Here is a 288,358-nt window from a genome sequence, read left to right as displayed (position 1 = left end):
CGGCCAATTTGTTTTATGCTACCTATGTTTGGTAAAAAAAAAAAAAAAAAAAAAAAAATCGCAAAAAGCATATTTTGATTGGTTTGCGCAAAAGTTATCGCGTTTACTAACAAAGGGAAAGATTTTTGTCATTTTTTGGTGGTTTTTTTTTTAACAAGTAATGGCGGCGATCTGCGATTTTTTTTTTGCGGGACTGCGACATTGCGGGGGACAGATGGAACCCTTGACTGACACTTTTGGGGTTACCAGTGACATTACTGCAGTAATCAGTGCTATACATATGCACTGTTACTGTAAAAATGACACTGGCAGGGAAGGGGTTAACTGTATTGGAGAGGGAGGGGTTAAGTGTGTCCTAGGGGCGTGTTTCTAACTGTGATGGGACATGTCTACTATTGTAAAAACAGAGATCAACGGTTCTACATAGTAGAACCGTCTGATCTCCATTTTTACACAGGGGAGAATGACAGGCGGCTTTTTTACATAAGCCGCCCGCATTTTTCCCACTCTACCGACGATCGGTGAGTTACCGGCGGACATCGGGTCCGCCGGTCACACGCACTGACTGCTTGGTGAACGAGCCACAGCGGGCGCGCGCTCGCCCGCTATTGGCTCACAAGCCGGTGACAGGCTAGTGACGTATATATACGTCACTTTGCCTGGCCGGGGCTGACCGCCACAGTATATTTACTTGCGGCGCTCGGCAAGTGGTTAAATCATGGGTGTCCAACCTTTTGGCTTATCTGGGCCACATTGAGCGTAGAGAAATTTTCTCGGGCCTCGAATATAATATATAGTATAGTTAAGGTATATAAGTAATAAAATGCTGACGTGCCCTTCCCACGCCGCCGCGCCCCCCCCCCCCCACACTAATTTAACACTAACTAGAGGATGATCAAATGAAATGGAATCAGTATACAGAGGTTTACTTCTTCTGAGAGATAATAAAGGAACACTCTACCCACCATGACCACTTCAGTGATTTAAAGTGGTCATGGTGGTAGGAGTCAGAAACACTTCACATGCTCCCCACCCCTTTGAGGCAGCCTCTGCCTACTGTTAATTGGAGGCTGCTGTGGCCGTGCCCCCGACCCAACTTCCTTCCTCCCCAGCAAAAAAAAAAATTGTCAGGGGGCAGTGGGCCGCATTGCCTCCGGTTCTGTGCTGCATGCGGCTGCAGGTTGGACATGCATGGTTTAGATCAAAGCATATTCATGTGTTAGAATGGCCCAGTCAAAGTCCAAAATCCTAAGAATCCTAAAAGGCCTAAATCCAATTGAGAATCTGTGGCAAGACTTAAAAATTGCTGTACAGACACTCCCCATCCAATCTGACAGAGCTTGAGCTGTTTTGCAAAGAAGAATGGGCAAAAATGTAACTAATTCAGTTCTTTGTACCTAATATGTCAAAAGTGTGGACTGTTAACCACTTGCCGACTGGCCGGCACAGCTATATGGCGGCAGGTCGGCAGGTTCCCACAAATAGCTCTACCTGTACGGTGGTTCGCAGGAGCACTCCTGTAGGCCGCTGGGCACCCACGATCGCTCCCCATGAAGAGAGAACGTCAACCGTTAAACACAGCAGACCGTGGTTCTCCCTGGTATCAACGCAGAGCCCCTGTGTTCCTGCTATTTAGGAACACAGGTCTCTGTGTTGATATTACAAGCCCACCCCCCCCCACAGTTAGAAAACACCCCCTAGGCTCACACTTAACCCTTTGATTGCCCCTGGATAAACCCCTTCCCTGCGAGTGTCTTTATTATAGTACAGTGCATATTTTTAGCACTGATTACTGTAGTAATGTCACTGGTCCTCCCAAAAGTGTAAAAAATGTCAGTTAAGGGTCCGATCTGTCCGCCGCAATGTCGCAGTCCCGCAGTCCCGCTAAAAATCAGAGATCGCTGCCATTACTAGTAAAGAAAAAAAAAATGACATAAATCTTTCCCCTAGTTTGTAGACGCGATAACTTTTGCGCAAACCAATCAAAATACGCTCATTGGGATTGTGTTTACCAAAAATATGTAGCAGAATACAAAGTGACCTAAAACAATGAAAAAATTTGATTTTTTAATTTTTTTTTTTTTTTGGGAATGTTATATAGTTTTTTTTTTTTTCAGAATTGTCGCTCTTTTTTTTTTTTGTTTATAGCGCAAAAAATAAAAACCGCACAGGTGATCAAATAGAAAAAGAAAGCTCTATTTATGGGAAAAAAAGGACATCAATTTTATTTAGGTACAGTGTCGCATGACCACACAATTGCCTGTTAAAGTAATGCAGTGCTGAATAGCAAAAAATGGCCTGGTCATTAGGGGGAAAATCTTCCAGTCCAGAAGTGGTTAATCACATACTGATGGCAGCTGCAGTCATCAGTCTGTGCTCTACTTGGTTAGTCTTCTCCTGGCTTGAAAGTCAAAGTTATGCGGCGGTTGTATAGAGCAGAGCGGGTGGAGCGGCACTGAGTGTGCAGTGCAGACCCTGCCAGCCTTGGACCCTGTGGTTCCTGGACTCTCCCGCTCTTACTGGGAGCCCGGGAACACACCACTGGCTTCAGAATGGAGAGTGGTGTGAGAGAGTGAGGTATATTCCATAGTTGCCAACATTTGAAAAAAAATTTCCAGGGACACTTTGCAGCGCAGCTATCAATTACTTACCACACCCACTTCCCTGAAGCTCCACCCACTCCGTATAATTAATCTCCGCCTACTTATCAGATTATAGGGTCTACTTCATAAAGAGAGGATTACAGGAAATTGAAAAGGGAATTGAAAACTTAAGGCCAAAGTAGCAGAGTTGGAATAATTCTCCCATTCAGCTGCACTTCTTCTGCCTAAAGTTTAAAATTCTCATCACAATTCCCTGCAATTCTAAAGTGTGAAATGTGCTCAGGTGTGACCATACAAGAAATGTAATATGGAAATTTAAAGTGCAAGGTGTAAATAAGTACGATTATACTATCTGGTATAATTAGGTTTTATTGTACTTATTTACACCTTGCACTTTATTTATATTTCCATATTACATTTTTTGTATGGTCACACCTGAGCACATTTCACACTTTATTCACCTGTCTTTGAATGCAGCCCTCTGTAGGGTGATAATTTTCATTTACATAAAACAATGTGGCATCCTTTCCTTCCTAACACATTACCCAGTCCATACCAGTATAGATCCTAAAACATTACCCAGTCCATACCAGTATAGATTTTATCACATTACCCAGTCCATACCAGTATAGATCCTAACACATTACCCAGTCCATACCAGTATAGATCCTAACACATTACCCAGTCTATACCAGTATAGATCCTAACACATTACCCAGTCCATACCAGTATAGATCCTAACACATTACCCAGTCCATATCATCCTAACACATTACCGAGTCCATACCAGTATAGATCCTAACACATTACCCAGTTCACACCAGTATAGATCCTAACACATTACCCAGTCCATATCATCCTAACACATTACCGAGTCCATACCAGTATAGATCCTAACACATTACAGAGTCCATACGAGTGTAGTCCATACCAGTATAGATCCTAACACATTACAGAGTCCATACCAGTATAGTCCATACCAGTATAGATCCTAACACATTACAGAGTCCATACCAGTATAGATCCTAACACATTACCCAGTCCATACCAGTATAGATATCCAGCATGAGATTTTTCCCATTGAGGATTGAGGTCTGTTTTCATTTTTTTGAGCAATATATATATAAATAAATATTATAAAAAAATACATAAAAAAAAAAAATGTAGAAAAATTGCTGTTGCCCCACACACTTGGGCAATCACAAATGCATGCCCAGGGTGCACAAGTGTATGTAAACCATGTGATGTATGGCCGTGAACATCAGAGTGAAAGCAGTAATTCTAGCACAAGAGCTCCAGTAAACTCTAAAATGATGAGCTGTGAAGGCTTTCAATGCGTCACCTATGAAGATTTTTGGGTGCCGTTGTTTTTTGTGATATCATGGGTATATGCAATTTAGGACGTGCCATGTTTGCTATCTATATAATCAATGCAACCTCATCTTTTATATTTTACCAAAAATGAGTTTGTTTGCAGTAAAATTGATTTTATTATATTATTTATATTATTTCTGTAGCACCCTCCTAGGTAGGTGCTAGTGAGAGAGAATAGTTTTGAGCTCTGTCTGCTTACCAGAGGGGCTACAGGTAAATCTATATTACTCTCTGCCTACCAGAAGCAGGATCTGTTAGTGAGGGCTGCTTGTTGTGCTCAGTATGCGATTCATTCAGTCTACAGAGTGTTTCACACTGGTCCAATAGGGAGGCATGTTGGACAGTGGGAGGAAATCGGACGAATGGGTGCATAGGCTTTTGAAACAGTCCTGGTGAGGGTAGGTTGCCTCAGTGCATTCTTGGATACTGTATAAAAGCCAAGAGCACATGTGCTGCGGGGTCTTTGGCAGGATAGCAGAGTCCCGGAGCGAGGGGGGCGGCTGCCTCCTCCTCTGAAGAGGTGCCATGCGGTCGCAGGAGGTCATACTGAGGGCCTGAGTAATAGATGAGAGGAGCTGAATCCAGAGGTCCAGGAGAGCTGACTGAGAGGGGGGACACTGGAGACCCTGGGACCACAGTATCGTACAGGGGATTGTGTCAAGGGGCCTGACCTGAGGGGGGCCATCCCTAAGTGTAGGATAGTCAGTGGACGGGTGTCAGCAGTGGAGGAGAAAGAGGATGCTGGTGAGAGCGTCCTGAAGATAATTGTCAGTTCACCCAAGTCGTCTTAAGGAAAGAGACTCAATCCAAATTCACCCATAGTGGCAGGGTGAATCAACAGCCTGGCTGTATCGAAAGATGAGTCCTCAACATTGTCTATAGTTCAAATTGGAGTATCCCACTAATTCCTTCTCCTATCCCCCTATTTAAACTAAAACAAAAACAACAACCAAATACCCCATCGACTGATTATTGGAGCAAGCCAAGGAAGGAGAAAGTAAGAACTTGAAACTGTCATTTTGTATGCTGGAAACTCAGGGGGACCCGTGGAGTAAAACTTGACAGTCCTTATGGGGGGCAGTGCTACATTTCCTTAAAATGTGTGTTTAATAACAGTTGTGAAAATATCATGCGACATAAAAATTTGCAACTATCGTCTTTCAGGGCCTCTGCTTTCAGAAAATATCTAATGTTTTGGGAGTTTAAGTAATTTATTTGCCAAAAATGAAGATTTTTACATGTCAGCAAAAATGGAAAAAATTCCTCTAAAACCAAACTGGTTAAATGTGGTGGCTGCATTAGGTATCTTTTTTTAAGCTTTTTTTTTTTCCTCTTTATTTTCACCTGGTGATCTGGCATGTAACACGCTTCCTATCTTAGATGGTAACTCCACTGTGGATGGAAGAGATGGAGACATCCTTGGACAACAGCATTGTCAGTCCAGGGAGAGGGAAATGTTAAGTCTGGTACCAGTGCCATTTTAAGAGCCCGCGGGCAATGCAGTGCCTACACAATCACCCACGAGAAAAAAAATTGAAGTTATCGATAAGGGGATATTTATTGGTACAGCAGTGCAAGGCTAATGACAGCTTCCAAGTTTGGCGGCTGGGTCCGGTGAACACACACAGGAGGAGACAGACTCGACTGTCCTGTGTGTGCCTGTTCCCGTGGAGGCAGACAGGCATTCCTGCAGTTGTGGGCTCCCCCTCCACAGCCCTAGTGGCTTGACAGCAGCGCAAGGCCGACAGGCACTATCCACCTGCTAAGTTTAGCACGATGCAAACCGGAATCGGGACTAATGCTCGGCTAGGGCTGGGAAGGTGGACCCCCCCGGGCAAGTGGGGCCCCTGGGCAACTGCCTAGGGTGCCCATTCGGTAAGATGGCCCTGTCTGGTACACATTACTACCACTACAACTACTAGCTAGTAATTTGAACAAAAAAAAACCTGTCAGCTCCGGTTGGAACCACTGTACCAAAGTTATCTAAAGAAATGATCGACCGATATCGTTTTTTCGTTGCCGATACCGATATTTTGGCCATTGCCATGTTTTTTTTTTTTCTTGACAGGTACTCTTGTGGAGGGAATTGGGGCTCTAAAAGACCCCAAACCCCTCCTCTGCACTTAAAAGCATTCAAAACGCCCAGTTTGGCTGTTTTGAATGCTGTCATTTTTTTTAATCTGCTGCCAGTCATGACATCACTTCATTGCTTATATCTTTAATTTGTACATATGTGAGTGGCATATTCAATAACATTTGTAAATGGAATTATGCTATGTGACATCATTTTACCCTTACATGAGTAATATTTGGAATATCGGCAAGTTCCGAGGCCGATACATATATATCGGCACAAGTCAATATCGGCCCTCAATATATCTGCCTTGCCGATAATCGGTCGATCCCTAATCTAAAGTTCTCCAAAGTTAGCTGAGACGCTGATTGAGAGTCAGTCGGCTGCTGGTTTTGTCAGACCAAGGCCGGATTTTGTCAGACCAAGTGCCTTACACATAGGCCGAATGTCGGGTGTTTTTTATTGAACATTCGGCCTGTGTGTACGGGGCTGTAGATGCAAATTTAGTTGGACTTGGCTAACAAACAAAGCTACTCCAGCTAATACTTTTTAAACAGTTACAGCTACAGTTTTTTGTTTTCATTTTGGGATAAAGATTTTACATTAATGAATAAATACAGAATTGTAAGCACCCCTGTCAGTAGTAAATGGTTTGTCTCAACCCTTTAACTGCAACATTTGCTGAACAGCTTGGTCTGTTGAAGGAAATTGAAAAAAACAGACTTACAGACTGGATCACCAGGTGAAAATAAAGGGCATATAAAGCCTCCTCTAGGATTTGATAAGCTGCAATATCTAAAATGTATTTCTTTTGGATTTAATATTGCTGAATTTATCTTTGAATGGCATTTGGGTGTTCAAAAGCATTCCTTACTCCAAATAAAGAGAAAGTGTGAGAAACACTGATTACCTGAAAGGATTTTAAAACTGAATGGGGGTGCTTGGAAAAAATGTTAAAATACCCAGAAAAATACATTCTGACCATGGGACACACATGCAATAATACACTTTTATAAGGTGCACCTAGAGGAGATGGGACCCTAGCGCCAATAAAAAATCATGAAAATTTACTGTGCTTTCTGTGTAAGAAATTCACAATGTCTTTCAGTGACATCTAGTGGCTATTCTGATAATTGCACTTTTTTTTTATCATTCTATAGTGCGGTAGGCAAGCCCGGAGGGGTGAAGACCTACCTGAACTTAATTTTTTTTTGGGAGAGAAGACCCCATTAAAAAGTAAGGAAGTCGTGAAGGAAACTTATAATAGAAAAAAAATACAAATGTCAATGTGAAAATATAAACGTATCCAACCTTTTTCGCCTAAGGGAGGAACCTGGTATTTACTTTTGTTCACTCTTTTTTATTCATTCACTCTTACTCTTGTACAATACAATCCAGTGCAGACAAACACACTGTGTTTGTGACCTGTATTTGGGGTGTCTTTAACTTATCATTGACACCTACTGCAGACTGCAACTGTAGTGCGTTTTGAACACGGTGCTGGAAAACATATGGATCGTGGGTTTCCCAAACCTCGTTCTAGTATGAACCTAGCTTTACTTACCCAGGTGCTACAATAAAACTCCACTTCGGCATAAAATGGATAGAGTAGGAAAGTGTTAGAACTAGTTTAGCTTAGCGCTAGAGATGTTCCCTCACTTCCTGTCCTGCTGACAATGATTTATTTGGCAGGATGAGGTGGGAACTCACCAACAGCAACACAGACAAAAAGAAAAACATATTCCTAATGCCAACATGGCAGCATACATATGATATAGCTCCGCCCCTATATCCACTCACAGGACCTGTTTAAATCTTTAAAAGTCTGACTGAGAGCAACCTCCCCCATTCTCCTTTTTGTCCTTAAGATCTACACGTGCAGGACCATGATGTTGCAATAAGTCCTTACCTGTGGACTGTGTTGGTGGCCATCTGGGTTCAGTCTCTCCCAGGGGCAATCCCACATCTTAGGTTGCTAAATGCACCAGCAAGGTGGGGAGGCCATTTCTGGTGGTGTTTTGGGGCTGAGGAGTTCTCTAACTAGAGATGCCAGAACCTCATGTGGTGCAATTGTGTTGGTGTTTTGTTGTTTGAGTCCATGATGCATGTGTTTCTCTGCACACCTGAGTTGGTATTTGGTTGCTGAAGTCTATGATACACGTGTTTCTCTGCACAACTGAGCTGGTGTTTGGTTTCTGGAGTCCATGATGCATGTGTTTCTCTGCACACTTGAGCTTGTGTTTGGTTACTGGAGTCCATGATGCATGTGTTTCTCTGCATACCTGAGCTGGTGTTTGTTTTCTGGAGTCAATGATACATGTGTTTCTCTGCACACCTGAGTTGGTAATTGGTTGCTGGAATCCATGATGCATGTGTTTCTCTGCACACCTGAGCTGGTGTTTGTTTGCTGGAGTCCATGATACATGTGTTTCTCTGCACACCTGAGCTTGTGATGGTTGCTGGAGTCCATGATGCATGTGTTTCTCTGCACACCTGAGCTGGTGTTTGGTTACTGGAGTCCATGATGCATGTGTTTCTCTGCACACCTGAGCTGGTGTTTGGTTGCTGGAGTCCATGATGCATGTGTTTCTCTGCACACCTGAGCTTGTGTTTGGTTGCTGGAGTCCATGGTGCATGTGTTTCTCTGCACACCTGAGCTGGTGTTTGGTTACTGGAGTCCATGATACATGTGTTTCTCTGCACACCTGAGCTGGTGTTTGGTTACTGGAGTCCATGATGTATGTGTTTCTCTGCACACCTGAGCTGGTGTTTGGTTGCTGGAGTCCATGATACATGTGTTTCTCTGCACACCTGAGCTGGTGTTTGGTTGCTGGAGTCCATGATGCATGTATTTCTCTGCACAACTGTGCTGGATCCTGGTGCTGGTGTTAGTGTTGCATTTTCTTTTCTTCTACAGGTATGTACTATTCCTTTTTGTTTTCCTCCCTTGCCTCTAACTTCATTAGGCTTCTTCATTTTTCGTTTGTGGGAGTGATTTGGATTTTTTTCATTTGCCTGTAGTTTTTTCCTTTCATCTGTGGCATTTCCTGTGCCCGGTGTGCATGCACGATCCGGTCCATGTTTTGAGGCTGTTTCCGGTCTCAGGGCTGGCTATGGTGTCCATGCATGCACTGCGCAGAGGGCTTCATGTGGCAGCCATCTTTGCTTTGGCATGTCCAGGCTCACGAATGCTTGAGGTGTTTTTTTGCACTGGAAGCATCTTCTGTTTTCCTCTCTAAGGACAAAGGGTACTGTAGGTCAGTGGTCCTCAACTCCAGTCCTCAGGGCCCACTAACAGGCCAGATTTTAAGTATTACCTTGGGGAGATGCAGGCTAAAGTACTGCAATCGCTGAGCAGCAAATAATTTCACCTGGGATGTATTTCAGTTATCTTGCAAACCTGGCCTGTTAGTGGGCCCTGAAGACCAGGGTTGAGGACCACTGCTGTAGGTCAGCAAGTCATGGCCATTCAAGGGCAAGTAGTTAGTGAGTCTCTAACAGTGGCAGCCAGTGCATAGGGGGCGCCAGAGCGCCGCCCCCCCTAAAAAAAAAAAGAAAAAAAAAATAGAAAAAAAAAATGACAAAAAGAACAAATAAAGTTTTGAAAAAAAAATTGTGTTCGCAGGTCTATGCACTCGGCCTGGTGGTTATGGGGGGGGGGGGAGGGTTACAACCCAGAAGAGGCGCCGATTGGCTGCCTTCTGGGGGCGTAACCTGGGCGCAGGAAAAAGCGCTGAGCCACCCCCACCTTCGTGATATCCTGGCTGTGATTGGTCCAGTCTCCAGCCTGGACCAATCATCATCCAGGACATCGCTGACTCGCAATGGGGGCGGTGCCGGTGCGTGCGTCAGTCACGCACCGTCACCGCCCGATCTCCTTCCCGCCGCCCGGACCGGAAGACAGAAGACTGAAGAGGAGGACGTCCACGGCGCTGCTCGTCTCGGTTCCCGGAATCCCGCCATCCCGCCAGAAGGTAAGTGATTGAAGCCGACCTGTGCCCTCACCTGTGCCATGCCTATGCCATCACCTGTGCCATCACCTGTGCCATGCCTATGCCATCACCTGTGCCATCACCTGTGCCATCACCTGTGCCATGCCTATGCCATCACCTGTGCCATCACCTGTGCCATGCCTATGCCATCACCTGTGCCATGCCTATGCCATCACCTGTGCCATCACCTGTGCCATGCCTATGCCATCACCTGTGCCATGCCTGTACCATCACCTGTGCCATGCCTGTACCATCACCTGTGCCATGCCTGTACCATGACCTCAAAGTCATGCAATTTTTTTACCTCGTTTTTTTGCCGCGAAGCAATACCTATTACATTTTTCTTTTTGCGCCCCCCCCCCAAAAAAATTTTGCGCACCAGCCGCCACTGGTCTCTAACTGAGTTTTTCAGCCACTTATGCCAGGACTCTGGGTGCAACATCTAGGACACAACCTTGCAGATTAATTCAGGGCATCACAATTAGCCCTTCTAACCAAGGAGGCCCTCAGCCCATTACAGCCAACTTTGTTCCTGGCTGTGGGGGCATCTTTATCCAAGCCATTCATCTGGCTACACCAGAGGTAGAAGAGGGTCGGTCACCCTCCTTAAGAGGCTAAGCAAGTTTTGAGTGTCTCTTGGGTCATCATTGATTAGGGGGGTTAAGCAGGCCCAGAATGGGATGACTCAGATGACTGCCTTCGAAGTCAGAACATACTTCACGTTTTTAAGACATGGCCTTCCATACTCTCCAGTGAATGGAAAGGTGAAGATGTTGATTCAGGAGAAGTGGCAGTAGTGATATGAAATTTTACATAAGTAAGCAGCGGTAAAATATATCCTACCTCAGAGGGAAATGACAATTCTCTGGTCAAAAGAATGGCACTACAAAATGCTAATCCACTTAACATGCGTTGCAGTAACACACACTTTACAGCACTGCACCCTACTGCAAAGGTATGGACGCTACTATTATGCATTTTGTCAGGAGTGTTATTTTTCCAAGGAAAGATTCATTTTCCGTTGGCTGTATCCATGATCGATGAATTCATGGATATCTGAGAGATTCATGTTGAGAGGCAGGGGGCGCTTGTAAGCCAGTTATCGCAGTACTTCATGGCAAGCGCAATACAGTTGGGACCCAGAGTTGAGGTCTATATCATCCATGAAACGCTGAAAGAGCAGATTATTAGCGCTCTTGGTGAGATTAGGTGCTCGGTGTATTTTGTGGATAAAATAGCATTTGTTGTTATCAATGTTCCCCTAAGGCAGTGCTGCATTCAGTGACAATGAAGGGGGCTTTAAAGCCCAGTCCTTGGTCAGCAAACCTGTCCTCAGTAGGGTGGTCTTATGTACCTGTAAGATGTCAAGTTTTTCCCTCTGACCTGAAGTTTTGACAGTTCCAAGAGACTCACTGCTGCTCAACTCTGGATGTCCTTAGTTTACTGTGCAAATGGATGGTGCTCACAGTCGGCTCTTAATTGCCGTATAACAGTGTTTAGGTTTCATAGAGCAGAACGCATCTTTGGAATGTCTAACATTCTTTATTGGTCATGATTAAAACTCACATGTACATCCCAACGCTAAGTACTATTCCAGGAGCAATTGGTGGTTAGTCTGGCCTTCCTCTTCAAAGGAGGTTGAGGCTTCGGTGAGTTCTCTCTGTTAGTTTGGCCCACTCTACATTCCAGGACTCGAGATCCTTTTGCCAGAATGGAAAACTTGAAGAGCGAATAGTAGGATGTGCAAGGGCACCTTTCTGAAAGACACACAGCCATAATCCCTTCATCCCCTACAGGAGCTGGTTGATGGGAGACCCCTCCCCCCAGGCTAGTGTGGTAGGGGCCAGGATGGCCGATTGTGCGAACAGATGGTAAAGCCCATTTTTTGGGACCCATGGGTGCCGTCTAAGGTAAAACTCTGTTACTTTTGGTGCTTCAGACATCACCCTCCAGAACATTTCTTCATCCTGACCAGAATAGCACATTTCGATCAGGAGGTGGATGTCCTCTCTGATAACATCAATATTATACAACTGCAATTGGGAATGATTCGAAGAAACTTACAGGATCTGATTCTCCTCTGTTTCTTGTGAAAAAAAGACCGGTGTTGCATTAAAAAAAAAAACTGAGTCTTGATGGGAGATGGAATTTTTTCAATTTGTGTGTCTTCCTTTTAGGGCTCTCCACCTCACTAATGACCTCTATAGAAGTTCTAATCTCTGTGTAACCCCTCTGAGGAAATGGGGGTGCTTCATAACCATCATTGCTTGGATGGTATTCTACTGTTGGCTCAGAGTCCAGATGACCTACTTGTTCAAAAGGGGATTCTTTTGGCCAGCCTGAGAAGTTTTGGCTGGATAGGAGGTGTCAAGACAGTTGGAGCAGACCTGGCTAGTTATCAATACAAAGGCCCAGTTCGACACTCAAGTGAGTACTTTTCTCCTCCTCCTTTGAATGGGCCAAGCAGTTGTCAGCTTCCCAATGCAGGGGTCTTCTGGAAAAGATAATGTCCTGCATCCGTATGCTACCCTGGGCACACTGGATTCTCTGGATGTTCCAAAGAATTTTCTTCAGTGATGGGTATGTCAGGGAACCCTCACTTGATCCCGTTCAGTAGGTTCATTATCTGGGACCATTGTCACCACCGATGCCAGTACTTGGTTCCCATTAATGGGTCTTTAATCAGAAGATCTTGCCCATATCCCTCAAGTATGGGGCCACCCTCAGCTGAGTATGTTTACATCACCATCCATTCACAAGATGCCTCTCTTCTTACAATCCGTTGGTGGAGGAAGTTGAGGCCCTCACTCACCCAAGGAATAGTCACCTAGCAGATGCTTTTCCTCTGCTGCCTTTGGTCATGAAGTTCCAGGGGAGACTGTTGTCTGAGGGTCTCACTGTGAAAGCAAGTATGCCGATTGGCCTGCAGGCCTTGGGTTTACCCTAAACATCGAACCTAGTCAAGACTAAACACTTCAGCTACCATTGTTTCCACAACACCTGTCCCGTGATGGACTGGAAAATGAGAGGGAAAGATTAGAGGACTTGGGTCATCTTCTGGAAGTGGTTCAATTATTGCAAGGTTCCAGAAAGGACGTCAAAAAATGCTATTTACTCCAAAGTCTGGAACAGGTTCACACCCTTCGTAGCCTGAGCACAATTTTGATCCTTGCAACCTGGAAGTTGCCAAGTTACTATCATTTCTTCACATGGATCTAGATTTGGGGCCTAGATCCTTAAGGGCTCAAATTTCAGGCATTTCAGCTTTCACCAGGGAAAATGGGCATGTGAGCTGCCAGGGGAATTCTTCACGAGGTCGGTCCTGAGATTTTGCTCGTCCCCAGTAGGTTTTTATTCTTGTACTGGATTTCTATGCCAGGACTCAGAAAGCAATCCTTGGTGGGACATCACTTGAGAGGCAGTGTCCCTTCAGGCGATAACTTCAAGGGGCAGAGAATTGGATCTGCAAGCACTTGGAGCTACAGAGTCCTACATCTTATTTCTTCTTTGTTCCCAAGGTGGCTTCTGTTTTCATCTCACAAACAAAGTGGCGGTTCCATCCTTTCCAGCAGAGACAGTACCTAACCTACACTGGAGGTGCCAAGTGTCTTAAATGCCTACCTTCAAGCAGCTTCCTAGTTAAAATTCTCAGAAAGGCTGTTTGTGTTTCCATCAGGCAAATTCGGAGGAGAAACCTACAGCAAAACCTTGTCATCTTGAAGAGTCAAGGTCATCCAGAAAATTTACAGTGCGGCCAGGCAAAAGCCTCCGGAAGTGATAGAGGACTGGAAACAATTAGTGTGTCCCTCTAGCCCTCCTGATCAGGAATCCTCAGCATATGTAATGTATAAAAGCGAAACATATATATAGCACTCTCCGCTTGTTTAGAAAGATTTTAATACAGGTAAAATTCACTTACACAAACTGGCACTGTAACCCAGTGCTCAGTGTCTCCAACGTATGTACAAAGGTGTAGACAGGGTGACCGTGGGTGACGTCATGTGCTCCCCTCCTCCTCCGTACGCGTTACGTCCTGTGGGCGTGACTTCTTTAGTGGATACAGAGGCACAGGAGACACCCGCTAGTTATAGGCAATGACTCATAAGCGATAGTGACGAGCAGTTTCTGCCTGTCGCTGATCAGTCATTGGCTATAACTAGCGGGTGTCTCCTGTGTCTTTATATACAAGCAGAGAGCACTATATATATACGCACCATTCTTCTGCCCCAGAGGGTAAAAGTGTCGTTAGACCCTACTGTTAAGTCAGGGGTCTACATATGAGGTGAGCGGCTTGATTGTCTGGTGGAGGATTTCTTGAACCTGATCACCAACGAGTGTCATTTAGGAGCACCTTTCGTCACTGCTTGGGACTCTTTATGTAGTGTTCCCTTTTGTAGTATCTGGGAACTATTTGTTCGCCCTGCACTGTTATTTAGTATTTATAAAGGTAATAAGACTATTTGGCAATTTGGAAAAATGGCAATTTAGTTATGTTGTACTTAAAGGGATTGTAAAAGCAGAAGGTTTTTTTTTTATCTTAATGCATTCTATACATTAGGATGAAAAAAACCTTCTATGTGCAGCAGCACCCCTCAGTCCCCCCTAATACTTACCTGAGCCCCATCTTTATCCAGCAATTGTTTCAGGATTTTCTCAGCTGCCCGGGACTCCCCCCCTCATTGGCTGAGACAGGGTGCTTAACCCCTGTTGTGTGAGCAGAAATGCTCTGCTTCTAATTGGAAATTAAAATACTAAAGGTGTAATTTTTTTAAATAATTATTTGTCATATTAATAACCACTTAAGCCCCGGAAGATTTTACCCCCATTCCGACCAGGGGATATTTTGCGATTCGGCACTGCGTGACTTTAACGGACAATTGCGCGGTCGTGCGACGCTGTACCTAAACGAATTTGGCGTCCTTTTTTTCCCACAAACAGAGCTTTCTTTTGGTGGTATTTGATCACCTGTGCAATTTTTTGATCACGCGCTATAAACAAAAAAAGAGCGTCAATTTTGCAAAAATAGCAATATTTTTCACATTTTTTTTATATGAAATTCCCCCCAAAAAAAATGTAAAAATCAAAATTTTTTAACATTTTCGGCCAATTTGTTTTATGCTACCTATGTTTGGTAAAAAAAATCGCAAAAAGCGTATTTTGATTGGTTTGCGCAAAAGTTATCGCGTTTACTAACAAAGGGAAAGATTTTTGTAATTTTTGTTGTTTTTTTTTTTAACGCGTAATGGCGGCGATCTGCGATTTTTTTTTTTTTTTTTTTTTTTTTTTTTTTGCGGTACTGCGACATTGGGGCGGACAGATCGGACCCTTGACTGACATTTTTGACACTTTTGGGGTTACATATATATATGCACTGTTACTGTAAAAATACACTGGTAGTGAAGGGGTTAACTTTATTTGGGAGGGAGGGGCTGTGTGTGTCCCTAGGGGAGTGCTTTCTACTGTGATTGGCTGTGGCTTGAGCTGTAAGGACACTCATCAACGGATCTACATAGTAGATCCATGTGATCAGTGTCTTTACAGCGAGGAGAATGACAGGTCGCTTGTTTACATAAGCTGCCTGACATTCTCCCTCTCCCCCGCCGAACGCCGAGTGGCCAGCGGACATCGGGTCCGCTGGTCACACGCGCGGGGGGGGGGGTCCGTGACCACGCGGGAGCGCGCCTCCGGCGGCGCGCGCTCGCTCCCTAGACCCTCACAAGCAAGCAACGTAGCCCTACGTTAGTTTGCCTGTGAGGGGCTGACCGCCGACGTAGATAGTCGTGCGGCGATCGCCAAGTGGTTAAAGGAGTTGTAAAGTCAGAAGTTTTTTATTTTATCTTAATGCATTCTATACATTAAGATAAAAAGCCTTCAATGAGCAGCAGCCCTCCTAATAGTTACCTGAGCCCCCTCTCTATCCAACGATGTCCACGAGTGCCTCAGCCATCCAGGACTCCCCTCCTCATTGGCTGAGACAGAAGCATGACCCGATTTGCTCCTGCTGCTGTCAATCAAAGTCAGTCAGCCAATGAGGAGAGAGAGGGGGTGGGGCCGGGTCAAGGCTCTGTGTTTTAATGGACACAGGGTGCTGCAGCTCGGCTCGGGTGCCCCTATAGCAAGCTGCTTGCTGTGGGGACACTTAACAGAAGGGAGGGGCCAGGAGCGCCGAAGAGGGACCTAAAAAGCAGAGGATCGGGGCCACTCTGTGCAAAATCAACTGCATAGAGCAGGTAAGTATAACATATTTATTTTTCTTTTTTAAAAAAACAAGACTTTACAATCACTTTAAAGCGGTATTAAACCCAAAAGCAAACATTTATTATATTACAGCTTACCAATACTTTCACTTAAATGTGATTAGAAATGATAAGAGAAGTAGACAATTACATAGCACAAAGATTCAATGTGAAAAACATGAACAAATTCAAAAGGAGTTTCCCTCCGCAGATATTGAACATTAAATGATGATGTAGAAATGAAAGACAATCAATCCAAGAAACATTGAATCGTTAGATGATCAATTATCAGAGCCCTGCCTGAAATTGTGATGCGCTTTATTTCCAAAAAGGGCCCTTCAACTGGGGGCCCTGGAACTAGAAAAAAAATTAGTCATCCATGGGACCAAAAAGAGGTACAGCTCTTGTGGGCAAAAAGGCAGTTCTAATGTAGAAAGGGTTGGAAGAAAGAGATGGAAAGGTCAGAGTAAAAAGGAAGAGAAAAGAAGAGGAGAAAAAAAAGGGGGGAGGGGTAGGATGCCATTTCTGTCCTGGAGGTTCACTATTGGGAAAATTAAAGTGTTACTAAACCCATAACAGTCTGTATATGCAGTAAAGCATGCTTGTTATACTCAATGTGCAACCTAAGGGGTTAATCCTCTGCATTGTGTAAAAAGGCTGTTTGATCCTGTATACGACAGATCCTCCTCTTCTTCCACTGTCCCCATAACATGTCCGGATAAGACAGAGTTACTGGAGTCAGGCTGCACGTGCTCAGTTTGGTGTGTATTGCTAGAGATTTTTTTTTTCTTGGAAAGTGCATGCGATCAGCACAGGGCCAATCAGCACTGTGCAAACAGAGGGTCAGGGTCCTGCATTCTGATAGGACAGCCAGCGCAGTATGAAAACTCCTCCTTCAAAGCTTTACCAGGAACTTATAGAAGTCACAAGACTGCAATATACTGCTGATTACAAAAGGGTATTTAGCAGTTTTTATTTACTAAAACTATTGCATTTCCATGTTCTGTGTACTGTGGGAGACCAGATATAGTGACTGCAGGCTCCTGGGTTTAGTAACACTTTACCACATCGTGTTAGGTACAGTTCCAGGAAGTGCGTAGGCGGCTGCGTTGATGGAAAGTAATCTAGCCAGGGCTGCCAGGTACGAAAGAATTTATCATGTGTGTCGGTTAGTATTGATGTCAGTTTCTCATTCACTAGGGTACTGTGCACCTGACTTTTCACTTTGTTGAAATTGAGAGTTGGCGTAGCTTACCAATTCTTAGAAGTGATGGCTGCATTTGTTTTCTTTTTTTATTGCCTTCATTCTCACCTGGTGATCTGACCAGTAAGTCTGTTGTTTTTCAGCAGAAGAAGCTGTCCTGCAGATGTAGCAGTTAGAGAGTTGAGACAAACCTTTTACTACTGGCAGTTGTGCTTACAATGATCAGATTTTATTTATTTATGTAAAATCATTTAACCCAAAAGGAAAAAAAAAATGGTTACTGTAACTGCTTATAAAGTGTTAGTTGGAGTTCAGCTTCAATCTGTTTAGTGTATCTTAATCTGCTAGTGTATCTAACGCTCCCCTCCCCGCAGATTAGCAATGCTGCTATCCAAAGGTGCCCCCTGTGATCCTTCATCTAGAGTGGGGGCACTCCCTATACAGGAAGTGTTACTAGCCACAAACTAAAAAACAGAGGGAGAAAAGCCTAAAAGAGAAAACTAATGCAGCCACCACATCTAATGATTGATAAGCTGCAATACTTTACATTTTTGGCTTTGAATTTATTACAACTTTAAATAACCTGAGAGGGGGATGGGAGGTCCAATTTAAGTGATATATGGGGGTGGATGTCAGACACAATCTGTATGTAAAGCTGAGTACACAACATTAAAATGTGTAAGAACATAAATAATTTAAGTTTAACTACTTGCTGACCAGACGCCGTAGTAATACAGCAGCAGGTCCCTGTGAATCCCGCCCACTCGCCAGCAGGGAAGCCAATCCACAGGGCCGGCGGATGGGATCGCTCCCCGTGGAGAGAGAACGGCGGTCTGCTGTTGTACACACAGCAGACCGCTGTTCTCTAAGCTATCAACACAGAGCTACTGTGATCCTCCTATTTAGGAACACAGGTCTCTGTTGATTTCACAAGCCCATCCCCCCACAGTTAGAAAACACCCCCTTGGCTCGCATTTAACCCTTTGATCACCCACTAGGTTAACCCCTTCCCTGCCAGAGTCATTATTACAGGAACAGTGCATATTTTTAGCACTGATTACTGTAGTAATGTCACTGGTCCCCCCAAAAGTGTCAAAAAGGTCAGTTAGGGGTCCAATCTGTCTGCCGCAATGTCGCAGTCCTGCTAAAAATTGCTGATTGCCGCCATTACTAGTAAAAATAAATAAATAAATAAAAATGACATAAATCTTTCCCCTAGTTTGTTAATGCGATAACTTTTGCGCAAACCAATCAAAATACTCTTATTGGGATTTTTTTTAATCAAAAATATGTAGCAGAATACAAATTGGCCTAAAATAATGAATTTATTCATTTTTTATTGGGATATAGCAGAAAGTGAAAAATATATATATATATTTTTTTTTTCAGAATTGTCGCTCCTTTTTTTGTTTATAGCGCAAAATCTTAATTTGGGTACAGCGTCGCACGACCGCGCGATTGTCAGTTAGGCTGCATTCACACTTGAGCGTAGCGTTTTACAGCGTTTTTACCGCAATTTTACTGCGATTTTTACCGCGATTTTCAGGCGTTTTTTTCAGGCGTTTTTCATTGACATCTATCAAAAACGCTGGTAATCAGCCCAAAAAGAAGCTCATGTACTTTTTTCAGCTACAGGCGTTTTGCAAAACGCTCAGATGTGAACAGGGGCCATTTAAATGAATGGGGTTTTACTTGTTGGGTGTTTTGGAACGTTTTTTTTTAGCGTTTTTGGAGCTGAAAAACACTCAAAAACGCCCAGGTGTGAATGGAGCCTTAAAGTAACGCAGTCCTGAATCGCAAAATAGGGCCTGGTCATTAAGGGGGCAAATCCTTGCGGTCCAGAACTCGTTAAATGTGTTACTGTAATGACTCAGAATAACTTCCCCCATAACATTTACACAAAGAGCTCAGCATGGATGGCTAGAGCAATATTTTCTTCCACATACAGAAGCTGGATTTGCTTACCAAGGAGGTAATAGCTAGAAACCTTCCATAAACAAATTGATGGATTAAAAGGCTTAGTATTAGCTTTAATCATCACTTCATGGACTGAATTCAGAGCAAGAATGAATGTGATTTGTACATTTTCTTTATGTAATCCATATTTAATAAGAACTATCAAGACGCTAGAAACCCGACGTACCAAATAATACTTGATTGCCTATTAGCTGATCATTTTGGAGGTAACAGTATGACTGATCCCCGGCCGGGAATATTAGCATACTAGTACAGGATTTTACTTCTTGCTTGTTTTTAACCACTTTACCACCGGAGGATTTTGCTGTCTTACGTCCAGGCCACTTTTTGCGATTCGGCACTGTGCGACTTTGACAATTGCGTGGTCATTCAACGACGTACCCAAACGAAATTTACGTCCTTTTTTTCCCACAAACAGAGCTTTCTTTTGGTGGTATTTGATCATCTCTGCGATTTTTTATTTTTTGCAATATTAATAAAAAAACGACAATTTTGAAAAAATAACAATATTTTTCTACTTTGACAGTTAAAAAATATCCTTTATAATCAATTTTTTTTTTTTTCAAATTTTATTTTTCTTTTATTTATTCCAATTCATAAACATATACATGTCATTCCTTACATTTTTAACTTCCAAAAACATCGTGACTGACATATTATATCATAGCCATTCTCAAAAAAAAACCTTTTCTACCCAGTCCCTTCCCTCCTTCCCTTCTTCTTCCCCCCAAAAAAAAAAAAAAAGGAGAAAAAAAAAAAGGAAAAAGGAAAAAGGAAAAATATAAGTTTCTCTTCCCAATTGGCCTTTCATGGAGATCTCAAGACTATCAGTATTCCGCTCGCCATTTTTTATCTATTTCTAATCAGCCAGTTCTTATTCTATCATTAATGATTGACATTCCTCTGATTTAACATACTCTTTCCATTGTTTCCATTTCTTCTCATATTTATCTGATTGTTGGCAGGCAGACATTACCAGATTCTCTAATTTACTTATTTCCTCAACCTTCTTTATCCACATAGGGATACATATTTTAGCTGCGTTTATAAAATGTGGCATAATAGATTGTTTATATCCCTGAATGGGTGTGCTGGGTGTATGGAACAGAAAGAGGGCCGGTTCTTTTGAGATTTGACAGTTCATAATTTCCTGTATCGTCTTCCAGATCTGTTCCCAGAATATTTCTACTCCGGGACATGACCAAAATATATGGAACATTGTCCCTCTTCCCGTCCCACACCTCCAGCACCGATCTGTGTTTGTCCTAGAGATCTTGTTCATTTTTACTGGGGTATAATACCATCTGACTAGTATTTTGTAATTTAATTCTTGTATTCTGACACATCTTGAGGTTGAAAATACTGATTTGATTATTTGCTTTTCTCGTTCTACCGAGAAAGTAATGTCCATTTCTTTTTCCCATTCCCTCAAAAACGGTAGTTTACATCGTTCTGTTGATGTCATTAATAAAGCGTACAGTTTAGATATAGCATGGTCTAACATTCCCTGCTGATTACACATTTTTTCGTAAGCTGTTAAATCTTTGTCTCCTTGAGTGGGGAGTTGTAAAGATCTCAAAAAATGGCGTAATTGAAAGGCCCTCCATAAATCTAGGCCGAAAGGGCCCAAGGGGTCCATTAACTCACTTACTGTTACCCATCTTAACTCCAAAATAAAGTCAGATATCTGAAAAATTCCCTTTTCCAGCAGGGTTTTAAACTTCCCATCTTGGTATCCTGTAACAAAATGGGGGTTCCCCAGTACTGGATACAGCAGGGAACTTTCCCGTATCAGCTTCTCCTGTTCAAATATTTTTGCACATACTTTAACCGTGTTTCCTATAATCGGGTGTTTCTTGATCGAGGCTGGTATTATTTTATAACACCATGGAGCTCTTTTAAGCGGGATTTCACATTGTGATTGTTCTAAGTTTGGCCATATCTTTTGTTCTCCATGTCTGCACCAGTCTATCACTCTACCCAATTGTATAGCTTGGTAGTATCTCTTCATATTTGGAACAGCTAAACCACCCTCTACTCTAGATTTAGTTAGATATTTTTTCCCTATTCTCGGGCGTTTAGATTTCCATATAAAATTCATTATCAGGGTTTCAATTTGCCTAAAGTACTGGGGTGGAATATATATAGGGAGTGCCTGGAAAATATACAGAAACTTTGGCAATATACTCATTTTAACTATATTACACCTTCCGATCCAGGAATGCATTCCTCCTTTCCATTTCTGTAGCAATAAATCTACTGTTTTAATTAAAGGTATAAAGTTCTGTGTGAATAATTGGGAGATTCTGGGTGTGATCAGTGTTCCCAAATATTTTAGAGCCGTCTTTGTCCAATTCAATTTAAAGTTTGAACTTAATTGTTGTTGAAGTATCTCTGGAATCTCTACGCCCATTGTTTCGGATTTAGAGAGGTTTATCCTCATATTAGATTGGGTTCCGTATATTTCTAATTCATGTAACAGATTGGGGAGTGATATGACTGGGTTCGTAATCGAGAACATTACATCGTCTGCGTATGCTGATAATTTATGTTGTTCTTTGCCCACTTTAATGCCTGAAATGTCCGGGTTCGCTCAAATTCTACACAGGAAGGGTTCTAAGGATAATACGAATAGAAGAGGGGATAAGGGACACCCCTGCCTCGTTCCGTTTGTAATGGGGAGTTCCGTTGATAATATTCCATTTACCCTTACTTTTGCCGTAGGCATTGAGTAGCTCTGGGTTATCCATTTGAGCATTTTCTCTCCTATCCCTATGTGTCGGAGCACAACAAACATATACTCCCATTTAACCCTGTCGAACGCTTTTTCCGCGTCGGTATTAAGTAGGATACTCTGTGTTTTATTTTGATGTATTATATGTAGTAGATTCAACAGTTTAGTCGTGTTGTCCTTCGCTTCTCGAGTTGGCACAAATCCAACCTGGTCCAGATGGATCAACCTCTTCAAATATTTCTGTAATCTTGTGGCTAAGATCTTCGTGAAGATCTTAAAGTCTATGTTCAATAGCGAAATCGGTCTGTAGCTTTTGCATGAGGTGGGATCTTTCCCCTCCTTAGGGATTACCGATATATGTGCATGTATTGTTTCTTTGGGGATTCTATTCCCTGTTCCCCATGCATTAAACATTTCAATCATGAATTCTTTCAAATATGGTATTAACTTTTTATAATATTGAATAGTGAATCCATCTGGACCAGGTGCTCTCCCAGTTTTAGTATTTTTTATAGTCTCCATTAATTCTCCCAATGTGATTGGTGATTCAAGTATGTTAATTTCTTCCTCTAATAGCTGTGGCATTCGTGACGTGCGAACATATTCCTCCATTCGGCCTTGTGGGGTTGTGGGGCTTTGAAGATTATACAATGCTTCATAATATTTTCTAAATTCTTCTACTATCTCTTTAGGATAAGTAATTTTTTTCCCTGCATCAGTTACTATATTTGGTATGTATGTTGTTAGGGTTTGCTCTCTGAGAGATTTAGCCAATAACTTCCCACATTTATCCCCTGTTTCATAGAAAACCTTTTTAGATTTTTGAATTGCCGCTTTGGCTCTAAATAAGAGAAGTTCATTGATGTTATTCCTTATCTTTATAAGTTCTGCTATCCCTTCACCTGAAGGTGCATGTTTATGTTTTGCTTCTGTTTTATGTAAGGATTGAAGTAGAAGGTCTAATTGTTTCGTTCGTTGTTTTTTGATCCTTGATCCGTGTTTAATAAGAATACCTCGTATGACTGCTTTATGGGCTTCCCATATAATACCTGGGTCTGTGTCTTCGATGGTATTAGTTTGAAAGAAAAAATTTATTTCTGATTCTACTTCTGTCATGGTCTCTTGGTCTTGTAATAAGTTTTCGTTTAGTCTCCAGGTCGTTTCTCTCTTTTGCTGCTTATTAGATAGTTCATATGTAATTATAATTGGGGCGTGATCTGACCAGGTTATTGAACCTATCCTTGTATCTTTTATAAAGTGTAATTGACTATGTGGAATTAAAAAGTAATCTATGCGTGAATATTGTTGGTGTAAATTAGAGTAGAATGAGTAGTCCCTTTCTCCTGGGTGCATCAAACGCCATACGTCTATTAATTGCTCCCTGTATAGTATTTTTGCGAACTGTTTTTGAACTCTTGGAGGAATTGAAGATGTACCTCGTGACGTGTCCTCAGATGGGATCAAAGGGATATTCAAGTCTCCCCCTATTATTAGTTGTCCCTCTCTAAAGTTGTTGAGTTTGTCCATACTTCCCCTCAGGAAAATGTCTTGTTGTAAATTTGGGACATATAAGTTAGCCAATGTAACCTCCGTTTCCTGTATGTTCCCTTTTATAAACAGAAACCGCCCATTTGGGTCATTCAGAATCTGTATACATTTCCATGGTAAGTTTCTCGAGACGAGGATGGACACGCCCCTCGACCTTGATTCTGAGTTCGTGGAATGGTATACTGTAGGAAAGTAGACATTACCCAATTTAGGACACTTATCCTCACGGAAATGTGTCTCCTGTATCATGGCAATGTCAACCCTTAATCTTTTCAAGTCATCTAACAAGATTCTCCTTTTCTCTGGAGTGTTAAGACCTTTTGCATTTACTGATACTATTCGTACGGTCTCCATTACCAAGACCAAAAGATAAGAAGGAGGGAGAGAAAAGAAAAAAAAAAAAAAAAAAAAAGGGGGGATAAAGAAAAAGGGAGCTTCCCACCCTTGACCTCTTTATTATAAAGAGATCCCTAATAAGCTTTACGCTAAGTTGCTCATCCAATTGTTATTGGTTCTTGAGCAAATTCCTATGTGGGGCACTGGCTGGAATAGGTCAGAGAGTATAGGCACTCCCCTCCCTCTCCCTGCCCCGGCACGTCCTATTTCCTTAGTCTATCAGGCATACAATTGTAATACTTTCACATATTTATCCCGTCCCTAGTCTCCGCCCCCCCCACCGCCCCCCAAGGGAGCGGAGGGAGGAGGGGGGAGAGAAGAGGGGACAGAGGGGCTAGATCTTCTTCCAAAAAAAAAAAAAAAAAGGGGGAAAAAACCTGAATGGAAAAAGAGGTTTTGCCGAACCTATCCCCCGTATCTGCCCTTTCTCAGCAATATCTCCTAGCATTATTGCTCCAGAACATCTCTATTTTACTTATAAACATATTATCTAGAGGGTGGCATTGGTACATAGTATTCCCTCTCTGCTTCGTCTCAAGAAAAAAAAAAAAAAAAAAAGGAAAAAATATTTCCCCTTTCTTCCTCTTTCCCTACCCCCTCCCTCTCTCCAGCACTCCGCTTACTGGCATCATTCACATGTGATAGTTAATGCCGGTAGTTTTGTTAGTGTATTCCCCTAAAAAAAAAAAAAAAAAAAAAAAAGGAAGGGAGAGGGGGAGCCACGGAAACATATATGGTCTTCATCCAGAAGAAGAGAGAAAAAGAAAAAAAAGGGGCCATGCTGTTCTTTGCCCCCTGAACCTATATTCTTGGCAAAAAAAAAAAAAGGGGGGAGGGGAGTCCCTTCGTCTTCACCTTAACCTCACCCTCTTTAAGGACCAAAAATTATGGTCTTAGTGTGTGCAATCATAAAAAAAACAAAGTGATATCGACACTATTCCTAGGGTCGTGATTTTAAACTGTGAAATTACTTCCCTTTCACTACCTCACTACCTCATTTCTCCTCCCACTTTCTTCATGTGTATATTATCTAATCATTGTGTAAAAAGAAAAAAAATAAATATATAAAAAAAAAAAAAAAAAAAAAAACCAACCGAACAACAAAAAAAAAAGGGGGAAAAAGCCCCACATATAATCAGAAAAAAGATGGTGTCACCAAAAAAAAAAGAAAAAAAAACCACTTCATTCGTGTTTGTGTCTGTGAGAAAAAATAAATAAATAAATAAAATAAAAAGGTTTTTCCAGGAGGGATCAGTAAGGGAGATTGAGGGACCCCCATCGCCAACTCCATTCTATACCCACTACGGAGGTATATACCTCCTTCTAAAAAAAAAAAAAAAAAAAAAAAAAAGGGGGAAAAAAAAAAAAAAGAAATAGGGGGGGGGGGACACAGAATATTCTTCCATAAACGTTTCCCATTTCATACATGTATACATATTTACCAAATTTCCCCTTCCTCCCTCCCCCTCAACTGTCCTATAGATATAGAGCCTTCAAAAAAAAAAAGGAAAAGAGGGAAAAACGATTCATACCCCTTCCCCCTTAAAAAAGAAGCGCCCTCCAAAGTCTTATCCCTCCCTCTCTCCCCCCCAGACTCTTATACATCGGTGCTTTTCACATTTAGGACTCTTTATCTTCTTCCATTGGGTTTATCCCGCGGTCTCCCATAGGACTGTCCCATTGTCCTAGGGGAAATTGTTAGCCAGTTCTCCACCTGTACTGTTTCCACTCTCAGAAACTCAAATAGATCAGGCAGGTCTGCTGGGGTTCGGAGCATAAATGATTCTTTTTCTTTGAAAAAAGTTACTGCTAGTGGGTATCCCCATCTGTATTTGAATCCTTGCTGCTTCGCTCTTTCTAACACCGGACGCAGTAATGCTCTTCTGTAAAGTGTAGTTCTAGACAGGTCTGGGAGAATTTTGATTTTAGCGCCCTCACATTCAATTGAGCCTAAATCCCAGGCTTTACGGAGAATCTCCTCTTTTTGCGCATAATAATGTACTTTACATATGATGTCCCGTGGTCTGCTGGGGTCCACAAATCTGGGCCCTGCCACTCTATGGACTCTGTCTATATCTATGTGCGCCATTGTCTGTGCTTGTGAGACCGGGGCTAATACTTTGAGAAAAATATCCCTCACCTTCTCCTGTAGGTCCTCACCCTCTGTCTCTGGTAGCCCCCTCAGCTTCAGGTTTCCCCTGCGACTTCTGTCTTCTAGGTCTTCAATATGTAACTGCATATTGATCAGTGTATCTGAAAGTGTCTCTGTGGTTTTCCTGACCTCTGTCACTTGGTCTTTCACTGTTGTAGCTTCCATTGCTTTTGCACTGACCTTACTGGAGAGCTGGGTCATATCAGCACGAAGTTCCTGCATATCCCGTCGGTGTGTCTCTTCGATCCGCATGATCAGTGCTTCTATCTCCGATTTCGTAGGTAATGCTTTCAGTAGCTCCTTAATTTCTGGGCTTTCTAATCTCTGATGGTTTCCAGTCGATTCCCTGCTCTCTTCAGCAATTACCGCTGGCGCCTGTATGTCTTTGTCCGTCATTTTTCCGGTATTATCTGCAGCCTGTACAACCTGTACAACCTGTGTACTCTGAAGACTCTGTTTGGTCTGAGTTCCGCCACGTGCAGCCGCCATCTTAGGGTCGGAGGTCCCAGCTGTCTGCTGTGGAAAGTATTGCTGGATGTCTCCCGATCTCCTCTGCACCTGGCGGCGTTCTACCGCAGAGCGTTCACTGGCTGAGCGGGTCACCGGGCGCGTCCTTGCCCAGTTGCTTGTTTGCATGCCGGTTTAATTCTTGTACCATGCCGGTCTAGGAGAGGGACATGCGGGAGCTCTTCAGACACACGTCCTCACATCTCCGCCTCTCCGAGCCACGCCCCCCGTGTCTTATAATCAATTTTTGTCATATATTTAGGCCAAAATGTATTTAGCTACATGTCTTTGACAAAAAAATTCTCAATGAGCGAATTTTTAACCGCTTTAAGACCGGAAGATTTTACTCCATTCCTGACCAGGCCATATTTTGCGATTCGGCACTGCGTTAATTTACCGGACAATTGCGCAGTCATGCGACGCTGTACCCAAATTAAATTGACGTCCTTTTTTCCCCACAAATAGAGCTTTCTTTTGGTGGCATTTGATCACCTGTGCGGTTTATTTTTTTGTGCTATGAACAAAAAAAGAGCGACAATTCTAAAAAAAATATATTTTTTTTTTTACTTTCTGCTTTAAAACACACTCAATAAAAAAAAATTAAAAAATCTAATTTCTTCATCAAATTAGGCCAATATGTATTCTGCTACATCAGGGGTCTCCAAACTTTCTAAACAAAGGGCTAGTTTACTGTCCTTCAGACTTTGGCCACTAAAATGTCCCAGCATCAGTGGGAGTAAACAATCCCCCATGATTGGTGTCATTGGTAGGAATTGCGTCCCATCGTTGGTGTTATTGGGAGGAATTGTGCCCCAATATTGGTGTCATTGGGAGGAATTGGGCCCCTATTGTAGGTGTAATTGGGAGGAATTGTGCCCCATCATTGGTGTCATTGGGCCCCTATTGTTGGTGAAATTGGGAGGAATTGTGCCCTATCATTGGTGTCAGTGCGAGGAATTGTGCCCCATCATTGGTGTCATAGTGGCAATATTTTGTGTGGCCACCATTACGTATTTTCCAGCACTGCCTTAACCCTCTGGGCATGGAGTTCACCAGAGCTTCACAGGTTGCCACTGGAGTCCTCTTCCACACCTCCATGATGACATCACAGAGCTGGTGGATGTTAGAGACCTTGCACTCCTCCACCTTCCGTATGAGGATGCCCCACAGATGCTCAATGAGGTTTAGGTCTGGAGACATGTTTCGCCAGTCCATCACTTTTACCCTCAGCTTCTTTAGCAAGGCAGTGGTCATCTTGGAGGTGTTTAGGGTCCTTATGTTGGAATACTGCCCTGCGGCCCAGTCCCAGAAGGGAGGGGGATCATGCTCTGCTTCAGCATGTCACAGTACATGTTGGCATTCATGGTTCCCTCAATGAACTGTAGCTCCCCAGTGCCGGCAGCACTCATGCAGCCCCAAACCATGACACTCCCACCACCATTCTTGTAGGCAAGACACATTTGTCTTTGTACTCCTCACCTGGTTGTCGCCACACACGCTTTACACCATTTAAGCCAAATAAGTTTATCTTGGTCTTATCAGTTCCAGTAATCCATGTCCTTAGTCTACTTGTCTTCAGCAAACTGTTTGCGGGCTTTCTTTTGCATCATCTTTAGAAGAGGCTTCCGTCTGGGACAACAGCCATGCAGACCAATTTGATGCAGTGTGTGGCGTATGGTCTGATCACTGACAGGCAGACCCCCCCCACCCCTTCAACCTCTGCAGCAATTCGGGCAGCACTCATACAGTATGTCTATTTCCCAAAGACAACCTCTGGATAGGACGCTGAGCATGTGCACTTAACTTCTTTAGTCGACCAAGGCAAGGCCTGTTCTGAGTGGAACCTGTCCTAGTAAACCACTGTATGGTCTTGGCCACTGTGCTGCAGCTCAGTTTCAGGGTCTTTCCAAACTTCTTATAGCCTAGGCCATCTTTATGTAGAGCAAAAATAATTTTTTTCAGATCCACAGAGAGTTCTTTGCCATGAGGTGCCATGTTGATCTTCCAGTGACCAGTATGAGAGAGTGAGAGCGATAACACCAAATTTAACACACCTGCTCCCCATTCACACCATAGACCAGTGATGGCGAACCTTGGCACCCCAGATGTTTTGGAACTACATTTCCCATGATGCTCAGCTACACTGCAGAATGCATGAGCATCATGGGAAATATAGTTCCGAAACATCTGGAGTGCCAAGGTTCGCCATCACTGCCATAGACCTTGTAACACTAATGAGTCACATGACACCAGGGAGAGAAAATGGCTAATTGGGCCCAATTTGGACATTTTAACTTGGGGATGTACTCACTTTTGTTGCCAGTGGTTTAGCCATTAATGGCTGTGTTGAGCTATTTTGAGGGGACAGCAACGTTACACTGTTATACAAGCTGTACACTCACTACTTTACATTGTAGCAAAGTGTCATTTCTTCAGTGTTGTCACATAAAAAGATATAATAACATTTTTCCAAAAATGTGAGAGGTGTACTCACCCTGGCAGAAATTGTAAAATTATGGCATTGATGATAAAAAATATAACTGATCATTCCAAAAAACTGTCTTTTAACCACTTTCCGCCCACGCTATAGCAGAAAGATGATTACAGCACAGGCTTCCAGTGCCAGAAGGGCGTCCATAGACGTTCTTCTGTGATCGCGCTGTTCACATGCCCCCTGCAGCACGTGGGCGGTGCACCCTGTGATTGTTGAGTCCCTTGGACTCGGCTGATCACAGATCAGGGTAAAAGGCCAATCACAGCGGCCCTTTACCACGTGATCAGCTGTCAGCCAATGATAGCTGGTCACGGAAGTAAACACAAGCCGGTTATCAGCTTTTTCCTCCCCATGTTGACAGCGTGAGGAGAAAAGAAGCAAGCCGATAACCGGGTTCTGTTACAGGGACATTGGTCCCACACAGTGCCCACCAGTGCTGCTAATCAGTAGACACCAGTGCTGGGAATCAGTGCCCGCCAATGCTGCCAATCAATGCCCACCAGTACCACCTATCAGTGCCCATCAGTGCTGCCAATCAGTGCCGCATCATCAGTGTCACCTATCAGTGCTGCCTATCAGTGTCACCTCTCAGTGCCTATCAGTGCCAATCAGTGCCACCTATCAGTGAAGCCTCATCAGTGTCTCCTCAGCAGTGCCCATCAGTGCTGCCTCATCATTGCCATCTATCAGTGCCACCTCATTAGTGTGTATCAGTGCCCATCAGTGCAGACTCCTCAGCGCACATTAGTGAAGGAGAAAAATTATCTGTTTGCAAAATTTTATAACCAACTATGACTTTTTTTTTTTTCAAAACTTTCGGTCTTTTTTTTGTTTCTTTAGCAAAAAATAAAAAACCCAGTGGTGAAAAAAAACAATAAAAATGTTGTTTGGGTACAGTGTTGCTTGACCGCGCAATTGTAATTCAAAGTGTGAGTGCGCTAAAAGCTGAAAATTGGCCTGTTTAGGAAGAGGGTATAAGTGCCCAGTAATAATAATAACAGAAATTCACCCAAATGGCCCTGGTCAAAAGTATCCATCCCCTGCAATGTTTGGTCTTGGTACAGACACACAGGGTGACACACAAACAGGTTGAAATGGCAAATAAAGGTTAATTTCCCACATCTGTGGCTTTTTAAATTGCAATTAGCGTCCTTGTAAAAATAGTCAATGAGTTTTTTAGCCCTCACGTGGATGCACTAAGCAAGCTATATACTGAGCCATGGGGAGCAGAAAAGAACTGTCAAGACCTGCGTAACGAGGTACAGGAATTTTATAAAGATGGAAAACGATATAAAAAGATATTCAAATCCTTGAATATGCCAGTCAGTACTGGTCAATCACTTATTAAGAATTTGAAAATTCAGGGATCTCCTAATACCAAGCCAAGGTCAGGTAGACCAAGAAAGATTGCAGCCACAACTGCCAGAAGAATTGTTCGGGATACAAAGAAAAACCTACTAGTAACCTCGGCAGAAATACAGGCTGCTCTGGAAAAAAAACAGTGTGGTTGTATCAAGGATCACAACACGACGATACTTGAACAAAAATGAGCTGCATGGTCAAGTTGCCAGAAAGATGCCTTTACTGCGACAATGCTTCAAGAAAGCCAGTTTCAAAATGTCCAACAACACCTTGACACTTCTCACAGCTTCTGGCACACTGTAATCTGCAGTGACAAGACCAAAAGCGATATGTTTGGAAGGGGGTCAACAAGGCCTATAGTGACAAGAATACCATCCCCACTGTGAAGCATGGTGGTGGGCCACTGATGTTTTTGAGGTGCATGAGCTCTAAAGGCATGGGGAATCTTGTGAAAATTGATGGCAAGATGAATGCAAAAAATCTTGGGTTGTAGAAGAGAAAAGAAATGGCAAGCGCCTCTGAGAGTAGACTGTTAGATAATTTATTAAAAATGCAATATTTAAACTCACATCAGAAAATCTAGAGGCAGCTCGAAGGTGAGGAGGTAAACGCCCACGCTGCTTTGGGATGTCTTGAGGGATACCTCCTCACCTTCAAGCTGCCTCTAGATTTTCTGAGTTTTTAAATATTGCATTTTTAATAAATTATCTAACAGTCTACTCTCAGAGGCGCCTGCCTTTTCTTTTCTCTTCTACATGTACTGGGAAGCTGCTTCTACTTCCCCCCCTGTTTGGAGGCTGGCCCTGGATAGTGGACTTGCTCAACGGTCTGTTTTTTTTTTTTTCATTCCTGGGAACCAAGTTATATGAACTCTCTTTTTCCATGAACTAATTTATTTTTGCCGTCTTCATGGACTCTGATGTGCCAGCGCCAAATCATTCCTGTTCTAAAATTTTAACTTGTCCCCAGAAAAGTAATAGATGGGAAAGCTTCCAATGGGGACACTAGGTCCCCAAGGAATTCTCTCAATTTGCAGGGATTTCCTCTCACTTCCTGTTTGGCTATGGGACAGGAAGTGAAGGAAAATCTCTGCAATGGGACACAGATGGCGAAAAAAATATCTGGCAGGGGTTGTAACCCTCCCTTGCTCCATCCAAAATGGAAAAAAAAAGTTTTGCCTGTAGTTCTAATTTAATGCTTATATAAGTTTTTTAGTGATTGGGTTTACTTCTACCTTAATGTGACAAAGTAATTATTTAAAAAATGACACCTTCAGTATTTTAACCACTTTAGCCCCAGCCGCCGCAGATGTACTGCGGCAGGCTGGCGCTCCCAGGCAAAAGCCCGTACATGTACGGCGCTTGCCTGGGAGGAGCTAGGGGGCGATTGCGCGCCGCCGGAGGCGTGCTCCCGCCCCCGCTCGTTGGGGAAGCTAGTGCGTGTGGCAGGAGGCTCCGATGGCCGCCGGCCACTCGCGATCTCCCGCCGCTGACAGAGAAGGAAGGACGGCGTAAACACAGCCGTCCGTACTTCTCCCTGAAGTTATCACAGATGTCATGTGATCCTGCTATATAGGATCGCATGTCTCTGTGATGACTTCACAAGCCACGCCCCCCCCCACAGTTAGAATCACGCCCCTAGGATCACATTTAACCCCTTGATCACCAGTTCTTTTAACCCCTCCCCTGCCAGTGTCATTATTACAGTAACAGTGCATATTTTTAGCACTGATTACTGTAGTAATGTCACTGGTACCCCCAAAAGTGTCAAAAATGTCAGTTAGGGGACCGATCTGTCCACGCAATGTCGCAGTCACGCAAAAAAATCGCAGATCGTCGCCATTTCTAGTAAAAAAAAAAACTATAAAAATGACATAAATCTTTCCCGCAGTTAGTAAATGCAATAACTTTTACGCAAACCAATCAAAATATGCTTATTGCGGGTTTTTTTTACCAGAAAAACAAATTGGCCTAAAATGTTAAAAAATTTTGATTTTTAATTTTTTTTTTTTGAGAATGTGATATAGCAGAATGTGAAAAATATTGTCTTTTTTTCGAAATTGTCGCTCTTTTTTTGTTTATAGCGCAAAAAATAAAAATCGCACAGGAGATCAAATACCACCAAAAGAAAGCTCTGTTTGTGCGAAAAAAAGAACGTCAACTTCGTTTGGGTACAGCTTCGCACGACCGCGCAATTGTATGTTAAAGTCACGCAGTGCAGAATCGCAACATAGGGCCTGGTCATTGAGCAGCCAAATCCTCCGTTCTGAAAGTGGTTAATTTCCGATTATAAGCAGAGCCATTCTGCTCACATGACAGAGACTAAGCACCCTCTGTTCTCCCATCATCACATGTGTCTCGCAGGGCTCTGACATCATCAGAGGTATACCACGTCCACTGTTGCTTTTGATCACTGGATCATATTGATGGTGTCAAAAGTCTGTCTGGTGATAGATTTCACCTCCATTTAAAAGGACTTACAGCCAGCTGCCAGACAACAATGCTCAGGTGAAAGGGCAGCTGCAGAATGCACAATATAAGACCTGGTTCCACCCAGGGGGCTGTAAAAATAGGTGGTTGACCTGTAATTTAATTGGCTGCCCACCTAGGCAACAATGAGGTACTGCTCCCACTGTTCCCGGGTAAGACATCGTCCCGGAAGACTCTCCATTCCATATGGTGTATGGTGACAGACTAAGTTGAAATGTAAGCTATATTGGTGCAAAGCAATATTCATGGATATGACATTGATCTTAAACGTGGCTGTTAATAAGTGTGTTTCTTATAGATGCATGGACTGCACCTTCTCCTGAAGAAGTGATTTTTCACGAAACGCGTAGAGCATATTTGGATACGGTCCTTCTGGCCTCATTATATGTCTGGATACTGGCTATATCCATTTATGAAGGTGATGGACTCCGCGCTAAGGAATGTATTGTATGGATGTGTAAGTAGGCTGCAGCCTCCCTATAATATAGCCAAAGACTATATCAAAATGTAAAGGTAAAGACAAGGGAATGGCGCTGTCTACTGGAAATGTAAAATAGTGTGGGTTATGATATATTGACAAGAAAAATGTGTACAATGGGTATTAACATAAAAATTTAAAAATACACAATAAATAGCACAATGAATAAAAAATACAATGGGCTAAAATAATGAAATGTGGTGAAATATAAGTGCAATGGATTCCAATAAAGTGCTAAAATTAATAAGTGGTGGGTGGCAAAAATCAATTGATAAAAGTGACCAAGTGCATAAAAAAAAAAAAAATATATATATATATATATATATATATATATATATATATATATATATATATGTATATAAATATCAAAAATTAATAAAGAACAGTAAAGGTGCAGAGTACTCAATAAAGTGACAGTGTGTACAAAATAATTGAACCAATGGATACAATAAAGTGACCTGTGCGTATAAGTAATTATATTAAATGGAGTGACTGGGTGTCGGCAGACAAATATAGATCATATAGCCGGTAAGTACAAAATAAAGTGACTAAGTGGCAAAATAGTAATCAGATAAAGTGGCTAAGTGGCTTAATTAGTCCATAAATGGGTAAAGGTTACAAAACTCTTTGTATAAAAATACTGGAGGTGTCCCCGTGGTGGGTAATGAAGTGAGATGGTCGGTGACCCCTAGGGTAGGTTGCCAACTCACTGGAAATACCCACCCCACACAGGGGTAAAGAGCGGGTATATTAATAAAGGTAATGATCCCTCAGATGGATCCTGGTCCCCTCTGGTGGTCCTGGGATGAAGATGTATCAGGAATGCCCTGTAGGGCTCCGGAGTAAGCAAAGATTCCTATAGGAAAGCCTGGGTCCCAAGGGGTCCGCTCTCACATGGGGTATATTCTCCAGTATCAGCCAATCGTAGCGGGACAAGGTATGGGCAGGTAGATCATGTAGGGCAAGAAAAGGCTAAGGCTGCATTCACATGTCAGCTTATAATCGCGGGCAGAACCGCCGCGGTTCCGCCCGCGATTCGGAGATTTATTGCAAATCGCGGGACGCCTAGCGTTGCCCGTTGATTTGCAATAGCCCCCCAAACGCCGAGCGATGTTGCCGCGATTTACACCCGCCGAATCGCGGCAACATCGCGCAAACAAAATCGCGGGACGCAATACGCTCCAAAGAAGCTCTTGTACTTTTTTGGAGCGTATTGCGTCCCGCGATTTTGTTTGCGCGATGTTGCCGCGATTCGGCGGGTGTAAATCGCGGCAACATCGCTCGGCGTTTGGGGGGCTATTGCAAATCAACGGGCAACGCTAGGCGTCCCGCGATTTGCAATAAATCTCCGAATCGTGGGCGGAACCGTGGCGGTTCTGCCCGCGATTATAAGCTGACATGTGAATGCAGCCTAATAGTGTAATAGTGTATATATAAAAAAGCCTTTATTCATAACAAAGTGTACAGATGGGTACTCACATTCTGTAAATGTTCAACAAACATTATTCAGATCCTTGGAATGCAATGTGCTCCACGCGAGTACCGGAACCGGAAGTGATGCGTTTCGTCATCAAACGTCATCAGCACGCCAGTCATGAATATTGCACATATTATTATTACTATCATCATTATTATTATAATCTCTATCTAATATTTTTATTACTTCTATTTTCTCATGTTTTATGACATTGCTGTATCATTTGGGCATATGGATCTACTTTATGATTCGTGTATACCATATTTTTGATGAAATACTTCTTTCTATTTATATCTTTCTATCATGTTTTCTTGACATTACTAAATACTTGCCTTTTTTTACCTATATATGTCCCTTGGTGTACCATTATATGAGTATATATATATATATATGTATATGAATAGACACATGAGTAGTACATATTAGCTTATTTACTGGACGCACACCTCATGCAAAGTCTCACAAACCCAGCCCTTCCTTTTCTAAGCAACAATGCTGGTCTAACAGGGTGGTACAAATGTTGTGGTAACATTATACACCATTACGACTGCCAAATGTGACCCATTTGAGTGAAAAAAAAACAGCGCTGTAACCACGTTAAATGCATGTGGTTGTAGTGCAGTGGTGTGGGCTTTTTGGGGGTTAAAACAGGCAATGAGGAGGCGCCATATCGCCTCTAAGCTGCCTGTCAACAGCTCTCTGAAATACGATTCCAAGCAGCTCACTTTTCAGAGGGTTGACAAGGGCTGCCACAAGTGTGAATAAGCCCTAAGAGCTGGTTCATACATATGTGATGACAGACATCACTGCTCTGCAAATCACATGCGATGCAAATTCAGCCATACAACCATGCATCGCATTCGGCCAAACTCGCAAAGGACCCTTTTTGGGTCTGCACCAGAATCGGATCGCATGGGTGTTCACACCTAAGCGATCCGATTTATGTCTGAATTGACAGTTCGCACTGCCATATGCGAACTGATCTGGGGGTGTCGTTAACTATGTATTGACACCCCCAGCGATTCAAATATGGCAGTGTGAACTGCCTGCGAGTTTAGAGCGATGCGGGAACCCGCAGTGGATTCGCAGGATTCCAGCATCGCATATATTTGAACCGGGACTAAGTGCTACATCACTCACCACTGATTTGTCTCAAACTGTTGAAAGAATAAGGTTGCCTGAGTCTATGTTTGCTTTACATTGTTATAATAGCGCATCCCTCATAAAACTGTCAAATATTAAAGGCGCTGTCAGGTTTGCAGGAACAATAAACTGGAGGCTTTGCTTTTTGACAGTTTTATGAACTTTAAAACGTAGCTTTGCAGATAAAAGGACGATTAAAGTGTGATTGAGGAGACTTATAACTTTGCTGACAGAGACCAACTTCCTAAAGAGAAATCACCCCTGAGAATAAGGAACGAGGCCCCGCTCTGCATCCTAACTTACTAAAAACAACGTAAAATCATAATCATTAGAAGATATTGAGGTCAATTCACTAAGGCCCCTTTCACACACAGAGCCCGTTCAGATCCGCCTGTCAGTTTTTTTGGCAGATCTGAACGGACGCCCCATGCATCCCTATGGGGCATCGGATGTCAGCGGAGACATGTCATATATACATATACACATATATACAGATACACATATATATATATATATATAATAAATGTTATGTGTTTGTGTTTTGTGCAACATTTGAATTTCCCTCCCAGTTCCGCTCCCATGCACCATTGCTGCTGCAGGGAACGGAACCAGGAAGTCATCAGACCGACCGACGAGCGGCGGGGATCTCAGCTGGCGATCACAGCAATGGGAGATCATCGCTGGATCTCCAGGAGAAGGTAAGGAACACCGCTGCACGCTCTGCACATCTACCCCGAGCGTGAATCAGGGATAAATCCACCCGAGTCACGCTCGGGGATACCGCTAAGGGAGTTAATGCTTCCACTGACATCAATCCTGGGGGTTATTAATGCTTCCACTGACATCAATCCTGGGGGTTATTAATGCTTCCACTGACATCAATCCTGGGGGTTATTAATGCTTCCACTGACATCAATGCTGGGGGTTATTAATGCTTCCACTGACATCAATCCTGGGGGTTATTAATGCTTCCACTGACATCAATGCTGGGGGTTATTAATGCTTCCACTGACATCAATCCTGGGGGTTATTAATGAGTTCACTGATACATAGGCAAGGCAAATGGGGTAGAGTCTGGGACGGAGCCAATGGGGGGGGGGGGGGGTGCGCCGTATTAGGTTTTGCCTAGGGTGTCAAAAATCCTTGCACCAGCCCTGCTGGCGGACATCAAGTGCCCAGCACCCACAAATCAGCTTCTGTTGTGAATGACTGCAGAAGCGGCATGCCAACGGTGTGTGTGCGTCCCCTACAGGCAGAAGAGCGGGATCATGTGTATATATATATATATATATATATACGTGATCCAGCACACAGCTGTCACCATGTAGCAGTACAACTACTATAGGGTGGTTAGCAAGTGATTAAAGTAAATTCACACAAAAAAAACACACACACATTCGGTATTTATCACCTGCTGTTTGCTGGCGGGATTTTAGAAATGTACAAAATAACAATTAGAGGAACTCTGCAGTGGCCAGGAAGTGAAATGTATACAATGTATCAGTGTGAAAATGTTCTCCTCTGAGCTTGGGAATGAAAATAAGTTATAACATTTCATCAGAGGAAGATCGTTTTGTGAATGAAAGCACCCTAGAATATTTTCGTAGTTTTATAATATTGCTGTGTGCCTTCCGGTGCAGTGTTAGCTTGAAAAAAAAAAAATTGTGAAAAAACGCCAAAAATAATGCAAAATTTAAGTGCTAAATATCGCAAAACATAAATATTTAATGCATTCATAATCACGCATTTGTTTTAGGGAATGACTACTTTTTAGATAAATACTGCATGAGTTATTGTAATTCAAAAATTCATGCACTATTTATCTCTTAGTGAATTGACTCATTGTCCTCTATTAACCAATTCTGGACCAGGCATTTTTCTGACACTTGTTGTTTACAAGTTAAAATCATTTTTTTTTTTTTTTGCTAGAAAATTACTTAGGACAACCAAACATTATTTTTTTTCTTTTTTAGCAGAGACCCTAGAGAATAAAATGGAGAACGTTGCAATATTTTTTTATCACACCTTATTTGCGCAAACGCAATTTTATTTGGAAAAAAAATCACTTTTTTTAATTAAAAAAAAAACAGTAAATTTAGTCTATCTTTTTTCTATAATGTGAAAGATAAAGTTACCCTGAGTCATGCATGCCCCTCAGACTTATACCCACTCCCAGAATCCTTTGCAGCAGAATCTGCCTTTTGGGGTAGTTACAAGCCTAAATGTGTCCCTGATTGGGTTTCCTTCACTGCCCTATGAGAAGCCTCTCACAGAGCCAATGGGGAGACTCCCCTCTCAGCAGACACACCTGGAAGCCATGACACTCTGACCAAAAAAGAAATCATGGCCCTGCTGTTAGGCAGACAAGGCCCACTGTGCATTTACCTTGCACCTACCTGTAGGGTGCTACACTTATTACCTGTGAGACCAAAGAATGCCCCTAATCCTAAAGTGGAAGAAATACCTCTCCTAAGAATCTTATTGTCAAATCAGAAGGCACTAAGAAGGTGCAGGTGTTGTTTTGTATGCAAAAATACTAAAGACCATGTAACTATGTAATTATGGGGGTTATTTACTAAAACTGGAGTGTGAAAAAACTGGTGCAGCTGTGCATAGAAACCAATCAGCTTCCAGTTTTATTTTATTTTTCAAAGCTTAAAATGTTCCTAAACCCAGGACCCTGCATTCACTATATCTGGTCTCCCACAGTACACAGAACATGGAAATGCAATTATTTTAGTAAATATAAACTGATAAATCAGCAGTTAGAGCAGTCTTGTGACTTGAATCAGTGTCTGGTTAAAGGAGCGTTAAAGGCAGAACATCTTTTATCGTATTGCATTCTATGCATTAGGAAAAAAAAGCCTTCTGTGTGTAGCAGCCGCCCCAGCACCCCCTAATACTTACCTGAGCCCCATCTCTATCCAGCAATGTCCTCAAGTCCCTCGGCTGTCCGGGACTCTTCCTTCTGATTGGCTAAGTTGCAGCAGCGGCGCTATTGGCTGTCAAAGTCAGTCAGCCAATCAGGAGAGAGAGGAGCAGGGCCGAACGTCAGCCCTATGTCTGAATGTACACACAGAGCTGCAGCTCGGCTCAGGTGCCCCCAAGGCAAAGTTGCTTGCTGTGGGAGCACTGGACTGAAGGGAGGGGTCAGGAGCAGCAAAGAGGGACCCCAGAAGAGGAGGATCCAGACTTTTCTGTACAAAACCATCTGCACAGAGGAGGTAAATATAACATGTTGTCATTTTTTTTTTTTTTTTTAAAGCAAGACTTTACAATCACTTTAAAGCTTGTAGGAGGAGTTTTCATACTGCACTGGCTGTCCTATCAGGATGCAGGACCCTCTGTCTGATCAAATGCACCCTCAAAAAAAAAAAATAATCTAGCAATACATATCAAACTGAGCATGTGCAGAGTGCCTCCAAGGCTCTGCTGTATCAGAAGATGGTTTGGAGACAGTAAAGAAAGGGGTAAATGAGAGAAGAACGGAGTATTAACCCCTGAAATTCCACAGTGAGTATATTAACCACTTACCGCCCGCCCGCCGTCATATGACGGCGGGACGGTGCGGCTATTATCCTGGGCGGACGTCATATGACGTGACCCAGTAAATGCACGGCAGGCGCGCGATCGCGGGCGCGCCGCCGTGCACTGCCGGTGTCGGCGTGTCCCCGGGACACAGCCGGTCACCGGCAGGGGGGAAACAGCCAATAGGCATGGCTGTTTCCCACGTGATCGGCTGTGTTCCAATGACACAGCCGATCACAATGGAGGCGCCCGGGAGATGACCGCGCATGCGCGATCGGGAGCGCGCAGCGCGGTCATGTCGGTGGCACTGTGTTCCATAGGAACACAGCTGTCACCGGCGGTAGTAAGCAGTCACTGACAGTGACTGTTTACTATGTGATCGGCTGTGAATCTATTCACAGCCGATCACAAAATGTAAACAAAGAGCAGTAACTCAGTGTTACTAGCTCTTCTCCCCTCATACAGTTTCCAGTATGAGGGGAGAAGAGCTAGAAACATTGAGTTACTGCTCTGTATCCCTGTAAAAAGTAAAAAGCACACAAATAAAGGTCCCCCACACACAGTCCTCAGCCCCCCCCAATGTCCCCTGTCACCCAACAGTCACCTCATCAGTGCCCAGAAATTGACACCCATAAGGCTACGTTCACATGTGAGCGTAGCGATCGCAGGCAGAATAACCGCGATTCTGCCCGCGATCCGGAAATCATTGCAAATTGCGGGACGCCTGTGCGTTGCCCGTGATTTGCAATAGCACCCCAAACGCTGTGCGATGTTGCCGCCATTTCCGCCTGCCGAATCGCGGTAACATCGCGCAAACATCGCGTGACGCCCAAAAAAGGTACAAGAGTTTCTTTGGGGCGTCATGCGTTGTTTGCGTGATGTTACCTCGATTCGGCAGGCGGAAATCGCTGCAACATCGCACAGCGTTTGGGGTGCTATTGCAAATCACGGGCAACGCACAGGCGTCCCGCCATTTGCAATGATTTCTGGATCACGGGCAGAATCACAGTGATTCTGCCCGCGATCTCTACGCTCACATGTGAACATAGCCTAAAGTTCACCGGTCACCAGAGACTGCCATCAGTACCGCCGTGCACCATCGCCCGTCACCTGTCACCCATCAGTGACCATCGCCCGTCACCTGTCACCCCATCAATCACCGTCACCTGTCACCCCATCAAACATCGTCACCTGTCACCCCATCAGTCACCATCATCTGTCACCCTATCAATCATCGTCACTTGACACCCCATCAGTGATCGTCACTTGTCACCCCATCAATCATCGTCACATGTCACCCCGTCAGTGATTGTCATCTGTCACCCCATCAATCATCGTCACTTGTCACCTCATCAATCATCGTCGCCTGTCACCTCATCAATCATCATCACCTGTCACCCCATCAGTCATCGTCACCTGTCACCCCATCAGTCATCGTCACCTGTCACCCCATCAGTCATCGTCACCTGTCACCCCATCAGTCATTGTCACCTGTCACCCCATCAGTCATCGTCACCTGTCACCCTATCAGTCATCGTCACCTGTTTGTCATATACATGCAATCACTTACTGACCGCCTAACGACTATATGCGTCGGCCATTAAAAGCTAAATACTGGAGTTATGGCAGCAGATAGCCCCCATAACCCCGGTATTTTTTGAAACGGCGGGCGGTCGGCTTTCAGATAAGGGTGGTCCCAGTGGCGGATTCGCCGCGTAATTACCCTTGCGGTGCAGGGGAAGAGGTGCCCCCCCCCCTCCTGCCGCGTCCCAGACGTTTTCCCAGCTTACCGGACCCGCCGGCAGCGGGGAAAACTATCCGGTCCCGGATCCTCAGAGACAGGAAGTCGAGTGAGGGCAAGATGGCCCTCACTCAACTCTATGGTCTTGGAGGACCGGAGCTACGTCAAAAGACGTTGCCTAGCAACCGGTTTAAAGGGCCGCTTTTTTTTTTGCTTTTTTTTTTTTCCTCTTTCAACAATTTTATTTTTTTTTTTTCTTTTTTAGTGTAGTTGTGAGGTGTGAGGTCTTTTTGACCCCAGATCTCACAATAAAGAGGACCTGTCATGCCTATTTCTATTACAAGGGATGTTTACATTCCTTGTAATAGGAATAAAAATGATCAAAACATTTTTTTTTTTAAACTGTGTAAAAATAAAAAAATAATAAATAAAATAAATAGGAAAAAAAAAAAATTAAAGCGCCCTGCCTCCGTTAGCTCGCGCGCAGAAGCAAACGCATACGCAAGTCCCGCCCACATATGTAAACGGTGTTCAAACCATACATGTGAGGTATCGCCGCGATCGTTAGAGCGAGAGCAATAATTTGAGCCATAGACCTCCTCTGTAACTCTAAGCTAGTAACCTGCAGAAATTTTTAAAATGTTGCCTATGGGGATTTTTAAGTACCAATGTTTGGCGCCATTCTGTGAGCATGCACAATTTTGAAGCATGACATGTTGGGTATCTAATTACTCGGCGTAACATTATCTTTCATATTATGGAAAAAAATTGTGCTAAATTTACTGTTTTCTTATGTTTTAGTTCAAAAAAGTGAATTTTTTTTCAAAAAAATCGCATTTGGAAGACTGCTGCGCAAATATGGTGTGATAAAAAATATTGCAACGATCTCCATTTTATTCTCTAGGGTCTCTGCTAAAAAAAATATATAATGTTTGGGGGTTCCAAGTAGTTTTCTAGCAAAAAAAAATGATTTTAGCTTGTAAACACCAAGTGTCAAAAATAGGCCCAGTCTTAAAGTGGATAAATGGACAACTTTGTGTAAAGCGCTACTTGGATGTTAGGCCTATGTATGTGGCCAGGCTGTGAAAAAGTGTTACACATGTGGTATCGCCATACTCAGGAGGAATAGCAGAATGTATTTTGGGGTGCAATTTTTGCTATGTACATGCTATGTGTTAGAAATATTGCATAAATGGACAGCTTTGTGTAAAAAAAATGTGTTTTCATTTTCTTTCCACATTTTCCAAAAACTTGTGGAAAAAAATGACATATTCAAAAGACTCATTATGCCTCAAAAATTATACGTTGGGCTGTTTGCTTTCCAAAATGGGGTAATTTTATGGGGGTTTCCATTGTCCTGGTGCTCCAGGGCCTTCAAAAGTGCGATAGGTTGTCAGGAAATTATATGTGTAATTTGTGCTCCTAGAATGCCGGACGGGGCTACTTGGATGTTAGGCCTCTGTATGTGGCCAGGCTGTGAAAAAGTCTCACACATGTGGTATCTCCATACTCAGGAGGAGTAGTAGAATGTGTTTTGGGGTGTAGTTGCAAGTATACATATGCTGTGTGAGAGAAATAACCTGTTAATACGGCAATTTGTAAAAAAAAAAAAAAAAAAATCTTCATTTTGCAAAGCATTGTGGGAAAAAATTACAACTTCAAAAAACTCACCATGCCCCTTATTAAATACCTTGGAATGTCTACTTTCCAAAAAGGGGTCATTTGGGGGGTATTTGTACTTTCCTGACTTTTTAGTGTCTCAAGAAATGAGATAGGCCTTCAGTACATCAGGTGTGATCAAGTGTGATCAATTTTCAATGATTCGCACCATAGCTTGTGGACTCTATAACTTTCACAAAGACCAAATAATATACACTTACTTGGGTTATTCTTACCAAAGATAAGTAGCAGTATAAATTTTGGCCAAAATTTGTGAAGAAAAATTACTAATTTGCAAAATTTTATGACAGAAACAAAGAAAAATGCATTTTTTCACAATATTTTCAGTCTTTTTTTATTTATAGCACAAAAAATAAAAAACCCAGTATTGATCAAATACCATCAAAAGAAAGCTCTATTTGTGTGAAAAAAAGGACACAATTTTTGTATGGGTACAGTGTTGCATGAGTAATTCTCAGTCAAAGTGTGAGAGCGCTGAAAGCTGAAAATCGGTCTGGGCAGGAAGGGGGTGAAAGTGCACTGTAGGCAAGTGGTTAAGCATGCTTTACTGCATATACTGACTGATTTTACTGTTGTGGGTTTAGTGATACTTTAGCAGTGGCGGCTGGTGCTCCATGGGCCGGGGGGGGGGAGGCGTCAGATGGACCGCACCATAAACACCCCCCCGACCACACCAGGCCGCGCACCCCGGACCACACTAGGACGCACACCCCAGACCACAGCATGACAGTACAGGACCCCCCAGCATGACAGTACAGGACCCCCCCCCCCCAGCATGACAGTACAGGACCCCCGGCTCACTCACCCATCTGCAGCAGCAGGCGACAGTGATGGCGGTGGCTTCTTCTCCGTCTTCTGCATATCCTCCCTCCTCCTCCTCCATGCCCAATGACATGGCTTCTCCTTTTGGCCAATCAGGAAACGGGTCTCAGAACCCGCTTCCTGATTGGCCAGGAGGAGGATCCTTGTGACAATAGTGGATTTTCATTCGCTATTGTCACACAACTGGGTGGGCTTGGGGTGCAGTGCTCTGCGCTCCGAGCCAACCCTTTTTTTAGCCTATTAGAGCCTCTGGCTCTAATCACATGGCTAAAAAAAAAAAAAAAGCCCCATTGAAGTCCATGCGTCCAGCGCCCCGCATGTAGATTAGGGGGCCGGACGCATGGATAGGGGAGGCGGCGCCCCTGCACCCCCAATGCACTAGAAGCACTTTAGTTAAACAAGCCGAAGTTAGGAGCTGATTGGCTGCCATGCACAGCTGCATCAGATTTCAAGTGCACCAGTTTTGGTAAATCTCCCCCATGTGACCAGCACAATATAACATTCAAAACTGCACAACTCTTATTTCTGTAATTCCTCCAATGTAATTTATCTTTTGGAATGTGCCTGGGGATTAGAGTATATCGGGAGAACCAAACAGGCTGTGGTGATTAGGGCAGAGGAATACATCCACAACATAATGAATCATAAAACCAATCATTGTTTGCCAAAACATTTTAAGAAATGTCACAATAAGGATATCACTAACTTGAACTTTGGGGCAATTCAGTAATTCAGAATGGATAAACAAACTGGGAACGCTGTACCAAAAGGGGTTAAATATGGATCTTAATTAATTTGTTACTTAGGAGGTCTGTTTTCGAGTAATTCCTGAATTAGGTCAGTAAGGATTCATTTTTTGGCACCTTTCACACTTGTGCGACTTGTCCTGCGATTTGGGACTGCAAAGTGGCATGACAAGTTGTACTCCATAATTTCCAATGAATACCGTTCATATCTGTACGACTTCAAGTTGCAACAACTTCAAAGTAGTCCCTGCACTACTTTGGGATGCTTTTAATGCGTTTTGAGGTCAAAAAGACATAGGCATTGCTTCAAGTCCACTCAAAATCCTGTAAAAAAATCACTGTAAAATCGCGGCAACTAAATTGTGGTAAAATCGCGCAACTTTTAGGTCGCACAAGTGTGAAAGAGGCCTTTATGGCTGTATTGTTAGTTATGCAATCTAATCACAATGTGGTTGATATACTAAAACTGGAGAATGCAAAATCTGGTGCAGCGGTGCATGGTAGCCAATAAGCTTCTAACTTCAGCTTGTTCAATTAAACTTTGACGAAAAAAAAAAAAAAAAACCTTGAAGTTGATTGGTTTCTATGCGGAGCTGCACCAGATTTTGCACTATCCAGTTTAAGGAAATGAATCCCAATGGGTTAATGGCAAGGGTGAAAAAATTACCTGAGAGATTATGGCTTGTTTCACACGGCCGCTCAGTTTATTTCGTCCGCTCCGGCATTTTTTTTTTTTTTTTTTTACGGACACGGATGACACCTGTGCCATCCAGTCCGTATGTCCGCATATCATCCCATCTGTTTGCGGATGATATACGGACATAATGTATGTCTATGGGGTTGCAGATGTCAGCGGATGACACCGCTGACATCCGATTTTGCGTCCTTTCCGTTTTTTTAAACGGAAGAAAAATAGGGTTCCGTTCCAAAAAACAGAACAGAAAGGGCACAAATCGGATGTCAGCGGATGGTATTCCGCTGCCATCTGCAATCCCATTGACTTACATTATGTCCGTATATCACCCGCAAACGGATGGGGTGATATACGAACATACGGAACGCCCGTGTGAAAGGGGCCTAAGGCCCCTTTCACACGGCTTTGTTCCGTCGACAGAGCCGTGCTGCTCAGCGGGGGGAACGATCCGCCAATCACCGCTGAGCACGCGGATGATAGCTCTGTCTCCGCTCTGTGTGCGGAGATGGAGGTGTCAGATCTCCGCTCTCCTCTATAGGGGAATCGGATGAGAAGGGACCGCCTGTCCGTTCTCATTCGATCCGATCCAACAGACAGATGGAAAATAGGGTTTCCATCTGTCCGGATTTGACGGACGGAATTGGATCGGATGTCAGCGGACATGTCTCTGCTGACATCCGATGCCACATAGAGATGCATGGGGCATCCGTTCAGATCCGCCTGAAAAACAGACAGGGGGATCTGCATGGTCTGCATGTGTGAAAGGGGCCAAAAGGAAGTGAGACTTCTCAGTCATCCACTTCTGATAAAGATGGTGAATGGTTGTAATGAATTAAGTGTGATAGAGTGCTGAATGTACTGTGTGGAGAGCAAGTAACCCTTAACAACCACAAAAAGAGCTCCCCCCCTTTTGCAGTGTACCCAGGGGCATTGGACTCAATGGAGGAGATTTACTACAACTGGTGCATACAGAATCTGGTGCAACTGTGCATAGTAACCAATCAGCTTCTATCTTCAGCTTCTTCAATTAAGCTTTGATAATGAAGGTTTATCAGTTCAGCTAAACTCGCATGATTTCAAATTCGCATTTCAGTTGGGGGCGATTTGAATGACATCTGTGCGGGTTCATGCACAGATATCTATTAAAATCTCCCCAAAGTCATCAAAAGTAGTACAGAATCTACTTTTGGAAATTGGTGCAGCACCGCAAGGTCTGCGTTGCACCGATTGGGACAGTGCCGTTGCCGGCAATAGGCTGACATGTCAAGTCACGCCTATGTGAACGGGGGCTAAAACCTGGAAGCTGATTGGTTACTATGCACAACTGCACCAGATTCTTTGTGCACCAGTTTTAATAAATCCTCCCAATATGTGCAATAACTCATTTTTGTTTGTGAGTAGTTTTTAACTTTTTTATGAAGTTCTGTGTCACTATTTGAGAAGTGGTACTATACTGATCCACTGTTGGTGGCTATTAGAAAGATATAAGCTGTACCTGATGTACCTGATGTATGCTTTTACCAGCTGGACCACTTGAACACAGAATGAGTGGCATCCTCACCTGTAAGCCTTCTAGTAGGAATGGGCTGTGTGTCTTCTCTTCAGCCACTAGATGGTGCTGAGAGCACAGCAAGTTGATGGTGAGGTTAGCAGAAGGGTCCAAAATCTGCACAATTATAACAGTGTCAGAGCACCCTGTGTGCATGTGTCACATGGACTAGACTGGAAGAGTAATGCTCTCATTGGACGGTTCATAGGAGCCCTTCCATAAGTACTACAAGCAGGGATGAGCTTTGAGCTGAGGTTCTGACCAAACCCAGAAGGGAGCTGTCACTCCAGCCCGGTGCTGTCCAATCAGCTGCATCCAGGGATTGCTCCTGACTTCATAGACCTTTTTATAGCCTAATAAAACTGGCCTGTGGCCATTTAACCACTTAACCTCCTGAAGATTTACCCCCCTTCATAACTAGGCCATTTTTTGCGATATGGCACTGCGTTACCTTAACTGGCAATTGTGCTGTCGTGCGACACAGTACCCAAATCCATACAATGTATGTCTTTTTATCCCCATGAAAAAAGCTTTTTTTAGTGGCATTGGATCGCCTCTGTGGTTTTTATATTTTGCGCTATAAACAAAAAAAGACTGAAAATTTTGAAAAAACAACATTTTTTTTACTTTCTGCTATAAAACAGCCCTTCCATAAGTACTACAAGCAGGGATGAGCCTTGAGCTGAGGTTCTGACCAAACCCAGAAAAAAGCTGTCACTTCAGCCCAGTGCTGTCCAATTAGCTGCATCCTGGGAATTTTCCACACCCAGTGTGTGTGTGTGTGTGTGTGTATATATATATATGTGTACAGTGTCCATCTAATATTAAGTAGGTCCTCGTTTTTTTTATTATTATTATACAAGATTTATGTATTTTTTTTTGCCGCTAAAACAGCCCTGACCTGTTGAGACATGGACTCCACTAGTCCTCTGAAGATTTGCTGTGGTATCTGACACCAAGCTGTCAGTAGCAGATTCTTTAGGTACTATAAGTTGAGACAGAGGCGTAACTAGAACCTTCAGGGCCCCGATGCAAGAAACCATGAAGGGCCCCCCAGACCCCTGGCCGGGGCCCTTCCCTTCAAGCCCGGGGCTCTTCCCACTAATCCTGGGGCTCTTTAATCTCATTGCATGGCCTTTTATTATGGTCCCGCATCAGGATCCTTTCACAAGTTCTGCAGTGGGCCCCTTCCTGCAATCTTGGGGCCTCCCCACAGTGGTGAAATGCCAGGGCCCGGTCGCAAGTGTGACCTTTGAGATCCTAGAAGTTCACCCACTGGTTTGCTACCGGGCCCCCTGGAGCATGGGGCCCGGTAGCGATTGCAACCCCTGCAACCCCTGTAGTTATGCCCCTGAGTTGAGAGTTGGGACCTCCATGGATCGGACTTGTTTATCCAGGAACATCCCACAGATGGTCGATTTGATCAAGATCTGCAGAATTTTGAGGCCAAGTCAACACCTCAAACGTGTTGTATTCAGCAATATCTGAATCTATGCCACTGCCATAAAAAAAAAAAAAAAAAAACAATACCATGTCCCTGAAGAGGTGTACTTGGTCTGCAACAATGTTAACCACTTTACCACCGGAGGATTTTCCTGCTAAAAGACCAGGGGTTATTTTGCGATTTTTTACTGCGTGACTTTAACGGACAATCGCGCGGTCGTGCGACGCTGTACCTAAACGAATTTCACGTCCTTTTTTTCCCACAAACAGAGCTTTCTTTTGGTGGTATTTGATCACCTGTGCGATTTTTTGATCACGCGCTATAAACAAAAAAAGAGCGTAATTTTTGCAAAAACAACAATATTTTTCACTTTTTTTTATATGAAATTCCCCCCAAAAAAAATGTAAAAATCAAAATTTTTTAAAATTTTCGGCCAATTTGTTTTACGCTACCTATGTTTGGTAAAAAAAATCGCAAAAAGCGTATTTTGATTGGTTTGCGCAAAAGTTATCGCGTTTACTAACAAAGGGAAAGATTTTTGTCATTTTTGGTGTTTTTTTTTTTAACGAGTAATGGCGGCGATCTGCGATTTTTTTTGCGGTACTGCGACATTGCGGCGGACAGATCGGACCCTTGACTGACATTTTTGACACTTTTGGGGGTACCAGTGACATTACTGCAGTAATCAGTGCTATATATATGCACTGTTACTGCAAAAATGACACTGGCAGGGAAGGGGTTAACAGTATTGGACAGGGAGGGGTTAAGTGTGTCCTAGGGGCGTGATTCTAACTGTGTAGGGACAGGTCTACTAGTGTAAAAACGAAGATCAACAGTTCTACATAGTAGAACTGTTTGATCTTCACTTTTACACAGGGAGAACTGACAGGTGGCTTGTTTACACAAGCCGCTCTGTCTTTCTCCCGCTGTAGCGGCGATCGTAGTGTGACCGGCGGACATCGGGTCCGCCAGTCACACTCCCGCACTCCTCCGTGAACGAGCCGAGGCGGGCGCGCGCCTCGGCGGGCGCGCGCCCGCCCGCTATTGGCTCTGGAAGGAGTGACAGGCGAGCGACGTAGACCTACGTCACTCTGCCTGGCCGGGGCCGACTGCCGCAGTAAATATACTGTGCGCAGTCGGCAAGCGGTTAAGGTAGGTGGTACGTGTTAAAGTAACATCCACATGAATGACAGGACCTGATTCAACTGATTGACTCCTTTTGCTGCTTCTTCCTCTCACCCCCAAGCCCTGCTGTACACAGACTGTAGGAGGCTGGTTCCAGGCCACATTCAGGTACTTACAATGCTTGTTTCTAAAAAATATATATATTTAATGATGTTTTGTATGATTACAGAATTGCATTCATTTCTACCTTTTATATATGCCTATGAGCAATATATCCCACCAGCATTGCACAATATTTACTTCAAAGTAATAAGTGTGACTGATTGTGTAAGCTGTGTGATGTCCTAGAGCTGTCACCCTAAAATGCTGCATTTCTCAGGGGAGGGTGGCACACTGAGAAACGTTGTTGGGCATTCTAGTGATGAGCGTGACATCAACTCCACTAAGCCACCTTTCTTAACGGCTGCATGCCACATACTGCATGAAGGTACCTGAAAAATAGATGCCATATGGAATGAGGAAGCAGCCCACTGTTGGTGACTAATAGAAAGATGAGCTGTACCTGATGTATGCTTTTACCAGCTGGATCACTTGAACACAGAATGAGTGGCAGCCTCACCTGTAAGCCTTCTAATAAGAATGGGCTGTGTGTCTTCTCTTCAGCCACTAGATGGTGCTGTGAGCACAGCAAGTAGATGGTCAGATCCACAGAAGGGTCCAAAATCTGCACAATCATACCAGTGTCAGAGCACCCTGTGTGTATGTCATTGGGGCTGATTTACTAAAACTGGCAAGTGCAAAATCTGGTGCAGCTGTTCATAGTAGCCAATCAGCTTCTAACTTCACCTTGTTCAATTAAGCTTTGGCAAAAAAGAAAATCTGGAAGCTGATTGGATTATCTGCAAAGCTGCACCAGATTTTGCACTCTCCAGTTTTAGTAAATCAACCTCAATGTGTCACAGGGACCAGACTGGAAGAGTAATGCTCTCATTGGATGGTTCATAGGAGCCCTTCCATAAGTACTACAAGCAGGGATGAGCTGAGGTTCTGACCAAAGCCAGAAGGGAGCTGTCACTCCAGCCCGGTGCTGTCCAATCAGCTGCATCCTGGGATTGCTCCTGACTTCATAGACCTTTATATAGCCTAATAAAACTTACCTGTGGCCATTTACCACTTAACCTCCTGAAGATTTACCCCCCTTCATGACCAGGCCATTTTTTGCAAAACGGCACTGCGTTACTTTAACTGACAATTGTGCGGTCGTGCAACGCTGTACCCAAATAAAATGTATGTCATTTTTTTTCTCCACAAATAGAGCTTTTTTTTTTAGTGGCATTGGATTATTTTTATTTATTTTTTTTTATTTTTTGCGCTATAAACAAAAAAATAACGACTATTTTGAAAAACATTTTTTTTTTACTTTTTGCTATAAAACATATCTATTAAAAAAATGTAAAAATCAAATTTACTAAATAATTTAGGCCAATATGTATTCTACTACAAATTTTTGGTAAACAAAATCCCAATAAGCGTATATTGAGTGGTTTGTGCAAAAGTTATAGTGTCTAAAAACTATGGGTGGCGGCGATTTTGTCTCTGACAAATTGGACACTAAAGCCCCGTACACACGTACCAAATGTCGGCCGAACGATCGGCCGTCTTTTGTCCAGGGCTGTCCTGTCGGCTGAAAAGTGCTAAAGACTGCACACGAATTTTGTCGGCCAACAACAGCCGACTGCAGAAGTGATGTCATGTGATGGTTAACTTTCCGTGTTTTTTCTTTTCTGAGCATGCCCAGTCTTGCTAATCTGCTGTTTGTCGGCCGAATTCTGTACTGACTGAGGAACAATCGGCCGTTCTGGCGTTGGCCAACAAAAATTTTAATGCCTGCACAACAGATTCTGTTCGGCCGAAAAGTCGCTGTCAGTTGTCGGAAGCATCATACTAACAAGCCGACAATCGGCCGATCGTGGGAGGTGTTTTTATTAGGGGAAGGCATGGGTCTATGTCTCTGTTTTGCAGAAACACAGGATCAATGCCTTCCCTATTGACAGAACGGCGATCCGCCTTGTTTACATAGGCAGATGGTAGTTCTGGCTCTCTGCCTAATGATTGGCGGGTGCCGGTGGTTATCGAGTCCACGGTACCTGCAGATCAGCTAGTGGCAGTGGCATGCATGCACGCCCCAGAGCTAGAAGTGCCGGATCACGTACTAGGTACATGATTCTGGGCAGGAGAGCCACCCTGGTGCCGTATATGTACATTATACGGTCGGCAAGCGGTTAAAGTAGAACTATAGGCAAAACTTTTTTTTTTTTCCATTTTGGATAGAGTAAGAGAGAATTATAACCCCTGTAAGGTTTTTTCTTTTTTTTGTCATCTGTGTCCGATTGGGGAGATTTCCCTTCACTTCCTGTCCCATAGCCAAACAGGAAGTGAGAGGAAATCCCTGCAAAGTAAGGCAATCACTTGGGCCCCCCAGGTCACCAGAACTAGTGTTCTAATTGGAAGATGTCCCCTCTATTACTTTTCTAGGGACAAAGTTTGGGATTTTCTTTTACGATTACTTTTAATTATAATGGTAATCAGGAGAAATAGAGAGGATGGATCTCGGAACGGGGGCACAGATAGCAATAAAAAAACGGACAAGCAATCTAATCCTTCTTTACTCTATCCAAAACTAAAAAAGAAGTTTTGCCTTTAGTTATACTTTAGGGTCAACAATGTCATAAGCATTCTGCCCTTTGTGTACATGTGGCTGCAGAGAATGCCCTGGTTGCAGCTGATTGGACAGCACCAAGTGGAAGTGTATATTATATATACACAAAATGATCAGCCATAACATTAGGACCACTGACAGGTAAAGTGAATAACTTAATAATTATTTTATTAAAATGAGGTCTGAAAGTTGGTGGGATATATTAGGCAGCAAGTGAACACGTTGTCCCTGAAATCGATGTGTTGAAAGCCGAAAAAATAGGCAAACGCAAGAATTTGAGTGACTTTAACAGGGGTCAAATTGTAATGGCTAGAGGACTGGGTCAGAGAAATTCCAAAACTGCCGCTCTTGTGGGATGTTCCAGGACTGCAGTAGTCAGGACTGACCAAAAGCGGTCCAAGGAAAGAAAACCAGCGCCAGGGTCATGGCTCAATGCTCTTTCTTCTAAAAGCAATCGAAGTGGCTGATTAGGTGCTATATTGCTTTTACAGGCGGCAGGAAGGGGCCACCTTTTCCAGGCTCTCCCATGCGGTTGGGCCGTTGGGGAGCCCAAAATCGAATCTGGTGGTGCCACCGGGTTATCATAGAGCTGGCCAAGGACTGGAAGGTCCCAGGTCATCTCTATGGTCTAGGACAGTGGTCTCCAAAAAGCTGCCAAGGGGCTGTATGTGGCCCTTTGCTTGCCTTTTACTGTCCCTTGGGGCACCATTCCCTCTACTGACACCATCAATGGGGCACCTTTTCTCCCAATAAAACAAGCGATGGAGCACTGATGCTGGGGCATTTTCTACAACCACTGGCCACAGTCTGGCCCTCCTAAAGCCTGAAGGACAGTAAACTGGCCCTTTGCTTAGAAAGTTTGGAGACCTCCTAGTCTAGGAGATGGGAAGTGACATCATGACGTCACGTCTGGTTTGGGCAGATGTAAACACTGCCACTTTTTTTTTTTCTATTTTGGGAAAGCATGAGATCAATGTCTTTTTTTGATCTGATTCCTTCCAGGATAGAGAGATCTGGGGTCTTATAGACCCCAGATGTCTCCATATAGAGGACCTGTCATACCTTATTTCCATCACAAGGGATGTTTATATTTCTTGTGAAAAAACTAAAAGTGTTAAAAAAGGGGGCAGTGTAAAAATATAAAAAATTTACAATTTAAATTTTAAAGTGCCCCTGTCCCTCCGTGCTCGCAAGGAGCAAACGCATATGTGTAGGTCGCACAGACATATGTAAACGGTATTCGCACCACACATGAGGCATTGCCATGAACATTAGAGCGAGAGCCATAATTCTAGCGCTAGACCTCTTCTGTAACTCTAGCAGCCCATTCACACTGATCCGACTTGGTCGCCTGACAAGTCGCGGTCCGTCGCGTCCCATAGTGTAGTACAGGAACGGTTCTAATTGGAGCGACACAAGTCACTCCGACTTAGAAAAAGGGTACTGTACTACTTCGGGGCGACCTGGAGCGACTTGCATAGACATTAATTTTATGAAGTCCGTGCAAGTCGCGCCGAAGTCGGATCCGACATAGTGTGAACGGAGCTTTAATTGGTAACCTGGAAAAAGCATTGCCTTTGGAGATTTTTAAGTACCATAGTTTGTTGCCGTTCCACGGTCGTGTACAGTTTTAAAGTGTGACATGTTAGGTATCTTTTTACTCGGCATAACATCTTCATTTATAGTTTTATAGCTATGATATTGTGCTTTTTTGCTTTAAAAATTAATTGTGTGTTTTTTCCCCCAAAAAAATTGCATTTTGAAAAACCACTGCGTAAACAAAAAATTCTAATGACCATCATTTTATTCCTTAGGGCCTCTGCTAAAATTATATATATACTATACATATATATATATATATAGTGAGGGATTAGCTCGGTGGTAGGCATGGATGACCCCTTTGGGGGTGCGTTTTCACAGAGAGATAGCCGAGCAGTGGTTGCAAACAACACTGATTTATTCATGCAATTTACTTCACACAATTGCAAGCCCCAAAACAGCCAAAATAAAATAAAACAAAATAAATCCTTGCCACTGTGGGCGGCTACCTTCTCACACACTGGAACCTATCTAATGAAGTCTGTCCCCAACCTACTGTTGGGCAGACTTGGCTGGTCATACAGCAGACTCTCAATAGTCCATGTTTTATCTCTCCACCACAGCAAACAGTTCATTTAACATGTCCCTTTTCCTCTTCATATGGAACATGTCCCTTTGTCTCTTCACACTCTTCACATTGAACACAGTTAATTTGCTTGTCTCTCCACATAGCAAGCAGTGCATTTATTTCTTTCCACATAGAAATAGTTTCTCTTCTCACCTTGAGACGATCCAAGACCTCACTTCGAGTAGTCTTCACACTTGTTTACCCTCCTTAGCGCACATCACTTCAGGGGGTCTTCTCCCATGCTCACCAGCTTGTCGGGAGGCACTCATCTGTCTGTCCTCCTCTCCCAGCCCACACGGCAACAGGAGGCAGCAGTCCTTCTCCCATGCCCACACGGCGTTGGGAGGCACACGTATGTCTGTCCTCCTCTCCCAGCCCACACGGCGACAGGAGGCAGCCATCCATTAGACTTCCTTTGGACAAATTATAGAGGCCTTCATTTCCTCATTCTGAACAGCTGAAGGCCTTTCAACTTCCTGCTGGCTAGCTCTGTAGCCAACACCCTATAGTAATTAGTGAACTTTCTAAATCAGGTTAAAATGTATCTCCTGCCTGTGACTACATTCCCAGATTTACCTGACTTCCTGTCACAATATATATATATATATATATATATATGTGTATATATATGTATATATATATATATATATATATATATATATATATACACAGTATCTCACAAAAGTGAGTACACCCCTCACATATTTATAAATATTTTATTATATATTTTCATGTGACCACACTGAAGAAATGACACTTTGCTACGATGTAAAGTAGTGAGTGTACAACTTGTATAACAGTGTAAATTTGCTGACCCCTCAAAATAACTCAACATACAGCCAGTAATGTCTAAACCGCTGTCAATAAAAGTGAGTACACCCCTAAGTGAAAATGTCCAAATTGGGCCCAATTAGCCATTTTCCCTCCCAGTGTCATGTGATGCATTAGTGTTACAAGGTCTCAGGTGTGAATGGGGAGCAGGTGTGTTAAATTTGGTGTTATCGCTCTCACTCTCTCATACTGGTCACTGGAAGTTCAACATGGCACCTCATGGCAAAGAACTCTCTGAGGATCTAAAAAAAAGAATTGTTTCTCAACATAAAGATGGCCTAGGCTTTAAGAATATTGTCAAGACCCTGAAACTGAGCTGCAGAACGGTGGCCAAGACCATACAGCGGTTTAACAGGACAGGTTCCACTCAGAACAGGCCTCGCCATGGACGACCAAAGAAGTTGAGTGCACATGCTCAGCATCATATCCAGAGGTTATCTTTGGGAAATAGACTTATGAGTGCTGCCAGCATTGTTGCAGAGGTTGAAGGGGTGGGGGGTCAGCATGTCAGTGCTCAGACCACACGCCGCACACTGCATCAAATTGGTCTACATGGCTGTTGTCCCAGAAGGAAGCCTCTTCTAAAGATGATGCACAAGAAAGCCCACAGTTTGCTGAAGACAAGCAGACTAAGGACATGGATTACTGGAACCATGTCCTGTGGTCTGATGAGACCAAGATAAACTTATTTGGTTCAGATGGTGTCAATTGTGTGTGGCAGCAACCAGGTGTGTCTTGCCTACAGTCAAGCATGGTGGTGGGAGTGTCATGGTCTGGGACTGCATGAGTGCTGCTGTCACAGGGGGAGCTACAGTTCATTGAGGGAACCATGAATGCCAACATGTACTGTGACATACTTAAGCAGAGCATGATCCCCTTCTTTCGAGACTTGGCTGCAGGGCAGTATTCCAACATGATAACAACCCGAAACACACCTCCAAGAGGACCACTGCCTTGCTAAAGAAGCTAAGGGATAAAGGTGATTGACTGGCCAAGCATGTCTCTAGAGCTAAACCCTACTGAGCATCTGTGGGGCATCCTCAAATGGAAGGTGGAGGAGCGCAAAGTCTCCAACATCCACCAGCTCCGTGATGTCATCATGGAGGAGTGGAAGAGGACTCCAGTGGCAACCTGTGAAGCTCTGGTGAACTCCATGCCCAAGAGGGTTAAGGCAGTGCTAGAAAATAATGGTGGCCACACAAAATATTGACACTTTGGGCCAAATTTGGACATTTTCACTTAGGGGTGTACTCACTTTTGTTGCCAGCAGTTTAGACATTAATGGCTGTGTGTTGTTATTTTGAGGGGACAGCAATTTTACACCATTATACAAGCTGTACACTCACTACTTTACATTGTAGCAAAGTGTCATTTCTTCAGTGTTCTCACATAAAAAAAATAAAATATTTACAAAAATGTGAGGGGTGTACTCACTTTTGTGAGATACTGTATATCAACTGTTCAAAAAAAATTAAAGAAACACTTTTGATTCAGAGTATAGCATCAAGTCCATTAAACTCCTGGGATATTGGTCTGGTCAGTTAAGTAGCAGTGGGGGTTATTAATCAGTTTCAGCTGCTTTGGTGTTAATGAAATTACAGGGAGTGCAGAATTATTAGGCAAATGAGTATTTTGACCACATCACCCTCTTTATGCATGTTGTCTTACTCCAAGCTGTATAGGCTCGAAAACATACTACCAATTAAGCATATTAGGTGATGTGCATCTCTGTAATGAGAAGGGGTGTGGTCTAATGACATCAACACCCTATATCAGGTGTGCATAATTATTAGGCAACTTCCTTTCCTTGGGCAAAATGGGTCAAAAGAAGGACTTGACAGGCTCAGAAAAGTCAAAAATAGTGAGATATCTTGCAGAGGGATGCAGCACTCTTAAAATTGCAAAGCTTCTGAAGCGTGATCATCGAACAATCAAGCATTTCATTCAAAATAGTCAACAGGGTCGCAAGAAGCGTGTGGAAAAACCAAGGCGCAAAATAACAGCCCATGAACTGAGAAAAGTCAAGCGTGCAGCTGCCAAGATGCCACTTGCCACCAGTTTGGCCATATTTCAGAGCTGCAACATCACTGGAGTGCCCAAAAGCACAAGGTGTGCAATACTCAGAGACATGGCCAAGGTAAGAAAGGCTGAAAGACGACCACCACTGAACAAGACACACAAGCTGAAACGTCAAGACTGGGCCAAGAAATATCTCAAGACTGATTTTTCAAAGGTTTTATGGACTGATGAAATGAGAGTGAGTCTTGATGGGCCAGATGGATGGGCCCGTGGCTGGATTGGTAAAGGGCAGAGAGCTCCAGTCCAACTCAGACGCCAGCAAGGTGGAGGTGGAGTACTGGTTTGGGCTGGTATCATCAAAGATGAGCTTGTGGGGCCTTTTCGGGTTGAGGATGGAGTCAAGCTCAACTCCCAGTCCTACTGCCAGTTTCTGGAAGACACCTTCTTCAAGCAGTGGTACAGGAAGAAGTCTGCATCCTTCAAGAAAAACATGATTTTCATGCAGGACAATGCTCCATCACACGCGTCCAAGTACTCCACAGCGTGGCTGGCAAGAAAGGGTATAAAAGAAGAAAAGCTAATGACATGGCCTCCTTGTTCACCTGATCTGAACCCCATTGAGAACCTGTGGTCCATCATCAAATGTGAGATTTACAAGGAGGGAAAACAGTACACCTCTCTGAACAGTGTCTGGGAGGCTGCGGTTGCTGCTGCACGCAATGTTGATGGTGAACAGATCAAAACACTGACAGAATCCATGGATGGCAGGCTTTTGAGTGTCCTTGCAAAGAAAGGTGGCTATAATGGTCACTGATTTGTTTTTGTTTTGGTTTTGAATGTCAGAAATGTATATTTGTGAATGTTGAGATGTTATATTGGTTTCACTGGTAAAAATAAATAATTGAAATGGGTATACTGTATATTTGATTTTTGTTAAGTTGCCTAATAATTATGCACAGTAATAGTCACCTGCACACACAGATATCCCCCTTAAATAGCTAAAACTAAAAACAAACTAAAAACTACTTCCAAAAATATTGTTTTTTGGGTTCATTGAGAACATGGTTGTTGTTCAATAATAAAATTAATCCTCAAAAATACTCATTTGCCTAATAATTCTGCACTCCCTGTAACAACAGGTGCACTAGTTGGACAACAATGAGACAACCTCCACAACAGGAATATTTTTGTAGATGAAGGCCACTGACATGTTTTTCCTACTCATCTTTTCTGACTGTTTTTCAGTAGTTTTGCATTTGGCTAGGGTCAGTGTCACTACTGGTAGCATGAGGCAATACCTGGACCCTATAGAGGTTGCACAGGCAGTGCAACTCCTCCAGGATGGCACAGCAATCCGTGTCATTGGCAGGTTTGCTTTGTCTCCCAGCACAGTCTCAAGAGCATGGAGGAGATTTCAGGAGACATACTGTTACGCTAGAAGAGCAGAAAAGGGCCATAGAAGGTCCTTAACCCATCAGCAGGACCGGTATCTGCTCCTTTGTGCAAAGAGGAACAGGATGAGCTCTGCCAGAGCCCTACAAAATGATCCCCAGCAGGCCACTGGTGTGAATGTCTGACCAAACAATCAGAAACAGATTTCATGAGAGTGGCCTGAGGACCCGACATCCTCTAGTGGGCCCTGTGCTCACTGCCTGGCTTCGTGGAGCTCAATGGGCATTTGCAATTAAACACCAGGATTGGCAGAGCCGCCACTGGCACCCTGTGCTTTTCACTGATGAGAGCAGGTTCACCCTGAGTGAAAGACGTGAAAGGGTCTGGAGAACGTTATGCTGCCTGTAACCTCGTTCAGCATGACCGGTTTGGTGGCATTTCCATGGAGGGACGCACAGACCTCTACAGGCTAGACAAAGGCACCCTGACTGCCATTAGGAATCGGGATGAAATCCTTGACCCATTGTCAGACCCTACGCTGGTTCAGTGGGTCCTGGGTTCCTTCTGGTGCATGACAATGTCCAGCCTCAGGTGGCCACAGTATACAGCCAGTTCCTGGAGGATGAAGGATCTGATACGATTGAATGGCTCCCACACTCGCCTGACCTAAATCCAATAGAACCCCTCTGGGGCATCCAATGCTGCCAGGTTCACCTCAGTCTGTTCAGGAGCTCAGTGATGCCCTGGTCCAGATCTGGAAGAAAATACCCCAGGACACCGCCCGTCGTCTCGGCATGCATACAAGCACGTGGGGTACCATTTTGAGTTTCTGCAATGAAATTTCAGCAAAATGGACTAGCCTGCTGCATCATTTTTTCACTTTGACTTTTGGGGTGTCTTTGAATTCAGCCCTCTGTAGGTTGATCATTTTAATTTCCATCAAACGATGTGGCATCCTTTCATTTCTAACACATTACCCAGTCCATATCAGTATAGATATCCAGCATGAGATTTTTCCTCATTGAGATCTGATGTGTTTTCAAAGTGTTCCTTTAATTTTTTTTAAACAGTGTATGTATATATATATATATATATATATATATATATATATATATTTGGGGGTTCTAAGTCATTTTCTAGCCAAAAAAATGCTGATTTTTACTTAAAAACAAGTGTCAAAAGGCCTGGTCTTCAAGTAGGTATTCACAATGTTAAGGCTGATCTGTATATAGAGAGAAGAATGTGGAATAACAATCAGTAAATAGCTCCTGTGGCCTCTAAAGGCCCGTACACACGATACGAAAATCGGAAGTAAAATTTTACCGACGAACGATCTGCCGATTTTCGGATTGTTAGTATATTGCTTTCGACAGCCGATTACGGATTTTCGGACGGCAAAAACTGGATGTGCAGGCTATAAAATTTTTATCGTACAGCAACACAACGTCCGATTTTCATTTAATTAGTACAGTTTTCGTCTGAAAAAAATCGTAAGAGCAAGACTAGGCATGCTCAGAGACGAAAGAACGCATACAAAGCAATCCAACACATGACATCACTTCTGTAGTTGAATTTTGTCGTACGGGAATTTCTGTATGAAAGTAACCTCTTCACTTTCCATATGAGACTAGCATGCAACTAAAAACGGAGGAAAAATCATTCGATAATCTGATCGTGTGTACGAGGCTTTAGTGATCTGCACTTGAGGTTCTATATATGAAGAAATTTCCCCAGTGCTCCCCATGCAGAAAAGGTTATGTAGCAGGCAGGGGAAGAGATGGAGGAGCTGGGCCAGCATAGACACCAGTCTGACACTCCCAGAAGGGGGCGGGACTATGACTTCTAAGGAAAAGGGGCTGTAACAGCACTCCTGGAAATTTTGTAGGGGGGTCCACAGACACACTGCCATTAAGAGAACCATAGTGTGGAAGGAGAGCGGTGGCAGTGATCACAGGGCGGTCTCAGTGTGTCACCTGCTGGTGTACTATGAAGATCCGTAACACGTGAAATTTGTTATCCCTGCAGCAACTGCACTTGCACCGGAATCAGAAAAATAGCTGAGCACTGAGCTGTAGCCGATGAAGTCCCTTAACTCCTTACATGCCAGACAACACTAGCAAGTCATCATACACGGGGTGGGTTACACGATTTCCATAACTCCTTACATGGCACATCACAACAAAGGCACAGGTCATCATTATTAACAGTGCCGCTCCCCAGGGATACACGATTTCACAGCGACTGTAGCATGTAAATGTTGCCCCCAGATATAGATCCCCCACCCCTCAACTACCGAACCCTTCCCCCACTGACGGGCCCTCTACCCCTGTAACTCCTGATGCACACCCCACCACTGATAGACCCTTACCCATCCAACTACCGATCCATGCCCCCCACCCTTCAACTACCGAACCCTTCCCCCACTGACGAGCCCTCTACCCAACTCCTGACGCACACCCCACAACTGATAGACCTTTACCCATTCAACTACCGATCCATGCCCCCCACCCCTCCACTACCGAACCCTTCCCCCACTGACGGGCCCTCTACCCCTCTAACTCCTGATGCACACCCCACCACTGATAGACCCTTACCCATCCAACTACCGATCCATGCCCCCCACCCTTCAACTACCGAACCCTTCCCCCACTGACGAGCCCTCTACCCAACTCCTGACGCACACCCCACCACTGATAGACCTTTACCCATTGAACTACCGATCCATGCCCCCCACCCCTCAACTACCGAACCCTTCCCCCACTGACGGGCCCTCTACCCCTCCAACTCCTGACCAGCATCCCATCACTGATAGACCCTTACCCATCCAACTACCGATCCATGCCCCCCACCCCTCAACTACCGAACCCTTCCCCCACTGACGAGCCCTCTACCCAACTCCTGACGCACACCCCACCACTGATAGACCTTTACCCATTCAACTACCGATCCATGCCCCCCCACCCCTCAACTACCGAACCCTTCCCCCACTGACGGGCCCTCTACCCCTCCAACTCCTGACCAGCATCCCATCACTGATAGACCCTTACCCATCCAACTACCGATCCATGCCCCCCACCCCTCAACTACCGAACCCTTCCCCCACTGACGGGCCCTCTACCCCTCCAACTTCTGACGCACACCCCACCACTGATAGATAGACCCTTACCCATTCAACTACCGATCCATGTCCCCCCACCCCTCAACTACCGAACCCTTCCCCCACTGCCGGGCCCTCTACCCCTCCAACTCCTGACCCGCACCCCATCACTGATAGACCCTTACCCATCCAACTACCGATCCATGCCCCCAACCCCTAAACTACCAAACCCTCCCCCCCCCCACTGACGGGTTCCCTACCAATCCAACTCCTGACCCGCACCCCACCACTGATAGACCCTCACCCATTCAACTACCGATCCATGTCCCCCACCCCTCAACTCCTGACCCCCAACCCACCACTGATAGACCCCCCACCCCTCTAACTACTGATCCATGCCCCCTACCCCTCAACTACCGACCCCTCCTCCCCAATGATGGATCCCCACCAACTCCTGACCTGCACCCCAACACTGAGAGACCCCCACCCCTCTAACTACTGATCCATGCCCCACCCCTCAACTACCGAACCCTTCCCCCCCACTAATGGGCCCCTTACTCCTCCAACTCCTGACCCACACCTCACCACTGATAGACTCTCACCTATTCAACACCAATCCATGCCCCCCCACCCCTCAACTACCAACTCCTGACCCCCAATCCACCATTGATAGACCCCCACCCCTCTAACTACTGATCCATTCCCCCCACCCCTAAACTACCGAACCCTTCCCCTCAAACTTCTGACCCCCACCCCTCCAACTACCGATCCATGCCTCCTACCCCTCAACTACAAACCCCTCCTCCCACTGATGGATCCCCTCCAAATCCTGACCCGCACCCCAACACTGAGAGACCCCACCCCTCCAACTACCGATCCATGCCCCCCACCACTCCAACTACTGATCCATTACGCCCACTGAGGGGCACCTAACCCCTCCAACTCCTGACCCCACCCCTCCAACTACCGATCCATGCCCCCCACTGAAGGATACCCAACCCCTCAACTACTGCCCCCCCCCTGGTACCCACTTACAGACGCCCTAATGATAAATCCCCACCCCTCTACTACCGACCCCTCCCCCCACTGGCGGACCCTTACCCCTCCAACTCCTAACCCGCACTCCCCCACTGATAGACCCTCACCCATCCAACTACTGATCCATGCCCCCCCACCACTCAACTACAACCCCTTCCCCCACTGATGGATCCCCTCCAACTTCTGACCCGCACCCCACCAACTACTGATCCATGCTACCCCCTGAGTGACACTTAACCCCCCGGATACAGATCCCCCACCTCCTAACTACCACTTTGCCCCCTACGGATGCACCCCCACCTCCCCAAACTACCCCTACTTTCTGACCAGAACCCCATCAACTACGAACCCCCCCACCCCTGACAGATCCCCACCCCCGACTAGGGTTGACACCTCATCCCTTTAAACCAGGACACATATTAATTACACAGGTTCTGGGGATAATATAAGTCACTAAGTGGAGTTAAATTACCACCCTAATCAGCCTCAGAACCTGTGTTATTAACCACTTGCCGACCGCCGCACGACTATCTACGTGGGCGGTCAGCCCCTCACAGGCAAAGTGACGTAGGTCTACGTCGCTCGCCTGTGAGGGTTTAGGGAGCGAGCGCGCGCCGCCGGAGGCGCGCTCCCGCGTGGTCACGGACCCCCCCGCGCGCGTGACCGGCGGACCCGATCGCCGCCGGCCACTCTGCGATCGGCGGGGGAGAGGGAGATAGTCAGGCAGCTTGTGTAAACAAGCTGCCTGTCATTCTCCTCTCTGTATGAGAGCTGATCACATGGATCTACTATGTAGATCCATTGATCACTCTGCATACAGTTGAAGCCACAGCCAATCACAGTTAGAATCACGCCCCTAGGGACACACACAGCCCCTCCCTCTCAAATAAAGTTAACCCCTTCACTACCAGTGCATTTTTACAGTAACAGTGCATATGTATAGCACTGATTACTGTAGAAATGTCACTGGTAACCCCAAAAGTGTCAAAAATGTCAGTCAAGGGTCCGATCTGTCCGCCGCAATGTCGCAGTACCGCAAAAAAAATCGCAGATCGCCGCCATTACGCGTTAAAAAAAAAAACAACAAAAATGACAAAAATCTTTCCCTTTGTTAGTAAACGCAATAACTTTTGCGCAAACCAATCAAAATACGCTTTTTGCGATTTTTTTTACCAAACATAGGTAGCATAAAACAAATTGGCCGAAAATATTAAAAAATTTTGATTTTTACATTTTTTTTTGGGGGAATTTCATATAAAAAAAAGGGAAAAATATTGCTATTTTTGCAAAATTTACGCTCTTTTTTTGTTTATAGCGCGTGATCAAAAAATCGCACAGGTGATCAAATACCACCAAAAGAAAGCTCTGTTTGTGGGAAAAAAAGGACGCCAAATTCGTTTCGGTACAGCGTCGCACGACCGCGCAATTGTCCGTTAAAGTCACGCAGTGCCGAATCGCAAAATGCCCTCTGGTCGTTTAGCAGCCAAATCCTCCGGGGCTTAAGTGGTTAATGTGTGTCCTGGTTTAAAGGGATGAGGTGTCAACCCTAGATGTGTACCGGGCATCTCTTCGGCTGCAGCTCAGCGGCATGTAAAGAGTTAACCCGCTCGGCTGTCCCGGTGTACCATAGAGATCTGCAGCTCCGCTTGATTTCCTGAATCTGGCGCATGCGCAGTTGCTACAGGAGAGACGCTTTCATGGTGTTCTATCAGAGCGCCCTACCCCGTCAGATTGTCCTACCTCCATACACAGCTTCATGCTACACTGGCACATGCGCAGTTGCTATACGGGGGGGGCTGTGTAGTTAGATGGCGGAGGGGGAGACATTCCGGGGGCGGACTCTAGGAGGGCGGGACCAGTACCGCTCCGGCCCCGCCCAACTTCCGTGTCAGGGATGAGAGTGGAGGGGGTGTGGTTATCGTCAGTGTCGGCGCTCCGGCTGCGGCGGGAAGATGTCTGCCCTCTCGGCCTGGTTCTGGAATGAGCGCTTCTGGCTGCCACAGAATGTCACCTGGGCGGACCTGGCGGACACTGAGAGCGGGGAGCAGTACCCCCGGGCCGGGCACCTCCTCTACGCCCTACCCACGGCGCTCGGCATCTTCGCCCTCAGGCTGCTGTTCGAGAGGTGAGGGGACACAGGGGGGGACATGGTGTAAAAGTGGGGTGACACCACCACCGGAAGTCATGATAGTGGGGTGACACCAAGGGGTCGTTTTGGTAGTGGGGTGATACCAACGGGTGTGGTGATGGGGGGATGAAACCCTCCGGTGGGATGACACTGGGGGAGGGTGGTGTGGTAATAGGATGACACTGGAAGACATGGTGTGGTGACAACAGTGGGGTGTGGTGGTGGGGTTACATCGTGGGGATGTGATGGGTGGGGGTGACACTGGCAGGGATGTGATGGGTGGGGGTAACATTGTGGGGGTGATACCGGTGACAGTGGTTGGGGTGTGGTGGCAGGGGTGACACTGGTGGGTGGGGTGACGCCAGTGGGGATGGGATGACATTGTGGTGGCGGGGGTGACACCGGTGGGTGTGGTGGTGACGGGGGTGACAGCGGTGGGGGGTGTGGTGACATTGTGGGGGTGTGGTGGTGGGGTGACACCGGAGTGTGGTAGGTGGGGTGACATTGTGGTGGTGGGGGTGACACTGGTGGGTGTGGTGGTGGGGGTGACACTGGTGGGTGTGGTGGTGGGGGTGACACTGGTGGGTGTGGTGGTGGCGGGGGGTGACACTGGTGGTGGTGGGGGTGACACTGGTGGTGGTGGGGGTGACACTGGTGGTGGTGGGGGTGACACTGGTGGGTGTGGTGGTGGCGGGGGTGACACTGGTGGTGGCGGGGGTGACACTGGTGGCGGGGGTGACACTGGTGGTGGGGGTGACACTGGAAGTCATGTGGTGACCCCATCCTCTGTGACTCCAATCACCTCCTCTATCTGTATGTCCTCCATACTGATCATCTCCTCCTGTATTGTATACCAGTCTACTCAGATCACTCTCCTCCCTCACACTATATACACCATGGGGGGGGGGTGCCAACTGCCCGGGCTTCCTCTCCATGTTGGCACCCCCCCCCCCCCCCCAGTGCCACTGCCTCCCCTCCGCTCCCCCGGCTGCTGTTTCAGAATAGAGAGCGGAGGAAAGGGCTGATGTAGTCAATATGTAAATTGCTGGCCCCTTCCTTTTCTGAATGAACAACACTCCCTCACTGTGTCCATTCATAGCTGAAGCAGAGTAAACTGTGTTTATGATGCTTCAGTTTGTGAATGAATAGGAAGCCGCTCAGCACAGAGCCCTTCCCATTCATTCACTGCCCAGTGTAGCTGAGGCTGCAGAGAAAGCTTTGGGGTGCCCAACCCTAATACAATGGGCTGTACTCACCCTATGATATACACCGATCACCCTGTACACTCATATTCTATGCTGATCACCCTGTGTACACCCATCGCCCCTACATTCACTAATAGCCTTATATATACTGTTTTATAATATATATATATATATATATATATATATATATATATATTAAAATTCAATCATCATTTACACTGATTGATTGTCCTTTACTCGGTAAACCCCCTGTATACACTCATCACAATAATCACACTGCTTATAATATACACTGATTATAATTCACACTGATCTCCCCTAGACTCACTGATCGCCCTATATACACTGATTATAATTCACACTGATCTCCCCTAGACTCACCGATCGCCCTATATACACTGATTATAATTCACACTGATCTCCCCTAGACTCACTGATCGCCCTATATATACACTGATTATAATTCACACTGATCTCCCCTAGACTCACCGATCGCCCTATATATACACTGATTATAATTCACACTGATCTCCCCTAGACTCACCGATCGCCCTATATATACACTGATTATAATTCACACTGATCTCCCCTAGACTCACCGATCGCCCTATATACACTGATTATAATTCACACTGATCTCCCCTAGACTCACTGATCGCCCTATATATACACTGATTATAATTCACACTGATCTCCCCTAGACTCACCGATCGCCCTATATACACTGATTATAATTCACACTGATCTCCCCTAGACTCACCGATCGCCCTATATATACACTGATTATAATTCACACTGATCTCCCCTAGACTCACCGATCGCCCTATATATACACTGATTATAATTCACACTGATCTCCCCTAGACTCACCGATCGCCCTATATATACTGATTATAATTCATACTGATCTCCCCTAGACTCACCGATCGCCCTATATATACACTGATTATAATTCACACTGATCTCCCCTAGACTCACCGATCGCCCTATATATACACTGATTATAATTCACACTGATCTCCCCTAGACTCACCGATCGCCCTATATACACTGATTATAATTCACACTGATCTCCCCTAGACTCACCGATCGCCCTATATATACACTGATTATAATTCACACTGATCTCCCCTAGACTCACCGATCGCCCTATATATACACTGATTATAATTCACACTGATCTCCCCTAGACTCACCGATCGCCCTATATATACTGATTATAATTCATACTGATCTCCCCTAGACTCACTGATCGCCCTATATATACACTGATTATAATTCATACTGATCTCCCCTAGACTCACCGATCGCCCTATATATACACTGATTATAATTCATACTGATCTCCCCTAGACTCACCGATCGCCCTATATATACACTAGACTCCCTGATAATAACTTGCACTGATCCCCTGTGTCTTCTGCCTGTCACCATGTATATACTTCTCTCTGTATGACTTCTGTGACCCCGAATCGTAAGATTCTCCTTCTATACAACTCTATATACCTTTTACTACATTTTGTTTTGCTACCCCATTACTCTTTTAGTCTGCCATTAAAGTCCCATTTGGGGTTCCATTTTCCTTTCCAACTCTGTGACCCTGGTTACAAATCTACAACTGGTGTATTGTTGTCCTATCTCCTGCCACATAGTCCCTTCCCTGTGACACTAATATTATACGCTGATTATTGTGTTCAGTGATCTCACTGTGTGCCCTCATGTGACACTAATTGTGAGATGGATTGCTCTCTGTTTTGCTGCTTTACTGTCATCTTTATCAGTCAAACCTTCTTCAGTCATTGTTATGTAAAGTCTATTTCATAGTGTGCTGAGTATAATTATCTACACCCCTGAATGACAGGGATGTATCTTAAGCCTGGTACACGTGATGAGATTATCAGACGAATGATCGTTAATGATTTTTTTATTTGCATGCTAGTCTCCATTTAGAAAACGAAGCGGTTATTATAGTTAGGAAAATTTTCCTATGACAGAATAAAAATTCTAAAAGTGATGTGTTGTATTTGTATTGTGTTTACAGATGAAAACTGTACTGATTCATCAAAAAATGATATGATCTGGTATTGTAGGAGAAACGTTTTCATGCTTGTCCCATCAGATAATTTCAGATTACTGCCTGAGCGGCTTTTGAAACCTGTGTACTATCAGATTAACGTACGATCGCTTTGAAAGCGATTTTCTGATTGTGTGTACGGGTCTGAATACCATCTACTTTACTTACAGTGATTGTGTTCAGAGCAGCATGGAGGATGCTCTGTTATCGGTTCGTTCAATCTATGCAGTCTGAAATATTGTGTTTTTATGCCCATTGAGTGTTGTCGTTGTGTGTTAGTAAACAGGTGCTTACTCTTTACCTTTTTTTCCTTGTCAAGTTTTGACTTCTTACAGTTTTCATCCTGGGGGAGGGAGGTTCATGTGTCGCCCACTTTCAGAGCTGAGCTAGTTGTGCAGTGCCCATTGTCTTGATTTCATGAATTGTCTAGATTTCATAGTACTGATCAGAGCGCTGTGCTATTTATTAGACAAGACACAACGCCAGTTTTTAGTGTGTATCTGCAAGCAAAAAACAAATATAGGAATCCCACCAGGGCTGACCAATGAATGAAATGTTGCGGTGACAATCCTATGTATGTGAGGCTGCCAATAAATGGCAGTAGATATATAAACTAGAAATATTTTTTTTTTTCCCCCAGTTCCTGATCTGTACAGGGTCAGCACATTGATATCCTTTGTCATTTCTATACTAATAGTAGGGGCCAGAATATGAGGTGTGTGTGTGGGGGTGTTGCCCATATTAAGGAGAGGAGGGGGTATTGCTCATAGTGAACAGCAATTGTGAAGGTGAGAAAACCTCTTTGGGTTGCTGTAATTTTATCAGACATAATCTGGTGCTGGAGCTGTCCCTGTGCACTCCCCAGTCTTTCTCCATTGATAAGGACAAGTTGTGGGAGCAGAGTGTTCTGCTCCATTCATGGGCCCCTTTCACACAGGCTTTCTGATCCAGTCCGTCTGTCAGTTTTTCCGCAAACCTGTTCGGATGCTCCATGCACCCCTATGGAGTAGCAGATGTCTATCCGATCTGATCCTGTCCGTGAAATCCGGACGGATGTAAACCCAATTTTCCATCCGTCTGAAGGATCGGATGAAAAGGGACAGGCGGTCTATTTTCATCCGATCTCCCATAGAGGAGAGCGGGGATCTGACAGCTCCGTCTCTGCAAAGTAAGCGGAGATTGAGCTGTCGTCCGCCTGCTCAGCGAGGATCAGCAGATCGATCCCCGCTGAGCAAAATGGAGTCCGTCAGGTGCACCGCCCATGTGAAATTATTTAAAGCCTAACTCCTGGTTTACTTTTATTTTAAAGGGATTTTAAAGTCTCGTGTTTTTTTTTTTTTTTTTTTGTCAAAAATAACAAACGTTCTACTTACCTGCTTTGTGCAGTTGGTTTTGTACAGAGCAGCCCAGATCCTCCTTCTCAGATCCCTCTTCGGGTCTCCTGGCCCCTCCCTCCTGACGAGTTCCCCCACAGCAAGCAGCTTACTATGGGGGCACCCGAGCCGCAGCTCCCTGGGTCCATTCAGACACAGAGCCTTTGCCCAGTCTCCCCCTCTCCCCTGAATTTGACAGCGGGAGCCAGTGGTGCTGCGTGCCGTCTCAGCCAATGAGGAGGGAGAGTCCTCCTGCAACATCGCTGGATGGAGATGGTGCTCCGGTAAATGCTAGGGAGGCTGAGGGGGGCTGCTGCACACAGAAGGCTTTTATCTTAATGCTTAGAATGCATTAGGATAAAAAACCTTCGACTTTACAACCACTTTATCTACTTAATGGTGGCCCATTTCCTCTACTAATTAATACATTTCCTGTCAGCGTTGTATAAATGGTATATAGCATCAGCTACATCCAGTATACTGTACAGCGCTGTGTTCCAGCAGTGGAAGGATAACTTCCCATTTGCTCCCAGGACAAAATGAAATTGTGCGGAGTACTTTTCCACCATTCATAAGCAGCCTTGTCATTTTTATGAATGGGTAGCCTTGTCATTTTTATGAATGAGTACAAGTCTTCTAATGATTGGCCAAGGTGGAGTGGCCAATGCATGACTTCACAATCTCCACCTTAGCCAATCAGGAGGTCTCTGCATACAGCGCAGCATACAGTTTGTGTGCATTGCCCTGAATCCTCCTGGAGTGCATGCAGTGGTGGCAGATTACAGCAGGATAATGCTGGACATGTTTTGAGTATACCACCATGAAGAAAGGTAAAAAGGGAATAACAGTAACATGCGGTGGGTGAAGTTCCTCATTCTCTGTAGCAGTAGAAGTTACCGCAAGCTGAAAATTCCTGCAGGATTCCACAATTTGGGAGTGTTTGATTCCTGCTGCTCTCTGCTTCCTCTTGCCAGTCCCTAGGTCACTACAGAATACAGCTGTGTGGTAGAGGACAGAAAATAAAAACGTGGGGGGCAGTGAGGGACCAGAAACCCCAGACGCCTGGAAGGTTAGGATTTTGCAAATCTTCAGGCAGTGTTTTCTCTTTATTATTGCAAAGATTGGCCCCAGGACAACCTTGGAAGAGCAAGGAGCTGTGGGGGAGTGACTGTAAGGTGTATATTGGGGGGGGCTGGGGATGCCTTTTCCAAAAATCCTGTCACTTTTCTCTGCCTGCTAGGCATTTTCACCCCCTTTCTGCCCTGGCCAATTTTCAGTTTTCAACACTGTTGTACAGTCGTACTGTACCCAAACAAATTATTATTTTTCTTTTTTTTTAGACAGAGCTTTCTTTTGGTGGTATGTAATCACCACTATTTGTGTTTTTTTTTTTTTTTTTTGCTAAACAAATAAAAAAAAAAAAAAAAAAGACCGAAAATTTTTGGAGAAAAAAGCTTTTCTTAGTTTTACATTTTGTAAATAATTTTTCTCCTTCGCTGGTGGGGCAGCACTGACTGGCACTGTTGGGGCTGCACTGATCATCAGGACACCGATATTCAGTGCCCAGATTTTCAGTGCAGATGTCCCCTGTGTGAATTTGCCGTGATCAGCTACACTTACCCGATGCCCACCGCAGGGGGCAGCGCAAGTACGGGAGGACGTCATATGACAGCCTCCTGGCAAAGTGCGGCCATGCTGGGACCGCCACTCCGCTATAGTGCGGTCACAAAGGGGTTAAAGGTTGAAATTCCGGGGATAATATCCTGTTGCTGGCTGGTAAAGTCTGCAAGAGTTTGAATGCTCAACCTGCTTCCCTTTTCCATCACGGTGGCTTATTAAATAGTGAAACCAAGGTCAGGATGACAGCCCCAGATCCTGCACAGATCCTGCACCTATAAGTCCAAGCGCAATATTCCCCACACACACACATTCACATTCAAGAAACTGGCTGTTCAGTAATGCTGACACTGTAATGACCATAGGCTGGAAACCGTGGATGATCGTTTTGAAGAAAATGTCACTTGCACACCAAGGATTCCTTAAAAGGGTCCAAAGCTTTATTTTCGTGGCCAGATGATAAACCTACAACAACGTTTCAGAGCCACGCAGGGCCCCTTCATCCGTCAAGTTTTTATACTCGCCCGGGTCTGTGTGAAATGTGTATTGTGTGCTTTTTTTTTTGCCACGCCTCTGTGTGAGCGCAGGGGGTACCCCGTCTGTGCCGGAGTCTTCTCCCTGGTTCCTTCCTGGTGTTGGTCTTTGGTCATATTAATTGGCAGGTGAGGGATGACATATGCAGCAGGCAATCATCCTGGCACACAGGGATGATGCCTGCATTGTAATGTGAACTGCACATGAACAGCTCAGTTTACATGCCGCAGAAAGCTGAAAGTAGGCAGGTAGGTTATTTATTTTTTTCCCATATGTCTCTTCTGTGATAAAATGCCTGCCTGCTTGTGAAAGATTTTTATTTTTTTTTTATTTTTTTTTTTTTTTTTAGTTCCACTTTAATCCCTTTGTGCCGACGGAACCCAAATATGCGTCCTCGGCTTGAAGGGGTTATACCGGGTGATGCCTGCAGCTAGAGGTGAGCTTTCTTGTAATGACAACCAATGCAGCTAAGCAGCCACTCTGCTGTTACATTATCATTACAAGAAGCGCGAGGGGATGTCACCCCCCCCCCCCCCCGCCTTCCGCAATGTCATGACTGGGTATTGGAGCCTTAAAGGCACCAGATTTTAAAAACTTGATCTTTTGAATGCTGCAAAGCAAGTGCAAAGGAGGGATTTGGGCTCTTTTCGACCGCGCCCGCATATGTAAACGGTTTCGAACCACACATGTGAGGTATCGCCGTGATCGTTGGAGTGAGAGCAATAATTCTAGCACTAGACCTTCTCTGTAACTCCAAACAAATAACTGATAACGTTTTTTAAAGTCTTGCCTATGGAGATTTTTAACCACTTGCCGACCGCCGCACGACTATATACTGTGGCGGTCAGCCCCTCCTGGGCAAAGTGAGGTACCGGTACGTCACTCGCCCCCGAGCCTGTTGGGGGCGAGCGCACTCCCGCCCCCGCTGGTTCACTAACATCCCCGCGCGTGTGACCGGCGGCTCTGATGTCCGCCGGCCACTCGCGATCTCACTCAGGAGAGGGAGAAAAGCAGATGGCTGATGTAAACACAGCTGTCTGTCATTCTCCCTTAGATCATCACAGAGGCTGTGCGATCCTGCTATGTAGGATCGTATGTCTCTGTGATGATCTAACAAGCCAGGCCCCTTGACAGTTAGAATCACACCCCTAGGGACACATTTAACCCCTTGATCACCAATACAGTTAACCCCTTTCCTGCCAGTGTAATTTTTACAGTAACAGTGCATATGTATAGCACTGATTACTGTAGTAATGTCTCTGGTACTCCCAAAAGTGTCAAAAATGTCAATGAAGGGTCCGATCTGTCCGCCACAATGACGCTGTCCGCAAAAAAAATCGCAGATCGCCACCATTACTATTTAAAAAAAAAAAAAAAAACAATAAAAATGACAGAAATCTTTCCCGTAGTTGGTAAACGCAATAACTTTTGCGCAACCCAATCAAAATACGCTTATTCTGATTATTTTTTTTTTTTTAACAAAAATATGTAGCAGAAAACAAATTGGCCTAAAATGGTAAATTTTGATTTTTTTTTTTTTTTGAGAATTTCATATAAAAATAATTTGAAAAATATTGTTGTTTTTTCAAAATTGTCGCATTTTTTTGTTTATAGTGCAAAAAGTAAAAATTGCAGAGGTGATCAAATACCACCAAAAGAAAGCTCTATTTGTGGGGAAAAAAGGATGTCAATGTCATTTGGGTACGGCGTCGCATGACTGCGCCATTGTCCGTTAGTCACGCAGTGCCGAATCGCAAAATAGGATCTTTGAGCAGCCAAATCCTCCTGGGCTTAAGTGGTTAAGTACCGAAGTTTGTCGCCATTCCACGAGTGTGCACAATTTTAAAGCATTAAATGTTGGGTATCTATTTACTCAGCATAATACCATCTTTCACATTATATGAAAAAAACATTTTTTTAATTAGTGAAAGTGTATTTCTTCCCAAAAAATTGCATTTGAAAGACTGCTGTGCAAATACCATATGACATAAAATATTGCAACGATCGCCATTTTATTCTCTACGGCTGTGGTTCTAGATTCCTGTCCTCAGGACCCACTAACAGGCCAGATTTACAAGATAACTGAAATACATCACAGGTGATATCATTTGCTGCTCAGTGATTGCAGTACTCTAGTCTGCATCTCCCCAAGGTAATACTTAAAATCTGGCCTGTTAGTGGGTCCCGAGGACAGGAGTTGAGGACCACTGCTCTAGGGTCTCTGCTAAAAAAAAAATAAAAAAAAAATATAAATATAAAATGTTTGGGGTTTCTAAGTAATTTTCTAGCAAAAAATACAGATTTTTAACTTGTAAGCAATAAATGCCAAAAAAAGGCTTATGGGGCACTTATGCGAGTGCGTTCATAAGTCCTGCTGCTGTGTCCCCAATAGGGCTGAACGATATTTGATGTAACATCGAATATCGTGCTGCGGGCGTGGGCGATAGTCACATCGCCGGATCATGTGATATTGGGGACTCACAGTGAAGGTAGAAGAATACAGCCCGACATCCGTCCCACATGTTAAGTCCGTCCTGCAGCTCTCCTGACTGAGCGGTGAGCAGCGGCACAGGGAACCAATCACGTGTGCTTGCACACCTGATTGGTTCGCTGTGCCGCTACTCACGACGTGATTGGTTCGCTGTGCTGTGGGGCGGAAGTGTATTGTGGGGACTGGGAGTGTGCTTCCGGTGCGAAGGAGCTGCCTGGTTGAGAGGACTACAACTCCCAGCGTTACCCCCACTTCCCGCGTTTCCGTCTGCCCCCAGCCAGAGAGATTCCCCCTCCCTCCGGGAGAACCGACTTCACAGCCCGATCATGAGGGACAAACAGAAGAGGCGGAGGGAGCGCACGTGGGCCGAGGCTGCCAAGAAGGTACCAACTACGGGGAGGGGGAGGCGACTGTACCATGTACACCAGGAAGAGGCGGGTATAAATATCGCAATATATATCGTTGGGGAAAAAATATCGCAATGTGATTTCTTTATTTTTTTTCCCCCAATATCGTGCAGCCCTAGTACCCAAGGCCCCCCCCCGCGTCACTGCATTTGATTGACCTCAGCGGGAGCCAATGGCTCCTGCTGCTATCAATCTGTCCAATTAGATGAGAGCCAGTGGCTGGAGCCGCTGGGCTCGTACGCGGCACTGGAACAAATGGTGGTGGGGGGGGGGGGGGGGGGCAAGACAGCAAACATTTTTTACCTTAATGCGTAGAATGCATTAGGGGAAAAACTTTGAGACTTTTACAATCCCTTTAACCTTTATATATGCCAATAGTGTTTAGAAATATTCTACAAAGAAAGGTGCTAGGGTTGAAGATATTGTGTTTGTAAGCTATAAGTTCTATTTACTCACTGTACCTTCTAGTATGGAGGGATCTCATCTCTAATTTCTGCACTAGTCATGGGCATTTGTATCTGTAGTATATTGTTTGTATGACATCAGATGAGCAAAGGTTGTGTTCTGTGGCATATTGTAAGGACCATGGAGAAAAGGTTGTCTTTGTCATAATGCAGTGTAGTTCATTAATATGGGTGGAACCCTGGGCACTTAAAACGGAGTTCACCCCCCCCAACTCCAGCAAAAAATTAAGTCAGCATCTACACATACTGTAGCTGTTGACTTTTATTATTAGGACACTTAGCTGTCCTGGAATCCAGCGATGTCAGCACCCCAGCCGATGTTTGTTTCCCTCGGCTCTTGGGTGCTGCCGCCGCCATTGATTGTAAGATTCCCACTGCGTGTGCGCGCTGTGCTTTGTAAATGGGGGGGAGGGGGGTCAAATTTCCGAGTGATCGTGTCACGGCGTGATCTCTCAGGAGTGGGCACAGGGGAGTCAGATAAAGCGGAGTTTCGCCCAAAAATGGAATCTCCGCTTAACCACTTGCCAACCAGTCACTGGGACTGTACTGCGGCAAAGTGGCTCCATTCCGTCCAGCGACGTAGAACCTACATCGCTGGACTCCTCTCCTTGTGGGCGGCGCCGCCGGAGGCTCGCTCCCGCTGTTTTCAGTCACAGCGGGAGTCGGGCCAGGGGAGGAGCAGCGGCAATCGCCGCCGCTCTTCCCCGATCGTCAGGGAATCGAGTCTGGAGATCCGCCCACTTGTGTAAACAAAGCGGGCGGATCTCCTAAGTGACAAACAGTGACAGATTGCAGGGTTCAGCATAGCTGAACATGCGATCTGTCCCTGTGTCACTCAGTCACCTCCCCCCACACACGTTAGTAAGCACCAGGCATACATTAACCCCTCCCTCTCCAATAAAAATTAACCCCTTCCCTGCTAGTGTAATTTTTACAGCAACAGTGCATATGTATAGCACTGATTACTGTAGAAATGTCACTGGTACCCCCAAAAGTGTCAAAAATGTCAGTCAAGGGTCCGATCTGTCCGCCGCAATGTCGCAGTCCCGCAAAAAAATCGCAGATCGCCGCCATTACGCGTTAAAAAAAAAAAAAAACACCAAAAATGACAGAAGTCTTTCCCTTAGTTAGTAAACGCAATAACTTTTGCGCAAACCAATCAAAATACGCTTATTGTGATTTTCTTTTTTTTTTTTTTTTTTTTTACCAAACATAGGTAGCAGAAAACAAATTGGCCAAAAATGTAAAAAAAATTTTGATTTTTATATTTTTAATATTGTTATTTTTTTCAAAATGTACGCTCTTTTTTTGTTTATAGCACAAAAAGTAAAAATCGCACAGGTGATCAAATACCACCAAAAGAAAGCTCTGTTTGTGGGGGAAAAAAAGGACGTACATTTTGTTTGGGTACAGCATCGCACGACCGCGCAATTATCAGTTAGTCGCACAGTGCCGAATCGCAAAAAGTGGCCCAGACGTAAGACAACAAAATCCTCCGGTGGTAAAGTGGTTAAGAAGAATCCTGAAAAGAAAACAAAACAAATGGGGTGCCTCTAAGTGCAGTGTGTTTAATCCAAGGAGCACACAGAAATGATAAACTCGCATGGGGTTCATGGTATTGGGCTCAAAGCTGGTGCCGGGAGATGGCGATACAGTCCAGTGTCCGGGAATGAAGGGATAGAATCTGGTTAATGGAAGACAGACAACGCCGGCTGTGGTCTTCCGGGATCAGCTCGCTTCCGCGTGTCACACTGGAACGCAGCGTCCCGCCGCGTGATGTCACCGGGACCAGATGGGGAACACAACGCTTTTCAGAGCATGCGCCAAGCTCTCAGCGGGCATGCGCGCTCTTTTTTCAAGTGTCTTGACTCGCTCTGTTTGTTTTCTTTTCATCCTTTCCACAGAGCCGAACTTCCCTGTATTATGGAGCAAGCCCTTTGTTATAGACTGTTTGTTCTATGATGGACTTTCATATCCTTTATGGTATGTCTTGCACATAGACGCACTGCTGTCATTTTATTTATTGCAGGTATCAGTGCGTGGCCCAACATACACTGGTCATACCGACCCCTCTGTATCTACCCAGAGCGCCAGCTTATTTATTGTTTTCCTAAGAAGAATCCTGGGCGTGGCATATTTTTACAGTTACTTTAATCCAGCTTGAATACTATACATGACCGATGCTGGAAATCATTCTGCAAAGCATTTTTTGAATGGTGCCGAGCATCTGACCTCCTGTGTTCACAATGCAGCAGGTCTGCCCTTCATCATTGGACTCCAAAGCAAGTGGAGATCACTGGAGGAGTTGTGTTTACAGTGATTACCAGCTTCCAGTGGCATCAGCCAGGTTATAGTTCCATTGATCCAAGCTGGATCAATGGAACTATGTATAATAAAGTTATATCTGGAACTCTTCTTAATAATTTCTAAAGGCACTGTGTGTGTGTGTGTGTGTGTGTGTGTGTTTTTTTTTTTTTTTAATTTTTTTTTTTATTATTGTAATATTAGACATTTGACTTTGTCAGCATTCTGTTCTTTATTCTGTGCAAATAATGTTATTTGAAAGTCAAAGATTGGAGCATTGTAAATTGTAGTCCCATGCAGAATATAAAAGGTTCGAAGTCTGGTAAAAGTTTTAGTGTAATATAGAATTTGCTTTTAGAAAGTGCTTTTCCTGAGTTACGGTATTTCTACAAGTAAAGAAATCTCAGCTTGTGAAAAATGTACTAGTCAGTGCAGTTATGTAAGTTTTTTGTTATCGAATATGTAATCTTATCTGTTCTGTTAAAGGAGGTTGGGGCCTCGGTGCTGAAATGTCTCCTTTAACCACTTTACCACCGGAGGATTTTGCTGTCTTACGTCTGGGCCACTTTTTGCGATTCGGCACTGTGCGACTTTAACTGACAATTGCACGGTCGTGCGACGCCGTACCCAAACTAAATTTACGTCCTTTTTTTCCCACAAATAGAGCTTTCCTTTGGTGGTGTTTGATCACCTGTGCGATTTTTACTTTTTGCGCTATAAACAAAAAAAGAGCGACAATTTTGAAAAAATGGCAATATTTTTCACATTTTTTTTTTTTTATATGAAATTCCCCCCCAAAAAAATGCAAAATTTAACATTTTTTTAAATTTTTGGCCAATTTGTTTTCTGCTACCTATGTTTGGTTTAAAAAAAAATCACAATAAGCGTATTTTGATTGATTTGCGCAAAAGTTATTGCGTTTACTAACTAAGGGAAAGATTTCTGTCATTTTTTGGTGTTTTTTTTGGAGTAATGGCGGCGATCTGCGTTTTTTTTTTTTTTTATTTTAATTAATTTTTTTGCTGGACAGCAACATTGCAGCGGACAGATCGGACCCTTGACTGATATTTTTGACACTTTTGGGGTTACCAGTGACATTACTACAGTAATCAGTGCTATAAATAGGCACTGTTACTGTAAAAATGACACTGGCAGGGAAGGGGTTAATTTTATTGGAGAGGGGGGGGGTTAATGTATGCCTGGTGCTTACTGACATGTGTGGGGGGAGGTGACTGAGTGACACAGGGACAGATCGCAGGTTCAGCTATGCTGAACCCTGCAATCTGTTAGGCTCCGTTCACATGTAGGCGTTTTGGGGCGTTTTGGGGCGTTTTTGGGGAGTTTTTCTGCTCTAGGATCAGCTCTCAAAACGCCCAACAAGACAAATCCTATTCATTTCAATGGCCCCTGTTCACATCTGAGCATTTTGACGCTGTGAGCAAAACGCCCAACTCTCAAAAAAGTACATGAGCTTCTTTTTGGGTAGATTACAGGCGTTTTCCATTGGTTTCTATTCAATCTAAAAACGCCTGTAAATTGCACAAACTCTACGCTCAGGTGTGAATGTAGCCTCACTGTTTGTCACTTAGGAGATCCGCCCGCTTTGTTTACACAAGCGGGCGGATCTCCAGACTCCTCCCCTGGCCCAACTCCCACTGTGAATGAAAACAGCGGGAGCTCGCGCGCCCACAAGGGGAGGAGTCCAGCGACGTAGGTCTACGTCGCTGGATGGAATCGAGCCACTTTGCCGCAGTACAGTCAACGTGACTGGTCGGCAAGTGGTTAACTACCAGCACACTGGCTGTCGCTGTGCTATTAAATGGTTGTACAATGTCTATCTTTTTAGAGTCATTGGTTTTGGTAGGTCAAAAATGCAGCAGGTTCCCTTTCCTGGTTATTTTAGTACTATATGCCAGCCTTCTACAGCCAGGGTGCCGTCTGGGTTCTTCAGGGGTGCCTTGGCAAAATGCCTAAAAATTACCCCAAATTGGTCAAAAATTGTGTACAAGCCATCGGGTGGATCCATTTTTTTTCTTTCATTACTCAAAGCCAGAGTTATTATTGTGCAGCATTACTTCCTTGGGTGCTGTGCATGCCAGCCGCCAGTGTCCTAACAACCACTGACGTCATTGGTTGATAAGGACGACATCGGGCACCTGCACAGCATCTTTGTTTGACCACCCAGTCCCTCTCTGTCAGCACTGGGGGGGTCACCTTTAGCTCTGAGGGGGAGAGAAAATGAGGAAGAAGAAATGCTGGCATACCTCACCTCCATAAATCGCCTCTAATGTTTGGTATCCTAAATGTGTAAAATTGTTTTGTTTTTTTACATTTTAGAATGGGGTGCCTCGAAATTGTGTGTAATTTGAAAGGGTTTCTTGACCGGTAAAAGATAGAGAAGCGCTGCTATATGCAATGTGCAGAGATAAAGTACAGTAACCACTATACATCATTCAGATTGCATGGGACTTACTCACATCTCCAGTGCATGCATTATTGGATCAATAATAAGCATAGGCTGGCACGCTTGTGTTTTTTTTTATTTTTTTTTTTAATCAATCCCCCCCCCCCCTTCTGTGCTTTTACTATGTACTGTAGTGTCTATAGCGCTGTGCACAATTTTCTAAAACCATAGGAAATAAAGCTGTTTGCCTTTTCCTTGCATAAGGACTGCATTGGGCAATACAGTGTAACACTGCTAAATGAGCCCTTTATCTTGTCACGTCCATGAAAGATGAAATCTGATTGGCTTGTTTAATTTTTTATTTCTGAATAGGAAGTCTGTTCTGTATCGCATGCCTGCTGTCCATTTACGTGTGCACTTAGAATGTTAAAGTGATTGTAAAGTCTCGTTTTTAAAAAAAAAAAAAAATGTTATATTTATTTACCTCCTCTGTGCAGTTGGTTTTGCCCAGATCCTTCTCTTTTCAGGTCCCTCCATCCTGCTCCTGGCCCCTCCTGCCTGTTGAGTGCCCCCACAGCAAGCAGCTTGCTATGGGGGCACCTGAGCTAAGTTGCTGCTCCTTGTGTACATTCTGGTTATCTGAGAACTTCTAGAGTTGACATGGTTGCTAGGGACAAAAATCAACATTTTAGAAAATCCTAGCTCTCTGGGTTGTAAAGGCAAAAGGGGTTTCTCCCCCCCCCCCCCCCATACTCCCCTAGATGGCTACAGCTGTACCCTGCTGCCTCCAAGCCAAGACCGAGAGCTGAGCAATCAAACACAACTGAACCCTCAGCTCTTGGTCCTCAGCCTGCAGAGAGCTGGTGACTGTCAATCACTGTCTCCCCTGCTTTGCCTCTCTGGTGCTCACTGGAGCGCAGGGCTGTGGAGGTGGCAGGACTGGCAACTCGCTGAGAGCCTGAGCCAGCTGTCAGTCTAGGCTTCTGGGCAGATCCTGACCATATGGTCGGGATCTTTTCAAGGTCTGGACTGGGTCTGTGATGTCAGTCCCCCATCCCCTCCTTATACTCACCTGAGCCCAGTCTCGATCCAGTGGTGTGCATGAGAGGAGTAGCTCTCGCCCTCCTCATTGGCTCACAGACAGCAGCAGGAGCCATTGACTGCCACTGCTGTCAATCTCAGCCAGTGAGGAGAGAACAGGGGTTGGGACTGAACCGCACTCTATGGACACACCGAGCCGACTCTGGAGCGAGCATACACGAGTGCCCCTGTAACAAGCAGCTTACTATGGGGGCACTCAGTGGGTGGAGCCAGGAGTGGGGTTCCTCAGAAGAAGAAGATTCAGGCAAAACCATTGTACAGAGCAGGAAGGTATAACGTTTGTTATATTTAAATGATAAAATGTTTCTTTGCAATCAATTAATGTTAATTAAGCCAGTGCTTTGCCATGGCGTTCAAGCCTAAATAACCATCACCCAGACCCCACCCCCCAAGACCCCACCCCCCTTGTCCAAAGAATGGAGTGGTTGGGGCCAGAGTGACTAAATGCCGTGTTCAAGCAATGTTGTATGCATCGTTCCCATCTACATGTACAATGTGTATACTGACTAGATATTTGCACATGATGTTTGAGGAGCTTTAGGGAAGGGAGGACTGGAGTACTAAAAATAGTATTGGAGGGTGCCTGCTCTGCAACGGTGGGGGGGTGTTTTGCTTTGAATGCTGTAATGAAAGCTGTGCTTTCCAAAGGTCTTGTGTAGCAATTCTATATTATGATCTGGTTTCTTTATTAGCAAGGGAGCCCATGGTTCTCTCTATTCTTGGACATCACAGTTGTTTTCTGAAGGAGCCATATGTCAGGTTTTGCTGCTACCTGTAGGATAAAGAGCTGGCATATGGGGTAAGTGTCAGCCATGGAGACCTGGCCTCTGGGAAATCTCTCTGTCATTTTCTTCCCCCTTGTGTGATGCTCTGTGCTATCAGAGAGAGAGAATTGGCAGAGGTCGAAGTGCTGCTTTTGAACATTGAGTAATAGAGAGTCATTTTTTTCCCTAATTGTTTTGTGTTATTTTCTCTGTTTTGACAATTCTTACAAACAGGTGTGATTGTCTGTACTTTACTTTTTCTAGTCCCTAGGTAAAACGCATCCATTCCTAATTATGGCTTAGTTACACTGCGATATCTTTATGAGGGATTTGTTTACAATCCGCTGTCTTAGATTTCATCCTGTAGCTGCTAGAGATCTCTTGTCTTCTAACACTTACATCCACTCCAGCCAGTGCTATTGCTGATAAGCGAAGGCCTTCAATCTCTAGTTAATTCTGTGCCAGTTGAGCTCTTCAGCCTCACTTCAGACACTTTAGAACCAAATGATGTGTGTTCTGTACTACAAGTGTTGGACACACTTCATAATAAACTACTAAAAAAAGTAAAAGTTGTATTGGAGCATGCACAGCTATGTAATGTTCCAAGTTTGTAATAAGCCACATATAAACTTGAATATAAAGTTTTTTTTATTTATTTCGCTATGTCTATGGTAGTGATGCCTCGGCTTATTACTTTACTTACACATATGTTTTTCATGCGGGTGTTTGCCTACCCTTGTAGGAGATGTATTACCCGAATCTTCTACAAATTTTAACACTTGCAGCTAGGTACGCAGTGTTTTCTTCCACAGCCAGATGCACATTTCTGCTCATTTCTTCAATGATCAGCCTAGGGGTTTTGGTTGTTTTTGATATTCTATTGTAGAACTTGGATAGGGAAGAGAATGTAGTGGGATACTCCAAATTCAATTAATTACAAGGACAGCTTCTTTCAGTAAACTGAAATTAGTGCATGATACACTGTACACTCTTGAACAAGTCCTTTGCAGATATAATGGACAGTTGCTCTTCAGGACACTAGCCAGTATCCCCTTTCTGCTGAACCAAGTAGCTGACTTTCCTCGCACTGAGGGGTAGTTAACCACTTTACCACCGGAGGATTTTGCTGTCTTACGTCCAGGCCACTTTTTGCGATTCGGCACTGTGAGACTTTAACTGACAATTGCGCGGTCGTGCGACGCTGTACCCAAACAAAATGTATGTCCTTTTTTTCCCACAAACAGAACTTTCTTTTGGTGGTATTTGATCACCTGTGCGATTTTTAGTTTTTGCGCTATAAACAAAAAAAAAGAGCGTAAATTTTGAAAAAATAATATTTTTCACATTTTTTTATATGAAATTCCCCCAAAGAAAATGTAAAAATCAAATTTTTTTTTTTTTAATTTTTGGCCAATTTGTTTTCTGCTACCTATGTTTTGGTAAAAAAAACCACAATAAGCGTATTTTGATTGGTTTGCGCAAAAGTTATTGGGTTTACTAACTAAGGGAAAGATTTCTGTTATTTTTGGTGTGTGTTTTTTTTTTTTTTTTTTGCGGGACTGCGACATTGCGGCGGACAGATCGGACCCTTGACTGACATTTTTGACACTTTTGGGGGTACCAGTGACATTTCTATAGTATCAGTGCTATAAATATGCACTGTTACTGTAAAAATGACACTGGCAGGGACGGGGTTAATTTTATTGGAGAGGGAGGGGTTAATGTATGCCTGGTGCTTACTAACGTGTTGGGGGGGGGGGGGGGTGACTGAGTGACACAGGGACAGATCGCTGTTCAGCTATGCTGAACTCTGCAATCTGACCCTGCCTGTCACTTAGGAGATCCGCCCGCTTTGTTTACACAAGCGGGCGGATCTCCAAACTCGATTCCCCGACGATCGGGGGAAGAGCAGCGGCGATCGCCGCTGCTCTTCCCCTGGCCCGACTCCCGCTGTGAATGAATACAGCGGGAGCGAGCCTCCGGCGGCAAGTGAGCGCCGCCCACAAGGGGAGGAGTCCAGCGACGTAGTACTATGTCGCTGGACGATAACGAGCCACTGTGCTGCAGTAGAGACACAGTGAATGGTCGTAAAGTGGTTAAAGAACCAGGCCCCAAGATATTTACAGTCTGTACTTACAAGACCTCTGGACCGAATGGTAGCCGCCTTCCAATTTTCCAGCTGCACCCTTCAGTGATCCCAGACAGATCTCTTTAGTCAGCTCTTCAGAACACTCTGGTTAGCATTTTTGCACTCGGCATCCCACTTGAGGCCACATGGCAGCACAACATCCCCACCTCACCTGGACTCTCCTCTCCAGGAAAAGATCACTTCCTGTGTGCTCCACCGAAAATATATATATACATACATACATACATACATAGCAGCTTCCCTGAAGGGTATGTGTATGTTTTACATAGCGACCTCCTGTTAAGCAGGAGACCACACTGCACTAAGCTATATACATCCTGGCAACCTAACAGAGGGTGCTACACAGATTTCGCCATTATGCTTCGGATACAGTGCCTTTAAAGTATTCATACCCCTTGACATTTTCCACATTTTGTCATGTTGTAATTAAAAACGTAAGTGTATTTTTTTTGGGGGGATTTTATTTGATAGCCCAACACAAAGTGGCACATGATAAAATAAATCTGTGAACAGCAATTTTAAATCTTTAAAGAAAATAGGAACATCTACCACAAGCTCCCTAAAGATGAAACCTACCACTGCGCCTCTGCGAACAAGAGCAGAAGTACTAAACCTTTACTCAACGGAAAATAAAATATTGGATAAAAACATACAATGGAATAGTGATAGCCACATTTAAAAGTAATAACAACATAAAAAACAAAGTCCATATCCCAACAATTAAAAAATGACCAGCAGCGCACAAAATAAACGAAACCCCGTGATAACAAGATTTAAAAGGCGATATTCACACAGTCCAAAAGGCACATGTACTTAAAGTCATTCAAAAAGTAATCAATGACAGTCTTGATATGATGCCGTCCACCACACCACGTCAGATGGTGCTCCCACTCACTTTAGGAAATACACTAACCAGATAACGGGAAATACAGCACATATCCAGCTCATCAAATCAGGGGCTGTATATAGGTCTAATCCACCAGAATAATCAGCAGCTCATTAGTGTTCCATGAATGCCAATAGATCAAAGAAAATAGGAAAGACTAGGGATGCACCGATCTGACTTTTTTGGGCCCCGATACCGGAACCGATCCGGAGCTACACACAAAGGAAGCGGCTGCAGTACAGAGCAAAGCCACTGCTTCATGTGTACGGCTCCTCCATTCACAGGCGGAGTGCATCTGATATCACTCCGCCTGTGAGCCGGACCTATACAGGAAGTAGCGGCTCCCATCCCATACTACTACTGCACCTAGTAAGGGATGGCTGAGCCATTACCAAGCAAAAACCGGATCGGCCAGTGGATCGGTCAATGTTACCGATCCATCTAAAATGGCCATATCGGCGCCGATATCCGATCCGAATATAGGATCGGTGCATCCCTAGGAAAGACCATAGCATGATACCGTAATCCCAAGTGTTTTATTGAATAAATCATACAAGTTAAACTCACATCCATAATGGAGCAGTGGGCTGAGAGAGATCCCCAATGACTGGTGACAGATTGAGGTAGCAGAGAACAACCTAGAGTCGGCTTTCGTATCTCTGCTCATCTCTCTGGTGTCCACAACGTCACTTCCGGTTGGAAATTATACATGGATAAAAAAAATTTAGTTGCTGTGCAGCCACGTCCCGACGCATTTCGTCATCACGACTCCGTCCTGTGATTGGCTGCACGGCAATGTTTTTTATCTAGTGAGGGTCATTACAACAGCCAATTTGCCTGACTGTCACCGCTACCTAGATGTGTTCAATCATTGTAGCGGGGTCTGCAAGCAGAAGTGACGTTGTGGACCCCGGAGAGACGAGCAGAGATACGGAAGCTGCCTCCAGGTTGTTCTCCGATCTGTCACCAGTCATTGGGGATCTCTCTCTGCCCGCTGCTCCATTATGGATGTGTGAGTTTAACTTGTATGGTTTATTCAATAAAACACTTGTGATCACGGTATCATGCTATGGTCTTTCCTATTTTCTTTCATCTCTTGGTATTCATTTTACACTAATGAGCTGCTGATTATTCTGGTGGATTAGACCTATATACAGCCCCTGATTTGATGAGCTGGATATGTGCTGTATTGGCCGTTATCTGGTAAGTGTATTTCCTAAAGTGAGCGGGAGCACCATCTGACGTGGTGTGGTGGACGGCATCATATCAAGACGGTCATTGATTACTTTTTGAATGACTTTAACTACATGTGCTTTTGGACAGTGGGAATATCACCTTTTACACCTTGTTATCGCGAGGTTTCGTTTATTTTTTGCGCCGCTGGTCATTCTCATTGTTGGGATATGGACTTTTTTTTTTTTTTTTTTTAATTTTAGTCTTGCCACAGATTCTCAATTGGGTTCAGGTTAGGTCTGGATTTTGACTGGGCCATTCTATCACATGAATATACTTCGATCAAAACCATTTCATTGTATCTCTGGCTGTATGTTTAGGGTCGTTGTCCTGCTAGAAGGTGAACCTCCACCCCAGTCTCAAGTCTTTTGCAGACTCTAACCGGTTTTCTTTTAAGATTGCTCTGTATTTCTCCATCCATCTTCCCATCAACTCTGACCAGCTTCCCTGTCCCTGCTGAAGAAAAGCTTCCCCACAACATGATGCTGCCCCCACCATGTTTCACGGTGGGGATGGTGTGTTCAGGATGATATGCAGTGTTAGTTTTCTGCCACACATAACGTTTTTCTTTTAGTTCAATTTTGGTCTCATCTGACTAGAGCACCTAGCTGTGTCTTCCACATGGCTTCTTTCAAATGGGACTTCGTATGGCTTTCTTTCAACAATGGATTTCTTCTTGCCACTCTTCCATAAAGGTCAGATTTGTGGAGCGCATGACTAATAGTTGTCCTGTGGACAGATTCTCCTATCTGAGTTGTGGATCTCTGCAGCGCCTCCAGGGTTACCATGGGCCTCTTGGCTGCTTCTCTGAGTAATGCTCTCCTTGCCCGGCCTGTCAGTTTAGGTGGGCGGCCATGTCTTGATAGGTTTGCAGTTGTGTCATACTCTTTCCATTTTCAGATGATGGATTGAACAGTGCTGAGATGTTAAAAGCTTGGGATATTTTTTTTTTTTTTTATATATACCTAACTCTGCTTTAAACTTCTCCACAACTTTATCTCTGACCTGTTTGGTGTGTTCCCTGGCCTTCATGATGCTGTTTGTTCACTAAGGTTCTCTAACAAACCTCTGAGGGCTTCACTGAACAGCTGTATTTATACTGAGATTAAATTACACACAGGTGGATTCTTTTTACTAATTAGGTGACTTCTGAAGGCAATTGGTTCCACTAGATTTTAGTTAGGTATATCAGAGTAAAGGGGGCTGAATACAAATTCACGCCACACATTTATTTGTAAAAAAAAAAAAAATTGTGAAAACAATTTATCATTTTTTTTTTTCTTCCACTTGAAATTATGTGTTACTTTGTGTTGGTCTATCACATAAAATCCTAATAAAATACATTTACGTTTTTGATTATAACATAATGTGGAAAATTTCAAGGGGTATGAATACTTTTTTAAGGGACTGTGTGTATCCTCTTTGTGTCCCTTACCTAATCGGGTCAATGTTACAGATGCTATCAGCTTGCCAGCAGTCCCTTACTGCTCTTGCCCCTGTCACAGCCAACGCTAGAACCCGAGCTGAGGTGTTTTTAGTGGCGGTTAACATCACATCCCAGGCCTGGGAGGGTCTCCTCACCAGCTATGAGCAGAGATGGCATGCTGGGAAGGTGGAGATCAGGAATTCAGGAGGGCACTTTAGACTAGGTTCACTTGTTTTTGTTGTGGGAATGAATGCAAAATTGCACGCTTTCTCGCAATTCACTAAAACGTGCAGCCCGTTTGCAGAGGGGTAAAGGTGCCATTAATTCTTAATGACCCCCTCCTGCATCTTGTTAGGCCCCTTTCACCCGGCTCTGTTTCGTTGACGAAGCCGTGCTTCTCAGCTGGGGATCAATCCGCCGATCCCCCGCGGAGCGGGGGGGTGACAGCTCCGGTTCCGCTCTGTGTGCAGAGACTGAGCTGTCAAATCCCCGCTCTCCTCTATGGGGAAATTGGATGAGAATGGACTGTTCCTGTCCGTTCTCATCCGATCTGCCAGACGGATGGAAAATAGGGTTTCCATCCGTCCGGATTTGACGGACAGGATTGGATCGGATGTCAATGGACATGTCTCCGCTGACATCCGATGCCCCATAGGGATGCATTGGGCATCCGTTCAGATCCGCCTGAAAAACTGACAGACAGATCTGAACCGTCCGCCTGTGTGAAAGGGGCCTTAATGTGCGTACCAAAATGCATGGTAACAAAGTATCGTGTTTTTGTTGCAGTGTATTTTTTAAGGTACTTTTTTAGGCTACGTTCGAATGTGGGCATAGCGGATCACGGGCAGAATCACAGCGATTCTGCCCGCGATCCGGAATCATTGCAAATCGCGGGACGCCTGTGCGATGCCCGTGATTTGCAATGGCACCCCAAACGCTGTGCGATGTTGCCATGATTTCCGCCTGCCGAATCGCAGTAACATTGCGCAAACAGAATCAAGGGACGCATGGAGGTACAGGAGCTTCTTTTGTGCGTCATGCGTCCCGTGATTCTGTTTGCGCAATGTTACTGTGATTCGGCAGGCAGAAATCACGGCATCGCACAGCGTTTGGGGTGCCATTGCAAATCATGGGCATCGCACAGGCGTCCCACGATTTGCAGTGATTCCGGACCACTATGCCCACATGTGAACGTAGCCTAAGTGTACTTTTTCACATCCATTTGTTTCAATGTGCTGCCCTAAATGCGGTGATACCTGCATAGGGTGTGTGAATGCAGCCTTACAAAAAGACTTTCCTTCGGCACTAAATGGTCAGGGTCACCTCCTTACAGTTCATATTCACTTTTTGGATGGCCCTCCTATTTGAGAAAACAGTCCATCCATTTTCATTGCTATTTCCCCTGTAATAAGACAATGGCAGGACTGTCTGGAGCATGTCAGCTTCTCCTCTTCCCCCATGCATAGCCAAAATGTTGAGGGAGTCCTTAAGACCTGACTGGTCTGTTATGTTGTGTTAATATTGCATGTGTGTTGTGTTAAGAAAAGTCAATACAGCAGCTAAGACCCCGTTCACACTAGGTCGGATCCGACTTCGGGGCGACCTGTGAAGTCGCGTGCAGCGCGACTTGTACGGACTTCATAAAATGAATGTCTATGCAAGTCGCTCCAGGTCGCCCCGAAGTAGTACAGGACCCTTTTTCTAAGTCGGAGCGACTTGTGTCGCTTCTATTAGAACCGGTCCTGTACTACACTATGGGAGGCGACGGTGCGTGACTTGTCAGGCTGACCAAGTCGCCTGACAAGTCGTACTAGTGTGAATGGAGACTAAAAGGGAAAAAACTTTTTTTTTTTTTTTTTTTTTGTAACTCAGCACATCACAATGCTTGCGGTTTGTGACAGCACAGGTGTGTTGCTCTCCACTTTTGTTATGGGGGTGCCGTTCTAAAATAATTGCACCTCAGTGCACTTTACAAACTGCCCAGTGTTCATGCCCAAGAAAACACATGTTGCCATAATGCTTAGGTTTAAATGGGGCCTAAAGGAAAACTATTTGCTGAGAGAAACCTAGATGCTGCTGTTGCGGTTGTCTTGTTCTGAAAATGCTAGTTACCTGGCTGCCATACAGACTTGCTTTGAATTAATAATCCAGGACAGGCATCCTTTATATGAACTTCTGGTCTGTAGATTTGTTTAGAGGCAGTGATGTAGTAATGATTCCAGCCAGTAGTCAGCATCTTGGCTGGTTAATTGCCATTTTCCGAGAGGCAATATTGGGCCCCATATTTCCTCTGGGTAAGGTTCTTTTTTTACCCTAATGCATTTTCTGCATCAAGGTAAAAAATGCCGTTACTTTCCGACCCCTGTTCCAAAACGCTTACCTGGCCCCATGTTGCCTCTCCAGAGCTGTCTCTGGCTCCTCCATAGTTCCCCTCACTTTTTTATTTCATAGAAAAAACAGAGCACAGTGGAACCATCGGGTCCTACTCCTGTGAAGAGGTAGCAGGGGTGTGGCTCAGTGTGGGCACGCACACAGGCGCCTCCTTAGTGCCCAGCTTGCTAGAGGAGGCACCCAAAGGAAGCCTACAGCACTAGTAGGGACTGCAAGAAGAAGAGAGAAGCCATATTTCTGTGCAATATTGTTGCACAGAGCAGGCAAGATTTTTTTTTTTTTTTTTTTTTTTTTTTTTTTTTAATTTTGGCTTTTGAAGTGTTTAGAAAAAAAATAAGGTGAACGAACACCCTACTCACCCCACTCACATGTTCCCACTGTACTTCTGTGGGTGATGAGCTGCTGGTGCAAGTGGTCCAGGGATTTTAAATCCTGGTTGGTCTTAGTGGTCACCTTTTTAGAAATGTTTAGTAATGATCAACCCCCCCCCTTTCATAGAGTTGCTGTGTGATCCAACCTGTCAGCAGTGTTTATTTTTGTAATGGCAAAAGTTTTATTATAGACAGTTGCAGGCTTTTTTTCTGTGCATGCCTTTTTTTTTTTTTCTCCTCTCCATCTTCATCATGAAGGCCATATTTTTCGAAGGGCAGATAAATCGATCCCCCTTTACTCCCTGGAACACTGGGTCTGCCTCCTGAAGCAGGACCAGGGTTATATCACCAGTGCCTCAATATGCTAGAAAGTGGAAATTTAGCATTTGTAGGTTGGGCTCAGCTTACCCTTGCAGTAGAGGGCAGTAAAAATAGGCAGTTGAGCTGTGCTGTGTTTTGTTTTATATTGAAGAATAGTAAGATACATAAGCATCATAAATAAGCGAAGACAGGTTCATTATCTAGTTTTTCTGTTGAAAACGATTACCTGGCAACATTAGACGCAAGCACACCAGACAAGCCTGAATAAGAAGCAAAAACATTTGTCATGTGCACAGATACCCTTGCAGTAGAGGGCGCTATTTTTACCACTTCCCATCCGTGCTCCACTCCCCATCAGGAAGTGATGACGCCATATGCGGGCGAAATGCATTGAGGGTCCAGTACTACTACATCACTTCCAGTTTGCGGCTGTTCGGAGCGTGGAATGCAAGCTGAGCACAGCTTAGCGGTTCCTGTTCCTGTTTTATCTGTAAGAATACATGCCTGCAGCAAGTTCCATTTGAGGCACTTCTAAACGTGAGTGTGCTACTTTTTTCTCTGCATTTATTAATAAAACTTACTACACCATGAGATATTTTCCCCGTGTTTTCCTGAGATCCATTGGATAGATGTACCCTTGAGCAAATACCTAGGACATCTATTGGATAGATGTTTCCCTGAGTAGTAACCCAGGAGGAGGTGGTGGTCCCAGTAAAGACAAAGGAGCTCTACAGGCACTTTAGGTCCCAGAGGCCTGAGTGCTTCTGGTAAGTGGCCACTTCTTACAGGGTGGAGGATCAGACTTTTTCATGTATCACTGAACCTCACCAAGGGAAGGAGGACAGCACAACAGTTGACATCACCCAACCAATAGTTTATGGACACTATTTATTTATATTTATTTTTACTTATTACCCAAAATCAACTATATATTTGCTTGACGCTTATTTTTCAAGGTGGCTGTGTACAAGGATATGTTTTTCCTGATATTGCACTGAACACTGTATGTCGGGGTCCCATTTGCTATTTATTCAGTTCCCACACTGTGCATACAGCTCTATTATATATTTGTCATTGGCTATTTTTATGTATGCATGACACTATTATTATACTTAGATTTTTTACAGTGCGCTCATTTAACATAGCATGTATTCTTATCAGCATGTTTTGTTATCAGCACTGGTGTGTGTGTGTGTGTGTGTGTGTATGTATGTATAATAAATATATATATTGATCTCCATCTCCAGATTCGGTCTACCTCACATATTTTTATTTATTGTCTCACTTCAGTGGGTGGTTTTTTGCAGTTGTGATTGCTATTAGTGCCGGTTCACATTTGTGCGGCTGCGGCGATCGCATGGAATTCAGAGCGCACTGCTCCTTCATTACATGTGATCTCATGTGCGCATGCGAATTCAGCCATACACTTTGTATGGCTGAATTCGCACTGTATCCGCACCAAGGACCTTTTTTTGCAGCCGCATCAGGATCGGATCGCACAGTGGTTCACACTTGTGCGATCCGATCCTGTGCGTACTGTCAGATCGCACTACGATATGCAATCAAACTGGGGGTGTCGTTAACATTTAATTGACACCCCCTGCGTATCACATATGGCAGTGTGAACTGCCAGGTGTGCGGATGCAATGCGGAAACAGGCTGCGAATTCGCAGCCTTCCCACATCGCACAAGTGTGAACCGAGCCTTAGAGCTGGTCTTGGAATTATTGGTTTTTTTTTTGGTATTCCTATGTGTTGATGGTTTAGTAGGAGTGCCTCGCAACATCTTTCATTCCTCATGTTTACCATCATTTTGGTTATCCTCTGAACAGCAATAGAGGGGAAATCTTCCATTGGGGACAACCTGGGATTCCTTCCAATTAGGAGGCATTTCTTCTTCTCTCTTTCTGTTTTGGCTGTGGGACTGGAAGTGAAATCTCCCCAATGGGACACAAGCCACAAAAAAACAGCAGATGTAACCCTCCCTTTGGCATGACATAGATGATGCAATTTTCTTTTGCTGGATTAACCCATCAACACAGTCACTGTTGATGGGGGAATTCCCCCTTCCCCCAGAGCTATTATGCTCTCCCAACAGAGGGGTACGGGGAGTCACCCCTGCTGGAAGAACATGGTCATTTATTGCTAGCAGTATGTAAAAATCCAACTTGCTGGTTGTACCCAAGTTGATAGACTTGGGAACCATCAGCCTGCTCAGATAGCTTGAATCTCGGCCAGTCCCTGCTGAACCGGCCAAGATGCGAACCATCTATGGCTAGCTTTACTCTTTCCAAAATGCGGGGGGAAGTTTTTGCCTTTTGGTTCTAGTTTATTTTAACAAATGTGTGATTTCATGTCTGCATTTAGAGCTTTATGCTGATGTGATTTTAAGGGGGGGAAATGCCTTTTTATCTTTTGTGAAAAGTTTAGCAGCACAGACTGGTCATGATGTTATATCCTAAACCTCATCATTTTCCCTCTGGTAAGACTTTGTATCCGTGAGCTCTGGCTGGCAACAAACAGCTGGCACTTGTTAGAGAGGAAAAAAAAATCGGGTCATGTTGTAGCAGACCTGTTTAAAAGCAGTCTAACGTGCTCTTGAGTACTCGATCTGGGTGTGAAAAAATGATCTGTTGGTAATGAAACGGTATTATTTATTTTTTAATTCTAAAAAAAAAAAAAAATGTAACACTACATTCCAACTGAATAGCCCAACCTTGGAAGACTGAGGCGGGTGTGTCTGGGCTTGTGGGTGCCTCCCAGGATATGGTCAGCTTTTAGTTATTTTGGAATTTTTTTTCTGGGAATTTTCAGGATGTCAGTTAGAGTGAACTGTGCAATACAGTACTACCATTCCGTTTTTGACATTTTTATGCCTCACAAAATAATTAGAAATCCTTACTCGGGTGTTATCTGCCTCAGTTTGGCATTTGGTCTAACTACATGCTCATGCATACACTGCAGTTGTTTGTATTTTTTTTTTTCACTTATACATATTTAAAGATAGGACACAGCCAGCCAAAGCTAAGTGTAGATCACAATTAGCAATGTATCAGTGGCTCAAAGTCATTTTCAAGGCAAATGGGATCGAGCTATTTATACCATCCTTTATATCATTTATGAATAAATTAAACAGAATTGGTCCCAAGACAGAGCCTTGGGGTACCCCACTTACAACTCCTGGCGTGTACTCAGACAGGTCTGGAGGGGTAAGTGGGGTACCCCAAGGCTCTGTCTTGGGACCAATTCTGTTTAATTTATTCATAAATGATATAAAGGATGGTATAAATAGCTCAATCTCAGTTTTTGTGGGCAATAACTTCACATCAGGAAATATAAATTTCTCTTACGTCCTCCGACAGTCGCCGCCGCCTCTAAGTCATCACTATTGGGTATTGACTTCCGCTCCGCAGGAATAGCTAGGCATAAGACTTAGTCAAAAAGAACAAATGCATTTGCATATACACACCTCTGGGGGCTGTCCCACTAGGTCAATACCCTGGGGGTCCTGGTAGAATACAGACTGAGCAAACGCAAATAAATAGCAATTTACTCCAGCGATAAAACTATTCTTCTACCACTTTATAAAGCTCTGGTTCGGCCACATCTGGAGTATTCCGTCCAGTTCTGGTTACCAAACCTCAGGAAGGATGTGCTGGAGCGAGTCCAGCGAAGGACAACTAAATTAGAAAATCGACTGGAGGACCTCAATTACGAGGAACAACTACAAGCACTAAACTTATTCTCCCTGGGGAAGAGACGCTTGAGAGGAGATATTATAGCGATATACAAATATCTCAATGGTGATCCCAGCATAGGAAGGAAACTTTTCAATCTCAGGGAGCATGAGGACACAGGGCCACACAATGAGATTTGAGGAGCAGTTTAACCTTAGACTATGTAGGGGGGTTTTCACTGTTGGGGGCAATAAGGACACGGAACTCTCTTCCACAATTAGTGGTGTCAGTGGGGATTATTAATACTTTTAAAAGACTCTTGGACGTGCAACTTAGTGAACACCACATACAGTTGTGTTCAAAATTATTCAACCCCCAATGCTGTAAAGGGTTTTAGGGAATTTAGCGTACATTTGTAATTGTATTCAGAATGAAATCCTACAAGGACTTCTTAAAGCGGAGTTCCACCCATTTTTAATAGGTTGGAATACATAGATCTTTGTAATCCCCTTTAAAATGGCTTTTACCAATGGAAACTTTTTTTTTTTTTTTTTGCTTGTAAATACCTTAATTTTGGCTTTATTCCTCCTCTCCTCACTTCCTGGTCCGATCGACGATGACGTCATTCGGCGATCCGCAGTGTCTGCTGGGATGTATTCTACTTGCAGTAGCTGTATCTGTACTGAGCCGTGCCTGCCCCGCCTCCGCCCCGCCTCCTCTCATTGAATTGCATTGTATGAATGTATTAAGGCTGTTCTCTGCCCAGCCTCCGCCCCGCCTCCTCTCATTGAATTGCATTGTATGAATGTATTAAGGCCGTTCTCTGCCCAGCCTCCGCCCCGCCTCCTCTCATTGAATTGCATTGTATGAATGTATTAAGGCCGTTCTCTGCCCAGCCTCCGCCCCGCCTCCTCTCATTGAATTGCATTGTATGAATGTATTAAGGCTGTTCTCTGCCCAGCCTCCGCCCCGCCTCCTCTCAATACAACTCAATGAGAGGAGGCGGGGCGGAGGCTGGGCAGAGAACAGCCTTAATACATTCATACAATGCAATTCAATGAGAGGAGGCGGGGCGGAGGCGGGGCAGGCACGGCTCAGTACAGATACAGCTACTGCAAGTAGAATACATCCCAGCAGACACTGCGGATCGCCGAATGACGTCATCGCCGATTGGACCAGGAAGTGAGGAGAGGGGGAATAAAGCCAAAATTAAGGTATTTACAAGCAAAAAAAAAAAAAAAGTTTCCATTGGTAAAAGCCATTTTAAAGGGGATTACAAAGATCTAAAGTTCCAAAAATGGGTGGAACTCCACTTTAAAGCGGAGTTCCGGGCACAGGAGTCATTTTTTACTAAACATACACCCGGGACAGTCAGGGCTAGCGCATTCCACAATGGCTAGCCTCTGATCTGTCCCGGTTCGCACTTACCTTTTAGAAGAAATACTTACTTATAAAATTTCTTCCACAGCGTTTCCATCTCTCTTGTGGGCAGCTGAAGCCGGCACGGTCCTCTTCTGTGTCTTCTTCCGCGTCTTCTTGTCCCAGAATGCGCCTGCACCGGCCCCTCTCGTCACTTCTGGTGCGGCACCGCATTCCTCCACAGCTTCTGGGCATGCCCAGAAGCTGTTTAGCAGGGGAATGCGGCGTCGCCCGGAAATGACGAGCGGGGCCGGTGCCGTCGCATTGATTCCTGGGAGCTGTGACCTTCAGCTCCCAGGAATCATAGCGAGGCAGGAAGTGACGGGGTGAGCCGCGGCTCCGAGGGAGGAAGTACTCTGAGGTGAGTATCTTCGATCTTCAATTGCAAGGTAAGTAAACAAAAAAAAAAATAACTATCCAATTCCTTTTCAGGTGAGGCATACCTAGCGGAGGGGCACAAAAAAAAAATATTGTTTTTGTGCCCGGAACTCCGCTTTAAAGAACCATAGGCAACTAAAATGACATCAATTGGTTTTGTAATACAGTAGTAAATGTTTCTTTTGTGAATTCTTCATTAACACAATTGTTCAACCCCTTAAAGACTACCACTCTGAAGAACAGAGGTTCATTGAAGTGTTTTCAATCAGGTATTGAAAACACCTGTGGATGTCAGGGAGCAGCAATAAAGCCTAATAAGCACAAATTGGGCAGCTTTAAAATGACTGTGATACTCGGCTCTTTCTAGACATTTACTGGTGTGGTTACAAACATGGTGAAGCCAAGAGAATGGTCCAGGAAGGCAAGAGAAGAGGTTATTACTCTTCACAGGAAGGGCAATGGCTATAAGAAGACTGCAAAGATGTTAAACATACCAAGAGACACCATAGGAAGCATCATTCGCAAATTCAAGGCAAAGGGCACTGTTGAAACGCTACCTGGTCGTGGCAGAAAGAAGATGCTGACTTCGACTGCTGTGCGCTACCTGAAGCGTAGAGTGGAGAAAAGTCCCCGTGTGACTGCTGAGGAACTGAGAAAAGATTTGTCAGATGTGGGTACTGAAGTTTCTGCTCAGACAATACGGCGCACACTGCGTAATGAAGGCCTCCATGCCAGAACTCCCAGGCGCACCCCCTTGCTGTCTCCAAAGAATAATAAGAGTCGACTGCAGTATGCCAAAAGTCATGTGGACAAACCACAGAAGTTTTGGGATTTTGTTCTGTGGACTGAGGAAACAAAACTAGAACTGTTTGGGCCCATGATCAACGCTATGTTTGGAGGAGGCCTATGAAGAAAAGAACACCTTGCCTACTGTGAAGCATGGCGGGGGGCAATCATGCTTTGGGGCTGTTTTGCTTCTGCAGGTACAGGGAAGCTTCAGCGTGTGCAAGGTACCATGAATTCTCTTCAGTACCAGGAGATATTGGATGACAATGTGATGCAGTCCGTCACAAACCTGAGGCTTGGGAGACGTTGGACCTTTCAACAGGACAATGATCCCAAGCATGCCTCCAAGTCCACTAGAGCATGGTTGCAGATTAAAGGCTGAAACATTTTGGAGTGGCCATCACAGTCACCAGACTTAAATCCGATTGAGAACCTCTGGTGGGACTTAAGGAAAGCAGTTGCAGTGCACAAGCCTAAGAATGTGACTGAACTGGAGGCTTTTGCCCATGACGAATGGGCGAAGATACCCGTAGATCGCTGCAAGACACTTGTGTCAAGCTATGCTTCACGTTTAAAAGCTGTTATAACTGTAAAAGAATGTTGTACTAAGATTGAATGTCACTTGGGGGTTGAATAAAACTGATAATGATGTGAGCACAGAAAAGACATTTGTGGTTATTTCATTATAAATGTTATGTTATATTTGTCTGTCCTACACGTGCCTCTTTGATTTAATTGTAAGCAGGATGACTGAATGATCAAAATCAATCTCAAACTGGCCAAAACAATCAATTTCATTGGGGGTTGAATAATTTTGAACACAACTGTACAGGAACATGGGAAATGATTATCGACATTGACACACATACACCTACACAGGTTGAATTGAATGGACTACTGTCTTTATTCAACCTTACCTACATTGAAGCTCTATGAAGGTTTTTTTTAACTTTATGCATGAAGGTAAAAAAACCTGTGTGCAGCAGCCCCTCCCTAATACCTGAGCTCTCTCTCGATCCAGCGATGTGCACCAGAGCCGAGCTTCTCCTGGGTCTCTCATTCCTCATTGACTGAGACAGCATACTATCTGTGAGTGAGCCAATGAGAAGACAGCAGGGGGTGGGGGTAAGTTATGACTCTGTCTTATGAACAGCAGCTTGCTATTGGGGGCACTGGCTGAAGAGGAGCCAGGAGCACTGGTGGGGGACCTGAAAATAGGAGGATCAGCAGCAATGCTCTGTGCAAAACCACTGCACAGAGCAGGTAAATATGACATTTGTTTAAAAAAAAAAAAAGACACGCAGTAGTATGTAGAAAGCCTCTGCTTCAGCTAAACCCTGATAATGGGGTATTCGTAAATGGTGGAGACAACTGTTTTCATATTGAAAGGATAAGTTCACCTTTCCCTACATGTTTTATTCAGGGTGTAACATGTTAATATTGGTACAAACAGACCAGCCCCCGCAAGCGGGGATCTTCTCCCCAACCCAAAATTCTCAGCCTCTAGTGATAATCGTAGGTAAAATCCCACAGGCTGGTTGTACCCAAGTTAATCGATCAATCAACTTGGGTACATTCAGCCTGTGCCCATACATAGTTTGAATCTCGGGCTGGTTCAGCAGGGACTTCATTAGTCTATGGCCAGCTTTAGTTGCAGATCAGACTGGATTGGGGTAGGCAAGTGTAAACAGACACCATTCTGTTAACTTTCAGCCGTTCCAAAGAGGAGAATGGATGGTCCGATCAGGGCTGCCTAAAAAACAGACAGGAGGACCTGATCAGATCGCTCATGTTAACCACTTGCCGACTGCCGCATGACTATTTACGTCGGCAGTCAGCCCCTCACAGGCAGAGCGACATAGTACTACGTCGCTAGCCTGTGAGGGTCTAGGGAGCGAGCGCGCACCCCCGGAGGCGCGCTCCCGCGTGGTCACGGAATCCCCCCCCCCCCCCAACGTGTGACCGGCGGACCCGACGTCCGCCGGTCACTCGGCGATCGTCGGTGCAGAGGGAGAAAGGCAGGCGGCTGATGTAAACAAGCCGCCTGTCATTCTCCCCTGTGTAGGAATAGTGATCATACGGTTCTACTATGTAGGACCGTTGATCACTGTACTACACCTCAAGCCACAGCCAGTCAGTTAGCATCACGCCCCTAGGGACACACATAGCCCCTCCCTCTCAAAAAAAGTTAACCCCTTCACTGCCAGTGTATTTTTACAGTAACACAGTGCATATGTATAGCACTGATTACTGTAGAAATGTCACTGGTAACCCCAAAAGTGTCAAAAATGTCAGTCAAGGGTCCGATCTGTCCGCCGCAATGTCGCAGTACTGCAAAAAAAATCGCAGATCGCCGCCATTATGCGTCAAAAAAAAACAACAAAAATGACAAATCTTTCCCTTTGTTAGTAAACGCGATAACTTTTGCGCAAACCAATCAAAATACACTTTTTGCGATTTTTTTTTTTTTTTTTTTTTTTTTTTTTTTTTCCCCCTTTTTTTTTTTTTTTTTTTTTTCCCCCTTTTTTTTTTTTTTTTTTTTTTTTTTTTCCCCAAACATATGAAGCATAAAACAAATTGGCCGAAAATGTTAAAAAAATTTGATTTTTTTTTACATTTTTTGGGGGGGAATTACATATAAAAAAATGTGAAAAATATTATTTTTTCAAAATTTACGCTTTTTTTTTTGTTTTATAGCGCATGATCAAAAAATCGCACAGGTGATCAAATACCACCAAAAGAAAGCTCTGTTTGTGGGAAAAAAAGGACATCAATTTCATATGGGTACAGTGTCGCATGACCGCGCAATTGTCCGTTAAAGTCAAGCAGTGCCGAATCGCAAGATAGGCCCTGGTCAGGAAGGGGGTAAAATCTTCCGGGGCTTAAGTGGTTAAAGGGGCCTAGAAAGCAATCCACATGGCTTGCTTTTCAGAGCATTGGCTAGTTTAGTGATAGATCAGCGAACTGTTCTAGATGTGGTTTATATAATGCTGGCTTTTTTCACTTTGTATGGCCCTGCCCACATTTTACAGGAATTCTGGAATGGTGTGGTAAATGACATTAACCTTATTGGTGAAATCAGGGTCCTGTGTGTTCTGCTACCCCTTCTGCTAGGTATCTGTGACACATTAGAAGCCCCTCAGTCCAAAAAACAGTTTGTCTTCTACTCAGCCTTCTATGCTAGAAAGGCAGTCCTCCTCCTTCAATGGAACCAGCCTCAGCCGCCAACTTTTACGGTTGTGGAGGTCCTTAGTAAATACAGCACTACCTTTTATATAAACTGACATATTTAGGACGTAACTACCCGAAAAAATTTGATAAGATTTGGGCTGTGTGGGTTAAGACGAGGTGGCTGACTATAACTAGAAAAGATTATCAATGGCCAGTGGGTCACATTCAGTCGCTTCTAAGGGAAACTTCTGTAGTCGTGCGATATTGGGCTAAGTACGTGACTTGTGTTGCTAGGTAATACTTGGCAAAGTTTGGAAGAATAGACCCCTTTTTCTTATGTTTATTCAATGATATTACCTTTTACCTGTAGGCACTATTTAAATAAAGATCTAATGTTTGCCTGTTTTTAAATATGTTGACTTTTTTAAAGTCAATTTCCATGGGGTGTACCTAATTTTGCACATGACTGTAAATCTATAAGAAACATTTTTTTTTTTTTTTAAGCCAGACTTGTCAGGAAAGGTAAATAATCCAAATGATGATCTTTTACAACCGTTGTCAGGTACACGTGTGGATACATGACTCGGAGTGAAGTTTCCTTTTATTCTGCACATATTTCTCTAATTACCTAAGCTATCCAGGAAATCCTGAACACAAAAACATGCATTGGTACTGGAGGGCTGGAATTGAAAAGCATCCAGAATCTGTGAATCAGCAGATGGGATGTATTATAGATGCCAGTGGAAGGAAGCTGTACCCTGTGTTTCGATCTCTTGTTTAATTAGAGCGTGTTAACTTACATTGACAGGTGCATGTTTTATTTAGCTTTTGGGTTGAATGGATTGGCCAATATTGACTGTAGCCTATAGCTGAGTCTGTACAATGGCTCGTTGCATAACCCTTGTTGAAAAGCTGGAGAGGTGCACCCATAGTATTAGCACACACAACTTGTGACCAGTGTTCATGGTGATAGACAGACAGGTGCTGGAAATGTACTTTAGAATCGGTGCTCAAGAAAGGGCTTTCTACATCAGCCTGATATAACTGATATGCTGTTTACTGAGCAGCCATCTTTTCTTGAAAGAGTTACTTCACCTTTACACAAAACTGCCTATGCAAGTAATGGGTGTTTTAATATAAAAATAAACTGCAGCTCTGACTAAGGCTCCATTCACACCAATGCATTTTTTTCATGCTTTTTGAAGAAACGCAGGCTTTATTTTGAATGTGTGTTCCTTCGGGACACGTTCACATAAGCGCCGGTTCACACTACCGCGACGCTACTTTAGGTGGCGACCTCCGAGGTCGCTGTGCGAGCAGCGCGCCGCGACCTCGGAGCGGCCGCCACGGACTTCATAACATTGAAGTCTATGGCGGTCGCCTCCTGGTCGCCCCAAAGAAGCTCCGGACCCTTTTTCTAGGTCGGAGCGACTTGTGTCGCTCCTATTAGAACGGGTCCGTAGCTTCCCTATGGGAGGCGACCTGTGAGGCGACCAGGTCGCCTCACAGGTCGCCCTAGTGTGAACCGCCACTAAATGCATTTTTTGTGCCTCTGTTTTTGGAAAGGGTCCAGGACTGTTTTAAACGCAACTGTTATTTTTTTTTTTATTTGTTTTATTTTTTATTTAATTTTGGTTTTTATTATTTTTTGCTTATTTTTGGTCCAATAGACTTTAACCACTTTACCACCGGAGGATTTTGCTGTCTTCCGTCCAGGCCACTTTTTGCGATTCGGCACTGTGCGACTTCAACTGACAATTGCGCGGTCGTGCGACGCCGTACCCAAACGAAATTTACGTCCTTGTTTTCCCACAAACAGAGCTTTCTTTTGGTGGTATTTGATCACCTGTGCGATTTTTACTTTTTGCGCTATAAACAAAAAAAGAGCGTTTATTTTGAAAAAATAACAATATTTTTAACATTTTTTTTTTTATATGAAATTCCCCCCAAAAAAGATGTAAAAACCAATTTTTTTAAAAATTTTTGGCCAATTTGTTTTCTGCTACCTACGTTTGGTAAAAAAAATCGCAATAAGCGTATTTTGATTGGTTTGCGCAAAAGTTATTGCGTTTACTAACAAAGGGAAAGATTTCTGTCATTTTTGGTGTTTTTTTTTTTTTTTAACGCATAATGGTGGCGATCTGCGATTTTTTTTTTTTTGCGGGACTGCGACATTGCGGCGGACAGATCGGACCCTTGACTGACATTTTTGACACTTTTGGGGGTACCAGTGACATTACTGCAGTAATCAGTGCTATATATATATATATATATATATATATATATATATATATATATATATATATATATATATATATATATATATATATATATATATATATATATATGCACTGTTACTGTAAAAATGACACTGGCAGGGAAGGGGTTAATTTTATTGGAGAGGGAGGGGTTAATGTATGCCTGGTGCTTACTGACGTGTGGTGGGGGAGGTGACTGAGTGAGTCATGGACAGATCGGATGTCCAGCTATGCTGAACAGTCCGATCTGTCACTCCCTGTCACTATGGAGATCCGCCCGCTGTGTTTACACACAGCGGGCGGATCTCCAGACTCTATCCCCGACGATCGGGTAAGAGCAGCGGCGATCGCCGCTGCTCCTCCCCTGGCCCGACTCCCGCTGTGAATGAAAACAGCGGGAGCGAGCCTCCGGCGGCGCGCAAGCGCCGCCCAGAAGGGGGAGTGTCTGACGACGTAGTACTACGTTGTCAGACGATAACGAGCCACTTTGCCGCAGTAATATTACTGTGAGCGGTCTTAAAGTGGTTAAAGTGATTGGAAAGTCTCGTGTGTTTTTTTTTTTTTTTTTTTATATTAAAATAACAAACGTTATATTTACCTCCTCTGTGCAGTTGGTTTTGCACAGGGCAGCCCAGATCCTCTTCTTCTCGGGTCCCTGGCTGGAGCTCCTGGCCTCTCCCTCCTGTTGAGTGCCCCCGCAGCGAGCAGCTGTGGAACCGAGCTGCAGCTCCGCGTATCTATTTAGACACGAAGCTGCCATTCAGGCCCCCACTCTCTCCTGATTGGCCAACTGAGTTTGACAGCAGCGGGAGCCAATGGCGCTGCTGTTGTCTCAGCAAATCCGAAGAGAATCACGGATGAGTGAGGCACTCTTGGACATCGCTGGAAGGAGAGAGGGCTCAGGTAAGTGTTAGGGGGGCTGAGGGGGATCTGCTGCACACAGAAGGCTTTTTATCTTAATGCATAGAATACATTAGGATAAAAAACCTAACTTTACACCCCCTTTTAATGGAGAAGCTGCAGAAAAGTATGTAGTGTGTTTTTACTGCAGTTTTGCTGTGATTTCTGTTTATCTACCCAACGACAAATTTGCAAAAAAAAAAAGTATAAAAAAAACTAGGGATGCACCGATCCAACTTTTTTGGACCCGATACCGATATCTGGCGTTGTGAAATCACTGATACCGGAACCGATTCGGGGCTACACACAAAGCAAGCGGCTGCAGTACAGAGCAAAGATGCTGCTTCATGTGTATGGCTCCTCCATTCACAGGCGGAGTGCATCTGATATCACTCCGCCTGTGAGTCGGACCTATGCAGGAAGTAGCGGCTCCCATCCCATACTACTACTGCACCTAGTAAGGGATGGCTGAGCCGTTACCAAGCAAAAAACGGATCGGCCAGTGGATCGGTCAATGTTACCGATCCCCCGATCCATCTAAAATGGCCATATCGGCGCCGATATCCGATCCGAATATCGGATCGGTGCATCCCTAAAAAAAAAAACATCACGATATCCTGCAAAAAGCACTGCAGAAACGCTCAAAAGCAACAGGCATAAATGTTAATGAAGCCTAAAGCTGAATAATGCCCTTGCTATGGGTGTAGGCCATTTACATACCTACCAAAGCCAGACTGAAATATTCCCAAGATGTTGCTAAGTGAAACCAAGTCATTATTGCTCACCACCTCTGTTACAGGAGTGACCTTTGATTCAAACTCCCTCATATGCTTTCTCTACCCTGATGCAGTAGCTCAGCATTTGAGATCTTGCTCCTGCGATGGTGGAGGTGAGGACTAATGACTAGTCTTCGCTTGGCAATGACTGGGCTTCACTTGGCAACATCCTGGAAGTATTCCAGTCAGGCTCCATGAGGTACTTACATGGCCCACACCTATAGCTAGGGCATTAGTTAACTTTATTCAGAGCTGCACTGTTTATCTACGGATGCCCCTTATCTGCAAAGGCAGTTTTTAGTAAAGGTGAACTAAACCTTTAAATTTCATGTTTCTCTTTTATTCATTTACGGACACAGCTCCTGATCTTCTTAACCATTGGGTTATACTGCCCCCTACAGGAGTATGACACTAAGCAGACAAAAAGTCTGGCTATGCCTATGGGCAGTCCCAGGGGGTATGTATACTCCCTCTCTCTGTTATGGGTACTCAGTTTTTTTCTGCCTAATCAGGCGTAAGGACCTGTTTCCTTGCTGGGATCTCTGGTTCTGGCAATTTCTTTTTGTTTTCTTTTTGGGTAGATTTTTTTTTCTCTCCTGTTTTTACCTGTGAGATATACACTCAACTGCCGGACTGGGTGCTGGGCTGTATAATCTTGGTTTTAGTGGTCACCCCAGTCTGGCCTGCGAGTGTGTTCAGACCTCAGCTCCGCGCCAGGTCACCCGCAACATTGCCCCACCAGACGGGGGGCTGGCTTGCGAGTTAAACGCCTCGCGAGGTTTCATACGACCGGCTCTCGGCCCGAGTTGCAGTGTTCCCCCTGGCCGACAGCCCCCCTATTTTGCAGGCAAGGGGTTCTGTCTAGAGCGGTATTCGCCTGGTTCCTGGTATGGTAAGTCGCTGCCCCCCCCCCACTCCTCCTGGAGGGTTTTGGGTTGGATGTGGACCCCACCATGGGACTGTCGAACCCCTTGCTTCCCTTCATACCCTTTATGGCACCCCCCTCATTGGTCTGGTGGTCCCTGTGGGCCATATCGCTCTCCACTGAAGGGGCAGGGTGCTGTGCTGACAATGCGGGAGGGGTGTGCCGCCGGCGACTGGGTGATCGGCTGTGGGGGGGGCTATACCTGGTGGGGGCTCCTGCCCAGCCCCCCCCCCTTCCTGTCTGTGCCATTTTCTGAAGCCTAGGGATCCCTCCTAGTGCCAGGCGGGGACGCCATTTTCTTGTAGCCCGTGTGCTCAATGCATGGCGGACATGTTTGTGTAGTCCGGCGGCCATTTTGCAGTGGTTTCCATTGAAAATAGTAGCAGCCATGACAGTGGAGCCCTCTGGGTGGCGATTTCTGCCACGAGAGCCCGTCCTCCATCCTGTGGTGCTGACTCCTGGATCCTATCATTTCCTGATCGCCGCACGTGCAGTGCAGATTCTCCTGGTGGCTGCGGTGCCTGGTTTCTGGTGGGTGGTGACTTTGGTGGGGTCCTCTCCCTCTCCTCTGAGGATCAATTAGGTGCTCTTTTACTGGTGACCAAGTGGTGCTGCCGGAGCGGTGGGAGTGTCCCTTAGCAGTGGGGTCCCCTGGTGACTCATGGAGTCTTTGGAGCACATCTCCCCACCTGATCCCCTCTCTGAGGCTGCGGGGCCCCCTGGGTCTTATCTATCCATCGATGCACTTACAATGGTCCTGGAGTCCTTTGTGTCCCGGGTGAAGGTAGCTTTTGGGCGAAGGACTGGCAAAAAGCGCCCCCTGCCTTCCCCTGAATCGGCCGCCACAGATGTGGGTCCGCCTGCTGGGTCTGCGACCACACGCCCTGAATCCTCAGTGAGGATTCCTCCTCTTCTGCAACCACCTACGAAAAGGCTCTCATGGATGCACTGATTGTAGCTGTGCGTAAGACCTTAAAGATGGAGAATGCAGCTGTGGCGGAGGCGCAGTTGTTCCTTTTCGCTCCTATTTTGACAGAATTGTCACTAAAGAGTGGTGACGACAAAAGCATCCCTTTGGGGTCCCTAAGTGATTTGCTAGGCGATACCCGTCTGAGGAGTCACTTCTTAAGAAGAGGACTGCTCCACCGGTGGTGGACCCTCCGGTTTCCAGATTAAGCAAGGCAACTATGATTCCGGTTGGAGTCCCTGGCCTTTAAGGACATTATGTACACCCCGGCTGGTTCGGCACTGAGGCCTATATGACCATGGCCCTGGTGTTGCAGATTCTGACTGAATGGGCTTGGCTTTTGTGTCGTGACCTGAAGGGGGAGTAGCTCAGCCCCCCCACCCCACCCCCCCGCCTTTGCTGAGGTGGCGGACCAGCTGGTCCAGGGGCTGCAGTTTATCTGTGATGCCTCTTTTGGATACAGCTCCTCTAGTGGCTCAGCTCTCTGTTTGGGTAGTGGTCCTTCGGCGTGTCTTTTAGCTCAAATGCTGGTCTGCGGACCAGACTTCTCAAGAGGCATTGACTGATATTTCCTTTCAAGGAGATCGCTTGTTTGGTGCTACTCTGGATGACCTCATTAAAGGTCTCACGGGGGGGGGGGGGTTTGGGGACCGACAAGGGATCGGAGTCCTTCGGGGCCTCCTCTGGAGGATCCAAGCGAACTCTGGCAAGTCAAGTGCGGGCTTTTCCAGACCTCTGGGGTGGGGGGATGTTTTCGCTGGTTCCCGGACCCGTGCACTCCCCTGGTACAAGAACAAGTGGGTCCACGAGGTCATTCTGTCCAGCTACAAGATCGAATTTCATTTCTACCCTCTGGTAAGGTTCTTCCTTTCAATGTGTGACTGTCTTTGATCCGCTTACAGGCTCTTTTTGGGGTGGTGCAAGACCTTTTACTTTAAAGGGTTATTATCCCGGTTCTGACTTCAGAATGCTTTCAGGGGTTTTACTCAAACCGGTTTACAATTCTGGACCTCAAGGCACTGAACTGTCTTGTGAACTGTCTCTTCAATGTTAGTGTGCTACATAATAATGTGCCAATATAAAAAAGCGAATCAAATTCTGTGATACAAAAATTCATCAAAATTGGTGTAATATAAAAAGAAATATTGAAGGATAGTAGGTTCAAGAAAATGTCCATAAAAGTGTGTCCAACACCGTGTGTTAGCAAAGGATAGGAAAACAATCCACCTCGTGAGCTGTGATAAATGGAATGCTCACCAGAAATCAGCAGGTCCCAGGGACCTATATCGCTCTGCACACACTCCAGTCCGTCTCGGAGACATCAACAATACAATATTGGCTATCCTTTCCTGTGCCAGGAGGGCACTTTGTGTGTAAGCGCACACTTTCTTATTTTAATAAACAGGATTGCACTATTTGGTTTTCCTGTTTCCTATTTGTCTTGCACATTGGGAGAGCTGTCCTGTCTTCCTCTGGAGGATAGATAGAGGTAATACTAAGATCCACCAAAAGGAGGAGGAGGAGCGCGTCCGTCCATATTGTGCCTGGAGTGTGTGCAGAGCCATATATAGGTCCCTGGGACCTGCTGATTTCTGGTGAGCATTCTATTTATCACCGCTCACGAGGTGGATTGTTTTCCTATCCTTTGCTACCACACGGTGTTGGACACACTTTTATGGACATTTTCTTGGACCGACTATCCTTCAATATTTTTTTTGTATTACACCAATTTTGATTGATTTTTGTATCACAGCATTTGATTACTTTTTTATATTGGCACATTTTTATGTAGCACACTACCTTTGAAGGACTGATTGATCTTTATTTGTAGTACAGTATTGAATTTTCCTCTGGTTATGGCACATTATAATTTTTAGTTGAGTTTATTATGAGTGTTTAGAGCACTAGTAGATTAGCAATTGATTTGAATCACTGTCGCGTCAAATTTTTTTTCGAGTATTTTGCACAATATTTGGTCATTGGTTTATTTAGAATCAGCGCCTACTTTCCTTGTTTTACTCTATTTAATCTGGCATGAGCACAGTTTCAGGTAGTCTAAATTTTGTCGATGGAAGCAGGCACATGGACACTGCATACACCTTGGAGATTGGAATCTTGTAGTGTCCCACCAACTGGCTCTCTTTAACTATCAGCAGGTTGGAAGCTGCCTTTAAAGGGAAGGCATATGGTATTTTCAGTAAGCGCTTATTTGTTTTTGCAGTTATCATTCAAAGTGATTTAGTCACCTCCTTAAAAAAAGAGTGGGCAGCCTGTAAAAAGAAGCGGATTAATGGCCTGTGTCAGCAGGCTTTGATAGGCAAATGTAACATGCTTTTAACATCAGTCTGGGATCAGTCAGAACTAATTGCAGATGCACTTGACCTGCTTTTGCATTTCCATAGACTTGTATGGGGAGAGAAGCAGTTGTTCTGATTCTGAACAAAGGCTTGTTGACACCATCCATTATACCAACATGGCTGGTGAGTGACAAGTCACACCTTCATTTTCTTCCAGAGATACGGGCACCAATGTTGTCTAACACTTCCAGGTTTGTTGGTTAGCATGTCCCTGTGGCATGCTGTGGTCCCTGTACTGTCTGTACAGAGCACAGGAGTTATGTAGGAGCCAGCAGATTGAAACAGATGGAGACCAGGAAATAAACGCTCCTGGATTCTGCAGGATCCTCAGCCGTCTGTTTTGCTATATTACTGAAAGATTGGCGGCAGGAGAGAAATCCTTTTTTTTTTTTTTTTTTAACAGGCAATGATTAGAACATTTACTTTAGTAATAGAATCACTTTTAAAAACGGACTTAGGAGATCGGCTACTGCTACATCAAAGCAATAAGTAAACATGGCAGCCGCAGTGTACCCAAGAGTACTGCTTGGAAATCAAAGAAAGGGGCTATAGACCCCTAAAAGCTTGTCCTGAAAAATTAACTGTTAAAATAAAAAGATAATGTACCGTACTCAAATGTTTTATTCCAAGTGCACAATATGGCTACTTTTCCCTTATGCCTTAAAGCCTAACTCCAGGTTTAATTTAACTTTAAATCGTTTGCTGTAATGAAGTGTTCAGCTGTGTAAGTGCATTATGGCGTGAAGGCTTTAAGCACAGGGCTCAAGGCTTGGGTATATGGGGCAAGCAGAGAGGATTGCGTATACAGGGATTGACCTTTTTATACAAAGAGTTACTGTCTCTGAGATGTGGAAGTTTTCTAGAAATTTTAAAGTGGAGTTCCGGCCACAAAAAAAAAGTCAATGAACGTACCCCCGGGACAGTCAGGGCTAGTACATTCCACAATAGATAGCCTCTGATCTGTCCAGGTTCGCACTTACCTTTTAGAAGAAATACTCCCTTTTAAAATTTCTTCTCCAGCGCTGCCATCTCAGGTGTGGGCAGCTTGAAGCCAGCGCGATCCTATTCTGCGCCCTCTTCGGTCCCACGATGCACTGCGCCAGCCCCGCCGTCACTTCCGGAGCCGCAGTGTCATCCCTGCACAGCTTCTGGGCATGCCCAGAAGCTGTTTAGCAAGGTATGACGCGCCTGAACCGGAACTGACGTCGGGGCGGTGCAGGCACATTGATTCCTGGCAGCGATGATGTTCAGCTCCCAGGAATCATTGCAAAGCGGAAGTGACGGCGCGGGCCACGCGGCCGAGGGAGGAAGTGGAAGAAAGGTGAGTTTTTTTTCTGCAATTACAAGGTAAGTAAAAAAGAAATTAAAAATCGTAACTTCCCATTTCTTTTTCAGGTGACAAATAGGAAGCGGATGGCCCAAAATCGACTATGTCGATTTTGTGGCCGGAACTCCGCTTTAAGCACTAGTAGTAACATATATTCCATACCATGACTGCTTGGTTTTACCTGCTGGCTTCTCTTCTTGAATTTGTGGAGGAGTGTTTGTAGAGACCATTATACATGGCATTTGGGCTTGTGGGCTGGTTTAAACTTTGAATAGCACAGGAACGTGCTGTGCATTCCTATGCGATTAACATGCAACTGGGTGCTGTGCAATTTCAGCCCATTCATTTGAAAGGGCTGAAATTGTGCAGCAAAAGTATGCATGCACGACATGTCATGCCTCTTGTTACCTAGATAAAGCATACAGACCTTGCCAATTAAAACAAAACAGTCATACTCGCCTAGGTGGATGCAGAAGTGGTCCGATGCTGCATCTATCCCCCACTGCCTCTGAACTGAATGATCCGCTGATCACGTGATTCTAAATCTTTAGTGAGCAGTAGAGGGGATGGGGTGGGAGTGGCTGGCTCAGGCTATGTGCTGTGTAAGAGGGTGAGCCAGCTGCTGGTTTAGGTGACCAAGACTGCAAATAATAAAACTGCCACATGGGGATATATACAAAATAAAAAAATAAATAAATTTACACAGCGCTTCACATATATATTATACATTGACATCAGTCCCTGCCCTCGAGGAGCTTACAATCTATCAAGTGTTTTCTATTATCTGCATTCCTGCTGAAGAGATTCTCCCCACCACTCACATACACACTTATTTGAAGCTCCCTCTGCCTAGCAGACAGCAGTGAAACCCAGCAGAGGTTCTGAAGAATCACTTTCTATCTAGAACAAGGGTATGCAAACGTTAACAAAGGGCCAGTTCAGACTTTAGGGGGCTGAACAGAAATGTACACAAGTGGGGTTAAAAAATGCTCCAGCTTCAGTGTTAATAAACAATTTATTGGGCTTGGTGGTCAGTAGGAGTTAAAAAATGACATAGTGCCTGTGGCCAGTAGGAGGAGGAAAAGTGCTTCAACATTGCTGTCGGTAGGAGGAACAGTGCCCCACTGTTGGTGTCGGCGGGGCTGACTAGTGCCCCACTGTTGGTGTCGGCGGGGCTGACTAGTGCCCCACTGTTGGTGTCGGCGGGGCTGACTAGTGCCCCACTGTTGGTGTCGGCGGGGCTGACTAGTGCCCCACTGTTGGTGTCGGCGGGGCTGACTAGTGCCCCACTGTTGGTGTCGGCGGGGCTGACTAGTGCCCCACTGTTGGTGTCGGCGGGGCTGACTAGTGCCCCACTGTTGGTGTCGGCGGGGCTGACTAGTGCCCCACTGTTGGTGTCGGCGGGGCTGACTAGTGCCCCACTGTTGGTGTCGGCGGGGCTGACTAGTGCCCCACTGTTGGTGTCGGCGGGGCTGGCTAGTGCCCTACTGTTGGTGTCGGCGGGGCTGGCTAGTGCCCCGCTGTTGGTGTCGGCGGGGGGGGGGACTAGTGCCCCGCTGTTGGTGTCGGCGGGGGGGGGGGACTAGTGCCCCGCTGTTGGTGTCGGCGGGGGGGGGGGGGACTAGTGCCCCGCTGTTGGTGTCGGCGGGGGGGGGACTAGTGCCCCACTGTTGGTGTCGGCGGGGGGGGGGGGCTAGTGCCCCACTGTTGTTGGTGTCAGCGGGGGGGGGGCTAGTGCCCCACTGTTGTTGCTGTCAGCGGGGGGGGGGGACTAGTGCCCCACTGTTGTTGGTGTCAGCGGGGGGGGGGGACTAGTGCCCCACTGTTGTTGGTGTCAGCGGGGGGGACTAGTGCCCCACTGTTGTTGGTGTCAGCGGGGGGGACTAGTGTCCCACTGTTGTTGGTGTCAGCGGGGGGGACTAGTGCCCCACTGTTGTTGGTGTCAGCGGGGGGGACTAGTGCCCCACTGTTGTTGGTGTCAGCGGGGGGGTACTAGTGCCCCACTGTTGTTGGTGTCAGCGTGGGGGGACTACTGCCCCACTGTTGTTGGTGTCAGCGGGGGGGGACTACTGCCCCACTGTTGTTGGTGTCAGCGGGGGGGGGGGGGGACTACTGCCCCACTGTTGTTGGTGTCAGCGGGGGGGGGGGGACTAGTGCCCCACTGTTGTTGGTGTCAGCGGGGGGGGGGGGGGGGTGGACTAGTGCCTCACATTGAAGGAGCAATGCCACAAGGGCCAGATAACAAGCAAAGGACCACACTTTGGAAATCACGGATTTTAGAGCCAACGTTTTAGATTGAATTCCAATTTAATGAGAAGGACCATCATGTAAATGAAGTCATTGATAGTTTGCGCCTTGAATTGGGTTCTCCTCATAGTGCGGAGCACCATACTTGAGTGATCATTATCTCCTATACATTCTTCTGGAGTCATGTCAGTGAAAGGGATCCCTTTTTTTTCTTTTTCCCTTTTATGTTTCTGTTCAATATGCTCAACAGTCTTTAGTGTCTTATAAGTGTACATTTCATTTGTAAATGATACGCTGCTCTGTTCTTTATCAGCAGTGTGAATACACAAGACATATGGCCAGCACACATGACCACACACGCCTGAAATAACTCTGCATGTGCTCTGAAGGTTAGAATACACTCATTCAAAAGACAAACTAGTCTTTGGTTGGAATATAGGGTTTTGTATGGTAAGTACTAGAAGGAAACTGGACGTTGTGTTAGTGAGCACCTGATAAAGGTCAGGGCCTAAATATGTTGACTAAAATGGATGTAAATGATCAGATTCTGGCGGGGAGATGGTCCCCTGTCATAACACAATAGCTCAGGAAGGGAGATCACTATACGAACATAACTTGTGTTTACAACGTACAGTGATCTGTCAGTGTTTTTTTTTTTTTCCCGTTTCAGCCCGCGGGTTTGTATGAAAAAAAAACTGCCTGTGTGTAGCAGGCTTAAAACGTTACCTCCTTTATTACTACCCTAATCTTTAATACCGAAGTACTGGATTTACCAAATCTATACTAAACCTACCCCTTCAAACAAGACAACCCTGAAGATCAGGCAGTGAATCCAACTGTTTTGGGGGAACAGCATTTTATAGATTTATAAACGTATTCTATTTTCTGTTTTGAATATTTGATGTTTAGATTTTTGACTAAGTTTTCAAATCTTTTTCCAGGTTTATTGGTAAACCATGTGCGCTTCGACTGGGTCTTCAAGGGAAAGGGCCACGCAGAGCACAACCAAATTCCATCCTTGAAAAAGTCTTTACTTCCATCACAAAGGTGAGTGTCTGCAGCTAAAGATCTGCCGTTTCTACATAGGGAAGGGTTCTCGTGTATGTTATACGTAGTGCTGGGGTAAGACTGATCCTAGATGATGTCTGAAGCAAACTTTGCAGCAGTACATAACTCACTGTAAACTGCACACAGCAGTGAATGGAAATGTTGGCGCTTGTAACAAGAATGACAGGATAAGAAGATATATGTATTAGATTGTGATCACCATCAGTAATTATATGCCAGAGTACTTACAAAATAGATTTTTTTGTATTTTAAAGGCGTAGTCCACCTTTTACAATGCAATAATTCCACCCACATTTATTTAAAAAAAATAGTGTATTTATTAATTGTGTACATTCAAGCCTAAGGCCTTCTTCACACGGCCGCTCAGTTTTTTTCTTTTTCTTCCGCTCCGGCGCTTTTTTTTTGCACGGACAAGGATGACACTTGTGTCATCCGCTCCGTATGTCCGCATATCATCCCATCCGTTTGCGGATGATATACGGACATAATGTATGTTGCGGATGTCAGCAGATGACACCGCTGACATCCGATTTTGCATCCGTTCCGTTTTTTAAATGGAACAAAAATGGGGTTCTGTTCCGTTCCAAAAAACAGATCAGAACTGAAAGGACGAAAATCCCGATGTCAGCGGATGGTCATCCGCTGACATCCGCAATGCCATTGACATGCATTATGTCCGTATATCATCCGCAAAAAAATAGGATGATATACAGACACGCGGAACGCCCGTGTGAAAGAGCCCTAAGGAGCATTGGAGCTGTGACTAGTGTTGTGGGTGAAAAGCACAGGCTTCTGCATTGTCTATTGCCAGTCACCTACAGGTCTTTTGTTATGGGTCTGAAGGAAGTAAACCATGAATTACAAATGTGGTGATGTCACTGCACTTGTGCTCCATTGTGATCTATCAGTTCCTCTGTTGTGGTGGAAGATGGGACTTGTCGGTTTGACAGATCCCTCAATTTAAATAGCAATAGATATCTGCAGGGAGAAGCATTCTGCAGTTCTGGTAAGAAGAGGGGCAGGTTGAGGGTGGGGTGTCGGGGAATGTGATCATCTTCTTATTAATCCTAAAAATGGTTGTATCGTTAAACATGGTCCCGAAGACCAACTGTTCCATTAAGGGGCTATTAGTCAAGCTGGTTTCAGAGCAGCTGTACCCAAAATTTGTTGGATTTTGTGTGATTGACAGCAGGTTGAACTGCCTATCTCTCCAAGACTCACACGTGGTGAGATTTGCCCAGGAGAAGTTCCAATTCCATCCCACCGATAACTGTAGGGTCCGATTATTCTCTGTGTAACATGGGAAAAAACATAATTTGGAGACTCTGGAGCAGGGGTTGGCAACCAGGGGATTGGTTCCTGTAAATGCTGCCTATGCTGTCCAGGTTCCCCTTCCCTCTGTCGACCTGATGCGACCCCTTTTTCAATCCCCCATACCAATCACTCACTGTGTTCATTCATACCTGAAGCATAGTAAACTGTGGTGTTACTATGCTGTAGGCCATGAATGAACAGGGAAGCTGTGCAGAGCTCTTCTTCGTTCATTCTGTGCCACTGAGGCTGCAGAGATTGAAGTTGGGGACTTTGCCATAGATGCCTTTTGCATCAGGCGGCTTTGGTGCATTTTATGAAAGCCCATCAAAAGGAAATGCACAGGAACCGCCCGATGCAGTAGAAGTCAATGGAAAAGTGCAGGTATCCTGCATGAAACTGCATGTACACTGCGTTGTGAGGAAAACTGCACCTCATCAGTATGAAAGTACACTAAAGCCCGTGTATACTATCTTATACACATGGTGTCAGAATGCTATAATTTTTCAATTGGTATTTACAATATGCACACCCTGTGGTTGTTGTATTGCTCTCATTACTGGTCTCGGAAGCTGCAATATATGAAACTGAAATCTCTAAAAGACTCAAAGTGATTTCAGAGTAGCTTTTTGTCATGTGAAGACTGACTTCTAAGAAATAACCAGCAACTAAGTGCTGGAATCACATGTGATCGTTTTTTGTAGGGATTTCCCAGATCTTTGTTAAAAACTTTGGAGTTGGAGAGAAAAATATTTAGACCCAGTCCTCCCCATAGAAACACAGTCCGGATGCTTTTCTGCATGTGTGATTTTGACACATTCCAGTGCATTTTTGGTGCGTTCCGATGCATTCCAGTCCATTTTTTTTTTTTTTTTTTCCTTCACCTTAAATAAGGAGGTGTGTTCCAATTAGTTTTTTGCACATTTTTATGCATTTTACCACGCTCCAGTGCAGTTCAGTGCTGTGAAAAATGTTTTTTCTCTTTCATTCATTGACGGACACAGCTCCATATCTTCTTGACCGATAGGTTTATGCTGCTCTCCATAGAGTAGGACACCAGGAGGAGAAAAATTTGACAATGCCTATAGGGCAGTCCCAGGGGGTATACTCCTACTTCCTGCTATAGGACTTCAGTTTTTTCTGCCAAGTCCAAGAGTAAGGACCTAGTTCCTTGCTGGAATCTCTGGTCCGAGCATTTTCTCCTTTTTAAACAAAACTTTTTCTTTTATTTTTTTTTTTTTCTGTTCTTGTGAGAACTACAATGATCTGCCGGACTGGGCGACGGACTGGATATCCTAGATCCTTACGGTCTTCCCAGTCCGGCCAGCGAGTGCGACCCGAACTTAGCTGCACACTGGCTTGGCCGTGACATAGCTCCACTGGACTAGGGCTGGCCGGCGAGGTAAACTTCTCGCGAGGACGCATAGCCCTGGTCACGATCCTAGTCATGAATTGAGTCGCATCGTACCTCTGGCCGCAGCACCCCTATGCCAAGATGAGTGGTCTGCCTGGAGGGGTGTCCCATGGTGTGGTAAGTAGTGTCTCCCCCGCCCCTCTGGTTGGATGTGGTCCCCTCCCTGGGTTGTTTAGACCCCGAGTGCCCTTCCTTCCCACTTTTACGTTCCGCCCTCAATATTGGGGTCCCTCTGTGGACCACCCCCCCATTCTCCCATACCTAGATCCCCCTCCCCCCCCCCCCCCCCACCCCAGGTGGCCATGCTTGATTTTTGTGGTGGGCCCTTTTTAGGGGATGATCTTGGTGGGGGTCCCTAGCGAGGGGGGGGGCCTTTGCTTTCGTGGTCCTTGGAAGGGTCCCAGAAGCCACATGGGCGCCACGTGCAGCCACAATTTTTTTGTAGATAGCTGCTGTATCTATCGGCGGCCATGTTTGTGTAGTCCATTTTCTTGTAGTTTCCCTTTTCTGTAATTCGGCAGCCATGTTTTTGGAGTCAATTTGGGGGGGGGGGGTGATTTGGTGGTGGGCCTCTAGTGGCAGTTCTATGAACTTACTCTTCCTCTCTGATCACCGCATGGCGTGCAGTCTGACACTCTGCATCGACATCTGGGAAGGGGGTGGTGAGTCCCTGCAGGGGTTATTTGGCTCGATCTTGCTGCTATAGCAATTTTGGTGCATTGTGACTTGTAGTACCGCTGGTGCGCAGCGGTGGGTTGGTATTTATTACAGCAATTTTACACATTTTGCTGGCGGTTTTAGTTTAACCCATGGAGTCCCTGAAGCATGTATCACCACCTGACCCCCCCTCTCTCTGAGGCTGCGGGGTCCCAGTCTGCCTGGTCTGCTATGATGGCAGTCCTGCAGTCACTGGTGTCTAAAGTAGAATTGGCCCTCCAAAATGGGACAAGTAAAAAGCATCCTTCACCTGCATCCTCTGCCTCCTCAGATTCGGAGATGGGTTTGACCGCTGCGGACACGAGTCACCCTACTGGGTCTGCGTCCACGCACCCTGAGTGCTCTGATAGTGAGGGTGATTCCTTTTCCACTACAGCCGTCAACCGCGCATGTAAAGGTGCTGGTGGATGCATTGATTGTATCACTGCGGGAAACTTTAAAATTGGAGGATGCAGCTACTACTGTGTCAGCTGCGATGCGGCAGTTTGGTACCCGCAGAACCTCCAAGGCGTCAAAAGTATTCCCCCTTTCCTGCCTATTTCGATAACATTGTTGCAAGTCAATGGGATTCCCCCAAACACACTGTCGGGGGTCCCTAAGCGCTTTGCTGTAAGGTATCCGTTTGAAGATTCCCTGCTAAAGGAACTGACAGTACCACCCGTGGTTGACTCTCTCAGGTTTCCAGGTTGAATAAAGCCACCCTCCTTCTGGTGGAGGACTCTCCGTCCTTTAAGGACCCCTTTGACAAGAGAGCTGAATATCTGGTACGATACCTTTTCACCATGGCCGGTGTTATACCTGAAGGGTTTCACATGTACTGTCACTTTAAGGCTGGCTCCACCCAGGAGTGATGACAAGGGTCAAGGGGCAGAGTGGCCATCTTTAGACACATGTAGAGATGTATTGATATGCAGAGCTGTCCTGTAATGCTGTACAGTGAGTCCTGAATAAACAACCGTTGTTCCAGACCAGAGTCCTGTGTCTCTCACAACACGGAGAATATAACAGTGGCGACGAGGATGGGATTTACAAGGTTACTATCCGTGTGAGAAAGGAAAGGAAGAAAAAAAACTCTGGATTGTCAGGAATACAAAACCCACAGAGCCCAGCAGGAAAATGTCATTGATCGGGACATTAAGTGAATTTGATGGCGAACAGACAACGTGGATTTCTTGGATTGAAAGATTAGAACAATATTTCTGTGCAAATGCCATCCCAGGCGACAGGCAAGTAGCAGTTTTTCTGACAGTGGTTGGTGCTAGGACATATGACACTCTTAGGGATCTCCTTTTCCCTGAAAAACCAGCAACTAAGACTTTGGCAGAGCTCCTGACACTGTTAGGGAATCACTTCCAGCCTAAACCACTAGAGATTGCAGAGAGATTCAGGTTCTATCAGCGGCAGCAGCAGCCGGGTGAAGATATTAAGGCTTATATGCTCGCCCTTCGCAGACTAGCCTCAACCTGTTCTTTTGGGGAGTATTTACCAACTGCACTGAGGGATAAGTTTGTCATGGGACTGAATAGTGAGTCTAGCCAAAAGAGACTGTTAACAGAGAAAGATCTTACCCTTACAAAGGCAATTGAGATAGCTTCAGTGATGGAAATGGCTGTGAAAGATACAGAAGCTTTGAACCCCCAGAGCAGAAGGGGAGAGGTTAAAGAGGAAGTTTTCAGAACAGCAGTCAAGCAAACTGCAGCTAACTGTAAATATAGACCCTCACCAACCAGGACGTCAGCTTGCTACCGTTGTGGGAATACAGACCATGATCACAAAGTCTGCCGGTTTAAGGATCAGCTCTGTCATAATTGTGGAAAGGCAGGCCATCTGAAACGAGTCTGCCATAGTAAGAAGGTGCGAAATAAACAACCTCTGAACCCCAGGACAAAGGCATATATGGTGGGAAGATATCCATCGTCATCGGAATCAGGGGATGAGGAAGTGCTCCACAGATTGGACATACATCATATGCATTCAGCACCCTCAGCAATGACTGTAGAGGTAACCGTGGAAGGAAAGAAACTCAAGATGGATGTAGACACAGGAGCAGCAGTTTCAGTTATCACCCAGAAACAATGGAGAAAACTTCTGATCCGAACAACTGTCCGTCCAACACCAATCAAACTGCAGACATACTCAAAGCAGATACTCCACCCACTGGGGTACGTGAAAGTACAGGTATCCTACAAGGGTCAGACAAAGAGAATGCCATTGTATATCCTAGAACATGGGGGACCCCCTCTCTTTGGGAGAGACTGGATTGCTCACTTTGGCATGCCAGACATCGCCATTAACCCCTGCAACACTGTGACCATCACATCAAGAGATAACGAGGGATGGGTGGAATCCCTGAAACAGCGATTCCCACAAGTCTTTGATCACCATTTGGGAAAAATAAAGCATGACTGTGTGAGACTCAGGCTGAAACCCAATGCCCAGCCTAGGTTCTTCAAAGCTCGGACGGTACCTTTCGCACTCCGAGCAGGTGTGGAAGCTGAACTAAGCCGGCTGGAGGAACAAGGTGTCATCTCAAAGGTAGAGCACAGCGAGTGGGCATCACCAGTTGTACCAGTAAAGAAAGCGAATGGGGACTTACGCATTTGTGGCGATTTCCGCATGGCACTAAATTCTCAACTGGAGATAGACCAGTATCCCCTACCCAGAGTAGATGACATTTTTGCCTCTCTTGCAGGAGGTCAAAAGTTCACCAAGCTTGATCTCAGGCAAGCTTATTTACAGTTTGAGGTCCACCCTTCGTCCCGCAAGTTTCTAACAATCAACACTCACAAGGGACTGTATGAATACAATCGGATGGTGTTTGGGGTAGCCTCCGCCCCAGCCATTTGGCAACGCAAAATGGATGAGATTTTGGCGGACATTCCTTTCACACAGTGCCTGTTAGATGACATGCTCATCACGGGCCTGACGGACCAGGAACACAAGCATAACGTGGAGCTTGTGTTGGCGAGACTGCAAGAACAGGGTCTAAAAGTGAACTTGGCGAAATGCCAATTCATGGTACCTAAATTGGAGTTTTGTGGCCACCTTGTGGATGCAGAGGGTATACACACCACGGAAGCCAAAGTTGATGCTTTAGTAAAAGCTCCAGCCCCGACCAACGTCCAGCAGCTGCGATCATACCTGGGCTTGCTGAACTATTACCACAAATTCCTGCCGGATCTAGCACACACTTTGTTTCCATTAAACAAGCTTTTGGAGACACACTCCAGATGGAACTGGTCGGCTGCATGCCAACGTGCTTTTGAAGTTTCTAAGCGAAAGCTGTTGGCGTCACGCATGCTCGTGCACTATGACCTCCAAAGGCCTCTCACCTTGGCTTGTGATGCCTCACCCTATGGTCTAGGGGCTGTACTATCTCACGTTTTACCAGATGGGTCAGAGAAACCTGTGGCATTCGCCTCCAGGTCCTTGACAAAAGCAGAAAGCAATTACTCTCACATTGACAAAGAGGCTCTGGCGCTCATATGGGCAATTAAGAAGTTTCATCTTTACCTGTATGGTAGGGAATTCACCATACTGACTGATCATAAACCACTCCTTCAGATCTTTAGCCCTGACAAAGGCATCTCCCAGACGACTGCAGCCCGTCTTCAACGCTATGCCCTATTCTTGGGAGCATATAACTACAAAATCCAGTATCGCAGCCATGATGCCAACGCTAATGCAGACGCCATGTCCCGTCTGACAAGGACATTAACAGACTCTTCTCCACCTGTCAAGAGTTGTCGTTACACCAGCCTGTCCTTTCTGTCTTCCGGGGAAGTAGCAGCCCATACAGCCAAGGATACCTTCCTTAAGACAATACTCTCCTGGGTACGTTACGGTTGGCCTGCAACTGTCACACAGGATTATGAGCCTTACTTCCGTAGGCGTCTGGAATTAACTGTGTCTGGCAACTGTGTTTTATGGGGAGACCGAGTGATCGTTCCACAGACCCTCCGGAGACACATTCTGGAATTGCTACATACTGGTCATCCCGGGGGCACACGTATGAAACAAAAGGCCCGAGGCTATGTGTGGTGGCCGAACCTCGACTCCGATATCACGACATATGTGAATGCGTGTGCTGGATGTGCACAAACTGCGAGAGACCCTCCTCGAGGGTGCGTCCAGCCCTGGACTTGGCCCACGGTTCCCTGGTTTCGCCTACACTTGGACTTTGCAGGCCCGATCAGAGGACACACCTTTTTGATCATTATTGATGCCCATTCAAAGTGGCCTGAGGTCGTTCCTGTTACTCAGCCAACGACTAAGGCGACGATTTCCATACTGTTACATCTCGCTGCTACGTTTGGATACCCCAGAGAAATTGTCACAGACAACGGTGCACAATTCACAAGCCAGGAGTTTCAGGGTTTCCTGACTGCCCACAACATCAAACACAAGTTGACCGCACCTTACCACCCGGCTACAAATGGTCAAGCAGAAAGGTTTGTACAGACCTTCAAACGCTATTTCAAAGCTACTGTGGCTACAAGTAAACAACAGTCCCTGTCACCCCAGCAGCTGGACTCCTTCCTTTCTGCTTACAGAACCACACCACATGCAACCACTGGGAAAACTCCAGCTGAACTTCTTTTGGGTCGGCAGCCATGGACTGTTTTGGATATGCTCCGCCCTCAAACGGTCCAGGAACATGTACGGCAGTCCCAAGACAAGAGGGTCGAACACGACGAGATTCCCCGGTTTACAGCCCAGCAAAAGGTATGGGCCCGATCTTATGGCGCTTCCAACACTCGTTGGCTTCCTGCTATCGTCGCAGAGACTTTGGGACCCAAAATGTATAGGGTCTGCCTGGAAGATGGTTCCATTTGCAGAAGGCATGCGGACCAATTGCGTCCTCGTTCTCAGCTGCCCGAATCCCTGACATCGGCTGCACCTCCAGTGTCTCAAGGATCTGCTCCTACCGGATCAGGAGGCATTGAGACTGATGCTTGGGGAGACTCTGAACTTTTGAACTCAGCTCCAACAGAGCCCTCCAGCCCTGGACCAGAGGTCTGCTCACCCTCTGAGCTAGGGAATCCCCTCTTGGCCCCGCCGGTGTCCATTCCGGCCAGCCCTGCTTCCTCCAGCCCCGAGTCGCTGGGTGCCCGTCCTCAACGACACTGTCGCCCTCCTGACCGGTTTCAAATGCAAGACCGGTTACGAGACTTTCGACGGGCCCGCCGAAAGTGATCCGCTGCCATTTTCTCCCCGGAGCTTCCCTGGAAGTTGTTCTCACATCCGGACATGGAAAAAACCATGTAAATCTCCTGAGTTGGAGGACTGTATTGGACAATTATGAGTACTGTTTTATGCCTGTTCTTGTTTTGTTGTTTTTTTTTTTTGTTTTTTGTTTTTTTTTTTTAGGTATGGATGGAAGGTGTTATACCTGAAGGGTTTCACATGTACTGTCACTTTAAGGCTGGCTCCACCCAGGAGTGATGACAAGGGTCAAGGGGCAGAGTGGCCATCTTTAGACACATGTAGAGATGTATTGATATGCAGAGCTGTCCTGTAATGCTGTACAGTGAGTCCTGAATAAACAACCGTTGTTCCAGACCAGAGTCCTGTGTCTCTCACAACACGGAGAATATAACAGCCGGTTCCATTCTGCAGCCACTGTTTGCCATAACCTTTGTTTCACAGGCATTAGCGGAAAGAGCTAAGCTCCTGTGCCAGGATTTGGAAGGTGAACAACCCCCTCCTGACCTGGCGGACCAGTTGGTCCAGGGGTTGCGGTATATCTGTGATGCCTCTCTGGATGTGGCCCCCTTAGCCTGCAGGGTGTCTGTGACGGCGGTGACTCTGCGCCGCATGATATGGCTAAAATACTGGTTAGCGGACCAGGCTTCCAAGAAGGTATTGGCTGATCTCCCTTTTGTAGGAGACCGCTTTTTTGGAGCTTCCGTGGAGTAGATCATTAAGGGGTTTACAGGAGGGAAGAGTACTCTGCTTCCACAGTCTGCCAGGAGTAAAGAGACTCGTCGCAAGCAGGGTCCTTTCCTTTCGCTCCATAAGCGATTCAATTCATCCTTCGGGATCTAAGGAGCAGGGATCAAAATCCACCCAAAACCCCACAGCGAGTTCCAAGAGGCCCTGGTCGGGTAAGTCGAGAGCGGGCCCCTCCTGGACTGAAGACAAGCTTGCTTCTGCCTGAAGGGACGCCCTAACCCATATTTGGGGTGGGGACATCTTCGCTTCTTTCCGAGTCCATAGACCTCCTGGATTCAAGACAAATGGGTCCACGAGTTGATTTGGTCTGGGTACAAGATCAAGTTTCGGTCCTTGCCTACGCCAAGGTTCTCTTACCTTCCAATCTGCGTTTGTCTCCAGATCGTCTACAAGGTCTTCTTGGGGCGGTACAGGATCTGCTCCCACAGTGGGACATTTTACCGGTTCCGGAATCGGAATGCTTTCAGGGGTTTTTATTCAAACCTGATTACTGTTCCCAGGAAGGAAGGAAGGCAAGGTCCGTCCCATTCTGGATCTCAAGGCTTTGAACTGCTTTGTGCGGGTTCAGAAATTTCAAATGGAATCCATTCGCACAGTGGTGTGGCATCCCTTTGTCAAGGGGGATTTCCCGGCCTCTATTAATATCAAGGACACTTGCCTTCATATCCCAATATATGTCGGGCATTAGCGTTTCCTTCGCTGTGCCGTGGGCGAGGAGCACTATCAATTTGTGGCATTACCCTTTTGTCTCGCCTCGACTCCTCGGGTGTTTAGAAAAGTGTTGGCCCCGGTGTTGGCTTTACTGAGGCAGAAGGGGATTGCGGTGCTTGGGTACCTGGACAATCTCCTTCTGTAAGCAGAGTCTCTGAATGCCCTGAAAGACAATCAGGACATTTTGGTGCGAACTTTGCAAGAGTTTGGATGGAAACTGTATTTCCAAAAATCTGTTCTGGTTCCATCCACAAAACGACACCATCTTGGCCTGACCGTGGACACGACCATGGTGTTTCTTCCGGAGGTGAAACTCCAGAAGTTGCAGAATGCAACACGGCTCCTGCTTCCAACCAGCGATCATTCCTCTGGACTTGCATGCAAGTGCTGGGCTTGATGGTCTTCATCTTTGAAGCGGTTCCATTTGCTCAGTTACATACCAGGTCTCTACAGAAGGAGATCCTTGTAAAATGGAAGAAGAACCCGCAGGCTCTAGACAATCTGATCCTCTTGAGCCTGAGTACGAGGGGATCCCAGATCTGGTGGCTCCGCTCTCCAGGGCTTCGACAGGGAAAATCCTTTCTTCCCCCTGTACTGGACGGTGGTCACAACTGATGCCAGCCTCTCCAGGTGGGAATGTGTCTTGGGTATATATCGGGCCCAGGGGGTTTGGACTCTGGAGGAGTCCAGTCTGCCGATCAATATCCTGGAAATTCGGGGGATCAACCTTTGCCTAATCCATTGGATGGATCGTCTGCAGAACAGTGCTAGGGACGTGGCATATGTAAATCATCAAGGGGGTACCAACAGTGCCTTAGCGGCCAGGGAAGCAGGCAGTATTCTAAGATGGGCAGAACGTTTTGTTCCAGCCATCTCTGCCGTGCATATTGCAGGGGTGGAAAATTGGCAGGGGGATTACCTCAGTCGGCAGATGTTGGATCAGGGAGAATGGTCTCCCCACCAGGAGATGTTTCATCAACTGTGCCTCAGGTGGGGGACTCTCGAAGTGGACCTGTTGGCCTCTCATCTCAACAGGAAGGTGCAGAGGTTCATAGCAAGGTCTCAGGATCCTCTGGCTGACGCCACGGACGCTCTTGTAGCTCCTAGGAGCCAATATCGTCTAATGTACGCATTTCTTTCTTCGTAGAAGTCTAGAGGCAGAAGGGTTTCTGGTCATCTTAGTGGCACCGGACTGGCCTTGTAGGTCCTGATACGCAGACCTAGTACGGCTTGTCGCCGATGTCCCTTGGCTTTGACAAAGCATTTGCAGAGCTTTCAGCAAGCTTCTTTGAACAGGCCTTTTCTTGCAATCTTTGTTTACATCTAAGAATTCTTACATAAAATTGCTATATATATATATATAATATATATATATGTGTATGTATATATATATATATGTGTATGTATATATATATATATATGTATGTATGTATATGTATATATATATGTATGTATGTATGTATATGTATATATATATATATGTATATGTATATATATATGTGTGTGTGTGTATATATTGCAATTTTTTTTTTTTTGTTCTAATTTTTGCAGTGGTTTTTCATACTTTATTTTTTGGGGGAAAAATACTTTTTTTTTTTTTTTTAATTTTAATGCAATAAACCCAATACATTACCCAATTTTTTGTAAAATATAAAAGATCTGCTGAGTAAATGCCATACATGTGCCTTAAAATTGCTCATGCAACAGCGACAAACAACGTAAATGTTACTATCCATAGGTGACGCTTTAAAAGCCTTTACAGGTTACAACTTTAGATTTACAGAGATGGTCTAGTGCTAGAATTGCTGTCCATGATCTGAAGTTTGTGGCGATACCGCACATGTGTGGGGCGATCACTGGTTGCATGCGTGTGGGACCGACATGTGCGTTCGTCTTTGTGCTTTTTTCCTTTTTACACTGTTGCTTTACTTTTTTTTTTTGGATTACTTTTATTGCTCTCACAAGTAAACATCCTTGTGACAGCAATAGGCATGGGACAAGTACTCTTTATGGCGAAATCTGGGTTCTGCAAGACCCCAAATCCCTTCTCTGTCCGTTTAAAAGCATTGAAAACACCAAGATCTGTGTTTTTTGAATGATTTTGTTTTTTTTTTAAAAATGGCGCCGTTGACATCCAGGTAAACTGGAAGTGATGGCCATCACTTCCGGGTTACTATAACGGATAACCAATCAAAGCCGATCCTGGCTTTGTTCACCTGTCCAGCTAGTGGGCAAATGCGTTGGCTGGTCACTCAGGTCTCCCGGTGGGACAGGAGAGCTAGAGCAAGCCACAGACGGGGGCAGGGAAGTCCCCATCTGCTTCTTGTAAAAGTAGTCCAGCGGGTAACTAGCCCCTAGGATTGCCTTTAAAAGAGAGCTGATCGCCCACTCTAAAAAGGCGGTACTGAGGTGAAGCCTGCAGCTGCAGGCATTATCCCAGTATAGTCACCAAAAGTCCAGCGCCGAAGTGGTTAAAATCCCATTCAGTTCTAATTTGTAAATGTTGAACACAGATCCTAATGGGAGCGCTGATTGTCACTTTAGGCAAGCTGCTAGCAGGCTTTTCAGCAAACTTCCAAGAGGTTATGAAGCCTGATAGCAGCTTGTTTAAAGTGGCAATCAACACTCCCATTAGGATCTGTGTATTCTTTTGCTGCTGTTAACCTTGCATATTGCAATGCTTGTGTGTTTTACATTGCAAAAATATGTCTGGTCAGATATGGCCTTTTCCTATTCTCAAATCTAGTATAGTGGGATGTGTACTGTACATTGATCCCTGTCTGAGGACCGCAGACAAGAGGTTAATCCATGTATGTGTACTGAAATGTTTTCATAGGGCAGGGAGATAACAAATCATCTGACCCAGAGACTCTTAGATAAACTTATCACAGTGTTGTGCACCTTGTACATTTATAATCTTGTATAGTTGAAAAGCAATTCTGGAAAACAAAATCACTTTGCTAAGTGTTAATGCGGTCCTTCACGTATTGATTTATGTTAAAGGAACCTTTTCAGCACTGGGGAACCCTCACGGAGCCCTTTCTAACATTTATATTTCTGCAGCTCACGGTACATTAGAGTGTGATGGTCATTAGGAAGTCTGCTCTTCCTACAAATGGCTAAAAAGATCATTGGTGTCAGTGTTTACTTAAATTGCCGATTGCTCAAGGAACCCTTAGCAGCCTCTGGAGGAGCCATAGGGTTCCATGGAACCCCGGCTTAGTGTCAAATCTCTCTTGTTTAACCTTCTCTAACCTACGCTATGACCGCAAGATGGCTACAGTAGGACACATTAATTCTTGGAGGCGTTCGTGGATGTCCTCCCAGAACCATGCCCCCCCCCCATCTGTGCCCTGATTATCAGTACAGCGCACATCAGTGTAGCCTCCTCAGCGCACATCAGTGTAGCCTCCTCAGCGCACATCAGTGTAGCCTCCTCAGCGCACATCAGTGTAGCCTCCTCAGCGCACATCAGTGTAGCCTCCTCAGCGCACATCAGTGTAGCCTCCTCAGCGCACATCAGTGTAGCCTCCTCAGCGCACATCAGTGTAGCCTCCTCAGCGCACATCAGTGTAGCCTCCTCAGCGCACATCAGTGTAGCCTCCTCAGCGCACATCAGTGTAGCCTCCTCAGCGCACATCAGTGTAGCCTCCTCAGCGCACATCAGTGTAGCCTCCTCAGCGCACATCAGTGTAGCCTCCTCAGCGCACATCAGTGTAACCTCCTCAGCGCACATCAGTGCAGCCGGAAAAATGACTTGTTTGCAAAATTAGTAAAACGTTGTTTTTTTTTTCTTTTCAAAATTGTTGGTCTTTTTTCCGCTTAAGCGGAACCCCGCCCAAAAGGGGAAGTTCAGCTTTAAGGACTTGTTCCCCGCTCCTCTTTTGACAGGTACCCACTTCCGTTCCTGAGCGCCGTTCTCCTTCTCTGTGGTTTTCTGGGGCACTGACAGGTCCCAGGAGACTGCATTCACCACTCATGATGCGTAGCGCAACTCACGCATGCGTACTGGGCACCTGGCTGTGCAGCCGCAAGCTGTCACAGTCGGGTGCCCATAGTGAAGATTCCGCGGACTGAAGACAGCGAGTGAGAGCCCCTGGGGTGAGCTCATGGCTGGATTGTGGGACAGGTGAGTGGCAGTTATTTAAAAGTCAGCAGCTGCACTTTTTATAGTTGCTCTCTTTATATTAACCACAGGTGGCTGGAACTCCTCTTTTATTAGCAATAAATAAAAACCCCAGTGGTGATTTAAATACCACCAAAAGAAAGCTCTATCTGTCGCAAAACAATGATAAAAACTTAATTTGGGTACAATGTTGTAGGAATGTGCAATTCATTGGAGTGCGACAGCGCTGAAAGCTGAAAATTGGCCTGGGTAGAAAGGCAGGGAATGTGCCCGGTACTGAAGTGGTTAAAGGTACCCATAGACATAAGATGGTTGACACTCAGTCTGTCTAGTAATCTATTAAGTAGAGAATGTTCTTTTGTCTATACACAATGTCAGGGCTGACCGATCCATGAAGAAAAGATGGATTTTTCAAGCGGATTGTTACTCCTGTCAATAATGAGGAAAGCTCAAGGCGTTGGAGGTAGAGTGAGCTGCATTAAACAGGAACATGGAACATCTGCAACATCTCCCCCACTTGAGTAACGGCAACAAAAGAGGGAGTTCTAGGAGCAGCTTGGAGCTGGAAACCGGCATGGCTGAACACTTAGCAGAGTAAACTGTGGACGGTGTTCTCTTTATTTATTTCAGGTCTCATTTTTATTGTGTCTGGAGTGTACTTTGTACCGTGTCAGCTCTTTATGTAATTTCCTTTCAATTATTTACCTTCGTTTATGTGCTTATTAATCGCTTTTAAGTGTATTTGTAAAGTGGGCCTGTATCAGAATGGTAAGACTTGGGGATACTATGGACTAGAGCTGCACGATTCTGGTTCAAATGAGAATCACAATTTTTTTTTGCTTAGAATTGAGATCCATATCCTCGGCGTAACATCTTTTACATTATACTAAAAAATTGGGCTAACTTTACTGTTTTCGTTTTGTTTTAAAGTCATTAAATGTGTATTTCTTCCCAAAAAACTGCGTTTAAAAGACTCAGCAAATAAAGTGTGACATAAAAGATTGAAACAATCGCCATTTTATTCTCTAGGGTCTCTGCTACAGTATATGTATTATATGTTTGGGGGCTCAAAGTAGTTTTCTAGCAAAAAATACTTATTTTAACTAACTTTAAAAGAGTCAGAAAAAGGCTTAGTCTTTAAGAGGTTGAGCTGCCCTCCTTTACAGACAGTTCATCCATTTGATCTAAAGCACAGGTGTCAAACACAAGGCCCGTGGGCCAAATGCGGCCCTCCAGGCCATTTCATTTGCGGCTGCGCATCTTCTTCCTGGCAGTAGCAGAAGGTAAAGGGGTGCATTGTGATGTAAGGAAGGGTGGGTGACTCTTGACTTATGATGGTGAGGGGCTCTTGACCTTTCATGTAAGGGGATGTGGGGTGCTCTGGACATATAATCTTACAGATATAACCGGCCCTTTGAGGGCAACCATAATGCTGATGAGGCCCGCAATGAAATTTGAGTTTGACACCCCTGATCTAAAGGAACAAAATGATACATTGTAAAACATTGTAATTATAGTTATCTAGCAGCTTTAAAGAGGTTGTAAACCTCAGAATTTTTTTTTTTATTTTTTTAAAAACCAACACCTGTAAGACAAACACATAATGAGCTAGTATGCATCGCACACTAGCTCATTATGAAATATTTCCTTAGAATGAAGCCCCGAAGTGCCGACCGCTCACCTCTCTCATGGATGACATGTTGTGTTGCCCTTCTTCCCGGGTTTGCGGCATCCGGCCATCTGATTGGCTGGAGCCGCGATGACATCACTTGCACGCGGGAGCCGACGGTCACGGCACGGGGCTCTGGAAGGAACGGCACGAGCGGCCGTTCCTTCAGAGCGCATGCGCCAGTAATGTCACTGGCTGCATGCAAAGTAAATATCTCCTAAACGGTACATGTTTAGGAGATATTTACAGTACCTATAGGTAAGCCTTAATATAGGCTTACCTAAAGGTACAAGTTGCAGAGGAGGGTTTATTTCCTCTTTAAGAGCGGTTTCATATATATATGCGATGATAGACATCGCATGTGATTCAGATGTTAAAAAAAAAAAAAAAAAGTCCGCAGCTACAGTATTTAATATATAGACACTTACCTGTCCAGAGAGCCTGCGATGTCAGCACCCCAGCTGATTTTCAGATCGGCTGCAGCTGCTGCCATTCATTCTATGGGAAACCGGCAATGAAGCCTTTCGGCTCCACCACTAGTTTCCTACTGTGCATGCGCTAAGCGCGCTGCGCTTTCTAATTGGTGCAGCGGAGGAAGGAGAGGATGGAACTTCCGAGGGACAGTGCCGTGGCTCTCTCTCCCGGTAGTGGGGAAGGGTACCTGTCAAAAACAGGTACCCGTTCCCCCTTCTCCTCTAAAAGGTGCCAAATGAGGCATCATATGGGGGGGGGGGGAGCATGTAAACGGAAGTTCCACTTTTGGGTGGAACTCCGCTTTAACAATGTTGATAAACATTTTTTTTGACAGCTGTGAGTGAGCAGAGAACGGCTCTGTATGAATCGAGGAAATGCAGTTTTAAGATCGTGAGGAGGGATGTATTGAGATCATGCAGCTCTTCTATGGACCATACTGACCAACTACATAAGCAAACAGTATGTTCAGGAGGCATTGTGGAAGCACGTAGTCCCTGTATAGATGGCCAGTTCACACCACATGCAGTCCAGTGCTGTTTTTTTTTTTTTTCGCTGCATTGGAAACGCATGGATAGTAGGTTATATGGTTTCCAATGGCATAGTTCACACCAGTGCAGTCCGTTCCAGAAAAAAATAGAACATGCTGTATCCATTTTGTACTGAACTGTACTGGAATGCAGGAAAACGCATCAAAAACGCAATGGAATGTACATGTCCCCATTTAAGGTGAAGAAAGAGTGGAAAAAATGCGCTGGAAAACCTAAACGCATCAAATACACACACACACACACACACACACACACACACACACCAGAAACAAATGCAGAAATGCATCCAGGACTGTGTTTCTATGGGGTGGACTGGCCTTTAGTGCAGGTCCACAGGGATGTAGAGGAAATTCTGTACGTGGGTCTGTTTTTTTTCAGCTACATTCCTTCTATTACAATAGGATTTGAGGCCATCTCCACCCAGACAGTTTTCAGTTTTGGTTACCGTTGCTGGTCGGTATCACCTGCCAGCTTAAAGTAATAATGTAAACACAATTACTGAAATCTCATTTTAACCACTTCAATACCGGGCCCTTTCACCCCCTTCCTGTCCAGGCCAGCTTTCAGCGCTGTCACACTTTGAATGACAATTGCACGGTCATGCTACACTGCCCATATGAAATTTTTATCATTTTTTTCACACAAATAGAGCTTTCTTTTGGTGGTATTTAATCACTGCTGGGTTTTTTATTTCTTACTAAAAAAGACAAAATTTTGAAAAAAGAAAAAAAAATTTTTTCTTCTTATTTTCTGTGAGTAAATTTTGAAAATAAGTGATTTTTCTCCTTCACTGATGTGAGCTGATGAGGCGGCACTGATAGGCTGCACTGATGGGCAGGCACTGATGGGCACTGACTGCAGCACTACGGGCACTGTGAGCACTGATGGTGGGCATTGGTTGGGTGGACTTATGGGCACGTTTTTTTACTTTACAGTAATCAGGGCTCTGATGATCAGTGCCCTGATTACCTGTCCTAGACTCCCCTCTGAGGAGGAGCCGCTGATCGGCTCTCCTCGCCACACACTCTGACAGTGTGAGGTGAGGAGAGCCAATAAATGGCACTTCCTCATTTACATGTGACCAGCTGTGACTGGACCATGTCATTGGCTCTTTACCAAGATTGGGGTCGCGCTGTGTCCTAGCAACACAGCATGGCCACGATCGCCGCAGTGCATAAGAGAGGCCGTTCTGGTGCGCTGTCATGTGACTGCGTCCCAGAACAAGAGCCGCATCACTCCACCGTCTGCTCTGTACAGTTGGTTTTGCACAGGGGGGCTTGGATCCTCCTCTTTTTGGGTCCCTGGTTGGCGCACCTGGTCCCTCCCTCCTGGCGAGTGCCCCCACAGCAAGCAGCTTGCTATGGGGGCACCCAAGCTGAGTTACAGCTCCATGTACCCATTTAGACACCGAGCCCCGGCCCCGCCCCCTCTCCCTTTCCTAATTGGCTGACTGGCTGTTCACATCTAGCGGTTTGGGATTGTGGGTGGAATTGCCATAATGCTGCCCACGTTTCCAAATAGCACTGCAATGCTGCAAAATGCAGCACGTGTGTTCTGGTGCCATTCATTTTCAATGGTACCTAAACCCGGTGTTTCACCGCACGATAAATTGTATCGTGCGAAGCTTGTTGCCCAAAAAGGACCAGGAGCTTCTTTTGGGCGACAACCTTTGCATGCATGATGTGGTTTACTACAATTGCGGGGTAATTTAGGTGCTGTTGAAAATGAATTGCCAGCATTGCAGTGCGAGTTGGAAACGTGGGCAGAACCGCTAGATGTAAGCGGGGTCTAAGTTTGCATGGTAGATTTTGGCAGGGATGTCTTCAGCTGGTCATACACCCAGTGGCATTTAATTTTAATAATGTTTGTTTGATTTTTCTATTGTTAAATGTTCTCAAATCAACATTTAAACCATAATGGCATGAAAATTGGAAGGAGCAGGATGGGGACTTTGTATTTGAATGAACAAAATTCAAAGTGTGAATGTGGTTTATATTTTCAGGAAAAAATCAACTATTTATGAAACCTGTTTAATATGTTTGGGGTTCCAATCAAATATTAGGGCATTTGAACAAAATTAATTTGCTCAAGGATGGCAGGAGAGAATGTTCTGTCGAATCATTTCATCAAGCATTCCACTCGAAATCTTGACCGTGTATAGCCAGCTTTACTGATGGAGTCTGGGACAGAGGGACAAGATGGTCGGCAATGCACTGTCCTGATTATCACAGCAGGGCCTGATTAGGTGTTCCCTTTGAGATCAACCACATATGGGTCTGATAGACAAGAAATCGCCTCCCAATCAAGCTAGATTATCCTAGGTCTACTGGTAGCTTCATCATGTACGGTTATGCTGCTCAGTTATTGCTGTTGATGCATCACATCTCTTCTGAATTTCCAGTTGTGTGTCAGCAGGTGTTTACACTGAAGAAACTCTGCCGCTGCTCACATCTGATAACAGTAAAGTCTGAATTCATTTTCACCCAAGTGTCAGGTTTTTGGTATAGACCTGTCCGACGTATCCGTCACGGGTTTTGTCTAGTTAGTGTGAAAAACATGCACATGGAGAATTTTAGCTTAGATAATTTTGGAACAAAACTGAACTCTTTAGGATGAAACCTGAATGATTGTTTTGCATCAGTCCTTGAAATATGCACAACTTGAAGCCAATGTATATTAGGGCTTGACAAATATGCTTTGAATCTAGGAGCCAGCAAAAAAAAAAAGTTGGGACCATTTTTTATTTTTTTTTTAAAACCACTTTACCACCGGAGGATTTTCCTGTCTTACGTCCAGGCCACTTTTTGCGATTCGGCACTGTGCGACTTTAACCGACAATTGCGCTGTCATGCGACGCCGTACCCAAACGAAATTTAAGTCCTTTTTTTTTTCAACAAACAGAGCTTTCTTTTGGTGGTATTTGATCACCTGTGTGATTTTTTTTTTACTTTTTGCGCTATAAACAAAAATTAGCGACAATTTTGAAAAAATAACAATATTTTTCACATTTTGTTATATGAAATTCCCCCCCCCCCCCCCCCCAAAATGTAAAAATCTAAATTTTTTATCATTTTAGGCCAATTTGTTTTCTGCTACATATTTTTGGTAATAAAAAATCGCAATAAGCGTATTTTTATTGGTTTGCGCAAAAGTTATTGCGTTTACGAACTAAGGGAAAGATTTCTGTCATTTTTGATGTTTTTTTTTTTTTTTAAACGAGTAATGGCGGCGATCTGCGGCTTTTTTTTTTTTTGCGGGACTGCGACATTGCGGCGGACAGATCGGACCCTTGACTGACATTTTTGACACTTTTTTGGGGTTACCAGTGACACTACTACAGTAATCAGTGCTATACATATGCACTGTTACTGTAAAAATGACACTGGCAGGGAAGGGGTTCATTTTATTGGAGAGGGAGGGGTTAATGTATGCCTGGTGCTTACTAACGTGTGTGGGGGGAGGGGACTGTGTGACACAGGGACAGATCGCAGGTTCAGCTATGCTGAATCCTGCAATCTGACCCTGTCTGTCACTTAGGAGATCCGCCCGCTTTGTTTACACAAGCGGGTGGATCTCCAGACTCGATTCCCCGACGATCACCTGGCCCGACTCCCGCTGTGACTGAATACAGCGGGAGCGAAGCCTCCGGCGGCGCGCGCGCAGCCGAGAAGGGGGAGTGTCTGCCGACGTAGGTCTACGTCGTCAGACCTACAAAAGCCACTTTGCCGCAGTAGAGCTCTAGTGAGCAGTGGTAAAGTGGTTAAACTAACAAAATGTTGTTGCTGTACGCGGCTGCGCTACTTCAACTGACAATTGCGTGCTCATGCAACACTGTACACAAATTAAATTTATGTTTGTTTCAGGCAAATAGCGCTTTCTTTTGGTGGTATTTGATCACTACTGTGTTTTTTTTCTTTTTTGCACTATAAAATTTTGGAAAAAACCCAATATTTTTACTTTTTGCTTTAAAATGTAACCCAATGAGTGTATATTTATTGATTTGCATGAATACGTTAGCGCCTACAAATGAGTGTGTTTGTATGTGTATATATGTGTATAATATATATATTATACTCTGAACAAAATTCTAAACGCATGAGCTGAACTCAAAGATCTAAGACTTTTTCTATGTACACAAAAGGCCTATTTCTCTCAAATATTCACAAATCTGTCTAATCTGTGTTAGTGAGCACTTCTCCTTTGCCGAGATAATCCTCACAGGTGTGGCATATCAAGATGCTGATTAGACAGCATGAATATTGCACAGGTGTGCCTTAGGCTGGCCACAATAAAAGGCCGCTCTAAAATGTGCCGTTTTATCACACAGCACAATGCCACAGATGTCACAAGTTTTGAGGGAGCGTTCAATTTGCATGCTGACTGCAGGAATGTCCACCAGAGAGCTCTTGCCCTTGAATGATCATTTCTCACCATAAGTCGTCTCCAAAGGCGTTTCAGAGAATTTGTCAGTACATCCAACCGGCCTCACAACCGCAGACCATGAGTAACCACACCAGCCCAGGACCTCCACATCCAGCATCTTCACCTCCAAGATCGTCTGAGAGCAGCCACCTGGACAGATTTGTGAACAATATTTGAGAAAAATAGGCCTTTTGTGTACATAGAAAAAGTCTTGGATCTTTGAGTTCAGCTCATGAAAAATCGGGGCAAGCGTAAATATAATAAGGTTCTGTATGTATGTATATGTGTGTGTGTGTGTGTATGTATATATATATATATATATATATATATATATATATATATATATATATATATATATATATATATATATATATATATATATATATATATAATATATATATATATATATATATATACATACACACACACACACACACACACACACACACACACACACACACACATATATATATATATAGTGTTAGTAATTAGTGATGGTCAGCAACTTATAGCAGCACTGTAATAGTACAACAGGCATTCGGACAGTGACAATACTATGCTAAAAAAAATACACTTTTACTGTACTAATAACACTGGGTGGGAAGGGGTTAACGTCATAGGGTTGTGTGCCTAGGAAGTGTAATGTAACTACACTGTGTACTGTTTTACTAAGGGATGTGCTGGTTTGTGTCTCCCTGCTTTGCAGAGACACAACCTGGCACATCCCGCTGCCAGTAGGGAGATCTGTGTTTACAAAACAGATCTGTCTCCTGTCATTCACTCCTGACGACCCGGTGATCGGCATGTAAGGGAGCCGGTGAGACTGCTGCTGGGTGGGTGCATGCGTGCCCCCTACCCAGAAATACCTGGTGCCAACAGTAAATAGACAAAAGCCCAGGTGCCAGAACGCACTTTTTAGTCACCATGGCAACCTAGTGCCTAGGATTTTTCAAGCCCTGATATGTGTTTTTTTTCTCCTTCTGTTTACTGTGGTATAAAGCAATAGCTGTTTATATACCGATCAGCCATAACTTTATGACCACTGTGGCCAAAGTGACTTTTTAATAAAGCGGTAGAAGAAAAAGAAAAAAAAAAAATTCTCTCTGCAGGGTAAAGGCATATTGTGGTAGTATGCATCACATTATGAAAGACTTGCTTTTTAATTATGCACTCCAGCGGCAGGCATTCACCACTGCGGAGGCTTCCATCTTCACCCGGCCTTCCCTCCGGGTTGGCAGGCTGCAGTCTCTTGAATGGCGAAGCTGCAATGTCACTCTTGCACGTTGGGAGTCATTGGCATGGCACAGAGCTCCAAAGGAACAGCATAGGTATGCCATTCCTTAAGCGTGCATGTGGCATTGATGTCACCCGCTGCCAACCAAGTGAATATCTCTTAAATCTGTTTAGGCAGGGAAAAGACGGTGCAAATTTCTTTCTGGGTTGCAGGAGAGAAATTTTCACAATTCCCCCATCAACACAGTCGGTGCTGATGGGAATCCTTGACATTTTGTTCTTCTAGCGGGGGAGGGGAAGCCATCCCCGCTAGAAGAAGTCCAGCGATTATTGCTAGCGGCTGCAGCAGCCGCTAGCGATAATCGCAAGTAAATCCGGCTGGCTGGTTGTACCAAAATTGATCTGAAATGACTGAGATTTGAGCTGCCTATGGCTGACTTTAGGAGATATTAATTTAATCTACAGGTAAGCTTTAATGTAATCTTACCTGTAGGTAAAAATCCAATTCAGGGGTCTATTACTGCTTTAACCACTTGCCTACTGTGCACTTAAACACCCTTCCCATCCAGGCCAATTTTCAGCTTTCAGCGCTGTCACACTTTGAATGACAATTGCGCGGTCATGCTACACTGTACCCATATGAAATTTTTTATCATTTTTTTCACACAAATAGAGCTTTCTTTTGGTGGTATGTAATCACCTCTGGGTTTTTTATTTTTTACAAAAAAAAAGAATAAAGACAGAAAATTTTGAAAAAAAAAAAAAGTTTTTCTTATTTTCTGCGAGTAAATTTTGAAAATAAATTTTTCTCCTTCACTGATGTGCGCTGATGAGGCGGCACTGATGGGCACTGATAGGCTGCACTGATGAGGTGGCACTTATGGGCACTAATGAGGTGGCACTTATGGGCACTGATGAGGAGGTACTAATATGCCGCACTGATGAGCATTGATAGGCGGCACCGATAGGCAGCACTGAGAGGTGGCACTGCTGGGCACTGAGAGGTGGCACTGCTGGGCACTGAGAGGTGGCACTGCTGGGCACTGAGAGGTGGCACTGCTGGGCACTGAGAGGTGGCACTGCTGGGCACTGACGGGCGGCACTGAGGCGGCACTGACGGGCGGCACTGATAGGCGACACTGATGGGCACTGGCGGATGGCACTGGACACTGATGGGTGGCACTGATGAGCGGCAATGATGGGCAGCACCATCAGTGCCCACACTCAGTGCCCATAGTGCTGCCAGTCAGTGCTCATCAGTGCCTAGATGAGCAAGCACTGATGGGCACTGACTAGCAGCACTATGGACACTGATTGTGGGCATTTATGGGGGGCACTGATGGCGGGCACTGTGGGCACTGATGGGGGGGCACTGTGTGTGTGTTTTTACCTTCAGTAATCAGGGCACTGGTGATCGGTGCCCTGATTACATTCTCCTGTGTCCCCGGCGCTGTGAGGCTCCCCCTCCTTCCTCACACTGCAGGCTCCGTGTGAGGAAGGAGCGCCGGCAATGAGAGATGATCTCATATGTTTACATATGAGATCATCGCTCATTGGACGGCCCGATCACGTGGTGAATGGCCGCTGTGATTGGCCATTCACCACGATCTGTGATTTTCCCCGCAGCGCGCTCGCGGGAGCGCGCTGGGGGCGTGTCACTGGGAGGCCGTTTAAAAACGGCCTCCCGAAAATTCGAGTCCGCGCTGCAGCCGTATATAGGCTGTAGCGCGGATGGGAAGAAGTTAAGATGTGTGCTTGTATTAAAAGCAGAGATTGCATGTAACTAAGATTAAAATAAACAAAGTAAGCTTTCTGAATTTCGAACCGTTTTTTTATTGGATAGCGGTAGCCGCCCACTGAACACTTTCATTTGTTGCCTGCAATTATTTAAAGTAATTGTAAATGACCACCTTGTAAAACAACCCATTCAATTTAAAAAAGAAATGAAAGGCAAAACATTTTTGTATAGATATAAAAAGAACATTATAAATACCGGTTTTCCCTTTTTTAAAAGCGATACACATTCCCTCTGTTCTCAACTGCATAAGAGCTGAGGGAGGGGAAGCAACAGCACACTGAGCTTGCCAGTGACAGGCTGTTCAGGGGTGGGGGGTGGGGGGGGGCAGTTTAGGACAATTCTGATCATTGGAGGAGAGCAGCTTGAGTTCCCAGCACAGCTATAGAACTGACCATGGTGTGATCTTTTGCTTAGTGTGGTCAGTTTTTAATAGGAAAGCAGAGGGACTGGCAGGAACACCAGAAATTTAACACAAAGGAAGCAATACAAAGAGAACAGGAGACTTTCTCAAACAAGTACATTGTACTGCAGGCACATATCAGTAATAGAAAATGTTGGGGTAACAAACGCCTTAATTGAATGCATTTAGTTTAAAGCCTGATAATAACTTCCTGACCTGCTGTGGTTTACAATCAGTACTGATGACCAATAGAGATTGCACTGCGTTGTTTTCTTCGAAATTATTGAGAAGTGGATTTTTCTTTTTCTGGCAGTAGATATTTGGTGGCGGTTGACAGTGTCTGATAAGATAAAATGATTTGTGAAGTGATAGTTGCAGCATATGTACAGTATCTCACAAAAGTGAGTACACCCCTCACATTTTTGTAAATATTTTATTATATCTTTTCATATGACAACACTAAAGAAATTACACTTTGTTACAATGTAAAGTAGTGAGTGTACAGCTTGTATAACAGTGTAAATTTGCTGTCCCCTCAAAATAACTCACCATAAAACCGTTAATGTCTAAACCGCTGGCAACAAAAGTGAGTACACCCCTAAGTGAAAATGTCCAAATTTGGCCTGAAGTGTCAATTTCTTGTTTGTAACAAAGTGTCATTTCTTCAGTGTTGTCACATGAAAAGATATAATAAAATATTTTCAAAAATGTGAGGAGTGTACTCTCTTTTGTGAGATACTGTATATAGGGCCATAGACACTATAAGATTTTCTGAAGACTTTTTCCTTCAGATTTACCTTTTCTATGTAGTGCAAGGTCCGGCCAGATTGCTCACAAATGTAAAGTGTTTAGGTTTGACCTCATATTATATGGTTTTAGTAAATCTGAAGGAAAAAGTCTTCAGAAAATCTTAGTGTGTATGGCCCATATGGGTGGAGGCGCTCCAGAGGGGAGTCCTGTGTAGCAAACAATTGGCTCAATTCCCTCACTGAGCGAGAGCATGTTATTTATTTCATGATTTTTTCCACCTCATTGTTAAAAAGGAGTTCCTAAAGCATTGTCAAGTGAGCTCTTTATTGGTCAATATTCTGCACACTGCTATTTGAGAATACGGTCCTATATCACTGCATTAGAAACTAGAACAATTTGTTTCATAAGTTGCAGTTTATGATCCGCTGGCATATTTGTCAAGGAGGTCCAGTTATGTCTCCATTTAGCCATAATTTCCTAATTTGCCATAAAATGGTAGCTAATCCCCATCTAAAACCCAGAATACATGAAAAGGCTGAATAAAAAAAAAAGAAACTCCATACTTTAATGAATTTTATTACACACAAGCACTATATAGTACCCACTTTTTTTTTTTTTTTTTTTTTTTTTTATAGTAAAATATAAAAGGTTTAATGCCGAATGAATAGATACCTAACATGTCACGCTTTAAAACTGCGTATGCCCTTGGAACGGCACCAAACTATGGTACCTACAAAAAAAAAAAATCTCCATAGGCGACGCTCTAAACACCATTACAGGTTACCAGTTTAGCGTAACACAGGAAGTCTGGAGTTAAAATTATTGCTCTTGTTCTGACATTTGCAATGATACCTGACGTGTGGTGCAATCACTGTTTACATATGGGTGCAGAACTTGCATATGCTCTTGCATTTGTGCGTTAGGATTTGGGGGGAGGGGGGAGGTGTTGTGTTTTATTTTTGGTTTCTTGTTTATGTATTTTATTTAAAAGGTTTTCTCTTTTGCTCATTGACAGACACAGCTTCAGATCTTTATAACTGTTTGGTTAGATTGCCCCCTACAGGACTAGGACACAAGGCAAAAAAGTCTGGCTACGCCCATAGGCAGTTTCAGGGGGTGTACTCCCTCTCTCTGCTATAGACACTCAATTTTTTTTTTCTGCCTAGTAAGGACCTAGTTCCTTGATGGGATCTTTTGGTCCTGGCAATTTTTTTTCTTTTTAGATAGAAATTTATTTTTTCTCTTGGATTTTTCCTGCGAGATCTTCAATTAACTACCGGACTGGGCGACGGGCTAGATAATCTAGATCCAGTGGTCACCCCAGTCTGGCCAGCGAGCGCACGCAGACCTCAGCTCCGCCATAGGTCGGCTGTGACAAAGCCCCCCTGCATGGGGGCTGGCCTGCGAGTTAAACGCTTCACGAGGGGTTCTGTCTGGAGCAGTGCCCGCCATGTTTCTGGTATGGTGAGTAGCTGTTCCCCCTCCCCCTGGAGGTTTTTGGGGTGGACCTGGGCCCCTCCTTGGGACGGTCTGACCCTTGGGTCCCCTTCCTTCCCATCAGGCACCCCCCCTTGTCATCTGTCCCCCATCCTACCCCCCCTCTCTCCACATATATTGGGGCTGTTTGGATGGTCGGGTCCACCTCCTTGGGTGGTGGCAGGGAGCTATGTTGGGGGGGGGGGTGCACCGCTGGCGACCAGACGATCAACTGTGTTGGGGGGGTTTTGCAACTGGTGGGGGCTCTTGCCATGGCCCCCCATCCTGACCGGGGTCTGTCCTTGAGGCCTTGTTTCCATCCTGGGTTCCTGCAAGCCTCGTGGTGCCGCGAGAGGCCTCCACTTTGTTGTAGCCTGTGTGTTTCTATACATTTTGTGGTGGTTTGCCATTAAAAATAGCGGTGGCCATGACAGTAGAGCCCTGTAGGCGACGGGAGCCCCTCCTCCTCCTTTGGTGCTGACTCCTGGATCCTTTAACTTCCTGATCGCTGCACTTGGAGTGCAGATTATCCTGGTGGCTGCAGGTGCCTTTTTCTGCTGGGTGGTGAGTCTGGTGGGGTTCTCTCCATCTCTGCTAAGGATCGCTTGGAGCTTGTGCCTGGTGACCGGGTGGTGCTGCCAGCACGGTGGGGGTTGTCCCTTAGCAGTGTGTTACGTTTTTTTATGGGGTCCCCCTGGTGACTCATGGAGTCTTTGGAGCACATCTCCGCACCTGATCCCCTCTCTGAGGCTGCGGGGCCTTCCGGGTCCCAACCATCCAGTGATGCATCCGTCGTTAATGCCTGGAGTCCTTTGTGTCCCGGGTGGAGGTGGTCTTGGTGCGAAAAGGCGCTGCTGGAAGCACTGATTGTTTCTGTGCGTGAGACCTTGAAGATGGAGGATGCAGCTGCGACAGAGGCGCAGGTTCCCTTTGGCACTCACTATCCAGAGTGGCAAAGGTGTTTCCTTTCCACGCCTATTTTGACAGAATTGTCGCTAAAGAGTGGGAATGACCAAAGCACCCCCATGGGGTCCCGAAGCCCTGTACTAGGCATTACCCCTAAGAGGAGTCTCTCCTTAAGAAGTGGATTGTTCCGCCGGTGGTGGACCCTCCAGTTTCCCGATTTTAAACAAGGCAACCATGTTTCTGGTTGAAGAGTCCTTGGCCTTTAAGGATCCAGCTGACAGGCGGAGGCTGTGGCCCGCAGTATGTACACTCTGGCTGGTTTGGCACTGAGGCCAGTATTCACCATTGCCCTGGTGTCGCAAACTCTGACCACGTGAGCTAAGCTTTTACGTTATGACCTGGAGGGAAAACAGCTCCCCACTGCCTTTGCTGAGCTGGCGAACCAGCTGGTCCAGGGGCTACAGTTTATCTGTGATGCCTCTTTGGATGCGGCTCCCCTAGTGGCTCGGCTCTCTGTTTTGGCAGTGGTCATTCGGCGTGTCTTTTGGCTCAAATGCTGGTCTGAGGACCAGACTTCAAAAAGGCCTTGACTGATCTTCCCTTTCAAGGAGATCGCCTGTTTGGAGCTACACTGGATGACATCATAAAATGTCTCACGGGGGAAGAATACCTTTTCTTCCGCAGGCTACTAAGGAACCTCCTCTTAGATGTGGGCCCTCCTCCTCGGCTCATACGTTTTTTTTTTTTTAATCCCTCAGGGGTCGACTAACAAGGGCTCAAACCATTTTAAGGCCCCCCTCTATGGATCCAAATGAAACTGGACTGGCAAACCGAAAGCGGGCTTCTCCAGACCCACGGACAAGGCTCCTTAAGCATGAAGGTGCGCCCTCACCCATATTGGGGGTGGGGGCATGTTTTCGCTGGTTTCTGGAGTCGTGGACTTCCCTGGTACAAGACAAGTGGGTCCACAAAGTCATTTTGTCCGGCTACAAGATCGAGTTTCGCTCTTGTCCCCCAGGAGGTTCTTTCCTTCCAACTTGAGCTTGTCCCCAGACCGCGTACAGGGTCTGTTTAGGGCAGTACAAGACCTGTTGCTTCAAGGGGTAATTGTCCCGGTTCTGACTTCATAACGGTTTCAGGGTTTTTTACCTAACCCTGTTTACAATTCCCAGGAAGGAAGGCAAAGTGCGTCCAATCCTGGACCTCAAGGCACTGAACTGCTTTGTGCGGGTGCAGAAGTTCAGAATGGAGTCCATTCGCACAATGGTGGCATCCCTGCGTCAGAGGGATTTCCTTGCTTCTATCTACTTTTCGTATTCCAATATGTGCCAGTCGCCAGCGCTTTCTCCGCTTTGCTTTATCAGTTTGTGGCGTTACCCTTTGGTCTCGCCTCCGCTCCTCGAGTCTTCACAAAAGTCTTAGTCCCGGTACTAGCTTTGTTACGCCAACGGGAGATCACGGCGCTGGGCTACTTTGATGATCTCCCTCTGCGAGCGGAGTCTCCTTCTGCGAGCGGAGTTTCCTTCTGCTCTGGTGGAAAACCTGGAGATCACAATACGGACTCTGCGGGAGTTCAGCTGGATTCTGAATTATCAGACATCTGGACTATCTGGGCCTGACTCTGGATTCGGCCTTAGCCAGAGTGCTCCTTCCTCTAGACCAACTCCAGAAATTGCAGGCTGCAATTCATCCCCAGCTGTCCAGCAGATGGTCATCCCTCCGGACTTGCATGCGGGTGCTGGGCCTGATGGTGTCTACCTTCGAGGCAGTGCCGTATGTACAGTTCCATACGAGGTCCCTGCAAAGGGGGATTCAGGACAATCCGATCCGGCTGAGTCAGGGAACGAAGGAGTCCCTGATATAGTGGCTTCTCTCTCTGGTGCTTCGGCTGGTCAAGCCCCCCCCCCCCCCACTTGTATTGGACACGTCCTTGGCAAGCATTTTGCCCAGGGGATCTGGACACTGGAAGAGTCCAGACTACCGATCAATGTCTTGGAACTATGAGTGATCAGACTGTGCCTAGACCATGGGATGGATCGTCTTCAGGGATGTCCAGTGTGCATTTAATCAGACAATGGCCGTGGCTTATGTCAATCACCAGGGGGGCACAAAAAGTATCCTGGCGACTCTAGAGGTAGCCGGCATTCTAAGGTTGGCAGAGCGGTTCCTTCCAGCCCTCTACGCCATACACATTCCCGGGGTGGAAAACTTGCTGGCGGATTACCTCAGTTGTCAGGGGTTGGACCACGGAGAGTGGTCCCTTAATCCGGAGGCGTTTCATCAGTTGTGTCCCCGGTGGGGCACCCCAGAGGTGGATCTGTTGGCGTCTCGACAGAAATTTGCAGAGGTTTGTGGCTCATTTAAGGTATCCGATGGCGGACGCTAAAGACGCGCTGATAGCCCCGTGGGGGCCGTATCGTCTAATTTACGACCCCCCCCCCCTCCTTTCAAGCTTCTGCCAAGACTTCTACGCAGGAGTAAGCGCAAGGGATTCCAATCATCTTAGTGGCCCTGAACTGGCCTCGCTGGGCTTTGTATGCCGAACTGGTGCAGCTGGTCCCTGACGTTCCTTGGAAGCTTCCTCTCAGGGAGGATTTGCTGTCCCAAGGACCGATCTTCCATCTTGCTTTTACAGTCTCAGGCTGTGACGGCTTGGCTGTTGAAGGCCAGGTGCTGAAGGATAGAGGTTTATCTGAGTTGGTGATTCCTATACAGTTGAAAGCTAGGAAATCTATTTTGAAAATCTGCCATTATACATGGAAGACATGCATTGCGTGCTGTGAGTCGCTTGGGGTTCATCCTCACTCCTTGCTGACTCGCATCCTAACCTTCCTTCAACAGGGGGTTGAACAGAAGTTGGCCTTAAGTACCATCAAGGCCAAGTGTCAGCTTTGACGGTCTTCTTCCAGTGACCTTTGGCCACACACTACCTGGTGCGTACCTTTTCTTCAGGGTGTCCGACATTTGGTCCCTCCAGTGCGTGCTCCGCTGCTGCTTTGGGACCTCAGTTTGGTGCTTTCGGTACTCCAGAAGCCTCCCTTTGAGAATCTTTGAGAGATTCCCCTGCTTACACTGTCCCAGAAGGTGGCTTTTTTAGTGGTTTTTACCTTTTGGGTGCAGGTTGTCGGAACTGGCGACGTTATCCTGCCATTTACCTTACATGGTGCTTCAGAGATAAGGTGGTTCTTCGCCCCTGCCTGTCATCCCTTCCAAAGGTTGTCTCTTATTTTCATTTGAATGAAGACATTGTGTTGTCTTCCTTGTGTCCCAGGCCTAAACATCCGAAGGAAATTTTGCTTACATGCCATGGATTTGGTCCAGGAAATTAGAGTGTACCTGGTAGCTACGGAGTCTGCTCTCTTTGTGCTCGAGCAGGCCTCATCCCGGTAAACCCACTTCTCTGCCAGGACGTCAAATGATGTCAACCCGGGTGAAGTGGTTAAATAACAAACATGACACATTAACCTGCTCTGTGTAAGGCCCCGTTCACATAGGGGCGATGCTACCTCGGAGCAGCTGCCACGGACTTCATAACATTGAAGTCTATGGCGGTCGCCTCCTGGTCGCCCCAAAGAAGCTCCGGACCCTTTTTCTAAGTCGGAGCGACTTGTGTCGCTCCTATTAGAACGGGTCCGCAGCTTCCCTATGGGAGGCGACCTGTGAGGCGACCAGGTCGCCTCACAGGTCGCCTTAGTGTGAACGGGGACTAATGGTTTTGCACAGAGCAGCCCTGATCCTCCTCCTCCTTTTCCTGCCAATGCCCCTGGCTCTTCCGCCGAGTGCCCCCATAGAAAACCGCTTGATGTGGGGGCATGTGTGTGTTTGCTCCTGGAGGAAACAGACCCTCATACTCTGCCCCTTGTGGCTACCTTTCAAGCTCTAATGTCTGATCTCGTGGATTTGGTCTGGGTATGGGAAGATCTCGGCCCCCTGTACACTACATGGGCCAGTGCTAGACTCTGCAGCCTTTAGACTGAGTAAACATTGCCATAGAAGGAGACAAGTGTTCTCTTTTTTCATTTAGCAATCCTGTTGCTGGTGTGAGTTTCCACCGGGGACAGGTTTAAAAAAGACGTTACCCTAATACTGGAAGCTGCAAAGATACAACCGGGAAAGCTGGTGTCACCACCTTTTTGCTAAATATTGATTGGGACCATTTAATCATAAGCGAGTGCCAGTTGTGCCACAGTTAATTTTCAACTTGCTGAACATACTCGGTATTGAATTGAATATGGAAAAAAAATTACCTATGTGGTACTTCATTTACTGTCATCGTTTTAAGTTTCAGCAGAGTGTACAAAAAATATGCAGCTAAACCATCCAATCTTGTTATTTTCTTTCCCTTATTCACAGTGACCATGTAGATGGTAATCTTGCACTTTGGTCTCCTGCACCTAATGTGGCCAGTTGTCCAATGGTTGGATAGTCCTCTGAGTATTGGGCTGACTTGGGGATGTCTGGTAGAGAGTTTTTTCGACCTGGGTTCTGTGGAACCCTAGCTTTCCTCCAGATGTTGCTATGGGTTCCTAGAGAAAGGAGCAATTTCTGCCTTTCATATAAGTATTTCTTGTTGGCCACACGTGTAAGGGGCAACCTTCTCTGTGACTAGGGCCGCACCAATGCAATTTTCAGTCTTAGTCCTTAGAGTTCAATATTGAGTTGGCCCACCCTTTGCAGCTACAACAGCTTCAACTCTTCTATGAAGGCCATCCACAAGGTTTAGGAGTGTATCTGGGAATGTTTGACCATTCTTCCAGAAGCGCATTTTGTGAGGTCAGGCAATGATGTTGGACGAGAAGGCCTGGCTCGCAGTCTCAACTCAAATTCATCCAAATGTCTTCTGTCAGGTTGAGGTCAGGACTCTATGCAGGCCAGTCAAGTGCCTCCACCCCGAACACGCTCATCCATGTCTTTATGGACCTTGCTTTGTGCACTGGTGCACAGTCATGTTGGAACAGAAAGGGGCCATCCCCAAACTGTTTCCACAAAGTTTGGCGCATGAAATTGTCCAAAATGTCTTGGTATGCTGACACCTTCAAGCGCGGTTAATCAAAAACTCCCTGCAGTAGGTTAACCAATGGGACCCTGTAATATCCAAACTAAAACAATCCTTGGCTGCCAGTCCCAAGCATGGGATGCAAATGCAATGAAATAAAACAGTAAAAGACAGCGCACAATAGTGACAGTCAGGTGTCAATAGAGAATCCCCAGACAGCAAACCATATAAGGTTAGTTCAGGGGTGAAAAAAAAAAAAGGTGACTAACAGACTAACACGTTACCACTGGTGTGCGGGTGGCAGGGCATTGTGGGATGGTGGATGCCAATGGTCACTGCGAGTTAATCCAACGCTATGCCTCTTGGAGATGTAAAGGTGTCCAACGCAACAGGATCCCTATGGAAGCAAGGGAAGATCCTAGCTGGTTGCTGCCGGCACGAACCAGTCGTGTTGTGGAACTGCTGAGGGTTGCATGCTGTCTGGAAGTGATGTCACTCGGTGGAACGAGGCCAAATGCAGGAACCAACATGGAACGCAAGCCAATCCATCGCCGTGACTACGCATTTCGCGGGTATGCGCTTTGTCAAGTCACCTGGCAATGCATTGGCTTGCGTTCCACATGAGATATATACTGTAGGCAGGCTGCCCCAAAGCTGACATGACGTCCGCCCCATACCCATGTGTGCGCTCCAAGCTGGTTTACAGTGGTGCCGGGACATCCTAAATCTCATCCAGCCCTGTGGGCACCGCAAGCGGCCGTGGTTTTCCATCATCGGCAGACATGACTACAGTGCAGATCTGGATTTAACATATTATAGATCTGTAACAACATGTAAGTTGATCTAGCATTTTTTAATAAACTGTTTGCCCATTGCTCCACTTAAATGGCGATTCCCTGTCTTTGTATACTAGATTCACACAGGAGCGTGCAGGAAACCGCATGTGTTTCGATAGGAATCACACCGCATTCCTGTTCCAATCTCATGCAATTCTTTGCAGTGCGATTTAAGCCCATTAATTTTGTATGGGCTCAAATTGCACTGCAAAGGTGTCGGTTTTGGCTTTCGGAGCATTTGCATTAGTATAGGTAACAGTGCAACCCTACCAGTGACCATCACACTTCTGTACAGTGAGCTGTACATATAGTAGTTATCAAAAATAAAAGTTGGACAAGGAGCAGATCCAATATACGTTCAAGCCAAAGGGCTGGAAGGGTACACGGATCGCAACCTGCCAAGAGTGTGGGACTTGGGAGGCATAGATAGGGTGGTAAGAACAATTTATCAAGGACCATAATGTAGTATAAAAAATATTTTATTCCAAATGTAATTATAATTCACTATGAGACCATGGAAAAACAAACATGTACATAACATTTCAAAATAATATGAGTAAATCACAATAGTAGTAGTATGGATCATATAGGTCCTACATGTTTCGCCGGGGGGTAAAGACCATCTGCATTGGCTTCTTCAGGGACCCAAACCATATAATCCTTCTACTGGTTCTAAACGATAAAACCTATCATATATTAGTTAAATAGACATGAAGATGCCATGGAATCATATCTACATTTTGCATAGCAAAAAGCTTACCCTTTAATTTTTGACAAAAGATGACATCTGTTGAAAGTAACAGTTATACATAGTAGTTATCAGTAGGGGTTCTGAGCCTGGAAAGTAATTTGAATGGGTCATCTGTTTAAAGGTTGAGAAAGGCTGTTTTGTTGGGGGGGGGGGGGGGCAGTGGTAGAACTCAATGCTCATGTATTGGATAGAAATGTAATAGGGGTTCTTATTTTTAATGTGCTTTTTTTTTTTCTTTGCAAATGAATGCAAGTAAACAAAAACACTTTTGTATTTAAAATCTGTTTGATCCTTTGTTATCCAGTGTCCTGATGGAAAGCACCTGGAGGGACTTTCAAAGCAGCTGGACTGGGATGCACGAAAGATCCAGAGGTGGTTCAGACAAAGGCGAAATCAGGATAAGCCGAGCTTAGTAACAAAATTTTCAGAGAGCATGTGAGTGGATCCGTCTTCTGTCTCTTATTGTAATTAGAAGTGTTTGCTGCTAAAACACATGGTATTCACATGATATTTCCATCACAAATTTAAAAAAAATGGCAGTATTGAATAAAGAGTTCATATTTTTTAATCTGTATGAATAGAATAAAGAAACGTGCAGTACATCTCAGGAATACATAAACCTTTCCCCATATTTTATCTCTGTAAAGACTCTAGAATTACACACAAATACCTGTTGATGATCCAGAAATGTACACTGCACTCGTGAGACTGATAACACAGCATTTTTGTGGACTTAGTGGTGTCAGCCCTAACAAGTTGTGTTTTACTGAACTATTCTAACCTTGCTATTATCCTATTCTTAACAATGACACTGATCTGTAGCCCCAGAAAGAAGCTAGATGGGCAGTTTGGCCTCCTTGAGATAACACAGGATGTAGGACAGCTTTGAATTTCTGACATGGTCAACTGGTATTTTCGTTTTACGTCTATAACTGATATAACAAAAAAATAAAACATTTCTATAGTATTTTTACCAGGCCAAAAGGGAACAAAAAAAGTTTGCTGTTGCGGTTTACATGCGGAATTAAGCATGCGAGATATATACAGTATCTCATAAAAATGAGTACACCCCTCACATTTTTGTAAATATTTTATTATATCTTTTCATGTGACAGCACTGAAGAAATTACACTTTGTTACAATGTAAAGTAGTGAGTGTACAGCTTGTATAACAGTTTAAATTTGCTGTCCCCTCAAAATAACTCAACCCACAGCCATTAATGTCTAAACCGCTGGCAACAAAAGTGAGTACACCCCTAAAGGAAAATGTCCATATTGGGCCCAAAGTGACAATATTTTGTGTGGCCACCATTGTTTTCCAGCACTGCCTTAACCCTCTTGGGCATAGAGTTCACCAGAGCTTCACAGGTTACCACTGGAGTCCTCTTCCACTCCTCCATGACCACATCATGGAGCTGGTGGGTGTTGGAGACCTTGCACTCCTCCACCTTCTGTTTGAAGATGCCCCACAGATGCTCAATAGGGTTTAGGTCTGGAGACATGTACTGTGACATGCTGAAGGAGAGCATGATCCCCTCCCTTCAGAGGTAAGGATCTGGTTAAGTCCTTTGAGCCACAGGACGTGTAAATTAGATTTAGCAGAAAATAAAGGACGTTTTTAGCAAATCTTGTAACTAAAGCTGGCCATGTACCAGTAAAATTTGTTTCACATGTTTCCTTTTTAAAACATACACTCAATTTTATTTTATTTTTTTATTTCTCTTTTGTTCGTTGACTGACACAGCTCCAGAATCTTCTTGACCATTGGGTTATGCTGCCCCCTACAGGAGTAGAACACTAGGCAGGAAAAAGCTTTACCACACCTATGGGGCAGTCCCGGGGGGTATACTCCCACTTCCTGCTATAGGCATTCAGTCTTTTTCTGCCCAGTCAGGAGTAATGACCTAGTCCCTTGCTTGGGATCTCTGGTCCTAGCATTTTTGTCTTTTTTTTATTTTATTTTTTTTTAACTGATTTTTTTTTCCTTTCTTTCTTTTTTTTTTTCCTGTGAGAACAACAATCAACTGCTGGACTGGGCGACGGTCTGGATATTGTAGATTCTTATGGTCTCTCCAGTCCAGCCAGCAAGCATGACCTGACTTCAGCTCCACGCTAGTTAGGCCGTGACATAACCCCACTGGACGGGAGCTGGCCGTCGAGTTAAACGTCTTGCGAGGACCCATAGACCTGGGTATGACCCAAGTCACAGTGTGCCTCTGGCCTGCAGCACCCTCATTCTGATGGTGCTTAGGTCTGTCTGGAGTGGTGCCCACCCAGTTTCCACTTCCACTGGTGGCTTATTGGGGTAGACGTGGGCCCCTCTCTGGGATGGTCGGACCCCCGGGTTCCTTGCTTTCCAATGTAGCGTTCCCCCCCCTCAATTATCAGGGTCCCCCTGTGGCCCCTACCCCCACACCAAGCTCATCCCTCCTTTCCCTCCCAGGGGTGGCCATAGTTGTGTCTGTGTGGGGGTGTTGAGCAGGCGATTGGGGGCGGGGGCGACGCTGGCTGCTTAAAACGTGTTTTTTTGAGGGGATGGTCCTGGTGGGGGCCCCTACCAGGGCTCCTCACTGTCCATTTGCTTCTGGGGGTCCTCTGGAGGGTCCGGGGAGCTGCGTGGGCGCCGCCATTTTGTTGAGGATGGCTGCTGTATATATCGCCGGCCATTTTCTTGTAGTATCCCATTGATTAAACGGTGGACATTTTTTGTAGCCTATGGGGTGGCTATTCGGCGGTGGACCTCTAGTGTTCTTTCCTGAACTTTCTCTTCCTCTCTGATCGCCGCACTGCGTGCAGCCTTGGCATTGTGCTCAGTACCTGAGTCGGTGGTGAGTCCATGTGGGTGCAAAAGGACCTCCCTCTTTCTGCTATAGTTGGGACTTGTGGTGCCGCTGGTGCAGCGGTGGGTTTTTTTTATGCAGTATTTTTTTCTTTTTTGCTAGTGGTCCCCAGGTTAACCCATGGAGTCCCTGGAGCACCTGACCCCCTTTGAGGCTGCGGGCCCCTCTGGGTCCCAGTCCGCTTTGTCTGCTCTGACGGCAGTCCTAGAGTCACTAGTGTCCAGGGTAGATATGGTCCTGCAAAACCGGCCCGACAAAAAGCGTTCCCCCGCCTTCACTTGCATCCTCTATCTTCTCAGATTCTGAGGTTGATCTGGCCGCCGCGGACTCAGTTACCCTACTGGGTCTGCGTCCATGCACTCTGAGTGCTTTGATAGTGAGGGTCATTCCTCTTTCACTACGGCCACGCATGAAAAGACGCTAGTGGATACACCGATTTTATTGGTGCAGAAAACTTTAAATTTGAGGAAGTAGCTGCGTGGGAGACGCCGGTACCTGCAGATCCTCAAAGGCAGCAAAGGTTTTCCCCTTTCCCGCCTATTTGACAAAATTGTCGCGAGTCAGAGGGGTTTCCCTAAACGGTCTGTTGGGGTGCCTAAGCGCTTTTCTTGAAGGTATCCTTTTGAAGAGTCCCTGTTTAAAAAAAAATAACGGTACAGCCTGAGGTGGATTTTCAGGTTTCCAGGTTAAATAAAGCCATCCTTTTCCCGGTGGAGGACTCTCTGTCTCAGTTTTTTAAAGACCCTTTTGACAAGAGAGCTGCATCTCTCTTCCCAACACGTTTTTACCATGGCCGGTTCCATCCGTAGACCAGTGTTTACCATAACTTTGGTTTCTTAGTCCTTAACGGAATGGGCGAAGCTTCTGCGCCAGGATTTGGTAGGGGAACAGATTCCCACTAATTTCGCGGAGCTGGTGGACCAGTTGGTCCAGGGGTTGCAGTTCATCTGTGGCTCTCTGGATGCAGCTCCCTTAGTCTGCAGGGTATCTGTAACAGCGGTGATCCTTCGGCGCATGATATGGCTCAAATACTGGTCTGCGTATCAGGCTTCCGAGAAGGTCCTGTCTGATCTCCCTTTTGTGGGAGATTACCTGTTCGGAGCTTCCATGGATGAGATTATTAAGGGTCTTACAGGGGGGAAGAGTAATCCTCTCCCGCAGGCTATCAGGAGCTAGGAGTCTCGTCGATTGTGTGACCCTTTCTTCTCGGGTCACAAAGTACCCTTTCAGATCTCAGGACAAGGGATGATCGAAAAACCAGTTCGAACCCCCTCAGGAGGTTTAAAGAGGCCGTGGTCTGGTAAGCAGAGGGTGGGTCCCTCCAGACCCGCAGACAAGCCCTCTTCTACCTGTAGGGGGCACCCTCACCCTTATCTAGGGTGGGGGGACGTCTTCGGTTCTTTCCAGACCTATGGACCGCCTTCATTCAAGACGGGTGGGTCCACAAGCTAATTTGGTCCGGTTACAAGATCGAGTTTCGGTCTTGGCCTCAGGCAAGGTTCTTCCCTTCCAACCTGCGTTTGTCCCCAGATCGCCTGCGAGGTCTCCTCGTGGCGGTGCAAGATCTGCGCTTACAAGGGGTCTTTGTACCGGTTCCATAATCGGAACATTTTCAGGTGTTTCATTCATACCCATTTACTGTTCCCAGGAAGGAAGGCAAAGTTCATCCAATCCTGGACCTCAAGGCCTTGAACCGCTTTGTGCGGGTACAAGAATTCCGGAGGGAATCCATTCGCACGTTAGTGGCATCCCTTCAGTGGCATATGTCCCTCATCAAGGGGGCACAAAAATTTGTCCTAGCGGCTCGGGAAGTAGCCGGCATTCTAAGATGGGCGGAACGTTTCGTTCCAGCACTCTTTTCCACCCCTGGAATATGCAGAGCCAAATTACCTCAGTCGACAGACCTTGGACCAAGGAGAATGGTCACTTCATCCGGAGGTGTTTCGTCAACTGTGTCTCCGGTGGGGAACTCCCGAAGTGGGTCTTGGATGAATGGATGAGGAATTGGCTGCACTCCCATAAGATGCAATTTCAAAAATGTTTATTCAGGAGAAAACAAAATAAAATAAGCACAGATGATACAAGGCTTACAGCAGGGGACAAAAGGTGACGCATTTCACACGACTTGCGTGCTTTGTCAAAGCCAATTTCTCATCCATTCATCCATGATTTTCTGCAGCAGTGGCAGGGCGTGCACCTTGGTTTGGATGTTTGTTCACTTTCAGCCCTGCAGACTCACCTGTGACAGCGGTACCTGTATTTGATTCTCAAGGTGGATCTGTTGGCCTCTTGTCTTAACCGGAAGGTACAGAGATTCGTGGCAAGGTGTTGGGATCCTCTAGCCGACGCCACAGACGCACTGGTCCCTCCTTGGGGGCAATACTGTCTGACATACGCCTTTCCCCCTCTCAAATTTCTGCCGAGACTTCTGCGAATGATTGAGGCAGAAGGAATTCCGGTCATTCTTGTGGCCCCAGACTAGCCTCGCCAGGCTTGATACAACCTGGTACGGCTGGTCGCTGATGTCCCTTGGCAACTCCCTCTCAGGGAAGACCTGTTGGCGCAAGGGCCGATCTTCCATCTTGCTTTACAGTCGCTGGCTTTTATGGCTTGGCTGTTGAAAGCCAGGTGCTGAAAGATAGGGGGTTGTCTGACTGTGATTCCCAAGCTGTTAAAAGCTAGGAAATTAACCGCTAGGAAGATTTAGCATCGTGTCTGGAATTCATACAGTGTGTGGTGTGGATCTCTGGGGGTTTCCCCCTGTTCCTTTTCGGTGGCTCGAATTTTGGTGTTCCTCCAAAGAGGGGTGGAACAGTGCCTGGCCTTGGGTACCATCAAGGGTCAAGTTTCGGCCTTTTTTCTTTCAACATTCATTTGGCTACGCATTCCTTGGTTTGCACCTTTGTTCAGGGGGTCGCCACTTGGCTCAGCCTGTGCGGTCTCCGTTGCCTCTGTGGGACCTCAATTTGGTACCGTCGGTTCTTCAGAAACCACCTTTTGAAAATATTTGCGAGATTCCCCTGCTTACATTGTCCTAGAAGGTAGCCGTCTTGGTGGCGATTACTTCTGCACGCAGGGTGTCTGAACTGCTGGCAGCTTTGTCTTGTCGGTGGTTTACAGAGATAAAGTGGTGCTGCGCCCTTGTCAGTCGTTCCTTCCGAACGGTTGTCTCTTGTTTCCATCTGAATGAAGACATTGTCTTGCCTTCCCTGTGTCCTAAGCGACCCAAGGAGATTGCCTTGCATTCTCTGGATGTGGTTTGGGCGATCAGGGTGTACCTGGCGACAACCGAGTCATTTAGGAAATCGGACTCCCTTTTTGTCCTTACGGATGGACCTCGCAAGCGGTTTGGTCGCATCTGCTGCGACCATTTCCAGATGGATCAGAAAGATGGTCGTGCAGGCCTATTCGATCAAGGGTCAAGTTCCTCCTTTCCCTGTTGAGGCGCATTCTACACGGGCGCTTGGTGCCTCTTGGACCTTCCGCCATCAGGCGTCAGTGACGCAGGTTTGCAAGGCAGCCACCTGGTCGTCTGTGCAAACTTTCACAAAACTTTACAAAGTAGATGTTGGCATTTGCGAATGCTGCTTTTGGCCGCAAAGTTTTGCAGGCTACTGTTCGAGAGGACTTGGTCCTCTTTGAGGGTGTATTGTTTTCAGGTGAGCTCCAGTTGTTCCTGGTTAGCTCCTGTTTGACACTGCTTGGTACGTCCCAATGGTCAAGAAGATTCTGGATTTGTGTCAGTCATTGAACAAAAGAGAAAATTGGATTTTAGCCTTACCATAAAATCCTTTTCTCTGATGTCCATTGACGGACACAGAACCCACCCCTCTATTGAGTTGGGATATTATTTTTTCTTCTGACACTGCTTGCAACAAAACTGAATGCCTAGAGCAGGAAGTGGGAGTATAGCCCCTGGGACTGCCCCATAGACGTGGTAAAGCTTTTTCCTGGCTAGTGTCCTACGCCTGTAGGGGGCAGCATAACCCAATGGTCAAGAAGATTCTGGAGCTGTCTGGTAATGAACATCAGAGAAAAGGTTTTTACGGTAAGAGTGAATGTGGTTTTCGTTGAAGATATTACCTTCATTACATACTTAAATGCTAAATGCAAATGGAATTTTGAAGTACTTTTAAACTCCATCAAATTATCGAATGTACTGAGAATTTTTATATGAATATGCGTACGAACATTTATTCAAAAGTCTACTGATGTATGGCTAGCTTCACTCTACAATCAGGGCAGTGGTAGAGAGCGGCTAGGTGTCCTGGGAGCTGCACATCAAGGGTACAGGACTTCATTCCCATACAGCCTGAGGGGCTCAAACACGCACGTATACTTGATTCGCAGTGTGTACAATCAGAGCAGCAGCACAGACACAGCCTGGAGTATAAAACCATTTATCCAACATGAGTAAAGGCATTCTATAGACACACCTTGTTGCCAAACGCGGCTGTTGGAAATTGAACGCAGCACTGCTTAAATGCATGTGCTTAAAATCAAGGGTCGAATGCAGAAGAAGGCTGCATTATACCTTCTTTGCTGGCAAAAGAAATGCATCTCTGTGGAAACTGCTGCCTCCAAAGTGATGGAAAGCAGGCCAAACGTAACCTCGGAGCTGTCGTCTACACTAATAAAGTAAATGGGAATCTTCTGACTTTGTTTTACAAATGCAGGAAAACAATTTCCGTCTAAGAGCCAGAAGGAATGTTTTATGAGTGAAATCTTGCAGTGTTTTTTTTTTTTTTTTTTTTCATCTCCAAAGGTACCCATAGATACTTTTTCTGTATTGTCTGCATGACAATAGGGCATTGTGTGAAGGGTGACCTTGAGGACAGCAGGGAAAGTATGTCCGAATAAAATGTCTGTACAGCTTCCTCTTGTGGTTCACAACTTTTGCAAATGATTGTAGGGTGCTCTGAATATGCATCTAAAGCCTAGTACACACAATCCGATTATAGGACGAATGATCTTTTATTTTTGCATCCTAGTCTCGAAGTTGAAAACTAATTGGTTACTAAAGCACGAAAATTCTTCATAATAAAAATTTGAAAGTGATGTCTTGTATTGTCTTTGTATTGTACTTTCGGATGAAAACTGTACAGATTAAACAAATCATACGATCTGGTATCGTACAAGAAATTTTGTGTTTGTTCCTTCGGAAAATTTCAGATGAAAGTTGTATACTAACAATCCGATTATCGTGCAATCACTTCGAAAGCGATATTTTTTTTGTTTGATATTCTGATTGAGTGTACGGGGGCTTAAATTAAAAGAAATAATTTGATAAATTGATTATTACCTTGTGCTGTAATACGTTCTAATGTAGATAATGTTATTGGTTAGGATGTTGGATTTTCTCTTTGTATTAGTGGCTCTGAAGTTTTCAAAATCACATTTCTTCTCTCTTTTCACCCTATATTCCTTCTAGGTGGCGGTTTATATTTTACTCCTATATCTTTTCCTATGGAGTATGGTTTCTATGGTCGGTGAGTAGCCCTATGATTTTTGTCTTCAAAGCTACAGTTGTTCAATGTTATCTATCATTCTAAAGCTGGCCACACACACACTAAGAGCTCATTTACATAAATGGGAAGGGGGGCAGTTAAACCATGCAGCTTAGTCTTTTTTTTTTTTTTTGTGTAAATCCTTTATGCAAAAACACAAGGGATGCACACAATCGGAAGACAGAACACGTCATAATACTCAATACATAGAATAGTAAGCAGACCTACCGACAAGCCAAGCTGGTATGTGTAATGCACCATGTAAAATACAGTTGATGCACCGATGGGTCATGTACCATTTGCCTGCAGTCTGTTCAGAGCGTGCAATCTAGATGGTGGAGCAATTCGTCCACTAAAGGTCTGCACCTCCCCCTTTTTTTGTTTCAGCTAGAAAAATGGGGGGGGGGGGGGGAACTAACGATAAAAGAAAAAAGGGAAAATGTATGCATTGACATAAAAGCATACCATATAGGAATATCCCCATAGTACCCTAAGAGCACCCAGGACACCAAAATAAAAAAGGTGGGGGGGGGGGGGTTGGGAGGGAATAGGAGGAGGGAGATGGATAGGGAAGAGAAATGTGAAAGAAAGATGGAGAGAGGGAAGTAGTGGTTTAAAGAGGGAGCTTAGTTGTTTAAAAAGGAAAGGGAAGTTTGTATAAGGCACTACCTGATTGAGCAGACTTGAAAAATGTATCCCCCATAAAACATAAGCACTAGTGATAAATAAACAATCTTTCAGTGACAAAGTGCTTGTGCTGGAAAGAGCTAGTGGCTGGGGGTGGATTGGCATGAACCCCCCAAAACAAAGTGCTCAGTGCAAGATGGGATAATAACTGCTCATTCAATAAAACAACAGATAAATAAACAAAAGTGCATCAATATTTTTTTAACTGGACGCAGTGATAAGTGCCAGTGAGAACCGTTTGAAATAAACGGATATGGTGATGGTAGTACAGTGTTAGTATATACTCTAACCCAAACAAGGTGACTAAATCAAAGTAAAAAAACACCTTAAGGTGTTAAAATCTCAGTTGTCTGTGACAAGTGATTTAAAAAATGAATTAGTGGTGATTAAGGTGCCTATACCAGTGGTGCCCACTGGGTATCACACTCGCCCTATTTTTTCTTCTGGGCAAAATAAGTGTTGTGATCGCCACAGAGTAAGAGATGATTGGTTCGGGGTTCCTGAGGACTGTTATGAGCCAAGTCGGGAGATGTCTCCCCTCCGATGTCACAATCTATGATGCTCAAGCAGACAAAAACAGGACCCCCATGGCGTAGTATACAATCAATGAAAAAATGCAAGCAAGTACACACACTTCGGACCGATCACTGTCATATTCAGGACGCCGGGATGCTTCCGCTTCTGTGTTCCACGGCTCCAACCTGCTAAACCGGAAGTGACGTATGGCATGCGTAACTCGGCCCTACACGTTTCGTCATCAGACTTCTACTGGAGCGGCCTTAGTTGTGTTTTCACCTCCCCCAGACGCTTCTCCTTTAGCTGCAAAGGCAGCAGCCAGGAGTGTACAAATGCATCTGTGATGCTTTATTTTGTGGCAGGAAATATACCTTGTCTTGTTCAGCGGGCATTACTGCAACCCAATCAAGCAAAGGGAGCTGTGCTGCAATGCATGGCGGTGTTAAACCATATTGCCTCCCCACTGTCTGTCAAACCCCTCTGAGAAAAAAATCCAAGCACAATCCTTGCCGTTGGTGTAAATGAGAGAAATCATTCCATACCCCCATCCATGCTAAACAGCGAGGATGTGCAGCACAGTGGCTAAGTGGTTAGCACTTCCGTCTGGCAGCACTTGTCGTTGGTTTTAATCCAAACCACGGCACCACCTGCATGGAGTTTGCATGGTCTCCCTGTGCCTTTGTGGGTTTCCTCGTAGTACTCTGGTTTCCTCCCACACTCCAAAAGACATGCTGCTAGCTTAATTGGCTCCTGTCTAAATTAGCCCTAGTATGTGTATGTATAAATGTGAGTTAGGGACCTTAGATTGTAAGCTCCTTGAGGGCAGGGACTGAGGTGAATGTATAATATATAAATGTAAAGCGCTACGTAAATTGACAGCGCTATAGAAGTACCTGTAATAAATAATAGAATTTTTGTAAGAACTTACCGTAAAATTATTTTCTCTGAGACCTCTGACAGTCGCCGCCCACTCATAAAGTCTTCAGAGCGGCGACTGTCAGAGGACTCGGAGAAAAGAATTTTACGGTAAGTTCTTAGAAAAAATTCAATCTTTTTTTTCCGCTTTTATTTAAATCATACAAATAAAGCATCTTCATAGACACTTCAATTTCTAGGGTGACATCTTAGTTCAGCAGCAGCGTTGTCACCATTTCTCTACTCTCATAAGTTGGAGTACCAGCAGCTGGCACGTTCTGCCATAGTCACGGCAGTAAAAATGACATTCATCTGCTGCTAGAACTTGCACACCCACAGGAATGTGTTTATAGGACATACACCGTGCAGGAAGTGTAAAAAAAAATTAACAAAGTAGGGGGAAGACTTAGAAATAAGTCAGTCCGGTTTTACTTGCTGCTCTACAAATCACACCACACAAGCAAGCTTTCACATGGTGTCAGTTAGGCTTGGAGATTGGCTGGTTCTGAATGAATGAACTTCTCTCTGCCAACCCTTTTTGCTCCGATTACAGGCAGTCACATGATTAGTCACCACGAGTTTAAAGAGGCAGCTTCTTTAGGATAGTTATATCTACCCTTCTGTTACTCTGTTTTTTTTGTGCCCATCAAGATTACATTTAAAGTAGAACCAAAGGCAAAACTTTTTTTTTTTTTCTTCATATTGAGTAGTGGAGGATTAATAACCCCTGTAAGGTTTATTTTTCCCATTTGTGTGCCATTAGGGAACTTTCCCTTTGTTCCTGTTCCATAGCCAAAATAGGAAGTGAGAATAAATCCATCTGAAGGAGGAGGGGAGTTCGACAACCCGCTGATCACAATCTGCCTGTCTCCCTGCATTTACTGTAGATCATGAACAAGTACCTGCTTTGCCAGGTCCTCCCCTCAGTCTCCGCTGCTCTCCTCTTCCATGCAGAGTGGAGAGTGGGAGGCAGTACAGTACTTGACAAAGCCAGGAGCGGGAGCAGCCTCTGTTAACGTTTAGGTTAACCAGCAGGTGATTTGTTGCTGGGACGCTGGACGGTCCTAGCAAACAATCACCAGCTTGTTAAAATGAAAAGTTTAAAGTGGTTGTGTAACCCAAAAAAAAAAAAAAAAACACCCCTGTTCCCTTTATAGCAGGCTAATCAGCACAGTGCTCATGCTATCTAAGCTGTAAAAAAAAAATGGTTAATCCTGCCAATTCCGGAGTACCCCTCTGTGTGCTGACCACGATAAACATGTCTGATGAGCCCTGATTTACCATGGTCAGTTTACCTGCCTCCATCACCTGCAGCTCTCCTCTGTCTCCCTCAGTCCCCCTCCCCTATCTGCCTGTCAGCTCTGTGTGCCTGTGTCTCTCCCCCCCGCCCCCCCCCCTCCTCCTGCCGATATTGGTATTTTAAAAAAAAAAAAAAAAAGGTTAAAAATTGTCACTGCCAGCCCCTCTATTTTATCCAGGCATAACACACTTAAGTGTGTTTTTTTTTTTTTTTTTTTTTTTTTTAAACAAAGCCTCTACCTTTTCGTCCCATCCCCCCCCCCCCCCCCCCCACCAGATATCTTCAGGACGGCCACGTGACTCTCGGCCGCTCTCCTACTTAGATCCAGGGCTACAGCGGGAGGGGCCGAGTGGCTATGCGGCCTCCCCAGCTGATGTCCAAGGGAGATCTCTACCCCTCCCGCTGTTGCCCTGGATCTGAGTAGGAGAGTGGCCGGGAGTCGTGTGATTTTAGAGGCTTCGTTAAAAAAAAAAAAAAACACTTAGGATGGGTTCACACTGGATTAAGGAGCGGCTTTGAGCAGGAGGTCCGGTGCGTCCTGTTCACTGTTTCAGGTCCAAATTTGGGAGGAATTTTTGGCTGAACCCAGACCTGAAACAGACAACGCACACACATTTCCTACAAACTGCTCCGAAGCTGTCCCGGGGGTGTGTGAAGCGGCTCCATTGAGAGCCAGTCATACACTCCTGACATGCAAATTTAATGCAGGGAAACCCACATCCAATTCCCACCAGTGTAAACACAGCCTTAGTTTGGTATACCTGGATAAAAAGGGCTGCCAGTGAATTTCATTTGAAAGGTAACAACCACCTCCACTCTGGCAGCTCCCGCTCCCTCCCTCTGTCCAGCACTGTGCTGCCACCCATTAAGGTAGGTGAGCATTGCCTACATACTGGTGTGCCTACATACTGGTGGATGTGTGTCAGGGAGATGATGTGTGGGGGGCATAGGAAACTGCTTGGAGGGGGACACAGGACACTACAGTGGGGGGGTGGAGGGATTGGAACAGAGAACACTGCTATGGAGACTGGGGGGAGTAGAGCATATTACAGTGTGTGTGTGAAGCGGGGGGGATTTGAAAGGGGCAGAAGTGCAAAGGACACTACTGTGGAGGGGCTAAGGACACTATTTTGGTGGGAGTTAATGTGAAGGGGACAGAGGACACTACTGTGGTGGGGGGGGGGGCATGTTAAAGGGGGCAAATGACACTGCTAAGACACTTTGTGCTGTCCTTTTAAAAAAAAAAAAAAAAAAAGGCACCACTACCCTCACCCCCCTCAACTCCTACACCCCCTTGGCACTTTCCAGGGATCTTTGATTTCCTCCATATTGTACAGGTAGATCTTAACCCTTGATAGGTTGCCTACCCCTGCTTTACGGTGAGAGAATCCCTTGTTGTCACCTGTGTCACCACTACTAGTGTCCCCATAAGAAAATATCCCTATTATTCCTATTCTGGGGACAAACCAAAATTAGGGATGTTCTTTTACTTTCACTTTTGATGATGATGGTAAACAGGACAAACAGGGAGGGTGAATCTCCCTAATGGGGACACAGACAACAATAAAAGCCCGACAGGTGTTCTAATCCCTCTCCACTATGTCCAAAGCTTAAAAAACAAAAAAAAAATTTCCTTAAGTTATAATTTTAATTTTGGTGTATGTATAAATATTTTCACCAAGATATATTTTTGCACATTGGAGTCTACTGGAAGAGTTGGTGAATACATTGATAAGCCCCTTCATACAGGGGGCCGTACATCCTGCAGAGACTGAGTAATCATTCTCCCAGGACCCTCAGCTGCCACATACAGCCTTCCATTGAAATGAATTTGTAGATTCTCCTGTGCACATTTATCCACTGGGAGTTGCATAAAGTACGTGCAAGAACGAATGCTCTCAACGCTTTGTATACAGCTACATCTTCTAATTCATCGCAGTGGGTGGGTCGAAGTCTGCCTTAAAGTGATTGTATTATTATTATTTTTTTTAATAACACATCTGTCATGCCTACCTGCTCTGTGCAGTGGTTTTGCACAGAGCAGGCCCGATCATCCTCTTCTCGGGCTGCATGCATAAGGTTTTTTTTCTTTATTGCAGAGAATTCATTAAGATAAAAAAAACCTTGTACCTTCAGGGCCCTTTCACACTTGGAGTCTGTCAGGCGGACTCTGTTTTTCTCAGCGGGGGATCTATCCACTGATCCCCCGCTGAGCAGGAGGATGACAGCTCTGTCTCCATCCGTCCAGATTTGACAGATGGGATGTCAGCGGACATGTTTCCGCTGACATCCGATGCCCCATAGAGATGCATGTGGTGACTGTTCAGAACAACCCAAAAAACTGACAGGCTGATCTGAACGGTCAGCCTGTGTGAAAGGGGCCTTAGAACAACTTTTAAAAGTCAAGCAACAAAGCGCTGGTATTTTATGGATAAAGCTGTGCTTTTAAATCAATCTTCTTCCTGCTGTGGAAGTATCCCTTATCCTTTTTCTGTAAAATAAAAGGAACACACCAGGGAGATTTATCCTACATTGTAATTGGCAAGGCAGATGAGCTGAGAACCCTTAGCTGAACCTCCCTACCCAGTCCCTAATGGAAATAAAGAAATGTGTGGGTGATCCTATCAACTAAACTGTCACTTTTGGGTGGACTGGTCACTTGGGGGTGAAAAAAAAAAACACTTCCTAGACACAGAACTGTTTGAAGTGGAACAGAGCTCTTGCTGACATGTGGAAAACTGATTAGCGAGTGATTTTTTTTTTTTTTTTTTTTCCACAGTCTATTCAAAAATGAAGATTCTATTTTGACAGTGAATGGAATTTGGCAACTTTTAAAGAGTTTAATTAAAATAAGCTATGTGTAAACCTTTGTCTGGCAGAATAACCAGCAGAACTGGAAGAGATGCACACTATTTTTTTCAGCATTTTTCAGCATTATCTCATGCCAAGTTCAAAGTGCAGATGCTTCCTGCCTGCTAATATAGCCGTGTTTTCATTCTAATACCTTCTCTTAGCATCATTAAATATTAACTCCAGTTCCACAAGTCGTGGAATCATGGCATGCAGAATTACTGGGATCAGCAAGGCCAATGGGGTTTTTATTTTTTTTTTATAGATGGGTTGTAAACCCCAGATTTGGCCTGTCTCAAATAGAATCCTAGGCAAATTGATGTGACAGCAGTTTAAAAGCCACTATGTTTTTCATTGACACATGATTTTCAGTACTTTGTAGGATCTAAGGCTCTGCATTACCGGTGCTCACTTAGTTATTGTAAAGGCAGAAGGTTTTTTTTACCTTAATGCAAAACACAGTAGCTTAGCAGTGTAGATCGCTGTACTAGCATTGCTTGTACCAGGCATAAGAGTTAGAGACTGTTGCTTTAACAATCTGTCTGTGAAAACCTAGCCGCAGTGTGAAAGATAACGATATACAGTCGTTTTTCGTATTTTCTCTTTGTGATGGTGATTCATTTTCTTTTCTCTTTTGTTCACTGACAGACACAGCTTAAATTCTTCAGACCGTTGGGTATTACTGTCACTCTTCAGGAGTAGGACTAGGCGGAAACCTTTTTAGTTACCCCCCTGGGGCAGTCCCAGAGGGTATACAATCACTTCCTGCTGTAGGACTTCCACTTTTGTCTGCCTAGTTCAGGAGTAAGGACCTGGCTCTCTGCTGGGATCTGCAGTCCTAGTATTTTTTCCTATTTATTAAAAAAAAAAAAAGTAAAAAATTATATTTTTCTCTTGCGTCCTCTGACAGTCGCCACCCTCTCATACAGTCTTCACCAATGGGTATTGACCTCTTATCCACAGGAGCAAGCTAGGCATAAGACTTGTTAAAAACAAAGCAATTTACATAGACACACCTACAGGGCAGCTGTCCCACTGGTCCAATACCCCCGGCTAGCCTCATTCCCGTCCAGTCTCTAGGAAGACGGTGTCTGACATCCCTTATGAGGGGAATCATCTTTTTGGGGATTCCCTGGACGAGTTGGTTAAAGGGGGCACTGGGGGCAGAAGCACTCTGCTGCCCCAGAACCCCAGGGGTAAGTTTTTTTGCGGTAGGTGGGGCCCTTCCTTTAAACCAAATCAGGGGTTCTTTCGTGCCTTCAAGGTACAGGTCAAGGGGAAACCCTTTAAGGGCCAGGGTGGTCAGAGGAAGCCCTGGGCGGGCAAGCTAAAATCCACCCATGCCGGTCCTTCCACCTCAACCTGCAGGGACACCCTCACCCATTACAGGGGTGGGGGGACGTCTGCGCGGTTTCCTAGACCTTTGGCTGCTCTGGGTTCTGGAAATCATTAGATCGGGATACAAGATCGAATTCCTTTCGCGGCCAGCAGACAGATTCTTTCCCTCAAATCTTCGTTTAACCCCAGATTGGTTACACGATCTTCATCGGGCGGTTCAGGATGTCCTCGCCTAGGGGGTGATCGTCCCGGTGCCTCATCGGGACAGGTTTTGGGGGTTTTACTCAAATCTGTTCACTGTGCCCAGTAAGGAGGGCAAGGCACCTCCATTTCTGGACTTGAAAGCTCTGAACCGCTTTGTGCGGGTTCAAAAGTTCGGCATGGAATCCCTCAGTACGCTGGTGGCCTCCGGAGATTTTCTGGCTTCCACCGACCTCGAGGTTGCGTATTTACACATCCCTATATTCGCGGGTCTTCATAGGTTCCTCCGATTTCGCAATAACGGAGGATCACTATCAGTTTGTGGCATTACCTTTCAGTCTCGCTTCGGCTCCAAGGGTGTTTCCCAAAGTGCTGGCTCCTGTTCTGGCCCTTTAGCGGGCGCAGGGGATTGCGGTCTTGGGATATCTCTTACGCGATCTGTCAACTACCGTTCAGACGCCCCGGGAGTTCGGATGGACCATCAACGTTCAGAAGTCGACCTTGTCCCCTTCTGTTCGTCTCCCTTATCTGAGATTGGTCCTGGACTCTGCCCAAGTAAAGGTTTCCTGCCGGAGGACATGCTCCGGACTCTACAGGACGAGGTCCGGTCCCTTCGGGACAAGGATTCCTCGTCGCTCAGGGCCTGCATGCGGTCCCTGGGGTTGATGGTGTCAGCCTTCGCGGCAATACCATTTGCACAGTTCCACATGCGATCTCTTCAAGCGGAGATCTTGGCTAGGTGGGACAGGCATCCTCAATCCTTGGCAAGAAGGATATCTCTGAGCCGCCAAGTCAGAGAGGATCTTCTCTGGTGGCTCCTGTCCCCCACTCTGACGGAGGAAAACTCCTTCCGCCCGTTGTTGTGGACTGTGATAACCACGGATGCCAGCCTGTCATGCTGGGGTGGCGTTCTGGGCATTCTGTCTTCCCAGGACACTTGGTCGGAGGAGGAATCCTCCCTGCTGATGAACATCTTGGCATTGCAAGCGATCAGAATATGCTTGCTCCGTTGGTCGGCTCATCTTCGGGGCCGCCCTGTGCGGGTCCAGACGGACAAACGCCACTGCGGTGGCTTACATCAAATTATCAAGGGGGCAACAGGAGTGCCCGGGCGGCCCAGGAAGTGACCAGAATTCTGCCTTGGGCCGAGACGCACGTCGGCGATTTCGGCAGTTCACATTCCGGGTGTGGAGCATTGGCAGGCCAATTATCTGAGACGCCAGACCCTGGACCAGGCAGAATGGTCCCTACACCCAGAGGTTTTTTGGATACTGTGCGCGAACTGGGGATCCCCGGATGTGGATCTGTTCGCCTCTCGGCTAACCAACAAGGTGGGAAGGTTTGTGGCACGAACGCACGATCCTCTGGTGGTCGCCTGCGCTGGTGGAGCCTTGGAATCGGTATCGCCTGATTTCTGCCTTTTCTCCGCTTCGGTTGTTGGCCAGGTTCCTTCGCAGGTTAGTCTCGGAACCGAAGTTTGTGATTCTGGTGGTCCTTGACTGGCCGCGCCGGTCTTGGTACGTGGCCATCATCCAACTGGTCGTCGAGACTCCGTGGCGGCTCCCGTTCGAGACGATCTGCTGTCTCAGTGGCCGATCTTCCATCCTACTTTACGGTTGCTGACCTTCGCGGCGTGGCTGTTAAAAGCCAGGTCTTGAGAGATCAGGGTCTCTCGTCGGCGGTCATTTCTGCCCTGCTCAGGGCTAGGAAGGCCTCGTCCGGTAAGATCTATTACCGTACTTGGAAGGCCTATTTTGCCTGGTGTGAATCCAGGGGCATCCATCCTCGCTCCTTTTCGGTAGCGTGGGTGTTAGCCTTCCTCTAATCTGGTGTGGACCAGCGTCTTGCGCTGACCACTATTAAGAGCCATTTATCTGCACTGGCCATCCTTTTTCAGCGCCCCTTGGCACCTAAATTCATCGATAGGCACCTTTTTATCAAGGTGTACGTCATTTGGCTCCTCCTCGGAGAGCACCTTTACCTCCTTTGGTCTTAAACTCGATCCTGTCTGTTTTGCAATGTCCTCCCTTTGGAAACATCAGAAAAAAATTTCTGCCTCTGCTGACGAGAAAGGTTACCTTTCTGGTGGCTATCACATCTGCTCGCAGAGTGTCTGAGTTGGCGGTTGTAAAAACACATTTGAAGTCTCCCAAAATCATGTGGGAAAATGTGTTATGGTCTGATGAAACCAAAGGTTGAACTTTTTGTCCATAATTCCAAAAAATATGTTTAGCGCAAAAAAAAACACTGCACATCACCAAAAGAACACCATACCCACAGTGAAAGCATGGTGGTGGCGGCATCATGCTTTGGGGCTGTTTTTCTTCTGCGGGAACAGGAGCCTTAAGAGTGAATTATGAACAGTTCTAAATACTAGTCAGTATCTGCACAAAATCTTCAGGCTTCTGCTAGAAAGCCGAACATGAAGAGGAACTTCATCTTTTAGCATGATGACAAAATACATACATCCAAATCAACAAAGGAATGGCTTCACCAGAAGATGATTAAGGTTTGGAATGGCCCAGCCAGAGCCCAGACCTGAATCCGATTGAAAATCTGTGGGGTGATCTGAAGAGGGCTGTGCACAGGCGATGCCCTTGCAATCTGACAGATTTGGAGTGTTTTTGCAAAGAGTGGGCAAATATTGGCAATCAAGATGTGCCATGCTGATAGACTCATACCCAAAAAGACCGAGTGCTGTAATAAAATTAAAAGGTGCTTCAACAAAGTATTAGCTTAAGGTTGTGCACACTTATGCAACCATATTTTCGTTTTTTATTTTTACTTCTCTCCACATGAAAGATTTCAGTCTGTTAAACTGAGTTGTACAGTTTATAGGTCACATCAAAGGTGGAAAAAGTTCTGAAATGATTTATCTTTGTTCCATTTTTTTACACCACAGAAACCTGACGTTTTAACAGGGGTGTGTAGACTTTTTATATCCAGTGTAGATGAATCGAATCTCGGCCGGACCCTGCTGAACTAGACTAGATTCAATCCATCTATGGGCAGCTTTAGTGTGTACATTTCGTGGCTGGATATTGCCTGCACAGCCAGCTGATGTATGTAGCTTTATCTACAATAGCAATGTAAACAGAATTTCAGATAGCTCCAGTTCTGTCAGGGAAGGTAGAGTAATGTTTACACATTTCTGAGTGTTATCAGTTGTATATTCATGCAGACAGTTCAAAGCATTGATTCTCTGATAACTGGATGTGATTGCACCTTCATTTTAAATCCTAGCCACCCCTTTAGTACTCATATTTAGCCATATGGGGTACACTTGGTAAATGTAGGTGTGCCTTGGAGAATTTGGGGAATGGCAACATTTTGTTGGAAGTATGTAGTATTAAAAAAATAAAAATAAAATAAATGCACTTAAAAAAAAAAAAAAAAGACATCATTCAACGCTCTATAGTCCCCAGGCCAAGAGCACCTTCAGCACTGGCAATGCCTTAGGTGCATCTCTAGTACAGCCCCATTAAAAACTTTGGGGAGTCACTGTATGCCTAGGTTCATACTGGTGCGATGCGGGAACCACAGCAATTCCTGTGCGGGTTCCCGCATCGCATCTGAATCGCAGGCATTTTACGCCGCTGTGGGTGTCAATAACAAGTTAATGACACTCCCAAATTGGTTTGCAGAACACAGTGCAATCAGATCGCATGGGCCTGAACGCCCATGCGATCCGATTCCAGTGCAGAACAAGAATGGGTCCTGCGCCATTTTGGTTCAACTGAGTTGCAATGCAATGCGATTTCAGCCATGCAAACTGGCTGAATTTGCATCGCACATACATCACATGTGTCTGGCATTGCGTAAGCGTAAACCCAGCCTGTAGTTGACAGTGCTGAGTTAAAAATATTAAAACAAAGGATGTAAGCTGCAGAAGAGGCCGAGACTTTCTTGATGAGACAAGCAGGTAGCTTTTTGGCGAATGGGGTGGGTGGTGATATGTTTAGGTCTGGGTCTGGACTGGTGTTTGCACAAACTGGACTTATCTTTTAAAGTAGTGGTCCTCAACTCCGGTCCTCAGGGCCCACTAACAGGCCAGATTTTAAGTATTACCTTGGGGAGATGCAGGCTAGAATACTGCAATCACTGAGCAGCAAATTAGATCACCTGGGATGTATTTCCGTTATGTTGCAAACCTGGCCTGTTAGTGGGCCCTGAGAGCCAGGGTTGAGGACCACTGTTTTAAGGTATATAAGTAAGGATCACCTTCTGTAAACACCATCTATCCACATGGTCTGCAGATCCAGGGATGAAGAAAGGGGATTGAATGAAGGTTAGAAGTGACCATCCCATGCTAGATTCTAGTTTATGCACTCTCCCAGCTTAAATGCCCATAAGACAGAAGTGCCCTTAAAATAAGACACTGGGGTTTTTTACTAAAGGCAAATCCACTCTGCACTATGAGTGCACTTGGAAGTGCAGTCACTGCAGATCTGAGGGAGACATGCTAGGAAAAAAAGCCCCACGTTTTTTCTTGCACCTGATTGGATGATAGAAATAGTAGAGCTTCCCCTGATTTCAGATCTTCCCCTTAGATCTACAGGGACTGCACTTGTAGCGCACAGTGTTTTAGCCTTTAGTAAATCAACCCCTTTGTTTACGATTTTACCTAAATCTGGACTTAACTGAATGGTAAAAAAAATGTGCATCTTTAACTTATATTTGCTTATTAGAATTAGTATTTCCACACATGTGACATTGCGCTGGCATAAGGTTGCTGGACATCGGCACTAATATGGCAGCTGCTTTGCACCCATATAGCTCTGTGGTATGGCTAAATCTGTAGAGCAGCCTGCATTTTGCCATTGTGTGTTCTGCTTTAAGTGCTGTATCCTTCACAACAGATTTGTCTTGCACTGTGTGAGGCATAAGGTTGCTGGAGTCTAGGTGAAAACCTGAGAGTGACACAGCTAGGTTCCTTGTTAGGAGAAATTTTCATTTAGGAGAGAGCTTTTGATCTTCATATGTTCACTACACATACCTGATATAGTCATTCTCCAGGCTAATCTTGACTAGCCACGATGGTAATGTTTTTGTTGCTATGGAAATAACAAGCCTATAAGGCTGAGTTTATAGTGATAAAATAGCTTTCTCTTTCATTCATCGACGGACACACTGCTCCATAACTAATAACAAGTGGGTTATATTGCCTCCTCCAGGAATAGGACTAGGCAGAACAAAAAACACCTGGCTACGTCCATTGGCTGTCCCCAGCTGGTATATAACTCCCAGCTGGGATCTATGGTCCTAGTAATTTTCTCCTTCCTTACATCTTTTTTGTTTTTCTCTCTGGAGATCTACAATCAACTGCCGGCTGGATAATCTAGATCCAATAGTTCCCCCAGCCCAGCCAGTGAGCGCATGCAGACCGCAGCTACGTGCTAGGTCGGCCGCGACATAGCCTCACGGACAGAGGCTGGCCTGCGAGTTAGACATCTTGCAGGGTCGCATATGACCGGGATTGGGTTTGACAGCTCCCCTACTTGTGGCGAGGAGTTCTGTCTGGAGCGTTTCCCGCACCATGGAAGGGTAAGTACAGTGTCCTCTCTCCCCTTTTGGTGGTTTTCTTTGGGGTGGACGTGGGTAATCTCCAGGGACGGTCATACCTGCCTGCAGGTTCCCTCCGCCAATCCTTAAATCTCTCACTGAGCTGGGCTTCCCCCATTCCCCCCTGTCCAGACCTAGAGTCTGATGGGGGTCCCAGGGCAGAGAATGCAGCCCGCTGTCACCACTCTGTAAGGGTCCTGGGATAGTGTGTCTTGCCCTAGTAGTCTAGAGCAGTAGTCCTCAACTCCGGTCCTCGGGCCCACTAACAGGCCAGGTTTTAAGTATTACCTTGGGGAGATGCAGACTAGAATACTGCAATCACTGAGCAGCAAATGAGATCACCTGTGATGTAATTTAGTTATCTTGCAAACCTTGCCTGTTAGTGGGCCCCGAGGACCAGGGTTGAGGACCACTGGTCTAGAGGGTTCCCAGTGTAGGGGACCCCATAGGTGCATGCCCTGCTGTTTGCAGTGTGGGTATAGCGCAGGGGGATCCTTGTGCAGAATGCACAGCCGAGTCCCCTCTTAATGTGTGTACTACCTCCAAAGGGGGGGGGGGGTGTCCCCTTGCAGAGGGTTCAGCATTGCAGAGGGTGCATGAAAGATCATGGCCGCATGCTTCAGTGTTTGTAGTGGATGGGGGCCATTTTCCCTTAGTCTGGTTGGTCTCCGGTTGGCCGCCATGTTTGTGTAGCAGGATTCTGTCACGGGGGGCCATTTTCCCTTAGCCTGGGAGATGCTGGAGGCAACTGAAGCCTCGTGGGGATGCCGAAGCTCCTCCTCTTCCTCCTTAGTTTCCTCTTCCTGTGCCCGGAACATATGAACAGAGATGGCGTCCGTGATGATGCTGGGTTCATATTCTCGGCTCTCCTCCGGTTGGTAGAGTGAGTCTTTGGGGGTCCCTGTTATCTCTCTCTCTACTGATATTTACCCTGAGCTTTGAGGGGATCCTTTAGTGATGCCAAAAGATCATTTTTGTACTGCAAGGTCTTCCTTTCCTTATGAAACGTCAGGGTCACATCTCACCCAAGTGGCAGGTCCCTCGTAACCCCAGCTTCCCATGGTTGCACTGACGGCAGTCCTTAATGTCTTGGATGGAAGTGGCGTGTGGGCAAAGGCCCAGGAGGAAGCCTCCCCCACATTCCCCTGCCTTCCCCTACTCAGTCTCTCATCCGATTCTGAGCCGGATGCCGCTGTGGACGCAGCCCGTCCAGGGGGACTTAATATCACACCCCCTGATGCATCCGATAGTGGGAATTATTACTTTATGAAGTAGACGCTCTTATTACTACAGTGCGTGAGACTCTAAAGATGGAAGATGCGGCTGATGTAGCCACAGGCATGGCTGTGTCGTTTGGTATGCATAGGTCGCATTGTACTCCAAAGGTGTTTCCTTAGGTGCTTTATTTTGACAGATTTTCCTGTAAGGAATGGGAACAACCAAAATTACCCTTTTGTGATCCCCAAACCTTTTGCTGTATGTTACCTTTTTGAGCAGTCACTTTTTAAAAAGTGGACTAGTCCACCAGTGGTGGACCCTCCTGTTTCCAGGTTGAAAAAAACAACCATGATCTCAGTAGAGGAATCACCAACCTTTAAGGACCCAGCTGACAAAGTGGAGGCTGTGGCACGCATCATGTTTACTATGGCTGGTTCGGCATTGCGGCCAGTTTTCTCAGCCCTGGTGCTTTTCAAACTTTCGGTTTCAGCAGTGGTGAATTAGGCGCATGCTGTGGCTTAAGAATTGGTCCACAGACCAAGCCTCTAAGAAAGCTCTCATTGGTCTGCCCTTTCAAGCCGATCGCTTGTCCTGAGTCTCCTTGTGCGGATTTAATTTCTGTAAAGGTTCATGTGATGTCTCTAAACTACCTAAGGTCCCCCCTGTCCAGGAAATTGATATACCTAGGTTTAAATCTTTCTGACCAGGGTGGTCCTTCCTCTGTACAAACTTCAGGGACCACAGGCTGTGTTTCACTGGCTGCTGTCACACAGATAGTTCTCTCTCCCATTTTGCATGCAGGTTGTCTAGTCTTATCCACCTTCAAAGCAGTTCTGTTTGCAGTCTTACAGGCAGCCCCTTTAGCAGGTTCGGCTCCACAGGAGGACAATACCAAAGTTTTATGCCGCAGGAGTCCAATAGCCAGGCTAAGGCCAGTATCATCCTTGGCTAATGGGCCATACACACTATAAGATTTTCTGAAGACTTTTTCCTTTAGATTTACCAAAACCATATAATATGAGGTCAAACCTAAACACTTTCAATTTGTATGCAATCTGGCAGGCCCTTGCACCACATAGAAAAGGTAAATCTGAAGGAAATCTACCAACAAAAGTTGGATAGTGTGTATAGCTTTAGTCTTCTTCTGCAGTTCCTGCGAGGATCTTCCAATCATCCTGGTGGCTGTAAACGTCCCTTAGGGGCTTCCTCTCAGAAGACCAGTTGTCCCAAGGGCTGATCTACCATCCTGCTTTACAGTTGCTGGTTTTAATGGCTTAGCTATTGAAAGCCAGGTACTGAGGGATAGAGGTCTGTCTGGATCAGTGATCCCTACTATGGTAAAGGCGAGAAAGTTGTCTTCCAGCAAGATATACTATTGTATGTGGAAAGCCTACATTTCTTGGCGTGAGTCGATTGGCGCTCATCCTCGATCCTTTTCTGTGGCTCGGATCTTAACCTTTCTTCTACAGGGCATTGATCAGAAGTTGGCCTTGAGTACCATCAAGGCCCAGGTGTCTGCCGTGGCAATCTTCTTTCAGCGACCCCTAGCCATGCACTCTTTAGTTCGTACCTTCATTCAGGGGGCTCGACATGTGGCTCCACCTGTACTCTCTTTTGCCACCATGGGATTTAAATGTAGTACTTTCGGTTCTCCAGAAACCTCCATTTGAGAATGTTTGGGAGATTCCCCTGCCTACGGTATCCCGGAAAGTGACATTCTTGGTGGCTGCTACCTTGGCTCGCAGGGTATTGGCATTTTCCTGTCGCAGTTCCTCTTTAGTGGTCCATAGGGATAAAGTGGTTCTTCATCCCTGTCCATCATTCCTGCACAAAGTTGTCTTTGATTACCATTTGAAAATTGTGTTACCTTCCTTGTGTACTAAGCCCGCTCATCCCAAAGAATTTGCTTTGCATACCTTGGATGTGGTTCGTGCGATTGGGGGGTATCTGGCAGCTACTGAGTCTTTTCGGAGGTCCGACTCGCTTTTTGTGGTTACGGACGGACCAAGGAAAGGGCTGGTTGCTTCTTTGGCTACCATCTCCAGAAGGGCAGACGGTGACTCAGGCCTATTCCATTAAAGGTCAGGTCCCACCTTTCCCAGTCATGGCACATTCTATTCAAGCGCTGAGTGCTTCCTGGGCCTTCCGTCATCAGGCTTCAATATCGCAAGTTTGCAAAGTGGCCCTTTGGTCATCCGTGCATTCACAAAATTCTATGACGTAGCTACTTTGACATTTGCAGATGCATCTTTCTGCCACAGGCTGCTGTTTAAAGAGGGACTGTTCCCTCTTGGGGGTGTTTTTTCTGTAAACCTTTGTTTTTCAGACGGGGCTCCTGGGACGTAGCCAGGTGTTTTGTTCTGCTTAGTCTTACTCCTGGCGGAGGCAATATAAGCCAATGAAGCCGGGCATTTCTTCTCTCATTGACGACCAACAGCGAGGCATTTTTTCATTCTTCCACTGACCACCCACACCAGGGAATTCTTTTCCCTTTCAGTGACCATCAATGTACAGGGCAGATTTACTTCAATTTAATTGCAGTCTTGCTTTAGTTGCAATATTAATGCTGTGCTGTTATGTTCCATACTCCTGATAAAAGTGTTTTTTCAGCAGTTGCTGGTTACGAAGTAGCCCAGTAGTAGCACATGAACTGCAGCAAATAAGTGCAGTGTATGTTGTGACTCAGACTCAGTTTAACTTTGCCTCTTGAAACTTTGCTTAAAGTGATTGTAAAGGTAAACATTTACCTGAAATGGTTTTGCACAGAGCAGGCCTCGATCCTCTTCTTTTTTGGTCCCCCCCCCCTGGCTGTCCTAGCTCCCCCCCCCTCCTTGCCAAGTGCTCCCACTAGCATGCCTCGTGCTATGGGGGCACCTGAGCAGGTTTGTCCCCGAGCTACTGTCTTGTTAATCTACATTGTCCAGTCACAAACAGAACGCAGCTTGGCCTAAATTTTTCACCACAGCACATACATTGAGCCTCATTGTCCCTCTTTATGAAAGTCTAAAGTTGAAAGATATGTTATTGCAGTCACTGACAGCAATTGTGGGGGTTATTGTAGACCTTGTCCAATTTGGGGGATTTTTTTTTTTTTTTGCAGTTTAGTTTATGGCACCACAGTTGAATTGCTAAATCTTTGTTTTCTTGACTACACGCTACACAAAAAATATGCCTGCCTCTTATGGCAGCTGAATAATTAAAGGAAAACTGTCCTACGAGAATTCTGAAGTTTGCCATTGTGGTCCCGAAAAATGCTAGTTGGCCATCTGATTTCACTGCATTTATGAGCCACTGGTCAGGCGCAAGCATACAGCACATAGATCTACTGATTCTCATACATGTTCCAGTTACTTAGAAAGAACTGAAGGCTTTTGATCAGCTTGACAGTTAAGGGAGCTATCGTTTTCAGTGTAAACATCAGTTTAAGGCCTCATTCACATGGGATGTACAATACATAACTGTGCTCCTGTGGAGGGTAGTTTTTTTTTTTTTTTTTTTTTTTTTACCTTGATGGGGATGCACAGATGTTTCATGCATCCCTGTGTAGGCAGTCACATTGATGTCGGTTGGGATGCAGCAGCTGCGTGGACCCAGCTGCTACTCCCAATCCGACATCTCTGCAGGTGCATGAACTCGACTGCATCCTGCATTTAGTTTATGAACGCCCCACGTAAACAAGGCCCTTATATTAAATTAAGATGACCGACATGTTGCCTTTCCTGCCATAACTTAGGTGCAGTAACCTAGGCAAGTCAGGTACATGTTGGTTTAATATTGGTTCTTCTGGAACTCGCGTTATGATCTCCCTGCTAGGGTAGCTAAATCCCTACCAAGTCCTTATCTTCCAACTGACCCAGGTAAAATACAGCAGATATGTTTACTGGTTTCAACTGCAGTCTCCCTAACACATTTTGGAGTAGAAGTGGGAGTTTCCAGTGCATCCTAAAATGAAGTTGAAGTTCCTATTAGAAGCTCTTCAAAAAGCTCACTGAATCTGGCTGCAAGGAGTAATCTGAAAACTCGCTGCTTTTTCGAAAAATGGTGTTTAGTTGAATTTAATGGAGAAATGTAGGGTAAAGCACGCCAAATGCAGCATGCTTTTAAATTAAGGATAAGCCAGTGTAACGCAGGAAAGCAGTACGTGCATGGTGAAGTTAACCTGTATATGCTTTATAAGTGAATACTGGAGTTTTTCTTGTGAAATTTATTGCATTCAAATTTTTGCCTATAAGTAATGAGGGCAATAGGATGAATTTATTGTAACTTTATTTTTGTTATTTATTGCAGACCCCGTGGTTATGGGATACACGACAATGCTGGTACAATTATCCATATCAGGTATAGTTTCCACAATTGAGCACTGCTTGTCCCAATGATATTTTGACAAGGCAACCGGGCGGGTAGGAAAGTCACCTGAAGTAATCCAAAACTGAATCTTTAAGCTCACTATAGGTGTTAACTGAGAAGCCGCTCGGCTGTCATTACAAGGAGCAGGAGGGGACGTCCCCCCTCTCCCGTGGCTCGCCTGGGTCTCCCGTCCCACCTGGAGAACCGGGCAACCAGCCTGCACAGCCGCCGAAGACCCGATCAAAGCTACATTCAGCTCTGATCGGGTCTCCATTCAAAAACCCAAAATTGATGTCATGACATCACTTCCGGTTAATGGCACCAGATTAAAAAAATGACAGCATTCAAAACAGCCGAACTTGGCGTTTTGAATGCTTTTAAGTGCAGAGTTGGGGTTTGGGGTCTCCCTCCACAAGAGTACCTGTCAAAGAAAAAAAAATATATATTTTTTTTAAATTTTTTAAATGTACAAAAATATCGGCCTATATCGGCCGATACCAATATGCATTGACCAAAATATCGGTACCGATGTTGGTCGATTACTACCGTATTTTCCAGCGTATAAGACGACCCCCCAACTTTTCCAGTTAAAATATAGAATATGCATAAAACAGTGTAAGTGGATTAAACTTTTCCAAATTCACTCTAAAGCTGAAAGGAAGTATAAAACAATAAATCCATGGGAGCTGCCATGCTCCACAACCCCCCTCCTTGCATCCCAGTCCCCTCCACAGTACCCCTCCTTGTATCCCAATCCCCTCCACAGTCACCCTCCTTGTATCCCAGTCTCTTCTACAGTTGTCCCCCTTACTTGCACATTACTCACAGTCCCCTTTACAGCCCCCCCTTACCTTACACAGCAGATAGAGGATGCAGCATGTCCGAGCATAAGGCAGGAAGTGTCCATCTTTCCATTTAAAAGGGAGATTGGTTGCTAGGACCGCCCCTAGCAACAACAAATCACAGGCTTTTTAACTTAGACAGCGGTGGAGGTAGGGGCGGGGGAGCCTGGATGGGAGTTCTGTCAGCTTAGGCAGTCCGTGTGGCAGCATAGCTGAAGTGCTCTCACTCCCCCACCGCATATTCTCCAGTTCGGCTCCAGCATCCGCCGTATAAGACGATACCCGGCAAAAAGACGACCCCCGTCTTTTGAGAAGATTTTCCTGGGTTAAAAAGTCGTATTATACGCCGGAAAATACGGTAGTATAAACCCAATACCAAAAATGTAATATAGCAGCTTATGGATCCTAAAATGCGTTGGCTGCCTTCTTTTTCTCTTTTAGGCTTAATTCCCCTTTTATTTCACTTGGTTTTCCCAGCCAGTAATGTGCTTTCTGGAGAAAGTTGTAAAGCAGACACCTTTTTGGAGCGTGACATTGTCTGTCTAGGGAGAGGTGAGTGCCAACCTCTGCCACTTTGTCTGGACAGATTGGTCTGTTAAAGGAATTTAAAAAATAAGACATACTGGCCCAGATCACCAGGTGGAAATAAAGTAAAAAAGGCTTAAAAAAACAAACAAAAAAATAAACAAATGCGGCCATTACATAAGAATTGATAAGCTGCTATTTAATACAGTTTTTTGGTTTAATACCACTTTATTGTGTAAAAACATTTTCCCTAGTGTCAGGCAACACACAGTTGGATGTAATATACTAGGGCATCTTTCATGTGTTTTTTTTTTTTTTTTTTTCTACTTTCAGCCGCTCATATCAGGCTTGTACTACTATTATATTCAGGAACTGGCCTTTTACTGGTCTTTAATGTTCTCCCAGTTTACAGATATCAAACGCAAGGTAAGCTTTTCTTCAACAATTACAGTAATTGCGTTCTCTCATGTTTAAACTCCAAGTGTTGCATGTTAAAAGAAATATACTCTCTAAATGGTGGTCTAATTGCTAGGCAGAAGTGATGGTAAAAGGCATAGAAATGTTGTCTCATCATCACTGGTCACTAGTGTATTCTCTAAGGCTCATGTCACACAAGTCAGCCTGGGGGTGGTAAAAACAGGTGGCTGGTATGTATTTTTACCACTACCCACATACATAGGGATGTGGTGCCGTGCCCATGCTGCTTTCCATTGTGGTGCAGCAATTTTAATGCTACATGCAAGGTTTAATAGGCAGCACTGCCTATTGAACTCTCCCTTTGTAAGCGCTGCAACTACAACGTATGGCTTGACGTTGTGGCAAATTCCAGCAGTGCGACATTGTTTGGCAATAAAAACACCCGCAAACCTCCTTTTACAACCCTCTGAAAAGCGTTACAACCTGGATCGCTTTTTGGTGTGGGGGGAGGTTTAATACCACCACTGTTGTGAAAGGAGGTATAGGGAAAATATGCAAAAATGTATTTCATTGGTGACAACAGCAGCTAAGCACAAAGCCAGCCCTTCACATTCACGTTTTCCCTGTGGAATCTTAATCTCCAAGTATTTAAACACAGGCACGACTGGTACTGGGCAGAAAAAGGTCAACTGGGGGTTAATGGAGTGGTCCAACTGTAGTAAAGTGAACTTAGTCCAATAAATAGACCGTCCCGAATATTCTCCAAACTCCGAAATTATTTCCATCATATTATCGGCATTAGGCAGGATTTTTTTCATGAAATGCTTCATATCTGAAGCCCCTCTATAGAGTCACTGGCCTGAATTCTGGTCTCTAGAGGTTCTATGGCGAGAGTAAGCAATAAAGGGGAGAGAGAGCATCCCTGTCTAGTACCATGGCCAAGCTGGAGAAATTTTTCTACCCCCCTGCCTTATTACAGCCTGGGGATGGTATTATAATAGCCCAAGCCAAACTTCTCCAATACAGCCTATAAATATCACCTTTCCACACTGTCAAACACTTGTAGCGTCTAAAGACAGCCGAACTCTAGCACCAATATTATCCACTGGTGTCTGCTTATTAATAAATATTCATCTAAGGTTAACTGCTGTAGATTTATTTATCATGAAACCCGCCTGATCCCCATGTACAATTTTAGAGATAACCTTATTTAACCTCCTGGCTAACACCTCTGCTCAGGGCTTGACAAATTTGCATTGAATCTAGGATCTAGCTAAAAAAATTAGAAGCCATGTTTTTTAAAACAAATCTTATGGGTGGAACATATAACATTTACCCGAAGGTGAACTCATCCTTTATCCCTTTTACAGCCAGAACTGGTTTTAAGTATTTTTTGCAAGCGTTCAAAAAATAATTTTAGACCTTAAGATTACATAAAACCCCCAAACATTATATATTTTCTGAAAGCAGGCATCCTAGAGAATAAAATAGCGATAGTAATAATTTTTTTATGTTGCACAATATTACCAGTAAAAAAAAAAACTCATTAAAAGTTTTTCTCTTTCATTCATTGACGGACACCGCTTCTGGTATTCTTAACCATTGGCAGAAGTTCTGGTTACACCCATGGGCAGTCCCAGGGGTTATACTCGCTCTCTCTGCTATAGCCACTCAGTTTTTTCTGCCTAGTCATGAATGGGGACCTAGTTCATTGCTGGGATCTTTGGTCCTGGCAATATTTCCCTTTTTTAAATTGATTTTGTTCCTGTCTTTATTTTGTTCCTGTGAGAATTCCCACTGCTGGACTGGGTGACAGATTGGATACTTTTTGCAAGATCCAGAGGGTCCAACTACCCCCCCCCCCTCCTGGCGAGTGCGCGCAGGCCTCAGCTCCGTGCCAGGTCGGCCGCGACATAGCCCCACTGGACGGGGGCTTGTCTGCGAGTTAAACATCTCGCAAGGGCGCATATGACTTAGCCTCGGCCTGTGTCGCAGCATTCCTCCTGGCTGACAGCCCCCCCTTATTCCGATGGCGAGGAGGTGGTCTGTCTGGATCAGTGCCCATCCTGTTTTCATGGTATGGTTAGTAGCTGTCCCCCCCTCTTCTCCTGGAGGGTTTTGGGGTGGACATGGGTCCCTTCCTGGGATGGTTGTACCCCCAGGTTTGCCTTCTTCCCCCCCCCAGCCCCTCTAAATTTCGGTGGTCACTGTGAGTCTGCTGCCCCCCCCCACCCTTCCTGGGTGAGGTTATGAGCTGGCTTTTGTCACATGCTCTTGAGGGGGGCTTGTTGGGATTGCTGCTGGCTGGGTTTTTTCCTGGTGCGCAACGGGAGGTTGAGCAGGGTTTCCCCCCCCCCCCCCCCCCCTGGGGTGATTAGGGCAGGGATGTCCTCTGGGCTCCCTGCCCCAGTTGTCCGACCGAAAATTTAGGCCCCGGATTTGCGACTTACTGGTCAGGATCTATGTGGGGTGGCCCAGTGAGGGTGGCTGAAGTCACTACCCTCCGTTTGGGCATCCATCCTTTCATCCACTGCCCCTGTATGGTCGACTCTCCTGGGGCTCATGCCCAAGCGGCTGGATATCCACAAATATTTAGGCCGCAGCTTGCGGCCTACTAGGCCAGGAGGCCGAGTCGGGCGCCTCCTTTGGGGGCCGGCCCCAGCGAGGTTAGCTAAAGCCCCTGCTCTTCCTTTCGGCATCTGCCTTTTCCTCCGCTGGCCCTTTTGGCTGGGATCCGTGCACTTGCGGCTGTGCCTTAACAAAAATTTAGGCCACAGCTTGCAGCCTACTGGGCCATGCGGCCAGCTTAGCGCCTCCCTTGGAAGGGGTCGCGCTGTGGGGGCGGTTTATTTTTCGATGGCAGCCAAAGTAGCTGGCGACCGGGTGGTGCTGCGAGCACGGTGGGGGTGTCCCTTGGCCGTGTTTTTACACTTATCTGTGGGTCCCCCTGGTGACTAATGGAGACTACTCAGATAGTGAGGAAGATTCCTCAACGTCTGCAACCACGCACGAAAAGGCACTGGTGGATGCACTGATTGTATTTGTGCGTGAGCCTCCAAGGTTGCGGGGCACCAGTTCCCTTTGGCACTCGCAAACCACCCAGAGCGGCAAAAGGTGTTCCCCTTTCTCCGCCTAATTTCACAGAATTGTCACGAAAGAGTTAGGACAACCGAAGCGTCTCCTTGGGGTCCCTAAGCGGTTTGCTAGGCAATACCCCTATGAAGTGTCCCTTTTCAAAAATTTGTCTTTTGCATCGGTGGTGGACCTCCTGGTTTCCAGGTTAAACAAACAAAACCATGGTTCAGATTGAAGAATCTCCGGACTTTAAGGACCCAGCTAACCACAAAGGCGGAGGTTGTGGCCCACAATATGTTCACCCCGGCTGGCTCAGCATTGAGGCCGGTGTTCACCATTGCCCTGGTGTCGCAAACTCTGACTGAGTAGGCTAAGCTTTTACGCTGTGACCTGGAGGGAGAATAGCTCCCACCTGCCTTTGCTGAGCTGGCAGATCAGTGGGTTCAGGGGCTGCAGTTTATCTGTGCTGCATATTTGCATATGCCTCCCCTAGTGGCTCGGCTCTGTTTCAGCAGTGATCCTTCGTTGTGTCCTTTGGCTAAAAGACTTCTAAAAAAGCCCTGGCTGTTCTTCCTTTTCAAGGAGATCCCCTGTTTGGAGCTACCCTGGATGACATCATTAAGGGCCTCATGGGGGGGGGGGGGGGAGAGAGAGGAGAGAAGGGTACCTTGCTTGCACAGACTACTAAGGGCAAGGACCCTCGTCGCAGATGTGGGCCCTCCTTTTCGGCTCATAACAAGTTTTTTTTGACCGTCAGGATTGACTCACAAGGGATCGAAGCCTTTCGGGGCCTTCTCTGATGGATCCAAGCGAACTTGGTCTGGCAAGTCGAGGGCTGGCTTCTCCAGACCCGCAGACAAGGCTCCTTCAGCAAGAAGGTGCGCCCCCTAACCCATATCTGGGGTGGGGGAACATCTTCGCTGGTTCCTGGACACGTGGACGTCCCTGATACAAGACAAGTGGGTCCACGAAGTCCTACGATCCGGATACAAGATAGAGTTTTGTGCTCGCCCTCCGGAAAGGTTCTTTCCTTCCAACGTGCAACTGTCCCCAGTCCGCTTACAGGCCCTCTTTGGGGCAGTGCAAGATCTCTTGCTTCAAGGGGCGATTGTCCTAGTTCCGAATGAGAAACGTTTTCAGGGGTTTTTCTCAATCTGTCCCCAGGAAGGAGGAGAGCAAGGCGCGTCCAATCCTGGACCTCAAGGCGCTAAACTGCTTTGTGTGAGTGCAGAAGTTCAGGATAGAGTCCATTCGCACAGTGGTGGCTTCCTTGTATCACGGAGATTTTCTTGCCTCCGAACACCTCAAAGATGCCTACCTTCACATTGCAGTATATGTCGGTCACCAATGCTTACATCTCTTTGGGAACATTCGGGGCGTTACCATTTGGTCTCAACTCCACTCCCCAGGTCCTCACTAAAGTGTTGGCCCCCGGTACTGGCATTGTTACGCCAGTGGGGGATCGCGTTCCTTGGCGCAGCAGAAAAACTGGAATTCACCATACGAACTTTGAAGGAGTTTGGCTGGATTCTGAATCTTTGGAAGTCAGCCTTGGTCCCTTCTATGAACTGAGACTACCAGGGGCTTACTCTGCCTTAGCCACAGTATTTTTTCCTCCAGACAAACTTCAGACACTGCAGGTTGCAGTTCGTCTCCTGCTGACCAGCAGATGGTCGTCCTTCCTGGCTTGTATGCGGGAACTGGGCCTGATGGTGTCAACCTTTGAGGCGGTCCAGTTTGCGCTGTTCCATGCAAGGTGCCTGCAACAGGAGATTATCATCACGAGACAAGAATCTGCTGTCTCTGGACAACCAAATTCTGCTTTGCCGGGGTACGAGAGAGTCCCTGATTTGGTGGCTCCTTCTTCCGTGCTCCGACAGGGCAAAATCCTTCCTACCCTTGTATTGGACAGTGGTCACCATGGATGCCAGCCTGGCTGGGTGGGGAGGCGTCCTCAGCAGAAGCTCTGCTCAGGGGGCCTGGACCCTGGAAGAATTCAGACTACCATTCAATGTCCAGATTTACGAGCAATTAGGCTGTGCCTGGAACAATGGATGGATCGTCTACAAGGCTATATCCAGTGTGCATTAACTCTGGCAATGCCACGGATGTGGCTTATGTCAATCCCCAAGGGGGCACAAGAAGTGTCCTGGCAGCTCTGGAGGTAGCCGGCATTCTCAGGTGGGCAGAACTTGTCGTTCCAGCCCTCGCCGCCGTTCACTTTCCAGGACTGGAACTTTGGCAGGCGGATTTACTCAGTCGGCAGGCGTTCGACCAGGGGGAATAGTCTCTTAACCTGGAAGTGTGTCATCAGTTGGGTCTCCGGTGTGGCACCCCCGAGGTGGATCTGTTGGCGTCTTGGCTCAACAGAAAGGTACATAGGTTCATGGCTCAGTCACGGGATCCATTGGCGGACGCCACAGACATGCTGGTGGCCCCGTTGGGGGTCAGTATCTTCTGATTTATGCCTTCCCTCCTCTCAAGCTTCTGCCAAGACTTCTACAGGATCGAAGCAGAAGAGATTCCAGTCATTTTAGTGGCCCCGTACTGGCCTCGCCGGGCCTGGTAATGACGACTCTGTGTGACTGGTTGCCGACGTTTCCTTTGAGGCTTCCCCTCAGGGATGATCTGCTGTCCCAAGGGCCAATCATCCAGCCTGCTTTACTTTCGCTGGTTTTGACAGCTTGGCTGTTGAAAGCCAGGTGCTGAAGGATAGGGGGTTGTCTGAATCAGTAATTCCAACATTGTTAAAAGCTAGGAAATCTTCTTGGAAGATCTACCATCGTACGTGGAAAATGTACATTACCTGGTATCCCTTGGGGTTCCACCTCGCTCTTTTTCGGTGGCTCGGATCGTGACCTTCCTTCAACGGTGGGTTGAACAAAAGTTGGCCCGGAGTACTATCGGGCCAGGTTTCTGCCTTGGCGGTCTTCTTCCAACGACCCTTGGCTACAGCTCTGGTGCGTACCTCTCTTCAGGTTGTTCGGCACTCGGTCCATTCAGTGTAGTCTCCTTTGCTGCCTTGGGACCTTAATTTGGTACTTTCGGTTCTCCAGTAGTCTCCATTTGAGAAGCTTTGGGAATTTCCCCTGCTTACGCTGTCCCAGAAGGTGGCATTTTTGGTGGCTATCACCTCTGCGTGCAGGGTGTCGGACCTGGCGGCACTATCCTGTCGTTCACCTTATCTGGGGATTCACAGGGATATGGTGGTGCTTCGCTCCTGTCCGTCTTTCCTTCCTAAGTTGGTCTCTGATTTTTGAATGAAGACACTGTGTTTCCTTCCCTGTGTCCCAGGCTTAAACATCGGAAGAAAATTGTCTTTCATGCCTTGGATTAGGGTGTACCGGACGGTAACTGAGTCCTTCCGTAAATCGGATTCCCGGTTTGTCCTTACGGATGCACCCCGTGAGGGATTGGCCGGGCAAGCAGCAGCCTTGCATAGTGTGGGGCGTGGACTTAGCCCCTAAACCATGATTGGCTAAAGGCACCTAACAGGACATTGTGCTGTGATTGGACAAAGCATACAGGTCAGGTACATGCTTTGGCCAATCATCAGCAATCAATGCACTGCAACAGCGCATTGCATTATGGGGCGCTCATCGGTGGGCAAACTTCCCGGCGAGCACCCCATTTGTTTGTGTGTTCAGCGAACACATGGACAGCTAATGTTCGTGTCGAACTTGCGTTCGACAGGAACACAGAGCCCATCCCTAGTTAATGATTATAGTGACTTTATATGTAGAGGTGTATACCCATCATAAATATTTCCTCCTAAGATATTTCTGTGTATATGTAAAGAATTACTTTGATTGACATTTGATTTGGTAATGTACTGTGTATCATAAACAATTGTGCAGAATAAATATACAGTTCTATAACCCATACAATATCCTACACTATATTGTCAAAGGTTTTGGGGCGCCTGCCTTCACTCCCACATGAACTTAAATGGAATCCCAGTCTTAGTCCATAGGGTTCAATATTGAGTTGTCCCACCCTTTGCAGCTAAAACAGCTTCAACTCTTCTGGGAACGCTGTCCACAAGGTTTAGGAGTGCGTCTATGGGAATGTTTGACCATTCTTCCAGAAGCGCATTTGTGATGTCAGGCACTGATGTGGATGAGAAGGCCTGGCTCGCAGTGTCTGCTCGAATTTATCCCAAAGGTGTTCTCGGATTGAGGTCAGGACTCTGTGCAGGACAGTCAAGTTCCTCCACCCAAAACCCACTCATCCATGTCTTAATGGACCTTGCTTTGTGTACTGGTCCAAATCATTTAGTGGGGGTGTTTTTCAGGGATTGGGCTTGGCCCCTTAGTTCCAGTGAAGGGAACTCCTAAAGCGTCAGCATACCAAGATATTTTGGATAATTTCATACTCCCAACTTTTCTGGAACAGTTTGGGGATAACCCCTTCATGTTCCAACACCAGTGCACAAAGGAAGGTCCATAAAGATGCATGAGCGACTGGGTATGCAATTAAAGTTCATGTGCGTGTAAAGGCAGGTGTCCCAATACTTTTGACAATATAGTGTATATTCCTATTCAAGTTCCTGAATATGCTAAGTTAGGAGCAATTCGTAATTTTTAGTGCCAGTTTTAATTGCGTTAATGGCGGAAATAAACACACCTTGTAAATAGTATTTAAAAGTTTCCCACTTGAGCCACTCGTCCTCCTAGAGCAGGGATCTTCAAACTACGGCCCTCCAGCTGTTGCTGAACTACACATCCCATGAGGCATTGAAAAACTCTGATATTCACAGACATGACAAGGCATGAAGGGAATTGTAGTTCCTCAACAACTGGAGGGCCATAGTTTGAAGACCCTTGTCCTAGAGAGTGTTATCCTCAAAACACCAAATAATGCTTTGTTCTTTGGTAGTGTTAAAGGGCAACAATTTTCTTACCTGAAAGCGTTTAGACGCCTTGGGGCTTTAGCTGCATTTTGCTGTTTAAAGGCCCGTACACACGATAAGAAAATCAGAAGTAAAATTTCGTCCGACGAACGATCTGCCGATTTTCGGATTGTTAGTATGGTGCTTTTGACAGCTGATTACAAATTTTCGGACGACAAAAACTGGATGTGCAGGCTATAAAATGTTTATCGTACGTCAACACAACATCCAATTTCCATTTAATTAGTACAGTTTTCGTCCAAAAAAATCATAAGAGCAAGACTAGGCATGCTCAGAAAGAAAGAACACATACAAAACAATCCAACACATGACATCACTTCTGAAGTAGAATTCTGTCATAGTAGAATTTTCGTATGAAAGTAACGTCTTCACTTTCCATATGAGACTAGCATGCAACAAAAAATGGACGAAAGCTTGTTCGATAATCTGATTGTGTGTACGAGGCTTAAGCAGCAAGCCAGCACACTAACAGAAGTGGTCTGAAACACCTCTCGGAGCATACTGAACCGAATAGTACCGGTTTGGAGCAAATTGGCGGCCAGGGAGAGGATCGGTAATAGGGTCAAGTTCTAGTAGATAGGGAGCAGCACTTAACACATTGTTTAGTACACAGCATCTGCATGGTGTGCATTCATGGTATGTGGATCTCCTGGCTTGTGCTAGAACTGCACAGTCTGACTCACCTTGTGCTTGAATCACTGTGAGTTAAATGAAGCCAGTGTAACACAAGTCCTGTTTGTTTCAGAGTCTCATGTTTTATAATTGTATTCAAACAGTGTCCCATAAAAGCTTTAATTTCTTTACTCTGCACTGAAACCAAGGTCATTTAAAGTATGCTGGCCATGAATCTTAAACAACGTAACATACATAGAATAGGCCGCTTAATATAGCTGCAGGCCAGTTATTGCCGCAAGCAAAGTTTGTGATCCAACTAGTTATAAAAACTCGCTCTAAAGAAGCTTTTGTGATAATGACGTGGCTTCCCAGTTTTATTAACCAGTACCAGTGTAAAATGCAAAGTTTGTTGTTGAGTGTATGTGAGATGTGTTTGCATTTATAACTAGAGTTTCTCTAAAGATAGGCAACTGTATGGAAACTTGTAATAAAGGGAAATTTTATGTATGTGTGTATATATACACACACATACACATATATATGAGATATAGATATACACACACACGCATATATGTATATATATATATATATATATATATATATATATATATATATATATATACACACAGACAGACAGACGTAAACCGAGTGGAAATTTTGGTATCTGAAGCGAAAATGCCGGATGCATTTGGCCGAAAACCGGTTGTATTGTATTCCACTTTTTAATTAATGTGAATTAAAACAAATATGAATTTTTCGGCACCTTTTATTAGTGCAAGGAAAGCTCAAGAAAAATGTATCCCTTTTAAATTCTATGAATGTCTTCACATTGGTCTGTTGCACCTCTGCTGTGGTGTTAAAATCCTGCTTGCTGCATTTTTGGTCAGTTAAAAAAACGCACCAAAAACCTCCCCGTTGAAATACATTGAAAGCGCAGTAAGAACGCATTAATATTGCACCCTTAAGTTTTTTATGTGGTTTTTGAGTCACCTGACCTATGAGAAACCAACCATAAGCACAATAAAATCGCCACAAAATCGTGTGATTTTCGGCGCAATTATCGGCACCTTATCAGCAAATTGCCAATAACACCATTTTGGGATGAAAATTCTGTACATCGCGAACACACTGTGTGTATATATACTGTATGTGAGCGTAAAACTGCAGTTTTTCAACAAATACATACAGAGTAAATTAAATCTTTTATATTTCAACATGGACCAAAAATACTGGTGGAGCGCACAGCATTCCAGTACAGCAATATTGACACCACACAAGGTCTCCTTTCTGTTCTCAGGCCACTAGTCTGTCTTTAGCAGAATGGTATAATGAAACCACTGAAGGATAATTTAGTTTTAGGGTCAGTTTATAGATGTACATAGTTAATATATGATTGCCCTTTCTTCGAACACACCCTACACCCCCAATTCTGATTCTGAATCAATTTGTTCTTTTCTGCAATTTGTTCCATAATACTTTTTTTTTTTGGTCTTCCAGGATTTTCTTCTTATGTTCATTCATCATCTGGCCGCAGTGAGCCTCATCTCATTTTCCTATTTCAATAATATGGCACGAGTGGGGACTCTGGTTATGTGTTTGCATGACTCTGCGGATTCCTTGCTGGAGGTGAGGTCATGTTAACTTGCCTATGTTTAGCTATTTAAAGGTAATTTTCCACCCTCTACCCTACTTTGTATAATCCAGCTTCATTTACAGTGGGACTATCCAAAAATGTTTGCTCCTCCGAAACCTTCACTATATAGTCTGCCTGGTACCATGCAACCTCTGCCTACATTCACTCTGGCTCTGTGACCTTCTTTAACTTCAATGGAAATTCCTCTACAGTGTTACAGGCTGATTAATGGGCTTTCCATTGAAGTGAATGTGCAGGGTACCACTTTGATATTTGTGGACAGAGGCTGTGTGGCACAAAGCAGGTCTAATACAGTGAATAGCTCAAGGAAGCGCGTTGTACGTAAGTATAAAGTACTATGAATGTATAAGGTGAGAGAGCATAAAAGGATAAGCACACTCTAAGCAGAGGGGGGGAACTTGCAAATATTTAGCCCCAACCGGTTCCTGTATGTAGAATCTTTTTTCCCAAAGACCTCATTGTTGGGCTGTGCTTGTATATGTGTCTTTTAGGTAAGGTGTAATGTATTGGAAAAAGCCCTGCTTGCTGTGGTGCACTTTTCAATAAACACGCATTAAAGGAAGACTCCGTTTGCAGTAATAGAGCATCCTCCCCCACTTACAAAGCTTAGTAGCCTGCTATCCCCTGATCACCAGGTACCAGACTGGAATAGAGCTGTCCACTCCTCAAACGTGCTGAGAAAATGAAAAACCACCGCTTGCTGATATTACTGGATTCAAAGGTTTATTCCAGAATACAACCTCAGCAGTAGTCCCTGTCTGAAGACCACTTCCCCAATAGATCTTTGTCATAGGGGAGAATAAGCCCTAGTGGCTGAAATACGTTAGAAGGAGGTAGTCTTTTTAGATGGGGACTACTGTTGTGGCGATATTGTGAAATAAACTGGTGCATAAGGCGACATTACCAATTGTCAATTCTTCGTTTTCTCAAAGTTTGACGAAACATGAAACTCTCAATGAGTCTACAGCACAATACACCTGGAAAACACCTTAAACTCTGAAATGCAAACAAGGGCTTTGTGAAGGAAAATTGACAAATATGTGCTGTTTTCCATTAGCTCTGTGCCTACTTGTCAGAGCTAATAAAAAACGCTACAATAATTTTCCATTACATCACTGCCCTTACTAACTGTGCTGCCTTTGGGACTTCATTATGCTCTACAGACCATGCACTGCCTCGTCACACACGGACACATACATGATGGCAACAGTGTAAAATTAGACCTGAAGTCAAGATAGGAAAAAAAAAAAGGTATTTCAGTTGTGCCTTTCTTTACTAAAATTAAAGGAGATGTAGGGCCCATGGTAATTTTGCCCTACTTCTACTGTGGGTCACAGGACTAGAGTTAGTTCTGAACTCCTGAAACCTTGATTCAGCTGACATCAGGCTAAAGTCCACTGTCAGCTCATGTCACTGTAGACTGGGGGGGGGGGGGGGGGGCTAATGCTTACCTGAGCCCCATCTCGATCCAATGATGTGCATGAGTGCCTCGGCTGTCTCTCCCTCCTGATTGGCTGAGACACAGCAACGGCGCAATTGGCTCCTGCTGCTGCCAATTGTCAGCCAATGAGGAGAGAGAGGGGCGGGCCAAACTGTGGCTCCATATCTGAATGGACACGCGGTGCCTCAGCTCGGGTGCCCCCATAGCAAGCTGCTTGCCGTGGGCACACTCGACAGGAGGGAGGGGCTCAGAGCTCTGGCGAAGGACCCTAGAAGAGGACGATCCAGACTGCTCTGTGCAAAACCACTGCACAGAGCAGTATAAAAATGTTTGTTCTTTTTAAAGAAAAAAAAAAAAAAAGAGACTTTATCACTTTAATATGGGGAATCATCAGATGCCTGGACCAGAAGCTGGCTGAGCCTCTCAGCGTGTCGCTCAGAGCCTGAGCCAGCTGCTCCCGCCCCCTCAAAAACCCAGCACTCCTGTGTGCGCTGGAGGGGCAAATCAGAGAGCTGGTGTCTTGACAGTCACTGGCTCTCTGCTCACTGAAGACCGAGAACTGAGCGATCAGCGCTCTTTGGTGTAAAGGCGTCGGGAGGACAGATACAGCATCGAATCAATGCTGCAGACTGAGAGGGGGTGGAAGTGCTGGGAGCCAATCAAGCTCATCTACATACACACATGTTTAACTATAACAAAATGTCACTTTCTTGGCTGTGCTGTTTGGCAGGGGTAAATGAATCTCAGAAGTGGCTGGCCAGATTAGACCATTCACATACTATGTGTATTCATTGGTGTGCCCAGAGTTGCTCCAACAATTTTGTTATTTGTGTATTAAAGATTTAACTTTTTCAAAAAGTGGGACTTGACTTGATAAAGGGGTAATAATAACCCTGAAATGTTTTGTCAGCTGCACCTTCTCCTCCCTGTTTCCAGGTGTCCGCTGTTTAAACGTCTCAGTACGTTTGTGTTCTGGTATTGTATGTTTTCCACGTGCTTTCTCTTCATTTTGTTATATATTTGCTTAAGTGGTCGGCTTCTCAGTTCCCTTGTATGGTTCAGTAGCAGTGGTGATAGTGACCTGTGTTAATGTGCAATTCCCTGAACATTTTGTTTCGCTATGTATACTATTTTTTTGTACACTGTTTATAGAACATGGTTTTGATACAATGTATACATGTTTAAAAATTTCAAAGCTGTTCGATGTGTTGACACTTTTTTTGCTTATCCCCTTTTAGGGTTCTTTCACACGGGCGGTCCGATCAGATCCGCCTGTCAGTTTTTTAGGCGGATCTGATCGAATGCCCCATTCAGCCCTATGGAGCAGCGGATGTCAGCGCTGACATGTCCGCTGCCATCCGCATCCGATCCTGTCCATGAAATCCGGACGGAAACCCTATTTTCCATCCGTCCTGGGGATCGGATCGGATGAGAGCCGACAGCCGATATCCCATAGAGAGCAGCGGGGGCTGTGACACCACCCTCTCTGCACTGCAAGCGGAGACGGAGCTGTCATCCACCTCCTCAGTGGGGATGTCGGACCGTGTGAAAGAGCCTTAGAGTAGATGTTAAAAGGATAGTTTCACCTTTTTAAAAAAAAAAAAAAGAAATAAATGCACATCTTTTTGCAGGTAAAAAATATGCTTTTATTTCTTTTTTACTTAAAGCCTGTAAAGCATTGCACCCGCAGGTGCCCTGCATGACTTCTGCAGACTTGTCAATGTATCCGCCTTCTCGTACACACCGTATTTGGTTTTAGATAGATTAGGGAAGAATTTCTCTATGGTATTTACTTCTGTCTTTGACTCCACTGGGGAGATTAACCCTTCCTGTTCCTGTGATACCCACTCAAGAAATGGTTGGTGTGAGAGTTACAGGGGCTGAAATATATAGGCAGCAGTAAAAACATCATCTGAAGTCCTTTCTTTTCTCCACACCGCTACCTGTGTTGCTGGCCATGTCAGGTAAAGGTTTTGAGTGATCGTGTCATTGCAGCCAGATTTTTGTGACATGCAATGGGTTATTTCAGCTCTCCTGATGTGTTAAGGAAATGGAGACTGATGCAAATAAGAACTTATTATAGCTGATCTCTAGGTTTAATTTAACTTTAAATAGTTTGTTTGGACCAAGCTGGTTAAAATTAACGATTTGCTTCACTAACAAATGTGAATATGCACTTCTGCGCCACTGGAAAGCAAAAAAAAAAAAATAAAATGTTTTTGTGCTAAATCAATAAATAAAGCTGCTGCAGTCTGTGAAATGTGTATACCTTGCAGCCATACAAGTGTAATATTAGACCGCACTGCTACAAAAAACAATAAATTAGTCAAGTATTATGTGTGAATCATGTGCATCAATATATGTAAAAGTATAAATGAAAATCCACTCCATACATCACATCTCAAAAACTGTGATCAAGTGCTCTTGCTCTTATAGACCAAAAAGTTCCAACAGCAAAATATTAATTTGCACACTGTACCCTTTATTGATAAAGTGCATTTATTGGGAGGATGTGTTGCCGGCTCATGTACACACAGACAAGGTTGACTGCTGTGGGAGAACACAGAATGATTTTGCTGCGTTTTGCATCCGGCGGTCAAAACATTCCTTTCTCTTTCGTTCATCGACGGATACAGCGCTCCATTAATCATAACTAGTGGGTAAGATAGCCTCCTCCAGGAGTAGGTCTAGGCAGAACAAAAAACATGGGCTCTGCCCATGGGCCGTCCTCAGCTGGTATATAACGCCCTCTCTGCTCTAGGTAATCAGTTTTTATCTGTCTAGTCAGAAGTAAGGACCCTAGGCTCCTGGCTGGGATCTCTGGTCCTAGCAATTGTTCGCCTTCCTTACATATTTTTTTATTTCTCTCGGGAGATCTACAATCAACTGCCGGGCTGGGCGACGGTCTGGATAATCTAGATCCAGTGGTCCCCCCAGCTCAGCTAGCGAGCACGTGCAGACCACAGCTACGTGCTAGGTCTCCCGCGACATAGCCTCATGGACAGAGGCTGGCCTGCGAGTTAAACATCTACGGGTTTGGGTCTGAGTCATAGCGGTCTCTTGGCTGACAGCTCCCTTACCTTGGTGGCGAGGAGTTCTGTCTGGAGCGTTACCCCACCATGGATGGGTAAGTACAGTCCCCCCTCTCCCTTTTTGGTAATTTTCTTTGGGGTGGACGTGGGTAACCTACAGGGACAGTTGGAGCTGCTTGCAGGTTCCCTCCTCCCATACTTAAATCCCTCACCGAGCTGGGCTTCCCCCCACTCCTATTCCCCCCTGTTTGGACCTAGAGTCTGGTGGGGGTCCCAGGGCAAAGAATGCAGCAGAGACCCCTGTGGTTGCCCCCGCTATCCCCACTCTGTAAGGGTCCTGGGATAGTGCGTATCCCGCCCTGGTAATCTGGAGGGGTCCCAGTGTAGGCGGCCCCTAGGTGCATGCCCTGCTGTTTGCAGTGTGGGTAAAGTGCAGAGACCGGGGCAGAGTGCACAGCAGTCTCCTAAATGTGTGTCCTACCTTCAGGGGGGGTCCCCTTGCAGAGGGTGCAGGAAAGATCCTGGCAGCATGCTTCAGTGTTCAGTAGCTGATGGTGGCCATTTTCCTTTAGTCTGGCTGATCTCCCCTTGGCCATGTTTGTGTAGTCGGATGATGTCACGAGCGCCATGTATACCTTAGTCTGGCTGGTCTCCGGTTGGCAGCCATTTTTGTGTAGCCCGATGTCACGAGGGCCATTTTCCCTTAGTCTTGGAGATGCTGGAAACAACTGAAGCCTCGTGGGGATGCCGAAGCTCCTCCTCTTCCTCCTTAGTTTCCTCTTCTTGTGCCTGGGACATATGAATAGGGATAGCGTCCATGATGATGCTGGTTTCAAATTCTCGGCGCTCCGGTCGGTAGGATGAGTCTTTGGGGGTCCCTGTTATCTCTCTATCTCTCTCTCTCTCTCTCTCTCTCTTGTACAAAAGTTTTATTTTGAGAAGAGGCATAAACATACATCAAAAACATGGTATACGTGTACAATTAGATAAAAGAAAATGGAACGTAGGGGAACAGATAGCAGCAAAACATGATACAGACATAGGGCGTGAGCCAACCGGGAAACATCACGGACCAAATAATGAGTATCAACAAGCGGAAATGCATAGATAGGGACCTAAAGTCCCCTAGTGTTTCACAATGCAGGAAGATTATCAAAAGAAAAAGTTCTATTACGTTCCAATAAGCAAACAGAGGCTGGGCCTGAGAGTACCAAGCCAGGAAAGAAAACAACATTAAAAGACAAAGGAAAGAGAGAAAGAAGGAGTGAGAAAGTAGGACAAACAAAGAGAGAAACGACAATGGAGGAAGACTAAAGAAAGGGTAGGGAAAAGGAAGGGGGGGGGGGGAACGAGTCCTGCGGGGCGTGCGTCCAGGAGGCATTTAAAGAGAGAAGGGTGGTCTGGAATCTGGAAGGGGCAACGGTCGAGATCCAGGGGTCCCACACCTTAAGAAACTTAGCGTGGGAATCAGCAACTATCGCAGTCAACTTTTCATTAATGAGAATATCATTCATACGGGTTCTTGACCGCCTCAAAACTAAGCAACGGGGTCTTCCAAGATCGGGCAATGGTCAATTTCGTAGCTGTAAACAAATGCTGAGCCAACTGACGTTGTGTACGAGTCAAGTCAGGTATAGGTTTACACAAGAGTGCCTCATACGGGTCCTTCTTCAGGGTGACTTGATAAATATTACGGAGCAAGGCATAAATCCTAATCCACAGTCTGCGCACCTTGGGACATGTCCACCAAATATGTGCCATGGTCCCCTCCTGAGCGCATCCCCGGAAGCACAGGGGGGAATATGCGGGTATAAATTTAGCCAGTCTAGCCGGAGTATAGTACCATCAGTAAAATACCTTATAAGCATTTTCCAGAATCAAGACATTTCGGGAACACTTAGAGAGACCCGCTGTCATGTGCCGCCAGTCTTCCCTGTCCAACCCGCCCCCCAATTCTAGTTCCCAGTTAGAGTGATAGACCGTGAAAGGGGGTGTATCGCAGGCAATAATGGAGGCATATAGGAGGGATATGAGTCCCGGCGAGTGGGGCCGTGCCCTACAGAGGCTTTCAAATGGCGTAAGCGTATAGGGTAAAGGTCTATGTTTAACCACTTTACCACTAGAGCATTTTGCTGTCTTACGTCTGGGCCACTTTTTGGGATTCGGCGCTGTGCGTATTTAACTGACAATTGCGCGGTCGTGCGATGCCGTACCCAAACGAAATTTGCGCCCTTTTTTTCCCACAAACAGAGCTTTCTTTTGGTGGTATTTGATCACCTGTGCGATTTTTACTTTTTGCGCTATAAACAAAAAAAGAGCGTTTATTTTGAAAAAATAACAATATTTTTAACATTTTTTTTATATGAAATTCCCCCCAAAAAAGATGTAAAAAACTATTTTTTTTAATTTTTGGCCAATTTGTTTTCTGCTACCTAGGTTTGGTAAAAAAAATCGCAATAAGTGGATTTTGATTGGTTTGCGCAAAAGTTATTGCGTTTACTAACTAAGGGAAAGATTTTTGTCATTTTTGGTGTTTTTTTTTTTAACGAGTAATGGCGGTGATCTGTGTTTTTTTTTTTTTTTTTTTTCCGGACTGCGACATTGCGGCGGACAGATCGGACCCTTGACTGACATTTTTGACACTTTTGGGGGTACCAGTGACATTACTGCAGTAATCAGTGCTATATATATGCACTGTTACTGTAAAAATGACACTGGCAGGTAAGGGGTTAATTTTATTGGAGAGGGAGGGGTTAATGTATGCCTGGTGCTACTAACGTGTGGGGGGGGGGGAGGGGACTGAGTGAGCCAGGGACAGATCGGATGTTGAGCTATGCTGAACACTCCGATCTGTCACTCCCTGTCACTTAGGAGATCCGCCCGCTCTGTTTACACAGGTGGGCGGATCTCCAAACTGGATTCCCCGACGATCGGGGCAGAGCAGCGGTGATCGCTGCCGCTCCTCCCCTGGCCCGACTCCCGCTGTGAATGAAAACAGCGGGAGCGCGCCTCCGGCGGCGCACGAGCGCCGCCTACAGGGGAGGAGTCTAGCGACGTAGGTCTACGTCGCTAGACGATAACGAGCCACTGTGCCGCAGTAGCAGCACAGTGGCTAGAGGTAAAGCGGTTAATGAGTTGCTGAAGAAAATTATGGAGTTGCATATAACGAAAATGTTCCCGCAAAGGTATATCGTGCGAGGAGCGGAGGGCCCCAAAAGGAAGTATCCTCGTGGGGGTAAATAACGAGTGGACATCCACAAAGCCATGGTCAGTCCACCATGAAAACACGCGTGGATTAGCTAGACCAGGTGGAAACATAGGGCAAGGGAAGAGATGCAGTAAAGGTAATCTCTCTCTTTGCTGATAGGTACTCTGAGCCTTGAGGGGATACTTTAGTGTGTGGCCAAAAGATCGCTTTTGTACTGCAAGGTTTTCCTTTCTGTGTGGAGCCTTAGGGTTACACTGACCCCCTAATGGAGGTGGCAGGTCCCTCCGACCCCAGCTTCCCATGGTTGCACTGACGGCAGTCCTGCAGTCCTTAGTGTCCTGGGTGGAAGTGGTGTGTGGGCAAAGGCCCAGGAGTAAGCGTCCCCCGCCTTCAGTTGGTCTCATCTGATTCTGAGCCGGATGCCACCGTGGACGCGGCCCATCCAGGGGGACTTATTATCACACCCCCTGATCAATAGTGAGGATGATTCCTCTATGGTCGCAGCAGCGAATGAAAAGCCGCTGGTATACGCACTTACTACTGCAGTGCTTAAGACTTTAAAGATGGAGGATGCGGCTGATGTAGCCAGGGAATGTGGCTGTGTCGTTTGGTACACAAAGGTGTTTCCTTATATGCCCTATTTTGACAGGTTTTCTGTAAAGAATGGGAACAACCAAAATTACCCTTTGTGGTCCCCAAATGTTTTGCTGTACGTTATCCTTTTGAGGAGTCTCTTTTAAGAAGTGGACTAGTCCACCAGTGGTGGACCCTCCTGTTTCCAGGTTGAATAAATCAATAATGATCCCAGTAGAGAAATCACCATCCTTTAAGGACCCAGCTCACAAGTAGGCGGAGGCTGTGGCACGCAGTATGTTTACTATGGCTGGTTCGGCATTGCGGCCAGTCTTTGCCTCATCCCTGGTGTCTCAGACCCAAACTAAATGGGCCAAGCTTTTGCACCAGGGCCTGGGGGGTGAACAGGTCCCCGCTGCTTATGTTGATTTAGCAGACCAGTTGGTCCATGGGCTGCAGTTTATTTGTGATGCAGGTTTGGATACAGCTCCTGTGCTGTCCAGACTATCTGTTTTAGCGGTGGTTTTTAGGCACGTGCTGTGGCTTAAGGATTGGTCCGCAGACCAAGCCTCTAAAAAAGCTTTAGTTAATCTGCCCTTTCACGGCGATCGCTTGTTTGGGGCTACCCTGGATGACCTCATTAGGGGTATTACAGGGGGTGGCAGAGTACCTTCCTGCCACAGTCAAGGAAAGGGAAGGAGCCTAGCCGCAGAAGGGGTCCCTCCTTCTCATCCCATAGAAAATTATTTCGTGCTTCTGGGACAGAGAATAAGGGAAATAGATCTTTTAAATCTTCCCCAGGAGGTTCCAGCAACCTTGCTCTGGTAAGCCTAGAGCTAGCTTCCCCGGACCAGCAGACAAGATTTCTTCAGCATGCAGGTCTGCCCTCACCCATTATTGGGGTGGGAGGACTTATTTGGGGAGCGTCAAGGAGATCTGCAAAATGTTTCTTTTGGGGTTACCCACAAAGGGGGACAAAGCTTGTCCTTGTTAGGTCCTGAGTCTACTTGTGCGCATTTAATTCCTGCAAAGGTTCAGGTGATGTCTGAACTACCTAAGGTCCCCCCTATCCCTGTACAGGAAATGTATTTACTTAGATTCTATTTCTGACCAGAGTGGTCCTTCCTCTGTACAAACTTCAGGAACCACAGGCCGTGTTTCACCGCCTGCTGTCACACAGATAGTTCTGGCTCCTATTTTGCATGCAGTTTCTGAATCAGGGCATATCTACCTTCAAAACAGTTATGTTTGCACAGTCTTACAGGCAGCTCCTTTTAGCAGGTTTGGCTCCACAGGAGGAGGATACCGAAGTTTGTGATGAGGTCCTCTGACAGGTGCCACAGGCATCCAAGGGCCACGTTAAGGCCAGCATCATCCTCTGCTAAGGCTTCCTCCGCAGTTCCTGCGAGGAATCAAGAGCGAGGATCTTCCAATCATCCTGGTGGCTGTAAATCTCCCTTGGGTACTTCGTCTCAGAAGACCAGTCGTCCCAAGGACTGATCTTACATCCTGCTTTACAGTCGCTGGTTTTAATGGCTTAGCTATTGAGAGCCAGGTACTGAGGGATAGAGGTCTGTCTGGATCAGTGATCCCTACTAATGGTGAAGGCGAGGAAGTCATCTTCCAGCAAGACATACCATCGTACGTGGAAAGCGTACTTTTTTGGTGTGAGTCTATTGGCGCTCATCCTCGATCCTTTTCTGTGACTTGGATCTTAACCTTTCTTCAACAGGGTGTTGATCAGAGGTTGGCCTTAAATACCATCAAGGGCTTGGTGTCTGCCGTGGCAATCTTCTTTCAGCGACCCCTAGCCACACACTTTAGTTCTTACCTTCATTCAGGGGGTTCGAGATGTGGCTCTACCTGTACAGTCTCTTTTGCTGCCATGGGATTTAAATGTAGTACTTTTGGCTCTCCAGAAACCTCCGTTTGAGAATGTTTGGGAGATTCCCTTACGTTACCGTCTAAGGTGACATTCTTGATGGCTATTGCCTCGGCCTGTAGGGTATCGGAATCGGCGGCATTATCCTGTTGCGGTCCCTGTTTAGTGGTCCATAGGGATAAAGTGGTTCTTCGTCCCTGTCCATTGCTGCCCAAAGTTGTCTCCGACTTCCATTTGAATGAGGACATTGTGTTGCCTGCATTGTGTCCCAAGCCAGCTCATCCCAAGGAAGTTGCTTTGCATACCTTGGATGTGGTTTGTGCGATTTGGGTGCATATAGCAGCTACTGAGTCTTTTCGGAGGTCAGACCCGCTTTTTGTGGGTTCGGACGAACCAAGAAAAGGGCTGGCTGCTTCTTCGACTACAATCTCCAGATGGATCAGGCAGGCGGTGACTCAGGCATATTCCTATTAAAGATCAGGTTCCACCTTTCCCTGTCACGGCACATTCTACTCGGGTGCTGAGTGCTTCTTGGGCCTTCCGTCATCAGGCTTCAATATTGAAAGTTTGGAAGGCGGCCACTTGGTCGTTCGTGCATACCTTCACAAAATTCTGTTGGCTAGATACTTTGGCATCTGTGGATGCTTTTTTTGGCCGCAAAGTTTTGCAGGCTGCTTTTTAAGAGGGGCTGTTTCCTCTTGAGGGGTGGTTTTTTTTTTTTTTTTCTTTAAACTTTTATTTTTCGGACTGGGCTCCTGTGTCCTGGTTAAGGGCTCTTCTGTTTAACCTTGGGTTATTTTCCCCATCCCTCATTTTGCTTTTTGCACTGCTTTTGGACGTCCCACTAGTTATGATTTATGGAGCATTGTGTCCGTTGATGAATGAAAGAGAAAATGGGATTTTTGTACGAAAATCCATTTCTCTGAGTTCGACAGACACAGCACCCATCCCTTTATGGAGTTCTGATATTCTAATACTGCTTGCTACTAAACTGATTACCTAGATCAGAGAGGGGGGTTATATACAAGCTGAGGATGGCCCATGGGCATAGCCAGGTGTTTTTTGTTCTGCCTAGTCCTACTCCTGGAGGAGGCAATATAAGCCACTAGTTATGATTTATGGAGCGCTGTCTGTTGATGAACTCCGAGAAATAGAATTTACGGTAAGTACAAAAATCCCATTATCCTGAATGTGATTCTTCCACACTTAGGAGAGGGAGGTTGAACTTCCCCCTAACCACAGCAGCTTCTAAAACTCTTTTAAAAGCCTATATGTACATGGAGACAGGTTTTTATGAAGCTGAGTTTAGGAGCTTTGGCAAATAACACCAAAAGCCCATAAACTCAAGTTTAGAAGTTATAGTGTACACGATCCCTAATGTTTAAAGTGCCTATGAAGACACACTGAGCTTTGGAGCATGGTTCCTCTGCCTCCAGGGCAAAATAACCTAGGCGTACATCTTTTTCTGTGAGCAAAATAATATTGGTATTACCACATATAGTTATGAAGTGGTCATGCTCATATCAAAGTTGGCTCGTGCCCACTTTCAAAGTGCAAGGTGACCCCACATGGATTTGCACTCACCATTAGAATTTGACCCTCTTATGGATAGGTCACATCACACTTTCTTGGGACAAGACCCCAAATATATTTTTGCACCACACCAGTCAGGTATATCGGAGTATGATTCCACCCCAGGTTGTGAAACGCCACTCTAAAAAATATTACAGAGACCTATTCATTGTGCAAGGCTGTTAACTTTATTCGATTTAAAACACACTTTGTTAAACTCACATTCATTAGTGCCTGTGGACCGGCATCGGGTACATTTGGCATGTGTGGAAGATGGCCGCCGCTACCCAACCTGGAAGCCGCTTGCACATCCGAGACAAGATGTGACATCACTAGGAAATAAAGTATCGACTTGGGAACGCGTTTTATATGGGATTGGGCATCTGAAGACACCTGTCCAGTATTTTTGAGTATCTTCTAAGATCCATATAGGGGTCTTGTGACCTATCTAGAAATAGAAAGTCCAATTCTTATGGTAAGTGCAAATCCATGTGGGGTCACTGAAAGTGGGTTTGCATCCTCTTTGATCATAGGAGCATGAGCACTTGATCACTACATGTGGGAACAATACCAATAATAATTTGCTGTGAGACTTTTATGATTTTCAATGGACTTTACCTACAGTGCATTCAGAAAGTATTTACAGCGCTTCACTTTTTCCACCTTTTGTTATTTACAGCCTTATTCCAAAATCGATTGTATAATTGTGAGGAAAATAATGTATTTAAACAATACCCTATAATGACAATGTGAAAGAAGTTTGTTTTGAAATTGAAATTTATTAAAAAGAAAAAAAATTCTCATGTTCATAAGTATTCACAGCCTTTGCCATAACATGACACTCAATATTGAGCTCAGGTGCATCCTGTTTACACTGATCACCCTTGAGATGTTTCTACAACTTGATTGGAGTCCACCTGTGGTAATTTGTTGATTGGACATAATTTGAAAAGACACAAACCTGTCTATATGAGGTCCCACAGTTAACAGTGCATGTCAGAGCACAAACCAAGCCATTAAGTCCAAGGAATTGCCTGTAGGCCTTCGAGATAGGATTGTATTGAGGCACAGATCTGGGGAAGGGTACAGAAACATTTCTGCAGCATTGAAGGTCCCAGTGAGCACAGTGGCTTCCATCAGTAAGTGGAAGAAGTTTGGAACCACCGGGAGACTTCCTAGAGCGGGCCACTCTGACAAAGCTCCGCATTTCTCTGTGGAGAGAGGAAAATCTTCCATAAGAATTACCATCTCTGCAGCACTCCACCAATCAGGCCTGTATGGCACATGACAGCCTGCCTAGAAGACACCTGAAGGACTCTCAGACCACGAGAAACAAAATTCTCTGGTCTAATGAAACGAAAATTTAACTTTGGCCTGAATGGCAAGCGCCATGTTTGGAGAAAACCAGGCACCGCTTATCACCTGGCCAATATCCTCCCTACAGTAAAGCATGGTGGTGGCAGCATCCTGCTGTGGAGATATTTTTCAGAGGCAGGAGCTGGGAGACTAGTCAGGATTGAGGGGGAAAATTAATAAGGCAATGTACAGAGACATCCTTGATGAAAACCTGCTCCAGAGCGCTCTAGACTGTGGCGAAGGTTCGTCTTCCAACAGGACAACGACCCTAAGCACACAGCCAAGATAACAAAGGAGTGGCTACAGGAAAACTCTGTGAATGTCCTTAATTTATTCATAAATGATCTAGAGGAGGGGATATCGAGTAAAATCTCAGTATTTGCGGATGATACTAAACTAAGCATGCCAATATCTTCTGGGTAGGATGTGGAAACCTTACAAGCGGACCTGAACAAAATTATGGGGTGGGCAACTACATGGCAGATGAGGTTTAATGTTGAAAAATGTAAAGTAATGCACCTGGGTGCCAGAAACCAGAAAGCAAGCTACTCATTAAGGGGGGAACCTCTGGGTGAGTCTAGGAAGGAAAAGGACCTGGGGGTACTGGTAGACAACAGGCTTGGCAGTGGCATGCAATGCCAAGCCGCTGCAAGCAAAGCCAACAGAATACTGGGATGTATAAAAAAAGGGGATTCACTCCAGAAATAAAGAGATTATTCTCCCACTCTACAAAATTCTGGTCCGGCCACATCTGGAGTATGCTGTCCAGTTCTGGGCACCGGTCCTCAGGAAGGATATGCTGGAACTGAAGAAAGTCCAGAGAAGGGCAACAAAAATAGTTTGGGGAATGGAGGACATCAGCTATGAGGAAAGACTACAAGAACTGAACTTATTCTCTCTGGAGAAGAGACGATTGAGGGGGGATATATCAATGTACAAATATTGTACTGGCAACCCTAGCATATGGAAAAACCTATTCAGTGAAAGGATATACAATAAGACATGTGGCCACTCACTAAAACTAGAGGAAAGGCGGTTTAACCTTAAAACACGCAGGGGGTTCTTCACTGTCAGAGCAGTAAGGATGTGGAATTCTCTTCCGCAAACAGTCGTATCAGCAGGGAGCATCGATAGTTTCAAAAAACTGTTAGATGGGCACCTTAGAGACCACAACATACAGGCGTATACAATGTACGGTTAACAGCAAACACACACTCACATCATAGGTTGAACTGGATGGGCTGATGTCTTTTTTCAACCTCACTAACTATGTAACTAGGAGTTGCCCAGACTTGAACCTGATTAAACATCTCTGGAGAGATTTGTAAATGGCTGTGCGCCGACGCTCCCCATCCAACCTGATGGAGCTTGAGAGGTCCAGAAAAGTAGAATGGGAGAAAAAAATAGGTGTGCCAACCTTGTAGCATCATACTCAAAAAGACCTGAGGCTGTAATTGGTGCCAAAGGCGCTTCAACAAAGTATTACACAAAGGCTGTGAATAGTTATGTACATGTGTTTTTGTGGAAAAAGTGAAGCGCTGTGAATACTTTCCAGGTGCACTGTATTTTGTCTATAACCGCAGGAGCATTTAATCACGGTTTCTTTATTGGGATTTTTTTGGCACGGCGTGGTTTTTATTTACTTCACTAACAGCTGCAGTGGCTGTCAGTGCTATTTAAACTGTAGCTAAGGCTACATACAGCATTCAGCACTGTGGTCTGGCAGTGAGGAGAAAACATCCAGTGCCACTCCCAAAACAAAATATTCTGGCTGAGCGCTGCTCAGCCATTCAGAGAAAGCTTTGTATTCTTTGTATACGAAGCTTCCTCTGATTGGCTAAGGCGGAGAGTCAGGCAGATGACGTCATGAACTTACCTAGTCAGTTTTTTTGCTACATAAATAGTTTGTTTTGACCAAACAAACTAAAGTTAAATGAAATGTGGAGATCAGCTTTAAGGGTCGGTTTACACCAAAACACAGTGCGATAAAAGTGCAATGCCTGTGCGATCTGCATGCAGGTGCTAATGTATTGCACCGCTAATGCAGATCACAAACACTGTGCATTTTGTGGGCACCAAATCGCTTGCTACCACCATGGAGTTAATTTTGAAAAATGAATGCTTGCACTACTTTTTCCACAGTTCAGTGTGCTTTACACCTATTAAAATAAATGGGATGTCAAAACTCACTTCACAGGAAGGCAACGTGAATGTCGCGTTCTGATGTGAAGTGGGCCAAAATCACTGACCAGTCAGGCAATCGAACAGACAAGATGTGAAATTGTGTTTTTCTCTTTCGTTCATTGACAGACACCGCTCCATATCTACTTGACCCTTGGTTATGCTGCCCCCTACAGGAGTAGGACACTAGGCGGGAAAAAGTTTGACTATGCCTATAGGGCAGTACCAGGAGGTATAATCCCACTTCCTGCTATAGGTGTTCAGTTTTTTTCTGCTTAGTCAGGAGTAAGGACCTAGTTCCTTGCTAGGATCTCTGGTCCTGGCATTTTTTCCTTTTTTAAACTTAATTTTTTCTTTTTATTATTTTCTGTTCCATTGAAAACTACAATCAACTGCCAGACTGGGCGATTCACTGGATATCCTAGATCTTTACAGTCTTCCCAGTCTGGCCAGCGAGCGCGAACCAACCTTAGCTCCACACTAGGTTGGCCGCGACATAGCCCCACTGGACGGGGGCTGCCCAGCAAGTTTAACGCCTCTCAAGGACGCATATCCCTAGTCCGGGCCTGTTTTACAGCGTGCCTCTGGACGACCACAGCACCCCCATTCCAAGATGGTGCAGTGGTCTGCCTGGAGTGGTGCCCACCCGGTTCCATGGTGTGGTAAGTATTGTCCCCCCTCTCCCTTGGTGGTCTTTCGGGGTGGACATGGGCCCCTCTCTTGGATGGTCGGACCCCCGGTTCCCCTCCATCCCCCCAGCCCCTCTAAACAGTCATGGTGGGTCTTTTGGCCCCCAATTCTGGAGGAGTCTCCGGTTTTTAAAAGATCCTTTTGGAAGGAGAGCCAAGACTTTGGTCCGCCACATGTTTACTGTGGCTAGTTTGGTCCCTAGTCCAGTGTTCACCATAGCTTTTGTGTCCCTGACTGTCTCGAGTGGGCTACGCTCTTGCAGGTTCTGGAGGGGGAACATCTTCTACCTGCCTTTGCAGAGCTGGCGGATTATTTGGTCCAGGGGTTGCAGTTCGTCTGTAATGCCTCTCTAGATGTGGCTGCCTTAGTCTCTGGGTGGGCTGTCCGTGACGGCAATAATCCTTCGGCGCATGATATGGCGAATTTCCTGGTCTGCGGACCAGACTTTCCATAGGGCCTATGTGGGGTAAAGCCTGTTTGGAGCCTCCTTGGAAGGACCTCCTCTGGAGGTTCCATGAGGACCTGGTCTGGTATGCCGAGAGTGGGTCCTTGCAGACAAGCCTCCTTCTGCCTGAAGGGGCGCCATCACCCGTATTTGGGGTGGGGGAGGATGTCTTTGCTTCCTCCTGGACCGGCAGACCTCCCTGATTCAAGACAAGTGGGTCCACGAGCTAATTCGAACCGGCTACAAGATCAAGCTTTTGGTCTTCTCCTCCAGAGAGGTTCTTTTCTCCCAACCTGCGTTTATCCCCAGACCGCCTGCGAGGTCTCTTCGGGAGGTTCAAAACTTGACACTACAAAGTGTGGTTCTTCCGTTCTCAGAATCAAAACTTTTGTTTCATGGGTTTTATTCAAACGTGTTTGCAGGTCCCAGGAAGGAAAGCGAGCTACGTCCCAATCTTGGACTTCAAGCTCTGAACAACTTTGTTGCGGGTACAGATGTTTTGAATGGAGTCACTTCGTACTGTAGTGATATCCCTATATCAGGGGGATCTTCTGGCCTCTCTCGATATTAAGGACGCTTAACTTCATATTCCGATATGTCAGTCATTCGTGCTTCCTCCGCTTGCCGTTGGCAAGGAGCATTATTAAGAGGTCTCATCTCAGCCCCTCGGGTTTTCACAAGTGTTGGCCCAGGTGTTGGCATTGTTGCACCAGTGGGGGATTGTGGTACTGGAGTACCTGGATAATCTTCTGTGAGCAGTCTCCAACTGCTCTGACGGACAACCTGGGAGATTACTGTGCGGACTCTGATTGGAAATTAAATTTCCAGGTATTGGTTCTGGTTCCGTCCACTTAGTTGGACTATCTGGGTCTTTTCTGGACTCGGCATCAGCCAGGGTGTTCCTCCCATGGGATGAGTTCCAAAATCTGTCCACACAAGACCTCTGCAAACAGATTCTTGTCATGTGAGGGTCCCTGGTTCAGTGGCTTCACTCTCCAGCGCTTCGACATAGTAAATCTTCCTTCCTGTACTGGACGGTGGTCACCACAGATGTCAGCCTGTTCGAGTGGGGTGGCGATTTTTGGCACGGATTGTGCTCAGGAGTCTGGACTCTGAAAGAATCCAGACTACCAATCGATATACTGGACATTTCCTCTGCAGGTGTTTTAATTAGTTGTGTCTCCGGTGGGGAACTCCCGAGTTGGTTCTGTTGGCCTCTCGTCTCTACAGAAAGGTGCATGGGTTTGTGGCACGATCCTGGGATCCTCTGGCGGACACCACAGACGCACTGGTGGCTCTTTTGGGGCCGGTATTGTCTGATATACGTCTTTCCTCTTCTAGAACTTCTGCCAAGACTTGCGTAGGCTCGAAGCAGAAGGGATTACAGCCATCCTAGTGGCTCCAGACTAGCCTCGCTGGTCTTGGTACGCAGATCTGATACGGTTGGTCGTCGATGCTCCTTGGAGATTTCCTCTTAGAAGAGATCTGTTGGCTCAAGGGCAAATCCTCCATCTTGATTTACAGTCACTGGCTTTTAAAGGCTTGGCTGTCGGAAGCCAGGTGCTAAAGGTCAGTGAATCAGTGACTCCCACGCTGCTGCAAGCTAGTAAATCTACTTCTAGGTAGATCTACCATCGGGTTTGAAGAGCGTACTTTGGAATGTGAATCTCTTGGGGTTCACCCTCGCTCCTTTTTGGCGACTCTGAGTTTGGCTACCTCCAACGAGGTGTTTAGCAGCATCTGGCCTCGGGTACCATCAAGGGCCAGGTTCGGCCTTGGTAATATGCTTTCATCATCCTTTTGCTACGCTTCTGTGGTTCAAACCTTTGTTCAGGGGGTTCATCAATTGGCTCCCCCAGTGCAGTCTCCATTGTCCTCGTGGGATCCCAACTTGGTGCTGTTGGTTCTTCAGTAACCCCCATTGGAACATATTCGCAAGATTCCTCTTTTTACATTTTCCCAGAAGGTAGCCTTCTTGGTGGCCTTTTCTGCACGGAGGGTGTTTGAGCTGGCGGCTTGTCTTGTGGTTCATGGAGATAAAGTGGTTCTTCGTCCCTGCCAGTCGTTCCTCCCTAAGGTCGTCTCTGATTTCCATTTAAATAAAGACATTGTGTTGCCTTTCTTGTGTCCTAAGCCTAAGCACCCTAAAGAGATTGCCTTGCATTCTTTGGATGTGGTTTGGGCAATCAGGGTGTACCTGGCGGCGACTGAGTCGTTCCTTGTATCGGATTCCCTGTTTGTCATTACGGATGAACCCCGTAAGGGGCTGGCTGCGTCTGCTGCGACCATTTCCAGATGGATCAGGCAGATGGTGGTGCAGGCCTATTCCATCAAGGGTCAGGATCCTTCTTTCCCTTTTTTAAGGTGCATTCTACCAGGGCGCTTAGTGCCTCTTGGGCCTTCCGTCATCCGGCGTCAGTGGTGCAGTGTTGCAAGACGGCAACCTGGTCATCCGTGCACACTTTCACAAAATTTTATAAGGTAGATGTGTTGGCATCTGTGGATTCTTCCTTTTGGCCACAAGGTTTTGCAAGCCGCTGTTGGAGAGAATTAGTCCTCTTTGAGGGTGTATTTTATTTTTTTATTTATTTTTTTGTCAGATGAGCTTCTGTTTTACCTGGTTTGCTATGTTTAGCCTTTGGGAAATATGTTTATTGCTGTGTTCTTCCCACCCCTTATGTTTATACTGCTTTGGGATGTCCCAATGGTAAAAAAAAATTTGGAGCTGTGTCCGTCAATGAACGAAGGAGAACTGGATATTTTGTCTTAGTGTCCATTGACGGACACAGAACCAGCCCCTCTAATGAGTTGGGTTATATGTTCTTCTGACGCTGCTTGTTACAAAACTGAAGACCCATAGCAGGAATTGGGAGTATACCTCCTGGGACTGCCCTATAGCCGTAGTCAAACTTTTTTTTACGCCTAGTGTCCTACTCCTGTAGGGGACAGCATATCAATGGTCAAGAAGATATGGAGCTGTGTCCATCCAATGAACATCCGAGAAAAGGTTTTTATGGTAAGGCAAAAATCCATTTTTTTTTTTTTTTAAAGCGATTCGTTTCTTACATGCAGATTTTTGGTGAACCTGATTGATGGCGGTTGACCTATAACACTGGTGGTTGATATTTAATGCTTCTTTGTGGGTTTTTCAAGCTGTAAATCTAAAAAGAAGCAGGATCAATTGTTTTGCTGTTTTGATTTGCAGAGCAGTTTGCTGATATTTGGATGCATTTTTCACGCGTTGAGGTCCTCATGGTTGTCATACCTATCACAGTAAACTGAATGAAGAATGTCACTATGATATGCCCACCACATGCATGGTTTTCTTGTGGTTATATTGCTGTTTCCTTTATGTATTCTCTAACTTATTGGTACTCTTCTTTTCTCTTAAAGGCAGCAAAAATGACAAATTATGCAAAGTACCAGAGGTTGTGTGACACTTTGTTTATGTTGTTTGGGCTGGTGTTTGTCATCACGCGTCTTGTCATTTTTCCAACATGGTAAGAGCTGTATACATTCTCTTTATTTTGCCATTAGTGTAATATTTTGCCATTAGTGTAATATATGCAACGCTAGCCCTCATGTTCTTGATTATCCAGAATCCTCCTCAGATCCAACAATCTTAAGTCATCCTTATTAATATGAGAATCCCATTGTAGACAAGCTTGGGGCTGCTTTTTGCCAATAGTGTAGCATTTTATATATTTTTTCATACAACTCTATTGATTGCCTCGCTGTGATGTCAAATACAACTTTTTAAAATCCACCAAGCCTTTACTAACCTACTTGTGACAGGGTCCAACATTTTTATACATCCAATCCTTTGTTGTCCTTAAAACACCATAGGATTTAAACTGTTTTTGTATTCCATAATTTCTTATGGCAATTATGTGTGCTTTAACCACCTCAATACAGTACTTACCATTTTACCCCCTTCTTGCCCAGGCCAATTTTCAGCTTTCAGTGTTGTCGCACTTTGAATGACAGTTGCGCGGTCATGCAAAACTTCACCCAAATGAATTCTTTAATTATTTTTTCACACACACAGAGCTTTCTTTTGACAGTATTTAATCACTGCTGGATTTTTTACTTTTTGCTTAAAAAAAACTAAAGACCAAAAATTTTGAGAATTTTTTTTAGGTTGTCAAAACATTTTGTAAATTTTCTCCTTTACAAATATGTGCTGATGAGGCTGCACTGATGGGGTGGCACTGATGAGGAGGCACTAATATGCAGCACTGATAGGTGCCACTTATGTGCAATGATAGGTGGCACTGAAAGGCAGCACAGACTGGCGTCACTGATGGGCACAGTTAGGGCTGTATTGTAATCGAGGCACTGATGATCAGTCCCCTGATTACCTTTACACATTTCAAATGTGAGGAGATGCTGCTGCTTGGCACTCCTCTCCTCACAATTTATCAGTTAGGCGAGGAGAGACGATAAATGGCATCTCCTTGTTTACATGTGATTGGCTGTGATTGGGCACAGCCGATAACATGGGTAAAGAGCCGTGGCTCTTTGCAGAGATTGGGGTTGTGCCGTGTTCCAGGTCATGATTGTGGCTAAACTGGCCGCCATCATATGATACAAGTTAGGATTTTTGGTAGAAGACACTTTGTTCTGGCCAAAAAAAAAAAAAAAAAAAAAGCTCTGCCCTTTCTCTTAGCAATTTTTGTGTGTGTGTGCATATAGTGCATGTGATCAAACTAAATGTACAGGTTCCGCTCAAGACTCCACCGACTGGTCCTCTTATGTAGCTACCACTTTGTGTGCAGACAAGGACAGAGCTTGTCCCAGCTCTAGACCTGTAATGGGAAAAGTGAAGTCCGAAAGTTGCAAAACCCCATAAGGTGTATGACTGCCTCAGCCCGGGCTCCAACCAGGCCACATCAACCGTCATACATCAGAATTTGTCACTGTACAAATCATTAGTAAGACCTCATCTGGAATATGCAGTTCAGTTTCGGGCACAAATTCTAAAAAAAGGCTATTGGGGAACTGGAGAAAGTGCAGAGAAGAGCAACCAAACTGATAAGAGGCATGGAGGAGTTCAGCTATGAGGAAAGATTAGAGGAACTGAATTTAATTCTCTTGAGAAGAGGAAACTAAGGGGGGTGGGGTATGATCAATATGTACAAATACATAAGGGGTCCATATAGTGAATTTGATGTTGAGTTATTCACTTTAAGGTCATCACAGAGGACAAGAGGGTACTCTTTACGTCTAGAGGAAAAGAGATTTAATCTCCAAATATGGAAAGGTTTCTTCATATTAAGAGCTGTGCAAATGTGGAATAGACTTCTGTCTAGCTCAGTTTGCTTACAAAAAGGCCTGGATTATTTCCTAAATGTACAGCCCTGGCCAAAAGTTTTGAAAATTACACAGATCTTAATTTTCACAAAATCTTTTGCCCTTGTTTTTATTATGGCAATTTGCGTATACTCCAGAATGTTATCAAGAGTGATCAGATGAATTGCAAAGTCCCTCTTTGCCATGCAAATAAACGTAATCCCACCAAAAGAAAAATTTCTACTGCATTTCACCCCTGCCACAAAAGGACCAAGCGGACATCAGATCAGTGATTCTCTCGTTAACACAGGTGTCAGTGTTGACGAGGACAAGGCTGGAAATCACTCTGTATGGCTGATTGTTAGAATAACAGACTTGAAGCTTGAAAAGGAGGGTGGTGCATGAAATCATTGTTCTTCCTTTGTTAACCATGGTTACCTGCAAGGAAACACATGCAGTCATTGCTTTGCACAAAAAGGGATTCACAGGCGAGGATATTGCTGCTACTAAGATTTCACCTAAATCGTCCATTTATCGGATCATCAAGAACTTCAAGGAGGGAGGTCCAATTGTTGTGAAGAAGGCTTCAGGGAGCCCACGAAAGTCCAACAAGCGCCAGGACTGTCTCCTACAGTTTATTAAGCTGCGGGATCGGGGCACCACCAGTGCAGAGCTTTCTCATGACTGGCAGCAGGCAGGTGTGAGTGTATCTGTACGCAAAGTGAGGAGAAGACTTTTGAAGGATGGCAGCAAAGAAATCCTAAGAAAAACATCAGGGACAGACTGATATTCTGAAAAAGGTACAGGGATTGGACTGCTGAGGACTGATGAAAAGTCTGTTTCTCTGATGAATCCCTTTTCCGATTGTTTGGAGCATCCAGAAAAAAACCTTCTGGCAATTTCCATATACTCCAGAAGGTTATCAAGAATGATCGGATGGTTTGCAAAGTCCCGCTTTGCCATGCAGGGGAAGACTTTTGGAGGATGGCAGCAAAGAAGTCCTAAGAAAAAAAATCAGGGACAGACTGGATATTCTGCAAAAGGTACAGGGATTGGACTGCTGAGGACTGAGGAAAAGTCGGTTTCTCTGATGACTCTCCTTTTCGATTGTTTGGGGCATCCGGAAAAAAACCTTGTCCAGAGAAGAAAAGGTGAGCGCTACCATCCGTCCTGTGTCATGCCAACAGTAAAGCATCTTGAGACCATTTGTGTATGGGGTTGCTTCTCACCTAAGGGAATGGGCTCACAGCCATGAATAAAGAATGGTACAAAAACATCCTCTGAGAGCAGCTTCTCCCAACCATCCAAGAACAGTTTGGTGATGAACAATGCCTTTTCCAGCATGACGGAGCACCTTGCTATAAGGCAAGTGTTAACTAAGTGACTTGGGGAACAAGAATCTAAATTTTGGATCCATGGCCAGGAAACTCTTCAGACCCTAATCCCATTGAGAACTTGTGCTCAAACCTCAATAGGCAGGCGAACAAAAAACTACTACAAATTCTGACTAACTCTAAGCATTGATTATGCAAGAATGGGCTGGCATCAAAATGTGGCCCAGGAGTGGATTGACGGCATGCCAGGGAGAATTACACAGGTCTTGAAAAAGATTGACTATTTGCATAAACTTCATGTCATTGTCAAAAGCCTTTGACACTTCTGAAATGCTTGTTGTTATACTTCAGTATACCATAGTAACATCTGACAAAAACATCTAAAAAAACACTGAAGCAGAAGACTTTGTGAAAATGATTTGTGTCATTCTTAAAACCTTTCAGCCACGACTGTACATAATATAACTGGACACTAACATTTATAGGTAAGGCTTATCCAAGGAATATCCGATTTGCCTCTTGGGGGATCAGAAAGGAATTGCCCCCCCCCCCCCCTCTGGATCAACTGTGGGTATAGGATTGTGTATATAAGATTCCCCCCCCCCCCCTTCAATGGTTGGCTAGATGGAATTTTTTTTTTTTTTTTAACAACCAGACTATGCAACTATGTGTAACCATCTTATGGGGTTTTGCCCAGATGTGCAGCTTCCAGGAGTTTTCTTTTACATTATATAGTGCATGTGACACATGTGCAGCGCAGTGTACACAGTGCAGAGCATAGCAGTTATTGGTAATGCAAACCTATCAGTACTAAATGATGGGTACTGTAAATATCTCCTAAACATGTACCGTTTAGGAGATATTACCTTACACGCAGCCAGTGACGTCACTGGCGCATGCGCTCTGAAGGAACGGCCGCTCGCGCCGTTCCTTCAGAGCCCCGTGCCGTGACCGTCGGCTCCCGCGTGAGTGACGTCACCGCGGCTCTGGCCAATCAGTTGGCCGGATGCTGCGATCCCGGAAGACGGGCGACTGGACATGTCGCCCGTCATAGAGGTAAGCGGGCGGCACGGCAGGGGCTCGTTCTAAGGTAAGTATTTCATAATGAGCTAGTATGCGATGCATACTAGCTCGTTATGTGTTTCTCTTTCAGGGTGAAGAAAAAAAAAAATATGCGGGTTTACAACCTCTTTAAGTCCTTTTGCACACTGTACTGTTTTACACATCACCTTTTCTGTACATATGTACATTTGAGGTGTTTGTGTTGCGCATATTTACGTAAGCATACAATACATTCCATAGGCAGTCTTAGACTCCATTCACACTATTACGACTTGTCAGGCGACTTGGTCAACCTGACAAGTCGTGCACCGTCGCTCCCACTGTGTAGTTCAGGAGCCGTTCTTATAGGAGCGGCACAAGTCGCTCCGACTTAGAAAAAGGGTCCAGTACTATTTCGGGGCGACCTGGAGGCGACTTGCATTGACTTTCATTATGTGAAGTCTGTGCAAGTCGTGCTGCACGCGACTTCACAGGTCGCTCCCTAAGTCGGAGTGACCTAATGTGAACGGGGGCTTAGTTATTCAAAATATTTGTTTATATGCGAGTATCAGCACAAAATACTGACCTAGAAAGCTGATTTTTTTTTTTTTTTTTTTTTAACTTGTGAATACACAGCACATGTTTTTGTACCTTTTGTGTACAGGCACATTGTAAACAATAGGCTGTATTTTAGAGGAGTAAAAAAAAAAAAAAAACGTACTGAGCTTTTTCAAGCTGCAGTGTGCAAGAGGCCTAAATGTGATACTGTTGTAAAGCCAAGCAGACATAGGTTGCTAATTGGTTGTTGCGAATGCACCAGCACTTTAATGAGTGGCTGTTCACCTACTAGTGGAATGCTTAATACACGAATAGGTGGGTCTTCAAAGCCTTTGGTTTAATTGGTGGATAATATACACCCATCAGCTATAACATTATCACCACTGACAGGTAAAGTGAATAACAATGATTATCCTATTAAAATGGAATCTGAAAGTGGGTGGGATAGATTAGGCAGCAAGTGAACATGATGTCCCTGAAGTTGGTGTTGAAAGCAGAAAAACAATGGGCAAGCGTAAGGATTTGAGCGACTTTGACAAGGGCCAAATTGTGATAGCTATATGACTGGGTCAGAGTAATTCCAAAACGTGCAGCTCTTGTGGGTTGTTTCCAGTCTACAGTGGTCAGGACCGACCAAAAGTGGTCCAAGGAAGGAAAACTGGTGAGCCATCAACAGGGTCATGGGTGGCCAAGGCTCAGTGATGCACGTGGGAGCGACGGCTGGCCTTTGTAGTCTGATCCAATTGAAGGCTACTGTAGCTCAAATTGCTAAAGTTGAGAAGTATTGGATTTTTTTTTTTCTTTCCCCGAGAATCATACATTGGTGTATGCAGCATCAGTCCCCTGCCGGCTCTAAGACTGAGAACTAAGATATCAAACACCGCAGATCGCTCAGTTCTCAGAGCTCCCTGAGCAAAGAGCTGGTGACTGTCAGTTACTGCTGTCTGCTCTGGCCCTTCCGCTCACTGAAATGCTGGGCTGAGGAGGGGTAGCTCACTGGGCGGCTGAGCCGGATTGCCATGATCCTTCCCGAGCCTGGACCGGCTCTGTGATGTCAGCAGACAGTGGACATCAGACGAAAGAACTGCACTCCTGTGATCTATAGGAGGAATACAGCTGAATGAGGTTTGGCTGTACTTTAATGCTTCGCTGATACAAAACGAAGTAGGGTAATAAGTTTACAGTAGGCCCTCAATAAAATTAAGTGGTGGGCAACTACATGGAAAATTAGGTTAAATGTTGAAAAATGTAACATTACACTTGGGGGCTAAAAATATAAACTCGCATTACTCGCTGAGGGAGAACTTCTGGGGAAATCTAGGATAGAAAAGGATCTGGGAGTCCTAGTTGATCAGACTCAGCAATTGCATGCAGTGCCAAGGTGCAACAAGCAAAGCTAGCAGAGTATTACATGCATTAAAATGGTATTTGCTCAAGAGATAAGTCTACAATTCTACCGCTTTATAAAACTCTGGTCCAGCCACATCTTGAGTATGCTGTCCAGTTCTGGTCATCAGTCCTCAGGAGAGATGTGCTGAAACTGGAGAGTCCAGAGAAGGGCAAAAAAGCTAATAAGAGGGCTTGAGGACCTCAATTATGAGGAACGCCTACAAAATTAAACTTCCTTTCCCTGGAAAGGAGACTCTTAAGAGGAGATCGTATAGTCATATACAAAAATATCTATGGTGATTCTAGCATAGGAAGAAAACTATTCAGTCTAAGTTTGCTTAAAGTGGTTGTAAACCTCACATGCAATATAAATAAAGCACTTCCCTCTATAGTGTGTCCCTGTCTCAATTAAAAGTACTGTCATTTCTGTCTGCGACTTTGTTCCTCTATCATCAGCATGAATCACTTCTGACAATTTTTTCTGACACCAAGGAAAAAAAGGTGACCGGGGAGGGAGTTCCAGCTGATTGACCACCTAAGCTCTGTTCCTGTGTGCTGTGTGAAGGGGGGTGTGTTCCTTCCCTCCAATCAGCTCTCCTCACTGAGCTCTGCAGTGTGTAATTTAAACTCTCCACCCCCTTTTTGACAGCTCAGACAAGCTTTATAAATTCTGGACTTTGAACGTATGTAGATAAGAGGAAACTGCAGATACAGGCACAACTTATATAGGATTTGTCAAATTTCTGTGTATCACCTGAGGACAGTCACTTCACTGGGTATATGTAGGCGTTTACAACCACTTTAAGAGGACTTGTCCCAACTAAATGAAGTTGGACAAGAAGCAGTTTTACCCTTCAACTGCGTAAGGTAATGCCAAAGATGTAAGATGTCGAACTCTCTTCCACAGTTGGTGTCGGCATGTCAGGAGTGTCTACTATTAAAAAAAAATAAAAATTGGATGAACATCTTGGCAAACCGATCATACGGGAATATGGAAAATTATAGTAACTGTCTTACCAACTATGTAACTGGTTCCCATAGGTGTTGGAACACCCAGTACTTCACAGTTCGTGTATGAGGCTGCATAGTTAACTGGTCAAGGTGCCCATGCTGACCAGTGTCCACAGCCAAAAGCGCCTACAATGGGTACATGTGCATCAGAACTGGACCACGGAGCAATGGAAGGTGGCATGGTCCAATGAATCGTGTTCACTTACATGGCTCCAGGATGCACTATGGGAAGAAAGCAAGCCAGCAGACACTTAAAGGATCTACTATTGATGTCTTGGTGCTAGATACCACAGCATACCTTTTAGATGTCTAGTGGAGTCCATGCCTCAGCGGGTCAGGGCTGTTTTGGTAGCAAAAGGGGGGACCTACTGGATATTAGGTGGGTGGTCATAATGTTATGGTTGATCAGTGTACATTGCTCCTTTTTTACCTTTAGTATCATACATTCATTTGACATGCTTCTGGTATTGCTGATACAAGGGGTCCACAAGCACTGGGGTGCCAATGAAGATCCATTGTGTTTATTTGTTGCACATAATTCTGTTTGATATTAGTTGCATTTTATAAAAGGTCTTTCCTGATTGTACAGTAAGGGCCTAAGGCTTCTTTAAATCCTTACTACTGGGTTATATACAACTACCATCAGGTGACTGGATAGTGCCAAAAGGTCATGGAGATCTGCTCTCTACTTAGAGAAGCTTAGCTTCTTTTATGGACTTTTCTTTCTTCTCATGGATCTTTTCAATGGTGATTCTTCTGTGAAGACTTGAGTGCATGACAACCACTGCAGCTATCTGGATTGTCTGACTCCATGGCAGAGCCTTGGGGAATCATATACAGACCCCGCCACATGGAAGGCCAGTCTAAAATGCACTGGTTCCTGCTATGGGCGCTTTCCTTGACACGTAATGTTTGAGGTTAGCTATATATGCTTTACAGGTCCAGAGCCCTGGTCTGCCAGGTGCAGAGCCTGAAAACGTTTTAGGGCATGTGTCCACTGTGATGTAAAAGCCAGGAAGAGGTTGAAATATATTAAAACAAGGATCCTCACCCTCTGAGGCATCAGATCAGGAGAACACTCCTGAGATTCTCTTAAGCTAAAGAAAACTATAGCTGTTATTATAAACTCAGCATGCTCTTCCCTTGCATTGGGGTACCCAGGGTTGTTCACCCTAGGGCAGGGTTAGGCAACCTTGGCTCTACAGCTGTTGTAGAACTGCAAGTCCCATAAGGCACTGCAACACTCTGACAGCCACAGGCATGCCTCCCCAAGGCAGAGGCATGATGGGATTTGTATTTTCAGCACAGCTGGAGGGCCAAGGTTGCCTACCTCTGCCCTAGGGTGTCCATAATGACATCTTGGATCTCTAAAATGCCTAAAGCCAGCTAGGATCTTGTAGAGCCTGTCCTCTGTAGGGAATGGCCTCACCCTGAAAAGATATTCTCCCCTAAGTATTTTGCCAAGCAGTATCCTGTTAAAGAAAACTTTTTGTTTAAGTGGTTGAATTTGCCATTTCCTGCCTTAATTGGATTCTCATGGTTTCCGTGGAGGAAGTCATTGCTTATCCCGTGTCTCAGGTTAGAGTATCTGGGCCCGTCTCTAGACACGGCCCTCTCCTAGGATTTTTTTACCCCGGGACACATGGTTGTCTCCTTCACTCTTGCACCCAGAACATCTGGGCTCAGAAGAAATACTCGGTTTGTGATTGCATGAGGGTTCTAAGTCACACAGTTGCCTCCTTCAAGGCTGTGTTATATGCCCAACTTTATTCCATACCATTACAACTCCACAATCTAGGAGCTTGGGACAAAAAGACTGTGTCTCTGGACTTTCCCGTGCATCTGACCCTCATTACCAGATTCTCCTTCGCATGGTATATTTACAACTCAACTCTCCCTTTCCTCAGTTGTGTAGAGTTGTCATGACAGATGCCATTGTGTTGGGCTTGAGGTAAAATTCTGCACGTATTTTCACTGCAGGAGTCACTGGTTGTAAGAAAAAGCTCACTTCCCTGTTAACATTCTGGAACTCAGGAATTATTTTGCCCCTTCAAAGCTAAACTCCTCTCCTACGAGGACACCCAGGGAGAACCCATAAGGAGAGTGCCATGGAAGTGGTCTAGATCAATGATCAAGGAAACTAGGAGCAGTGCCTCTCAAGCAGAAGTGGACTGAATCCTCCCCTTGGAAAAACAGGTATATAGGCGCTACAACCTTCCCACATAATGGCCCCGTCCGGCCCCCAGACCTTGAGGCTGCTAAAACCCACAACGTACCAGAATAATCAAAGGGACTCAGGATGACATCCAAAAAACAGTATTCCTTTATTGAAAAGACCTATACAATGCTGTAAAAACATCCTACGCGTTTCGAACCTTAGTCTTTCGTCGTAGATGATAAAAACAGAATAAGTAACACCTAAATAGTATATAAAAAGGTCACACGATTAACCAGCACAGGTGAATTAAAAATGCAAAATGGAAAACCTGACCGGACTCCGTGCAGTGGAACACATCACAGAAGATATAGGGATTTGAAAAACCATGCATATAAAAAGTGACTCGCAATAGCCTGCATGGTTTATATTGTTCCAGAATAGAACATCATAACATTAGTTAGTGCTACAGAAAGATGATACTGCCTAGACACTAAACTAATAAAGATCGTTTAAGAAACACAACAGAAAAAAAGGGGAAAAATTGTGTAAGCAAACTAAAAGCCAGGCATATAAAAAGCTACCCACAATAGCATGCATAGTTTAAATTCCTCTTCTGTTCATTGACGGGGACAGCTCCTGATATTCACATCCATTGGGTTATACTGCCCCCAACAGGAGTAGGACACTAGGCAGAAAATAATTCTGGCTACACCCAGGGGGTATACTCCCTCTCTCCACTATAGCCACTTTCTGCCTAGTCAGGAGTAAGGACCTAGTTCCTTGCTGGGATCTTTGTTCCTGGAAAAAAATTTTAGATACATTTTTTTCCTCCTGGATTTTTTCCTGTGAGATATACACTCAACTGCAGGACTGGGCAATGGGCTGGATAATCTAGATCCAGTGGTCACTCCAGTCTGGCCAGCAAGCACGCACATGACCTCAGCTCTGCGCTAGGTCGGCCGCGACATAGCCTCACTGGACGGGGGTCTGGCCTTCGAGTTATACGCCTCGCGAGGTCACATATGACCGGGTCTCGGCCTGAGTCGCAGCGTTCCTCCTGGCCGACAGCCTCCTTCCCCCCCATTTCGATGGAGGGGGGTTCGGTCTGGAGCGGTGCCTGCCTGGTTCCTAGTATGGTGATTTGTTTCCCCCTCTCCCCCTGGAGGGATTTGGGGTGGAAGTGGGCCCCTCCTTGGGACGGTCGGACCCCCAGGTTCCCCTTCTTCCTGCAGGCACCCCCCCCTTTGCCAAGTTCCTCATCACGCTGGGGCTTTTTGGGTGGTCTGACCACTTTCCCGGGATAGGGGCAGTGGGGTGCGCACCTATCAGACGATCGGAGGTGGGGGTTGTACCTGGTGGGGACTCCTGCCAGCCCCCCCCCCCCAGCCTTCCTGGATCTGTCAAAGAGGCCTTTTCTCCCTCCTGGGTCCCTGTAAGCCTCGTGGGGCCGCCTTTTGTTGTAGCCTGTGTGTTTTTTATACACGGCAGCCATGTTTGTGTAGTCTGGCGGCCGTTTTCTTGTAGTTTGTAATTGGGAATGGCAGCGGCCATGACAGTGGAGCCCTGTGGGCGACGATTTCGGCGGTGGGAGCCCCTCCTCATCCCCTGGTGCTGACTCCTGAATCATTTTTCTTCCTGACCGCCACCTTTCTGCTGGTGATGTCTGGTGGGGTCCTCTCTCACTGCTGAGGATCGCTTGGTTTTACACTTTTTGTGGGGTACCCCTGGTGACTCATGGAGTTTTTGGCGCACATCTCCCCACCTGATCCCCCTCTCAGAGGCTGGGGGGCCCTTCGAGTACCAACCGTCCATCGATGCACTGACAGCGGTCCTGGAGTCCTTTGTGTCCCAGGTGGAGGTGGTTTTTGGGCGATGGGCTAGCAAAAATGCCCCCTGGCTTCCCCTGCCTCATCTGTCTCATCAGATCCTGATTCAGCCGCTGTGGACGTGGGTTACCCTGCTGTGTCTGCAACCACATGCCTGGAATCCTCTGATAGTGAGCATGATTCCTACACTTCTGCGACCGCGCACGAAAGGCGCTGGTGGATGCACGGATTGTATCTGTGTGTGAGACCCTGAAGATGGAGGCGCAGGAGCCCTTTTGCATTTACAAGCCATCCAAAGTAGCAAGGGTGTTTCCTTTCCCTGCCTATTTTGACAGAATTGTCGCCAAAGAGTGGGGACGACCAAAGCGTCCCCTGGGGTCCCTAAGCGATTTACTAGGCGTTACCCCTATGGGGGAGTCCCTTCTTAAGAAGTGGACTGTGCCACCGGTGGTGGACCCTCCGGTTTCCAGATTAAACAAGGCAACCATTCTGGTTGAGGAGTCCCGGGCCTTTAAGGATCTGGCTGCCCGGAAGGCGGGGGCTGTGGCCCGTACTCTGACCGAGTGGGCTAAGCTGCTGCACCGTGACCTGGAGGGGGAGCAGCTCCCCCCTGCCTTTGCCGAGCTGGTGGACCAGCTGGTCCAGGGGCTGCAGTTTATCTGTGATGCCTCTTTTGGATGCAGCTCCCCTATCTGTATTTGGCAGTGGTCCTTGGGTGTGTCTTATGGCTCAAGTGCTGTCTTATGGCTCACGGGGGGAAGAGTACTTTTTCTTCCACAGGCTACTAAGGGCAAGGAACCTTGTCGTAGACATGGGCCTTCCTTCTCAGTTCATACGTTTTTTTTTCGTCCCTCAGGGTTGACTGACAAGGGCTCGAAGCCTTTCAGGGCCTCTTCAGAAGGATCCAATTGAACCTGGTCTGGCAAGCAAAGATCAGGCTTCTCCAGACCCGTGGACAAGGCTCCTGCATGAAGGTGCGTCCTCACCCGTATTGGGGGTAGGGGGGAAGTCTTCGCTGGTTTCCTGACCCGTGAACTTCCCGGGTGCAAGACAAGTGGGTCCACAAAGTAATTCGGTCTGGCTACAAGATAGTTTGGCTCTTGTCCCCGGCAAAGTTTTTTTCCTTCCAACTTGCGCCTGTCCCCAGACCACTTACAGGGCCTATTTGGGGCGGTACAAGACATGTTCCTTCAAGGGGTAATTGTGCTAGTTCCAACCTCTGAACTTTTTCAGGGTTTTTACTCAAACCTGTTTACAGTTCCCAGGAAGGAAGGCAAAGTGCGTCCAATTCTGGACCGCAAAACGCTAAACTGCTTGTGCGGGTACAGAAGTTTAGAATGGAATCCATTCGAACATTGGTGGCATCTCTGTTAGGGGGAATTCCTCGCCTCTGTCAAAATCAAGGATGCCTACCTTCACATTCCGATATGTGCCAGTCACCAGCATGTTCTCTGCTTTTCTGTGGGAGAAGAGCATTATCAGTTTGTGGCGTTACCCTTTGGTCTCGCATCTGCTCCTCGGGTCTTCACAAAAGTGTTAGTCCCGGTGCTAGCTTTGCTACACCAACGGGGGATCGTGGTACTAGGCTACTTGGATGATCCTCTTCTGCGAATGGAGTCTCCCTCTGCTCTGGTGGAGAACCTGGAGATCACATTACAAAAATTTGCGGGAGTTTGGATAGATTCTAAATTTTCTGAGGTATGCTCTGGTCCTGTCCACGAAGCTAGACTATCTAGGCCTGACTCTGGACTCTGCCTTAGCCAGAGCGGTTCTTCCTCTGGACAAGCTCCAGAAATTGCAGGCTGCAATCCGCCCAATGGGAGGAGGAAGCCATATACAAAAATAAAACACCAGAACTCATTTTATACAATAGATTTATTGATGGTCTGATCTTTTGGAAGGGACCAAAGAATACGTTGGAAGAATTCCTTAAAGAACTGAATAACAATGATAAAAACATCAAACTAACCTGGAACATCAGCGAAGAGGAAATCACATATTTGGACCTTCTAATCATACAAGAAAATGGGAAAATACACACAAAAACCCACTTTAAAGAAGTGGACCGAAACAGCTACCTCCCTATTACCAGTTGTCATCACAAAAATTGGCTGTGGAACATCCCGAAGGGACAATTACTTAGGCTGAAGTGAAACTGCACAAAATATATTGACTTTGAAGAGCAAGCGAAAATTTTAGCTCAAAGATTCATGGATAAAGGATACGAACAAGAATTTATGGACAATAAGGTTGTAGAAGTCAAAAATATACATAGAAAGGAATGAATAGAAAAGAAACAAAAGAAAAACTCCTATATAGATAATGCACCAATAATACTGAATTACAATATGCAATATAAAGCGGTGGATAAAATAATAAAAAAGCATTGGCATATCTTAAAAATAGATAAACATTTGAAAGACAATATACCAGAAAAACCAAAATTTATATACAGAAAGGCACCGACATTGAAAAATAAAATAGTCAAAACCATTATAAACCCCCCCAAAAAACTGCTGTCATTTTTTACAGGAAAAGGCTTTTATCCCTGCAAAAGATGCTTCGCCTGTACAAAAACAAAATACCCAAAACAAAAAATATCAGAATTTACATCCACAAGCAGTGGCACGAGACATAAAATTAGAGATTACATCTGTTGTAATACAGAGGGAGCAGTCTACGCCTTAGAATGCAGTTGTGGGCTGCAGTACATAGGCAGAACCAAACGCCTGTTAAGAATCCGTATAAAAGAACATGTGCAAAATATAATAAAAGGAAGCGACAAACATACTGTGTCTAGAACTTTGCTAAATATCATCGTAAAGACCCCTCAAAAATGACATTTTGGGGAATAGCCCCCTACAAAAAACATTGGAGGGGCAGTCACAAAGTTCGCACCCTAAGCCAACTAGAATCCCAATGGATTTTCAAAATGGATTCTTTTACGCCTAATGGTCTTAATGTGGAGTTCGATCTGAACTGCTTTATTAGTGATTTTTAACACATTCATATAAGTACTTACATCAAGTAAACATCACTAAAATATTTTTAATACATTTTTACACACCCACAAACAAGCAGTTTAGAAATAGGATTTGAGAAATTAAAAAGGTGATTCTATGTCTTTTCAATATATGTAGTTTTAAAACAATTTTAAACTACATTTTATCCTTTTATATTTTTAAGGAGATCATTTTTAAGTAAATATGATTTTATAATAATTCTATGCTGGGAATAAAAGGGTAAAGAGAAGCAAATTTTGAATAATTACAAGATTAGAATATACAGAGAAAGAAAATCAGTATGAAAAGGAATAAGTATGCTCTCCCTTCAAGTGTATTTTGCGTTTTTTTTTTCTCTGGTTTTGTTAAGATTACCGGTAAAAAAGATCGTATACAGATATGTTAGACATTTTGCATATTGAAGATTCCAAGACCTTGATTTATATGCTAAAATGGTTTAATAAGGAAAATAGAAGTATCTATAAAGATTAAAACCTCACTTCCGGGGTAAACAAAGAAGGAAAGATGGTGTAATCAAGTATAGTAACATTGGCAATATGGCGGACCGGTGATATCCGCCGGAATCTAAGTACATAGATTTTCCAAAATGGCCCCGGCTAAACTTCCGGCCTCACCGATATAAATAGAACGTCACATCCAGTAAAGGCCACTCCCTGAGGAAGTCACGTGACGTAACGCGTAGGAGGAGCCCCAGAAACCGGAAGTGACGTTGAAAATCGGAGCGAAGTCCCCATAGCGGTATTCAGAGTGTTTTATGCCGAGAAACAAGCAAACCGAATGTAAGTGTATTTCTTTTGTGTGAAATAATACTGCACCATGATGGCCCTCTTTATTTGATGAGCCCCTGAGGTCGTGGTAGCAGATAAAGAAACCACAACATAAAGCGCCCCAATACGGAGCCCTAGAGGTACATCGGGACCACACATAGGACCCTGTAGGAAGGACCCGGGAGCCGTAAAGGACTACACCGAGGGAAAAGATACATAAACACAGGCGATTTATTCATATTGTTGAGGTGAGAATTTAGAGCACCTAGAAGTGACACCTGGTGGAGGAGAAAGTCCCAACACCTTAATTGCACGGAAGCACCTTGTGGTTTAAGATCAAGATTGAAGTCACACACCTGATTGTATTGTTTGTGGTGATTTGGAAAAACTGACATTTTTTTCTTAAATCACATTTTTGATTTTTTTGAATTTCTTTGTTATATTTTTTGAATCTTCTGAATTTACATATGATTTGAAGCACCTAGCACTTTAGAGATTGTTTTTTCCTCACGAGAAAAAAAAAAAAATTCGATCACAAATTTTATTGAAGCACAATCACACATTTAAGGGATATTAGGAATTGATCTAATAAATAAAACACCCCATCTTTATAAGCACGGCACTGAGACAGATTGTAACAAAATATTCTAATTTTTTTAGTTTAATTCACTTCTGAAGCGCACCATCACCCCCTTGTTTCTTAAATTGTCGTGTAGACTGGTTTATAGTACCAGTATCGTGGTGCAGCACTAGGAAGGGATGAAAATCACCTTGGATAGCGCAGGAACCACCTACACATACACAATCCGCCTTCTGCTGTCCAATGAATGGTCATCCCTCTGGATGGCATGCGGGTGCTGGGCCTGATGGTGTCTACCTTTTTTGAGGCTGTTCCATTTGCACAGTTCAAAACGAGGTCCCTGCAAAAGGAAATTCTGACCATATGGGTCAAGATTCCACAGTCTCTGGACAATCTGATCCGTCGAGTCGGGACACAGTCACTGATATGATGGCTTTGTTCTCTGGCGCTTAACCTGGGAAAATCCCTCCTCTCCTTGTATTGGACAGTGGTCTCCACGGATGCCAGCCTGTCCGGTTGGATAGGCGTCCTCTGCAAATATTCTGCTCCGTAGATCCAGACACTTGAAGAGTCTAGACTACTGATCAATTTCTTGGAACTGTGCCTGGAACATTGGACAGATCGTTATCAGGGATGTCCAGTGCATATTCAATTGTACAATTCCACGGCCGTGACTTAGGTCAGTCACCAGGGGGCACAAGAAGTGTCCTGGCATCTCTGGAGTTAGCCAGCATTCTAAGATGGGCAGAATGGTTCGTTCCAGCCATATCTGCCGTACACATTCCCAGGGTGGAAATTTGTCAGGTGTTATTCCTCAGTCGGCAGGCGTTGGGCCACGAGGAGTGGTCTCTTCATCCGGAGGCATTTCATCAGCTGTGTCTCTGATGGGGCACCCCCGAGGTGGATCTGTTGGCGTCTCGGTTCAACAGAAAGGTGCAGAGGATTGTGGCTCGGTCAAGGGATCCTCTGGCGGACGCCACAGACGCGCTGATGGCCCTGTAGGGTCCGTATCTTCTGATTTAAGCCTTCCCTCCTGTCAAGCTTCTGCCCAGACTTCTACATAGGATCGAGGCGGAAGGGAATTCCGGTCATCTTAGTGGCTCCAGACTGTCCTTGCTGGGCTTGGTACGCTGATCTGGTGCGGCTTGTCCCTGACGTTCCTTGGCAGCTTCCTCTCAGGGAGGATCTGCTGTCCCAAGGACTGATCTTTCATCCGGCTTTACAGTCACTGGCTTTGACGGCTTGGCTTTGAACCCCAGGTGCTGAAGGATAAGGGTTTATCTGAGTCAGTGATTTCTACACTGTTGAAAGCTAGGAAATCTATCTCTAGGAAGATCTACCATCATGCGTGCAAGACGTACATTGCATAGTGTGAGTCCTTGCTCCTTCTCGGTGGCTCCGATCTTGACCTTCCTTCAACAGGGGGTGGGTTGAACAGAAATGTGCCTTGAGTACCATCAAGGGCCAGGTGTGGGCTTTGGCGGTTTTCTTCTTCCTTTGGCACACACTCCCTGATGCGTACCTTTCTTTAGGGTGTCCGACATTTGGATCCAACAGTGCGTGCTCCGTTGCCGCCTTGGGATCTTAATTTGGTCCTTTCAGCTCTACAGAAGCCTCCCTTTGAAAATATTCCGGAGATTCCCCTGCTTATGCTGCCCCAGAAGGTGGCCTTTTTGTGGCTATCACCTCTGTGTGCAGGGTGTCTGAACTGGCGGCGTTATCCTGTCGTCCACCCTATCTGGTGTTTCACAGGGATAATGTTAAGCCTTTGCAAATTTTTTTGTTCTCAATTTGTTCCCATCCCTCATGTTTAACACTACGTTGGGACCTCCCAATGGTTATGAATACCAGGAGCTGTGTCCGTCAATGAAGGAAAGAAAATGTGGGATCTTTGACTTACCGTAAAAGCCATTTCTCTGATGTTCATTGGCGGACACAGCACCCACCCCTCTGTGGGGTTATAATTCTCCTGACACTGCTTGTAACTAAACTGAGTGGCTATAGCAGACAGAGGGAGTAATTCCCCCTGGGGACTGCCCTTGGTTTAGCTAGATTTCTTTTCTGCCTAGTGTCTGAGTAGGACACTGTAGGGGGCAGTATAACCCAATGGTTATTAATATCAGGAGCTGTGTCTGTCAATGAACATCAGAGAAATGTTTTTTACGGTAAGTCAAAGATCCCATTTTTTTCAAAACCGAACATCATTACATTAGTGGGTGCTAACACTACATTACTGGTACTGCCTGTACGCTAAATTGATAAAGCTCATTTAAGAAAAAGATCTACATCCCATCTATGATTCAGTCCCTGTGGGGTGCAGGCCTGCATCCTGTATACCCTGCAAACTTCACTTTCTAAAATTCTTTGATGTCTGTCACCCCACCCATGCCCCTCGGCTGCAGGTAAAATCCTCTCTATACCAAAAAATGAAAGATGATATCTCTCCCCTGTGTACATCTCTTAATGGTTTCCACACATTGGGGATATTTCTGGCATTGAGATTTAAAATGCCACACTAATGTCCAGAAATAGTTCTTTTGAGGAGGTGAAGCCTGCAGTTAGAGGCATCACACTGGTACAGTGTTTTAAAGCCGGCGGTTGGCTTTTTAGTGATAGCAACTGATGCAGCAGCGGCTCAGTCACTATCTCAAGGAGCTGAAGGGGACGTTCCACCGCTCTGCCTGGTTTGCACATCCGCCGGCTGGCTGGAGTCCCGAACGAAGCCAGATTCGGCTTCAATCGGGTCTCCGATGTAACCTAGAAGCGAGGTTACAACGTCCCTTTCGATTTACTCAGCTGGCAATGGTGCGAATTTTTAAAAAATACAGTATCCAAAAACGCAGATTTTGTTGTTTTTAAATACTTTTAAGGGCAAAGGATGAATTTGTACCTGTCACTGCCCATTACTGTCACAAGGGATGTTTAAGTTCCTTGTGACTAATAAAAAGTGATCAGATTTTACATTTTTTTTTTTAAAGGGGCAGTAAATAAAATAACACAAAAAAAAATGGTAAAGCTCCTCCGTCCCGGCGAAAACACATACGAAAGTCGTGCCCGCAAATGTAAACAGTGTTCAAATCACACATGTGAGGTATCAGAGTGAGAGCAATAATTCTAGCAAAATACCTCCTCTTTACCTCTAAACTGGTAACCGTTCAAATTTTTTAAAGCATTGCCTATGGAGATTTTGAAGTACTATAGTTTGTCGCCATTCTAAGAGTGTGGGCAATTGTAAACCGTAACATTTTCAGTATCTATTTACTCAGGGTGACATCTTTTACAATATACAAAAAAATTGGGCTAACTTTACGGTTTTAGTGTTTTTTTTTTTTTTTTAAATTAGTGAAGTGTATCTTTTTTTTAAAAAAAAAAAAAAACTGCGTTTGAAAGACTGCTGCGCAAATACCGTGTGACAAAATATTGCAACGACTGCCATTTTATTCTCCAGAGTCTTTGTAAATAGATATGTTTGGGGGGTTCCAAGTTTGTTTGTTTTTTTTGTTTTTTTTTTCCCAGCAAAAATTCTGATTTTAACTTGTAAGCAACAAGTATCAGAAATAGGCTTGGTCCTTAAGTGGTTTTTCACTTGCTGACCAGGCCTTTTCTGGAACTTTTTGCTTACAAGTTTAAATTGGTATTCTTTGCTAGCAAATTACTTAGGACCCCCAAGCATATATATATAATATTTAAGCAGAGACCCTAGAAAATAAAATGGCGATTGCTGCAATCCATAAGTAAGGACAACTAGTTGTTTTACTCAGGTGTCTCCTAACGGGTCCATGTCCTCCTCCGCCAGTATTGCAATGCCAGAGGTGTCGTTTCTGCTCCTTTTCATAACCCTCCCCCTCAAAGCGTCCAATCGTCCTGGCAGAGGTGCGGATGTCAATATAGCCCAGTGCACATGCAAAAGATTGGCGTCTGTTCCAACGTCATGCGCTGTAAGTGCGTCTGCGCCATCTTGGAAGCTCCTGCTGACCAGGAGAGGGTGGGGATGGTAATCGCCCAAGCCTCTGGGCAGGAACTTAGCAGAATGGAAACAGTAAAGCACCATAGTGGGCCACAGGGGTAACCTATACAGTGGAGCAACGGCCAGGCATATACGTCAAATGATTCTTATCACACCGGTGTCCTGGGCGTCTGAATGGCTGCCCATCATTCCCATAGACATCTGATGGAAAAGTGCCATCTAGTGGTCACAGATCAGTACTGATCGAACCGAATATCAATACTGCATTACCCCGGATGACCTTTACAAAAGAAATGCAAGCATCATTACAATACAAATTTAGAGCACATCATAAAAATGCATTACTTGACACCAAGAAAAATTATATTTAAAAATGTTAACATATAGTCTAGAACATGAATGCTTAGTACAAGATCTATCGATGGATAGATTATTTATCTTGGACTAAGCATTATTGTTCTAGAGTAGACGAGTTGTTAAAATTTCTATGTTTAATTTTTCTTGATGTCAAGTAATGCATCTTTAAGATGTGCTCTAAATTTGTATTGTAATGATGCTTGCATTTCTTTTGTAAATATCTTCCAGGGTAATACTGTATTGATATTCCGTTTTATCAGTATCAAACTGTGCATTCGTTTTTTATCAGCCATGACTAAGGACTAACGTCCGAAATGCGTAGGCTGTTTTTACAGCATTGTACGTGTTTTTTGATAAAGGAATACTGTTTTTTTGGAGTGCCGACCATCCCTTTCCTGAATCCTCCCCTTGGCAGACCTTCATGTTCTGACTCTGTCCAGCGTTCACGTGCCAGGCATGGAAAACTGGCAGGTGAGATTTTTCTGTCATCTGGATCTGGGTGAATGGGCCCTCCATCTGGACGTTTTCCAAGCCCTCTGCCACTGGTGAGCTTCTGGTGATTCTAGTTGCATCAAATTAGTCCAGGAGGACTTGTTACTCAGACTTCTGGCAGACCCTCTCTGGGCACTACAAGCTTTTTCTGTGTAGCCTGGCTGTTGGAACTGCGGTCTTGAATGACCCGGGTTTTGTCTGATTCGGTTATCTCTACCCTGAGGGTAGCTAGGTGTGGAATGAGTTATATAGGGTATGTCCCAGCAGTTATGCCAGCATCCAATGGCCTGAAGGTAGCTGCATATAATCTGGTAGTATAGATTTAAAGAAGCCGGTGTCCATCTACTAAAAAAAAAAGGATGTTACCAATAAATCAAAAATCCTTTATTTGAGTTACTACTATAGTTTTTCTGTATAATTTCCTAATATATAAAGACATTTTGCATTCCATATAGTGGATACAAAAAGAAAGCAGTTTTAGATAACACTTATTTTTTGTTTTGTTTTTTATTTGCAGGATCCTAAACACAACATTGTTTGAGAGCTGGGAGCTGATTGGTCCATACCCATCTTGGTGGCTGTTTAATGGTATCCTTTTAATACTTCAAGTTCTTCACATCATCTGGTCCTGGCTCATTATTCGCATAGCTTACAAATCACTGACAAAGGGAAAGGTATGTCTACTACCTTATTGCGTTGTCCTTTTTGTGCAATGTGGGGCAAAGTTTAAAATCTATATATTTTTTTTTTTTTTTTTTTTTTATCTCTCCTCTTGGCTTCATTCATTTTGGTCTTTGAGAAACTTATCACCTTAAATTTCCAGATCTAATGATACTTCTGCTTTATTTACCTGTGCTCTGCCCTGACAAGGTGACCTTGTGGGGAGAGGGGTCTTTTGATGTCTGCACTCCCTGCCTTACTCTTTCTCTACCTCCTTTTTCTCTGTGTCAGGTTGGAACTGGAAAGTGTCACCCTTTGCCTGTAAGTTTTCTCTGTACTGCTTCCAGCTTCTTTATACCTCTTTCCTGCCTGCTGTCCCTGTACCCTCCTGCATGTTCATTTCTTTCATACAGTACCAGATCCATGAAACTAAATCGCATGCCCAAATAATAAATCTCATGATAAATCTGGACCTTGGATATCTTCTCATCAGCTCTAACACTCTTAAATGGACATTACCAAGTACATTTTACACAGATCTTCCTGAATTTAAAGTGCACCTGTTGTAATGGCTGTTGGCTTGATAATGCAGATTTACTATATACTGTATAGCAGAATACTGCCAACTTGTAGAAATTCTCTCACATTCAGACAAGAGGCAAAGTTTTGTTTTTTTTGCTAAATAACAGGATAGACATTACAGCACTGATAAACACCACAGTGATCTTAGTGGTTGTAGAGCCTTAAGGTTTTTCATCTTAATGCATTCTATGCATTAAGGTGAAAAACCTTCTGTGCTGCAGTAGCCCCTTCCCCCCCTTTTTTTCCTTCCTGATCCTGATCTGATCCAGCGATGTGCACAATGTTGCTCTCCTCATTGGACAGATTGATAGCAGCAGGAGCCATTGGTTACTGCTGCTGTCATTCAAAAGCTGTGACGGGGGAGGGTCGCGTAAGGCCGAGTCACTTTCTGTCTTTGTCAGTGGACACGCACGGGTGCCCCCATGGAAAGCAGCTTTCTGTTGTGGAGGGACCTACAGTGCCGGTGGGAGACCCCAGAAGAAGAGGATCTGGGCTGCTCTGTGCAAAACTATTACACAGAGCAGGTAAGTGTAGGCAGATTTTTTTTTTTTTCCCTTAACGAACATTTACAACCAGTTTAAGTTTTTAAAAAATGTTTCAACAGAAGGTACATTTCTTAGAATACATCAGTATGAAACAATGTATGAACATTAGAGTCCAACACATAAAATATTCAATCAGGGTCTCCACTGTGTTTTGTCGACTAAATTATTTTCCTTGATGAAATTAACACTATTTTAATCGACTAAAATATGACTAAAACTAGAACTATTCAGATGACTAAAATACGACTAAGACTAAAGTAGTATTTTAGTCAAGACTATGACTAAAGCGAAATTTAAATTTGACGTCAAATTTAACATTGCTCTACACGGAGCAAAGAATTTCTCCTGTCACGACCTTTCTTTTAATATAGAATATAACTTTGTAAAAGGGGTAAGTGAGTAAGAAAGATGAAGTAAAGAAGGAAAAGAGGAAGAAAGTCATGAGAGGAGAAAAAAAAGGGGGGGGGGTGGAGAGGAATTGGGAGGGGACCTCTTCTCCTTCCAGTGGAAGTTCCAAGCTGGTGTTCTTTGAACCCAGAGAGTTTATGTACATTAATCAGGGTTCTCCAGTTTTGATAAATTCCCCCTTAATCAACATGACAAAGGGCCCCCCTTTCACACTAGCTGTCACAAAAATGGACAGGCGGACCCGATCAGACCACCCATTGTTTTCTATGGAGCGGCGGATGTCGGCAGACGTGTCCGCTGACACCCGCCAGTATCTGGCACGCTAAAAACAGATGATGTGACGGATACGGGTATCGTATCCCTGGCCTCCTCACTAACACGTGACAAGGGACCGGCCAAACTCACACCGCGCTATCACTTATGTAACAATGCCACTCTAAGCTGCACCCTGCACAAAGATTTTCCTGCTTGCTGGACCACTATCTAGTTGCCAGCAGCCTGAGCGCGATTGTCACTGGGCTAATTAAGCAATTAACCCTTTAACTGCCATGACCTCCTTGTACCGAGCAGGAGGAGCTCGTCATTTTAGCAATACCAATTATTATTTTAGAAAAATCATCTGTAATACAAGATGTCACCACAGTTAGGTATGTTCATAGGATTTATCCTATACAGTAGCACTCTTCAAGAGATGGGTTATTTTTTTAGCTTTTATTAAGAGCTTAGGGACAAGGTTAACACTTTTCAAAATATGTTTTTTATTAAAAAAAGGTCACATTTGGTGCAAATAAAACCTTTACAGAAAAAAGGTGTTTCAAAGAAATAGACAGAATTGAGGAAGAATACTTGCAATCAATGTCCTGGGTGTTATCAGAGTTCAGTCGATGAGCCAGGTGTTATCGGTTCTCAAGCTTGACAGATGTTCCTGATTTGATGGTAAGGGAGAACTCACAACTGTTTAGGCATCTCCCTTTTTCTATGGGATCAAATGAGTGTTGACAGATGCCCCTGACCAAAGAAATGGAGTGTCCATAGGCTGTCCTGGGTTTATGACAATATCAGGTCCCTCCCTTACACAGGTTTATACTACTTTTCATATCTTCCAATGTGTACCAGTTGCATTTGTGAAACTGATAGATTATTGTCAGCATTGAATTTCACGTCCAGGGATACTAAACACAGGGTAGCTCAGATAAACTTGTCACCCAAGGAATATCTGACAGTTATCTTCCCTTCTATATGTGCTAGTGTGATCACGTATAACCTTAATTTGTTCAGTACGACATTTCTCATTCACTATATACTGATTATTAATGTGACATGTTCCCGTCTGAGTTTATGAATCGTGTGTGGATTTCAGTTTTGAATTGGGCAGAGGTCTCTGGTTGCCTTTTACCATCCCCATTAGTTCTGGGAATCCTGTTTTGGCATGCTATGTGTTCTTAATGGATTTGGTCATAGTTTTACGATAGGCCTGGACAGAAGAGCCAGACATCCTGCCAGGATTCAATTAGCTGTTTACAGCTCTGCATAGGCCTAAGAGCTGGTTTCGGATGTCTGAGTTTAGGTAACGGCTCTTTTGAAGTGTAAAACCCTATGAATTCCATGAATTAAAGGAGGAGGGAGGGGGTAAGATCACTGCTGCAATGTGCAACTGTTCTGCAAGACTGTCATGACTGACCTATGATAACTGAACAACATGGCTGCTAGCTACAGCTTTTTGTGTGTCCAGTACGTGATATTACTGATGGGGATCCATTTCCTATCTGAGTAAAGCACAGTCGGATGGAAATGGAAGGGCAGGCCCTGGACCCTGTGTTGGGTGCTCATTTTGGCACAAAGTGCAACAAGTGTAGTTAGCCGCAGGGTGCTATACAAGTTCAGAGCTGTGGTCCAGCTCTATGGTTCCCAGACCCCGAAGGCCCCTTTGGGGGTTTTCCCACTGAGACAGGCGAAGCCTAGACTTTAATTGTCCCGTCAGCTTGGATAAAGTTGCTTTCCTGGTGGCCAGACAGTTCGCTAGACACGTTTCTGAGCTGGCAGTCCTTGAAAGAACTTTCTTTTTTTTATTGCATAGGGACAAGGTAGTCTCTCCTCTCCACCTCAGTAATGATATTATTTTCCCTTCCCCCTATCCTGCTTGAAAATACAGCAAGGACCTTTCTCTGCACTGTTGGATGTTGTCAGGGTCTACATAGCAGCAATCGTTTTTGTTTGCCAAATCCAAGTCCCTTTTTGTCCCACCTACAGACTCTCAATACCAGGTGGATCAAACCACTTATTTCCAGGGCCTATGCCCTTACAGAAAAGTGCTGTTGCTTTCCCTATCAGAGCTCATGCCACCTGGTTTGTTGGTGTCTCTTGAGCTTTCCGGCATCAAGCGTCTCTATCTTAGATTTGCAAGGTGGCCACCAGGTCCTCTGCTAACACATTCTTTAGGTTTTACTGGGTGGAAGTTCATGCCTCATCTAATGCAAGCTTAAGCTGCAAGATGCTTAAGGTTGTCGCCTATTTGCAAATTTTCTAACTTTTTTTTCTTTTTTTTTGGCCTTTTGGCAGTTATATTTGTTTTGTTGTTGCCCACCTGCTATTTCTTGTTCTAGTCCCATAATCTGAGTACAAGCCATGTTCCCCATGGTGTACTGTTAAAATGATGGGGATTTTAACTTGCCTGTTAATGCAAAGCCCTTTCCCCCATGACTTCTGTGGTCAATCCTTATTGCTTGCATAAAAGCTGACGATTTACAGAGTTTTTGAATACAAGCCTCGTATTCTATACTGTATTTAAAGATAAGGAATTTATAGGCAAGTCCAAATTCCCAATTGCCAGAGCCATTTTTTCCTCATGTTTAAATGTGTTTTAGGCTTGAAAATTGGTTAAATTCCCACACATTATATATTTTGTAAAAGCAGGGTTAGTCTTCAATGTGTTATTCATCTGTCTGCAGTCAATATTACCCTATCCTCTTCAAAATTCTGCTGTCCAAAAGTGCATATGTTGCTCCTCTATGGATACAGTGGGGAAATGAGCATAGCCACCCTAAGACAGAAGATGTAATTGGTCAGATCACAAAGTTTAAATACAGCTAGCCATCAGAATTAAGGACTTGAAAGCTGAAATACATTACATTTTTGTTCTGGGTTTAGATACCTTAAAAAAAGGTGTTTTTTTTTTTTGTTTTGTTTTTTTTTTTAATCCTACTTACCTAGGTGGATGCAGCATTGGTTCCCTGCTGGCTCTAAGACTGAGAATCGAGTGATCAAAGACCACTGGTTGCTCTGTCCTCAGAGCTCCGTGAGCAGAGAGCTGGTGACTGTCAGTCATCGCTGTCTGCTCTGCCGCCTCCCCGCGCTCACTGGAGTTCTGGGCTGTGGAGGGGGTGGAAGCGGCTGGCTCAGGCTCTCAGCGGCTGGCTGAAAGGCTGAACCAGGTGCCAGTCCAGGGTTGTGGGAGGATCCCGACTTTTTCGTGATCTTTCACCAGCCTGGACTGGCTATGTAACGTCAGCTACAGCCCACTATCTGCTGAAAACAAGTAACGGGAGTGCAGAACGAACTTCTTTCTTGTAATCCATAGGAGAAGTACAGCCAAAAGAGCTTTGGCTGTACTTCTCTTTTAAGAAAACTGTATATACTTAGTAGAACATGCCAGACACTGAAAAACAGATTTGGGGGTTTACATACATTTTTGAATGTCTTGGATGAATTCCAGTTCAGGGAAAAATTTGCTCACGTTCTGATTCTTTCACGTAGCTCTCGACATGGAGCTTTCAGTACTGAAAACTTACCAGCATTCACCGTAATCTGACCTTGTACATTGTCTACGGCTGTTTGCTTTGGCACCCATCCAAATTGTGGATGTCATCGGTTCATATTACTCCAGTATGCCATGTTGCGGTGTGGTGGCAGGTTCTAGTGAATGCAAACCTAGCACAAGCCGCTATAGAACTAGAGCAGTCAGAGACAACTGTAGTGTTCGCAAACCTGACTATTGGTATATGGCCTCCTTTACGTGTGTATTGAATCCTACACCCTGTGAGGGCTGTGTTTTGCCTGCACAGGTAATCCTGTGCACCCTCATGCAAGCAGCCCTATTCATGTAATTTTGGTCACAGCAGCTGCACAGACACAGCCACTGGTCCCAATTTGACATCTGTGTGGATGCCTGAACGTAGGCAGTCTGCATTTGGAGACCCGCACAGATGTTAAATTGGGAGCCGTTGTTGTCATTGCATATGTTGTGTCCCAAACGACAAGAATTGGACTGCCTGCACGCAGATGCAGGCAAAACACAGCCCTCACACGGATGAACACAAAGCAGATCTTTCCTGCATCTCCTCACCGAAAAAATGTTTAATATTAATATTTTAATATTCAAAGCAAACTCCCTCGCCCATCCATGTCACCATGCTTTTTTTTTTTTTTTTTTTGGGAAATTACTATGAAAAACAACCCCATAGCATTTCTGGTCGGGGCCATCCTGAGTAAGGGCAAATGATTCATGTAGCATTTACTTCCTGGAATCCATCTGCCCTTAGCTCTAGCATGCATGCAGGAAAGTGCTTAGCTGAGAAAAACCCTCCTCTCCTAACAACTCCTGGGATGTATGACACAGTTTGCCTGGTAATGCTACCAAAGTGAGGATTTAAAATGTTAATTAGGGGAGTGAAGTTTCACTTTAACCACTTAAGGACGAGGCCTATTTCTGACATTTGTATGCAAGTTAAAATCATTATTTTTGCTAGAAAATTACTTAGAACCCCCGAACATTATATATTTATTTTTATTTTTTTCAGCAGGGACCCTAGAGAATAAAATGGAGATCGCTGCAATACTTTGTCACACCGTATTTGCACAGCGGTCTTGCGAACGCATTTAAAAAAAAAAAAATAAACTTTGTGGAATAACACTGGTATTGAACGTCAGAGTACCGACGTAAATACATGGTGGATGGTCCGGAAGTGGTCAAATACATCCATGTGAACAAGAGGGCCCAAGTCTGAATTCCCTTACCACTGTTGGTAGTGGGTACCAAGCCACGGTTCATAGGACCTTGTAGTCTCTACTGCAGAGAAGGTTCTTTGGCCCATTAAAAGAAAATGCATTTACATAAATTTGTTTTTTTTTTTTTTATTAAAAAAAAAATTGAACAATTACCAGTACCAGCCAATCAGGATTTATCTATAAACATCAGCCAGGAACCTGGTTGCTTCAGGAGACTGCTCAATGTTTGTAAATTGGCTTAACTGTAGATGTTAAAAAAAACAGAATGAATACATCATAAAAACTCAACCAGCAAGAAATACAGAATGCACAAGAATGAGGTACAAGAGTAAACAGGGCTCACTTCTTGTGCATTCTGTATTTCTTGCTGGTTGAGTTTTTATGATGTATTCATTCTGTTTTTTTGCATGGCTCCACAAGATACAGTCATGTTATGTATCAGAAATGTGGATGTTGTATAGTGCTGGTTCATAAAGTCACATGAGTATTACTAATCTCAAAACTATCTCTGCTATTCAGCCCTCCCTGAAAAAGTTTTAGATCTTTCTGACTGCCTTTTGTTCCCATTTTGCTGTACATTCTTAGCAGGAGAGGCTTTTAGTACATATGTTTTAGGCAGCAATGGTTAAATAAAGGCGGACATGAATATACTGTGCAATTAAGTGACATTTACTGTCCTAGTCTGAGTTGTCCATAGCAGCGAAGGAGATGGAGGCTTTTGTTGTAGTGTACATTTCATACTATAATTTGTCCCTTTTTTAAAATGACACAAAAATGTTATAAAGAAAGCATTGCAGAATTATTGGCAAGTAAAAAAAAAATTTTTCTTAATGTTACATCACATGAGACTGAGGACTTCAGGTTCCCGACTACTTGAATTATGCTGCCTCACCTCTTTCAGGTGAATGGCCACTGGCCAAACAAGGCTGGAATCCCAGCCCAGGAAACCTTTCCTAGCTAAGCCCCTGTTTTTTTTTTTTTAATTACCTAAGGTTTCTTCATTCTACCTGAATCAAGACATTGTGTTGCCATCTTTTTGTCCTTATTCCAAGTATCCTAAGAAGAAGGTACTTCTCTCTTTGGATGTTGGAGTTTATCTGAAGTCCACAACCTGCTTTCAGCAGTCTGATTCCCTTTTTATTTTGCCTGAGGTACCTTGCAAGGGTCCGGCTGCTTCTTGATCCGCTATTTCTGGCAGATTTGCCAGGATTCAAGGGCAAAATTCCTTCTTTCCCAGGTCATTCCACCCAGAGTGTCAGTACTTACTGGAAAGTCCAGCATCAAGCTTTTGTTATTAGAACATACTAAATCTACAGCACCACTCCAGACTTACACAAACTAGCTACAGATGAATAAAAGCTGTACTCCAGAGTCTTTTCTTACAAGAATTTATTTAGCCATCGACAAAATGTATCGCTGCATCCATTAAAGCGGTAGTATACTCAAAGGAAAACAAAAACCCTGCAAGACAAAGGCATAATGAGCGAGTATGCATCGCATTCTCGCTCATTATGAAACACTTACCTTAGAACGAAGCCCCGACACGGACCCCCGGACATCGCTGTGGGAGCAGACACGATCCCTCGGCGTCTCTTCCGGGTTCGGCGGCTCCGGCGCTGCGATTGGCTGGAGCCGCGATGACGTCACTCCCGCGCATGCGCGTGGGAGTGATTTTCCGGCAACTTCCCGGCAAGTAACTCTGAAGGTCCGCCGGACCTTCAGAGCGCATGCGCCGCTCGCGTCAGCGGCTGCATGCAGCGCAAATATCTCTTAAATCGGTTGTAAACCCTAAAACATAAAAAAAAAAAAAAACCTGCAAGACAAAGGCATAATGAGCTAGTATGCATCGCATACTAGCCCATTACGTGTAACTTACCTTAGAACGAAGCCCCGACACGGACCCCCGGACATCGCTGCGGGCGCTGCCATGATCCCTCGCCGTCTCTTCCGGGTTCGGCGGCTCCGGCGCGGTGATTGGCCAGAAGAGACAGCTCCGGCGCGATGATTGGCCGGAGCCGCGATGACGTCACTCCCGCGCATGCGCGCCGGAGTGATTTTTACGGCAAGCTCCCGGCAAGTTAATTGAAGGTCCCCCCCTCGCGCGAGCGGCTGCATGCACTGTAAATGCCGGTTTAGGAGATATTATTTGTACCTGCAGGTAAGCCTTATTATAGGCTTACCTATAGGTTAAAGTGCCAAAAAGTGGGATACTACCGCTTTAAACTGTGCAGGTTTAGGAGATATTAATTGTACCTACAGGTAAGCCTTATTATAGGCTTACCTGTAGGTAAAAATCACTAAAGTGGCTTGATAAGTTTAGCAGTGACCGGCCGAATTTTGATCCATGCATGGATAGGTTGGTTCACAGTTCGATGAATCCACTTGTGTACAAGCCTGTTGGAAAATGTTCTCTCAATCTATGCCGCTGGCTATAGCCGGCGACGCTGATCAGTGTATTCTGCCTGTGGAGAAGGTACCCCGTCGTCAGAATACAATAGCGCAACAGTAGGGATTCACTCGATGCAGATGGGAGAATGGAGTCCTTTTCTTTCATTCAACCTGCTGGCTGAATGAAAGAAAAGGACTCCTAGTTACAAAGTTAATCTGGTTTAAAAAAGACACAGGTCTATCCAGTTCAACCCACAGAGGGGAAAAAATAAAAAACCCAACACACTCAAATAGAAAACTTTCATATACACAATCCAATACCCACATTTGATCCAGATGAAGACAAAAAAACAAATCCTTCCTGATCTCCCAAGAGGCAATCTGATATTCCCTTGATCAACTTTACCTATAAATGTTAGTATCCAGTTATATTATGTACATTTAGGAGAGATTCCAGGCCTTTCGTAAAGCAATCTACTGAGCTGACCAGAACTAGTAATTGAGGCAGTCTATTCTACATTTCCACAGCTCTTACTGTGAAGAAACCTTTCCATTTTTGGAAATTTAAATCTCTTTTCCTCCAGATGTAATGAGTACCCCCTTGTCATCTATGATGGACTTGGTTAATAACTCACCAAGTTCACTATATGGACCACTTATGTATTTATACATGTTGAGTAATTCCCCCCTAATCCCCTCTTCTCAAGAAAGAATAAATTCAGTTCCTCTAATTTTTCTTTATAGCTGAGCTCCTCCATGCCTCTTATCAGTTTGGTTGCCCTTCTCTGCACTTTTTCCAGTTCCTTTTTATGAATTGGTGTCCAAAACTGAACTGCGTATTCCATATGAGGTCTTACTAATAATCTGTACAGGGGCAAAATGATATTGGTCTCTCTGGAGTCCATACCTCTCAATACAAGAAAGGATTTTGCTTGATTTGGAAACTGCAGTTTGATATTGCGTGCTATTATTAAGCTTATGATCTACCAGAACACCCAGATCCTTCACCATTTGATTCCCCTAGTTGTACGCCCTCCTAGTATGTATGATGCAAGCATATTCTTAGTTTCGAAGTGCATAACTTTACATTTATCAACCTTAAACCTCATTTGCTACACAGCTGCCTAATTTAAACAGTGAATTGAGGGATGGCTTGTAAGTTGGAAACATCCTGAAAGGACCTTATTCCACTGCAAAGCTTGTCATCCGAAAACACTGAAATGGTACTTTAGAGTGAATGTAAACCTGATTCATGATTGTTTTGACCCAAGCACCTATAGCTATAGTGTTTTCTTATCTCTCTCCAAAGCCCTAAGTCCCGCGTCTTTCTGTTGTTTCGTTGCTCTGTTATCAGCATGAGAACTTCTGATAAGTTCTCTGTCAACCAAGAGAAAACCAGGCTGAATTTTGGGTCCTGGGAGGTTTCTATAGTTAGATGAGCAGAGAGCTTGTCTTGTCACAGCACAGTTCTGCAAGTCTCTGCCTATGTGGAGAGAGGGGTGTGTGCCTTTACTCCAATCAGCTGTCTCCAATTCATTCCCAGTGCTGAACAGGAAAAAATCTCTAACAGGATGTGCACTTTCTAAAGCATATATAAAGCTGAAGACCGCAGATATCCATGTAAAACTTGTGTAGGGAGATTTGTTTCATCTCTTTGTATCATCTGGGGCTGTTCACTTCGCTGGGTGTATGTGAGGATTTGCATTCACTGTAATCCCAAATCCTATATCATTGATACATATATTAAAAAGTAAAAGTCCTAACACTTTTAACCTTAGACCATTTAGTATCAATTCTTAACCACTACTCTCTAAAAATTGTTATTTTAGGCAGTTTTCTGTTCATATACAAACTGATTTTCTCTATCGCTCATTGACAGACGTAGTCTTCTTGATTCTCAAGAGCTGGGTTATGTTGTCTCCGCAGGAGTAGGACTAGGCAGAAAGACAACACGTTCTGGCTCCACCTTAGGGGCAGTCCCTGAGGGTATATCCTCCCTCTCTCTGCTACAGGGAATCAGTTTTTTTCTGTCTAGTCAGGAGTAAGGACCTAAGTTCCTTGCTGGGATCTTTTGGTCCTGGCAAGACTTTTTTTCTTTAAGAAAAAGACATTTTTTTAGGTAGTTTTCTCCAGTGTTTTTTCCTGTGAGATCTTCAAGCAAAAATGCCGGACTGGGCGACACTTGTGGTCACCCCAGCCGGCCTACGAGCGCGCGCAGACCATGGCATTGCGCTTGGTCGGCCGCGACATATTCAAGTAAGTATGCGGGGCCGGGCGACGGGCTGGATGTTGAGATCCAGTGGTCACCCCGGTTTCTGCCTACGAGCGCGTGCAGACCAGTGCGCTGGGTCGGCCGCGACGGAGTCCCAGTAAAGGGACTGACTTTGCGAGTTAAAAGTCTCGCTTGGACGCCAGGTACCAGAGAGTCGAGGCGTCCACAAACCCCCACCCCGGTGGAGAGGGTATTGTGAAGAGAGGGTGCCTGTCGGTTCGGTATGGTGAGTAAACGTTCCCTTTTTTCCTCATTATGAGGCAGTATATATTATGGGCCCCTCCATATATGGTCAGTATATATCTGATACTTACAAGTCCCCCTTGTAATACAACATGTGTTTGTGGGAAGTGGACTTGGTTCTAGAGCTAACACTCTACCCAGCAGACTGTAACATTACAGCAGACATAGGAGGTATAATCCTACCTTATGTGCAGTGTATCTCTGTAGATCCATATGTCACCTCTTAGCAGAGTGCAGGTGGATGTGCTGGGAAGACGATATCGGCGGTCCGCCGCCATTTTGCCGTAGACCGAATGCATGTATGTCCTCAGGTCACGCCGGCCGCCATGTTTTTGGAGTCTTATGTCTCTTCTATGGGGGCGGCCATGTTTTGTGAGCCCAGCTACCTCGTGGAGGGCTGGGAACGCCGGAAGGCGTACACAGGGGGCGGAGCCACGCCTTCTGCCCGGGAAAAAGCAAACAGCTCCTTCCAGTCTGTGTAAGACAGACGCTGACTGCAGTTTGTTGGAAACTGCACTGCATCGGTTGGTGAGCCTTGGGGGTCCCTCTCTCTCTCTCTCTGGGATCGAGAAGCAGGTACTCTGAGGGGCGCTATTGCGCTAGGGGGAGACACACAAAAAAAAAAAGGAAAAGTTTTTTTGTTTTGCTGGCAAAGGTGTCCTGTATTAACATGGACCCTGCCACTCATGTATCTCCTCCGGATCCCCTCGAGGGGTCTGCGGGATCCTCCAGCACCCCATTGACAATTGAATCTTTGTCAGCTATTATGGAAACTTTTGTGTCCCGGGTGGAAGTGGCTTGTCAGGGACAGGGCGCAAGAAAGCGACCCCCGCCTAACCCCTTATTATCTGAAACCTCGGATTCAGACTCTGAGCCTATTTCTGCAGTTGCAGGTACTTCATCTGGTATTGGTGTCTCGGGTCCTGTCTCTTCAGACAGTGAGGAGGATGTTTCGGCATCCGCCATAGCCCGAGAGGAAGCGTTGGTAAATGCACTCATTGTATCTGTTCAAGAGACTTTAAGGTTACAGGGTATTCCATCAGAAATAGCTGAAACTGAGATCCCTTTTGGGACTAAGAAACGCATCAAAGTGGCGAAGGTTTTTCCATTGCCCAAATGTTTTGGCAATCCAATCGAAGAAGAATGGCGTCTGCCAAAACGCACTTTTAATATTTCTAAACGCATTGACAGGCGTTATCCGTTTGAGGAAACCCTTATTAAGAAATGGACAGAACCACCTGTGGTGGATTCACCTATTGCTAGATTGAATAAAGCCACGGTTATTCCTTTAGAAGACGCTCCGTCTTTTAAAGATCCAGTGGATCGCAAGATAGAAGCTATGTCTCGCACCATGTTTTCCTTGATTGGATCAGCTTTCAGACCAATAATTGCTATTGGTCTGGTTTCGCAGGCTGTAACTGAATGGACCAAGTGGTTACGCCGGGACTTAGAAGAAGTCCCTCAGGCGGTATCAGATTTGTTGGAACAAATGATACAGGGGTTACAGTTTGTGTGTGATGCGGCGTTAGACGCCACTCCATTAATGGCGCGAGCATCAGTCTCAGCAGTGGTTCTCAGGCGTACACTGTGGCTAAAAGGTTGGTTAGCCGACCAAGGTTCCAAAAAAGCATTGGCTAATATCCCCTTTTCAGGAGAGCGTCTATTTGGAGCCAACTTAGATGAGATCATCAAGGATCTCACCGGTGGAAAAAGCACCTTTTTACCGCAAAATTTTAAAGGTAGAGGAACTCGTCAAAGACGAGGGCCTTCTTTTTCTGCTCACAAGAGGTTTTTTCGTCCAGCGGGTGAAAAAACTAAGTCCTCCAAAGCTCCTGCAGGAGGCGTCAGGGGTCGTTGGTCGGGCAAGCAAAAGCCCGCCCCCTCCAGACCTGAAGATAAACCATCCAAAGCCTGAAGGTGCGCCCCCACCCATAACTGGAATGGGGGGGACGTCTTCGCCGGTTCCCGGATCCATGGCTTTCCAGAATCCCGGACAAATGGGTTTGCGAAGTCATAAGGTCAGGGTACAAGATCGAGTTTCGATCTCTCCCACCGGCGCGATTCTTCCCTTCCAATATCCGTCTATCCGCAGATCGTTTAGAAGATCTGCGGAGAGCAGTCACAGATTTACTACAACAAGGAGTGGTAGTCCACGTTCCTTGGACAGAACGGTTTCAAGGGTTTTATTCAAACCTGTTTACAATACCCAGGTAAGAGGGCAAAGTGCGTCCAATTCTGGACTTAAGAGCACTCAATTCTTTCGTCAACATAAGAAGATTCAGAATGGAGTCCATTCGCACGGTAGCAGCCTTCCTGCATCCAGGGGATGTCCTAGCGTCCATAGACATCAAGGACGCCTATCTTCACATTCCCATTTTCGCAGGACATCAGCGTTTTCTACGCTTTTCCGTAGAGGAGAACCACTATCAGTTTGTGGCGTTACCTTTCGGTCTCGCCACGGCTCCGCGGGTCTTCACAAAGGTGTTGGCCCCAATGTTGGCACTTCTGCGCCAAAGAGGTATATCGATTCTAGGTTACCTAGACGATCTTCTGCTTCATGCAGAGTCTCCTCAGACCTTGCTACAAAACATAGAAATTACTATGATTTCTTTACAGGAATTCGGGTGGCTGGTGAACCAGCAAAAGTCATTTCTGGTTCCCACCCAGAGGCTCGAATCTCTGGGTCTAATTCTAGACACAGTCAGGACAAGAGTTTTTCTTCCGGTAGGGAAACTCCGAAAGATTCAATCAGCAGTCCAGTTGTTACTGTCCAACAGCTGGTCTTCCCTTCGGACTTGCATGAGGGTTCTGGGGTTGATGGTGGCTTCATTCGAAGCAGTCCCATTTGCCCAGTCCCATACCCGAATTCTTCAGCAAGAGATTCGTCTCAGATGGAATCGGAATCCGGAATCCCTGGACAATCAGATACGATTGAGCAAACAGACCAGAGAGTCTCTGGTTTGGTGGCTTCGGTCTCCAATGCTCAGCCAGGGAAAGTCATTTCTGCCAATATATTGGACGATAGTGACCACGGATGCCAGTCTATCCGGATGGGGAGGAATTCTTGGTCAGTTATCTGCCCAGGGACTTTGGTCCCTGGAAGAATCCAGGTTACCGATAAATGTATTGGAACTGAGAGCGATCAGACTTTGTCTGATTCACTGGACCGAGCAGCTCCAGGGCAGCCCGGTTCGGATCCAGTCGGACAATGCCACGGCCGTGGCTTATGTCAATCACCAGGGGGGCACCAAGAGTGTCCGAGCGGCCAAAGAAGTGGCTTGCATTCTTCGCTGGGCGGAACGATTTGTTCCAGCAATCTCTGCGGTGTTCATTCCGGGGGTGGAGAATTGGCAGGCAGATTATCTCAGCCGTCAGACCCTGGATCAGGGGGAATGGTCCCTCCATCCAGACGTTTTCCACCAGTTGTGCCTACGGTGGGGCACCCCGGATGTGGATCTGTTGGCTTCACGATTCAACAGGAAAGTTCAGGGATTCGTGGCTCGCTCCCGCGATCCTCTAGCAGAAACCGCAGACGCACTGATCGCCCCGTGGGGGCAATACCAGCTAATATATGCCTTCCCTCCTCTCGCGTTACTGCCAAGACTTCTACGCAGGATAGAGGAGGAAGGAATTCCAGTAATCCTGGTAGCTCCGGACTGGCCTCGTCGAGCTTGGTACGCCGACATGGTCAGACTGGTGGCAGACGTCCCATGGAGACTTCCTCTCAGGGAGGACCTACTGTCTCAGGGACCAATCTTCCATCCTGCTTTACGATCGCTGGCTTTAACGGCCTGGCTATTGAGACCCAGGTGCTGAAGGACAAAGGTTTGTCAGCTTCAGTTATTCCTACTCTAGTTGAAGCAAGGAAAGCGACTTCCAGAAAGATTTATCATCGCACATGGAAGTCCTACATTGCATGGTGTGAACCTTTGGGGTTCCGTCCTCGGTCTTATTCGATTAGTCGAATATTGGCTTTTCTGCAACAAGGGGTTGAGCAGAAACTGGCCTTGAGTACTATCAAGGGTCAGGTCTCAGCATTAGCCATCTTCTTTCAGAAGCCTTTGGCTACTCATTCCTTGGTGCGGAGCTTCATCCAGGGGGTGCGACATCTGGCTCCGCCAGTGCACGCGCCGTTACCCCCCTGGGATCTTAATTTAGTGTTGTCGGTTCTTCAGAAACCTCCCTTTGAAGATATTAGGGAGATTCCTCTACCCACGTTGTCCCAGAAGGTGGCCTTCTTGGTGGCTATTACTTCTGCACGCAGGGTGTCAGAACTGGCCGCATTATCTTGTCGTTCACCATATCTGGTGGTTCATAGAGATAAGGTGGTTCTTCGTCCGAATCCATCCTTCCTACCAAAAGTGGTTTCAGAATTTCATCTGAATGAAGAAATTGTATTACCTTCCCTGTGTCCTAAGCCCAGTCATCCTCGGGAGTTTGCTTTACACTCCTTGGATGTGGTCCGGGCGATCAGGGTATACTTGAAAACGACACTCGTTTCGCAAGACGGATTCACTTTTTGTGATCCCAGATGGACCCAAAAAGGGGTTGCCTGCATCTGCCGCGACCATTTCCAGATGGATCAGACAGACGGTAGTGCAGGCTTATTCTATTAAGGGTCGGGAGCCCCCGTTCCCTGTTAAGGCGCACTCCACTCGGGCCCTTAGTGCGTCTTGGGCCTTTCGCCATCAGGCGTCAGTGGTCCAGGTGTGCAAGGCGGCTACCTGGTCGTCGGTGCATACCTTTTCTAAACATTATAAAGTTGATGTAATGGCATCGTCTGATGCCTCGTTTGGCCGCAAGGTTTTGCAGGCCGCAATTTGAGGAGACCAGTGGTCTACCTCGAGGGTTTTTTCCGTTGGAAAATTTTTCTTTAGTCTCATTCTTTGTTTATAATGAGCCTTTAAAACTTCTAGTTTGGCACCGGTTGGGCCTTCTAGATTGGATTTGATTTTGTCAATCCCACCCCTCATTTGTGGCACTGCTTCTGGATGTCCCAGCTCTTGAGAATCAAGAAGACTACGTCTGTCAATGAGCGATAGAGAAAAATGGATTTTTGTAAGAACTTACCGTAAAATCCTTTTCTCTTAAGCTCATTGACAGACGTAGTACCCGCCCCTCTATCATTGAGTTGGGTTGGGTTAAATTCTCTGTACTGCTTTAAACAGAACTGATTCCCTGTAGCAGAGAGAGGGAGGATATACCCTCAGGGACTGCCCCTAAGGTGGAGCCAGAACGTTTTGTCTTTCTGCCTAGTCCTACTCCTACGGAGACCACATAACCTAGCTCTTGAGAATCAAGAAGACTACGTCTGTCAATGAGCTTAAGAGAAAAGGATTTTACGGTAAGTTCTTACAAAAATCCATTTTTTCCAAACCTGTAGACTTTACCTTACACATTAGCCGTGGATGGGGACTTATGTATGACCAGCCTAACAAGTTTACAAAGTTCTACCAAGTAGATATTAATACCTATGACAAAGTAAGTTTTAGGTGGAAGTTCTTGCAGATGGCTTTGTATTGGGTTTCCCCCAGTTCTGTGTTTGGGTTTGGGCATGTTGGACTTGTTGCGGTGTTGCCCATCCCTCATACTTAGTGTTTTGGGACATCCCAAGTAGTCATGAACAGGGCTGCTGTTAGAAATCATGGGGCCCCGGCACCTACTACCTGGCAGGGCCCCCCCAAGAAAATATTAAAGATATATTTAGCTTAAATTACAACAAAATCACTGTTATCAGACACAAATATAACATAACTCGCATAATTCCTGCTAAATCTAAAAAAAAAAAAACTATGTTAAATAAAAAAGATGAGATGAGAAAAATATACAGGCTGGGCAGTTGGCGCTCAGTGATCAGAGAGAGAGAAACAAAGTTACAATTTACAAATAAACTCCTGAGCAGAGATTAGTGCTGGGAGGGGGGCCCACACAAGGGAGGGGCATTAGTGAGGGACAACTGTCTCTTTCTCAACAGATAAAAGCTGATTGCAGGGAGAGGGATAGAGATCAGATTCAGGTGCTGGAGGAAGATTTCTGTATTTGTTGTCCATCACTAATCCCCCTCTCTGTGTGGGCCCCCCTGTGTGCTCGGGCCCCCTACAAGTGGGCTGGTGGTTCCCCCCCCCCCCCTATCAGCGGCCCTGGTCATGAATATGAAGTCCTCTGTGTCTTGTGATGTACAATTAAGAAAATAGGCTTTTTGGTTTGCCTGTAAAATCTTTTTCTCGGTATGCATCACAGGATACAGATCCCCCCCCCCCTCCCCGTTCACAGATTAAAAACACCCTCTGATTCTGTCCTTTTTAGGTTTGGCAAGCTGCCAAGTTCTGTTTACATAGAAAAGCACCCTGAACCTGTTGTGAGCTTTGAAAATGAATGTCTTCGCAATACTTACAGCTACAGAGATGAATAGGAAATTATTTTATGGTTTGTTCAGAATATTTAAATACTTGGCCTGTATCATCTGAGCATGGTTTCATTTTAGACGTAATACTCTGACTTGTAAGACGCTGCAGAGGAACATATGTAGACTTATGAAGGATCACCTGTTCTATGATGGTACGGTCGAAAATTCCGCATCCCTAGGTTTCCTTTATTTTGTTAACTTGTGAAACCTTACCAAATTGCTCATGCTGAAATTGTAACTTTTGGTCCTCATTTCTGAAAAGTTTGTGCTACTTCTGGTAAAAAAGCCATAGACCTAGGCAGACATTAAAAAAAATTAAGAATATACTGTTGTACTAATGCTGACATGTTTTGTCACTGTTATGCCTAGATAGAATCCATTTATTCTTTATTCCTTTTACATATTATTCAGTCATGCTAGCTATTATCATAATGTCCAGTATTCTTTGTACAGTCAAATGGTCGCTCTCCTTAATGAGAGCATTGGTTATAGTGGTAAACATTGGTCACAAAGCGCTCACCCAAGCCTGCTTGTCAGATGGACAATTAGCGCTCCCTAAAAGTGTGACCTGGCTGTGTTCTGTGTCATGTGACTGAACGCTGGCCATTAGCCAAATAACACAGCTCTGGGGAAGTCAGGTCCTGCATTCTGATGCACATGTTCCTGTGCACAACAGACTTTCCCCTAACAAGTAAGTTGGAGCAGAGGATTTTATGGGAAAGACATTTAAAGTCTAACATGAAAAAAATTGCAAGCAGACAGGCTTTATAGGGACATGCTACCGGTATAAAACACTTACATGCCAGTTTGCAATTTAATTTACCATGTGCACAATGTCGAGTATACACCGCACAGTGAGCATTTCTATCTCCGGAATTAATGAACTTCTGTGCACACAAGTGTACATTCTCAGCACACATCAGTTCCTGAATGAATAAATGTACTTCCATGTGCAGTAGTTTCTTTATTCCTTGCCAGCCAATAAAGAGGGTCGAAGACCCAGCACCTGGAAGAAGCCATGGCGAAGATGCTGGTGAAAGGACTTTTCTGACTTGAGTTCTGCATTAATGTCCTCTTCTGGAGCAATCCTGCTGGGTGGAGGACCAGCACTCAGTTAGCTTCTGGTGCATGCATTTGTGTTGAAGATCATCCTGACAAGAATGAGTTAAGAGATGTCCTCCTCAGTTTGCTGTTGCTCTATGCAGGGGGTGGAGAATGAGAAAGTGAAGCTCTATTGCTTCACTTTAATGTACAATCCTGACAGCGCCCAGTCAAACAGCGTGCATGAATTATCCAAATTAAACTGCTGCCCCTTGTGTGAATTACACAAAAATATCTATATTACACCTAAATCAGGCGCTGTAAGAAATGACGTTGAATGTATAAATGTACTATTTTAAAAATATAAAAATTTATATCATGTGGTGTAGCCCACAAACATAAATAGATGTGACTCAGTAGGTGCATCTCTTAAATATATGAATAAATAACTCATTAGATAACATCAAATAAGTGCCTCTCCTAAATACGTGAATAACTCAATAAATATCATAGAGTTAATAAATAGAATAAACTGATAAATGTCATATAGTAAATAGAATAAACAAATTGGTGGAAACAGTGCGTATCAAATTAAAGTGCCAAATAATATCCAATATTGAAGTGAGAGTGATGGCTATTAGGCTCCTCACACCATAGAAGAAAATAGTGGAAACTTTTCACCCAGTGGGTGACAATAAATGATATATGCTTACCAGATAGATTCAGGCCTCAAGGACCTATATCGCTTAATAAAGACAAATGGCCGGTAGTACTTCACCCAGGGATCTCTCCCACACTCCAAGGATATAGGCAAGATATTGATCCAAGAATATACAACACTTGATGCAAACTAATGTTCAATATCAAATCTCCCTGGGATCTTTCCCACACACCAAAATATGAACGATATATGGACAAACAAAAATATCTACATATATATATATATATATATATATATATATATATATATATATATATATATATATATAGTGTAATTCCATTTTATTGAACTCCAAACCAGAGTAAAACAATGCAAATATGCTTACATTTCAAAGTGCCCGCCCGGCACTGGTAAGTGCTGCCACAAGAATGAGAAATAACATTCCTTTCTCTGTCGCTCATTGACAGACGTAGTCCTCGTTGATTAATAACAACTCGGGTTATACTGCCCTCTACAGGAGTAGGACTAGACAGGAAAGAAAACATTCTGGCCACACCTTAGGGGCAGTCCCAGAGGGTATATCCTCTCTCTCTCTGCTACAGCAAATCAGTTTTTTTCTGTCTAGTTAGGAGTAAGGACCTTGATGCCTTGCTAGGATCTTCGGTCCTGGCAGGAATTTTTTCTTAGATTTTTTTTAGACAGCTTTTTTCTCCAGTGTTCCTGTGAGATCTTCAAGCAAGAAAGCTGTAACTGGGCGACGGGCTGGATGTTGAGATCCAGTGGTCACCCCAGTTCAGCCTACGAGTGCGTGCAGGCCATAGCTCCGCGCTGGGTCGGCCGCGACATAGTCCCACTGGACAGGGACTGACCCTGCGAGTTAAACGTCTCGCCTGAACGCCAATGACCAACAGAGTCACGGCGCCTGTATTGGTCGAGAGCCCCCCCACCCCGGTGGAGAGGGGTTCTGTCAGGAGTGGGCGCCCGCCTGGTTCCGGTATGGTGAGTAGTATGTTCCCCCCCCCCTGTCGGGTTTGTGGTGGACGCGGGCCCCTCTCTGGAATGGTAGGATGGGTCTCCCCTCTATCCTATAACAGGTCACAGATCCCCCAATTTGAGTGTGATTTTTTGTGAACAGAAACCAGGAGGCTTGGTTTGGGAGCTGACTATCTAAGGTCATTGCAAAACTGTAAGGGTGACTGAAGTCAGTGGCAGTACTATAAGGGGCATTACTATTGAAGTAAAAGGTATCCTACCTGTCAGAGGTTTACACAGGCCGATGCCTATGCCTGAGTCACTGCAGTCCAGATCGCCATTCCTCCAGCAAATGGTCACTTGGGAGGCAGCCCTCTGTCCTTCCGGACGGCCACAGACCGCATGCGGCCCGCCAGGGTCCTGTACCGCCGGCCAGGCTTATCACCATTCAGGGTGAAGGTTGTGGGGCCGAGATACTCCCGCAGGCCACCAGGCCGAACATAGACATCCCGCAGGCCGCGGCTAGCCGCCGCTATCCTACACAGGCCGCCGCCATTGTCTTGCAGATCGCACTAGCCATATTGGCGTAGCCTCGTGTCTCCAGCATGGGGGCGGCCATGTTTGAGGTGACCAAACACCTCGAGGAGCTATGGGGAGGCGCCGGAAGGCGTGTAAAGGGGCGGAGCCGCCTCCTTTTACCCGGCGTAGCCTCGTGTCTCCAGCATGGGGGCGGCCATGTTTGAGGTGACCAAACACCTCGAGGAGCTATGGGGAGGCGCCGGAAGGCGTGTAAAGGGGCGGAGCCGCCTCCTTTTACCCGGCGTAGCCTCGTGTCTCCAGCATGGGGGCGGCCATGTTTGAGGTGACCAAACACCTCGAGGAGCTAGGGGGAGGCGCCGGAAGGCGTGCAAAGGGGCGGAGCCGCCTCCTTTTACCCGGGAAAGCCAGCCAAAGACTTCCTGTCTGTAATAGACAGTGCTGAAACAGGTTGTATTGAAACTTCTGAGCATCAAGTGGTGAGCCTTGGGGGTCTCTCTCTCTCGCTCTGTAGGGGTCCCTAAGCAGGTAACACTGAGGGGCGCAGTGGCGCTGGGGGTCTAAAGAAAAAAAAAGGTTTTATTTTTTTTGGCAAATTAATTTTTTCCGGCAAGTGTCTGGAATAATCATGGACCCTGCCACACAGGTACCCCCGCCTGTTCCCCTCGAGGTGGCCGCAGGACCCTCCAGTTCACAGAGTATGGATGCATTCACAGCAGTTTTGGAGTCTTTGGTGTCTCGGGTGGAGATGGCCTGTCAGGGATGGGGGTCAAGAAAGCGACCCCCGCCTACCCCTATTTCATCTGATACTTCAGATTCTGAGATGGTCATTGCAGCTGCAGGTCCCTCTGCAGGGGCTGTTGTCTCAGGTAAAGTTCCCTCAGACAGTGAGGAGGACGTTCCTGCCTCCGCCATAGCACAAGAAGAAGCATTGGTGGATGCACTAGTTGTGGCGGTCCGGGAAACCTTAAGACTTGAGGTTTTACCGGCAGAGGCAACTGAGATGGAAATTCCCTTTGGTACTAGTAAACCTACCAAGACGGCGAAGGTTTTTCCTTTACCCAAATGTTTTGGTAATAAAATTAAAGAGGAATGGGATCATTCAAAACGTACCTTTACTGTTTCCAAGCGCATTGCTAGACGCTATCCGTTTGAGGAATCCCTCATTAAGAAATGGACGGTACCACCAGTGGTGGATCCACCTATTTCCAGACTGAATAAAGCCACTGTTATCCCGTTGGAGGACGCTCCGTCCTTTAAGGATCCGGTGGATCGGAAGATGGAAGCGGAGTCCCGCACTATTTTTTCCCTGATAGGGCAGCCTTTAGACCAGTGATTGTCATTGGTTTAGTTTCACAGACATTAACGGAATGGGCAAGATTGGTACGCCATGACCTAAAGGGGAAAGGTATCCCCCAGGCAGCATCTGATTTGATGGAACAAATTATACAAGGACTGCAGTTTGTCTGTGACGCAGCCCTGGATGCCACCCCCTTGTTAGGGCATGCATCTATGTCAGCGGTAATCCTCAGACATGTGCTGTGGTTAAAATGCTGGTCAGCGGATCTAGGTTCCAAAAAAGCCTTGGCGAATCTCCCCTTTCAGGGGAATCGCCTATTTGGGGCCACCCTAGATGAGATCATTAAGGATGTCACTGGGGGCAAGAGCACTTTTTTGCCGCAGGCTGCTAAAGCTAAAGGACCTCGTAACAAGCGTGGACCTTTCTTTGCCGCTCATAAAGGGTTCGTTCGCTCCGCTGGGGCGAGCGGGAAAGGCAAAGCCCCTCTAGGAGGGTTCAAGAGGCGCTGGTCGGGCAAACAAAAGGCTGACTCAGCCAAACCTGAAGTTAAGGCTAATACAGCCTGAAGGTGCGCCCCCACCCGGCTTGAGGGTGGGGGGACGTCTTCACCGGCATTCAGAGCTAGAGCCTTCCTGAATCTCGGACTAAGAGGTTCAGGAGATCATACGATCAGGACACAAGATCTAGTGTTGATCACTGCTACCGGTGCGATTCTTCCCTTCCAACATTTAGGTGCTACAGGGAGCGGTAGTTCCCGTTCCCTGAACAGATCATTTTCTTTACCTTTTCCAAAGATTAGTCTCAGTTCCTTACAGGAATCGGATCCGGTTGAGCAAACAGACCAAGGAGCCTCTAGTCTGGTGACTTCGGTCTCTAATGCTTAACCAGGAGAAATCATCACTCCTGATAAGAATCAAGTTTCTGATAAATGTGTGGTAACAGAGAGCGGTCAGACTTTGTCGGATTGCCTGGACCAAGCAGCTCTAGGGCAGCCTGGTTCGGATCCAATCAGACAATATCAGGGTGATGACTTAGGTCGATCACCAAGGATTTCACCATCTGTGTCTTCATCAGAGCATCCCGGAGGTGGATCTGTTGGCATATCGGCTCAACAGGAAGGCGCTGCGGTTGGTAACGCGCGCCCGCGATCCTCTAGCGGACGCAGCAGACACGCTGAACGGCCTACAAAGGCAGTATCAGCTACTATACGTCTTCCCCCCTCTCAAGTTGCTGCTGAGATTTCTCCGCAGGATAGAGATGGAGGGAACTCCAGTTATCCTGGAAATTCTAGGCTAGCCTCGTCAGGCCGACTTGGACATGCTAGTCGCGAACGCTCCTTGGAGACCTCCTCTCAGGGAGGATCTGCGGTCTCAAGGACCAATCTTCCATCGTGCTTTACAGTCGCTGGTTTTAATGGCCTGGCCATTGAGACCCAGGTACTGAAGGGCAGAGGGTTGTCAGCTTCAGTTATTCCTACTCTAATTAAAGCAAGGAAAGCGACTTCCAGCAAAGTCTATTATCGCACATGGAAGACTTATATTGCGTGGTGTGAATCTTTGGGATTTCCCCCACGTACCTATTCGGTGACCCGAATCTTGGCTTTTCTGCAAAAGGGGGTTGAGCAGAAACTATCCTTGAGCACCATCAAGGGTCAGGTTTCAGCATTAGCAATCTTCTTTCAGAAGCCTTTGGCTACTCATTCCCTGGTGCGGAATTTCATCCAGGGGGTGCGGCACTTGGCTCCGCCAGTCCGCGTGCCCTTACCACCTTGGGATCTTAATTTGGTTTTGTCGGTTCTGCAGAAACCTCCCTTTGAAAATATCAGGGAGATTCCCTTGCTTACATTATCCCAGAAGGTGGCCGCCTTGGTGGCTATCACTTCTGCACGCAGGGTGTCAGAACTGGCTGCATTATCATGCTATTCCCCATACCTAGTGGTTCATAGGGATAAGGTAGTTTTTCATCCGACGCCATCCTTTCTTCCTAAGGTGGTTTCAGACTTTCATCTGAATGAAGATATTGTGCTACCTTCCTTGTGTCCGCAGCCCAATCATCCTCGGGAATATGCGTTGCATTCCTTGGATGTGGTTCGGGCAATCAGGGTATACCTGAAGGCTACGGAAACGTTCCGTAAAACGGATTCACTTTTTGTGATCACGGATGGCCCCAGAAAGGGGTTGCCTGCATCTGCCGCGACTATCTCCAAATGGATTAGACAGACGGTGGTACAGGCTTATTCTATTAAGGGTCGGAATCCTCCGTTCCCTGTTAAGGCGCACTCCACTCGAGCGCTCAGTACTTCCTGGGCCTACCGCCATCAGGCGTCAGTGGCCCAGGTGTGCAAGGCGGCCACCTGGTCATCGGTACATACCTTTACGAAATTTTATAAAGTTGATGTGATGGCATCGGCGGATGCCTCATTTGGCCGCAAGGTTTTGCAGGCCGCAATTTGAGGAGACCGGTGGTCTACCTCGAGGGTTTTTTTCCGTTGGAATTTCAGTTGAGTCTCATCGTGTGATTGATGAGCCTTTAAAACTTCTAGTTGGCACAGGTTGGGCCTTCTAGATTGGATTTTGATTTCCATTTTCCCACCCCTCATTTGTGGTACTGCTTTGGGACGTCCCGAGTTGTTATTAATCAACGAGGACTACGTCTGTCGAGCGACAGAGAAAAATGGATTTTTGTAAAATCTTACCGTAAAATCCTTTTCTCTTAAGCTCATTGACAGACGTAGTACCCGCCCCTCTGATTTTGAGTTGGGTTAAATTCTCTAAACACTGCTTTGTGACATAACTGATTTGCTGTAGCAGAGAGAGAGAGGATATACCCTCTGGGACTGCCCCTAAGGTGTGGCCAGAATGTTTTCTTTCCTGTCTAGTCCTACTCCTGTAGAGGGCAGTATAACCCGAGTTGTTATTAATCAACGAGGACTACGTCTGTCAATGAGCTTAAGAGAAAAGGATTTTACGCTAAGATTTTACAAAAATCCATTTTTCCTGGTACCCCCGCTTGTATTAGTCACCTAGAGCCGAGCAATACGATTGTATGAGCCGACAGGAAAAGCGTGCGTTCCACCGAAACCAGAAGTGACGTCACTGGTTACCAGGAAGTATCAGAGGGAAATCGGACCACAATGCATTTTGCGATATTCACGTCTTCAGGAAGTCAGACTTCTTACAGCGCCTTCTTTCTATTACTTAACTCAGGGCTTGACAAATTTTCCTGAAATCTAGGAGCCAGCTAAAAAAGTTAGGAGTCAGTTTTTTTTTTTTTTTTTTTTAAACAAACAACCAAGCTTTATTCCAAAAAAAAAATAACATACTAAATTTACACATAAAGACGACTAGAACCCCACTCTCCTCTATAGCGCAATCGGATGGAAACAGACTGTCTGTTTCCATCCAATGCCATCTGATCCGATCCATGGGATGGATATAAAATAAAACCACCATCCGTCTGTTTTTGGCAGACAGGATCAGATGGCGGCAGATTACTGCTCCATAGAGGAGACTGAAAACTGACAGGTGGACCTGATCAGACAGCCCGTGTGAAATGGGTCTTCGGCTGTGGCATGGCGATGAGGGAAAAAAATAAATTATATTATTATATAATATATATTTTTAATTTTTTTTTATAATTGAAAAAAGAATACATTTTTTTTAATAATAATTAAAAAAATAATAATTTTTTTTAATAATTTAAACAAATAAATTAATAATAATAACCACACTCCCTGTCCACTTACCTTTTAAGCAAAGCTAAGTGCACAGGGAGATGAAGCCTGCAAAAACTCTTGGGAAGGAGATGGACAGGCATTGAGGACAGGCAGGGGAAACAGCCATTAGTTACTACTTGTCAAACTCCCAGCCACCACAAGAGGGTGCCAGTTCCCCGTTCTCTCACAGAAGAAGGCCGAAAAGCCGCGGCCTCAATTTTCGGACGGCGCGGAAGTCCGTGCACTCGGTGAGTGGTTGGGGGGGGGGCAAAAGGGACAGGACACCTCCTGCAGTGCACCCCAGGCGCCAGGTCGCTAATTCTAGTCGCCAATGCGACCTGGCGCCCAGGGTTTGTCGAGCCCTGGCTTAACTGCAGTAGATAGACTGCACAACTGACATTGGTGTCCTGAGTTCTGTCACTGGACAGTTCCAGATCTTTAGGCTTCCAGAAAAAAAATCCCATGTAAGTATTTTCACTGCGTATTAAGCTGTTTGCCTGGAATTGTGGATGTAAATAATTTTCTTTAAACACTGGACAGTTATAACACTTTAACACTGACACTTTTAAACTATTTAATCATGTACATAATTGTCAGCTTAAAACTATTAAATTATTAAATTGCCTGTATTTTTATGCCTAACTAGCTTGTGATCTTGGAGTGATAAAACGTTGATTGTGTGTGGTTTTCTTTCTTTTCAATGTTGTGGTTGGTGATTGATACCCACAGCTTTGTGCTGACATAACATTATGTTGAGTTTCTAGTGTACAGCACAAGACATACCGTACGTAGGTGATAACTTGTGATCCAGCCTTTTAGTCAAAGAACAACCTAATAAATCGGTCAAATTTCTTGATACGGGGGGGCCTCAAGAGCGACCCCCAACATCACCGAAGGGCTGCACATAAAATTGAGTAAAATTTTAGTCTCAGCCTGCAGGCACACAACCAGATATATTCAAAGACCATGGGCATGATACAAGAACTGGTCAGAGACTGCAGACATGGGACAAGCGATTGTCAAAGGCACAGACATGATGCAGGAGATGGTCAGAGACTATGGGCATGATACAGGAGGTAGTCGGGGACTATGGGCATGATACAAGAGATAGTCAGGGACTATGGGCATGATACAAGAGATGGTCAGGGACTGCAGACTTGCTGCAGGAGACTGTCAGACTGTGAACATGATATAGGAAGAGTTAGAGATGGAGGGAACATGCTTCAAGAGACAATCATAGACTAGGGACCTATTCTACAAGGCTTCTAGAGATCACTGCTATAGCAGAGCAATAGAGAAAGACAGATTAGTGTCTGCAGGGGCCCCACAAAAAGTACCAAAAATCTGCATGTGGCCCCTGGGCCGCAGGTTGGCCACCAAGGTCCCAATCTTGCTGGAGGTTTAGCACATGCATAGAAGTTGTGCATTGCAATGTTATTGTTAGCAGTAGCTATGCATACAGTGTTTTCACCCTTGTACACCATCAGCCATCATACTTGTTTATCCTAATGTGCTTGATAATCAGCATGTAAATAGCTTCATTTAGGTACAAGCTTTTAAAGAGCCCTGAAGCCCTAGCTGCACTCAGTGCGGCCCAACAGTTTCCATACTGGACTGCATCCATTGACTGGAAAATCCTTCAGACCTACTGTATACACTTGACCTCCGGAAGATTTACACCCTCCCTTCCCCCTTCATGACTAGGACATTTTTTATGATCTAGCACTGCTTACTTTGACTGACAATTGCAAAGTCATGCAACGCTGTACTCCATTAAAAATTTTAATTTTGTTTCCCACAAATAGATTTCTTTTGGTGGTATTTGACCATCACTGCCTTTTTTTTGTTTTGTGTGTTCTATAAACAAAAAGAGTGACTATTTTGGAAAAAAATAAAAAAAGTTTCTCTTTCGTTTACTGACGGACACAGCTTAAGACCCGGTTCACATACAGGCGACCCGACTTCCCGAGGCGACCTGTGAAGTCGCGGTGCACAGCTCGCACCGCGACCTCGGAGCGGCATGCACGGACTTCATATCATTGAAGTCAATGCAGGTCGCTCCAGGTCGCCCCAAAGTAGTACAGGACCCTTTTTCTAAGTCGGAGCGACTTGTGTCGCTCCTATTAAAACGGGTCCTGTGCTACTCTATGGCAGGCGACCCACTGCGACTTGTCAGGCTTCCAGGTCGCCTGACAAGTCGCCCCAGTGTGAACGGGGTCTTATATCTTCTTTGACGGATGGGTTATGCTGCTCTCCTTAGGAGTAGGGCACTAGGCGGAAAAGAGTTAAAAAAGGTTGACTACGCCTATAGGGCAGCCCCAGGGGTGTACTCCCACTTCCTGCTATAGGATCTGTTTTTTTTTCTGCCTAGTGAGGAGTAAGGACCTAGCTCCTTGCTGGGATCGTTGGTCCTAGCATTTTCTTTTTCCTTTTTAAACGGGACTTTTTTCCTTTTATTTTCTTTCTACTATCAAGTCGGTTCCTGTGAGAACTACAATCAACTGATGGACTAGGTGATGCATTGGATAGCCTAGATCCTTACGGTCTTCCCAGTCTGGCCAGTGAGTGCGTGCAGACCACAGCTCCACGCTAGGTTGGCCGGGACATAGCACCACTGGATGGGGGCTGGCCAGTGCGTTAAGCGCCTCGCGAGGATGTACACGACCGGGTCGCGGCCCAAGTCGCAGCATACCTTTGTCTGGCCCGCAGCACCCCCCATTCCAAGATGGGGTGGTGGTCTGCCCGGAGTGGTGCCCGTCCGGTTCCGAAGGCATGGTGAGTAGTGTGTCGTCCCCCCTTTCACTGGGAAATTTTGGGGTGGATGTGGGACCCTCCCCGGAGTGGTTGGTCCCTCATGTGCCCTTCCTACCCTTATGGCACTCCCTCCTTATTAGTGGCCTTGCCTGAAGTAGCTACACCCCCCCCCCCCCCACTCGTCCCTGGCAGTGGTGGCTGTACCAAATGTTATGGGATTGTAAGAGCTGCAGCTGGAAGGGGCCCCCTGGAGGATCAGCGTTGCTCTCCCGGAGCTACAGTGATAGCTGTTTTCTGGGAATGCTATAAAGCTCTCAGACCCAAATATAAAAGCGAAGTCCAGGAGGGTTCATGCCCTGTAGTGTCCCTTTATTTTTTTTACAAAGTAGTGGAGTTCCTGGAAAAACAGACTAGTGTTGATGTACACTGCATGAGTGCAGTTTATATTGCTCATTGAGCTGTAAAGGCAGCTGTAAAGAGGGATAGGCATAACCTTATCTATTCCCATCAATAGGGATTAGTGAATCTTTTGACAAATCGGACAACCCCAAGATTTTGATGCACATTTCCTATTCTTGCTAACTTGGCCAGTCAGCAGTGAATTGTGCAATTTCTGACTCTTGACTGCTCGAATTTTTGACCTGCTTGCAGAGAATCTTGCAGTTTGGGAGTCCCAGCAATGGTGATTCAGGCAATTGTACAACTCCCTGCAGAGGAGATAAGTCATTTTGAACATATTGTGGAAAAAAAAAAAACAAATTCATCTGATTTGGGAATTGATTTCTTCGTCCCTTATCCATCGAACAGCTTGTCGCTAATTAAAACGCTGTCTATTTTGCCTTTCATCCTCAAAGTCATTATTTTTAAAGGCATCTCCATAGAAACAGTGTGCCTAAATTCCAGCTGCCTTACAATGTTTATTTTAGGACATCCCTCCAAGCTATCTGTAGAAAGAGCTAGGTCTAAATATAGACCTTTTTAGTTCAAAAGTACATTCGAAAAATAATTTCCCCGGAAACACAATAAATAAAAAACCACCTCTCCGCTTTGAATATTGTTGAAGTAAATAAGTTTTTTCCTTTTTATGTACTTTCATGGCTTTCCATAGACAGCTAGAATGTTGGAGGATTCCTGCTGACATTGGAGCTGTGGAAGGCCTTGCAAGCACTTGACTGGGTGGAAAATTATCAGCTGAACAGTGATTGTATCCTAACGGATTCAGTTCTTGTTTTGTTTGGTAGTCAGGCAACTGTGCTGGTGTAAATACTGTGGCTGGCAGTGGAGAGTCTTCCATCCACACTGTTGGCATGGATGGGAGAATTGTTTGATTTTCTTTTGTTCAGCCCACAGGCCGAACTAGAGAAAATAGAGCTGCGTATGGCTAGCCTAAGGTTTAGTATATGACAAAAAACAATGCATTACCTAAGATAGAATTAAAAGAATTTACACATGGTTATGCTCACAAAGCAACTGAATCCCAAAGAAAACCAGCCTCATTGCAGATCATATGAACAGTAACAATAGTCAGACCTGGGCGACATGCCACAGCAGAAGCAAGGGCTAATGTGTTTTGAGGGCTGTACCCTCTTCCTCCGAGTTCTGCAATGGTTTCCTAGCAATTTTTTGAGCTTGGGATTCAGTTAGTTTGTGAGTTATAACTATTTGTGTACTCTTTTCATAAATATTGGGTGTCTTAGGTAATGCTGATGTGCCCTTCTTCCTTGTCATTTAGTTGCAAGGATCCCTCCAGTCTAAAGAGGCGCAGCAAAGCTTGGAGTCTACCTGGTTACCTGTGAAAGAATAAAACCAGCAAGATAGAATACTATGTGACTGATATGGATATTTGCCACTAGCCCTTTACACTTTAGCGCTGAAATATGTTCTTGTACATATGGTCAGTGTATGTACAAAGCATGGATGGAGGAATTGGGATCTCTCCACTGATGCCCGCTATTGTATTCAATGGCCATGGTACCTGCCACTGCCTAAATGGCAGCGCTGCCAAACAATGATTGCATCTGATAGGATGCAGTCCATGTTTGGCTGATAAATTTCCACCTAGGTCGATTTTTAAATGAAACATTGTGCTTGCAGGGCCAACTATGGCTCAATTTTCGTTAGGATATGTTTAGGTCTTTAGAGCATACCTTTTTTGAAGCCACTCCGGTCCCACGCTAAACTGTCAGCGGCTTCTCTGTGTAGGCGGGTGCGGAGAGGCAGCCAACAACGGAAGCCCCATAGTGACTCTATGGGTGACGTCACTTCCCATTTAATTCCCAGCCTTTGTTGGCTTTGTCCTCTGCAGGGCTTCCGCCACTTGAGACCAGAGCGGCTTTAAAAAAGGTATGTATACTGATTTCTTCTTTACAGGGCTAGATAGGTTAGTGTTAGATCATGGGTGTCTATAGATGTAGCCATTTTAGTGTTAGGGTGGACTTCCCCTTTAGGCAGCACTTTCCCACTCAGTCTGAGCATGCAAGAATGGAGGAGGAGTAACTATCATTGAAATACTGTATAGAGGAGTTCCTTCTCCTGTCCTTACAACCCCTTCATATCAACAGACCTTTATTCATGCATTCCCTCATCCAAGCAATTTCCAAAGCCAGGAAACCGCAAAATGTGAGTAATAGCTTGTAGTATGGATCTTTTGGAGGGGCTCAGAAATATCTTCAGACATATGACACCTGTATCCATAAATCCAGTTATTCATGTCCGAAGTGTGCTCTTCTTTTTATAATCTTGTAGAAATCATAGGCACAGTTCACTTAGCTGTAACCTTCGTTGCTATACCAACCTTTAAAGAAGTGAGAGCTGATAATGACAATCATTATGGAAAAGAACCTGAACCTAATGGCATTTTTTTTCCTGTTAACATGAGGAAGAGAGGGTATTGTTAATCACTTTATTTACAATACGCGTGTCGGGGTTTTGCTGTATTCTACCCTGAGGCTTATTTAATAGTTTGTAATAATCTCACCTTCAGTTTTGTGGGATCTTCATATGGCAGGAGTGTTTAGGAAGGGTAAAGAACCCAGGGGGTGTACCTGGGATGCCAGTTTTTCCTGCTGAGCTCTCTGGAGATGCAATGGGCGCGCGCATCAATGAAGGAGAGTGCCCAAAGACACAAATACTGTGCCTCTTTTTACCAATCTATCAATTATACATAGGGGTGAACCGTCCTATTAGTTCATCTACAGGGGTTAAAGGGACACCTGTCATGAGGAACACCTGTCATGCTGATAGCCATTTTTGAAAATGCTAGTTGCTGGGTTCTCATGCTGGCCTTCTGGCTTCACTGGTGTGAAATGAATATGCAGATATGGTTCTCTGATTCTTGTGATCAGTGAATTCTAGGTTTGTAACTGCAAAATGATTAAAGTGGTTGTAAACCCTTACATCAGGGGTGTCCAATTTTCTGACCTTCCTGGGCCACATTGGAAGAATTGTCTTGGATGGAAAATAGGACCACCGCTGTCTGTTTTTGACAGACAGGATTGGATGACGGTGGGTGTCAGTGGAAATCGGCCACTCCATAGAGGACCATGCATGGTCCGCCTAAAAAAAAAAAAACTGACAGATGGACCTGATCGAGGGGCCTAAGGATAGCTGATGAGCAGAAAGTCAGGCAGATCACAAGTTAACAATTTGATTTCAACTATCTGCTGTGTGGGGAGGTAGAGGGGTGGTTGTAGGCGGGGGCCTTTGGGGAGACTTGGCCCACCCCAGCACACCCCTAGATCCAGCCATGCAGCATGCTTGGAGCCAGCCCGGAGTCCCTGCATTCACTACTGCTGGTGCTATTGTAAACAGGACAGCTCGGCATCCCTCCAGGCGTGCCTGGCTTGTTGTCAGTGCCTGCCTCTGCTATCGCAAACACAGGATCCCTGCAGGCGTGAATGGGCTTGGCTTGTCTGTGCCTGGCGCCGAGGCTGCTATACCTGCACGGCATCCCTCTAGATGTTGCTCAATGCTTGACACTCTTGGACCATGGATTGGAGTAACGTCCACTGCTGAGCAGAAAAAGGATTTTTGAAGTCCCTTGTAGATTTTACAATACATGAGCAATCTATTCTTTTTTTAAATTTCACAGCCCAGGTGTCTCTTAAACTGGGGGAGAAATGCAGCACAGGTTCAAGTTGATTGTAATAGCAATAAGATTGTCAAATCACTTACCACCTTTTGTTCCCGGTAAGTGTTTGGCTTGCACATGACATGAGCATAGATGCAAGTTTACACAGTTTTCTCTTTAAGTACAGAAGATGTACTGGGTTGTAGAACTGGTTGCCATGTAATTTATAAATTACCTACTAAGTTAATTTTTATATACTCACATAGCCGGCATGTAGAAAATACTGTTGGTCAAAAAGCTCACTTGCATCCTCTTGTTTTCCAGGTACTAAAAGATGAACGCAGTGACATAGAAAGCAGTTCAGAAGAAGAGGATACGACAGTTAATAGCACTAAAGGAATACACAACACATCCAGCAATGGGGCAAACAGAGTGAATGGCCATGCAGCAAATGGCCAGTGGGCTGATGAATAAATGTGTAAAATGTCCAGCGACTTATGTCACCTTTTTTTTAAAAAAAAGAGACTTCATAAGACTTGGCCGAAGTCATTCCTCACATAAACCTGTCCTGAACTGAGCCGCCCCTGGAGGGTGAAGGACGCCCTGCATCAGACAACAGCCGGATACAATCCTACCCATTACTTGACAGTTTGCTATGCTGGATCAGGATTGCCATACACTGGCTGCCCTATACTGTTTGACCAGATCGATCTGCACCTTTCATAAACTGTGTGCTGAATTCCCTCCACTCCATTCATTCACTTTACAAGAGAGACTGCCGTTTGCACAGGCTATGGTGAGGATTGCGGTTTTTGGACCAATACAGCCCTTGGTTTGGAGATAGCTGAACGTTGGGCCTTTTGGAAAGAATATGATATTTGGCCCAGAGTTTTCATGCAGTTGTGCTAGGTACAACGGGTGGCGACCCTAACGCAAGCTGTGTGTGGAATCTCTAAAGTTTGCGCCTTAATGTCATTTTATATTATTGTTTACTTCAGTCTGTGAAGAAAAGGTAAATAAGAAAAATAAAAAAAATAAAAATAAATTCCAAAACTGGACACAGTTCTGGGTTTTCGGTTTCTAAAAGCACTAACTTCCAATAAAAACCCACACCAGGGTCCTCCTTGAGTGCTGAGAGACAGACCTTTTATTCACCGGACCAGGCTTTAGGTTAATGTATTATAATAACCCTCTGATGAGTAGTTCTTGGAGGCAAGATACATTTTTGGAACACTTGGTTCAAAAAATGTAATATAGTGCACACTGCAAGCCTTACCTTTGTAGTCCACCAATGCACGTTTGAGTTGGCAAATGGATGATTCCTTGGTAAGTATCATGGTAATAAGAAAGTCACCAGCACCATAGACAAGTCTTAATTAAACAAGGAAGTTCTATTGCGTGCACAAAAACCAACAGTTCAGGGCAAAATTTGGGTCCCTTTATCAAGGCATAGATGTATTTGTCATGTCTATGGCTTGATAAAGGGACATTGTCCTGCTCTAAAAATGTTGGTTTGTACATGCAAATAAACCCTCTAAATTTATGACAGCTCTGCGGCTCTGGCACTTTCCTTATTGAAATCTCATTGTTTAAAGCTTAGCTTTGCTTATGAAATTTTTTTTAACTTTATAGGTGATGGGTCTTTACCTTGGCTGTGTAATTTCCTCCAGACTTTCTTCAAGCTGCTTTTAAAACGTTTTAACCTTTTGAGGAAAGTATGGCTCCCTGCTGTACTTCTGGCCTGCTGCGGACATGAGCACTGTCGGCCTGACAGACACTGATGTCATGTTGTGTCTTCCCTCTCCTCTTAGCCGTTCACCTATCATATGGCCATAGAGCACTGGTATTCATCAGACACAACATTTGTTGGCTTATGGACAATGCAAACAGCTCATATTTAAGACACAAAGTGACCCCAGTGGTTTTATTCCCATTATACTACAGAGAGTGGTGTTTTCTATTGTGAAGAGCGCTGAAATTTGCCGTTTCAGGATGCTTAAATGAATTGAGATTTTGGGAATATTCAGTACAGCCTAGATCAGCCATTCTCAACATGGGTTGTGTGCAATCCTAGAGTTCCTTCTGAGGTTGCTTTGGGATCCTTAGGGCCCTTTCACATGATGCGCCATCCGTTCTCTGCTCAGCAGGCAGGTGACAGCTCCATCTCCACTCTGTGTACGCTGTCCTCTATGGGGGAATCTGATGTCCGTTCTCATCCGCTCTGATCCTCCAGACAGATGGAAAATAGGGTTTCCATCCGTCCGGAGTTCAGGGACAGGATCGGAATCGGATAGCAGCGGGTGTCAGCGTCAAGGATGCATGGAGAATCCGATCAGGTCCGCCTAAAAAACTGACAGGCGTATCGGATCGTTGGTGTGAAAGGACCCTAAAGCTGTAAATCAAAACGATTAAACAGTAATTCCCAGCGCTGCCATAGCTATTTTGGTAAGAAGTCCAAAATTGCAATGTAGGAATGGAAAATAGGATAGTGAAAAATAAGATTAAAAAGTAGGATATGAAGTTATGCACAAACATACATCTAAATATGAAACCGTGCCTCTTATGTACTTCGTCTGGATAGGAAATCAATGAGAAATCACTGTGAAGTGTCTGTGGTGTCCATTGCATTGAAAACGGGCAGCCTATTCTGGGGTCAGGGATCCCACAGAGGAGGAAAGGCGTCAAGCAACCAATAGTGTAAAACCGTTTAATGAGTAAACCTAAAAAACAAAATATCTGCTTCAACTCAGTTAACATAGAGTGTCAGTGCTAGGGTTGGCTGTGTGTAGGATCCTGATCGGGATTGTGGAATGGTCCTTGCTGCAGCGGTGGCCCTGTGGAGACAGGGGGGCAGATCAGCTGAGGAAGGAGGCGGGACTAGCCTCTGAAACGCGTTCTTATTGGTCAGTTCCACTCAGATTGACAGCTGTCATCCAGCTCCCTGCAGCTCGTGGCTTCAGCGTCTCTTTCCTGTCTGCATGGGGCTGCCACTGCAGCAAGGACCATCCCACGATCCCGTTCAGGATCCTACACACAGCCCACCCTGGCACTGACAGTCTTCTATGTTAACACTGTGAGTTGAACCTGTTGTTTTGTTTGTTTTCTAATTAAATGGTTTTCGATTTTTGGTCGCTTGGCGCCCTTCTCTCCTCCCCCTGATCCTAGAGCTGTGGCTGACTGACCTCCCATTTGATGGTGCCTGCATTCTTCTATTGGATCGGACTACACAGGCCAGTCTTTGCCCCCACATGCCTTGGCCGCTCATGACCCTTTCTGCTAGTTCACCATTTTCCTTCCTTTGATCACTTTTGCTCAGTCCTTACTGCTGCAGACTGGGGACATTCAGGAGCTGCAGTTTTGGAGTTGCTCTGAACCGGTTTTCCAGCCTTTACATTTTGGCCCTTAAGTCGTTAGTTGTCGTTTCCTATTTGTTCTGCTTTCAACACATCAACTTCAGGGACAACATGTTTAGCTTGCTGCCAAATATATTCCACCCATTTTCAGATGCCATTGTAACAAGATAATTGTTATTCACTTTGTCAGTGGTGCCTGACACAACTTTTGGAGGAGGAGTTAGTGTAAATTTCTAAATTGCTGTTCTCTGGACACAGTTGTTAGGGATCCTTATGGTAGATGTGTTGCCTGTTTTGCAAATAACTAACTCCTCCTATATATTTGTTGCTTCATATAGCCCACCTACCTTTACTGTGGCCCTTTGGGGAAACTGGTATGGCCCAGGAGTTCCAGATAGCTGGCCCTTTCATGTTAGCTGGGGTGCTTTCACCTGACAGATTTTTTTCAGACTCAAACTGCTCTTCTCCCTTTAGCTAACACTGTGGTGAAATATAATTTGACTGTTGGAGGATGAAATATCCCCAGGCTAGAAGAATACTCCTGTTGGGTCCTTTCCACCCGGCGGACGCAGTTTTGCTCAGCGGGGCTCAATCCACCGATCCCTGCTGAGCAGGCGGATGACAGGTCCATCTCTGCTTACTTTGCCGAGACAGAGTTGTCAGATTCCCCGCTCTCCTCTATGGGAGATCGGATGAAAACGGACCTCCTGTCCGTTTTCATCCGATCCTTCAGACGGATGGAAAATCGGATTTCCATCCATCTGGATTTCACGGACCACATTGGATCGGATAGCAGCAGGTGTCAGTGGAGATATCATCGCTGACATCCGCTGCTCCATAGGGCTGTAAAAACTGAAAGACTGACCTGATCGGAAAACCTGTGTGAAAGGGGCCTTAATCTGATCGTGTGTACGGGGCTTATCGAACGATCTGTCGTCCGTTTTTTGTGGCATGTTAGTCTGATGTGGAAAGTGAAGAGGTTATTTTCATACCAATTTTCCCGTACGACAGAATTCTACGTCAGAAGTGATGTCATGTGCTGGATTGATTTGTATGTGTTCTTTCTCTCTGAGCATGCCTAGTCTTGCTCTTAAGATTTTTTTTCTGTTGAAATCTGTACTAATGAAACGAAAATCGGAAGTTGTATTACGGACAACAACAATTTTATAGCCTGCACATCAGGATTTTGTCAGCCAAAAAGTCGGAGTTGGCTGTCGAAAGCCCCATACTAACAATCCGAAAATCGGCAGATCGGTCGTCGGACAAATTTTCCCTACAGATTTTCTTATTGTGTGTACAGGCCTTTACTCATCCACTTATGATTCGGGCTGAAACTATTATTGACGCTTTTGAGCCAAAAAAAAAACGAAGGACAAGTTTGGAAATTTTCTGCCAAATGAAACGATAAATTGAAAGGTTAATGTGTTTCTCCTCCAAACTGGTTGCACTAGGTATATGTGAAATATTGAACAAGAAACTGATTTATTTATCTCCATTGAATGATTTATTGGTCAGTACATCATGGCACTATCTGCTCTCACGGCCGAGTGTTTGTTTTTCGAAAATTAGTTTTAACGATTTTTCGTATAGTGGATGGCCAGCATAAGGCTCGGTTCACACCTATGCCGTTTGCTTTTGATCCGTTTCTTCAGTGCTTTTGCTGTGTGTTTTGTACACGATTTGCATCTTGCATTTTTTTATGCTTTTTTTGACAATTTGTTGCTGGGCAGATTAAAAAACACAAATTGTGGCAAAAACACCCTACATGCTTTTCTTCAGCTTCTCCATTAAAGTCTATTGAACCAAAAAGCACCATTTTGCGTTTTAAAAAGTCCCTGACCCTTCCAAATACACAGCAGCTAAAAAAAAGCACAGATGTGAATGTGTCCCATAGGAAACCATGGTAAATCAACTGTAGTGCGTTTCTGCAAAAAGCCAAAAAATAGGTATCAACCATGCCTAAGATGTTTAGTAGTAACAGCATGCTTTTTTTTTTTTTTTTTGTATCACCTGTCATAATGGGGTTAAAAAAAAAATTAGCCCTTTTATAGTACAAAGAGCAGATAATCTCTATTATAAGGGGTTCATTTATACTGTGAAACAGTGAAAGTAATTATATGTGTGTGTATACATATATATTCCTTCTATCCTATATATATATTAATCTTCCATATTACCACTTCAGCCCCGGAAGGATTTGCCCCCTTTCTGACCAGGCCCTATTTTGCCATTCAGCACTGCATTACTTTAACGGACAATTGCGTGGTCATGCGATGCCGTACCCAAACAAAATTGACGTCCTTTTTTTCCCACAAATAGAGCTTTCTTTTAGTGGTATTTGATCACCCGTACAATTTTAAATTTTTGCGCTATAAACAAAAAAATAGCGCCATTTTTGAAAAAAAAATATTTTTCACATTCTGCTTTGACATACCCAAAAAAAAATGTAAAAATCTATTTTTTAACATTTTAGGCCAATTTGTTTTCTGCTACATATTTTTTTTTTTTTTTTTTTTGCGGGACTGCGACATTGGGGCAGACAGATTGGACCCCTAACTGATATTTTTTACACTTTTGAGGGGACCAGTGACCTTACTACAGTAATCAGTGCTAAAAATATGCACTGTTACTGTACTAATGACACTGGCAGGGATGGGGTTAACCCTATGGGTGATCAATGGGTTAAATGTATGCCTCGTGCTTACTGACGTGTGGGGGGGGGTTCTGTGACAGAGAGAGAGAGATCACTGAATCCTGTGATCCCTTCCTGTCTGTCACTGAGAAGACCCGCCTATTTTGTTTACATAAGCAGGTGGGTCTTCTCACAGTTTCCCTGATGATTGGGAAAGCGAGGCGGCAATCGCTGCCTCTCCTCCTCCGGCCCGACTCCTGCTGTGTCTAAACACAGCGGGAGCGTGCTGCCGGAATCACTAGGAGTCCAGTGACGTAGGTCTACGTCGCTGGACTCAGGGGAGCTGCACTGCCGCAGTAATGTTACTGTTGGCAGTCGGCAAGTGGTTAAAATAGTACTAAAAGCTGAGACTTTTTTTTTTTTTTCCAATGGATATAATAATGTCAAATATAATGCACAATACTGGTAAAAGTTTACTTTAAATGTAATTGCAATGCCTTATATTACCTCCAGTCTATCAGCCTCCACCTTATCTGGGTTCAGATGTTGACTTTCCCTGCACAGTCTTTAAGGTAATTTTCTCTTTCTTTCATCGACGGACACAGCGCTCCATAAATCATAACTAGTGGGTTATGTTGCCTCCTCCAGGAGTAGGACTAGGCAGAACAAAAAACACCTGGCTAAGCCCATGGGCCGTCCTAAGCTGGTATATAACTCCTTCTCAGCTCTAGATAATTCGTTTTAATCTGTCTAGTCAGGAGTAAGGAATTAGGCTCCCGGCTGGGATCTCTGGTCCTAGCATTTTTCTCCTTCCTTACATCTTTTTTGTTTTTTCTCTTGTGAGATCAACAATCAACTGCTGGGCTGGGCAATCTAGATCCAGTGGTCCCCCTAGCCCAGCCAGCAAGCACGTGCAGACCGCAGGTACGCGCTAGGTCGGGCGCAACATAGCCTCACGGACAGAGGCTGGCCTGCGAGTTAAACATCTCGCATACGACCGGGCTTGGGTCTGAGTCTCAGCGGTCCCTTGGCCGACAGCTCCACTACTTCGGTGGAGTTCGGTCTTAAGCGTTACCTGCACCATGGGAGAGCAAGTACAGTGCCCCCTCCTCTCCCCTTTTGCTGGTTTTCTTTGGGGTTGACGCGGGTAACCTCCAGGGACAGTCGGACCTGCCTACAGGTTCTCTACTCTCATCCTTAAATCCCTCACTGAGGTCCTCTAAGAAAGCTTTCATTGATCTGACCTTTCTAAGCGATTGCTTGTTTGGGGCTACCCTGGATGAGCAACCTTGGTCTGGTAAGCCTAGAGCTAGCTTCCTCAGCAGCTTCCAGAAGACAAGACTCCTTCAGCATGAGGGTCTGCCCTCACCCATTATTGGGATGGGGGGGCATCTTTGCTGGTTTCTGGCCCTCTGGACTTCTTTGGTGAGCGTCAAGGAGATCTGCAAAATGTTTCTTTTGGGGATACCCAGAAAGGGGGACAAAGCTTTTCCTTTTCAGTTTTTTTTAGGCCCTGAGTCTCCTTGTGCGGATTTAAAACTTGCAAAGGTTCAGGTGATGTCGGAACTACCTAAGGTCCCCCCTGTCCAGGGAATTGATTCACCCAGGTCTGATTCTATTTTTGACCAGGGTGGTCCATCCTCTGCACAAACTTCAGGGACCACAGATCATGATTCTCCGGCTGCTGTTACACAGATATTCCCATTTTGCCTACAGGTTCTGAGTCTGGTGGTATCCACCTTCAAGACCGTTCTGTTTGCACAGTCTTACATGCAGCTCCTTTAACAGGTTCAGCTCCACAGAAGGATACCAAGGTTTGTGATGAGGTCACGGGGTCCTCCAGCTGTTCACCTATCATATGGCCATAGAGCACTGGTATTCACCTGACCACTTAAAAGGGAAAACAACCTTTACTCCTATAGTAAATCAACCCTATTGTTTTACAAGCTCCCATTATGGCTGTTATAGGGTTTCTATAAATTACTGCACAGTCCGCCAAGCACTTAAGTTTGACCAGTGCCATCCTCAGCACTACAAGGAAACTTATGATGAGGGGTGGTGTGCAGGGATGAGCTCAGGCATTTGTCAAAGTTGGCAGCCAATCATAGGCAGCAGGAGGCATTGCTCGTCCAAACCCGCACATGTACACACGCCAGAGAGGGAATGCCTCTACTGGCTGTTGGCTTTGACAGCTTCCTGGCAGGATAACTCATGTCTGGACATGCCTGAGCTCAACCTGAGTACTGTGGCTGATATTCTTTTATGGCAATGCAGAGCACTGGAAGGGAAGACCAGGAACTATATTTCCACAAAGAGAAAAGGGGATGTTGAGGCATTTTGTAGCACAAATCAGAACATATGGCTGTAAAGAAAAGGTATGAGACATCTAGGGCTTGTTTACACCAGGAAATCCCATTGCAAGGTAGTTTGCCTTTTGTCCTAGGGCTTCAGTCCTAAAGGGCCTATTCGAAATGTGCTGTAACACATTGCAATGCTCTGCAGCCAACAGAATTACCCAGAAGTTTAACCACTTCCCATCTTTAGGCCTTTTATAAACCGTGATTCTACCAGGATCATGTTTGAGGCTACAACCATGATCCTGGTATTGCTTTTCCTTTTTCAGTGTACAATCCCCCTACAATATGAAATTGATCTGAGTGGCTATAGAGCAGCTGAATCGCTGCAGGGCCCCCTTCCACTTTTACTGGACGGTGGCATCCCCAGGCACAATGAGAGGAACTGATGTAGTTCCACTCACTGTGTGACATCAAACTATGAGGATTTTGTCACTTCCTGTTTTGGTCTGCAGTAAACAGACCATCACCAGCTTGTGAAAGCATCTGATCAAACTGATCTTAGTTTGAGGAGATGGCCAGGAGGCCAGAAAATAGACTTGGTCTCTAATAGACCCCAGATCTCTCCAAAAAGATGATCTGGCATGCCCCATGCTGTCAAGGGATGTTGTTCATCCCTTGTAATAGCAATCAAGTTGATCCAAAAAAAAAAAATGTAATGTACAATATAAAAAAAAAAATGTAAATATAAATCAAAAAAGTTAGTGCCCCATGCTGCTGTGCATGTAGGTCTTTACATGTACCTGGTGATCGCACCACACATCAGAGATTTGTACTTACTGTAGTCTGGCGCCATTCTATAGGTGTACGTGATTTTAAAGGGTGGCATGTTTAGGTATCTATTTACTCGGTGTAACAGCTTCGACATTTTACAAATGATTGGGTATTATATTGTGTTTATTTTCACTAGCACTCACTAAAGTGTATTTTTTCCTGAAAATTTGCATTTGATAATCAACTGCGCAAATAGCGTGCAACATAAAAAAAATTGCAACAACCGTTTTATTCTCCAGGGTCTCTGCTTAATATATATATATTTATGGGGGAGGGGTTCTAAATAATTTTCTAGCAAAAAAAAAAAAATGCAAATTTTTACATGTATGACAAATGTTAGAATTTGTCTTGACTGGAAGTGGTTAAAAAAATAAAATAAACACAATTATTGCAATGCAACACACAGAATAACGCCTGAAATGTGAACAAGCTCTCATTTTGCAATTTACTCCAGGTTGTCTGCAATAGTTCTTCCTTCAGAGAATTGTGTAATAAAGACTAAAGGATGACTAGAACAGAACGTTGACATCATAATGAGTCACTGTGGTGTTAACTGAGAACTGTACTTTCAGAACAATGAAGAGGAAACAGGATGGGGTTTTGTGTAACATTTTTCTGATTCAACTTATGGGATCCTGACACCGTGTCACACCATAATTAAAATTGCATTCATCATGGGTAAGTGTTCTTGCTGTCATAAATATTTACACCTGGCAATGCTAGACAATATGAATTAAAGCAGAGTTCCACCCACTTTTTTTTTTAACCGCTCCAGAATATTTAACCCCCTTCGTGACCAGGCCATTTTTTGCAATACGACACTGCATTACTTTAACTGACAATTGTGCTGTCATGCAACACCGTACCCAAATAAAATTTATGTCCTCCCCCCCCCCCCCCCCCACCAATAGAGCTTTCATTTGGTGGTATTCGATCACCTCTGCGTCTTTTTTTAGTTTTTGTGCTAGAAACAAAAAAAGACCAACAATTTAAAAAAAAAAAAAAATGCATTTTTAACTTTTCTCTGATGTTCATTGATGGACACAGCTTCTGGTATTCAAAACCATTGGGTTATACTGCCTTCTACAGGAGCAGGACACTAGGCAGAAAAGAATTCTGGCTACACCCATGGGTAGTCCCAGGGGGTATACTCCTTCTCTCTACTATAGTTTTGTTACAAGCAGTGTCAGGAGAATAATAACTCCGCAGAGGGGTGGGTGCTGTGTCCATCAATGAACATCAGAAATGGATTTTCTGGTAAGTCAAAAATCCCATTTTTCTTTCGTTCATTGACGGACACAGCTCCTGATATTCATTACCATTGGGATGTCCCAAAGCAGTATAAAAAATGAGGGGTGGGAATAACCAAAAAATTCCCAAGGCTAAACATTAGCCAACCAGGCAACAGGAGCTCAACCAAATAACTGGAGCCCACCTGAATAAAAAAACAATACACCCTCAGAGAGGATCAGGTCCTCTCAAAAAGCAGCTTGCAAAACCTTGCGGCCAAAGGAAGCATCTGCAGATGCGAACACATCCACTTTATAGAACTTTGTGAAAGTGTGCACTGACAACCAGGTGGCTGCCTTGCAATCCTGCGTCACTGACGCCTGATGACGAAAGGCCCAGGAGAGGCACTAAGCGCCCTAGTAGAGTGCACCTTGACAGGGAAAGGAGGAACCTGACCCCTGATGGAATAGGCCTGAACCACCATCTGTCTGATCCATCTGGAAATGGTGGCAGAGGAAGCAGACAACCCTTTTCGAGGTCTGTCCGTGAGCACAAATAGAGAATCTGACTTCCTGAAAGACCCCGTAGCTGCCAGGTAGGTACACCTTAATTGCCCGGACCACATCCAAGGCATGCAAGGCAATTTCCTTCAGATGTTTAGGCCTGGGACACAGGAAAGGCAACAAAATGTCTTCATTCAAATGAAAATCAGACAACCTTTGGAAGGAAAGACGGACAGGGGGGAAGAATCACCTTATCCCTGTGAATCACCAGCTAGGGTGAACGACAGGATAACGCCACCAGTTCCGACACCCTGCGCGTAGAGGTGATGGCCACCAAAAAAGACATCGCCTGGGACAGCGTAAGCAGGGGAATCTCCCAAATATTTTCAAAGGGAGGCTTCTGTAGAACTGAAAGCACCAAATTGAGATCCCAATGCAGCAACAGAGCCCGTACTGGAGGGACCAAACGTCGGACACCCTGAGTAAAGGTATGCACCAGGGAGTGTGTGTCCAAAGGTCATTGAAAGAAGCTTGCCAAAGCCACCACCTGGCCCTTAATGGTACTCAAAGCCAACTTATGTTCATCCCCCCATTGAAGGAAGGTTAAGATCCAAGCCACCGAGAAGGAGCGAGGATGAACCCCAAGCGACTCACACCACCCAATGTATGTCTGCCACGTACGATGGTAGATCTTCCTAGAAGTAGGATTTCCTAGCTTTCAACAGTGTAGGAATCACCGATTCAGATAAACCCCTATCCTTTAGCACTTGGCGTTCAACAGCCAAGCTGTCAAAGCCAACGACTGTAAAGCAGGATGGAAAATTGGACCTTGGGACAGCAGATCCTCCCTGAGAGAAAGCTTTCAAGGAACGCACCAGGTCAGCATACCAAGCCAGACGAGGCAAGTCCAGAGCCACTAAGATGCCCGGAATTCCTTCTGCCTCAATTCTGCGTAGTCTGGGCAGAAGCTTGAGAGGAGGGAAGGTGTAACTCAGCCGATACTGACCCCACAGGCCCACCAGTGCATCTATGGCGTCCGCCAGAGGATTCCGTGACTGAGCCACAAACCTCTGCACCTTTCTGTTGAGCCGAGATGCTAACAGATCCACCTGGGGGTGCCCCACCGGAGACACAGCTGATGAAACCCCTACAGATGAAGGGACCACTCCTCTTGGTCCAAGGCATGCCGACTAAGGTTATCCGTCTGCCAATTTTCCACCCCGATATTGTGTATATGGCAAAGAGGGCTGGAATGAACTGTTCTGCCCACCTTAGAATGCCGGCTACCTCCAGCACTGCCAGGACACTTCTTGTGTCCCCTTGGTGACTGACATAAGCCACGGCCGTGGCATTGACCGATTGAGACACAGTCTGATCGCTCGGAGTTCCAAGACATTGATCGGTAGTCTGGACTCTTCCAGCGTCCAGATCCCCTGAGCAGAATGCTTGCCCAGGATGCCTCCCCAGCTGGACAGGCTGGCATCCGTGGTGACCACTGTCCAATACAAGGGAAGGAAGGATTTTCCCAGCCGGAGAACAAAGCCACCATATAAGTAACTCCCTCGTTCCCTGACTCAGCCGGATCTGATTGCCCAGAAACTGCAGGGTCTTGTCCCATTTGGTCAGAATCTACTTTTGCAGGAACCTCGTATGGAACTGTGCAAACAGAACCGCCTCGAAGGTAGACACCATCAGGCCCAGCACCCGCATGCAAGACTGGAGGGACGACCATCTGTCGGGCAGCAGGAGGGGAATTGCAGCCTGCAATTTCTGGATTTTGTCCAGAGGAAGGAGCACTCTGGCTAAGGCCCAGTCCAGAATCAGGCCCTGATAGTCCAGCTTCATGGCCAAAGCCAGAGCAGACTTCTGAAAGTTCAGAATCCAGCCAAACTCCCGCAGAGTTCTTATTGTGATCTCCAGGTTTTCCACCAGAGCAGAGGAAGACTCCGCTCGCAGAAGGAGATCGTCCAAGTAGTCCAGTACCACGATCCCCCGTTGCCGTAGCAAAGCAAACAATTTTGTGAAGATCCGAGGAGCAGATGCGAGACCAAAGGGTAATGCCACAAACTGATAATGCCCCTCTCCCACAGCAAAGTGGAGAAAACACTGGTGACTGCCACATATTGGAATGTGAAGGGAGGCATCCTTGATATCGGTAGAGGCGAGGAAATCTCCCTGACACAGGGATGCCACCACCGTTCCTTTTTGAACTTCTGTACCCACACAAAGCAGTTGAGCGCCTTGAGGTCCAGGATTGGACACACTTTGCCTTCCTTCCTGGGGACTGTGAACAGGTTTGAGTAAAAACCCTGAAAACGTTCTGAAGTCAGAACCAAGACAATCACCCCTTGAAGGAACAGGTCTTGTACTGCCACAAACAGGCCCTGTAAGCGGTCTGGGGACAGGCGCAAGTGGGAAGGAAAAAAAACTTGCCAAGGACAAGAGCGAAACTTGATCTTGTAGCCGGACTGAATGACTTTGTGGACTCACTTGTCTTGCACCCAGGAAGTTCACGGATCTGGAAACCAGCGAAGAGGCCCCCACCCCTGATACAGGTGAGGGCGCACCTTCATGCTGATGGAGCCTTGTCCACGGGTTTGGAGAAGCCCGATCTTGGCTTGACAGACCAGGTTCGTTTGGATCCTCCTGGAGACGCCCTGAAAGGCTTCGAGCCCTTGTCAGTCAAACCCAAGGGACGTAAATACTTCTTATGAGCTGAGAAGGAAGACCCATATCTACGACGAGGTTCCTTGCCCTTCGCAGCCTGCGGAAGAAAAGTACTCTTTGCCCCTGTGAGACCTTTAATGATGTCATCCAGGGTAGCTCCAAATAGGCCTTTTTTGAAGTCTGATCAGCAGACTAGCGCTTGAGTCAAGACACGTTGAAGGACCACTGCCACACCAGAGAGGTGAGCCATCAGGGGAGCCGCATCCAAAGAGGCATCACAGATAAACTGCATCCCCTGGTCGAGCTGGTCTGCCAGCTCAGCAAAGGCAGGGGGAGCTGTTCCCCCCTCCAGGTCACTATGTAAGAGCTTAGCCCACTCAGGCAGAGTTTGCTACACTAGGGCAATGGTGAATTACGGCCTCATTGCAGAACGAGCCAGAGTGTACATATTGCGGGTCACAGCCTCTGCCTTCCGGTCAGCTGGATCCTTAAAAGCTGGGGACACTTCAACCGGAATGATGGTTGCCTTCTTTATTCTGGAAACAGGAGGGTCCACCACCGGAGTCCTCATAAGGGTATTGCCTAGTAAAGCGCTTAGGACTCCCACGGGGAAGCTTTGGTCATCACCACTCTTTAGTGACAATTCTGTCAAAATAGGCAGGGAAAGGAAACACCTTTGCCACTGTGGATGGCTTGTGAGTGCCAAAGGGCACCTGCGCCTATGTCCCAGCTTCAGCTGTATCCTCCATGTTTAGGGTCTCACGCACAGTTATAAAATATCAAAAAGTTGCGCTAGGATAACGTGAATTGTACATATAACATATGATCACTAAAGTCAACCTGCTGGCACATGTATGCAGAAATAACAGCATAAAATTAGACAATAACAAAGAAAAGTGCAGAGCTAAAATTGAAAGTCCAACAGATCCAATGAGATCAGATGAAATCACAGAAGCAAGTGCGAGGGCTGATTAAGTAGAGGTCCAAGGAAAGCCACCACCAACACCAAACACACTGCCTCTAACCCCAAGATGTGGACCTCCTGCACAGAAGGTCAAAAAAGCATAACACTATCCTTAGCAGTTGGGACACAGGCACCATTCATTCCCCAAGAGTCCTTGGCATATGACACTACATCCTCTTCAAATTTCTCCAAAGGCTTGTAAATACAAAGAGGGACACCTCATGTGGTAGTACGTTAAAATAAAATTGAATTTATTCTAGTAATTCAACTCGCATTTAAAATCGCGATTGTCTCCTGGAAACCGATTGTTTACAACCTAAAAGATTGGTGCCACGTCAGGGTACGCGATGACGTCACACGCCTAACCACCTCCCTACGTGTTTCATCAACGGTGACATCATCAGGGGCGTGGCTAGCGTGCGGCATCGCACCATATATAAGGAAGTAGAACAGGCCGCTGACTATTACGCTGATTGCGTTCCACTGGGCGGAAGGGAGGTTCTCAATCCTTCCACACCACAACGATCTCCAATAGGCTTTGCGGTCCATTAGCAGGAAACAAAACCCACAGGCCTGAAAATGTTATACAGGCTGATCTGACAATCCATAACCAGGAAGCAGATCACACCAAATATATACATAGCAGCATGTGCCTTAACAAGCGACAGCCACCATGTATATCCAAAGAAAATAAATAGATAAAAGTTATTATCATTAAAAAGTTTTTATCCCAAATCACAGGGACAATATCAAACAGTAGAAATTCAATTTTTTTAAAAAAACCCCAATACTAATTTGAGTTAAAAAGACGTTTTAAATTGTGCACCAGGACATGGCTCCATCTAGTGGTAAAAAAACATATAGCAATACATATGTCAGATACGTAAACAATAATAGACTCATTGATAATTCAAAAGAGATATATAACCATCTGACAATTCACATTGACTAATACATTTCAACCTATTAACAGACCATCGTAATAAAAATAAATTACCAAAGATTATATAAAAGTTTAAAATTTGGTTAACGGTTAGCAATAAAAGCATTAACGTCCTATTCCACATTCATACCATATGGGACATATGTCTTGGCAGCGTAAATCCACCAAGTTTCAACCTCGGAAATCTCAATATTGATACGCCTCCCACTACCAATAAAACAATGCCAAAAAAAAAACAGTTCCATTTGGGTTTTTGTTATGGCAAAGTGCATAGTGCTTGGATAAACTGTGACCTGGGAATTCTTTTCTTATATTAGCCACATGGCTCCATCTAGTGGTAAAAAACATATAGCAATACATATGCCAGATACATAAACAATAATTGACTTATTGATAATTCAAAAGAGATATATAAACATCTGACATTTCACATTGACTAATAACAGTGTAATTGGAAAACTTCTGTGTCGCATGCGACTCAAAGGAAACTATTTTCCTAGATTTTTGTGCATTGAGTGCACAAATAGGGCACTTTCTACATGGAAAATAGCCTGTGACATTATGAATGAAAGATGACTTCTTAGGGGGATCTATAATATTTGGGGCTACCTGCAATTTGAGCGGGGGAGCTCCTCTATAGACAACTGGAGGTTTATCTGGGAGCAAATACCCCAAAACTCGATCATTTTGCAGTACACTCCCAATGCTTCTGTAAGATATTTTGCATAACGTTGGTTGGAATATGAGGTAAGGAACGCAAAATCAAAAGGTTTATTAATTCTGTTTGGTCTTGGTGCCAGTAGCTCCTCTCGATTTCTACTCTCAGCATGAGAGAAAGCCTGCTGCACCTTCATAGGGTCATAACTTTTTTCTAAAAAATCTAGAGCTAAAAACCTCAGATTCTCTCACAAAATCCATATACTCAGTACAATTTCTTCTAAGATGCAAAAACAAGCTCCTAGGTACGGACTTAAGCCAAGCCAAATTAAACTGTTCAATACTTGCCCCTCGAAGAACGTTGCATATTTGATATGCTGCCCATGTGGCCTATAGTATATTGGCAGACATGGGAGTAAGTCACACATGTGCAAGTCACAAGCAAGTCTCGAGTCTTAACCTTCAAGTCTCAAGCAAGTCCCAAGTTACTGTGGCGAAAAGCAAGCAAGTCAAGTCGAGTCCCTGCTAAATGTCAAGCAAGTCAAGCCAAGTCATTTGTTTTGGTCAAGTCACAAATCAAGTCAAAATAAGGATCTACCCCAATTTTCACCTTTAAATCAGTTAAAAGTCAGTGGTCAGGAAATGTTTTGTTTTATTTTCAACATTAACAAAACTGCTTAGTGCTTTTTTCTTGGCATATTAAAGAAACACTTTGAATGCCCAAACAGCTCAAAATCCTTCGTCCGGTCATGTTTCAACACCACAGTCACTAAAAACATGTTAAGTATTTCCATTGTTAAACAGTCAGTGTCCTAAAAATCAGAACACACTGAGGTGTTTTAAGTGACTGTGGTGTCAGAAACATAACAGGCACATTAATTTTGCTTTAACACATCTTGAGAAAATGCAAATATTTAATAACTTAAAGTAAAGTCATTTCGAGTCATATGTCTCAAGTCAAAGTCAAGTCTCGAGTCATGAATACCAAGTCAAAGTCAAGTCGAGTCTTTTATTAATTTTAGTCAAGCAAGTCTCCTCAAACTGGTGACTTAAGTCTGACTTAAGTCAAGTCATGTGACTCAAGTCCCCCACCTCTGTATATTGGCCACACTAAACGGATGTTATTCACTAGCTTGAATGAGCATGTGGCTAATATAAGAAAGGGGTTCCCAGGTCACAGTTTATCCAAGCACTATGCACTTTGCCATAACAAAAACCCAAATGGAACTGTTTTTCTTGGCATGGATTGTTTTATTGGTAGTTGGAGGCGTAGCAATATTGTAAGAGAGATTTCCAAGCTTGAAACTTGGTGGATTTATACTGCCAAGACATATGTCCCATATGGTATGAATGTGGAATGGGATGTTAAGGCTTTTATTGCTAACAGTTAATCAAATCTTAAACTTTTATAAAATCTTTGGTAATTTATTTGTTTTTATTATGATGGTCTGTTAATAGGTTGAAATTTATTAGTCAACGTGAATTGTCAGATGGTTATATAGATAAGTAAAAAATATAATCGTCACTAAAATTCAAAGTGGATAAATGAAGCAATAATACAGTGCATAAAATAAAAGTTGTGCAAGAAAGAAAACAATGCACAGATATACTAAAAAAGTGCTAAGTATCGAGGTATAGAACTCAGTAAGTCACAGAATATACCAATAAATACAGTACATAAATAAAAATTGTGCAAAGTAAATCAGCTGCAAAATGTGGGCAAATAAATCAATAAAGTGCTGATTGTGCAAAATAAAGTGGTATAGACATATGTTGGGTCACATGATATACTATATCCATAAGGTGCTGGTGAACAAATAGGGTGATAATAAATCACAATTCTGATCCAAACATTAAATATAAATATATATATATATATATATATATATATATATGTATATATATATCTGTGTCCATAAAGTGCTGACGTGAATGTTCATATAAAGCAATCTTAATAAATATGTGCATCAAAGTTCATAATCAAATTCATGTGCAGATAGTGCAAATCCAGCAATAAACAATGGTGATCTGAATAAATGTTACGTGAGCTCAATTCCAAACGTGTCACCGATGTGAGCAATTTCCGCAGTAAATCCAACACTGAGTGAAATGCCTGCTCACCTCTAAAATGATGGTAATAAGCGTAATATGGAGACACTGTCACCAATTCACATCCAAGTGGCAGGGAGGTAGATGGATGGTGGCTCTTAATTCCTCAGGGATCCACCTGTCACTCTCCTTCTAAGACACCGGTGTCAAACACAAGGCCCGCGGGCCGAATGCGGCCCCCCAGGCCATTTCATGTGGCCCTCGCACCTCTCCTGCAGCTGCGGCACCCCTCTTGTCTCTGCCCCCACCTTGTCTCTGTAGTCAACAGCAGAGAGGACAGAACTCCTTTGCCAGATCCTGCACTCCTCTGGGCAGCTGTAGAAAAGCTCCTCTTTGCCCCCCCCCCCCAGGACATGGGGTGCTCTGGACATCTAATCCTACAGATATAACCAGCCCTTTGAGGGCAACCATAATGCTGATGCGGCCCGCGATGAAATGGAGTTTGACACCCCTGTTCTAAGATAATGTTAATGAGTGTGACACTGTCTCAAAATAGGGCTTCAATCCAGTAGGCAGGGAAATAGATGGATGATGGCTCCTAATTATTCAATGGTCCGCCTGTCACTCTCCCTCACGAAGACAACAAGAAGGGGCCTCATAGTGTAGTAGTATTAAAACATTTATTAAAGAAAAAGCAGTAACTTACACATTAAAATAGGTAATTCAGCGCCGCAAAGTCACGGTGGCAGATAAAAGATGTACTTCTGGTCACGGCCGTCAACCCGGAAGTGACGTCACCCGGCTCCTTCCGACGCATTGCGTCACAATCTCTCGTGACTGTGAACACCCTTGAGAAAGTCAAGAGAGATTGTGACGCAATGCTTCAGAAGGAGCCGGGTGACGTCACTTCCGGTTGACGCCCGTGGCCGGAAGTACATGTTTTATCTGCCACCGCGACTTTGCGGCGCTGAATTACCTATTTTAAAGTGTAAGTCACTGCTTTTTCTTTAATAAATGTTTTAATAATACTACACTATGAGGCCCCTTCTTGTTGTCTTCATGAGGGAGAGTGACAGACTGACCACAAAAAAATTAGGAACCATCATCCATCTATTTCCCTGCCACCTGGCCTGGAGCCCTATTTTGAGACAGTGTCTCTATATCACACTCATTAACATCATCTTAGAAGGAGAGTGACAGGTGGATCCCTGAGGAATTAGGAGCCACCATCCATCTACATCCCTGCCACTTGGATGTGAGCCACATTGGTGACAGCGTCTCCATATTATGCTTATTACCAGCATTTTAGAGGTGAGCGGCCATTTCACTCAGTGTTGGATTCACTGCGGAAATTGCTCACATCGGTGAAACGTTTGGAATTGAGCTCACATCACATTTATTCACATCACCATTGTTTATTGCTGGATTTGCACTATCTGCACATGAATTTGATTATGAACTTTGATGCACATATTTATTAAGATTGCTTTATATGAACATCCACGTCAGCACTTTATGGACTCGTATACATACATATTTAATGTTTGGATTATAATTGTGATTTATTATCACTCTATTTGTTCACCCGCACCTTATGGATATAGTATATCATGTGACCCAACATATGTCTATACCACTTTATTTTGCACAATCAGCACTTTATTGATTTATTTGCCCACATTTTGCAGCTGATTTACTTTGCACAATTTTTATTTATTTATGTACTGTATTTATTGGTTTATTCTGTGACTTACTGAGTTCTATACCACGATACTTTACACTGTATTGGTATATCTGCGCATTTTATTCTTTCTTGCACAGCTTTTATTTTATGCGCTATATTATTACTTCATTTATTCACTTTGAATTTTAGCGCCGATTCTATTTTTTACTTATCTATGTATCGTATGTGGTGACACTACTTGTATTGGCAGCTTTATTCTTTACCAGCTTTGTGTGGTTGTGGATTGCCCCTTTTCTTACCATATTTCATCTTTTTATATACACCCTATTTTTTACCATACTCTCGTATTATTTGTGGATCTTCTCTTATACTCCATTGGTAGCGCATTAAGCCCCCCTCTTTTTATCAGATGGTTATATATCTCTTTTGAATTATCAATGAGTCTATTATTGTTAATGTATCTGACATATGTATTGCTATATGTTTTTTACCACTAGATGGAGACATGTCCTGGTGCACGATTTAAAACGTCTTTTTAACTCAAAGTTGTATTGGAGTTTTTTTTTTTTATTTAATTTCTACTGTTTGATATTGTCCCTGTGATTTGGGATTAAAAACATTTTAATGATAATAATTTTTATCTATTTAGTTATATTTTCTTTGGATATACATGGCGGCACATGGCGGCTGTCGCTTGTTAAGGCATATGCTGCTATGTATATATTTGGTGTGATCTGCTTCCTGGTTATGGATTGTCAGATCAGCCTGTATAACATTTTCTGGCCTGTGGGTTTTGTTTCCTGCTAATGGACCGCAAAGCCTATTGGGGATCATTGGGATGTGAGAGGATTGAGAACCTCCCTTCCGCCCGGTGGAACGCAATCAGCTTAATAGTCAGCCGCCTGTTCAACTCTCTCATATGTGATGCAATGCTGCACGCTAGCCACGTCCCTGACAATGTCATCGCTGACAATACGCGTAGGGAGGATAGACGTGTGACATCATCGCGCACCCGGACCTGGCAGCAATCTGGTAAACAATCGGTTTCCAGGAGACAATAACGATTTTAAATGTGATGAATGTGAATTGAATTACTTGAATAAATTCCGTTTTATTTGAACATACTACCCCATGAGGTGTCCCTTTTTGTATTTACAAGCCACACAAGCGTTAGCGTATATTTATTGGTTTGCGCAAACATTATAGCGTTCACAAACTATGGTATATATTAATTGAATTTTTTTTTTTTTTTTTTTTTTACTAGTAATGGTGGCGATCAGCGACCTATAGTGGGACTGCAATATTGCGGCAGACAAATCTTACACCTGTCACCAGTAAAACTAATGCAGTGATCAGTGCTAAAAAATGCACTGTCACTGTACTAATGACACTGGCTGGGAAGGGGTTAACATCGGGGCAATCAAAGAGTTAAAGCGTTTCTAAACAAAAAAAAAAAAAATGGATCCTGCTCCTTTAAAGCATGTTATACAGCACAGTGCTTGTGCTGTGTCATTTTGCCCCCTGTATCACCAGAAATACCTGGTTGATCCTGCCTGGCTATATCCTCCCCCCTGTAAACTGACCACGGTGTGTCATGGCTGCCGAGCCCTGACAATGTGGTCAGGTTACGTGCCTTCTTCATCCACAGCTCTCCTCTCTGGCTCCTGTGTCCTCCTCTCCCCCCTCCCCACCTGTCAGCTCTTACCAATCCCCCACCCCCTTCCTGCTGCTCAAATACCTTTAGACAATACACACAATGTCTTCTGTTATAAAGCCTCCTATGCTGCAGTGTATGTTCTTCGTAAAAAAAAAAAAAAAGAAGAAGCCTATTTCTACCTGAATTCACAGCGCCAATTGGCGGTCACGTGACCCCCTCGAGGATCCCTCTCCTCCCTGGCTGACATCTCAGCTCTCTCCTCCCGACTGACATCCCTCCCTCCCCTTCCTGGCTGTCATCTCAGCTCTCTCCTCCTGACTGACATCAGCAGGGGAATCTAACCCCCCCCCCCCCCAGTTTAGCTGTCAGATCAGAAGAGGAAGCCTCGAAGAGTCATGTGACTGCCAAATGGCGCTGTGAGTTCAGGTAGAAATAGGAATCTTATTTTTTTTTAAATGAACATACACTGCAGCATAGGAGGCTTTATATAACAGGGGGGATGGTGTGTAGTTTATAAAGTGGCCTACCAATCACTTCAAGTGTGCGCCTAATGTGTTTCAGTGTAGCGGGGAGATGCTTTTTCTAGTGGAAGGCATGGATTGGTGCTTCTGCTTTACAGGAACACAGGATCCATACCTTCTGTACTGACAGAATGGCAATTGGCCTAGTTTACATAGACAGATCACCACTCTGCCTGTCTACAGAAAGATTAGTGGGTCTCAGTGGCCATCGGGATCAGCACGATACCCGGAAGTGCAGGATCACGTGTGTGTGTGTGTTTGTTTATATATATACATACATACATACATACATACATACATACATGTAATATAAATAGAAGAAAAAAAATTTCCGCGCTAGATGTGACAGAAAACCAAATGATTAAGAACAATAGTGAGCAGCTGGCACAAAATCAACTAACAGTGATTCAAAAAATACAATAAAAACCAAAAAGTGCAGCGCTGAAATCAGTATACAATTATATAGCTGAAAAGCTCATATAAAGAAAACAAAAAAGGAGAGGGGATAATGTCCAAATGAATAGTCCCAATATTAAGTGCAGAGATGTGAATCCACGTGCAAAATAACTTTCTTCCAGTGACACCAGGGAAAAGTGTAGGAAGGGGACACCCTTGTGCTCAGGTATAACAAGCAGCTTACCGAAATTCCGTGGCTGCTCAATTTAATGAGACAGCCTCTCCCAGCTAGTAGTAAACCAGTAGGTCAACCGATATCAAGCTCAGGTGCTTCGAAAGACTCCAAAAGCCGAAAGCCGTTTCCGGTGTGTTGTTAAACCGATCACATTAATATGTGGCACACTTGGAACTTCTCATATACTCCATTGAACGTAAAGCCATATGTAGAAAGAAACAGAGGCCCATAGCGTAATCCCGTAAACCAATAGGTAAATTTATTAAAAAAACTACTTACAATTTAAAAGACAAAAACAGGCATGTAGTATGTGCCGGTCATGGATCTAACCGCGGCGTCCCGCAAGTCTCCAGATCAGCATATGGATAAACAGCCGGCTTCGTTGGGGGGCGTGTGGACGTTTATGTCTGGGATCGCCAACGTTTCGTCATAAGAAAGACTTCTTCTGGGCGTGACCCCAGACGCAACACACACGCCTATGTACCCCCACACCTATGTCACATGACGGTCACCTCTGCCAATGGGTGTTCAATCCCAGGGGGGCGGGAGTAATATGTTAATAACTCGATTCCAATAGGTTAAAAGACCAAAGGAAACCGTCTGGAGATAGGTGGTACAAAACGCTAATAGGAAGTGATGATCCGTCTTCCTTAATGCCCATTCGTTCAAAAGGCAAAGGGGCAGGGAGATGGTCGTCACGTGATGTTCATCATGTGATGTGCATCACGTGACGACCGTCTCCCTGCCCCTTTGCCTTTTGAACGAATGGGCATTAAGGAAGACGGATCATCACTTCCTATTAGCGTTTTGTACCACCTATCTCCAGACGGTTTCCTTTGGTCTTTTAACCTATTGGAATCGAGTTATTAACATATTACTCCCGCCCCCCTGGGATTGAACACCCATTGGCAGAGGTGACCGTCATGTGACATAGGTGTGGGGGTACATAGGCGTGTGTGTTGCGTCTGGGGTCACGCCCAGAAGAAGTCTTTCTTATGACGAAACGTTGGCGATCCCAGACATAAACGTCCACACGCCCCCCAACGAAGCCGGCCGTTTATCCATATGCTGATCTGGAGACTTGCGGGACGCCGCGGTTAGATCCATGACCGGCACATACTACATGCCTGTTTTTGTCTTTTAAATTGTAAGTAGTTTTTTTAATAAATTTACCTATTGGTTTACGGGATTACGCTATGGGCCTCTGTTTCTTTCTACATATGGCTTTACGTTCAATGGAGTATATGAGAAGTTCCAAGTGTGCCACATATTAATGTGATCGGTTTAACAACACACCGGAAACGGCTTTCGGCTTTTGGAGTCTTTCGAAGCACCTGAGCTTGATATCGGTTGACCTACTGGTTTACTACTAGCTGGGAGAGGCTGTCTCATTAAATTGAGCAGCCACGGAATTTCGGTAAGCTGCTTGTTATACCTGAGCACAAGGGTGTCCCCTTCCTACACTTTTCCCTGGTGTCACTGGAAGAAAGTTATTTTGCACGTGGATTCACATCTCTGCACTTAATATTGGGACTATTCATTTGGACATTATCCCCTCTCCTTTTTTGTTTTCTTTATATGAGCTTTTCAGCTATATAATTGTATACTGATTTCAGCGCTGCACTTTTTGGTTTTTATACATACATACACACACACACATACACGTGATCCTTCACAGCACGGCCACCCTGTAGCAGTAAATGTGCTACGTGGCGGTCAGCAACTGCTTAAAGAGGAAGTAAACCCTCTTCTTTAACTTTTACCTAAAGGTAAGCCTATATTAAGGCTTACCTATAGGTACTGTAAATATCTCCTAAACATGTACCGTTTAGGAGACATTTACCTTACATGCAGCCAGTGACGTCACTGGCGCATGCGCTCTGAAGGAACGGCCGCTGGTGCCGTTCCTTCAGAGTTCCGTGCCGTGACCGTCGGCTCCCGCTCGCGTGCGCGGGAGTGACGTCACCGCGGCTCCGGCCAATCAGATGGCCAGATGCCGCGATCCCAGAAGACGGGCGACTGAACATGTCGCCCGTCATACAGGTGAGTGAGCGGCACGGTGGGGGCTCATTGTAAGGTAAGTATTTCATAATGAGCTAGTATGCTATGCATACTAACTCATTATGGGTTGTCTTTCAGGTTTTAAAAAAAAAAAAAATTGAAACGAGTTTACAACCTCTTTAAGTTCCCCACCCGAATTGGTGATTACATTTCCATTAATCATCATAAGTTTTTTTTTTTTTTTTTCCAAAGCTGTTTACCTTATTTGTCCATCAGAATAGTTCTCTTCCGCTGTACCATGGCAAGGTATATCATATCCAGCTGCCTATTGGCTCCTGGAATTGATGCCACTCATATCCCAGGAGCCAATGGGCAGTCTCCACTTTTAGCATTGTGGCATTTCCAAACCTGTGCTTTGTATGCAATGCGCATGCACGAGATCAGGAGGTGGATACCAGGTAGCCAGCAGCACCGTATCCTGGAAGGAGCAACGAGTGGGCTTCAGATGCCCACACTGAAGATGGGACTTGGTAAGGAGAGCACAGTGACTTTTTTTTTTTTTTTAACAAACAAGCTTATAAGAAAAACTACATTTAGTACAAATGCTGGGCATTTATTAGAGGAGATGAAACCATTACAAAAAAAAAAAGGAGTGGAACTCTGCCTTTAAGAATTAGGTTAAATTAATATTCCCCATGCCGGTCATCGCACTGATTTCATGAACAGGCTTCATCAATGTTCCATGATCACTAGTTACACAAAGGTAACTAAATACAGCTAGCACGAGGAACTGATATCATATATAAAGACATCAATTTCAAGCTTTATTGCTTCACACTGGCTGACTGACTGACCAAGCTCCAATAACCACTTGTATTAACTTAAAAATAAAATCACATAATTTGTTGGATTGTGCAATTACCCCCCGCCGCACTAATTTAACACAACTAGAGGATGATCAAATGAAATGGAATCAGTATACAGAGGTTTACTTCTTCTGAGAGATATTAAAGGAACCCTCCTCCCACCATCACCACTTCAAATCACTGAAATGGTCATGGTGGTTAGAGTCAGAAACATTGCACATGCTGGGATATTTACAGTTCTGTGCTAGGAGCTAGTTGCACCCCTAGCACATGTGACTTGGGCAGTCAGGAAATGTAATGTCCTTATTCATACATGTATGAACAAGGACATGCCATATGATGACAAAACTCAACTAGTTATTAAAAAACATATTGCAACAATTTACACACGCTAATGCACATACCTTTTCTGCTTATTTTACAGACTGCTGGTGGGTACTGATGGCAGTTACTGCTGGGGAGTAATGCTGGTGGGTACTACTGGCAGTTACTGCTGGCGGGTAATGCTGGCCCAGCAATGCAGCCTAATCAGTGTCTATCAGCTCATCCTCATCACTGCCCATCAGCTCAGCCTCATTAGTGCCTATCAATGCAGCCTGACCAGTGCCCATCAATGCAGCTTGATCAGTGCCCATAAGCGCAGAATCGCCCGTGTCCATAAATGCAGCCTGTTCAGTGCATGGGGATTGGAGAGAGGAGAGTCACCGGATTACACAGAGCGGTGATCTCCCGCTTACCTGGCATGGCTGCTGTCATACAAAGTTCTGCCCCCTGGACCGGCTCTTATGATAGACGTCACCAGCGTGCAGTCTATCACAGGAGCCAGTCCAGGAGGTGGGCTGTCGCATGACAGCAGCCTCTGGGTAAGCAGGAGATCCCCTGCTCTGTGTAATCCGGCGGCGCTCGCCCCCCCCCCTCCAAAACAGCCCAATGGGCCCAGTGGGACCCATGGTAGGGTTGACCCTGGGGGCCCCCTCTGCCCCAGCTTGCAGTGCACCTGCCCAGAATCCGCCCTGCAAAGCAGGACAAAACTAGGGACATCTGGTCACCCTAGGCTAGTGGCCAGCAGGTCCCACAGTCCACTGCCAGCTTCCAGTTGGACCCACAGCCCGTGGGTCCTGCTGGGAGCTGGCACCAAACCTGAGGGCTCTGCTGGTCGCTGGCCATGACCTGTGGGTCTTGCTGGCCACCGATCGGATGGTCCTGCTGGGAGCTGGCCATGGCCAGCTTCCAGCAGGACCCACAGATCAGAGACCAGCTCCCAGCAGGACCTACAGTGTTGAGGGCTGTGTTGAGGTTACTGGGTGGGCACAGGAGAAGGGTAGATAGATGGGATGATCATGTAGGGGGGTCAGCTGGGAATTTCAGGGTCTCTCACATCAGTGATGGCAGCTGCCAGCTTAGTTCCAGGTACTTTCACTGCCTCCTCCAGTCCTGGGGGGGGTTGACACTCCTGTCCTGGGGTCAAGTACAGTTGCAGCCAACCCTGCAGCCAGCCCAGCAGCCCGAGCCAGTCACATGCGTCCCGACTCCCTGGCGTGCACTTCCTCAGCTGAGCTGCTCTAAGTTCTCCACTCACTGGGAGCTTGAGTGCGCATGGACTACAACTCCCAGAATACAATAGTTGGCCGCCGCGGCCGTGCCCCTGGCCCGACTTCCTCCAAATAAAAAAAAAAAATGGCAGCGGGCGGCCACCAGCCATTTTGAATATAAATCAGGGTGGCCTTGGGGACAATTGTCACCCTGTCCCAGCCAGCCCGTCTGGAGTTCCGTGGCCGGTGGGCCGCAGGATGGACATGCCTGGTTTACAGCAAGGACTTCTTGTGATGAAGACAAAAGCCATGTACTGAGTGGCAGATCACATACACTTCCACAAAAAAACCCAAGGAACTGGATGAGGTTTTAGCTTGACTCAGTTTGTATTGCTGTTCCCCTAACCTGCAGCTTTCCCCCTTGTGATAGAAATAGACATGTGACAGGTACTTGTCATGTAAAGATATGGGGGTCTTTAAGACCCCAAATAACCTCCGCTGCCCTTAAAAGCATTCAAAACACCAAGATCAGTGTTTTTGAATGCTTTCGATTTTTTTAAAAATGCTGGGAAAACCAAAAGTGATATAAGGTCGTCGCGTCTGGGTTCCCAAAGCGGAGAGCAAGTGTGATGGAAGAGCCTGAGCACGCCGCAGAAAGGCGCCGTCCCCTTCCACTGCTTGTAAAAGCAATCCAGAGGCTAATTACCTACTAGAATTGCTTTTACAAGACAGCTGACTGCCGGTCACAAGTTGATACCTGCATATGTGAGCATAATCCAAGTACACCAGCTTGAAGCCCAAGTGAGGTATGAGTAACATTGCTGGTTGGCAAGTAGTTTTAAATTTTTCCCTAGTCAAAACCTTTTTTGGTTTGGATAGAGTACAAGAGGGTCAGCCCTTTGGTCAAGTTTTTTTCTGCATTTACCTCCCTATTTGTACTGGGAACAATTGTCATTGAGAAAGGTGAGGGGAAATCCACAATGTCAGAGTTGTCTCCTTACCTCTTCTAGCGACATCTGGGGGCTCCTGTCTAAGGCTGGGATCACATATATTGGAATTGGATG

The 288,358-nt window shown here is 45.2% G+C and overlaps 1 protein-coding gene across 2 annotated transcripts; it reads left to right on the top strand.

Annotated features, from left to right (window-relative positions):
* The first annotated feature begins 64,709 nt into the window (after positions 1-64,709).
* CERS5 (ceramide synthase 5) lies at positions 64,710-261,321 on the top strand. Of its 2 annotated transcripts, XM_082248348.1 has the most exons (11): positions 64,710-64,957; positions 112,604-112,709; positions 147,528-147,658; positions 155,495-155,552; positions 174,445-174,495; positions 176,205-176,297; positions 186,388-186,516; positions 206,318-206,424; positions 227,237-227,393; positions 227,671-227,700; positions 260,601-261,321. In XM_082248348.1, exons 1-11 carry the CDS (start codon positions 64,785-64,787, stop codon positions 260,748-260,750), a joined length of 1,185 nt encoding a protein of 394 aa, XP_082104474.1. In that variant the 5' UTR covers positions 64,710-64,784; the 3' UTR covers positions 260,751-261,321. The 2 variants fall into 2 exon arrangements, with proteins under 2 accessions (XP_082104474.1, XP_082104475.1); XM_082248349.1 differs by lacking the exon at positions 227,671-227,700 and having other exon boundaries at positions 64,714-64,957.
* Positions 261,322-288,358: the final 27,037 nt, after the last annotated feature.

The sequence above is a fragment of the Pelophylax lessonae genome (genome assembly GCF_965119305.1).
Source record: "Pelophylax lessonae genome assembly, chromosome: 2".
Taxonomy (NCBI): domain Eukaryota; kingdom Metazoa; phylum Chordata; class Amphibia; order Anura; family Ranidae; genus Pelophylax; species Pelophylax lessonae.
This window is presented reverse-complemented; position numbering and strand designations above follow the sequence as displayed.

What these genes read in the sequence shown, in the direction of transcription:
- CERS5 (XM_082248348.1), top strand. Translation starts at nt 64,785, where the DNA reads ATGTCTGCCCTCTCGGCCTGGTTCTGGAATGAGCGCTTCTGGCTGCCA. An exon ending in ACAAAATTTTCAGAGAGCAT is followed by an intron (nt 147,659 to 155,494) that starts GTGAGTGGATCC and finishes TATTCCTTCTAG; the next exon opens with GTGGCGGTTTATATTTTACT. An exon ending in CTGCGGATTCCTTGCTGGAG is followed by an intron (nt 186,517 to 206,317) that starts GTGAGGTCATGT and finishes TTTCTCTTAAAG; the next exon opens with GCAGCAAAAATGACAAATTA.